This window comes from Psittacula echo (genome assembly GCF_963264785.1).
Source record: "Psittacula echo genome assembly, chromosome: 2".
Classification (NCBI taxonomy): Eukaryota; Metazoa; Chordata; class Aves; order Psittaciformes; family Psittacidae; genus Psittacula; species Psittacula echo.
The window spans coordinates 31,296,570-31,584,927 of record NC_137737.1 but is presented as its reverse complement, the minus strand read 5'-3'; the positions used below and the strand labels follow the sequence as shown (position 1 = coordinate 31,584,927).

Sequence of the window (288,358 nt, the reverse complement as noted above, 5' to 3'; positions counted from 1 at the left end):
TGCATACTGTTCCTTTGCTGTTTCCCATTGACTTTTATTTCTTGAGAAGTTTGACCTTTGTATGTGCGCTATACATGAAACTCTCTTCCATATATGCTACAATTCTAATTTCAATGAATCAACAGTCTGGTTTCTCACACATGCACAGATGTGTTCCCTCACCTGAAATAAAAGAGCCACAAGGCTCACTACATCTTTTAAAGGTAATTGAAGAGATGGTTGGGAGTGTATGTTTCTTTAATAGAACAACTAGCTTTTCTATGTTATTTTAGCATTCTGTAACATAAGAGACCACATTTTTTTAATGAGATTTTCCATTGCTATTCTGTTTTATGCTGCCCATGTAGTCTTCCTATGTTTTTTACCTATAAATCTTTTTTATAATTATCCTTACAAAACACCCTTTGGTGGTGAAAGGAGGACTAGGATGCAAAAAGATAGTTATTTTCCTAGAAGAATGAAGGTGCTCTTTTAAAACAGGAAACTGCATCTTGGGTTCCTGAGTCCCACCTAATGTCCCTGACATTTCCTTTCTCTCAGCTGTTGACTTTGATGACTTGTGGTATTACAGCAGCCAGGATGCTTCTTCATTCCAAAATGTCTGTTAATTTCTTCTTTGTAGTTTTGGGATGAGGAAGATTCTTTGTATATTGAATTAAAATGCAGACAGGAAAACTGGCCATAACTTGAATTGTGATAAGGGCTGTTCATGATGCAATGGGTTGCAAGTTACCTTACAAAAGTTTTTTCAGTCTTTCATAATTTATGTTTTGGAGGTCAAAATTCTGTGTAAGACACAAAATAGTATCCATTCCTATAGAAACGGGCATTATGATGTCACTTCATTTTTTCAGCAAAATTCAGAGGAACCTGTAGTGAATTATGAGCCCTACTCGTGGAGCTGAAGCTGTAGAATATTGTAAGCATGCTGCTGCCTGACATGCTCATGTTTCCTATTTTAGACCTGACTGATCTTCAGATAACATATGGTGGTACAAGTAATTGGAGAATTGGCAGGCCTGTCAAGAAAATATGCTAGATGGGACAAAAATACGATGCTGCAGCACATAAAGTGTCTCTGGAGTTATATTTATTGTCTTTTATCAAATGGTGAAGTAAATGTATCTGGTCTCAAAAAAAAAAAAAAAAAAAGAAACATTTTTCAATGGCAGATGCTTTTCAAAAGTAATTTTTAGAACAATGATGAAAGTTCTTGCATTTGAAAGTAATTTAGTAGAAACCTGTGGTCAAGAACAAAGGGAGAGTGTATGATGCTGCCTGCCGCAGACATTTGAATATTTTGTCATCTGTGTATGGTTTAGTAATTTCTTTATGTAACCATCCAGTAAATTGGTCACTGAAATATTTACTCATTAAATTATTCTTCTACTATAAATGTAGGTGGTGAGTTTTGTTTAAATTTCTTATCCTTTTAATTTCAACTCCTAAAAAAATCAAATGCTTGAATAAATGACTTTTTTTTGCTTATTTTTATGCCTGGTGGTCAGGCAAAAGATAGCAAAAGTCTGTACAAAATTGTATGCGTACACATAAGTACAAAGTGTACTTCTTCAATAAGTTGATTAATGTTCAGGTTTTCATTTTCTTTTACAGGAAGATGAAAATGAAGCTGGGGCAGAAAATCCATCTCAGGAGCTGAATTTGGAACAGAAAAAATCAAAAAAATAGGAAATTGCCGTCTTGTTTGAAATATTTGCAAGTCGTATAACAGTAATTATAGTTTCTCATTGTAAAATTAACAAAAAAAGTTCTCAATAAAGTCATTGAAAATTAAATTCATGCTGCACTGAGGAATTAATTAAGTAGCTCCTGGTGATATTCTTGATTGCATTAGAAGCTGAATTATCAGAACTGAGCACCATATCAATAAAATTCTAAAAGCTTTTTGAACACGGTATGGAAAGCTGATGGGTTATTCATCACTAATAGCATTTACTAAGCAAAGGGGTCAATTTTTTTCTTTTGTACTCTACAAAGCAATTTTATCCTTAAAGGATAGTTATAACTCAGATGTATTTTGGTATTTCTGAGCAAGAGCTTTGATTCTTATAAGTTAGCTAAATATGTTCCACTAAATGAGTTGTGAAATTTCTTCTGATCAGTGATTAGAATAAATGTTGCTGAGGACTTGGTGGAGGCGAGGGTTTTTCTGGTATGTACAGTATGTTTACATAAGTAGCTGGCTTTACATGCTTGTATCTTGTGATTTTTAATTGGTTTCCTGTTGCACAATATTTTTCTTTCATGTAAATCTTTTCTGTTGTCATGTGATCATTGTCTTTTAAGGAATGTCAACCTTTGGTCTTGATTAGGCCATCCTGCCCAGGTCTAATTCCTTCATCCGATATTTCCATTTTGCCAGAATGAGTAGTAAAAATCTAAAATAAAAAAAACTTTTCTTCCTATGCTCATTGTTTTGATTTCCAATTTGCCTCTGATTTTAGCCTGTGCACGTCAATAAATGGGAAGGTTACTTTGAGAAACTCAGATATAGATTTACAGCCTGATAGTTCCACAAGTTGCAGTGAAGAAACCAAAAATATACTGATTCTGTTTTAGGATTAGAGCAACACTCAGTGAAGCCTCTCGAGTGAAATTTATCTTGCTCTAAGAGAAATGAATCATCTTCAATTTAAAAAGTTCACCTCTTGTCACACTCTTTTATATTTTTACTGTTATTCTGTATATTGAGTGTTATATCAGATCGTAAATAGTATTCATCCTCAATTTTATCCTGTCTGTATAAGCTATAGTTTAAGATATTTTAAAAACAACATGCCTGTTCTTAAGCAATATCTTTTATAAATTCTTTTCTGGTTCATGAAGTTCAAATGTGTGTAGCTCATGGACAAATTTCAATCACAATTACTCTACAGGAGTTTAATAACAGTAGATCTCATTTTAACGAATGCAGCTATCATGTAAATTAGCATATAAAATAAATCTAGCGTTGGTCTGTTTGGTACAGATCAGTCACTGTAGCCATCTCAGAGAGGAGGGGGAATATGATTTTGGCTTTACTGCAGTGGAAGATACAGATTTAGGAAAGACAGAAACACAGATTTACCACACAGAACTTGTTCTCTATGCAGTGATTTGTAGGATCACAGGGTAGATAAGAACAATGTGAATGTTCTTTCATTTTTTACAGGCTAACTTAGAAAGCCATAGTCAGTTCTCAGATCTTAGTACACACCAGGATCTGAAGGAGTGGCAGGGTTGCCATTGGAAAGGGCTGAAAGACCTCTGAATTTTCAAGTACAGAACAACGAACTTACAAGAAAAGGTGAGATTATGCAGTTTTACATGGGGTTTACACAAAGACAGGATAATGGTAGGGGGAGTTACTGACTGGGATGGATTATGGCCATGTATTGGCCTACCTGGCCACCCCTATCCCCAGTGCACTTGGTGTTTGGGTTTATCCATACAAATTATCCTGTTTGAAATTAGCAGATAGGGTTTCATTTGTGTAAAATAGTTTATTTCCATTCAGTCCATGGCAGCAGGTTTGTCCTTTTGCTGTGAGTCTAAGCTCTGTGACAGCATGGGATTGTATGAGTGCATAAGATGAGAAAGGTGGTTATTCGGTGTTTGGGTTTTGTATGAAAATATATTACTTGGCTCTCAAACACCTGAGTGAGAAAAATGGTTCAGATGTTGAAAGATACGGAATCTTTCATTTGATGCGTAATGCTGGTATTAGCTTAAAAAGAGTATTTCTGTATCTTTCTTAAACTCCTAAAAATTTAATGTGAAAGTATAATTACATAAATCATACTTTTAGGTAACTAATTTTTTCAGAAATCCAATGTGTCACCAGAAGTCTACAGTCATGGTTGTGTTGTGGTTTGACCCCAGCCAGTCCTAAGTGCCACCTCGCTCACTGGAAAAACGTAAAACCTGTGGATTGAGATAAGAACAGTTTAAAAATTTAAAAGAAATAAAATATTAAAATAATAGAAATATAAACCATAATAAAATAATAATGATAATAATAATAGTAATAGGAAAAAGAGAGAAGGAGGAAACCCAAGTGATGCACAATACAAATGCTTACCACCCACTGACCAATACCCAGCCCAACCTGAGCAGCAATCGGTCCCCCCTGGATGACTCTCGCAAGTTTATATACTGGGCATGATGTGCTGTGGTATGGAATACCTCTTTGGCTAGTTTGAGTCAGGTGTCCTGTCTCTGCTCTCTCCCGGCTTCTTGTGCCCCTCTGCACTGGCAGAGCATGAGACTGAAAAGTCCTTGATCAGAGTAAGCACTACTGAGCAACAACTAAAACATCAGTGTGTTATCAGCATTGCTCTCAGACTGAAGCCAAAACACAGCATTGCACCAGCTACTAAGAAAAAAGGTAACTGTATCCCAGCTGAAACCAGGACAGGTTAATAAATAGAAACCTGTACCTTGGTTAAGTTGTTTAATTCCAAATTCAAATTCTTGTAGATTTTCACTGCAAAGTAATAATAACCAGCACCGTTATCATGATCAGCTAGGTTTGAGGTTAAGTGAGATAAATGTGACTGAATCAAAAAGCTGTCCTAACTTCATCCCTTCTAGAAAAATGGAGGAGACCTGTTTAATGACTTCTTTGTAGACATTTTTAATAAATAGAGGGGGATTTAACTGATAAAGTTCAAATAAAAACATACAAAATAAGTATTTACTTTATTCTGATTCTGCTCTAATTAAAATTTGCAACTGATTTTGATATATATTTGTATATGTGTATATATTTTTTTTTCTTGAGTTTTCAGAGTACCAGCATGAATTTAATTTTCATCTTATATTTTTTTCTCAATGTCTTGAATTTTTTAGGGTGCAATGCACTTGGTAAAGCATATGGCTGCAACAGTCCTACATGACTATGACATGATGCTTCTGAGTGTTATTCTTCATCAGAACTCAGTTGGAAATGTGATGCAGAATAATATTGTGTCTTTTATTAAAGGTATGTCCGTGCTGCAGTCAAACACAAGCCACCTTGGATACTGAAAACAGCCTAGCTCCTGTAGTGGGAAGCTCAAAGCTTATTTGAATATGCTCAAAGGCTAATTTAGAGGTAGGATGACCAAAATTTGAGGGTTCTTTAATTCAGCTGATTACAGTCATTTTAATGCATCAGCATATTCTTTGTATGTAAATATACAAAGACACCCCTATGTACATGTGCCCGTGCACCAACTGTAATGTCTCTTTATTCTCTCTCCCTCTATGCAGTTATTTAATAGCAAAAGTCACATGCTGCTCTGGAAGTCTAAATGGAGAACGATTTGTTTCCCACTCTATCCCTCTCATGCATGACAGTGGTGGTGCTCCCCAGCTGGGAATTGCAGTTTTCTGGTTTACACTAGTGACAGCTACTTTAGGGTGGCTTAGGGGATAATTATGTTTTCCATGCTTGAGGAGAAACTGTCATTTTCCTCATATTAAAGCAAATTCTCTGCTTTTTTGTGCAGTTTATGATGGATTACTGTTGTTTTTTGTTCGGTCCTCCATGTTTGCTCTTTCCTTGCTGTGGAACAGTGGGCTATTGAGAATTCTGTGGACTCCAACATTGTGTTTTCTACTGCAGACATTCACTTTACCATCAAAGAGCAAATTTGTCTATTACTATAATTTTTGTTTTTAGAAAATAATGTCTGACCTTTCCATTCCCTCATATGGGGGTCAGCAATTTTAGGTGTGGAAGTTCTTGTCGATCAGTGACAGAGTAACATTTCTGATTTTGAGAATACAGTTTATGTTGTTTCATATATATATACAATAGTTTGCTAGTAGATCAATTTCCTTAGTTTATTATCTAATTGTTGTTGTTGCGCAAGGATTCTTATTCTGTTTGCTACATGTGAAAGATAGGACTCCAAATGATTGGCATGAACTAAAAAAGCAAAGCTACTTTTGACACATGCTGTTAATCTTCCATTTGTAGCTCCACAGGCATTGAAATAGTTGGATCATAAATGTTGTGCAATCATACGGATTCTGCACAAAAGCAAGTATCTTGGTATTTTGATCCCAGCATATGTGTAGCTTCTTACTGGTTAAATGAGAATCCACAGTATTTTGTTATTTTGATAATGATACATTGAAATGTATTGCTACACTGGATATTTGGTGCTCATTTATGGTTTTTTTTTCTCCTGAACAGCTCTAGTTGAAGTGCATTATAAGCATTAAATGTGACAGACAACAGCTAATCCTAACACAAGAGATTTTCTGCTCGTTAGAAAGCATTTTTATACCTTTAAATTAAGAAAATGATTTCAATATGATTATTCTTTCTCAGGAACTTCAGTATTTTCACAGTCAGAATTTTTAAAGGAAAAAAACCGTACTGACAGAGAAGTATATCACTTCAGTGCTTCTTTGTTATTGCAGTCCCATAAGCCGTCTACCTCTTGGTTGGTTGCTCTGCATCATGCTACAGAAACTAACTCTCTCTGACATTAGGTTGGATAGGTTTTACTCTGTGAAAAGTGAAGGTTGATTAGAAACTGACTCGATTTCACATGACCTAAAAAAACCCAATTTTTACAATGAGTAAACCACTTCTATCACCTGTCTAATGCTATAGTGCGAAATCATAGCAGGTAATAAATGTTTCCCCACAGTGAATTCAATGTGGATTCCGCAGCGATGTTATCTGGAGAGGGAAGTAAAACGCTGAAGGCAACAGCATGAAAATGCACGCAGCTATGGCATAACTCTGATTTGTTTGGAAGAACTATTAATTTCCTTGTTACAAAGCCAAGTAAGAGCAACCCTTCAAAACTGTTGAACCATGAAAGCCATTTCCTTAAGGGTTTTAAATTTGGGAACAGACTCATGAAATTTATAGCTTTGATGAGCTATTCTTTGCCTGCAGTCAGAATGAGAGCCAGATCATTGGTTTCCCAGCATGACACCTATGTATTCTTGTGTGTGCTAGATATCATTAGGCTCATAATAACACAGCTATCATCACATTAATGTCTGAAAGGTTCAGTTTTGATGCTTGGTTTAAGTCTCATTTATACCAACAGCATACTAAACAGCTGAATAAAAACAAAAGCTATCCCATACCTATATTGTGCTATTGTTCTGCACTTTAACCAAAAATACAGTCATTTTATGCCTGATCAGATTTTTATTAATTTTTTTTCTTGCCAAGTCATACTGTTTTGAAAGAGCTGCAATGATGAACTAATAGCATACCATGAGCTCAGGAGCAGAAAATGGTACAGTGAGACCAATTCTTTCTGGTTCATGCAGTAAGGACGGCAGTGTACATCGTATACATATTGATTTCATTATTGTAATTTTTAGTATATTATTGAAAGTTTATATACTATGGTTGCCATCTTCTGGTAGAAGAGAAGTGTATCAGAGGAAGCTGATAGTACCTCATTGCTTATATTCTTTCAGGTAAAACAGGGGAGACTAGTGTTCTAGAAAGGCAACAGCAATTATTGTCTCCACTCTGCTACATAATTCTCCTAGTTTCTATTGGAAAAATAAGGTATATCCTTTTGCAGTATAAAGTTGCCACCAGGTTTTACAGTGAATATCTTACCATTGGTACCAAATGAAATTTGCAGAGAGGTACTAAGAGAAATCAGGTTTACTCTGCCATGTGACTGAGCAGGTAGAGCTTGGGAGAAACATCCTCATTCTCATAAAGCAGAGAAAAAGTTTGGAGAAGAGGCTTATAAGCAAATTACTTATCACTGCGATTTGAAAAGTTTTTCCCAGAGCTTTCATTTCTATATATGGGAGGTGATACCTGCAGGAGTTCTGGCTAGAGGTAGCCTCCAAGTTGGGGCTGTGACATAAATTGAGTCAAAACCAACCAATTCCAGTGATATGGAAAGAAAAAAAATACAGACAACTTCAATTATCAGTAAATTGTGAAGGTTTTAAAGACAAATTGAGACAATATTCCGCAAGAGCAGAAAACCCTTGTGGAATAAGGAACACTAAGTAGCTGTGGAGGAGATGGAATTTGTAAAAGCTAGATCGTAACATTAGTGTTACCCACAAGAAAGACTTTGGGGTGGTTTTGTTTTAATCGTTGACATGCAATTGCTTAGTATTTATTTTAAGGATCATTGTTTTAATCATCAGTATCTCTTTTTTTTTTGACTCAATACTGGAAATTTTAACATATTGCTATGAAAGATGTGTTATGAAATAACCTTTTTTTCTTAAATATTTTAATAACCAGTTAAATTTTTTATGTCTTTATATCTTCAGACATCAATCTATTTTTCAAATATTGAGTCAGCTGCAGTATTATGAGATGTTTTGTCCCTGAAAAAAAAAGCAACACTCATTCTTAGTTGCAAATGTCAAGCCAAGGGCTTAGGTAGAAAATACTTCTTTTTGTCCTCATTAGTTCCCTAAAAGTTTCCTGCCTCATTTCAAATCCAAGCATAGTGCAGATAACACATGACATTCCTAACCCCACTCTTTAAACTGTATTGGTCATGTTGTGAAATGGCCTTTAATTGCTAACGAGCTTGCTTGTCATAGAATCATAGAATGGTTTGGGTTGGAAGGGACCTTAAAAATCATCTTGTTCCCACCTCCCTGCCGTAGGCAGGGATACCTTCCACCAGACCACATTGCTCAAAGTCCCGTCCACCCTGGCACTGAATCTAAATCTTGGTGTGTATTCTAAGAATTTTCTTTTGCTGTGAAGTCACATTTTTGATTCCTATTTTTAGGATTTGTGGTGAAAACAAAACTGAGAGTATCCTTTCCTCCTTGTGGATAAAACCTTTTTAGACCAGCCAGGGTAACTGTCACCTTTCAGAAATGTCAGCACAATGGGAACCAGCAAGGTGAGGCTGCTGCCAGCGGTGGAACAGAAGGACAGAGAAAAGACTCCCATTCCCCAGAGCTGTGTTGCCATTACAGATGCCAACAGCCTGGAAACCCAGACTGAAGAGGAGGTATAGCTTGGATCATGTTTTTTTACCACATCTCTACATAGTCTTCTGTATTTTTCAGGCATTTGTTAAGAGAGAAAGGAGTAGAAGGCTGAACTGCAGAGTGCTTAAGAGACATAGTAGACCACACTGAAGCAAATTGGCAGAACTAGTCTCAGTGAGTATCTGTGGGTCCAAGCAGTTGTACTGAAAGCCTGGGGTCATCAGCTGAGAAGCTGGGAGAAGTAACAGTAGTCCTTTAGACTGAACAAATACTTTTTATCATTAATAACTATAATTGACAAATAGGTCTTTAAGCTCACATTTGCTGCTCATCTCATCATCCCATTCTCAGTTTGGTCAGATTTTGCCATCTATACCTGATCAGGAAGTCACAGCTTGTTTCCTGCAGACATCAGGCCTCTTGTTATCTTTTTACTTTTCCTCAAGGCTGGAATTCAAGTCCCAAGTAAAGGTAATGTTTCACTAAAGATGAAAAAATACGCCAAACTCTCATTCTTGACCTAGTTGTTGGTCTCTGGTATGAATCTGAATACAAATATATGACCAAACACCTTGCTTCTGCCCTGTAGCCTGGGACTGTCCTTTTTTCAAAGATTTCCTCTTGCCTGGGCATGCTGCCATTGCTGAAGTCATGCAGGCTCACTTGATTTAGGTTCCCTTACCACAAAAGATAGGAATTCCAAGTGTTTTCTGAGAGGGCACCAAGGCTGAATTAATTTCCCACCTTCTTACTGTCAATGCTTGTTAACCTTCAGAGAGCAGCAGAGTTTTGCAGTAAGGGCAAACCTCCTCTTCGTTAGGGCTTGAGAGAAAGCTGAAGGTATTACCCTTGTAACAACAAAAATAACTGGTTTTTTTGACTGATTAGCCACCAAGAATTTTTCCAGGGTAATCAATCACCCTGCATTCTTGTTTGAGCAGTTAGTCTTGGGTGGAAGTTTTTAGATTATTTTAAGCTAAATATTTATTACACACAAAGTGCCTAGTTGCTGACTTGAATGCAAATTCATGGCCTATTCCCTTTATTGCTTCATTCACAATTAGTAAGATCTTTTTATCATAATTTTTTGCCATTTTTTTTGGGGGGGTGTTCATTGAAGTTATGCCTCGTCATGGATCTGGAGCCCAAATTTTTAGGAACAGTATAAAGTAATGATAATAAATCAGTCTCCATACTGTTCTGTTTTAAAACTTACATGCACCTAGCAGGAGTTGGCCTAGCCTATGGAATGTTTTGTGGTGGAATAGTTAGAATTTCTTTGGTGGAATTATTTTAACAAAGCCTTAGCTTTAGTTTTTAATTAGCTCTAAAAGGTTTGTGCAAAAACCCTACAGGATTTCAATAAAACAGTGACAATGGTGACCTTAGAGAAACAATCAATCTAAGACACGTAATTTTTAGTTTTAGTATTTCCTTTTTAGTATTTTAACTGTTAGCACATCAAGTGACATATCAAATTCTAATACTAAGGCTCACACTTAGCCGTGTCAGTGTTTGATACATTATTTACAATTTTTATGTCTAAGAATCTTAAAATGTAGCTAAAATGTGGAAGGCAAAAAAACCCCACTACCTTCCTGCCATTTATTCTACGTTAAACATATCTGTAGAGTGTGAATGGTTTACCTTTGGAGTCATCTGGGACTGCAAAGCTAACAAAATGAGTGCATGTCAGACACAGTGTTTTAGAAGTGGAAAAATGCACTGATTTTCTAACTTTTATAGTCAAGGTAAAATAGGTTCCTCTTTCTACCAGGTAAAAATAGAAGCATAATAGTTAAAAAGCATCAGTGTTTCTACCTCTATAGCTGATAAAAAAATCTGATATGCCATTAACATGGGGCACCTTATATGTATTTCAGTATATTTGTTGCAGTCTAAACATTCAGTTCTGTAGCCAGAAGAGTGGTGTTTTTCAAATATTAAATTATATATCTTTCATAAAGCATGTGCAGTGAGAGAAGTATAGATCTCTAACACCACTGCACCACTTTACTATTGTTTAAATTTCACAGAAGCAAATCAGAAAGACCAAACATTGCAGCATACCAGTAAAAATACCACTGCACCTCATGATCACAGCCCCTAAAAAAGGAACAATCAATTTACAATGTTTACCCAAGTTGGCAGTGAAGACTTGGAGAAATGCAGCAATTAAGCTACAGTTCTGGTATCAGTGCCTTTGAGCTTGTACCATTACATTTCAAAGATTTTTTTATTTTTAGATAAAGTTATTTCTCATCAGAAGCATGTTGCCATCAGAAGTCAACTTAATACAACATTTGTGAATTATTTTTCACTTAGGAATTGTATTTCGATTGCTTTTAAGAGCACTGTTTTGTCTATGGCATAAGGAAAAAAACCCTGACCTTAGTTTGCCTCTTTTACAATGAATTCTGATTTTAAATCACAGCCCTGTCTAGTATATATCCCCTACTACCTGATATCCAGACATTTTTAAACATGATCAGCTGCTTTTCTAACTCTAGATATTAATTAAATATAGTAGTATATGTGCACACATATGTAAAAATCTGCATATTTCTTCTAGTTACATGGATTTGGGCAGTCTCCCCACTAGACTAGAGACCTCCTGAGCTGCTTTCCCATCTGAATTATTCTATGATTCTGAGATAACTATTTCACATTTCTATACTTAGCAGCTTGTATGTGCAAATAGAAAGGGTAATAAACCACTCTGTTCATAAACTCCAAATGCGGTTTTTTTCTCTCTGGGAGTGTGAGGGAAATGTCACTTTCCAGTGCATGACCCTGAGCTTCATGCTTCATCCAGCTTCTCAGCTTTGAGCAGAACCCAGACATTGCCCTGGGCTCTAGGGGTGCAGGTGAGCTCCAGGGTCTCAGACCGCCACTGCCTTCTAAAATAAGATTCATAGTGCAACTGTTCAGCCTCTAAAAGTGGACAGTAAAATTCAGTACTGCTTTTCAGAGTGTGTCAGCAATTTGGGCATGTTGATTTACTGTTTGTTACTTCAGAAATATGTGATAATGGAAATAGAACTGAAGTGTTGGTTGCTTTGGGATTTATTTTTTTTTAATTGTTATCTTTTTTCCTGTCCTTAAAGTTTCAACAACTCAACCATATACAGACTTAGGTGATGCTTGTGGAGTTAAAGCTGACAGAATTAAATATCACCAAGCTGTGGCAGTGACAAGGAGCTTCAGGAACTTTTCCCCATTCCTTTGTGCACAAGTTCTGCTCTACTGACCACCAGTTCTGTACCTTTGGAAAGTGACTGACCTCTGGAATTTATCACAAACCACACAAGCTTAAACTTGCAAGATGATACATATGTGGTATTCCTAAAAAAAAGTGGCAGTCACTTAGATACACTTTGGAAGGGATTAGTTTTTTTTAGGTTTTGACCAGTTCACTATAGAAGACTGTTAAAGGTATATTTTTCTTGTATTCTCCTTTTGTTGTTTTGCTTTCATCAAGATAATTATTTTTGCATGTTTTCATTTTGTGTCTCATCATAGATGCAACAGAGCAGCCCTGCGGAGAAGGACTTGGGGGTTTGGTCGATGAGAAAATGAACATGAGCTGGCTTCAGTGTGCGCTCGCAGCCCAGAAAGCCAACTGTATCCTGGGCTGCGTCAGGAGGAGCGTGACCAGCAGGTCGAAAGAGGTCATCCTGCCCCTCTCCTCTGCTGTCGTGAGACCTCACTTGGAGTATTGTGTGCAGTTCTGGTGTCCTCAACATAAAAAGGACATGGAACTGTTGGAGCAAGTCCAGAGGAGGGCCACGAGGATGATCAGGGGACTGGAGCACCTCCCATATGAAGATAGGCTGAGAAAGTTGGGGCTGTTCAGCCTGGAGAAGAGAAGGCTGCGTGGAGACCTCATAGCAGCCTTCCAGTATCTGAAGGGGGCCTGTGAGGATGCTGGGGAGGGACTATTTATTATCAACTGTAGTGATAGGACAAGGGGTAATGGGTTCAAACTTAAACAGGGGAAGTTTAGATTGGATATAAGGAGGAATTTCTTTACTGTTAGGCTGGTGAGGCACTGGAATGGGTTGCCCAGGGAGGTTGTGAATGCTCCATCCCTGGCGGTGTTCAAGGCCAGGTTGGACAAAACCTTGGGTGCCATGGTTTAGTGTAAGGTGTCCCTGCCCATGGCAGTGGGTTTGGAACTGGATGATCTTAAGGTCCTTTCCAACCCTAACTATTCTATGATTCTATGAAACATCTGATACATACCAATAAAAAAGGGGCAAAGTTATAGGTAGAAAATAATGGTTTAAATCAGTGTTTTAATCTGTTAGATTGCATAGTATTTCCTTTACCTTTTTCTTCAAAAAGATGGATGTAAGCTATTGCTCTGTAAGGATCTGCTTGTCTCACGCTGCTGACTGAAATGCTGTGCACATGCCCCATAGAAAATGCTGGCTGCAGAGCTGTTCTAGTAGCTGTCACTGTGCGGAGGTTCTGCAGAAGTTCCTGGTCAGTGGTTCATTACATCTGTGTTAATTAAATGCTCTGTTAGAAATATAGTCATCCCAAAGCATAATCTACAGTGTTACTGCTTAGGGTACATCCTGCATAGTCTGCTTTTTAAAAAAGATGTGTTCATCTTTTGATGATCATTCACTAGAAACTTCATTCGTGATGTATATAACATCTTAATAAAGTGGTTTAGTATTCATGAAGGAAAGCAGTGCGGTGTAAGATGGTGATTCTCCAGTGAAATAGGAACCTCAGGAGCTCTGATTCAGCAGAGGCTTCTTGACATCCTTCCCTTGGGTCAGGTCAATTGGTACTAAAAGCATTGCAAATGTCACATATGAAGGGCTGTTGAAGATAGAAGTGACTCTTATTTACAAGCCTCTGCTGGCTGGCTTTATCTTTGAAGCACTATTGATTACCTCATGAGGAGGAGGCTGTACATTCTTTCCTTTCTGCCAAAGCAAGGTAAGTTATGTGGGTACAGGTAATGGAAGCAGTGAATTTGTGGGAAAGGAGATCAGGAGTGAAATAAAGTGCAACAGACACTGAGAGGTGCTGTGATAAAAAAGAAGGGAACAATCAAAGCTGCCAAGAACTCGCTGGAGTTAGCCTATGCCAGTATGGCAAGCAGCAGAGCCATTCGTATGACAGATTATTAGACAAGCTGTCTTGTTTTACCTGACAAAATTATTCTATACACATCTTGTGGAAAAAAAAATAAAAGAAAAAAAAGCCAATTTGTTAGTATGTCACCATGACAGAAGGGTTCCAAGGAACCATGGGTTGTATGTCTTCTTGGAGGCTTTGCCCAGCAAACCACTGTTTATCATAACATGCAGGGCAACAACGCCATTAGGAAACACAGGCATTCTGCTGACCCACCTCTGTCTCATTTCCCACTTTGAGTGTGTAAATATCATGTTCATGGGTAATCTTCCATATCCTAACAAGCATAACTTAGCCTGCTGCATTGACCACGACTTCAGACCACGTGTAGGCTCCTGCTACACTGGCATATTGCAGCAGCATAATGTTAATGGTATAGGGCCACATTAAGTGTGCTAACATGGGAGGGGCTGAGGTAGGGCATCACTGAAGTCCCCTCAGACCTCTCTGCCTCTTCCCTCTTCAGATGTGTCCGTGCCTGGTAGAGCACCCTAGTTCCTCTGAACTGAAATACTGGTTTCATCATCACTCAGAAGAACACTGATATGATACTTGCGGCAACACTTTTGAGCTCTAGCTAACTTAGTATTTTTGGATAACATTGTTTAGATGAAGCTTATTGACTCTGATACAAGAGACTGCTTTCTTTCCCTAAATATTTTATATGTTTGAGGAAATATGACGTGAAAAAAATGTCTTAGTGTTCTACTTTTGTACAGATGGCAATATAGTCCTCTAGCAGTGAGAAAAACTAGCATACTTCATGACAACCTATATAGTGGGTATTCTCGTTAAAAATATTCTAGAATATGGTCAAATTACATTTATGTCATAAAATGAAGTTGTAGTATGATAGAACTCTAATCAAATTACAATTATTTCCATTTGGCATAAAAAGAAATTACCAACTCTTGCTGTTTATCAACTTAACTTTGCTAATTGAAGGAAATGGTTTGTATGTCCTCCATAGGATATGCAAGGCACATTTGTATTGCCAAATAAGCTTTTTCAAGATTGTTGTGAGGTAGAGTGTAATGGCTGTTGAATGGACTGCAGAATGATTGTCCTGTATTTAGACTAGTGCTTTTATTTCTTTTTTTGTCTAAAACCTAATTCAGCACATTGATTCAACTTGTATTTACAGCAAAGCAAGTGAATAAGAAACTTGGCAACAATTAATTTTGCATCCTAATTGTACACAGTAATCAAAGAAGTGCATGTGACTAAGGGCAGAATATATTTGCTTTCTGGCAAATTTACATATTTTTATTATGCCTGTCCGTAGGCACTGTATGGAACAATAGGATCACTGTAATGAGGAATGACATCAAGTTATTTGCCACATGTTACGAATGTCCAGTTTATTTAGAATATTAATTCACAGTGCGAGTTCAAAGTGAGAACTTTGCTTGCTCAAGATGTTGAGGAAACTGTGTGTTTTGGTTTTTTTTTTTAAAGTTTTTATCTAAAACATGACTTGAAGGTTCTATTTTGACATTAGACATTTCTTAATTGTGCCAGTCACTACATAAAAGAATTTTCATTCCCATATGAGAAAACTCAGCAGAGACTGATTTTAATAGCATCAAGTGTTATAACAAAACATTTTGATTTCCATGCTGCCACTATTTATCCCAGCAGGAAAGCTCTTATTTCTGAATTCCCCATGGAACTAGCTCTTGTACTTGCTAATTACAGTACCACTTCCCTGAAGCTTATCTTCAGCAAAGTCTAAGTTTCTGGTAGAGAGCTTGACTGTAAAGGAAAGCTCAAATAAAGGACATTTTCCACTGAAAACTGGTAAATTATAGTCCACATTCTCATAATGTCTGTTATCCTTTAAATATGTACATGTGTACACTGAATGTAATTACTGCTGGAATTGCAATAGAAATGACACATTCTAGTAATGCTTTCCTACTTACTTTCCTCTCAGATGTTTGCATAATGGCATAGCATGAAGAGCCACAGTAGAGAAGTATATAAAATCTGTAGCCAGGTCTTCAATATTAAATGATGAAAATATATGCTTATATTTAAATGAATGCCAGGGCAATCTATTTTTATATCAGTAACATATAACAAACAAGTTTCCCATGGACATAAATTTATGTGAAGATGATCAATAATTAATTTCTAAAGTCACAAGATCATGTGTTTAACATATTGTATTAAAGTATTTGCATAATGGGGATATTATATTAAATTATATCTGGACTCTGATTGTGCCTTACAGCCCAAGTTCTTTTATACTGCATACTATAAAAATCACAGAGAGTTTTACTTCTTATTGATTTTGTAAGTATATATCAGGAGATTATGTACGACGAGACCAGACATGGTTAAAAAAAATACTGTATATGCAGATGAAGGATAGCAGCATGTCCTGGTTTCACGCTGGAAACACTCTTTAAGTCCGTATATCCAGAGCCAAGACAAAACATGTCTGGTTTAATTTGTAGTTTAAATGACTACTGTGGTAAGTAAAAGAAGACTTTGGCTAAGAATGTAATTTTTTACAATGAGGATACAGATTCCTATTACAGCAGAAAGTTTTTGATTCTATGCCGAAGGGACTGGTAAGTCAGTATATAAAATGAAAGGATTTAGGGAACTTGTATTCGTAATCTACCCATCATCTAAGGGCTCTCTTTTCAAATCAGAAATACTGCATACAAACAGTGTGTAGTTACAGCTGCTGTAGAATGCTATTGACATAGCAAGCAACTATACCACACAGTCACACTGGATATTCATCTTTATGCAAACTTTAGGTATACATTTTGTCACGTTTAGTAGCTAATGCAAAGTGTTATTCCAGCAGATCTCAAATTTGTCCCCAAAATGTTGTCTACATTATTATGTTTATTTGATATATAAAGACATATGTTTAGGTTCTTTTCCTGTATCTTCTCCAAGGTTGGAAAGACCAGTTGATCTGCCCTTAATGATTGATAATAGGAGAAATCTGATGAGCTTGCATCTGTAATACTACCATAATAAATGACACTGGCATATTTGAATTATTCTGAGAATTGTACTGATATATAAAAAATTATTTCTGTCCATTTTTTAATCTTGGCAATAAATGATTACTTATTGCAAAATAAATAGAATTGTACTGCTTAATTCTGACTATCACTAGAACATTGCCATTACCTTTTTGCATGTTTCACTGATCTTTAAATGGCACACAATATTAATGAGTTTGAAGGCGATTTTCAAGGAGAGTTTCTGTATGTACCGCCTATCTTTTGTTTAATGAGTAAGCATTTTCTCCTTCGAAGGCTGTACTTAACATACCTTTTTTTTCAGCTCTTTCACTATTAATGTTATCAAAAAGATAGTTGATGTGCAATTTCAAGTAGGTTTCATTTTTGGGCTCTAGTCATCTTGTATACAAACTGCTGAATTGTGAAGTTATTTTTTGATATATGTTGAGCATGAGCATCTTTCAGTGTAGTCATATAAAATCTTTCCTCTTCTTCTGACATTACACTGACCCATGACAATCTTTTTCATCCAGCCTTTGTAAGTTTGAATGGGTTTGTCTGGTACTGTTTAAGCTATCTTTACTGTTGCAGTGTTTCAGACTGGCTTTGAAGAACTGATGCTTATATATCAAATAGAAAAATACTTAAAACAGGCTCTGCTTTCATCCTCAGTTATTTCCAGGACTCCCCAGAGTTCCTGGTTTTGGTCTTAATTTGCTTTATTCTTAGGAGCCTTCACTGGATAACATCTAATTCATGATATAAAACACTGTACCATGTGCTGATAGTTACATATAGGTATGGAATGGTTCTTTTTCTTCCTTCAGGGAGTAAGCTGTAAGACATTCACTCGCTGATATTTTGAGGCATGCTGTTAACACAATTTGTTTCACTTGGCATCTTTTTTATCCAGCTCCTGGGTATGATTGTAGGTGCAGATTAATAAAATTCCTCCATTCATATATACAACAAATTGTTCTATTATTCCACAGACTCATCCCAGGCACTATGGATGTTTAAGCATGTGGCTCATCCTACTTAAATGAATTTAATATATTGGATTTTGTTTGATTATTGACCCCCCAAAGTGGGTCCTGGCACCTGAGGACATGTCTAGGGCCCAGAGGAAATGTATTTAGGTGATGTTTGGAGCGTCTTACCATTTGTGGGCTTCAAGCTCTTGGGAGATTTAAATGCTAAGGTTAAATAGGCAGCTTGTTAACTTAATTGCATTTAAAAAAATTATATTAGTTTTTACAGGGCATTGATTTTGCACATCATCTGAATCGTCTGGGGAGTCCAATTTAAGTGATCATTTGCACAGCCTTCCTAGGCTGAAGTCTTTTGAGATAACACACCTAGAAGTAAGGAAGGCTGTATTAGTAAACAGCAGCGGCACAAAAGGGTGAGGGATTATTGTGAGACGCACTGCCAAGATCATTTCAGCAGCATGAAAACCACTGATAAAAACTGTGGAAAAAACCTGAAGTCCCCAGTTCATGGAGGCCTGCTTTTCCAGATAGGCTTGAACAGTTGCCAGTGGGTGAATCAGATGTCACTTGGGTTTGAGCTAGAGGAGACAATCTGTTCCAGCAACACTGAAGCCTGAAAAGAGGGAATGAATCAATGGGAAGAGACTCCATACACAATGTCCTTTTCATGTTACCAGGAAAACCACTTTTATGCCAAATTAGTCTGGGATCAGGCTTATGCCATTTACCTTATTGGAAAGCAATTGCTCCCCTTTATCAGTCAGTACAGTACTCATTTTCATTCCCATCTTTGCATTAAAGAAAGGGATATGGTTTCTTTGAGAATAGCATTGAATTGGGTTTCATTCTGTGAGGCCATGCAACTGTTGATAAACTATTCTATTTGCTGGCATTTAAATCACTTTTGTTTTCATAATAAGGAGAATTTAGATTTTCTTTTGAATTAGCTGAAATTTTATGGGTTGCATGTTCCATTCTACCCCTGGGGCACTTTCTGCCCCACTTAGAAAAATGCCAAATTAAATGAGAGCAAAATAAATTATACTCAATTTTGTGATCTCAAGATTTATTCCTCCCCCAGAAATGCAGACATGCACATGCACACATGCATACACTGTCACTCTGAGTGCTGGTTTTAGTCATATGAAGGGCTGAAAATGGCTTGAATTATATAAAATGGCCACTGAGGGACCCAGTAAGTTTTTATATTCAGCAGTGGAACTTAACTGTGTTCCCACCTTGGCTCTAACAGTCTATTTTTTCTGTTTTGCTTTAGATGACTTTCAAGACTCTTAACTGTATTCATTAATTTTCTACAAAACTGACCTTTAAATAATGACCACTTTCTCTCTAGCTTTTTGAAAACCTTTATGTTGGATGCAAACAGAAAAGAATGACTTCGAATAATCTATCCTGCCAGTCAGTGAAAAGCCATTCCCAAGTTTAAGTTTCTGAGGGCACAGACTGTTGCTGACTGATAAATTTGTACTTGATATCAAGCAAGTAGTGCTTGTACGGAAGCAGCCAGGATGGCACCTAGTGGTTCCTGAATAGGGAAACATGACACAGATATAATTTATTGGCTCATTGCATGCTCTCTTATACACTCCCATTGTCCATCTTTCTAAATAAATCTGTTGCTTTGGGTAGCCTGTTTACTAATCAGGAAAATTGCTATCAGGGCGAAAACGAATGGCATGTAGCAGAAAGGAAAGATTAATTTAGATTTTGAATTAATCCTTTTAGTTCTTTCTCAAAATACTTCTTTTTTTCTTACACAGTGTGATGATTTTGTGATATCTTCATTTCTTATCACTCTTTTAGTGATTGTACCTCTTTCCATGTAGTATTTCTCAAATGGGTCGATGTACCTCAAATTAGCTAGCTTTTCCATGCATATTTTGTGTCTATTCTGATTTAAGCCATAAATATTTCAAAAGCTGTAAGTTAAAAAATAAAATCAATTATGACATCTATGCAGTGTTTGTAATATATAAAGACAGGAGTTTGAAAGTTCTGGAAAATTAATCAACATAATATTTATTACAGAACTGTCTCCTTTATCAACATAATTATTATTGTTATTGACATTACTATAGGCATCCTATTACTGTAACCTTGTGCTTATTAGGTAGGAGCCTGTTTCGTATGTGAAGGCAAAGCTTCTACAAGGGTTTTGCCAAGCATTTGAAATACTGAGATGTATTCGGACTTAGCTGTGCAGGAATGTTCCTGTGTCCTCCTAATACTTTCTTTTTAATCCGTGGACTGTAATTTCTCCTTTGGACAGGGACAGAAGAGCCCTTATGTGACATTGAACCATGGCTACTTTCTGCTGCCCTGGACCTGAAGGGTGGGACTTCAGCATCAAATAGCTGAGCTCAATGACTAAACACTGCTCACTAGCCTTTAGCACAAGTGTGTAAAGTAATAGAAAGCATATGCTCCTCATGGCCTCCAGCCCTGAAGTCTCTGGAACACATGGGTGATGTACAGGAGATGGTGTCAAAACAGAGCTAGAACTGTAATTACACACTGTTTATGGTTACAGGCCTTTGGTGTCATGCTCCAAAATGACTCCAAATGCTACCACGAATAATTGAATCTCACTTAGAGCTACGTATTCCCTCTGTCAGTTTTAAGAGATTACAAGTTTGGAACCTCTGGGTTCCTCTGGGTAACTCACAATCACTTAAAACACATTAGGGGTGTATTAAAAACGCATGTTCCTGTATTTCCTCAGCTTTTTTTTGTACATTTGTTTTTTTAATTTTGTAAAAAGTAAGCTGCCAAGGACTGTATGGGAGATCAAAATTGAATGGCCATTAATTTTATGCCTCCAAATAGGCTTCATAGTTCTGATGTGTTTTCACTGTGCAGTTGCTGAAAAATGTCCATTGCCTAGGCTTAAGGGGTGATTCTGCCTCAACCAGCACAGTCGATCCTGTGTGCTCTGTCTTACCACCTCAATGCCAAATGCACTTAGCTGTGCAGGGTTCTACTACCTATAGCTCTACTTATCTGGATAACCATAGTCATGATCATAGCAATAGTAATGTGGATTTTATTTTTCTGTTGAAGGAAACCAGCCTGACTGCTGGTTCTACAAGTTTCACTTGGATTTCCTCCAGCATGCCTCTCACTGCCAGTAGCAAAACTGTGCAGCTTCAATTATGCCTTGTCCTGTTGCCTAGAGGTTACATTCAAGAGACATTTGTGAAAACGTAAAGCTAATGGGGCTCTCCCCAGAACTGTGGCCATAGAGGCTGGACACAGTTTAAGTGTCAGGTCTGCCAGGAAAGCTTCTGCATCTGACACTACTGAAAATTAACAATGTGTTTACAGTTGGAAACTATATATGACTGTAATCAAAGAATTACTGTGGATATAAAGGCTTACACAACTTTTTGTATGTTAGTTTAGAAAGTCTGCATAAGAAGAAGTATCAAGTAAGGGAATCCTGACCCACAGAAAGATAAGTGCTGACATGTTTGTGACTTGCATGTCAATGCATTCAACTGTTTGCAGAGCTGACCAAACATGATTTTCTTTTCATAAAACAGTAAGATTGGGTAATCTGTTGTACTTTCTCAATTAGTTGTAATGAGAGACATTTGACTACATTATTGGAAAACTAATGTAATTGTTGGATGCTATATTGGAAAATTCATAATGATTTGAAGCTGCTGGCAACATTTAATGAGATTTTCTGGTTTGCTTTCATTCATTCAAGTATCATTCAAGTATGTCCTTTAGCAGTCAGGTTGGTAAAAGATGACTGCCATATTCTGGCATGAAAGAGTTTCTTAAACACAAAATTCTTGTAGAGTGGGGACAGTTCATACCCCAAACCTTACCTGAACCTGACTACGATGGAGACGATTTATTGGCTTCTTTGTAATTTTTTTTTTTCCATTTTTGGATGAGGTTTCTGTCATAAATGATGAGTAAACTAGATTTTTTCCTGATATTAGATTGGTATTTAATCTGCAAATATATTATTCAAGAAAAAAAAAAAAAAAAGGTTTATTGGAGGGTTTAAATACTTATAACTTTTTTCTTGGGTAGAGAAAGAGCAAAATTAAACAAAACAAGACCCAAGAATACTTGTTGTTTGCACTCATCTTTTTAGACTTTAAAAACAGCTTGTGATTATACAATGACATAAGACAGACTTCGAGACTGCATTTAAATATAATGGTAACCCAACAAAAAATATATTTATCCTTCTGCATTAGAAAAATTACTTTTGAAGAACAAAAGTTGTCTGTACTTTTAAGTAACCTGTATCTTTTCATGTAACTTTGAAGTAATTATTTTTATGTTGCATAATATGGCCCAAATATTGTATTTTTGTCAGCATGTCTAATAGGTTGCTTAATACCCTTGTTCTGTACAGGTCATTGAGCCCATTCATGTTCAATGATATACAGTATGAATGTTCATGGGTAGTTTGATGCATCTTTAATAGAAGGTGAACAAAATGGCACAAGTTTATTTTTTGACCTTCTAGAAGTGCACTTCCAGCCAAAGGGAATTGCGCTTCTAGCCTCATCAATGAAAAGAAAAATTCTGGGGTAGAAAATGTTTAATTACGGCAGATAAACCTCTGAGAGCTGGCCAGTCGTTTCCTGTGATTACCATTATAAAGCATATTAAAGGAACATTTGTTTTAGATAAATTACTGTACAAAATGAAAGGTCATCACAAGCATTTTCCCCTCACTTCTGAGCTCTTGGATTAGTTTATGCTGCCTCAATGACCTCGTCTCTGTCCTCAGTGCAAAATGCCCTGACTAAGTAGTTCTGCTTAGGGCCCTTAGCTTGAGACTGCATGAAAGAACATGAAAGAAAGTAATAATATAATATGTGAAATCATGATGAGAATGACTTGTCACTGAGCTGATGGGTAAGAGGATTAATTGGAGCAGCATGGTGGAGTGTGATTGTGAGTTGAACAAACTGGGATAACTGTCCACCTCTCAATGGAGGTGTAGGGTGGTGAGGAAAGAGGGATAGGTGCTCCTTCAGTGTGCCTCTTCTTGGGCAGATCACTGGGCTGTGTCTTCTTGCTCTGAAAATTGCTGGCAGAGGAGTATGGCAAGTGTTCAGTGATGTGTTATTTAGATATTTGTAATATTTTTTATCAGTGTGTACACAGCATAAGGGAGCTTTAAAACTTAACAGAGGTACAATGTTGCATATTCTGAAGGACCATATGGAGTGCTCATGTGGTGGAGTCTGGTAGAATAATATGATGGGAAGAAGCACAAAATATAAATCCATACTTTAGTGTCTTTTAACATGGTGCCTCTGGGTATAAGATCCTGTGAAAGAGAAGCCTTCTTTTCACTTGATGCCCAGTGTTCCTGCCTAATGCACAGTGGATTGATGGATGGCAGATGACAGTAATGCTTATAACTTGAACATGGGGAGGCATGAAAAAGTACAGGCTGCAACAGCATACTGCAAATTAATAGCTGAAAAAGACTGTGAAATAGGTTAACAGTGCAACTTAGTATATAAATGTTGACAGGCCTGAGAATTGGATTTTCTTCTTTTAGCTGAGGCAGTCTGAATAGCGAGTTTCTTCTAGGAAAAAAAGTCTTGAAAAGAAAGATTAAAATCTTTGTCTGAAGCCAACAAACCAGAGTAAGAGTGTCCATAAAATGTAGTAGCTTTGCCTTAATCTGCAAGAAACCTTGTGTGGTGTAAGCACAGCAAACCATGCTCATCGCAGCAGTGGGACCTTTGTTCTCAGCTTGAATTTGACAGTCTGATGTTAGGTTCAAAACACTGATCTCCATTACTATTCACTGGGACTGTGACCCCAGTTTTTCTACTTTATTTAAAGCACCTATGGCAATGGCATGCTCACACCACAGTAAGCTGGGTTTAGTTTCATTAGTTTTACAGAAAAAATCCTGTCTAATGACAGTGTTATGTTTCTCTCCCAGCTTCTGCTCCGAACAGGAAATGAAAGGGAGGCTATCATTAGTTAAATTATGAAGTTACAACTGGGTGTCATTTGATAATGCTTGTAATATTGCAATGTTTGTAACAAGCGTTGTATCACTGCAGAATACAGCTAATGGGCAGTTCTGTGACATCACGGGTCGAAACATCTCCAATCAGTTTCCTTTTTATGGAAAAAGGAGGGTTATGAACAAGAACAAACAAAAAATATTAAACAGCAGTTAAGATACAGAATGAACACATTTAGAACAGGGTTTGTCTAATTAAAAACTGAGGTGTAGAGATCAAATACAGTACAAAGTTTCTTCTCACCTCATCTTTGTCACATTTGTGCTTGGATGTGTACTCTGCAGTTTCCAGCATGTTACACAGTGTATTTCCAACCTAATTGGAAAGGAGTGGCTCTTCTTGAACTAGGTATTTTGATTTTTACCTTACGCATACTTTATTAATTATGCCGCAGTACATTGCAGGCATTATAAATCTTAATGTGCACATACTAGTGTCCTCTAAATTGATCTTATGAGCATTTATGTTGGACTTCTGCTAATTCATCAATTAGTCCCGTTTCAATCTCCAGGATGGTTTTTTTGATATAGTCCCAGTTTCACTGTCGATTGTTGATTGTTTAAGATTGATTTAGAAGTCTACTTATCATTGCACTGTTGTGTTTGACAGATATTTAACTGGGGGTAAAGAGATGACAAATTAATAACACTTCTAGAGAAAGTGGCACTTTGAAAATTTTCAGAATATAGAGTGAGGTGTTCTTTATGGTTACTTTAAATAAGACCAGGATTTTGCTTCAGATGAGGTGATGCAAAAGCCTTTACTCTAAGAAGGTGTCAAAGAAGTGACTAATTGCTTTGCTACACAATTTTGGAGAGTGAAGAGATTACCAAAGTATGCTGCAAGAGAAGTACAAAATCTGTGTTGAGAGAGGGAAAGCTGCATGCATTGCTCTGCCACCAGACAGCTTGGGCAAGAGTGGGGAACTCAGAGGTGAGGCTCGACAACCCCATCAGAAGAGCTATAAATGATACACAAAAATTGTGCAGATTTAGTTTTAGGAGAGAAGGCTTTCTATCTCTTGTTTTGCAGTCAATGTAAGGTCATCTGGATCCTTGCTAACACTGTGAGCACAGCTGTGGCTCTATCTTACCTGTCCTACCTTTGCACTGGCTCTAGCAGTTATGTACGCTGGCTGTGAGCACACTAAATGAACAGCTTTCTGAGCTCCATGGCTCAAAGGCCCACTGTCATCTGATGCGTGTGGTGGGGGAACCATGGGACTGAGGTCAATTCTTTCGATTTGGCTCTACTGGACTGGTTGCTGATTTGAATTAAGAGACCTTTTCTTGGCCCTGGAGATTTTATGTGTACGTAACACATGATCATTAAATAGATGTCAGAAATGTTTTCTCTCCCTCATTCCCCTGCTTTTTTTTTTTTTTTTTTGTTGTTGTTGTTGTTGTTTTTTTTTTTTTTTTTTTTTTGGTGTTTTTGTTTTTTGTTGGTGTTTTCTTTTATGAAGCAGTTTTGGTTGGCCACATGCTGAGTCTCTCACTCATTGCAGCATTTAGCAAGAACACTTTGGCAGATAAACTTGGCTTATGAATTCATTGTCATAATGTTCCAACATCCACATCATGGCTTTTTCCCTGACAAGTGGGAGATTTAAAAAATGATAATAAAAAATAAGCACATTATAGCCCAGCAGGAATGATTTTTGCAAAGTTACATCTTAATGCAAGAACTACGTAGTAGGAGGCTTTTTAGGTCAGCATAATTGAGCTCTAGAGTTGGTTTGGGCTTTGTTTTTCTTCGTGTTTGTTTTTTTAATGCCTGTTATGGTTTGATGAACTATGCCATTTGTGCTGTTTCAGAGACATCACAAACAATTAGCACATGCAGAGGAGCACAAGGGTGTCAGACTGGAGCAACAGGAATTTGTGTATGTGTGTTTTGTTTGAGTGCAATGACTCTCCAGGAAAAGAGTCAGACATTCAAAGGAATCACTGTGTAAGACCAGTTTTATGTATTCATTTTAAAAAAACTTGCTGCTGCTATGTGGGGAAGATAAGAGCAATCATATTAAAACGACTTGCAGTGCACAGGCTGAAGAGATGTTGCAAGTTTACATGATGCCCAGGAGAAAAAGAAGCCATTATACCCACAGCCAGTCTTCTAACACGTGGCCCTCATTTTTCCTGTTAGGGAATTGAAGTTTTTCAGTGTTTAAGGAGATTTGCAGAGGATTTTACTGATTTATAACCTCTTTCCTCTTAGTCAGCAAGTCATTGGAGACTTTCCTTCAATCCCACAAAGCATGGGAACCCACCAGCAACAGCTGCAGTGCTGGCTATTCCTGCCACAGCCTGAGCACTGCTGAGCAGTATGTTTCTAGAAATCTGCTGATGAATGTCTCCCTTTTCCACAAACTAAGTGGAAGCTGATAGGAGCAACAGAAAACCTGTCTCCTCTTCAGCACCACTGGCAGGGTAAGACACCCAGGAACATGTTTGCCAGAGAGTTCATCATGCTGTCGGAAGGCCTTAGAAGAGTCTAAGCAACTTCAAAGTGCAGTATTCAGAACAGCATGTACACACAAATTCATCAGTTGTTTCTTGATGTGCTCACCATTTAAAAGACACATTTTAGATGGAGTTGCTTGCGGAGTATCTTCCTGGTTTGTTACCATCTTTTCCTCTTGAACTTTTTATGTGCAAAACGTACACTGTGGAGTCTGCATATATAGGTTTGAATTATTCTTTGTGCCTTTCAAATCAAATATCATAGTGTGGCATGTAATTTGCCAGGTTTTTTTGAAAGTATTTTTTCTGTATTTATAGAATGCCTTGCACAAGCAGCCATAACTAATGAGTTATGACCTCTACTTTAACAGTCTCTACTGGGGCTTCTTTGATGAAAATAGTAAATAGACAAATGTTTTTACAGTTTTGCAAAAAGAGGTGTGCTCAGATTTGGTTTAATTTTTTAAATACAAGACACTCTAGAAAGTTCACTTAGTTGAATGGATGTTTCTTTAACTTCTCTTTAGGAAAATCATGTTCTTCAGAGCATAGCCAAACTATGAAAAGAATCACAGAAATGTTGACAGAGTAAATCCATAGTGGCAGATATAAGGGTCTTTAGATTGTCATTATTATAGACACTGTAATTTTTGCTAATGTTTTGTTAAATCAATAATTTAAAATATTTAGAAGTGTTTTCATTCCCTCCTTATTCATTCTCTTAAACATCTGAAATGAAATAAAAAGTAGTCAAGACAGTTTTCTCTTAGCTGGTTCCAAAAAACAGGCCTGTTCAGTCTGAGATTTGAAAGGCTTTCTGCCCATCTGTTTTCTTTTCTGGTCTTTGGTGTTCTACCCACCAAGACTAAGTGATCGAAGATTTAACATCTGTACTCTTTCCAAACCTGGATTACACTATATGGGAAATAAACATATGAAATTTGGTGGAATTAAATGTTTATAAAAGGTCTGTAACAGAAGAAGCTCTAAGTGTACACAGTAAGTGCAGGGAAACCATCGCTTGTCCTCTGGGGTTTACACTGGCATACAGTGAAAGGCTCAACAGAAAAAAGGAAGGTGTTCTTGTTTAGTCAAGATTATACGTTTTTCTAACAAAGACCTGCCTAACCTAGAATATTGTTTTTTTCTGCTTTGTGGGCTAAAAACAACAACAAAAAAAGAAAATTTTAGACAGCAAGGGAAATTCCAGTTTATAAAGTAATAACTGGAAGGAGTACCACCGCTTTTTCTTTTGTAGCAACCAAGATAGCACTCTTAAATGGCATACTCTTAAAGCAGAGCTTTTATGCAAACAGGGTTTCATTTATAGCACTCCAGCTCCTACTAAAATTAGTGGCTCAGAAATAAAGCATGTAGCCTTCCTTTGAAACAAGTTCCTATCACATGAATATTTCATAAAGCTTCTAGACAGATGGAAGTAGAAAAGAAAAACTTGCCTTGGCTACACAAAATGTACCTCAGAATGAGAGTCACTGGGCTGTTTTCTAGAAATCTGACAAACAAGGTCCTGTCCATGTTTCTGGAAAAAAAATAATAAAAAAAAAAGACCAAGCATCAGGCATACTCCTCCAGTGACCAAAATTACTAATACTTAGTATTAGGAATTATTGCTAAGAACAACTTGAAAATAGGGGTTTCAACTTACAAAAAATCAACAGTCACTACAATGGGCTTCATTGTTTGATCCTGTTCCACAATAGAGAGAAGCTTTTCATGTCTTTTCCTATGGTGCCAGGGGGAAGTCACCCACTGTACAGGATAGTTAGTGGCAGAACTAAATAATCTGAATAACCACCAAAATTGTGAAAGACTTAAATCCCTTCTCTGCTAATTCAGCCAAAAAATATGCCATTTTTGTGTAGCCCAAACTTGCTTAGCCATCTTTTTGTCACCGTACAATCTTTGCTCATTCTGTGAGTATGCTTTCACAGTCTTGGGCAAAACTAGCATATTTCTTTCGAAACTTTTGTCTTAGTGATTTGACCATTTTACACTAGATGAAGAAATTCTGAATCAAAAATTTCCCATTTTCCCATGTAACACCCATGTTCAGCTTCAGGAACTACCTCTAGTGCATCATAGGGGAAAAAAACATTTGGTGGCACAAATCATGCCTAAGTAACTCATGTTCTACTTTGATGAGGTATCCATCTTGTCCTGTAGTGGGATGCTACTGAAAGCAGAGGAATAGTTGTATTAAGAAAAGAAGTAAAATATTAGAGGAAGCAGATACAAAAGAAAGTTTTTTAATAGATGAAATTGTTAAAATAATATAAATGTTGAAATAGTTCTCTCAGTGCCTTGGAAGATCTAGAAATTTTCAGTGTAAGATTAATTAAGCACATAAAACTCTGCTTTGTGCCCACCCCCATCCAACTGAGAAACATCTGGCTTTGAGCTATCAGAGATCATAACTGTGCTAATAGAGAGAAGAGTCTGAAAGCGGTGAGAATTATTTAACATTTTTCTTTATGAAGGATTAAAATTATCTTCTCTTAATGAAGTTTCAGCTTCAAAAATCTATATATATATATAAAAGAAAGTTCAAATAGATAAGAGGCAAGAAAGTTCAGTACACACACAGAAGGATATTCTTTGAAGTTCCACAGCTACCAAGGACAAATTTTGCCATTAAACCACGAGCAAAAAAAACCTTTTTACTGCTAAAGACTCGAAAGCTTCTAAATGTTGCAAACTGCTGAGGCCATCTCAGAGCAATAACAAAGATTTTGCATCATATAGGTCCAAACTAGAACATTGTGAAATTGATCTCAGGAAGTCCGCAGACTCTTGAAGGTTTCAGAACTCATTTTCTACTAACGCTTTACCTGTGGTCTTTATAGGCATTTTTTATCCGTGCTTCAGCACAGTTGCTCTGTTATGACCCACCTTAAGACAATATGAACTTATTTTTGGTGTAAATGTCCTTTATGTAAATTATAGAATAGAGAACAGAGAAGTTTTATATCCTTTTATTGCTTAATGCTTCATAATGTGGAACAAAGATTTTAAATTACATTTTGGAGATGCTGATATGAGGAAAAGGATAAGAAGACAAATAAATGTATCTTTAACACTATGTTAATTTACAAAAGGACAAAGGACATCAATGTTTGTTTCATTGACTTTTGCTGACTAACAAGTTTCCTTTAAATTTAAAGTTTTCTGTCATGCATAGTCTCAGCCTCTACTCTCCTATGTTAATACTGCATATTCTGTACAAGCAATATGTAATTTTTCTTCCACAACCTCTGTATTGTTTGGAGTTAAAATAATTCTTTAGGGAAAAAAAAAAATCATTTGTCATTATTTCAAAGTATTCTGTAATCTCCAGTCATTCCAAATGCTTATGCAGTTAGTTTCTGAACTAAGAGAAGAGCTTCCAGACAGAAATGTTACCATTTTACTGTAAGGAAATGATTCACTTGTACATCTGGTGTTGGAACTATGTTTCAAGTTATTGCATCTAGCCATGAGACAAAGCAAGTGAGTATAATATTTAGGCAAAATTTAAAATGTTTCAATGTAGAGACCCAAGGCCTGCTAATGTTTTAGAATGTGGAAATTTGAGTGATGTGGGGTGAAACAAGAAGGGCAATTACTGTTCATAACCTGGTCAGAACTTGAAAAGTTAGGATCTAAAATTTAGAATAATAATTGAATCTTTTTATAAAAAATCTCTTGCCAAAATAAGAAAAAACTTTATGTTAGAGCCTCTAGTTCTTAAGTAGGAGAGGTGATTTGAAGTGGAGAACAACCAAAGACTGAATAAAAAAAGGTGTGGGAAGCCAGACAGGAATGCTGAAAGTAGAATTGCTATGAAGAGGTTACCTTCCTCTGCTTGTTTTTGTTGTTGAATACATTGATGCATTGATGCTTGCATTCAACCTCCTCAGCAATGTTCTAACTGCTGATTTTGCTGGCAATTTTTTTCCTTTTTGCTTCATCTTTTACTGGTACCAGACTAGTTGGTGCTTTGGAGTCAGTAGGTGATAGGATTTAGCTAGATCCTACGCTGAATGTTGCACTGTGTTGAAACAATTTATTTGCTTCTTGTGACACGTAGTCTTGTACTAATGGGCATGTATTTCAAAATGGAGTGCCTTCACTAAATGAATGGAACTGGCATTTGGTCAGTCTCAGAGAGTTTGCTATCTAACCCTGACTTGATAGTGTCTTCTCAGGGTCAGCTGCGAGATTTAGAGTGGAACTAAGGAAAGAACTCATCAATGTCTTTTAATACAAAGGAGGATGAAGACAAAAGGGTGGCTGAAATAGGACTGCTATTTTAACGAAAGGGTAGTTTTGGAAGCTACTCTGTGTTCTGTTACCACTTAGTACACTGAGATAAATTAATCTTGATGTAGGCCAGTATTGGTGTACCTTTAGAAAGTAACAGAATTTATACTGTATAGATATATATAGATTTTATAGAAGGCAGCACAGAAGATGAACAGGCAAGAGTATAATAAGGACAATGAAGGATGATGGTACAGTTTGCTTTATTTTTTATATTTCTGGCCATATGTATATCACTATGGAATTAATACATTTATGCTGAAAAAACAGTTCCAATATTTCTGTTTATTGTTCATACTCTGTTGTAGATGTATTGTTAGGAAGACGATTGGAAGACCCCTTGCCCTTCTTCCCTTGAAGTATATGGTACCAAAACCCCTTTAAAAATCAAGATTTATTGTACCCATTTAAAGCTTCCCCCCGGGGGACTTTTCTATCAAACATCTCAAAGAAGTTCGATTTGTTCTGCCTAGTTTAGCCTTTTTTCTACTTTGTGGATAGAATGAAAGACATTTCTTTAAAAAAGCAATTTTCTCAAATCCTCTACAAAAATGAAAATCAGTGGGTTTAATGATTCCCTTGACAACTGGCTCCTTAGGCAACAATGCAGCAATTATAAATAATACTAATAAGTTCATCTGATGGCTTCTGATAACAAGTTAATTCAGAATTCCTCTTTTTATAACATGGGGCATTACTGGTTGAGAAAAAGGCAGAAATATTTGTATAAGTATGCGTGTGAGAGAAAGAGAAACAGAACTGATTTGCATACTGAGTTACAATATGTAACTGGCAAGAGAGGATCAAGAATTCCTTTTAAGAGGTTTACTTACAGGAACATTATGACCATCCTCTCCAAAATAAAATAAAAGCAAGACCCAGATCTAACTAAAATTGTTTATTATTCAGCAAAGAACCCATTTGAGAAACATAATTGATTTACTGTTATATAAAATGGAAGAGTGTCATAATCAAGCTTTTTAATATTTTGGATATCTTGGATACATTTTAAGATACGTCCTTTTCTGTGTCACTTGTAGTCAATCTGACTTTTCTGTGTCAACTGTATCCCAGCTTGGGATATTTTAAAAGGCCTTGATCATTCATTAAGGAAGCAGTCAAAGATTCCTGTCTGCTGTACCCAAAAATCTGACACATGATTCACTGCTAGCGCTTGGGGGAAAAAAAAAAAAAAAAAAAAAGAAAAAGGGAATAAGAAGGATTCAGAGGAGGAAAGCTTGAAATTCATAATTTATGTTCTTGAACCTGCAAAACTATCATGTTTGCTGTTAAGGAAAGAGGAGGTGCAGATGCGCATAACAGAAATTGTGCAGAATATTTTACAAAAGGCCTTGTACTATATTACAACTGTGTGTTCAAGAGCTATTATCTCATGTAGAACTAACCTGCTTTCAATCCTGAAATATAGGTTGTTGTTTTTTTTTTTTTTTCCAAATTACCGAAGTTAAAGCACACAGAAATCTCATTTCAAATAACATTTCAGTAATTACAGCTCTTACAATAAATGTGTATATGTAGAACAAATATAATTTGTACTTCACAAACAGTTCCATTATTAGATATGGATGTATATTATGTAAAAAATGCTGATAATAAAATGTTTGCCCACATATCTTCTTGAAACTGTATATATATAATAATTTCTGTATAAATGCTGCTGTTTATGTTAGTGAGAACATTTTTCTGTCATAAAAATAAATGTGATTTTATTTGATGCAAAGGTCATACACATAAGTTTCATCTCCTTCCTAGAATTTTCATGGACTCAAACAGTATCTGATTGACTAAATATATCAGTAATGGCTATTCATCTAAATGACCTTCACTGTTGTTTTCCAGGCTTGTGTTTTCTCTGCTCTTTAATATCAATCAGCAATGATTTTATACATTTTCTTAGTTAACTGCCCAAAGTTACTTAGTAATTTCTAGCTCTCTGGGATGCAACTAGATAATTATTTCTAATTAACTGTTAATTTGTTATTACAGTAAAAATTAGGTGTATTGTTCACTTTGTTTTTTAAATGGTTTATTTTGTAATTCGCAGTATCAGGAAGTACCAAATCAGGTATTTGACAGAATATCAAGAAAACTTGAAACAGTGTAAGTTAAATTTCATAAAGAACTATTGAATAATACCCCCAAAATCATATACGTTGCAGGTGACTTACAAGTGTAATCATTCATCTAAAACCTGCCTGATGCCTTAGATTTCTATTAACTTAAAACCCAGACGATGTTTTGTAAAGTTTTAAATATTCCAAACCTCCCTGGGGCAGGAGTTAATTAAAAAAAAAAAAAAAGATTTTTTTACTGTAATTTCCAGGCATTGAATTGTTAATCAGACATAGGAAAGTAAACATAAAACTTTCATAAATATAGGAATAGCAGACGTCTGTGAAGACAATATTTTCTGTGCACTGAATGAGAAGCAGTCAGGGTCTGCTAGGTTAAATGAGTAACATGCCACGGCTTTTCAATTCTGCTTCACAGTAGTACTTCTCACAGTAATATTCCACAACCACTGGAGATGTTGAAGTTCATAATAGCAACATCTCTATATGTCAACCCACTGTCTCAAACATGAATCAGAATGATGATTTCCTTCATCTTGTGCACAGATGCACATGGATAGGTTTAATGTAATTTTCTAAGAACTAGTTTAGATGAGATTACCCAGGATAGTTAAGGAGTCCTAGAAATGTAAAACCTATGTTTCTTTATGTCAAAGAACAAAACAACACAGATAAATGATTATGTGGGCTAAAATGGTACAAGAAAGCTCATATTCAGAAGGTTTTGGTACAAATTAGAACTGTTTTAGCAATGATCTTTATAGCATCTTACTTGAAAAAGCAAAACATTTAAAACCAAAAGCAGTTATTCATCCGTGTTGCTGAATTCTCCATTTTGTTGCTGTTATATGTGGTGAAAATCAGTGATGATGGCATTTGTTTCTCTACTTGGATTTCAAGTACTAGATGGGAATATTTATTTGCTGAAAGCCTATTGTCATCTTTTCATCTCTGAAAGTGATGGGGAGGGAAGAGAAGTAATTTTGTTGGTCTTGATGTCGGTGATAGGCACTGCAATTTCCCTGGGAAAATGACTAACTAGGTTCTGTGTAAGTTTTAATGGTTCTTTTAGTGCCAGACAAAGGAAGATTCGGGGGTTTCAAAAGTGTATGAGATAAGAAACTGAAAAATATTGTGTTCAGAGTTTTATTTTATTTTTTAAAACTGATTTATTACTATATATTTTTGCAAGTCATTGTTCTCAGGAAATAATTTCAAAACTCTCCATCTTCTCTTTCTCCATAGGCAAATGCTAGTTATATGTTATAAGCAGTACTTAATGGTAGGTTTGCAGAGGCTTTTGCTGTAGTGTATGACTGTGATACAGAGGGTAGGTTTCAGGAAGAATGCCTAAGTAACAAGGAATATGAAAGGTTCAGAAATGTGTTCCTTCGTTAAGGAAAGAAAAAAGGATATGTGCAGGACTTGGGGGATTTATGAGCTATGAATTGGGGAAAATGGGTCAGCTAAGCTTAGAAAAGTAAACAATAGCATGGAAAATATAGAGATTCAGGGGCTAATGTGATTTTGATAAGTATTTTGGGAAGCAGCATCTGTGTCAAGGTGCATTCCCACATGCCCATGATATCTTTGAGTTACACGTGTGGGAAAGAGACAAAGGAAATTACTGAATAATCAGAGGGAGACAGAGGTTTCAGATAGAGGCTGGTCTGGTAGGATTTTGCTGCTGAGCAAGGAAACCCGTATTTGGTAGTTTGTTAGTGCCTGTGCAAAGTATGCAAGAATTTGTACTTTCATATAAATAAATAAAATTACAGAGAAGATAACCGGCTTAATTACCAATTTCTCCTTCAAGCTAAAATAATTCCCAGTGTGATTACATCTAACGAGATTTACAAAAAAAAAAAAAAAAAAAAAAAACAACAAAAACCAAACCAAACTTACATACTGTTCCATGCAGAGTTAATTTGAGTTTAATTTAAAGGAGTAGATACAATTGTGAAATATCTGTAATGTGACAAGCTCGTCATCTACATGAGAAGGCAATTATATATTCCACCTATAACTAGTGACAGTAGTTACCTGCTAGCACAGACTGCTGTTTAAGTCCAAATTCAAAAAACAAAGAAAATGCATTTGGTAACTATTGCTATGCTACTATTAGTTCACAGTACTACTGCAGATAGACGTAGCTAATATGGGCAGAACTAAATTTCTCATGAACATATGGTGTCTGAACAGCCTATGAAAAATCCCATGACAGGGTTACTCACATACCTTTAGCAAGAGTTGCTTTATTCAGAGGGATTCATTTGCTTCTGACACAGATTACAGTCTCAAAACATGAAGAAAACCTGCTGAGCATTCCCAGAAATGCACTATGTTGTGTCTTGTGAGACAAATTGTTAAGGTAGCTATAAAGTCTTATTTGTACATAATAGCCCATATATAAAGGCTACTAACAAGAGCTGTAGTGTGTCAGTAAAACACCTGGGTGAAATTTGACCGCTTCAGTGGTGCTAAGCCTGGAACAGTGCTCTCAGTAGTACTGTTCCAGTGAGCACCCTTGGTGAGCACCCTTGAGCACCTTTACAAATTGCATCATGTGTCCTTATTTTGCAAGGACATTGCAAGGCGTGTCCTTAAAATTTTTGTGGAAAAAGTGCTTCCCAGTTTGATAATCTAAAGGCTTTGTGTTGGTTTTGTTTTTCTCTTTAAACATATTTCGCCATGATTAGTACATTTGAACACCACTGTTTTTCAGATGACTCCCTTATTGAATTGGGGACCATGTTAGTTCTCCCCATGACCTGTCAGAGATAAAAAATTTGTTTACTGTAAATTGCTCACCACTCACTCCTATGCACCATCTGCCACACTTACCCACAAAGAGCAGCATTTTTAATAACAGCTCTTTTAAGAAAAATAATACAAGATATTTTATGTAGATGGATGGGATATAATTGCAATTTTAATCTTCCTGCTTACTTTACCTTTACATATTAAGCTTTATTGTCAATAAATAAATTATTTCACATTTTAAACTTTCTGTGAAACAGTCAAAGTTTTGCATCATCAAAGAAAGTAATGAGGAGGGTACTAATTTGCCCATAAATTTGCCTCAGCTGAACCTATCTGTATATTTACACTTCATTAGCAAATTAATGCCTTTTAACCTGTAATAGTATTTTCTCATTCAGTATCTGTGAGGTCCTAGTTTAGGAATATAGATATACTACTATTTCTACTTTAGGAAATAAGATCTAGAGAGGTAAGTACTAGATGTAGTAGAGCAAATGAATGCCTGCAACTTGGGTGTGTAAGGTGTGGGTACCTGGCCCCAGAACAGAATCCAGACACAGCTGGATGCCTGGGATGTATAACGGATGGGAGCTGCCATCCTATAATTAACAAGCAAGAGATATTGCAAGCAGATGAGAGGGAGTATTTGGACTCCTGCTGAATTGAAACCCATCTTTCACTATCATGAAAGTGCCTGGGCACTAGAGAATGTTTAAATACTAGGAAATTATACATTTCAATTTAACGCAATTCCTAGTCAGAGTTAGTAGGTGTTACCTAAGGGAACTGAAGAGTCCTGAATTTCTTGCAGTTCAGAAAAGGAGAAAGACATTTATTTATTCACTTTTTTTTTCTTTTCTTTTTTTTTTTCCCCCAATATTTACTGTAGCTTAGTTGAGGTATAGCATAAGTAGGTAACTGCACTAAAGCAGCTGGGCATTCCTGCTCCTAATTTAACTCCTGTTTCTTAAAATTTCAAAACTTGGAACAGCTTCTGACTTCTTTAAATTATATATCTTCTTGCCAGAAAGTTCTACAGGTTCATAAATATCCAAGAAACATTTAATTTTTATAAACATCTTCCAATTGTCTCTGATTTTTGTTTCCCCAGATTTAATTCTAATGTTGATTTTTCAAAATTTCAGAAAACTAATGCATTTCCATAGAGTCACAGAATCATGGATACATTTAGGTTGGAAAAGGCCTTAAGACCAACACCCCCAGGTCCTTTTTGGCCAGGTAGCTTTCCAGCCACTCTTCCCCAAGTCTGTAACATTATGTGGGGTTATTGTGGGCCAAGTGCAGGACCCAGCACTTTGCCTTGTTGAGCTTCATACCACTGGCCTCATCCCATTAATTCATCCTGTCCAGATTCCTCTCTAAAGCCTCTGTACCATAAAGCAGATGAACTTGGTGTCATCTGCAGACTTACTTAGGGTGCACTTAATCCCCTCATCCAGATCATTGGTAAAATTATTAAACAGAACTGGCCCTAATATTGAGCCCTGGGGAACACCACTTGTGGTTGGCTGCCAACTGGATTTGCCATGGATACATATGCTTACACAGATAACTTTAATGCTTTCTTCCTTGCAGAATTGTTTTCATATTTCAAGTAATCAGTTTGGGTTAAATAAATTACTATTATTATTACAAGTTCTGATTCTATGTACATGGTGTTTAATTATTTTCCTTTCTTTCAAAGCAACATGATACAACAGGTGTAAAGACCCCCAAATTTGTCAGGCTTCGCATGAAAAGCAACTCGATGCCTACCATACTGCCTGTTTTCAAAAGGCTTTATAGTGTAAATGCAGGTAAACAAAATATGCTTCCCAGTTTTATTGTTATCTTGTAAGGTTTTTAACATATATTTTTCAAAGCATCTATTGCAATGCTCTCTGGGCTCATTACATACTTGGGGTTTCTATGTTCCTGTTATCATCTCATGATGACTGACGACTGGTACCTGACTGAGAAACCTATTCTTATATAGAATAGAATCATAGAATAGTTAGGGTTGGAAAGGACCTTAAGATCATCAAGTTCCAAACCCACTGCCATGGGCAGGGACACCCCACACTAAACCATGTCATCCAAGGCTTTGCCCAACCTAGCCTTGAACACTGCCAGGGATGGAGCATTCACAACCTCCCTGGGCAACCCATTCCAGTGCCTCATCACCCTCTCAGTAAAGAATTTCTTCCTTATATCCAATCTAAACTTCCCCTGTTTAAGTTTGAACCCATTACCCCTTGTCCTGTCACTACAGTCGATAATGAATAGTCCCTCCCCAGCATCCTTGTAGGCCCCCTTCAGATACTGGAAGGCTGCTATGAGGTCTCCACGCAGCCTTCTCTTCTCTAGGCTGAACAGCCCCAACTTTCTCAGCCTGTCTCCATACAGGAGGTGCTCCAGTCCCCTGATCATCCTCGTGGCCCTCCTCTGGACTTGTTCCAACAGTTCCATGTCCTTTTTATGTTGAGGACACCAGAACTGCACACAATACTCCAAGTGAGGTCTCACGAGAGCAGAGTAGAGGGGCAGGATCACCTCCTTTGACCTGCTGGTCACGCTCCTCCTGATGCAGCCCAGGATACAGTTGGCTTTCTGGGCTGCGAGCGCACACTGAAGCCAGCTCATGCTCATTTTCTCATCCACCAACACCCCCAAGTCCTTCTCTGCAGGGCTGCTCTGAATCTCTTCTTCAATATCTTGCTTAAATATCTTCTTAAATATCTTGCTTACAAAATATCCACTATGTTCAGTCTCAAAAAATTGTTTTATTGTTTATAAGAGTCCCTCAGAAGTTGTCAATTTCGAAACAGGCAATTTTATTTTGTAAAGACTGGAAAGGTATATTCTTCAATAGTGTTGCTCTTGTAAATACAAGCAGTGTTGGGAACACTGTTGAAAATTTTCAGGCACAGTCCTTTATTTCCCTTTTCAGTCTCTTATACCTAAGCTATGACAGATCTTCATTAATTTAAAGTCATCTATTTCCATTTTTAATAAAGGATAGCAATAATATCAAATTCCCAGATGATTTACATAACCAAAAGTTAATTCAGGTGTGACTACTGACTACTAAAGTCAAACTATTTCTTAACAGAAATTTAAATACCGAACAAGAAATCTGATGGTTTTGGCTCAGTATTTGCTTTCATACTTCATTATTAAGAAACCCATCTTCCATATCAGAATTCTCATCTTTTAAAGCTAGTATTATTAAAAATTAATAGAGGGTTTTTTTGTTTGTTTTGGGTTTTTTTTGTTTGTTTGTGGGTTGGTGGTTTTTTTTTTTTTTTTTTTTTTTTTGTTTTGTTTTGTTTGGTTTTTTTAATGCTATCATTGTTAATCTATGTTATTTCCTGATTCTGTTGTTGGGTTTGTTATTTGTAGATAGCATGGGTCATATGCGAAGGCTTAGCCTTTTATTTTACATTTTAGTAGGGTAGATCTATCAATAAGTGACAAACTATAAGACAGATTTTTAAGGTATTTGTTGTTGCAAAACTGTGGTCTTAGTTTGAATACACGTGAAAGACAAAAAACAACCTATTTTATAAGTCAGCAAAGTTTTACATGGAGGTGCATGTTCATATATGTTGAACAGCGTAATTCAATAGCAAAATCCAAAACAATTCAATAACAGAAGGATTCATATATACACAATCCTAATTATTTCTGTAACTCTCATACTGCATCCCTATGACAGTTTTCAAGGGAAAAAATCCTGGGATGTATTCCTTCAGAAGACTGACAGTAACATCATTTCCTTGAGTGACAGAAAGTTCTGAAGTACCAGGCTTATGCTATGGTCTCACATTAAGTGGAAATAGCAGGAAACCTGACAAGTAATTGGCAAATCAATTGGTACAGATTCTTCAGAGGAAAGAGAAAGATCATAACTTGCCCTCCCTAAACATGTCATCATGATTCACACCAGAAAAAATAGTTGAAACCATGAATCAGGACACAGACAGCATAACATTTCCAATTTGTTTTCCTACCATTAACTTAGTTTTGTGGCTATGATATGACCTACCATGATTAGTCTTCATCAATCCTTTCTACCTTTAATGCCAAAAATCAATGACATGGGTTGGCCAAATCTACAGGTCTACCTAAGAACATACTGTGTGAAGAAACAAAGATATTTTTCAGATTTGAATTCTGTTATTGCTTTGCTTTTGTTGACTGTCCCCCTGTTCTGCTAATGAGGAGCTGCCATCCTCCCTTCTCTACACCACTCATTATAGTCTCTGCTGCCCCTGTTGCTGTGGTGGCTCAGGTTTCCTAGGAGTGATGGAATTTGTCTCAGCTGTCTGATCATGGAAGGGGGAAGGGCTGGTTTATGCTTGCTGGAGTGCACTTGTTCTTAATCATCATGCCAGGTATCTAAGCTGTTTCTTTGCAATTGGGAAAGAAACACTGCAGTGTCCAAATTCCTTTGCGGATGGCTTCAAACACCCTGTCTGTATGAACCAGTGCAAGTTTGCAGGTTTCAGACTTCACGCATCCACCATCAGGCAGACTTAATTGTGAAGCAAAAATTAGGTTTTTAGGTTTACTTGTTCCTCTGTCTACTGTCCTTCTTCCTACCAGCCTGTATTCTTGTTTCTTGTCTGAGGAAAAAGGCAAAATTGATTAATTACATTTCACATCTACACTGTCCTTTCAAGACATGAATGTGCTTCGTGGCTCAGCCTTGAGCACTGACCAACTGGATATTTATAGGTGACTTCCCAGCTCCGTCACACAGCCAAGTCACACAGCCAACTCTTTCTCCCAGAGTTTGGATTTTTGCCCTTTGTAGGTCTGCTTACAACCTCATCTCATTTTAAATCTGGTATAGAACACCAGTTATAAATATGTTTTGTGACAATTTTGATTTCTTTCCTTAATACCTTCCTGTAGAAATCACATGTGATGCTTCACTAATACAGATGGCAATGTTAGCAAAAAATTGTTCTTTCACAGCAACAAAACATGAGCTATGCCCTTAGCGTCCTGGTGTCCAGTATGATAGTACCCTTTCTTTTTCATTTTCTGTTACAGGCAAACAAGGTTTTCTGTTGCATTTCAGTGTGATTTTCTATGTTTCTAGTGGTTTTAACTTCTTCTGTAGTTCTTTGTGCAATGCAGTGCACATCTTTCCACACAGTTCTCTAGAGCAGGGCTTCTGTATTTAGAAAAATTAATGTTATATAGCCTGAATATTACAAACACTGGATGAATAGTGTGTTTAAAAAACAGAAAAACAACAACTCTCTCATCAGGTATCTGGCTATGAATTTGAGTCTAATTCAAGTAATAGTTTTGTCTGCATGTTAAATGAACTTGCATTTTTGATTTTAGTGTTGTTTCAGATTTTGCAGTTGAAAATAAATAGTTTATGCATCAATTTTAAAAGTTCCGAATTTTTTCTTATGTAAAGTATATCTATAAAATTTTAAGTATATACAAAATAAATATATTACAATATAAATATTCATTATATATTTACATTTTTAATATGAATGTATATGTGTACTTCTGTATATATGTCTCTCCCCCTTCCAACCTTGATCATAATATCTGGATTGCTTTTTACCTTCTTCCTGCCACCCCACTGTATATTAGATAGATGTATACAGTGTTGACAATTTACAGTGGTATTTTCTCAAGAAAATATTTGAGAGATCACTGCTGTTCCTTTAATTACACTTTAATAACAATTTTAAAGCTGGTTTTGTATAGTCATCGCCACTGTGACTACAGCAGAGTGTTCTGTTTTGCTTATCTTCTTGTAAAATAAGAAGCTGTTTTCATGAAAATATTTGAGGTGATCAAATATGCAAATTAAAACAAATAGCCTTAAAATGTGTGGGGATAGGGAGAAATATTAACTATGTTTCTTTAATTTTACTAGGTTCACAAAAGGAAAACTAATTTTTATATAAACTAAATTATAGTATGCTAATATTTCCAAAGTAAAGCTGCATTTTATTATGTTACTCATTTATTATTCACAAAGAACCTTTGAACAAAATCTGGCCAATGTATGAGCCAAAATACTGACTTTAAAGAGGTCCATTGGCTGTAATTCTTACTGCCCTATGAAAATCAGCAGGGAATATTGCAAGCATGTTAAACTTTGTGTTTGAAAGCTAAATCTGATAAAAGTTCACTGACCAAAACATATATATTGTAAAATAAAATGAAATATTTCTTTGATATTTTACTCTCATCTGAGGTATAAAGAAATGTGTGCTACTCATTCTGTCCTGTATTTTCAGTTTTTATATCTTACTAATTTAATTTTTACTTTGGGAAAAAAAGAAGAAAAATATTAGGTCCAATCTAATTTAATTTTAATTTGGCTCAATATAATGATTGCCAAAGGATGGTTATTAGACCTGCTAAAAAACCATGAAACATAAAGAGGGGAAAATGGCCTTATGAAAAAATCTCTGAGACTGTAGGAAAGCTGTAGTCTTTTAGACTTTATGGATAATCTTCTGTCTTCCAAAGCAAGACATTCAGTCTTTAGGCCCCAATCTTCCAACCTTTAAGTAAAGATAATACGCTGCTGTATTTGGGGAATTGTGAAATAAGTGCCTACATACTCTTGTAGCATCTTGTAATTGAACAATGTTCTCTTTTGCTGTTGATAGATGATAATGACACCATCGGAGAGAGACTGATGGCTTAGGTACTTAGTTTCAATTGTATTATTTAGAAAAATTTGTTTCTACAATGTTCTTATAAAAAAGGAAGTTTTGATATCCAGACTTGTTTTGTTTCAAGACTGCAAAAACCAATCTTGCTGTAGACATGAGCTTTATTTTTACCCCTGAACCTCTCACTAAGTAACCAGTGAATACCAGGCAAAGGGGTTTGCTTCTGATGAGCCTATGTGCCTGCCCTCTCAAGAACTCAGTCCCTCAAAACTGGCACCTCTGGAAAACACAAATTGTACCAACTAAATCAGCATCAGGGAGGTGCAGCCTCACAGCTGACGTGATTGGCGGTTCAGCAGGCTTTTGTAGTCAAACTTTGCTTCAAGCCAGTTTATGCAGGAATTGAGAAAAGAGTTGTCTTCCTCATTATGCTTTTTTCTATACCTGCTTCTCACGGCAGGAGGTTTTAAATTGTCAGAGTTAAGCAGTTTAATAATTACTTTTGGAAAGTGAAAGTGCACATGGTTAGGCAATTTAATTTTCATTTTGAAAATAAGTTTTCCCTCTTGATTCTGAAAAAGAGGGTGGAAATTATGGTTGCTTAGAGCTGAAATTAGTTTGTATAACTGGTTAGGTATTTGATTGTTTGAGCATTTGTCTTTAGCAGCTGAGATATTTCTGTTGCGTTAAGCAGAAATCGGAGAGCAGAAATTGCTCTCAGGCTACTTAACACACTAAAAAGTCTAGTTGGAGAGGACAGGAGTTGTTGGACTCGAATGGTGGATGTTATGCAAAAATCAAATAGATCCACTTAAAATACCAATTTTTTGCAACTAGAAATAATTCCAGCTGCAAGTCATTTGGTGTGAAATTATTTTCCTGCCCTTAAATATAAAACCATGGTAGTAAAGATAGTCCCTGATAAAGGAAACCAGTTGGAACTTTGATGAGAGTCCCATTTCCCTGCCTTGCAGTAGTCCCCCTTGTGCCTTGCTGTAGTCCCCTGACGCCAGGATCCTAAAAGACATGTATGATTCAACAAAAGTAATCAAAATTTGACCAGCAGAGGAAAAGAGTGATTTCCCACAATTTTAAAATATTTTGATATCAGTTTCATCATATTGTTTTTCTTTTTAGAAACCACCATGATTTTGTGTTATATTGTCCCTTCCAATTCTTCCAGTGCAGGTCACACATCTTTTCTTGTTCTCATGTCCCACACCTGAAAAACTAAATAGGGAAGCTGAGAAGCACAGTTAGGCAGCCTCTCCCCATAAACTAAGCTCAGAACTCTGTTGCTTATCCAGTTTCTGACAGTTACTCTTGTTTGCCCTCAACTAGGATTAGAGGTTAGCTATATGGATCAAGAATGTGGCATGGGAGGTAAGGAAACATGTAAACTAGTCGCATATTAGATCAAACAGAATACTTTGTGCCATCAAAGGAGTGAAGTAAGAACCTAGCATATTGCTGTTGCCATTCCTCATAAAAAATAAAAACAAAAGCTAAAGTAAATGATGGCCATAAGACCATGGTCATCCTTGGGTAGTGAGTGGGAATTGATCCCAAAGGAACCTTTGGCCTTTTACAGGACTACTAAGTTTATCAGTAGAAAAGGGCAAGTTTAAAGATTTTGTTGTACAGCTACTTGAAAGATTTTTCTTTCAGAATAAGTGAAGGACAAGCACCCCCATGACTGGAAGGATGTGCCGTCTGCCAGCCCAGCATCTGCCTTCTGGCAGAATCCCCAGGACCTTAACCTTCAGAAGCCAAAATACCTGAGAGAGATATAACATTCTCCACTTAGTAAGACAGCAAGCATGTTTGAATGAAAACTAGAGTTTCGTTTTACAGTTCACATAATATAGCTATGCAGCACAATGGGAAAGGACAGAGCTCCTCAAAATAAAACAAATGATGCATGAACAATAAGTAAAATATGCCATGTCCATTCTGTCCAAACCTGGGAATATACCATGCTTTGTTACACAGTGTGGCGACATTTCTTTCATGTCCTCTGGAAAAATGGCTAAAATGTGTAAAATAGAGAAGCAGAAAAATATCCTTATCTTTCAAAAGTGTCACAAAAATAAATGACTCAGCTGAGACCCACTTGGATAAAGTTTGATGCAGTATCTCTGGGTTATATAAAGTAGAAATATTTCTATTACTTGCAAAACTATTATTTGCATCCTAGGATAAGTTGAAACTAATAAAATGTAACATGCGGCCATGAGAACTTTATGTTTGTGAATGGATGGTCCAAAGTATAATTAATTCTGGTGCTTATTTTCTTCCCAATATAGTATTAAAAGTAATATATTTTTCCATGCAGTATGATAATAATCTGTGAGTAGTGGGGATTTTTATTTTTTTTTTAAGAGAAAATAAACTTGATCACAGTTATGGTTAAATTGTGGGTACTAATATGCATTCAGCCTATTAAGTCCAATAAAAGAAAGAAGTCATTAATCGGAAAGGTATGTGCTAAACGGAAAGCAACTGTTTTACTGTCCTGGGAAGCAGACAGGAAAATTGATTGGAAAATAGATATTAGGCAGGTGGGAAGTGTATCATTATCTAAAATGCAATTTCATAAGTGTCAAGCACACACAACTATCCTACAATACTTTGGCTAGCTCATAGATTGTCCTGAAATGAGTGTCTACCTACCAGTCCAATATATCTCTCTAGTATCAAAGTTCTCTTGCACTCACGTCTTTTGCAAATGCTTGCAGCCTGTAACAAATAATAGTGTAGAGAAATAAACTACTAATGACTGCAAAACCATGATAGCCCATAATATAAAGTTCTTTGTAATGAAACAATATTTTTTTCAGTAGAAGGAAAGATTATGAAGAGCAGAGACCCTCACCAACCATAAAATCTCTAAAAGCAGTAGATTACATTTGGAAAGAAAACATTCTAGCACAAAGGGACATCTAAATGATGCTGACAGAAGATGGAATTTCTTTATCAGGTATTTAGAGAACTACATTTATAAAGAGTAATTGAAGAGAAAAAAAAAATCTGGGAACATATGATTTTGCACATGACAAACATCTGAATTGTGCATCTTTACACTGAGTTGAGGAAGAGGCAGAGAAACTACATGAAACACTGCTATATCCTTACCATCGTTGCTTTAAAAATCCTGCAATTATGCATATAAAATAAAAATTAAAAAAAATAAAAAAAAAAAAGAAAGAAAATCTCGATTTCTGAGTGAATGTGTCTGAAGTCCCCATTGGTAACTCTTTGTTGTTTTTTTTTTTTATTGCTTGTCTTTGGTAGACTCATGTGGCCTAATCACCCACAAAGCTGAGGACTAACATGAATCCTACAGATCACATTAGTGATCCTAGACCGATGCATTTTTGGCATTTGGGGAGCCTTGACTCCAAAATGTTTAGCATACAGCAAGAAAACAATATCATACATGACAGTATTTATCTGTCCATTTATAAGGCTGCTTTGGCACAGTTAAATGCCATCTTGAGACTGGAAGATGCAAATTGCAGTTTCTTGCATGATTGGTGTTTTAAAAAGATTATATGTGAAGTATTTTCTGCTGGAGTATCAATCTTGCCACAAATGTCTTTGATGGGGTTGTCTCTGAGGCTCTGAGACTTAGCCTTAGAAAGACAAAAAGCTAGTTAAACAGCTAGAGCCATGGAGATGGCTGCTTTTTTATTGATGACCCACCTCTTGCAGCACAATTCCTCTGCTGCTTTTGGGAAAAAAAAATAAAAATCATAAATCCCTGTTTTTTCCTGTATCATTGTTTCTTAATAGTTCTTTTTGTTATTCTGGAAATTAATATCAGAGAATCGGAAAGACATCTATAACAGAAGGTTTGTCTCCACAGATGCAGGGGAAGGGGGGAAGCGAGTGCAAGCATCATGCACAAATGACAACAAATACTGTGATTTCCAAATGCACTGAAGTGAAGGAAGAGCCCATGTGTCATCTACCCATTTTACAACTGATCTGATGTTAATTGACATCTATGATAGCTAAATCTTTTCTAAGTTACTTTCAATCTGGAACAAATCTCCTCCTTCACTAAGCACTGCTAGTATTTAAATATTTGCTTGATGTTTTTTCTGTTCTATTGGCCTCCCAGCGTCTTTCTAAATCTCTGTTGCATGGGGCCTGTCTTCCACAGAACATGATAGTGGTGAAAACCAGAGTTCAGCGCAGCAGTTCATGAGCCAGAAATGCTAATTGGAGCAGTCAGACATTTTTGCTCACTGTGGTCCCTTCAATAGGATCAGCTAAAGTGTCTGTGTTAGACACAAACTTCTTCACTCAATGAGGGGGATTTAATCAGACTTTTTAACCTAATGAGAGATGTCCTCCAAAACAAAACTATTTGTTTGTTTATTTTATCAATTATATTGCAAGTATTATGGAATGGGTTTTGGTTTAATTGGAGGGGTTTTTTTCAGCATTAATGTGGACAATTCTGTTCCTCTTTTTCCAGCATGACTCAGCTGGACAACTCCTGCAGTTCTGCTTTGGTGTTGGAGAGGTTATGATTGTTTCAGTACAGACCAGGAACGTTCTCACCTGAACTGCAGGATGTAAGTGTTCCATAATATTTCTGTGAATCATTAATAAAAATAGATCTCTTTCCTACAATATGTCCTTAAGAAGTTTCATGGTGAAATACGTGTCATAGTTTTTAATTTATCCTGTCTTAATAGCTATTGTTTGTTTCATGTGACCACATTCTACTTTACCAGCTTGGAGCTAGATAGTAGTCCCCCTGACATTTGGGGACTGCTTTGTACCAACTGCCTGGGTGCGTTTGTATTCATTACCTTTTTGAAATGGAATAATAATAATGGAAGAGAGAAAAGGGTGGGAAAAGAGCAGGTGCATGTAATTTCTTTCTCAAAGCCAAGTATATACTGCTCTCTTGTGGAACTTGTATGGTAATTACTAGCATTGGATAAATGTGTTCTTGCCTTTCGCACTGCTTTATTTTGTTACATTGAATATTACTAAGACAGATTTAGTGCATATAATAGTTTATTTCCAAGTCTGTGATATAAAACCCAGTCTTTCCTATTAATGTACCTTATTGTTTTTTTCTTTGTGGTCAGCATCCATTGCTGACACAGCTATGTGCTGCTTTTGGAATTAGATTTGTGCTGTTGTGCAAAAAATCATGCAATTTATTAGTATTGGAAAACTACCTTTTCTTCTCTTTATGTGACACTGAAACACATTGTGTAGTTTTCTCTGGCTCACTCTTTTAATTAACCTTAGTAAGAATATTAGTGTTTTTTAAAAAAGGAATGAAAGCTTCGGTATTTGCATGATGTTTGCGTATGGGGGCTGTGTTGCCCAAATAAAGGACTCTAAAACCTTTTCTCATGTATTATGAAACTGAGTGCTGAATGAAATTTTTAGAATAACATTACATAATATATCACTGTCCAGTCAAAGAAGGAGGTGGTCTGGTTAACAAGGACATCCTCATTAAGCCCCACAGATGCAAAGAGCTCCAAAAACAGGAAAACTTTGGTTGCCTGGTTTTCTGAGAACTTTAGGGGTGCAATTCTCTGCTTTCCTAAGAACATGTGTGTCTGAGTTTACTTGGCAGCTGCTCTGACATTAGGAACACCTCTGTACCTCGCCATCCATTTTCATTAAAAGATAGAAGTATATTTGAGGCTGTTATCCTTCCATCAGATGTGTTAAAAAATGTTATCTGTGATTGAGGGATTGAGAGGCAGAGTGATTTTATTACCTTATTTACCTGGGAAACATAAGTCAGCTCTATTTGTTCCTAAGCATGCCCTACACCTTGCATATTTTACAGCATACTTTATCCAGCAGGATCCTAAACGAATATACAGGCTACAGATTAAACTTACCCCTTCTGGCTCAACCTGAGAATTTCTATTGCAAACTTGGTACTCAGTCTGTTTCTGGAAAGGCTACTTCAGTTTGCCCGTATAACATGTACACAGCAAAATGCTTGACCAGAGAGAGAAACACTTGAATCCCAGATACAAATCCTTGCTGCCACCTTTGCTGAGAAAGCTGTTCTCCTTAGTGTGAATACTTATCCCTGTGAGTAAGATCTTGCCAAGTAAGACTTGTTCAGTAAATTGAGGTAGGAATAAGACGTTTGGTCCATTGTAACCTTTGGAGCAGTACAGCATATTTTCAAAGAGGAGTAAGGTCCCAGAGGTACCTTTAGTGCAAACTGCTTCCACAAGGAATCACTGCAATCTAATGTGATGGAAACGCAGCCTCTGTCTCCCTGCATACCAGCTTCTCTGTGTAGCCAAGCTTTGTATTCTCTTGCTTGTAGACAAGACATTCTGGGTGAAAAGAGTAAGTCTAAAGAATCAAGTCATAATCGGCATGCTTTTGTGAATCCTGTGAAATAGAGTGGGAGTTACAAAGGAAAAGCACGTAAATTTTGAGTGCACAATATTTCAGGAGAGATTCGTTGAGGGCATTTTTACGATACTCTATTATGTCTCCTCTTTAGAGAAAGGCTAAGCCAGTGCCAAAGGAATAGTTTGCTGAAGTGCTATTTGTTCACAGGATGGATAGGAGCTGACAAGCTGACCATCAGAATGGCTTCTTTGTCCTTGGAGCTCTAGGTGGTTTTATGGTGTACAGAAGTTACATGTTTTTACCAAAATGACTGTTCATTCTTTTTCAGATGGCTTTTCAGCCCTTTCCAGCATATTTTCAAGGGCTTTTAAAGGAAATAAAAAAGCAGTGTATACAGAGGCGGGTAAAGGGGTGGGGAGGCAAGGGTAAAGTAAGACTGGGTGTACATGTGATGTGGAGACGGTCTTTCTTGCCTTATGTTGAAATACAGTCAACCAGAGAATGCTCTGGTGTAGAATATCAGTATTCATGCTACATAAATAAGAATAATGGTGGAATTATGGCTATAATCAGCTTTTCTACCAGCAGGAGTGACATGGCTATATTGCATCCTCTGCGTTTTCTGAAAGCGTATATAAGGATGGAAACAGCAGGATTAAAATTATACTCAAGAGCATTACAAGTTTTTTTTTTTAATATAACATTTTATTGTCTGGAGTTTTTTTAATAAAATATTAGAAAGCTCAGCCATTTAAACAAGTAAAGATAGTGTGATAATTACTTAGTGTAGAAAGCAAATGTTGGCATTCATAATCATAGTCTGGTTTAGTTTGAGTAGAAATAGGATAGGATGGGATGGGATAGGATAGAATATGATAGGATAGGATAGAATGGGATTGATTTATTGTTATTTAAGAAAGATGAATTATTCTTATTTACTACTTTTGGTTCTGATTCTGAACAATTTGTAGAGATGCAAATTCAGGGCAGAGCAGAGAGGGCTAATGACCTCCTTCAAGTTGTTACTAATGTAGCCCTGTGTGCAGCTGCCCCCCTCACTGACAAGGTCTGCAGCTGAATCATGGTCAGCATGTTGTCCACCAGGACCTATCTCAAGGTCTGTGAGCTATCTCAGCACCTCTGTAATCTGTCTGCAATATTTGTAAGGATATATTTCCTTTTTGTGATGTATCTTCTTGTAATTAGCATTAAATACTTTGCAGTTTCTGAAATAATCAAGAAAAGTATATCACTAGTTTAACAAGAGAGGACAATTTTGTGCACAAAGGATAGGAATAGAATCATGGAATCATAGAATGTTTAGGGTTGGAATGGACCTTAAGATCATTTATTTCCAACCCCCCTGAATAGGGAGATACAACTGCATATATTCTCTATTGTCTACTTAGGGGTGGAAAAAGTGCCGACCTCCATATGTAGGAGTTAGACTGTTGGCTTTTTGGCAAGAAATAGGGACAAGAATTGCCTCATGTTGTACAATCTGGGCGACAGACCTCCAATCCTTTAACTCTCAGAACTTACTGAGTTCTGGAGAGTGTTGGGGTAAACTGGAGAATGGCACTGGCCACCCTGAATTTCTGATAAAACTACATTGGCAGTTCATCCAAAGAGGGAAAAGTATCCACATGCAGGGAACAAGTGACTGATTTTATTTTATTTGTATCATTCCTAGGAGCCAAAAGATGGCTGTGAAATTTGATGGAAAGGCACTAATTTTAAGTTTGTCCCATTGTGTGTATAGAAAATGGTTGTGGCCAAGCTGCTTTCGTGCACATCTTGTCCTCTTGGCTGGACTTCTGCAGGGAGTAAGAGGTAAAATCTCTCTGCAGAGTTTAGTTTCTATAAGAATGCTGCTGCCTTTGTAAGCAGTCTTTTTAACCAGGATACTTGCACTTTTGTCTTTGAAAGTCAGTTCTCTCAAAATGTTTAACAAACTTATTAAACTTCCATTCCTTATTCCTTTCTTCCATTTATTTACAGAAACTGCTCACTAGTGGTCTGTACCATATCTTCAGAAAATGGCTTCATATTGTTTCCTTCTACCTTATGACTTTACTTCCATCTTCTTTTCAAAACTTATTCGCAGTACTGAAGTCTTTCCTCAAAGTTATTATATGTTCACTGGACTTTAACCATATGTGCTAACCAGATTTCAGAGCACAGATCTATACACTGATGATTTACATGTCAATGTTGCTAGAGGTGCTGAATCAGCAAAAAGGAGCACAAAGGGCCAGGGCAGTGGCAGTGGTGACAGCTAAAGCCAGATAAAACTTTGCTAGAGTAGGGTTTTTCCAGATGTGCTGTAGTGGATGGTGCAATGCTGTATTAAAAGATACGTAAATGAAAACAGGAATAGAAACAGGAAATGCTGGTCTCTGATGGGACCTCACCAGTGAAGTAATGTGTGTCCTGAAACCTCCACATTGCCTTGATTTTAGTTCTGCATCTGCTACAAAGACATCATCTTGGAAGAATTTACAGGTTGTGCATCTCCAAAATCTAACCGTATGTGCATTTTCGGCGAAGATGTTGATTTCCCGTGCTCAGCTTTATACAGTGGAATTAAACGGACAGAAAACATCGGGTTTAACTTCAGCTGCCAAGGAAGATGTTGAGACATTTGGCAAGAGTGCCACCTCGTGGAAGCCGAGCCACCCCGCCGCCGGCTTCAGCGGACGGGCATGGGGGTGGGAGGAAACGCATGGCGCTGTGCCCTCGGGACGGCGGCTGCTAACGCTGTGCATGGTTTGTTGTGAGGTCCTGACGCATCGGACTAAAACCTGACAGCATTTTAAAATTCAAGAAATTTGCCTAATGTCAGATTCTGTTTGATTTTGGAAAAGGGAGCGCTCTCATTATGAAGTTGCCAGATGACTCCTCATTGCATTTCTCCTCCCTCCTTGCTCCCCTAATGACTGTTTTTCCTTTTCCCTCTGCATCTTGCCAAGGATAGTTCCCTGAAAAGCCAGACGAAGGCACTGTCCTATTACTGCAAGACCTTCAGCTTCCCACTTATTTTGTCAGAGTTGCCAAAACTCTGGTATTGCAAAACTCCGGTATTGCAAGCCTCTGGTATTGTGCTTAGGTGGGGAGGACAGGAGGGATCCCTTGCTAGGGAAATAATTAAGATATCATTTTATCAAGATACCACCTGAATCCAAAATATTCGTTACCCAGACATGGTAATGGATACAGCAAAAGGATTTTTCAGATGCAGCCAATGTGTTCTCATAACAGAAGCCTCAATATTTTTCAGGTAATGAGGCCCTCTGATAACCAAAATATGGAATATTTGCATAACCCTTGTGTTTATTTCCAATTTCGTTTTAAACTTTTTTCTCCTTCTCAAAACACATAAGCTTATACTGGCTGGCGTCTTACTAGATTTGTCTCTTCATTTTACTACCTACCACCAAGCATTTTTTCTCTCCTATTTAAGTCCAGTGCACATTTCAGCATCAGTGCTGCTAGGCATTAACCAGCTTGGCAAAGTTTATCTTAGCAGCTATTTACAGTAATTTGTGAGGGAGATTGGAGACACTTTGGTTGTTAGACTGCAAAAGTAGAGACATAATTTAATTCCAGTGTCCTCTCCAGAGAAATCCTGTGAAAGCACTGTTATAAAGTGGGAATAGCATGGACAACAGAAAGAAGCAGAGGACAAGACAGTTGTGCAGTTTCTATCCAAATGTGTGCCTTGCTCATTATTCATGTGTTCACGACAGGAGGTCTCATACCCATCTGTTACTGGGGAAGGGATTGGAAATAGATTTTGTATTTTTGCAGGAACGCTGGCATGAAGAAAGGGTAATAAAACCCCCGGTAATAGTGTTAATAACTGCATAGGGCAGGACATAATTTTCCAAACAAGGTATCAAAGTTATTGTCCTGTAGGCCCACCATCAACTTTCCCAGGTCTAACCTTTGGCAAATGGCAGTTTTAACCTGCCTAGATCTGTGAGAAAATTCATCCTCCCAGGACGCCACAGCAACCACCTCACATCTCACCGTTTGTTCCAAGGGAGGTCGCTCCTTGTTCTGCACTTTAACTTGATATGTGTGAGGCTTTTGAATGCATCTGTCTTAGCTGTTGTGGGTTTTCACTCTGAGTTGTACTGTGCTAGTACAGTGATAGTAAAAGAGATGTTACCTTGCTTGGTGGTCATTGTGTTTTCATGTCTGAGAGAGATATTTGATTTGTAAGGTAAGAGAAAGCTAACTATAATCACAGGCTGAGATCTTCACAGATGCCAAGCTTAAAAATGAATATGTCACTTCAGCAAATGGCTAATTTCTTGTCTAATTGACTAATTAGCTACTTTTGCAGGCCCCCAAAAAATGCAAGGCAGAGCACTAGACACCTGGCTACCCCCTGGGGATTCCTAGGTATTGAATCCTTTTTTTGTCATTCTGCAAGGGTGAAAACATTGCAGTTAGGTCTTCAAAAGGGAAGTACATGCCTTTGAAGATGTATTGTCATCCACATATCCAAGTTCAGGCCTTATATACTCAAACACTGTTTAATGTCTTGGGCTTAGGAGTATGTCTTGGCTCACAGGTACCCTGCTCATATAGATGGCACCCTGTTTGCAGTTGCTCATATATCTATTTATTGTTAATTAATGGTATTATTAGTATGGTTTTCAGAGCTAGTCCCTAGCAATGGATGTTGGACATACACAGACTAAAACCAGCTCACATATGTAGAAAGATTTTTGTTAAAACATTTTGCTTTTCCTCACTGGTCTTGTACCAAGACATTCTAACACACTAGTAGTTCCAGTGTTTTAAGACATATATATATACCAGCAGATCAATTTTAAACTATAAGTAATTTTTTCAGAAGCCCAAAGTTGCTTATAATTAGCACTTGAGAAATTCTGTAAAGTTTTTTGCCATTCATATTTTGATGTGCAAAGACTAATGTTTACACTAAAAGGTCTGCTAGAGATTCATTGCTTTCATTTGCACCTCTACTTGATTAATCTTTTTTCTTGGCCCATCACTTTTTTCAGCAGTTATGGTACTTTGCTTTTAATCTAATATCTTTGATGTCCCACTTTGATTCAAAGGAATGAAACTTGGATGGCAAAGTTTGAAAAGGTGCTATTCCTGTTAAATGATGAAGTAATTCCAGTTCAGTTTGTTCACTGATAGGTCTCATTTTGGCTAATTGGTCTGATGACATATAAAAGTGTCTAGAAGACATCACGAAAGTGTCAGAAAAAACATGCCACCAATTTGTTTTAATGTTCTGGTAAACTTTTCTGAAGTTTTTCCTGTCTTCTTTTTTAGAGCTGTAAACATCAGAAAGAGGCTTTATTAAATTGCTTTTACCTCAGACTACAGGGGGCTTTAAGGGAAAAATGAAAAATGTTTGAAACTGTTGAGTCTTTGTTCTTTTTCTAAGGCAAGAATGTTGAAAGACCACACAATGAGATTTTAATAACTGGGCTTATTACCTTCACAGCAGTAAAAAGACCTGTGTACCTGGGTTTACTGAACTAGTTAAAAGGATATTAAGAATTTCCATACATTCTGTACTTGAAAAAGCACATAGAAGTATAAATATGTTATTGTCAAAATGTTAATCAGTCCTATAGAACGTATCTATGAAGTCTAAAAAGATATTCACAGACTATATTTTGCAGACTTTCAGGTATCACAGTGACACCTGGAAGCCCAGCTGCATTCCTCTGAGTACCTGAGTCAATAACATCATCCTTGAGCCATTGTGGCTTGATCTGTTCTAATGATAGACCACAACTAGGGCATCTTCTTCAGGACTGAGAAACTGATGTGCATGGCATATCTTGCATTAACAGAGCTGCATTCTTACATTGCTTCTCCTTTAACCACCACCACCACCACCACCACCACCAAAAAACCTCTTGCTGCCCAGACAGTTTTGTGCATACTGCCTTGTAATGGCTGTGTTTCCATGTACGCATTGCATGGGGAAGTTCTGACTGTCACAGGTTGAGCCATCCTTGAAATTCAGTCCACAGGTGCTTCACTTATGAGGTGGCATGTCAATGTATGTCGTTCATAGATAGGGCAGCTTTTCCATAAGAGGGAGCGGGACAGAAAGGGTTCTCAGAGTATATGTTACCACATATATACGCCAAGGAGGATATATTCCACTTTTGTTTTTTAATCTTTCAAGAATTGCAGGTGTGTTGTGAAATAGCAGATCCTCTGTGACCTTGATTTTTGCATCTGTTTCTCCCTTTGTATGCTTCAATTATTACCTTCTAAATGAAACAGTTGTCAAGATACAATGTATCTCTGTAGACTGTGTTGTAATCGCAACTGATGAATCTGTAATTCTCTGGTATTGCCTGTAGAAGGAGATGGTTGCGGGTTTTGTACCTGTCTGTCCATATTCCATGAGTACCCTAATTTCTTCTTGCTTTTTCTTGTTTCTTCTTGAACAATCATTAGTATTGGACAAGAAAATATATGCAATCTTGAGATTTCTCTGTGCCAGGCTCTCTGCCTTGCCTGGCTTTCATTGCTGTTGCTGCAAAAACTCTGCTCTTTACAGTATATTCACTGGAACTGCAATTTCCAGTGCAAGCTGTAAGATCAAAGCAGATATTGTGAGCAAATTCATTTTCTGTTGCTTCATTTCTCACGTTATCTATCAACTGATCTCCTTAATCATTTAAGGTCTTTCCAACCTGGCATTGCTTTGGTAATTTCTGTTGTTTTGCCATGTAACCAAACATTATAATTTTTTTAAAAACTTCTATTTATGAAATAGAAATCTGCCATGATTAGTGACTTCAGTGCTAAAAAGATTTTCAAGGTTTCTATGGTTACCTAAGTGTTTTGTCTGTTAGTTTAGTAAGAGTCAGTCAAAACAGTGACTTGTTTTCATCCTTAATTCAGTGAAGTTTCCATCTTTTTCCTCCTTTGAGTTATTAGCTGTTACATGTTTCTTGCATAATTGTATTGCTGCTCTGGCCCTCTGCTGTTCAAACGAGCAAAGCAGTTTTTCCTTTGGTTTTTTTTTTTTTTATCCTTTTCCTACTGATACGATAGCTTATAAATTGTTCTAGTGTTGTGGCTGTAGTTTATTTCCTGTAGGCCCACACAGTTATGCTCCATACCACTGTACACCCGTACAGATCTCAGTGCTCCAGTGCTGTGTCTTTGCTCTGTTCTCACCAGACTGTAGGGAAATCTTTCTGACAATCAAAGCTGAGTGGACCTATTCTATAGCTACAGACTTTCTTTAATCTCATGGTATGATTTACTTTGCATGGGAGTCCAACACGTGAGAAACCTGAGTTTTAAAGAGGGTTTTGGGAAGCCACACAGGACATGGCTATAGGTGGTATGAAACGAAACCTGGTAATTTAATATTCATCTTGCAGTACTATAATGCTCTTCTATGGAGAGGAGAAGAAACATAAACATGACTCTGAGTGTTTGCTGTTGAAATATAATGAATTAGATATTTGCTTTGACAGAGAACCCATTCAGGTGTAGCTACATACTCCACTGAAGTCTACAGAAAATTTACTGCACCCTCTTAGATGAAGATAAGAGCCTAGAAGTGGAAAATTAACAACATGTTGCCTGAATTTGTTAGCATACTTATTAGTGCATCAGCTTTCTCATTTCAGAAGTCTCACATATGTTTGCTATAAACCCAGTGTACAGTGTGTGAAATCGCCTGCTCTAATTATAACCTAGACAATGCCAGGAAAGTGAAGCTAATTCGAATAAGCTCTATTAAGTCATCTAACATGGTAGTATATGCCATGAGGTCAAATTGCTTGGATGCAGACTGGCAACCAGGGAAATATTATGTGGCGAGATCATGACTCTTTTTTTTTTTCTTTTCTTTCAGCCAACAAATTAGAAACTCATTTGAAAAGTCAGCTTAATTTGCTGTACTGATGTGGTGATGGCAACTTGGATGGCATTCAGGTCTCAGAAAGCAGATCTTGTAAATGCGAAGCCTGAAATCTTCAGTGACGGAATGTAGTCATTTCTCAATCTTATTCAATTTTGGTAGAGTAAAAAACTGAAGGTGGTTAGTTAATATTTCTGGGCTTTGCTTTCACTATATTTTAGGTCCATTTTACCAGTAGCAAATAAGTATACTTCTATTAGACAAATAGTGTATAAAGGAATTGTATTTCTTTGGTCAATTGCAAGCCTGTCAATTGGTTATATGCTTGATACACCAAATGCAGACAAGCTGAAAGAGAGAAAGCCTTTACTGAGACACTTGTTGGCTTTTGAAATATGGAAGAGTTGGCAACACATTTATTTTATTTTCTCTTCTTTAATATTTCCCCCCCCACAGATTCCTAGCTGTAGTAAGTGGGGCTTTCTTCATGTGTATGTGATTAATTAACTAGTTTTATATCATCAGTTTCAATATTTTTCAGTCTCCAGGAGCCCAGCCTGGCCTACTTGCAGGTATGAGAAATAATGGTATTATTCATGCTTGTGCCTGCATGTATTAGAACCTAGAAAACAAAACACCTTTCTGTTGCTTCTTAATCCCATCAAGTTTTACATTAATCCTAAACCATGTTCTGCCTCAGTGTTCAAAGAAAGCACAGCCATGTATGGAAGTAAAAGTGTATGTTTTGTGATATGATAGTAATTACATAAAGTTATGTAATGACATTGTGTTTTTTTTCTCATAGAGTCCAATCATCATTCACTTCAGATAGTTGTTAACAAGTTGTTAAAATGGTAAATATCGCAGAGCTGTCACTGTAGGTTACTTGGCCTACCAGCAATGTAGCACTCCCTAATAGCAAGGGCCTGGGTGCTTCCCCTGGCTAGCAGGGTTGTTTGGCTCAGCAAATGTTCCACTGCTGTAGGCAGTTTATTTTGAATGTTTCATCAGATGGGACTTCTACTACTTTCCTGGAGGGAGTATGCTTTAGTCAGTCTTAGAAATCATGACTATTTGAGCTGAAATTTGCCCAGATACTTTTTCAGTGCCATACATCTGGACCATATATCAGACTTCTTTTGTCTACCTGCACTTCAGTTACAAGTTTTTGCTTGCCTTATTCTTAAGGTACACCGTATATCCAAATGTGCTATTATTTTCTTACGAATATCTGAATGTGCTAATTATCTTCTTATGAATGTGCTGGAATTTAATTCTCTTCTTATTTCACCTCATTTTGCCATTCATGTTCCTTCAGTTCCTCCTTCCAGAAGAACTTTTTGAGCTATCTTCAGCTCACAACTCTGTCAAACATGCTATTAGTGGGCAGATGTGTTTCAAGCACGCACTTACCTGTACAATAAGCTACCCTTGCTGCCCAAGGAAGCATCATGCTCTGAGGAAAGAGAAGACTGCCAGGCACTTCTGCATCTCGCCTTTTATGAATTTATGGCAATGGCACCTGCTGTAGACCATACCTCAGACCTATTTCTGACCAGATCACTCTCGAATCCTTGGAAGAGCAGTGGATGCTAAGATGTGGCATATGTTCAAAAGCAAAGTAGTTCCCATCATAGAAGAAAAAGCCACTTAAGTCTGCTAGATACAGTGGCTGATAGACAATAGCTGCCCTAGGGAGCCTTGAGACAAATGATACTTGGATTGATAGTGTAAATGCAAGAAAAGGCCCTCTGGGGTGTCATGAAAAGTCTGCATTTTTTGTTCTTCAAATATTACTTTCAAATTTTGCACTTTTTAATATATTTTGCTAATAAGTAAGTTGTTTTATGAGAAGAGATGTTGTATGCTACTAAGTAATTCCTTGCCTATGCTATCCCTGTCTTCACCACTTCTTTGGTGCAGGCACTGTTTGGCTATTCATTAAAACAAATGTAAGTTATTTTGAAATCATTCTATTCTTCTCTTGGAGGCTTTGTTATGTCTTTGATCATAACAGATTTTGCTGTGGCTCATTGCTTTGTGACATATTTTCCCTTGTTCTTCTTTGTCCCCCGCTGCTATCTTGCGGTGTTTTACACGTTAATCCTAGCTACTCTTTAGTTCACTCCTGGCACTTTTTTGTTCTGGTTGCTCGTATGCTCACAATTTTACTACTTTCAATAAATGTCCCATGAGCTTTTTTACCATGTCTGCTCAGTCAGTATATTTTTTTTTTTTAGCGTTAGCAAGTTCTGTGTCCTTACTGAACAGTTTTCTAGCTCACTGGTATATTAGGTGAACAAAATTAGTTCGACTAGTTACCCTCATGACACATTATCTGCCATTGCCATCAGGATAAAATCCTTGCTTATTGTAATAAATACTTCAACTATTTCTAACAAAAACTGTTGATTTTTTTCTGTCATCACATTGTTTAGCACATAGTGCAGAAGATTTTTTAAATTTAGGATTTTTGGTTCAGTTCTGAATTAAAAGATCCTACTAAATTAGCTTGACTTTCTTCATTAAAAATAGCAATTGTGCCCTTAAGGCAGTGACCACCTTTGCTTTCATCTCTACTCATTTCTCTAATGATTTGAAGCCAAAGTGTATCTTTCTTTCAAGTTTTTCTGTTTCTTTTTCGAATTTGATGTACCAGCAGAGAATTACTGTATTTATATCGATATAACTCAAAAATTCTTCAATCCTTTTTATTTTCATCCACCTGCCCTAGAATTCTCTCAGTTGCCACAGAGCTTTTATTTTCAAAATCTTGCTTAAGGGCACAGAGGAAGCACACCTTTCATGTAAATAAAACTAAAAAATTTATTGTTAGTATGACTGAAAGCAAAGCAGTCCGGCCATTGTTAGTCCAGATCTAACTGTTTAAGAAAAGACTGATAATGTAGTTAAAATTGTTATACACACACCTCCTAGTGCCTACTCCTTCTCCCTCTGTGTTTGGCTTACATCTCCACTGGTCCTCTGAGTGCTGAGCTTGGTAGTTTCACGCTGGTGTCAGTGATGCTGGTATTAAAAGGAGAAAGATTATTTTTTTGTTGTGTTTTTTTACCCAGAAAGGCTATGTAAGTATGAAGAAATGCAAAGACAAAGGATTGCTCAAGCCTTCCACCGGGAAACTGAGAGAACAATGAAAAATTCTCTTCCTTGTCCTTAGGGATTATGCTTATTAAATGGAAGGTCTGGGGCTCTTTTGAACAGCAATGAGAATGAAAATCTGGAAATTTGCATGGAGTAATCTGGAGAATTCTTTAAAATAATATTTTTCCTGTCTTTGAAAGGAATTTAATGTAATTTGCTTTTATTTAATTGACCTGTGAGTCTGCTGGAGAAAAACCTTCCCAATCCTGCTGCATATGTGTTTTCTTCATATACGCATAGTCCAATACAGTTAACATGGAGAATACCTGGGATACTTTGTATGGTAATTGACAACTACTGAAGTAGGACTTAAAAGCTTCAGCCAATGTAAACAAGTAATAATAAATGTTATTAGAACTTACTTATATTATTTTCTTATAATTCTTATACTGTTGTTATAGGTATATAAAGCATTTTAATATGTGGTGATAAGGCTTTTTGATGAGACCCATGAGGTATTCTGGAGAAACACATTGTACTGCCATTTCACTGATCTAAAATGGCAGATGGAAGTCTTCTCTTATGCAGTATCACCTCATTTCAAAGAGAATGTACTAACAGAGATGGCGTATAGCAAATTTTAATGTGAATAATGTCTTGGCTTTCTGAAAGGGCCCATTTACAATTCTGAGGCCATTAGACTTCTACCCTGGCTTCTTTAGCACTGTAATTCTACAGAGGGAGATCCAGTTTGAGACTGACAATTAACTTCTCACTTGTGCTGCACAGCTTCTGCATTTCTGTAATACTGAATAAATGACTCCTACTAATGTTTTGCTCATCAACTAGTAAGTGGAGGCCATTTAAAGCAGAAACATAGGGTTTAGCTCCAGCTGCTGTTCTAATGTTGCAGAAAGCTTTTGCTTCAGTTCATTAAGTTCAACTTTAGGCAGTCACAAAACTGCCAGCTAATTATTTTTTTTCTTTCCTCGGCTGAGTGAAACCTCATGTCACCAATTTCCACTCATAAAATGGAGCTACAGAATTCTTCATTCTTGGAGACTGAAGAAACAGAGCAGTGAGGAAGATACCAGTGTAATCCTTAAAATTACAGGTAACACTGAGCCAGTGAAACTTTTATTTCCTACCAGTCTGTCAGACTATCTTGTGAGTCAAGCTTTGTACAGGACATTGCTTCTCGCTAGTTCGTCATAGCGCCAGTATTAATCAGTGTTAGTTTCTGTTTTGGGAACTACTAACCAGATGAATGGCTAACACAGCCTGTTTGAAGAGAGTGATTTCAGCAAGAACTGGCCCTTGAAGACGTAGCCAGTGATAGAAAGAAGTGAGAGCCTGGATGGCCTGCTTGGCTGCCTGGAGATGCAGGATTATGTGGGTTCAGGCCTCTGGCTGAAAACGAACAAATCTGCAGCTGAGAAGTATTATTTTAAGTATGTTTTAGTCTCTATTATGTTGGTTCAAATCAAATTAAGTGATGAAAATATCTTTCATTTTGTGGAATATCAAAACCAAAAATTAGATCCAAATCTGAATTACACATGTATGGAGAGTCCCCTCCTGAGCTTAAGCATGGAATATCGACCTGAACACAGCTGTTATCATATGATACTACACATCTGTGATAAATTGTTTTAAATATACCTTGAGCTAATCTGCACTACTTATGATTTTAAGTTGCTGGTATAGGTTATAGATAAAGTAAGTAAAACTAGAATATTCATGTGTGTTTAGGGCAATATTCAAAATAGAAAATGCGCATATGTAACCTCCTGCCATGGAGATGCTCATGGGAAGAGGGGCTTTGTTTGACTTCTGTGGTGATTCACACTTCAGGGACTTAGCTACTCTACCAAGCTTTCACCCCAGCATTCTTAGAAAGATAATAGATACTGAGGATTTGAGCTTCTGTTAATCACTGTTTATAGTCATACTACTATCAGATTCCCAAAAAGGAACTTCTCCATTCTGCTATAACTGTACACACAGAGGAGACAGCCCTTACTATGGTTTTATAATGAAAATTAACACAAAATGTGTATAACAAGGGAAGAGAAATGTGTAAAGTAACAGGAATAAAATGCTGTGATTGAACTTGAAATGCATAGAATTTGGTATCTTCAGGGATTCCAAATACATAGCTGCTGCTTTGGTTGCATGAAGAGAATAAACAAATTATTTCAGGCTCAAAATTCACATTTTAAATATGCAAATTTTTTGCTTTTGACAGCATGTCTTCAAATACCTGTAAATTGTCAACTAGTAACTATTGTTGTCTAACCACGATCTTAAGAGTAAGAAGACACATAAAAAGAGAATTAAGGCTATGACAGCAATCAGTGCAAATAAGAAAAGTTGCCGATAAACATGAAATCTGGCATCTGCTTCAAGCACCAAGACATAATGGGGTCACAGGAAGAAAGAAGAAAGTTGTTAAGGAAATCAGGTTTAGAATATGAAAGCAAGACACAGTATGTCACCTTTCCTCTGTTTTTCTGTGACAGTCTGCATATTTTTTTCTGTGATACAAGTTGTGTAAGTAAGTTTGGGAGAGGTTTCTGTAGCTGTTTCACTAAGCAGCACATTAAAAATAATCTGTTAATATTGGACAGGCAAACTGTGAATGTGCATTCTGTTACCAAAATTCTGGTCATGGAAGATTCAGAAATAACCTTTTCAATAGCCAGATTGTACTTAGTGATGCCAAGCAGATCCTGAATGGCTGCTTAAGCTCACTACTGTTTCAGCAGGGTAATTTTCTAGACCTAATACTACAGATCTTCACATTACTAGGGGGCTAAAATATTTACAAGGCTTATCTAAGCCTCTTGATTTTCCTCTCTATCTCTCATTGTACTTGTACTGGAAAATTGTATTGTCCTGACACTTTTTTAAATTAAGATTACATTTTGCAATCTGTAAACCATTACTCTACAAGTCTCACAACCAATTGCCAAAGTCCTGTCACTAGTTTTCTTTGTTGAATGTGAACACCATATAATCTTCATTAGCATTCCATGGGTTATTCTTTTCTGCAGAGTTTAAATGAGAATTTTAATTTGCTTCTCTCAAGCAACTTTTAAAAATGTTTGTAGAATTCTGCCTGTACAGAATTAAACAACTTTAGATGATCTAAAAAGTTCCTCTGCTAAATTGCAGGTAGGAAGATGAGTCCAGTGCTTCTGTTATTTTACTGTGGATTCCAGCAGGAGGAAATTTAGGTAAGAAATCCTGAAATGCCTCTAAAATCAGAGTTGTGTGCTCTCAAAATTGGGTCTAAACATTTTAATGGTTAGCCTGGAAGGGTTACTGTGGAGGTAATAACTACTGAAGTTGGACAAAACCCCATGAACTGGTGTGTAAATATAAGCTGCAGAAATGGACTTGAAAAAATTGTGTTTTGGAGAGCACAGAGATAGAATATGAGCAGTTATGAAAAAAAGTGTGGAGTCACTTTTTTCTTCTTTCTTCGACAACAAGTTCTTGATTCTAGGAGAAATGTGAGGGAATTTGGTAAAGATTATTAAACAACTGAGATGTAAATGACAATTTTACTGACTGCATTGAGCATGTTGGTTTATATGGAGGAGGTGGATTTTGCTCCCTGTTCTTTCTTATACAGGGACAGGGACAGATTCAGCTTCACTGAAGTGAATAAATGTCTTCTAGTGAGATCCTAATCCACCCCTTGTTCTCCACAAATGGGTTGGTTTTTCTGACCTAAAAATGACAATTAAGGAAGAAAATTTTAAATACCATTGATTTATGCATTTATTGGATATTAATCAATCAGTTATGCAACTGTAAATGTAAACTTCTATGTCAACAAGGACTGTAGCAATGGACTTTGATAGTTACCATAACATCAGAAAGTATTTTTATTTCATTTTAAAGAGAAAGACTAATTTTTAACAAGAATGTGTTTTCTAAATTATTTCCAAAAAAGAGACTATTTAAAAGGTGGTCATATTTTAGGGGTCTGGCTTTTATTGTTACTGTATCCCAGCATAGTATACTACTACAACAATTAAAAAAAAAAGACATTAAATGATTTTGTGTTTATATTTATTGTCAGCAATACATCAGTTATGTAAAAATAACCCAGGTGAAAATGTAAGACTTGTTACATTTTCACATAATCTGTATTAACTGAATAAAGCTTAGTGACAATATACACAAATCTGCAGTAGTTGTACGTAAACATTTTGTGCATTAAAAAGGAAATATACATAATTTAAAAATAAAAATGCATTACACAATTTACAAATTAACATTAACAAAAAAAGGTAAACATTCCTCAGACAGCTGCCTCCTTGTTCTACAAAATAAATATTCAAGTAAATTAAGTTAGGCAAAATAAACTCTTAACTTTAGGTGAGAACAATTTACATAAAGGTAAAAAGACAGATTTCCATTTCATTCAAGGTATATTTTACAGTGATTTATACATAGAGTTTTTAAGTTGGTCTCTTCAGATTGTAATACTGTAAAACAAACTTTATTACATTTTGGCAGGAGGAAGGGAGTTTCAAAATTGATGTTTTATACCAAATATAAACAAGCTTGTGCGATTGCATCAAAGCTTCATAAAGGATCTGCTCCAGGACTCAAAGCAGACACAGTAATCTAGAAACTACAGATTTAAAAAGGAAAATACAAACCATCACATCCACAGGAAAATGTCTACTTTGCTATTTTCTGAATGGCTTATTTGATCACTGGAAACATTACTTTCACAAACTAACAATCTACAGTACTGGCTGCTTTAGGCACTGGATTTGTAGAAGCACTCCAATTTTTGAAGCAAATTGCTTTTAATTCTATAGTGATAATTCACCTGATCATACTGATTCATAACTAATTTTTTATTTCTGTTTCAATGCTAAAGGGCTTAATCACCTTTGCAACTTTTAGCTTTATATAAAATTTCAGCCCTCCTTATAGTCTAGTATTTTTTTCTTGATAACAAGGGAAACCATTCTGGCTTCAAATTTTGGTGCACTTTGTTAGTAAAAAAAAAAAAAAAAAATAAAAATGCACTCCTGAATTAAAACGCAGCAGAAGTATGATGCAGTTGTGCACCAGCAAAATTCACTGATCAGATATAAAATGTAACACATACTAAAATACTTGCGTGGATTGCAAAGGCCAAACATACTTAAAAACTCCTCCCATCTCATTCTTTCTTTGCCCATTTTATATAGTGAGAAAAAAGAGATATCATATCTTTAACTTCAAGTTATTAAATTCTTAGATTTAGGACATGAAAATCTTCAAGGCAAGAACTATGCAACAGCTCCTGCTAAGACCAGCCAGTTTAATAAATAAGGATGACTCCTTGCCAATGAAAGAAACCCTGTTCCCTCAATTCGCTCTTGGTCCAAAACTATGTGACAACACAGAATCAGACTTCTAAAAATACACAAATCATGATTAAGCTTTATGTCTCCACATGATAGTTATCATTAAATCATCAAGACTTCTTGGTTTTGTTTTTGTTTTTAACTATGGATCTTCACAAAGCAATGTAAGACTGAAGTCCCCAGTCCTGCAACATGTATGAATGAACAACTGCTGTGGCAGGGAGCCATGGCACTTCATTAGCTGCAGCCAGATCAAGGTATAAAATGAGAAATTCAACCTGCACAAAAGATCATTACTGTTGTTCCACTCTGCTTATCATTACCATTTGGAGAATACTTGTGCAGTGGGAGGAAGGTTATTTTCTGATGCAAGGTAATATAAGTAAGTTAGCTAAGTTGAAGTAGGACCATAACCATAATCTCTCTTAAACATTCACAAAATGCGCGTTGGTTCCAAGAATTATTCTACATGGAACAAAGGTAGGTATTTTTAAGGACTGATGTTACCGATTGATGTCCATAAGAGTCATGTCATCAGTTTCAGTGAATCTGGGCCAAAGTTTGCAAAAATACAGTTTTATTCAGTGTGCAAAACCTGGTGCTTCTTGAGTAAATAGTGTGAGGATTAGGCAGAAATGGTTTAGGTTATAAAAAAGACCTGAGAACCTAATACTGAATTTTATATAACAATTATTTTTGAGAGGTTGCCTGATAAAGTTTTGTATTGCTTAGTAGTGGCACAGTCTCTTGTATGTTCAGGCTACACATGGAAGCCTTTTGATGAGAATAACCCTTCTCAGGTCATGAATCACATCTGTAACAGGCAGGTAGGTACAGCGGCAAGTCAATGAGCTTCATGTTGGAAGCATGACACTAAAAAGCCATGAGCACAGAAAAGGTTAACAGTGAGTTTTCATACTGCCAGAGGTTTTAAAAAAGTCATGAGTATTAAAACGGCAGAACTATTGATCTTATTGTTTACTTGCCAATATACTCAAGAGTTTAACTGAATAATTAAAAAAGTCTATCCAATTATCCTGATTAGAAAAGACAAAAGGGCTCTGAGTATTGCACTGTCAGCAACAGTGAAAATGCTTTCAGTAGTGCAAAGGAAAAAAAGAGCAAAACCATTTTATTTTAGTTGAACAATCGCAATACCTTTTTAGACAGTAAGTATGTCACTCAGGATTACACAGCAACCACTTTTCTTTTTCTTTTCTTTTTTTTTTTCTAACAAAGTTAACAAATATAAAAAATCTAGTCATAAACAGCCTTCAAAGTACAATTAGAAACCAGCAGGACAATCTATACCAGTATAGGTAGATGGGGCAAGAAACTAGACACTTGTATTACTGCCATGATGTAGACTATGAATGGCTGCTGTGACGAGAAGTGGTGTGTACAGTACACGTCATTAGCCAATTACATCCAGTCACAGTCCAAACCAAATGCTACTCTCTTCAGGATTCAAGACCTGTCTATTTGACACTCCTTGCACAAGATACATCATCATCCTTTCTGAAAAGAGGCAGTTTCTCTGGCAATACTAGTTAAGTGCATATCATGCTGCACTAATATAGTGCAAAAATTTGCCTTACATGTAGCAAAAAAATGCAGGCAACAGTTTGAGTTAGAGAAAGTAGAAACATATTGTAACATTTACAATGGGTATTCTTTTTCCAGACAGCAACCACTAGAAAATACTGAATCTGAGAATGCCTCCTTTCTGGATGTGCATATGAGGCCTCTATACTTTTGTAGTGATAACAGGACAGAATTTTGCAAGTGAGTCATTGCCCTCTGAAATGCAGGTTAACACAAGTTATCATCAACTAGCAAACTGTTGAACTTGCTCAGTGGATTAATCCCAGTTAAAACTGAATATTGTAGTAAGCACTAAAATGCTCTTTAATAAGTATATAATCTGGTAGAGTAATACATATGGTTCAACTGTGTATATATGTTATGCTTGAATATAAAGAGTCATAGACAGCTTGGTACAAACTCTTCATGCGTACTGTTTATACTTTGTTAATGATGCAGCGACTTCCAACTGTCAATACTATGTCAGCTACAGTATTCTGGAGACAGAAGTGGTGCTTTATAGTTTGTAAGATTGAGGAAAGACCACGAATCTCCAACTGCAGTGTCTGTTTACATGAATCTGCCAGATTTCTCAGTGCTGATGGTCTAAAGTAAAGCAATAATACCTTGAATATCCACAGGCATTATGAAATCCATCCTTCTTTATCTATGTTGCAGTTACAAAAAAGAAAAAGTCAAAACACTTAATTCACTCCATAGAAAATCCCTGTGGCTTTGGATACCATCTGATTTCAATCCATTAATTCAGACTTCATTTGTCACCAAGAGAAGTTACATTTTACATATCTGCATCGCCATCATAAGCCAAGGTTAAAGGTTTCAGTCGGTTGTTCTGCCTTCTCTGGGGCTTCTTTGGCTTTTTGCTGAAACAATAAGATAATTTGTAAATAGAACAAGAAACTAATAACATACAAAGATGGATTTCAGCCTTAAATGAAAGCCAAGTGTGTTGTTTTAAGATTATGCGTTTGGTTTTTAATTCCTAAAAGCCTTAAGCCTAAAACCTTTATTTGGATCAGTAGTTATCTCTTTATCAAGCCAAAGCAACATCTACTTCAAAGCTCAGTTGTTCAGGAACAGGCTGTTATGGTGCTGACAATCCTTGGCAGGTACTCCTATGAGATCAGTCAATTTTCAGAATAACCCAGAGCATGCAGTGCAATATTTGGTCACGTATCAAAGCTGCATTCAGGTTCTTTCAAATTAGATATCCCGAATCTAAACCGCTCTTGACACATCAAGGTTTCCACAGGAAAGTTCTATCTTTTGATTAATCTCATTATACTTGCTGGAATGACTACAGTTAATTCTAGATGTTATAAGTGAACCAGTCATAAATAGCAGGGATGTGGTTGCTAGCCATAACCATTCCCTGTCTAGCCTTGAATTAGATTTTAATCTAGCAGTACTTCCAATCCATTTGATATAGCTTTAAAAAATTACTAAGACAAAGGAAAATGCATGTTTACGCATGCTTTAGTACTTGTCTTTTTTTAGAGTGCAATATAAGCATTTCTTCATCAGGCCTGTGCATCCTCAATCTTGTGCAAAAATCTTATGATCTCAGCTATTTCACTTTGGCTGCCCAAACCTAAATCTTTGTTACCAAGCCTGTTGTTACAGAGGCTTGCAGTGGCCACAGATTCCAGTTTGAAGAATCTGCAGTGGAATTGTATGCTAACGGATTTTCTTTCCCCTGAAAAAGATAAAAGATTTTTTTTCCCCTTACTTAGGCCGAAGTGAGATTCTGGGGAAGATCTGCTAAAACCCAAACAAATCCAGAATCCCCCCTAAATGCCTACTAATGCAATATAGCCAAGAGTTTGATGTGTATGACCACACTGCCCTCACCTTTCACCTGCACAGTCATTTGGATCAGAAATTACAAACAGGACCCAGAAAGCATCAGGGTCAGCATTTTCAAAAGTGACTTGTTCTTGCAAAAAATATTTGCTTGTACATGCACCAAGATTAGTCAACAAAAAACTAATTTATGTATGAAAACACATGAGAAAGTTTTCAGACTTTTCTTGGTTGTGTATCTCTATATCCTGCCAAATATGAAATCTGACTTGCCTGATTACTAAATTTCCCTCTTGCTATTTCTCTCTGCATTTTCTGATACAGGCACAATGGAATTATCAAGGGCACAGTATATTCTTAACAGAGATAAACTGAGCAAAAATAAATTATACACTAAGCTACCCCATATTTGTAAGAACTAACCTCAGGAAGGCATGTGTTTATCCATCATCTAGACCACAACCACAATCCACTAACCTGAGCTTGGACAAAATGACATGGAAAGTTAAATACTGAAGTTCATAGAAGTGCCTACAGTTTCTACAGTGGCAAATGTAAACGTTTGCATTACAGTCTGTTTGGGACTGCTTGTTTGTAAATAATTAAAGAACTCACCAGGCTAGATAGATCATAGAAACAATAAAGATGAGTAAAACAAATGCACCAGCAGCTACACCATAAACCCAGGTCTTCAGCCTCCCATCTAAAAGGAATGAATGTTAGTCAGTAGTGTTTAAGTTAGTCTTGTTGAATTATTAGTTGTGATATAGTGCAGAAATACTTTTAGAGTCCAAAATAAATGTCTTCACTAGCAAATACAGCTTAATAAGAGTAAGTACAATTAAACAACTGAGCAATAACTTCTCTGTGCACTTATGTTATGCTTTTCAGCTGAAGTCTGGATAATCCAAATGGAGCTGAGATGTGGGGCAGAGGCAGCAAATGAGACATCCCAAAACCCAGCCCCTGGGCTCACTTTTAGTGGAAATCCTTCAGTATGGTTGCAGGCCAGCTGATTAGCCCAGGACTCATTTATGCTGTTAACATCACTTTCTATTCTAGCTCCTGTAAATCAATCTGCCTGTTATTTTTATTCTTGACTGCTATTTAATTTTATGTTTTAAAATACCGGTAGTATGTTTTACCTCACCCACACTGTAACTGCACAACTCAACTTTCACTACTACATAAAGTAATAATTTTTCAATTTCTTCCCCTACCAAATACAAGCTTTGTTGTTATAAAACAAGTTCCCCTCACAGAACAAGCAAAAAAACACTAAAAAAAGACAACCCATGCACGTAAGTAGAACAACTGTCTGTTGAAATAAGAACGGTATTAATCTGCAGCCTGTGCCATCTATATTTTGGACATGATGTTGCTACAAGCTGAGGTATACATTCCAGTCTCCTGGTCGCCTTGATCCTGGATGCACCCACTTCTTCCAAGAAAAATGGCGTGACTTCCTCTGTCTGTGGGATTTTTCCCTGAACTTCCAATACGCATGTCACGACACAAGGTCAGAGCATGCTGTTTGACTCACTGCTTTTATCTGACTCACTTTGCAAATTTCTAATTGGCTTTTTGAAAGCATTCTTTCACAGGAGGTGAGCTAGCTGTGTTGCACCTCCCTGACAATGAAAATTCCACAAAAACCTGAATTATTTAATTTACAAGTGACAAAATTTTATTTCATAAAGTCATGTCAGTTTTCACTGTAAGCAAACACAGCTATATTTTTTCTGACTAAATATTTATTGCTTCCTGATACCTCTGCAGAACAAGAAGGCATTATCAATGCGGCTGATGTTTCTAAAACAGTAACAAAAAAATTAGTCAGTAGTGCTCTCTATTGCTGTGCAGTTAAGTTTAGGATTTCTTTCTCTAGCAATGCAAAGTCTTGCAGTCATGTGGACAACTTGTTCAAGACTAATAAATCTAAAAACATTTTAGCTTCATTACATTGATCAAGCTAAGGAAACATTATAACTGATAATAACTGATATAACAGAAATAACTGATCCATTAAAGATGAACTGAACAGTAGATTTGACCTGACATATCCAATGATATGATAATACAAATGAGAGGAATTCAGACCTCAGTGCTGCTAAAAAGGTTATTTTCTCCTCTCCTTGGCTTATTTCCACTGGTAAAGGAAAGGGGTTCCAAATTGCTTTGGGTTTGCTTGTTTTACAATAGTATTAACTGCTTGAAAAAAAAAAAAAAAGACTGGCATTACCTTGTGTATGGATTTATTTATTTTTGTCAAAGCAGGGAACTATTAATGAGGTCATTCCTATTATGCAACTACAGGTATCTAACTTGGGTTTTCTGAATTCCCCCTGGACAGGTTATTTCTAAGTATACAAGGGAATTGGCATCTCAAACTCTTCTGGTTTGGGTCATACATCAACATAGACAAACGCATGGGCTAGTTTTAATACCTTCTTTTCTGGAAAAGCAATACAATTTGCTGAAGACAATGAAAGAATTATTTTAAATTTAGTTTAGAAAGAGAAAGGCTAAAGTAAGTAAAAGAAATTCCAATAGATACCTGATTCTGAAATTAATAACAATCCAGCACAAATGTCATCTGAAGTGTAAAATGTTCACTTCCACATTTTCTTCTACCTTTGCTGGATAAAGTATTAGTTTTATTCAATACCATTGGTTTTATCTGAGCTAAGCTATGTTTCCTTTCTAACTTGAATTACTGGAAAATTGGTGAGTTTTCATGAAATCTCTCAACTGTTCCTTGCCCCAAGCCCCACGTCGGAGCTCACATGAGCATCCATGTTCCTCAATAGTTGAAGGAGACTGTCTGACATTTGCCTGTTGTTGGCACTGTGGCTGCTACAACTCACCCTCTGCCATTTTCAGGTAGAGTTAGCTAGAATGAGTGAAAGATAACATACTTGGTGAGATGCTATTTTTTAAAAGAGGACCAGAAAAGCTTAATTTTTTTTTTAATTTTTTTTTTTTTGGTGGGTTAAAATACTAACTAGTTGGAGTAAAGATTATTTTATTGTAGGTATCAAATATAGCATCACAGTACAAATAACAGTACAACTAGTAGGACTAACGGGATCTAACATAAGTATTTCTAACCTGAACATGATTTAATCTGCTTATTAGAAGTATTTTTGTAGTTCTCAGTTTGCAGCATTATACAGATTATGCATACAAAGAAACTATTTCAATTCTCAGATTAAAAACATTCGTAAACGCTTTAGAAAGAAATGAACACCCTAAGACACAAGTGTGTTAGAATATTTAACTCTACATGATTTAAAAGACATTCAAGAAGATAACCAATTGCTGTCTTCAACATTCTGGACAAGTACCATATCTCTTTATGTGAAAATATTTTGTTAATTAAAGTTTTATTTATCTCAATGCTTAATAGTACCAGGAAATATTTACTGAAATCTGATTCAGTGACGGACTTTATAAAGTATTTTTGATGGGATAACTGCCTTATGTTTCTTGCCACTGTTAAACATAGGTCCTTGCTCAGCTCTAAAGGACATGGTCCACCCCAAAAGCAAATATTGCCTATTCAGACTTAGAGCGTGTCTATGCTAAATATCAATAATGCGATTAGCTCTTGTCTAACATGAATTAGTTTAAATATGGATAAGGCAGAAAAGCGTTAGCATATCTATACTGATTATTTTCCCACAATTTACACTACAGCTGCAAAGTTTAAGCAACCCTTACACTTTGCAGTCTTCAGTGTTACCTTTTCCCTCCTCAAAAGCATTATTGGTTGAGACAGCATAATCTATATCCTGGCTTGCACCTTTGCAGCCAGCTCCCTTCTAAAGTCACACTTCAATATCTGCTGTGAATTTTCACACACTTATGGGATTAAAAAGAAATCTTCTGCAATACAAGATTTCATTAAATATATAGATGGAGTAGCTGAGAAGGCTAGGGGTTTGTTTATGTCTTTTCCTTTGCTTTGAGTGAGGGCAGCTGCCTGTCTTCTCAAATGAACACTTAACGGTTGTTTCTTTTCTTCCTTGGCATAACAAAAAAGTAAATGCCAGACCCTGCAGCAGTACTTAGCATTAAGAACTGCTCATTGCACTTCACCTGGCCCAAAAGGCTGCAGAAACCAGGTCCTTCCTCGTCCTGACTGGTTACTGGAGGGCTGGGTAGGGTTCACAGCTCGACTGGTTTTCACATCTCCCTTTTTGTCCTCCGTGGTGGGGATCACCACCACTGGGATGAGAGTGCACTGTTCGAGTGTGCCATCGGAGGACATAACTTCAGTGTATCCGTCTTCACAACTGCATGTTCTAGTCTGTAGGGAATAAGTGTTTTACACTGTGTAACAGAAAAACACAGTTTTCTGTGAGCTATAAAGCATAGCAACATGGAAGAGAAGACTGTTTTGATGACTGCTAACCTGGAGAGTACCTCTTTGTATATTTTGATGCAAGTTCGTACGAAATCAACAGAGATGATGCAACATTTAATTGAAAGGTAGAAGATGGTCTGAGGTTGATTTTAGCAAACTAGTAATTAGCAAAATCTCTGAAAATACTTTTTGTTGGCATAATCTTTGCAATGCAGAGAGACGTATGGGAAGCCGTCACAGGGGTGTTTTATTCTCCAATGCAGTAGCACATACCTCACTGCAGTAAGCGTGGGGTTGACTGCACGGTGGGTTACATGACCTGTCAGCATCTGGTTGGCGCATCACTAAACAGCCCCCTGCAGGACAGAAAATCATATTTTGACATGGTAATATCTCACCACTGATGAAATTACTGATGTCTTTCTTTGCTACAGTATGTTATGGATTACAACTTTATTGTTAATTTGAATTTAAGAATCTTTCTCTTATTCCAAGGTGAAGGATAATTGGTATCAGGTATTTTCTTATACGTAGAGTAAGGATATAGCACATGTATTTGCATTCATGTGCATTTTAGAGATGTGCATTTGGCAAGTGAACCTTTTGTTTTTTCCCTTTGTTCCTTTGATGGATTGCTCAAAGAACAGTTAAATATTTTGTTGCGCTTGACGGAAAAGATCTTGGTTCTCTAGGGCCCTCCTTATGACTTATATAGTAAGACTGTGGCCACAAAGAAAATAAAAGAATATTTTTTTATTTCTACCTTTGCCTGTTAAACTGAAAACAAACTACTCATCCAGTTTATGAATGGATACCTTTTTTCTGCTGCTCCTCAGTAGTCACTTTTACCCATGCTACAGCTTTGCCTTTTATGAAGCCACATTTCATGCTAATCTAAGACAGATTTTTCAGAATGAAAGAAGTATTATCAGTAAAACACATACTGAATGCTATGACACTGACGATATAGTGGGTTTCAGTCTTTTTCTTTTTTATGTAGTCCTAGTTCTCATTTCAGCTTTATGTACGGTGCAGTTATTGTTATGGACCAATACACACAGTCAGGCTTTCACTATCATTTCAGCCAGAATTACTTTGAAATATATTTAGAATAAGTCTGAATTTACCAAAGTTTCTTTCTAGCTTACAGAAGAGGGATATGCATCATGTAGTTCAAAATTTATAATTCTACAGGACCAATTAGCTTGCATCTCTCAAATTAATACCACTTTCATATACTGGTGTGATATGATGATGAAATCCTGATAGCTGAGGTTGGTCACGACCATAGCAGATGCAGTTAGATGTGGTTACATAGGTCCAAGTGTTAACAGGATGGACAATGACGAATAAAGAAAACCCTGCTGGTTGCCATAAGTTTTCCCCACCCCCAGAAAGGAAAATATTATATATCCTAGCATACAAATCACATGCCTGTGGGAATCTATGTAATAAAATATCAGTCATCCAAGGAAGCTGCAGAAGGAAGAGAGGCCTCATCACCCATGGGAAACAACACCTTCAAGTAAAAAAGATCTATTCAGCACAACAATATTATGCGAGTAAGTAAATAAATAAATAATGGCTTTAAAATACCAACAGGACTCTGAATAAAAATTTGATAATGGCTGAATCAAAATACACTATGTTAGAGCCAAATGTGCAGCAATAAGGCAGGAAAGAAACTCAGTAATCAGAGATATGGGTTGCTTCGAGATCAGAATAGGTAATCTTAATTTAAATAAATTGGCTGGCATTAAGGATGTGCTTACAATCTCTGGGATTCTTTATTACCACCTGGGCTGATGTAAAATTATCTAAATAAAAAATGTGCATATATATATATATATATATGAAGATTTTCTTGATTTTGAGACCTCAGTCATTCTTAATTCATTGTGTTTTGTGCTTTGGTTTGCACAAAAAGTAACTGCATCCCATAACTTTTCACAGAAGTATTCTGCTGCATGTTTATGTCATTGAAGTAAAGAAATAAACTTATATTAGCGCATTTATTAAAATTTTGTACTTTGCAATTTTAAGGAGACATATGATATATGCATGATATTATCAAGATTTACATCTCTCTCTGCCTCTGCATAGGCACTGAAATGCAATTTAATACATGCAACTTCTATTTGTTGTAGGGCTTGAAATCTGAAGCCCTGAATTTAGAAGTGCAAAGATGTCTATGGTAACAAACACACAAACAAAAACCAACGTAAAATATTCCAGGTCCACTACAGAAGATAATATTTGTATTTACTTTTAGTGCCACATGCTTCATAATTCTGGAAATTACATCTTCAGTATGCAAAAACATGATGATTCAAGACAACAGCACATTGATTCATACATCAGAACAAGTATTTTTAGCAGATGCTTTAAAAAAAAATTATTTCCATTTGTTAGGAAAAGACTTTATCCACCTGTTTTCTAGGCTTCTGTGTATATACAGAAAGAGTAGTTACCTGTGACGTTTAAACCATCTGACCTTTGGCACCACACGGTTCGAGAAGAGCCCTTCCATGGGCTAGCCATCCACTTGTATTCGTAGCACTGGCCATCTACACAAAGAACATTCACTTTTCAAGAAATTTGCTGACAAGATTTTAAGCTACCACTGGCAGCAGCCACGTTCATCTGAAGCCCATACTCGTTATGTTTAACTGCTTTTATAACTAAGTAGGCCCCTTCCTCCTCCACCCAGCAACTTAGAAGGGTGCGTTACATACGTGGAGGTTTCGAGATCTCCTGCACTTGCTGGATATGTACAGAATAGACCAGACAAGTCCTGGACAATAACTGTAATGGTTGTACACATGGAGTAAGACTGATGTAGTTAATGGACAAAACAGATGTTTCCAATAACCTCATAATGGTTGTGGCCCATCTGTTGCACAAAACTCATTTAAGAGTCAGGTTCCTTTATGGCAACACTGAGCTTCAGTCAGTGCTCCAGGGCTTGGTGAAGTGGCCTGGGCTGCATCTGGCTTCATGTCTCAGCTCTGCTGTACACCTCTCATGTGACCTGGGATAAATCATGATGTCCTTTTACATCTTAGCTCCCTTAAAACAATAAAATTCCTTTTTGCCTGATCTGTCTTGCCTCTAAATGAACAAGAAATGTCTGTATAGAAATTTTTTAAATATCATTGCCATATGATTAACAACAATTTAAAGGGTCGATAGGAATCTAAATTTACTTCTGTAAATTTATTAATGTTATCAAACAGATAAGGCAACTGATTTTCCTCATATAATAAAATTTCATTATTAAAAAAGCATCATCAATTCTCCAAAGACTATGTTTAGAGTGTTGATACATGATAGATAGCATTTGAAAGTTTTTCTGTTGAAATTTGATATCTGGAAAACAAAAATTTAAGCGCATTTCTATGACCATCAAATACATATTTGCCTAAATTTGATACCATGAAGAGAAAGAAAACAGAATTATTGTTGTTCTGTATTTTTTTCTTACAGGAAGTGGCCTCTACATATATTTTGATGCTTACCATTGCACGGTCTTGTTTCCAAAACCTGTTCTGGACAGAGGTGTTGATTCTCTAATTCCTGAATGATCACTGCCCGAGATCGGACTTGTATCCCTCCAAAGCCAAGATCCTCACCATTAACACAGGTTAGCTGACAAAGGCTCCATTCCGACCACTCTCTCAAGTAACAGTCCCCTGTCAAATAGCCATTTTAAGATGTGCAATCATCAGATGTGAAGAATTTTTATGCTGAATATGCTTTAGAATAAAATGTCCAACTCCAGTTTCTTAACTTTGCCCTCTTAATAATTCCTTTCATTCTTCTTTTTAGATGTGACTTATACTTAAGATAGTAATTTGACACTCTCTAAATATCTGTGCAGTAGAATATAATAAAACTAATAAAAACATTATATAAAACCTATTTGTTCTAAAGCAGAGTAGTTTCCTGCAGCATTCCTGTAAGATCACTTTCTGATGAATTTCTTAGTAACACTCCACCCAGTGGCCAAATTTTTGCAAATTTTAGGGTATTCTGCACTGTATGCCTTATGCTAAATTTATGTATCATGTTCACAATTCTTCTTTGATCTTAGAAGGAGGAAACATTGCTTAGTTTTAAAGGGATTGTTGCTTATCTTCATGCAGAGTTTCTCTAAACAGACAGTAGATGCAACTGCTAGAATATTCTTTGTAATAAAGCGAAACAGGAAGGTGATTAAAATGTCTGCTCTGGCTATTTCATGACAGGATAATAGAGATTTATAGAATGTTATCTTACATTCTATAAATTTCACACATTAGTGTGAAACTGAAAAATAAAATCATACTAATGATACTAATTAGCAGGATCAGCTACAGAGCATTTAAGGAAGATCTGAGGTACAACACAAAGAGACCATTTTGTTAAAACTGCAGTGGAAAATGGGACTAGACTCTGCACAGACTCATAAATAAACCTCTTATTTCTCATTATTTCAGTGAAAGAGCTATTAAAAATTCATGCTACCTTGCATTATATTGATGACAAATATAATCAGTTATGGGTTGACCAGATGCCTGATTAATGAGGAATTTTATTTGCCAGTGTTTGGAAAGCATGTGAAGAAATGAATAATTGAAGAACTGATGTACATATAATAGGAAAACAAGTAGTGATTTTTAGAAACATTAGTTGGAACATATCATTAGCACATCCCCACAGGGCAGTGAGATTGTTGAAGAACAGGCTCCTGCTCAGCAAAACTTTAAAAGTGAACAGTGAGTGTCTGTATTCCTTTTATAAATTTGACTAACAAGAAAACATAACTGCAAGCTTTCTATTCCTTTAATTTTCATTTAATAAGTAAAAATATGTGAAAACCATGCAATTGGAATGTTGTGCACAAAGCACTGATGGAAGCCTCTCAATTTTTTATTATTTTCTGTTTATTGAGGCAACATTACCTTCAATCCAATCTGAAATTAACTGGGGAAAAAAAAATCTGAGAAAGAGAAGAATTGCAAGAGAACAAAACCAGAGCACTGGTATGGAATGAGAGCTACATTAGAACTGAAGGAGTTAATCACTGCTTCTGAAGATATATTGCTAATGACTGCTGAGCAACAGCAATATACTTCAAATTCTACAAATAAGTATTTGAAATGAACTGGAGGGGTTTTACTGGCCATTAAACAGCTGTTATAGGCTCTTAATCCTTCTCAGTATGAGGGTCATGGACCTGGTAATTTATAACAGCTCCTTTGGATTCAGTCTACAAGTGCAATGATAGTGCACATCACATCCAGCGAGTTAAACAGCTGGAAACGCTCACATTTTCCGAGATAAAAATATTAGTTTAATTTGGAGTAGTCCCTTTAAACAAAAAAATAGACACCCTTGCTTAACTTCCTTAGATACCTGTAAAAGGCATCAAGTTCTTAGCCACTGTTAAAAGCATTAATAAAGCTGTTAGGTGATCTAAGCACTTACAACAAATGATTAGCTGTAAACTAACACTCTTTCTTATAGAGTTAAGCAGATTTTATTTCAAAATATTTTGTGAAAAAATATATTCTTATTAGGTACAATCTGTGACTGAGACATGTTTTATAAAATTTAATACCTGGTATTTTTTCTAATTGATTTATTGTCATGAAGCTAGTACTGGAAAGTGACTCTGTTGGTCATTTGATGGATGAATCCAATCAATAAAGCATGTAAAAAAGATTTAATTGCCTGTGGCTAATGCTAGGCACTGATAGCTGTAATGATACCCAACCAATCTTAAAATGCAACATTTGAATAGCTTTGTTACCTGGGCAAGGGACAGTGCAGGTTTCCTCAAGTATTATCTTCTTATTACCGTCTATAATAGGCTCTATTTCTCCACAGAATTCCTCATCTACTACTTTGCCAACATCTTCAATGGATCCATCAAAAACCACACAGGAAATGTTTCTCACTCTTGTTCCTTCTCCACACTGAGCATCCTGGGGAAAGAGGACACACACGGATGCTGACAGAAGAAAGTGCCAAAAGACTAGATCTAGTCTTGTGCTACATGTCACTCTATCTCCTGTTATTTTTTGCTTACTTACTTATTCATTCCAACAGGGAGAAAAACAACCCCACAACATTTTTCTTTACTTCTGAAACAAACACACGCAAACAAACATAAAATTCTGCTGGCTGCTACCACTGTTTCCTAAAGTATTGAGCTAATTGTGCCTTTGAATTGCAACCATGGTGGTATCTCTAGTGAAGATCTCTTCTAGGATGCCAGTGTATTTCCCCAGATATTCTTTTATAATAGAAAGATTTTAATTATTAGCAAAGGTACTAAAGTTTACATTTATACTTTCAATATCTGTAGGACATTGTTTTATGTGTTGAGAAATATGAACTCTGGCAATAAATCTTTAGGTTTTGTATAAAAGGGGGAAGCAAATTGTTTACAGTGTAATAAAGCATATCACAATTATGCCTAGATATACAAACTCCGTAACTTCAAAGTCCCATATGGCTTTTACCTCTACTTTGCATGCAGACCATTGACCGTATTGCCATCGATAACAAGGTTTTACTGGACAGGGTTTGAATTGCTCCATCTGAGAAGGACAAGGCCTCCCATCACCCTGAAATGGCTGATTTATGGTCCTTCTTCTGATCATTTTTCCTGTAAATAAGAAACAGCAATATAACTAGCAACAAAGTGGTTAGACTGATTTATTCCTCAAGATGCTTCTATTTTGGTGAAAAGTGTTGTGTTTGAATAAAGTAATTTTTTCCACATTTGAAAAATTGGACTGTAAAGCGGATCTATTGGCTCTTGTCTGTTATATGGATTTACAGTTTTCAATTCAGACACTTTAAATTCTAGCATTTGTTTGTACTGCAAGAAATGCAGCCAGATGCCTGATTAAGGATTTCAGATTGCTGTAACAGCAAACAAAAGTAGTAACTTCCTAGTTAAAAAGCCTAGGCAAAAATACTCTTTCTGAATGTGACAATATTTTTGTGGCACTTCATCAGTGATTCTGGCTTCTCATCTGGAATTTGCTGCTAGAAGAGACCAATATGCCATGTTCTTCCCCAGTTTAATTCAGAATCATGTGTACCATTATTGTTTGATTGCAGCATCAGAAGCAGCTTGCAACTCTCCCTCACTGTCTGTCTGGATAGTGTGACATGCAGATTTTGCAGGAGATGGAGGATTCTTCACTCAGGCCCAAAGAAAATTACAATACAATAGGCTTATCCAACATTAACCTTCTCTTCAACCAGGAGTAGCATGCTACCCAGAATCACTGAGATACAGGTTTTGTTTCAAATACTTGTATAAGCAGAATGAGGAAGACATTTTTATCCTTTTGACAACTCTTGCTTCTTTCATCTTGCAGTGGACATTATGCCATTATGCTTCATTATGGAGAAGTCATGTCATATAGCCAGAAAATTTTTTTGCGTGCTAGAAGTATTGGTAAAGTGCCTGCTCTAGAGATGGCACCTCACAAAGGCTTCCAAAAAAACAACACAGCTGTGCTATTTTAATCTATATATAGATAAATATATGAACCAAGTCTGAAATAAGATATATATATTTACATTTGTATACTGAGGCTTATAATAATTTAAGGCATTACATAGATTTATTTACATAACACCCAGTATTAGCTGGCCAAAACAATCTTTAATTCCACATTTCAATGTGATGCATTTGGAATTGAACATCCTAATGATCGTGACATGTATGTGTTGCTGAGAGCAAGCTACGCAAGCCACAGTGCATCAGCAGAACTATATCCATCACCCAGACAGCTGTGTTCACAACAGCTAAATAGAAAAGTGCTTGCCAAGTACAGCCTCATCATCCTCAAATTCACAGCTGCTCCAATGGAGATGTCACAGCAGAAAAAGGATTTTCCTAAAAAGTACTGGGGAAAAAACCCCAAAGATCATCAATGAGCAGAAATTTTCCTCAACTTTATTGTATTTGCATGGGTAGTCACTGAGTTTATTAGATGGTTATTACTTACTGAAAAACAGCAGTTACTTTCAAATTCCTGCCTAATAGAAAAATTACAGCTTCAAGGATTACATGTGAGGCTGCCATCATCTGTTAAAAATACCGAAACTATTCAGGGCCAAATTCTCATTGTCTTCAGTGAGTACAGCCTCACTGAAGCATATTATTTCCATGAATTAAGGCTGATTTAAATCCCCATCATTTTCACAAACTATCTACATTTTCTAGTTCTGTGAAAATAGGTATTATTGCTTTTATTAAAAGAACAAAAAGAACCTCTCAGTCTTTAAAATATGCCAAAGGTACATACTGACCTGTAAGGCCACATGTTTGAGAGCATTCAGACCAAGGGGACCAGTCAGAGAGCTGACAGTTCACAGGACATTCCACAACACAGGATGTGTTCATTTGCCATGTCTTCTCCAAACCAAGCTAAAAAAAAATACTCAGTGGTGAGCATGTAACACCCAGTCTGCATCACTGGTGCAGGCTATGCATTTGAACAAGGTGAATTTGAGACAACTAAGGCTTTAAGTAAGCATGAAGTCATTACTAAATAAAAAGTAAAGCAATTAAGACATTTAAAAATCTCACTTCAAGACAGTCCTAATGCATATCCTGACTTTTAAATACATGCTTAAATCCTATTTTCATCAATTATTTTCCAAATTAGAGTCCATAAATGGAGGGCTTCAGCTCTACAGTATTACTTTATACAATAGGTTAAGGACAAAGTATCAATAAGAAGTATCAATAATGTATTTTGAAATAGGAATATAAAAATACTGAACTATCAGCAGCTATCAACGGCTGAATTCAAGTGATGCTACGAGCCAGGTTCAAAACTGATAAAAGGAGGAGGATGAACATGCACTGTCAGTTTGTCAGAAGATGCTGCAGATGCTAAAAGTTTATAGGAGTTCAAGAGAGAATGAACAAGTGAATGATGATAAATCTGAAGGTTTAAACACACAGAATCCACATTGGGCAAATGCAGTCCAAGAGATGAAAAAAGAGGTGAGGCTGAGAGAGAAGTAGATGGGACTTGTGTATGTCTGTCCTTCTTACTCTTCCCTAGGCATCTGCTTAAGCTTCTCAAGTTTTTCCTAATGTGGTGTGTAAGTTTAATTTATATATTATGCCAGCCATTCTACTGTATGCAAAAAACACTGACAAGACATTGATTTGTTTTTTTAAAAAATATAACTTTGCATTTTTTCTGAAATCATAGAATCATAGAATAGGTAGGGTTGGAAAGGACCTTAAGATCATCAAGTTCCAGCCCCCCTGCCGTGGGCAGGGACAACTCACACTAAACCATGTCACCCAAGGCTCTGTCCTACCACTACAGCTCCTAATGAAGAGTCTATCCTCAGCATCCTTGTAGGCCCCCTTCAGATACTGGAAGGCTGCTATGAGGTCTCCACGCAGCCTTCTCTTCTCCAGGCTGAACAGCCCCAACTTTCTCAGCCTGTCTCCATACGGGAGGTGCTCCAGTCCCCTGATCATCCTCGTGGCCCTCCTCTGGACTTGCTCCAACAGTTCCATGTCCTTTTTATGTTGAGGACACCAGAACTGCACACAATACTCCAAGTGAGGTCTCACGAGAGCAGAGTAGAGGGGCAGGATCACCTCCTTCGACCTGCTGGTCACGCTCCTCTTGATGCAGCCCAGGATACGGTTGGCTTTCTGGGCTGCGAGCGCACACTGAAGCCGGCTCATGCTCATTTTCTCATTGACCAACAGCCCCAAGTCCTTCTCCGCAGGGCTGCTCTGAATCTCTTCTTTGCCCAAACTGTGGCTGTGCCTGAAATGCTTTGCAAAATCAGAATTCCCTAACATTCTTAAAGTAACAGCTGCAAATGCTGGAGGAATATGAGAGAAGGGAACACAGAAAATAGCCAGACTCGCATGTTTCCCAAAATTACTCTTTGTACTGAGCATTTCCCTTGGCAGGAGTCAGCCTAACACTAACAAATGATGAAACACCCACAGGGAAGGAAGGGTATTTATGGCCATGCTTGGAGACAGTACAGTGGTTAGATGGTCCTTTGGGCTGATCCTGTAAAGCCTATATGTTCTTATAAAATCCTGTGGTCCAGATCTTCCCCATCCAGGGAAGGGGAGAGATATTATCACTAACATACATAATAATATATGGTGCAAGATTGAACACAACTGATGGCAAAAATATTAGCATGACATCAATAATCCCTGCAGTCTGCGCAGCCTCAAAATGAGTTAAAAGGATAGGTTGATTAGAGTGTGCATGACATAAAATGTGAAAGAAAATCAATCCTGACAATATGAAGAGCTTCCCAGTATAAAAGACTGTTCTTCACTGGCCTTCATCAGTGGACCTTGATCATCATTGAGGCCTTTTGGAATCCCAGGAGGCTGTGGACATCTTTAAGTACATAAAGCCCTCACATAGTTTAAAAAAAAAAAAAAAAAGGCAAACTAGACATTTCAAAACCTATTAATTTTAATGACTGGAAAGGTTAATGACATAAAACCAGCAGTTAAGACTTTAAAAAGGAAATAAAACCACTATTTCCCACTAAATGGAAGCATAGAGTAATAATTAGGCGCAACATTAACATGTCCTCCATAAATAAACTACAACAAGTACTGGAAATGTCTAACCCTGATAGACTCACCAAATCTCAAATTTGCATTTGCAGTGCCATTTATTGAGACAAATGAGGTCTTGGACCTCTGTTCTGTTTTACACATCAAAGAATGAGTTCTTGGCTTTTCTCTGTGGTACAGTATAACAATTATGCAGCTATCGCACACAGGCAATGCATGAAACCTTTGCATAATCTGGAATTTGGGTAATTGGGTAAACTAGAGAACTGTGTTTGAAGTCCATATTTGGGTCAAATCTTCTGAGAAAATGCTTTAAAGCCAATTACAGAAACATGACTACTCTCTTTCAAGACTGGCTTTCTCAGCTGGACTTTGGTGTCTAGGGAAGGAAAAGCCCAAGAGAGATATAAAAGTGAAGGAGAGAAAGCTGAAGGCCAGCTTACCCACAGTGATCTGCCGTTTGCATGCTTTAGATACTGAAGTGCTGCTGAAATAGATTGGGGAAACAACTGTCAGGCTGCCAGTATTCTCACATATTCTTTTCTCATCTTTCTCCTTCCTTGATGAACCACTATTCATCTTGAAGAACTTAGAAAACATTTGGAAAAGTGTTCAGTAGTTGCCTTAAGCATCTGTTCTGGAAGAATCTCTGTTCTGGATGAGTTGTGGTTTCTGATTCAAGAATGGCAAGTACTGGAGGAGTTATACCAAAAGCTAGATGAGCTCCCTGTACTGGTCACACATGCAGGGACTGGTCACACACATGTACTGGTCACACACATGTACTGGTCACACACACAGGGTCACACAGCAGGCTGCCAGGCCAGCATGCTCTGCCAATCCTGTGATCCACAAAATGTATCTGTATTTGTTTATAGGAATGTTTGGCACTGCAGATTAACCTCTGCTGGCGGTTAATCATGTAATCTGACAAGCGGACTATTTGCCATTGGAACAGAATAGTTTGCCTCATAATGCAGACAAAACTGCTGGTTTCTAGGCATTTCTCATCTTAATTAAAGATAAATGCATAAAAATAAGCCCATAAATGTGAACATAACCAGGAACAGCTTGCTTTAGGTGATATGATTTTCAAATACTCAAGGAAAAAACAAGCGAAGCTCTTGTGATGCGCTAATTTCGTAGAGTTACAGACCAAGTAATCCAGTATTACTGTGTCTTGAGAGTTTGAAGGGAACTACGTTAACATAACAAGGACTTGGAAATAAGCTCTAGAAACTGATTCATCCTGGCAGTAATCAGGATGACTGGCTACCTTCTTTAGCTGATTGACTGAAACAAACACAAGATCATATGGGCGCATTAGGAAATCAGAACACAGGGGCTTAGAAGAAATGTATTTAACTATGCTGATGCTCACGCCTGGAGATGGAGATAGTCAAAACACAGCAAGAAGAGTTGGTTTTGGTTTTTTTTAATATATGGCTTTTATTATTTTCTTGAACCACATATTGGATAGGAAAGCAAATATTGCAATTGGGCACCCTAATTTCTTAGGGATCAGGATAGGTTTAGCTATTCTGATCTCTCTTCTTTGCATATAATAGTAAGAATCACAGTTCTGCAAATGTAACTACATATAAATTTAACAAAACTTTTGTTTTATTCACACACCTGGGATAAAATTTTATGACAACCCAAAGGATATTCCATTAGCTAAGTTATTACAAAATTATTCCATCTTTCTCTTTGTATCAACTTTTCTAACCACATGCACCTTATTTTGAAATTCCCTTAATCTTTCTGCACTACCCTTGTAATGCAAAAGAGAGTAAAAAACCAAACCAAACACCATGAAGGATTATCTGTGATTAAATTAGTAAGAAGTGAATAATATGTATTCACATTTTGATGATTTCTTGGATATTCTCCTCTCATGAGCTGGAAGGTCACCGAGTTGGCTTTTACATCGTCAGAGTGAAGGGTCTGGTAAAATCTCAAGAGCTTAGCTTTCTTGTTAATCAGGTTAACAGGTTTTACTCTTCACAGTTATTGGATCAGCTTTTGACCTCATTGTACCACTTCTTAATTCAACAAATGGTCTTAACAGTACGACTGGGGAGTGGATCAGAGCTTTCTACAGGACAATGTATCTCTGTATGATCTAGCAAATAAAAGCAGCAAATAAGACACTATCACAGTGGTTGATGATAAAGCCAGTACCCCACTTCAGTGACATCTGTTAGCCAGTCATTTACAGCAAGCAGCTTTTGAGATATTATTTTGTTGCCCTAATTATTTCTCTGAGTAATAAACTTAAAATTTCTTAAAAGTAGGAAAGGTCCAAAGGTTTTCTTCAATGAGATTTCAACATACAATGTAATAATTTGTTCTAAATGCTGTTCAATATCTTCGGTTAACAACACGAATAACTTCTTGGCTTTATGGTAAAAGATCTTTTTCCCCCTTAAATTAAATTAAAAAAAAGCATACTTTTTTCTATTGAAATATTCATGTGGGTGGATGTTTTAAATCATGTCTTGGTATGAATTAATCAATATTGAAGTCTCTTACAAATAACCTGAGAGCCTTTTTTTTTTTTCTTTTAATGCATTAAGACATTAACAGAATGCATTAATGCATTCATTCCCCTATTAACTTCAGAGAAGCTTGCTGGTAGGTAGCCAGATCCTGAGTTTTTTCCTGAGATATAAATGATCAAGTTATGAGACTTGATGCTAAACCCAAAACCTATGTGTGAAGGAGGAACTTGGGACAAAAGGTGCCTGTCTTTGCTAAGGGCTTGTGGATTCAGGAGTCCAGGATATCAGAGGGGATTGGAGAAGCCTAAGTAGGTCAGATAGACCATTACAAAACTATAGTCCAAAGTACATGATGAGTTCCTGACTCCCTCCACTTCTCCTGAAACCAGGACAAGCAGCTACTAGCCAGCAAGGTTCAATGAAAAGGTGTGTTGGTACCAAAGCTGCTGTGGAGCTCACTCAGCCTTAGTCCCCCACTGCAAGTAATTTTATTTCTGTTGTCAAGGTGGCAGGAGAATGGAAGCTGAAATGAGCTCAGTTTCTTTCCATCAGAAACACATGTGGGATTGCCTTTAATATAGCACTTGTGTTGTCTTCCCATTTTCCTTCACATTACTGACTCCATGTAACTAAAAACATTAGGACCAACACGCAGAGTGTCAGAAAACCAGAGCTGTCAAATCTTAAATTAATTTAAACATTTGCCAAATGGCTCCTTCAAAATTTAAGGGCTCCTGTCTAATAGTTTTCCTATTTAATACTGCATTCATGCTGCACATTTTTTCATACCAGCTTGGGTATCTTTAGTATTGCACAGCTGGATAGAAGAAGTTAGCATTCCGCCCTGCTGCAGAATGGCACATGAGAAATATTTTCCAACACATTGAATAAATGATTGATACTGGCAGCTGTCCAAGGTTCCATGCAGAAATTGTATCAAATTAGAATGATTAGTGTTCTGATTAAGATTTATTAACTTTATTCTACTTTATTAATTATTGTGTCTTTTCCTTCAGGACATAATAATTAGCATATGTTCATGGAGGCACTTAAAAGTAACCAAAGGAAATTGTATAAAAATCCCTGTTGAAGGCACAGTTCATTTCAGAGGTACTTAACAATCCATGAATAGTGTTGCAAAACATCTGGCAAAGACGGGTTACATGCCATATAGCCCAGATGGCTCAACATTAATTAGCACCATTAAAAGGGAGCTTACTCACAGGTACCCACTCACCTCTTCACAGTACTTTAGGTCAACTGATTTGCCATCACTGCGAACACAATCGAGCATTCGTGTTTTGATACCATTACCACACACAGCCTTCTCACTGAGCTGACATGTGCTCCAGTCTGGAAATAAGGAATTCATTAGCGTAGTAGACATTTTAGATAAAATTCATAATGATCCAGTCTTCTACCTAATTCTAATTCTGATTGCCTAAAATAATCCTCACAAGCAACTTTTACAAACCTAAAAGCTCATGGAGCGCAGCTACTACACATTTTTTGAAACATCTACTTTTACTACAAATAGTAGCATGATGCCTTCCTAAAAAGTTTGTAGTTGGTTTCATCTGCATGGAATTTGAGCAAATCACAAAATTACAGGAGAAATAAATTTCCTGGACATGCATGCACACTTCACCCAAGTTGCAAAGCCACAGTGATATTTTCTCTGGATCAAACAGCATGAATCACTTTTCAGTATAAACTTCACAGCTCCCTCCAGATAATAAGAGAAAGCTGAAAAATCTGTCCTGCAAGGTGAATGGAAGTAAGCCATAGTCCCAGGCTGTCACTAAAGCATAACACCATAAATACCTGTCACATTGTAGTCATAGTGGTAGCAGTTTTTGTTCAAAGTGCAGACTTCTGTCTCGGTGGCAGCAGGACAAGACTTTCCATCATTTGGCAGTCTCAGGGATTCAGCTGACCTTTCACGGACACTACTTCCATTGCATGGCTTGAAAGGGATGTTGCAAACAGCTTAGGTATTTTGGCACCCTAAAAACTTTTCATGCAACATTATAGCTGCCTTTCAAGTAATCCATTTACAAAACACAAATATAAAATAATGGGCTCAAGCTGTTGTGTAAGAGAAACTATTTCCTTGTTATTTCAGAGAGAATTTAGTCTGCACTTTCACCTTGGTACCACCCAGGGTGGAATATCCTCTAACTGGTAACACTTTGGTACTTTCCTAACTAGTTCATATTTCAGTACTAGTGCTTTAGAACCATTTCACTCATAAACTGGATGTTGTGATGCTCACTTTCCAAATGCTATAATGTAGTGCACTGGAGCCTGAATACTGAGAGGTCTGTAACATGTTTTTATGTTTGGTTTGCAGGTTTTTTGACACTTCTTTTTGAAATTGCTGGCAGGAAGGGGAGAGAAGACCCAAAGTGATCTTTTTATGCTCAAACTTGATCTACAGATTTACTCATAACAGAATAGTGCCATTTTTAGTACAGTGACTACACTGCTATGGAGAGTCTGACAGCTAGGCTCAAAGACAGACTCACAAGCCACTGCCAAAGCTATTCCACCACACAGAACGTACCCCACACTTAAGAACGACCACTGGGGACATTATAGTTTGTGTTTTGAAACACTTGCACTTAAGGGAAAACACTGGCACACTTTATTTGCAGCCATCAATGACACTAAAGATGACAGTAAATACAGATATTTATGTATGTAATCACTACTCAATTCAGCATCTTTTCACACTACTTCATGTACACATTTTTAAAGCACCTCCTAAAACTACAGGCGCTACGTTTCACTATACTGCTTACCAAAGAACATCGAGACCATGATCCCCATTCAGACATAACACAGTCCTCAGGACATGGTAGTGTACACTTTCTAGCACCAAGCGGCATCTCTTCAGGATCACAGAGATAGTCCTCTACAGTGTCAGAAGGACCATCCGCAGTGTTTAGCATGCACCTGGAAAAAAAGAACTGCACATAAACTGCATTTGCCGCGGATTATGTACAGCAACTCTGTTCCATCATATTCTGAAACATTTTAACATTTTGTCAGCACATAACCATCATGAAGTAATTGAAGTAACAGAACTAAGTATTGATCCATGAGTATCCAAAAAAAGCTGAAGAGACAAAAATAATCCTCTTTTTTACAGTCAACGGGCATATAAAAAAAACCACAGAATTTAGACAGTCTTTATCAGTGATTGGCTGACAGTTTCTGGGCAGGTGATTTACTCGACATCAGCTTACCTCTAAGCCAGAATAATGCAAATCAACTATAGTTCAGACATATTTTGTGCATGCTTCAACTAATAATTTTAAATTTAGAACTACTAAACTTTTTAAAATTTTATATTTTTAGTATTGATCCCTAATCTACATGGAAGCTTTTTAACTACTATTATATTAAATTAGAAGATAGAGGTCCAGTTAAAATGAGAAACGAATATGCTTAGTTTTATAGAGCTGAAGATGACAGTCTTCACAGTATTTCCAGTGAAGTGGCATCTACTATTTACTTATCCCTTCCACATGTCAGCTGAAGACCAACTAGTACAAGACTAGGATCATTGAAGTTAAGAGGCTTGCATTTGTTTTCCAGAATTGCAAGACAAAAGCTCGTATCAATAAGAAACCTTTCACACATAGAGAAATATGTGGAGTTTCTTTAATTTGACCACATTATTTTTTTATAACTGTCACGCATTATCAAACTAAACTATTTATTGAAACACTCTCTCTGTTCTAAAGTAAACACAAGAGATACAGCAGGAGCATATAGATTTAGTACTCTCATGGCATTATGTGATAATAAATGAAAAGTTCAATGGTTTTAGTCCCAAAGGGCTGAAACACTTTTTTTCTTTATCTTTGATGGGTAAAGTCTATTTTTTAACATAACCACTGATGAATTTTGACTTTTCATACTGGAGGGTTTTTAAAGAGTATTCTTATGGGAATCTCTTTACATGCTACTGTGTGAGACCAGTTATGTATAGTGCTTCTAACCTAGTTCAAGCAAGAATTTAGACTTCGGCCTTCTTGAAGTAAATGGTTACACTGAGAAAACAAGTGCTATTGTGAACAAAATCGTGTACATAAGTGTGCCAGTTTATAAGCACTTGTGGCAGGGAAAAGAGAGCATTTAGCAGTTCACTGTGTGAACAGCTCTCATTTCAGATCTTCAAACTAAATTCACACTATGGTTTATTATTGAGATTTATAAATTGTGTATCATTTTGCAGATAGCCATTAAATAAGACAAACCCCAACCAACCCAAACTCCATGTACTGCTTTACTTGCTCTTGTACAATATCATGTGAGATTAATTTTAATTAATTCATTTGATTTAAGCTCTAGGATGAAGAGCAAGCATAGAAGATGCCTAGATCAGGTTCAGTAAATATTTTTCTAAAGTGAAGGAGGAATAGTACTGTTTTACCTGACTTTCCTTGTTTGAACACCTTCTCCACAGTTCTCTTTTAAGTCCACATTGGTCACCTTGCAGACGCTCCAGGGCTCAGTAACCCATACGTACTGGCTGCAGTCACTATGGCAGGGAACTACCTCATATACCTGGAGACCACATTGTGAGTCAGTTTTGTTGCACACAAGTACGATAAACATGCAACAATGATCATGCAAAAAAAGGTTAATGCTCTTTTTTGGTAAGAGTAACAAATGTAAACTTGCTGACTGAGGAGCTGTAGTAATAATAAAGATAAAATGGCTGATCGAAAACTACAGAAATAACAAAATTCAGAAGTTAAGACATCTAATGACAGATGCCCTGGTTTTCTCTGCCCCCAAACCCATGCTATGCCATTTCCACACAACTAACACAAATCTTAACTAGGCTAGCTCATGAGTACATCTTTCAGAAAAATTCTGCTAAAACTCTGCCAAAACTTTATTTCTGTCTTTCACAACTATCTTCAACTGTTCCATCCCACTGCCATTAATTGTGGGGTTTTTGTGTTTCTGAAGAGATGTGAGCACAAGGTGAGCTATACCAGTACAGGTTCACTTTATTTTTCATTATGGATATGTAAAATCATTCTAATATATTCACATATCAGCACTGGTATTACGTTTAGATTTGAATAAAAAATTGAAATAATATGTCATATAGTAATTTATACAGTGCTCTGTATATCTTCTCAACCATACATTATAAGAACAGACAACAAAAACATTGGAGCATAATCCAGAAGCGTATGTTAAGGTTATCTCTCTATTTTAGAAACTCTTACCTGAGCCTGATGATCATTTTTTCATGAACCCAAAAGAAAAAATAAAGATAAAAAGAAAGAATGATTAGAGTGAAACATAAGTATTTAAACTGCATTAATTTTGCTTTTATTCAAATAATACTTTATGAATTCTGCCAAGCAAAAGGCATCCTATTTTTCCTCTTCAATCTCCCTTGCTGTCATATGGCATTTTTGCAAGTTTGCTTTGGAAGAAAATAAAAGTTTACAAATGACAACTAGTGGGAAGAGACTGTGAATTTGCCATCCTCTTTTTCAGTCCCTAACACACAACAAAACTTCTTTCTCTTTTTACCTGTAATGAGCATCAACTCTTCACACAGTAGGGAATGCAGTTTCCCTAAGACAAGAGAAAATCCTCCATGGCTTTGAAGGATACTAGAATTCTCTATTAACTGATACTGTTCTGACAGCATTAAGCACAATAGATTCATGGGAATAAAAGGAACTGACACTACTCATCCTTCAAAAGTTCCTAAGTCCTTTACTGAGTAGCTTAATTATGCATAAATTACTTAAAGCCCATTGCCTCAAAATTATCTTATACCAGCTAACTTCACATATTCTGGGTATCAAGTCAGCACAACTAAAATTTCTGGACCATCTAAGACTTTGTCTTAAACAAGTCCTTCATTTCTTCTCAGCAACACTGCTTGGATAAAAAGAGGGCTGATTGTTTGACAGTTTATCAGTTAACCTGCAACAAAATACCACCAGTCACACACACACACAAAAATAATGCCTTGCACAATGAATGTGTAGAGAGACTGATGTATCAGTATGCAGCTGATCAGCCCATGCATAAGAAAATAAACATAGTCAGCATTTTGGGCCCTCCTTTGAACTACATAAGCATTAACCCAGACACAAAGATGGGTGGTGTAAATGCATTCTAAGGAAGGTACTGGACTCCGCACAATTTGTAGCCATGTGGAAAGTGTCTGGGATTTCCAAAATGAGAATAAGGGAGCTTTAATTTAGGGAAATATCTCTATATTTCTCACTCTGGTTGGCATAGAAAGAAATACATAAACTCCTCATACACCTTTCCAGTAACATAAAAATTTGATATTTTGCCAGAAAGACAAAAGAGAACTCTGTATCACATTGCATGTGTTTAATGGTGCGCTTCTGTCCTTACCAGCATTTTTGTAACAGTGACTGCAGGTCATGGCAGTTGGGTGGTGCAAGGATCGCATACCCACCTGCTGGATAAGGGTGCAAATAATGCCTGGTGCCAATGAAGAAAGGGGTGTCCATATTTTCCCTAACAGTCTCAGATTAACCTCTTCATTTGAAGTCCTCTGAAGGCCATTGGCACGATTTTATAACAAACCTGACACTATTATTATTGTAATTATGAAGACTTTCAGCCTAGTGAGTGAGTACTAAGCGTCATTCAGCTGGAGTGTGGTTTGGGAATCACAGTGGCGTGCATGGCCCAGGAGAAAAGATGCTCAATGAGACAACATCCAGCATTCACCGTGTTCAGCCCTTCTCCAAACTACAGTCATACATGTCAGCCCTGACAGAAATAGAGCAATATGCTCTTAAAACTTGACAAATGCCTTAAGCACTTTATTTCAGTGTTTCACTAGCCTTACCATTAGAAAGTTTTTCCAAAGCTTTACCCGAATCTGCTTGCAGCAGTCTAAGCCTATGGCTTCTTATCCTATCCATGTTGGCCATGGAAAATGGATTATTTCCTCCTCCTTTGCAATAACCTTTTATGTACACACTAGCAGACTGCCAGCATCCTCCGTCTGAACTTCTCTTGCATGGGCTAGCCACCACCTTGCAGTTTTTCCTCAGATTTCAGAATTCCTAGGTTTCATTTTACAGCATAGCCCCTGTATATATCATCTTCCACATACTCACGGGCACCAAGGCTCGGTCTAACCATTTGTGCCTTGTATGTGTGCAGATAAGCATGCTACATGTATAAGTAATAAAAACCTAAATAAATTACATTCAATAATTGAAATAAATATTCTGAAAAGTCAGTAGTTTTCCAGCTGAATCAGTGGTGGATCACATTTAGATTAAATAATTAACTCAAAATTAGAATGTAGGTGTATTCCCCTGCATGCTTCTGAATTGAGAATGAATGCATTTAGAAATGAAAAATACAGTCTCTATATTCTTTGACATTCCTATCTTATCTATAGGGCTCCCTTTCCATGAAAGTACTAAATTTCAATTTTATTTTTACAATAATTACATTTTGAATTACTTATTATCATTTGGCAAATGCCATGTAACATAGCAACAAATCAAATTCCAGTGAAAGTACCGGTAGAGGGCAATAGTGTTGCATACAAGTGGCTAACAGATCTCTAGCAAAATCACCTTTGATGCAGAAAAATATAAGCTTATTATGTACTACATGCATAATAAAGAAGGAAAAAGACTTCTGTAGAGACTATAATTTGCTCCTATTGAAACACATACCTCCTAATTTAAAGCATATTTACATACTGACTCAAATCCAGCAACCCTTATTCTAGTTTGTATTTTGTTAAAGTAGATCACAAACTTAGTTTATTAGCTACAGTTTAACACTTATTATTTTCTAAATTAGAACTAATTACATTCGCTAAAGTAGAAAATCAGATCAACAAGCAATTTCACTCTCTGCTACCAAAATGTCAATAGGATAATATTAAGTACACGCATTTTTATTCAAATGTAAATTGACAGCACATTTTTATTCAATCTTTGAATATTTACAGAGAATACTGTGTGGCTGTTTAACATGCCTCTGCAGACTAAATTAAATTCAACAGTAATATGAATATAAATCAACTCTGAAGAACATAAGTCAACTGACAAGGAAGGTTTTTTGTTCTAAAACTCAACCAAATTTCAGGGGGTTGACTTGGACTAGTGCTAAACTTGGTCCCAAAGACTAACTGCTAATTAGTGATCAAAGCACTCCAAGTGTGCTCTTGGATCACATTTTCTGGCTTAGTTTCACTTGAAGAGGATCCAGACTATGCAGCCAGACTACTCCAAAAAAAATCAAGTGTGGCTAGTGGGAGAACTGGGATTTTCACTTCAGAAGTGAATTCCTGAATGGAACTGCAGTGCCACAGCAAGTGTACCTGGAAGGTCAAGCTACAGCCTGAACCCAGTAAGGGACACTGGGATGGTGCTGTGTGAGTGCCTGAGAAGTTTTCATTTACTTTGTGATCTAAAATGGTTACGGAACAACACTAAGCATGTTACCAGTTTGAGAATCTCTATTGAGACATTTTACCCATTGTGAGAGAAGATATTAAGAAACAAATGTGGTCTTCACAATCTGCATGTAAGAATGCTTTATCGTCTCCAATCTGCAGTTCAGAAAACGTGGTAAGTTCTTGCAGATGAGGAAGTAATGAAGGCAGATCCTTTGCTGACTTAGGAAATCTAAACCCGCATATACTCCTCTTTCTACCGACATCTGCCTCTTTATGTTGTATAGTTTTTCTACATCAACAAACAATACAGCTGAAAGAATTATCTGAGGTATAGAAAAAACCGTATAAATAATGTAAATATAAATCAAATTACCTGATTGACGTGATCGAGCTTTGGACAGGGTCTTCCACCATTGTAGGGTTTTTCACGGAGCCATTTAGACCGAACCTTTACCCCACTCCCACAGGATTTACTACAGCGAGACCAGTTAGACCACTCACTGAGCTTGCAGTCTGAGGGACATGGAATAATACAGGCTTCCTCAATATAACCTGTGTGAATGGAAAAGAAAGTGCAATCTTAGCATGTCATTCTGCCACTTCTCCCTGAAGCCCTAGTCTATTTCATTTAGATTGTCCAAAGTTTGACTCAACAGAACTGTGTGAATAGAGAGATTTCTTCATCATTAGGGCTAAATTAAACTTTGCAGAAAATTGACACATATAGCTGGAGACTGTGTTAGAGTAGCAGCTGATCATCCTCACTGCTATCTGATTAGGATTCACACCAGATTTCAGGATTGTAATTTTCTGACAGCTACAGTGTAATTGACACTAACCATTTCTTGGCTGCACCATTCTTGCACTGTAAAACAATTATTTTTTTTTTAAGGAAAAAATATTAAATTAAAAGATTATGCATAATTATATGAAGTGATACAATTGCTCTTCACATCAAAAATTCAACAGAATTAAAAAATATGCATCTTACCAGCCTGGAGCGAAGAAACTTAACACCTTGTGACCTTTCTAAGGCTAGAGAGTGGCTTGCTATGTTAATGACCTGCTGATTAACAACCATCTGCCCCCAGCAGCACACTGAATAATTGCACTGAATGGAAAAGCAGATGTTTGGTTCGGATAAGTCATTGGTCCTGAGAGGTTGGCAAGGGGTATGACATGGTCTGCAGGGAGTAACATGAGGCCTCAATTCACTGAATAAGAGAAAATGTCTTTCTTTCAAAAGCAACATATACCATAGCTCTACAATATGTGTCACTTATGCCAATATTTACAGCAGAAGCTATAAAACCTCAACTAGAAAGCTGGCCTTTACTGCATTTTTACTACAAGTATACCCAAACTTATATGAACTCTCCTCTCCCCTTTCCTTATGCAACATATTTACTGTTGGCAAATGTTCACTTTATAAATGAAAGAAACCTCATTGCATTAACCTCATTTAAAAGTAAATTAAAATATTTGATGAACACAGTTGCAAAATTAACACATACTTCAGTAAGATCGTTCTCAAATGACTGGCATAGTTTGCTAGGCGTGATTTCAAATGTTTCTCACATATCTTGAATATTTTTTAGTTTGAAAGCGATCATTGTCATTTTAATCAGAGCTGATGTCAACAGCCTTATGTTTTTAACCTATACTTCTAAGTAAAGCTATTCTGTCTCTTCTAAAAGCAACCAGTACAAAACTATCACAAGTTGTGTAAAGAATCAAAACAGTTAAAAGATTTCAATTCTATATATCTATTTCTAGTTGCTTCCATTAATTTGTTTTAGATATAAATAACAGAAGGTTGGGGTTTTTTTTAAACATCCAGTAACATTCAGAATATTTTATTGTCAAGTTCAGGTGATGATTTTATCCTTTACAGCTTTCCTTTGTTTGGAAGTGTTAAATAATTAAATAAATACACAGAGTACTTTCTGAATTTGAGCAGTGTGAAACTATTGTTCACGAAATGTATCTTCCTTAAAATTCCTAGAATGTTATTAACTTGAATTACAAGCATGTTTATTAAATATCTCTCTCCATTTGACTGATCAGCTCAGTGATACTGTATGAAAGGTACACTGTGTTAGACAAAATATATTTTCTGAAGATCATATCACTGTATATCAGAGGTGGTGACACGGACTGCCCTGCAGCAGTAAATGAAAAATTGATTACATTTCACCTTACGTGGTATCTCTGGGTGAGTCTTAGAAATCCAATGCACCCTATCTCAGAGCCCCATCCTACAATGAACTTTGACTGCATAAATACCAAGCTCTTTATCTTCCCCAGAAGCACCTCCTAGGTGCTATAAAAAAACATATACTCATACAATCAAGAAACTCCTGAAGGAAAATGGACAAAACAAAAAGTTAAAAGAAACAACTCCCTCCAAGCAATAAGTGTTTAGCGATATTTATTGTCTGATAGAACAAAGTAAAGGTTTTATAGCTCTATGAATTTTCTTGAGATTCTGAAATGCTGCCTTTACTTTCAATATAACTTCTAAGTATTTTTTTCCTGGAGAAACCTTTCCTACCTTTTCTTTCTTTTTTACATTTTTTTAATTTTTTTTGTTTTACTATTTTTTACCATTTCTTTCTTACAATTACACAATTATGCCACTTAGCATTTGTTAAATTTCTGCCTCTGTAATTAATTCTGGAGGAAAAAAATGCAAGTTTTTAAATGTATATGGCATGGGGGGTTGGACCTAGATGATCTTTAAGGTCCCTTCTAACCCAAACCATTCTATTCTATGATGGAATTAACAAAAAATAAATGACTTGCTGCAAATGACTTGTTCCACCCCATCTACTACCCATCTAAGGGTATTTTTCAGAAAAAACATCTCTGAAACATGTTGTCACTTCAGATGCCTTTCTGTGTGTATGTCAACATACGTTTTAGAGTGACTAAGTATGATAATCTCCAGAAGTTTATATCCATCACCCCTCAAATCGAAGAAAGATGATGTTCAGGAACTTTGAAAAGTTTATACTCTTTGGTTTTGGTTGTTTTTGTTAAATTTCAGGTGCTTGTGTTTGTAAACCTTGTCCATGTTTTTTCTCACTTCCTATCAGCTGAACTTCACAAGGCTGCAAAATGGGCAGCTGTCTACTATGAGCTATGGATTAAACATGGCTATGCATTAAAGATTACTGAACCACAATTTAACAAATGGCTTTGAACCACTAGGAGTATGAACTAAACTACTCATTGAAAAGGAAAGGTTTATTATCCCATTGCTAATTGGCTATAAAATCTGGACTCTAGAACAAAGTAATTAGCAGATGTGATGGATAATTTATAATGAAGTACTTTAATGGACTTCACACTTTGTCTAATGACAAAGCAGGTTAAGTAGGTAGATATAAGGTTTTCCCCCCACGAACTGTACCTGCAATTTGCAAGAACAGAATGACTATTGAGTTGAAGGGCGAAGATAAAGAACATCTTAGAAAGTGTTTACATGAACTCTTTTGTCCTTAGGACTGACAGAGTTATGCTTCTGCTTTCATAACATGACTATGTCATGCTATCTTTCCAAGAAAAAACTTGCAATGTCAGAATGGTTTATGTTTTTTAACACAGCTTTGTTTGGTTTTGTTTGGTTTTTTGGTTGGTTGGTTGGGTTTGTTGTTTTTTTGGTTTTGTTTGTTTGTGATTTCATTTTTTTTTCAAGGAAATATAAAGTTCTTGGATCTCATCTTCCAAGACAAAGAAATGTACAAATATTTACACTTCACTTGTAGCAGAATATTATGTATGTATTTCTTGAGACTATTCATATTCCTGCTGAGCCATGGAAAGATAGATGGAACTCCATAAGACTTTTTTTCCTTTTTCTTTTGTTTTTTTAAGGATTACCCTTCAAAGCTCCAAAAGCTGTGAACAATTGTTAATGCTTAACTATCTTATTTTCTGCATCAGCAACTGTGTCTCTGGTGAACTAGCTACAGGTTTTTGAGTTGACGAATGACTGCTTCATGACTGATGTCCTGTTGACAGGGCAGATACAGTGGCACCATAATGAAGTGGCCTACGCCAGTATTTCTGATGTAGGGCAATAGGCAGCATATTCTTAGAGAACATACAATAGGACAAATATGGCTTCTTGTATATATTAGAAATAATCTTATAGAAGATACAAGCTATGAAACAGCAAAGTATCCTAATAACAATTTGAGAACCTAAGCCTTGATTAAAAACTAGATTAGAATCTCCTATGGGAAATATATTTATTTTAGAATAAATGCTTGACAAAGTCTCAATTACATTTCAACACTCTTCTATTTTTTGTTTTAAATTTGCATTGCTTCAGGTTACAATATTGAAAAAGAAAAAAGATTTAAAAACTAATCCTAATGCAAGTGGATACACAAAGTTCTAACTGACATCTCAGACCCAACAGACTCTGTTATAACATATAAGATTTTATATCCACACATAAGCAATTAAATACAAAATTCCTCGATTCACATTGATACTCCTAGCAGCTGTTGTAAAAGTATTTGCTGATACGCCGATATTCCTCTCTAATCCCCTGCATAAGCCTTGTAGCCATGGAGGGCTTTGTAGAGTCAGCACAAATCAATGCATCTCATTTAATTAATGCTAAAGGGAGAAATAATCTCACACTAATAAGGCAGCAGACAAACTATCCTGGACTGACTGACTGTGCCTAAGGTCTTAACAGTAAACTGACATGAATTAAGAAGGGTAATACGACCTATATAAAAATGCTGCATCTGTCTGCCATGCTACTATGTTTGCCTTCACTACACGCAAACACAACCACCACTCAGGTTATGTGGGTCATGATTCATAATTAATATATGATGGAGGAAAAGTAAATACTGAGGTTTATATAGGGTAGTCCATAAGCATGACAGTGGCCTGCTTTTGTTCTTTTTTTAGTTATGAAAATTCCAAAGCACAGTTTAAAGGGACCATGATGATTCTTCCTTTCCTTTTTTTTCCACAAACACACTAAAACAGATTGTTGGTCGACACATGTCGTTATCCACAGAGCTGTAGAGAGGCTAGTGATGACAGGGATAAAGCTATGAAAAACAACTGCTGGCTTTTCTAATGGAAAAAACCTTCTCACACTTGACTATCAAACAAACTAGACACTTTCGCATTTCTCCAGTAAAATTACCTATGTTGCACTGAAACAAAACAGGCACCAGAGAAAGAGCAATTTATGTGTCTTCCATTAAGCAAAACAGGTAAACAACAGCTCAGTTGCCACTTTTCGCTGATATTACCACATCTGCTGCCAGCTGCCAGCTGTTGGGTCCTGCCCACACTCAGCAGAATGGTATGGTGGAAAAACACCAGCGGCAAAATTTTTCCAATGGCAGCTGAATGCTGCTATCTCTTTCATCAACAAATTTAGCTCAAATTGGAAACAAAATATTTTTAAAAGAAACATCAAAATATTAGGCATCTATAATACTAAAAAAAACCAACAATGCACATATAAAAAGAAAATACAAAAAACCCCGACCTTGTCCTCTTGCGGCTGAAACTTACGTCTATTTGCAGATGTTGGGACATCTTTTGATACATTACATCATTACGTTACAGAAAGCTAAGGACAGTCTTCAGAAGGACTCTGCCCTCTGCTTCTCCAGCATTCTCTCCTAGCAGTAACAACAGATTTATTTAGCCATATTTTGCCTTTCCTTTTCTGTTATGTTCACACCTGCCTTTTTGAGAAACTTGTTTGTACTTGGGACTTTAAAACTGCACCCAAAATTTTAAAGATGATTTCAGGAATCCTCTTATGGTGCTATTAATTTAGGGCCTTCCTTATGTCACACCCTTCCTTTAGCTCCTAGGTGTCTGTGAAACTGTTAGTTAACTGTTCTCTATTTTGAAAATGAGATGTGCCAAGTAATAAAAAAAAGCTCTGAAGTATTTACTCTTCTGCTCCTGTCTGCATTTCTTTTCTGAGTAAGTCAACTGAATCATGATTTTCAGCATACATTTCATAAAAAAACACCTTATGGTTTTTTTTGCCACTGCACAGCAGGTCTGTCTTCTGATTCCTTCCACTGAAAGCAGCATGACTTGCAATAGAGAACTGTTTGTGAGATCATAAATTTACTTAGCAGTATTTACATAAAACTTTTGACAGTTTCACAATGTGAGCTTCTGGTTGAGTTTTAGTATACCACACAAAATATCCCATGATATATTAATAACATTAGTGTGGGTGTAGTTTGCCACTCTTGCTAGATTTAGAGGATGTTGTCACAGGCAAAGCAGTACCATTATCCCCATTTTTCACCTCATGATTTCAAAGTGTCAGATGACAAAAGTTCAAGTAAAAGTTGGGCACTGCACAGGAAACATCTCCCCTTCAATAACAGTCTTGATTTCTATCCTAGTCCTCGGGCTCTCCTAGCCAATTTGCCAAATCATAAAAACTGTGATTACATACTATTCTGCTTGGAAAGAAATAACAGGCTTGCAGGAAATAACAGTAAAACAGATTTCTGAATAAAGCAGATAACAGAGTGGGTAAACCTGACTCTCCTTTGGATCAGTTATGACATTAGTGAAAAATTCAGTGTTGTAGCTTCTATAGGGAAATAAGTAATTCTGTTAGAATTTACCAAAATAAACCAAGCAGGCTTGAATTACGAGTCTTGTCAAGTTTAGCTTGAAAAACTAAAAGCAGATTGATGGGAAGCTACATGGCACTTTATTTGTTAGCAGGTGGGGTAACTATTGTGATACCACAGAAGTCCCTTGTTGATTTAGCATAATATAGCTTTTTATGTTTTCTCTTAGAGAAAAATAACAAGCAGCACACTGAAATCTAGAAATTATGCCAAACTGAAGAACTGTCATAGAACAAGGGCATGAAAATAACAGGAAAAACATCATAAATACCAGCAAGATATAAAATAAGATTTACCTGGCAAAACAGCAGTTTATATATGTTGAGAAAAATAAAACAAATCAGAAGAACATAATCCATGAATACAAAGTAGACATTCAGAAAAAGGCAGTAAACATATACTGAAATTACATAGAAATGTCTGTATCATTTGTTCTAGCCCCCTTTTATTTTTTACCTTGTGAAAGTATGTTAACCTGGAAAAATGCTGAAAGCAGACAGTTAATCCTTAGAAATAATCTTTACTGTATTCATGTACCACACCCATCAATAATAGATTTTTGTTCTGGAAGAGCTACTGGAAATGAAACCATCATTTTAGTGATGTATCTCTTAGCATCAGTTTAATTTCTTAGTATCAAAGTCAGGTTAGATACTTCATTCCCTGAACAGCTGAAATTCTTGTCAAACAATTTTAGGAAGTACAAGGAATATAGGATTAATTCAACATCAATTTCAAGCTTCATCTGCCCATGCACTACACCATGGACCAAGATAAAGGTACTCCCTCAAATGGAACTGATAAGAAAACACTTGCAGATGCCTTGTATTTCACTATCAAAACAGGTAACGATATGGGGGGGATCAAAGAACCAGTCACCCTAATAAACATCATTCACAACTCCAAAAACCAAAGGGTTCAGACTTCCCAGCCTACAACAGATACAGTAATGACTCACAAACAGTTCCAGTTTACAAAAAGAGCTAAGAGTATTCAAATCTTCTGTGAGAAAAATGGGATGGAAGTATAGAAATAAAACCAAAACAATGCAATGCTATATTGCATTTTTGAGAAAGTGGAGCCTGCTGGTGTCAGTAGCCTGCAAATGGTAGCCCTGGCTACTGCAGGTTTAGTAACAATATATTGTTAGTAGCTTTTCCGCTTGGTTATTATTCATTTTGGTCACTGTGAGTGTAGGTGACACTCACTAATAAAATCCATTAGGTGAGAAATTGCTACCATGAAGAGTTATAACAATGTAAACACAGATCATTGAGAACATCCTTTTCCCCCCATTTTTTTCCTCTTTTATATCTCTGATTCTTGCACTGCAAGGGCTTGAAAGCAGCTATGTCCATACTCATTCCACACAAGGAAAAAGTTCTCATCTCTTTGTCAAGGTACATCGAGGCAGCACGTTACCTACCACATACAACAGCTACAGGTCATTCTTGGACAGACAACTTCTTCCCTCGCGTGGCTTGCCTTGGCTGCTGACATAACCTGACAGTCCCCATTCCTTAAGTCAACAAAAACTGACAGGCGTAGGCCATCATTCATGCTAGTTTTCTATGCACATAATTTTTTAATAATTTTCCACATCTCAAAGGTCACTCGGGCTCTGGACTTAATGCTGAACAATTCATGTGGTTCCACAACTCTTTCTTCCGTATTCCATAACAGCTATCTGAGGAGCCTTCTAACTTCCCTGACAACAGTTGTCCTGACAACTACCCATCTCAGACAGATCTGTGCTCACACAACTGCAGGTCATTAGAGGTAGTTGCGTCTTCTGGTACTCCAAAGATGGCAAATGGTCCTCATCAGTCTAAGCAAGTGTAGTGTGCTCACTTTAGACTACACAAAAGAATAAACTAAATCTTTGCGGACCTTAACCCAGAGCAGACAGCTGAGAACAGAATTAAACATTCTCAGAGCAGAGGAAGAGATTTCCTGTCCCATGAGAGTTTAGGATTTAGACTTTGTCATTCAGATATATGTATATAAACTTAATCTTTCACTAGCAGCTAACTACAGCAAAATATGATATGGAATAAAAACAAACATAGGAGAAAATTCTTCACAAAATTATTTTACAGCTTTGCTTTGGGATTTGGTCTTCACTGCCAAAGGCTCTGACCGCACCACCCAAGTCTTGGAAGGCAGACACAGGGACTGTAAGAATGAGGACCTTGGGCCCACTGTAGGAGAGGATCTGGCTTGAGACCATCTTAAAAACCTAAACGTACACAAGTCCATGGGACCTGATGAAATCCATCAGTGAGTCCTGAAGGAGCTGGCGAATGAAGTTGCTAAACCACTGGCCATCGTATTTGAAAAATCATTGGCAGTCAGCTGAAGTTCCCGACTACTGGAAAAAGGGAAATATAACCCCCATTTTCAAGAAGGGGAAAATGGATGACCCGGGGAATTACAGACCAGTCAGTCTCACCTCTGTGCCTGGCAAACTCTTGAAGCAGATTCTCCTGGAAGACATGCTAAGGCACATGAAAAACAAGGAGGTGCTTGGTCACAGACAGCATGGCTTCACTAAGGGGAAATCCTGCCTGGCCAATTTGGTGGCCTTCTATGATGGGGCTACGGAACTGATGGACAGGGGCAGAGCAGTTGACGTCATCTATCTGGACTTGTGCAAAGCCTTTGACACTGTCCCACACAACATCCTTGTCTCTAAATTGGAGAGACATCAATTTGATGGGTGGACCACTTGGTGGATAAAGAACTGGCTGGATGGCCGCAGGCAAAGAGTTGTGGTCAATGGCTCAATGTCCGGCTGGAAATCAGTAACGAGTGGTGTCCCTCAGGGATCGGTGTTGGGACTGGTCTTGTTCAACATCTTTACTGTGAGGGTGGTGAGGCACTGGAATGGGTTGCCCAGGGAGGTTGTGAATGCTCCATCCTTGGCGGTGTTCAAGGCCAGGTTGGATGAGGCCTTGGGTGACATGGTTTAGTGTAGGGTGTCCCTGCCCATGGCAGGGGGGTTAGAACTAGATGCTCTTAAGGTCCTTTCCAACCCTAACTATTCTATGATTCTATGATTCTATTAAGCTGAATGCACACTTTTCATTGAATCACAAATATATGCTATAGCTTGGCTAGATAAATTCAGTCTCTATCATATCATTTATTATTCATAAACAGGAATTAATAGCACTAATTAAAATCCCCTTAAATCATTCAATTTATTTGATTAGCTATTTTAACTTTATCCAAGTAAATAAATGAAATTTCTGTTATCTTAATTTTTGCATTATAAAGTATAATACATATACAAATTAAACTTACATTTGACCTTTTAATGGCACTAAGATTAACATCCAGCTCTTCATACCAATTGCTCAGATACAATTTTGCACTGCAAGCATGAAAGCAAATGACCACAAAAACTCCAGTGATGTAAATTAGCATGCTTCTGGCTCACTGAAAATCAGAAAGTGTCAGTTTTGATCCTAACACTGTAGATGCATCCACTTCAGGAAGGAATACTGTTCCCCCCAGGAGCAATGTGAGTACAAGGAATATAAAGTCTTTAAACATCCTAGTTTTACACGACAGAATTACACAGAGAAAGTGTTGTACGCTGTTGAACTCAGGTCAAGGCATGCCTGTTAAGGTGCTTTAGAGCAAATGGTAGAGAAAAGGCTATTTAAGGAGATGAAAGCTATCTAAACAATCTGTGGAAATAGTTTCAGCCTTTCCAAAATAGTCCTGTGATCTCGCTGTTTATTTTTTTGAGGATTTGACCCTTCTAAATTGCTTTATTGTCAAATTTTCGGACACTATTATCAGGAAAAACAACAAGATTTTACTTTTATCTATTGAAGTGCCTAGTAAAATCATGGAAAATTACTAACTTTTACATATTGTACTGTAGTTAAGCAGTAAAAATTAAGTTTACTATTTTGCAAGTCAGCAAAAACATGCTGGGTTTGAAGGCATCTTGGGCTAAAATGCAGCCAAAGCAATAAACATTAATCTGCTAATTCTACCTGTACATATATAAAGTTATATGAAATAAAGGAGATACATATACAGCTGATATATAAACAGATGAAAAACAAGAGGTTTCTAAATACCGTGACTGTTGCATCGTGATGTTTCCACAAGTCGATTGTTTTGGTCATAGCATGCCATGGCCTGGTACCGATAGCCTTGTCCACATTCCTTAACATCTCCTTGCACCTTCATTCCCAGCAATATTTCCATCTTACCCTCTGGTAAAATACAGTCCGACCAATTTCCTACAGGCTGAGCACTATACTTGTCACACGGACAAAACTGATTCTCAATCAGAGGATACAACTGAGAATTTTTGCATTTGTCTCTTTTCTTACTTTTTCCTAGAAAGAGAAATAATTATTTTAGAAAGTTTGTAACAGTATACATCTCCTTAAAAAATTCATTTAGACACCTGTAACAAATGCTTGCAATTAAATACATATGCCTAAAACTAGTATCATTAATCTTAATTCATTTAGGTTAACAACATGAATTTCTGAAGTAACCGATACCTACATTTGCACAAAGGCAATATCTTTTATAATAAAGCCATATATTTATATCTAATTTTAAGAAAAGTGCTTGGGGCATACAGTTTGAAAAAGTTAGCAATTAAACAAATACACTCTTTTTCTCCTGTTTCAGCAGCAGCGCGCAGTCCAATAAAACAAGTCTCTGGATAAAGCTTCCTCAAAATGAAGGAAATTGCAGAAGGAAATACCATGCATCTTTACTACAGTAGTGCATTCTTTCAAAATGTTTAAATACTTTAATTTTATCATGTTACAGTACATTTGTTAAAATTAACATTCTTCTCCTCTAATAGAATAAGCTCCTTCTGTGAATTTGTTTCTGTTCAAATCTCTCTTCTTTTACATTCCCCAACTGGAGAATAGACACTCACCTTCCACTTCGCATTAAATCAGGTTTTAATTTTCTTTGGTAAAGTTTGGTTGGTTTTCCTTTCCATTCTAGACAGCTCATGTATATTAATGTACAAGTCTTTGCAAAAGCAGTTTTAAAAATCCTTGTTACTTAGACATTACTATAAATTATTATTCTATTTTCCTTTTTACTCAAAACAAGATACTGGACACAACCTTGCAGCACCCTTAGTGCTGCCTTCCTTTAGAATATAAAAAGGTACCTGAAGAAAAGTTTATCTTTCTTTTGACAAAACAACTTCATACTAAATATACACTTCTCCTCCTACTCATTCTACCAGAAATAATTATGAATTCACTCCAAGTCAGTTTTATCACATTGCTACAGAGATACACCACAGAACATAGCACCGTCTTAGCAAGTTTGAAGGGATTACTTCGAGCAGGGTCAGGGAAGTATTCTGAAGTCTTAAAAGCGTGGTAAGAGAATCTTTTCTTTCTTGTTTCATTGTTTTGGTTGTTTTTTGGTTTGTTTTTTTTTTTTGTGTGTGTTTGGTTCTTTTTTTTTTTTTCATAACAATAAAAATTGTTCGTCAGGGGTTTTTTCCCCTTGTGGAAGCAAACCTGGCATAAAGTTCACTGGAGTTATGAGACAGTCACAGTGAGCCTTCTTGAGGATCATGAATTATTCATCGTCCACAGGTTTTCTGATTTACAGGAGGATGGAGCAGAGGATACTGTTTGGATCATATCACATTCTTTCTGAGACTGCTAATGGGCACCTCCCTTAGCTAGCCTTCCTCCACAGAAATACAGACTAATTGGCAAATGGTGCTCTAACAGAGGCCAAATCTCACTTTTGAGATTTTAGTTATAATTTAGACGCAAAGCATGCTTCTTTCTCTTAATTTCATGCAGAAGAAATTTACAAAAAAACCCACCAAAACCAAAACAAAACCAAAACCAGATTAATAAGAAGTTGAAGGAAAAAAAAAATGTTTCAAAGTGTCTATCACATGGATCAAAGAAAAGTTTGTGGAAAAGGGTTGGACATAATTGGAAACAATTTTTATTCTATTAACTAAAGCATCAGTTTCAAAGTAAAAGCCAAGTGCCCCACAATACCTACATTATGTTGAAGACCCCAAGGTCTTTGGCTTTTTACACCATTAAGCCAATCAGTCGGTGTCTATGAGTTATGTGCTTTTCAACATTCTCTAAATTGTCCAATATTTGCCTGAAAATTATCAGTAAAATAAAGTTTAAGCAAAAAAGAAAAAAAAAAAAAAGAGGAAGTTTTTGAAAAAATATTTTCATATTTAAAGCTGTAACTCAGAGGAGTTGCTTGAGAGTTTAATCTCAAAGGTCTGTCTCTTTTATTTGTTAAATGGTTAGCACAAATTGATAATCTCAATGGTATAACTCTGTACAAAGGATAAACCATAAACTAGCAACCTTCCTGACATCTTTTGCTTGCCTGTCAGAAAAAGAAATGGCCTGCTTTGCTGTTTACTATGTGTGCTCCATTTAGAAGAAACCCTGGCCTCCTATATTCTCCCATCTTCTACCTAGCCACTTCCCAGTAATCAAAAGTCTAAGACATATGGCAGAAGTTTGTTCTCCAGTGTTTCTTTGTTCCACTGACAGTATATAGAGCATGGCAGTGATACTGGGACTGCCTTCTGCCATGATGACAAAGAGTGTTTGCTTCTTATAAGGGCGCCTCAGAACAATGCAGGTTTTAATTAAAGCAGTAGCAATAATTAATAAAAGATGCATTATTTTTCTAGTTACTCTTACCAACAAGAGCGCGTTTTCTTGTCCTGACTCCTCCACAGTCCCCATTACAGGAAGAAAACTTTGACCAGTTTGTAAACTGACAGTCATCTTGGCAGGGAATCTGGCACATCTGTGTTAGGGATGGTAATGGGCCAGCATATTTAAGGCACTCGCTGATGTCAGCCTGTCCTCCATCTTGTCTACGACAAGTAATTGCTGGAAGCAAAAAGGGAAGGGGTTTAATTCAGCATTTTTTTCATGAATGCCTCTATTCTGCTTAGTAAGTCTGCAATATTCTCCACAAAATCACACTGAAAGCCCAGAATAGCTATACAACAATCTAATATTTGCAATCCATTATATCTTGAATTAATACATTTGGCATTTCCGACTTTATGGAGATTCTGTTTAAATCACTATTTATCAGGAATCACCAGGAAAAAAAAAAAAAGTTCTACAGAAAATTGTAAATATTATAAAGGTTACACCATGTTATCCACACCTGTTATACCACTTTTCACATCATCATTTTTCCTACTGACACAGACTATAACTCAGACATTAAGAAAAATTGCAATACCATTTTAAGTAGTGATTAGTTTATAAAGTTTTATCAGCAGCACGTGTTTTAGAAAAAGGGATAGACATAAAATTTAGAAACATATTTGTGTTCTGGATACCACTTAACCACTCATAACAGTATTGCTACCTGATGCTCTTCAGTAATTTCTAGTCTTGAAAAAGGTTGAAGGACAAAGCATGATTGCTAGGGGTGGAGTATCAGCCAATAGGAGTACAGCTTTTTATAACAGGAGAGCCAAGTCCTGAAAAAAAGCTGCTTACTTATAGGAAAAAAAATGTTTCTTAAGAAAACTTCAGGTGGCACGAAAGGAAGCAGTTGGGACACAAGGATTTACAAAGAATAGGGAAGTTTTGTTAATACAGCCCCTAACAATGCTCTGGTTTCCCATGGATTTTTTTTTAACTGGTTGCTTATCTACGATTCTAACCAAAGCCTCAGTAAATCTAATTTTATTTCCTTTCCCAAAACAACATAAAACTTATTATGCAGTAACAAGATTGGAAACTTCTAGTTGTTTGTTTACACAATAGAATATTTATGTTTCTTGGCATCTGACAGTACACAGTAGATGCAGTACCTCATAATGACTGTGAAAGTAATTTGGGTCACCAGTTGTTGCAGTAACATTGCATCTGAACACAATATATCATTCTGTATACATATGAGGGAATATCGTGTTTTATGATACACTTGTTTCCATAATTTAAGCATAGCACTTCAACTGTACTCACAATAATTGTTCTATTGGTATATGAATTGAAAAAAAATGTAAATTTTGCTAACCAAACTATTATGGCATAATCAGGTTCAACTGCTGGAGAAAAATGGGGTTTGAATGCAAAGTTTCAGGATAAAATAGAGAACTTCCTATAAGTGCTATCTCTTGGAGGAAACAGTTGAGGAAACATTATTTTATTTAGATTGCTCTAAGGTAATTTTAAGGTTTAGTGACCAGATTTTGTCCGACAGTTCTAAACTAAGTTTCTGCCTCATGATGATTGTAGCAAGCTGAACTTGATGACTCAAATGGTCTACTTCAAGCCTGTGTGCCTACTAAAACATCCAAAGGTCCCAAGTGGACTGTTTTTGCCACATCTGCAATAAAACGCTGTGAAAAGGAGGGAAGTTTCTTTTTCCAGAGATGCTAAACAAACAGTTTCCCTGATCCTTGACTACCCTTTGGAGCAGGGCTGCCAGAACTGTTTGTAATAGGCTCAGTACTGCATTAAGTTCTGCTTATTTGGGGACTTACCCCAACATTGTCTAGTACAATTATTCTGACAAATCCTATTATTATTAGTATAGTTTACTCAAGGGAACTCTTTTTTCTTCAGATATTATTATAGTGATTCAATAAGCAAAATCAGATATCTAAAAATTGAAAATCCATAAAAAAGCTATTTTAAGAATGTGTTTACTGTACCTACTATAGAATTTCTAAAATTGCACAATTGTTTTTGAAAATAACAAGTCAAACCAGTACCTTTTAATACAAGCCTAGGCTATGATTTTGGATTCTTGTGATATATTTTCTGCTAATAACACACTGGTTTCCCTGAGGTAAACCTAGTTGACCTTGGCATGTGCATGCATCAGCAAAAGTAACTGTATTATCTTCGCAGCTTTCTCAGGGAAATATAGGCCACCATTTTTAGTAATGAAAACTATACTTAGCCAAGGGTTAAAAGATAGTCCACTGATGTCGTGGTTTAAGCCCAGGCCGTAAATCAGAACCACGCAGTCCACTTCCCCCCCCACCTTTCTTCCCTCCGCTTCTGGAGGGACGGGGAGGAGAATCAAAAGAATGCAGCTCCCACGGGTTGAGATAAGAGCAGTTTAATAACTGAGGTATAACACAAATCACTACTGCTACCACTAATAGTAATAATGATAAAGGAAATAACAAGCAAGAGAATACAACCGCTCACCAACCGGTACCTCGCCCCCACCCTGCCGTGTTCCAGCCCTTCCAGGCCACTCTCAGTTCTACATCCTGGGCATGACGTGCTGTGGTATGGAATACCTCTTTGGTTAGTTTGGGTCAGGTGTCCTGTCCCTGCTTCCTCCCGGCTTCTCCTCCTCCCTGGCAGAGCATGAGACTCACAAAGTCCTTGCTCAGGGTAAACATTCTGACCAGCAACTGAAAACATCAGCTTTATCAGTATTATTCCCAGGCCAAAAGTCAAAACACAGCACTGCACCAGTAGAAAAAATGACTGCTACTGCTAAACCAGGACAACTGATTAACCCAATACCTTCTAATATCGTTCTTCAAAAGTTTAATATCCATTTTACATATTGCATCTCCATCTAGTCCTTTAATAGGCCATAAACACTGTCCACTGAAGAACATTCTTTCTATCTAGCTAAACTGAGTTTTTATTTAAACCAATATTCATTCCCTCATCTATCTTGGTTATTAAACATTACTCTGTGGATGGTTATTCACTTTGCCATAAATTTTTTTTCAGATTTACATTAGTGCATCTAATTTACATCAAGCAGACCCAGGTGAGAAGCTCCCCTGAGGATTAACACTTTGGGTTTTTTTTCCAGATTAACTGTCAGTTGTATTGTAGCAATCAAAGCAGGAAAACTCTTCATTCTTGACACCTAAATATTTTACCTTAATAACAACAGGAATTAGAGGATAGCATGGCATACTAAATCAATTCCTGAATGTTAATTTTCACAGTGTCTGTCCATAACTATTCGTGTTGCTTCTAGTTGACAAGGCTTGGATGATTTGCTCTATATTCCATTTTCCTGTCATTCAAATTCAAGTATTAATTTGAAAGGTCTATACTTGTGACTGTTGAAGAGTGGGTATTTTTCCATTACTTCAAGCTGGGATTTTGACAACTGTATGCATTCCATTAATACATTATTTTGGCCAGCTAATTGTCTTACTTGACATAGAATCATAGAATCATAGAATAGTTAGGTTTGGAAAGGACCTTAAGATCATCTAGTTCCAATCCCCCTGCCATGGGCAGGGACACCCCACACTAAACCATGTCACCCAAGGCCTCATCCAACCTGGCCTTGAACACCACCAAGGATGGAGCATTCACAACCTCCCTGGGCAACCCACTTCAGTGCCTCACCACCCTCTCAGGAAAGAATTTCTTCCTTATATCCAATCTAAACTTCCCCTGTTTAAGTTTGAACCCGTTACCCCTTGTCTTGTCACTACAGTTCCTGATGAATAGTCCCTCCCCAGCATCCTTGTAGGCCCCCTTCAGATACTGGAAGGCTGCTATGAGGCCTCCACGCAGCCTTCTCTTCTCCAGGCTGAACAGCACCAACTTTCTCAGCCTGTCTCCATACGGGAGGTGCTCCAGTCCCCTGATCATCCTCATGACCCTCCTCTGGACTTGCTCCAACAATTCCATGTCCTTTTTATGTTGAGGACACCAGAACTGCACACAATACTACAATACATCTGAAAAGCTTTTGCTGTTACTGGAGTTACTTTTTTCATTCACAACCTAATTCAGGCAAAAACTCATCCCCTGCCTCTCTGATCAAATCTATGGTTCTTTAATTATATTCTGTAAAAATTACTGAGGTTGGTGATTAGCTCACTATACAGAGAAGTGTCTTTAACTACTATAAAGCCATGCCGTGCCAGACTAATTATTTTGCCTATACAACCATGTTATATTTATTACAGACATTAGCAGGAAATGTAAAGAGCATGGTACTTCTATTACTGTATTAAGCCCAAATAATTGTTACATGAAAACATAAAACATGAGTACAGCTAAAAAAACAATCACATTTACATGGAAACCACTTACAAAATTGTTTTGGTATTTAACAATTATTATCTCCCAGAAGAAAGGTGTGAAATAAGCTTCAGTCTAAATTTTCTAGACAGGGACTTCGATGTAATTAAAACTTTATCTGATAGCATTATTTCCACCAAGCCACAGGGGACTACAGGCTAATATACTTGTTGTTGGCATAATGAAACACTAAGACTGTATTTTTACAAGCCTTTTTGTGTGTGGGTTTATATAAAAACCTTGCCAGTGTTATTATCACTAGTATACTTCACTGAGATTTCACTGAGATGTGAGATTCAGTGACTCCTAAAGCTAAAATATAAAGTGTTTTATAAACGGGTTTCCTCTATATCCTTTGTTTTACAACATGTGTGATACCATTTTTTCAATTCTTAAGTATTACAGTATTTGTTATAATATTAAGAGATTCAGAGCAGCCCTGCAGAGAAGGACTTAGGGGTGACATCTTTGTCGGTGACATGGACAGTGGGATTGAGTGCTCCCTCAGCAAGTTTGCCAATGACACCAAGCTGTGTGGTTCGGTTGATACGCTGGAGGGAAGGGATGCCATCCAGAGGGACCTCGACACGCTTGTGAGGTGGGACAATGCCAACCTGATGAAGTTTAACCATGCCAAGTGCAAGGTCCTACACCTGGGTCGGAGCAATCCCAGGCACGGCTACAGGTTGGGCAGAGAAGAGATTCAGAGCAGCCCTGCAGAGAAGGACTTGGGGGTGTTGGTTGATGAGAAAATGAACATGAGCCGGCTTCAGTGTGCACTCGCAACCCAGAAAGCCAACCGTATCCTGGGCTGCATCAAGAGGAGCATGACCAGCAGGTTGAAGGAGATGATCCTGCCCCTCTACTCTGCTCTCGTGAGACCTCACTTGGAGTATTGTGTGCAGTTCTGGTGTCCTCAACATAAAAAGGACATGGAATTGTTGGAGCAAGTCCAGAGGAGGGCCACGAGGATGATCAGGGGACTGGAGCACCTCCCGTATGGAGACAGGCTGAGAAAGTTGGTGCTGTTCAGCCTGGAGGAGAGAAAGCTGCGTGGAGACCTCATAGCAGCCTTCCAGTATCTGAAGGGGGCCTACAGGGATGCTGGGGATGGACTATTCATCAGGGACTGTAGTGACAGGACAAGGGGTAACGGGTTCAAACTTAAACAGGGGAAGTTTAGATTGAATCTAAGGAAGAAATTCTTTCCTGAGAGGGTGGTGAGGCACTGGAATGGGTTGCCCAGGGAGGTTGTGAATGCTCCATCCCTGGCGGTGTTCAAGGCCAGGTTGGATGAGGCCTTGGGTGGCATGGTTTAGTGTGGGGTGTCCTTGCTCATGGCAGGGGGATTGGAACTAGATGATCTCAAGGTCCTTTCCAACCCTAACTATTCTATGATTCTATGATTCTCACTTCAGTACAAAAACCGAAGCTGCCTGTTGTCCTTTGCAGTGACTAAAATATGAATCTGACAATAGGGCACTCTCATCTGTTTAAACGGTAGTTTGTAGTTCCATGAAGGAACAGCGCTCCTTCAGGATTTTGTCTCCTTCCTTGTGCTTTCAATCAGGGCACGAAACCCCCACATGAGCAAATCCTCTCACCCCACAAGCAATGCCCAGAGAAGCAGTCTGCTGTCTGTACTTAGCCACAGTGACAGGAAAGGGCTTTTGACTACTGGTGCTGTCTCTGAGCCTCCCCAGCGCCCAAACTAGCCTTCAAGGCTTCCTCGTGTGCTCACGGCCATCCTGGGAAGCTTTCCCCAATCCCCTGCTCCACTTCCAAATAACTCTGTGTACACCCTGCAAATGAAAAATAGTCGGAACTCAGGATCAGCTCTTTAGTAATGGCCAATTCCCAGTGATATTAAGCACACTTATTCAGGTATTTTCTCTGACAACCAGGTTACTTATACTTCTGCTTAAATTTTACAAATAATCTTCCTCTTGCTACTACAGAGTACACTGACAGATTTCACAATTTTTATCCCATTTCCCCTACAAAACTCTGAGGAAGATTTAGGGTGGCAAGGACTGCAGGCTGTGCATCCTTTTACAGTCTCTTTTCTGTCAGTAGGGTAGCCCTAACCATGTGCATCCGCTCACATACATCATGATGTGATTAGGCAATTACAGTTTGGGCACTCGAGCTTCTCATCTGCTACATGTCCTTTTGACTAGCACTGGGGTGTAGTCCAACAAGACCTACTTAAATCTGCTACTGGCAAAACAAGTTTTTTAATAAGTTTCTGAGGCCTTCCTATATGATTCAAAAGGGATTTGAACTTTATTTTTAAGTTCCTTCAGATGTCATTGGATGTGAGGTTTACTGACACAGATTTTTAAAGATATGAGCATAACATAACATATACCATCCACAATTCCAATCTTTGTACATTAACCTCTCTTACTGAGCATACCACTGCTTTGGAGTTATGTGCTAATAAATGCCAGCCTTAAAAATACAAAGCAGCATATCTCTTAGCACACCCTATCTGCAGCAGGTTCCTCTCACAGTGAGTTTTATAGCCAATATCCCCATCAAATTCTAGTAGCCTGGTTTTATCAAGCATTTACTCTCTTCTAGATTTTGTACTTTTATTGGTATTTTGTATTCACCAGCACTTTGTGCCTGTCCCTCACAGATTTCAGGTGACTCATCAAGATATTTGGTCAATTTACTCATCTTATTGGAGAAACAGTTACAAAAATAAACACAACATAAATGCTGTTGCAGTAAAATATGACTTTTCTCTACATGTCCCACTCTTGCTGGGTAGTGTTAAAAGGAAGTTTCAAACTCCTAGCTGATGCACCTATAGTATTCTCTCTTGAGGGTTTTGAAAAAAAGACAATTAGAAGTCTAAAGTTACAGCAATTCTATAATACATTCCTGCCCTGCCTATCCACTGTTAAAAGCCATTTTACCAGTGATATTGCAAATTTTCATTTATCATAGAAATTCAACACAATTGTCATGACTGTTCTTTGATTCTATGATTCTGTGACTATCTGCCTTGCTCAAAAAGGTTCATGACTGTAACAATGAATTGTCTGCTCTAGGTATTAATGCTATGTTACTGTGCTTACGTTTAGATATAAATAACTTCATCATGTGCATGAATAACTATCAAACATTTTTCTTTTAAAAGAAACTAAAAAAAATCTTTTCTTAAAACAAAAACCAAAACCCACCAAACCCTTCTATTGTTTCCTCTACACTGACCAAAGTTCTAATTTTGTGACATTTGTTCATTTAAACTGACATGATTTGTAACAAAACCTTCATTATACAAGACACTTAGAAACAGAGCTGTCTTTAACAATGAATCATAGTTCTAAACTTTATGATTCACCCAAATATCTCTTCTGCCCAGAAAGACCAATGTGATAAAAAAGCTGAAGAATAAAAACGTAAACAGTAAAGCTGTGACATAAAACAAAGCATGCATATGCTCTCGTTACGTATAGACTCTTATAGATCTCTTAAGATCAGACACCTAACCAGTCATTTTTAATAATTTCCAACTTCCTACTTCAAATTAAATTATCTTTCTAACTAAAGTATGAAAAATAACAGATTATTTTGTTCAGAATAAACTGCTAATAAATGTATAGTCAGTTGACCCTTTTCCCTGGTGTATATTCCCATTCTTTCTTATTTAACCTGTTTGTTTTACTTATATCAACAAAAAATGAAAGGGCATTGCAGAGGCAGAGATTACTTCTGCAAGATTATTGTTTCACTTTGTCATCAAAAGTAAATTACCACAAACAGATGAATGTGTGATTTCTGCATTCATGAGCATCATAAATTCCAGAGACAACTCTATTTCAATAGGAAAAGGAATGCTTCTATGTCTACAGTTTTCACAGTTTGGTAAACATTTGTACAGAAGTCACTAACAAGCAGCTAAATGTACTGTTCAAAATATCTGTATTCCAGTATCACATTATAAATGAAGTATCAGAATGCTATACAAAGTGGATTTCATATTTCAGTGTTTAGCATTTCACGATTTTGGGGTGGTTAAAAGGACTTACATAGGAGATCAGTCTTTTTCTGCATCTACATCACAAAATCATCTTTAAATAAATAATTATAGTAAAGAATTTTTAATAATATATTATCATGCAACATTTTCCATAGCCCGTAGAAACTTTATGAGAAGGCAAGTATGCAGGAGAATTAGCAGGGAGAGGGGACAAAACCTCTTCCAAAGTCTTCATTCAGAAACTGGTGAAATCTTCCTAATACTATCCAGAGCAGAGCTCAGTCAGCAAGATGCTTGCTTTCAGGTCAGCATCCCTTCTGTGGGCACCTTGCATGAAATCAACTCTTGTGCAGAGGACCAAACAAAATAATGTGCTTCCCTGAAAATTCACACATGGCTATTTTCATAGCAGAATTAGAAATGTAAAAGGGGAAAGGGAATGCAGAAATTCAACTTCAACTTTTACTTCCAAGTCATATTTGTTGTAAATGTGCTCAAGGAACCACAAAATATTTTACTTTTCTCAATCTAAAGAAAAGCTGTACTAGTTTATTTAGCTCCTTCAGAATAACAGTTTACATTACTAGGCACAAAAGTAAAAGATATAGTCAACATATTGTCAAGTATTAAAACACTGAGACACGATACATAATATACCTGTGCTCAAAACTTACATTTTATGTTAATTTATATCATTTATGTCAATGCGAAAAATACTGGGCAAAAAAAATGCTTTGTCTTTAATGCCTGTAACTTTCATCACTGCAACAGGCTAGATAAGATTTAGATACTTAAGAGTGAGGCACAGATAATACTTGGCTATCCAACTTAAATAACTTCCTCTGTGTATTATATAATAAAACTTATACATTGGATAGACTTAATAAAAACTAGGAGCAAACAAAAATCTTCCCTTTCTAACAGCTGATCTCAGAAACATGACAGAATTCTACCAAACCCATCTATTTTCTTTAGGCTTAGCTGCTCCCCCAGTTCTTGATTAATGATTGCTCATCCTACTGCTTGACCACATTACACAAGAGAGCTACTTTCATTACATCTGCTTGTAGAAGCAAGACTACTGCTTGAAAACATCGTCCGTTGCAAGATCAAACTCTGTGTAGTACCAGAAGGAAATTTTGCCATTCTGTTTTACCAGGTTTGAAAACTGTATGGCCAGTAATTCCAGAATCCTGTATTACTTAATATGTGTATGTACTGCATGTGATAGGAGTTACAATTATGAAAAAAGACACTCTCATGACACACAAGAATATTTAAAAGCAATTTGCATGCACTACAGTTTCTTTGTTAACAGACTTTGGGGCAGCCAAGAGATTTAGGTACTACCACACAAATACAAGACAATATTTTGTATTATCTGAACTCCTACCATCAAAGATAGAAATATTATTTTCTCAGTGTGTAATCTGAATGTTATTCTCCAGAGCTGCTAGAATTAGATTGCATTACTGATAGACCTTTGAAAGAATTACCACAGTCAGAAGTCTTTTGTATTAGCAGGCAATACCTTCAGGTTTTATTCTGTGGTAGGTCCTAAACTGATCTCCTGCAACACTGAGTAAGTGGTAGGAGGTACTAGCTGAAGATTTACTCTATGACTTTTTTAAGTACATCATAACCTCCTCTAATACTTCAAGGAAGTTAATGACCTGAACATTTCCCTTCTGCAGTTAGCAGTGTCCTTGCTCAGGAATTCCACAATCTGCTGAGCCAATATTGTTTTGACGGATAGGAGTTTGCACTCAGAAAAGGCAAAAGAAAAAAACCTCCCTGGAATTCAGGGTTCACTAGTAGTTCAAAGCAATTCAGCCACTGTAACACAGTATGTAGGACTACAATTATTTTCACACAGAATTTATTTAATGCACCTAAGAAAACCCTTCTCCTGACTACATTTAACAGAGTCAGACACATGCAATTTTGTTCAAACTACAAAATTCTCTATGAAGACAGGTGACAGTAAAGCTGGAACTGAGCGCAAAAATTATTTGCTATTAGGTTGAAATGTTGGAAAAATGTATGGATCACTGGGCTTAAAGGGTCAGTGATTTTGAAGTCCAACCAGCAGCTGGTTAAGAGCATATACTTTCCAGAAACACCCCTGCAAACTTGCCTCAGGTAAGAGTAGTGAAATAAACTGAACAAACACTACCATATAATTAGTGACTAACGTAGCCATACTTAAAGATAGATTAACACTGATATATTATGAATAAAACATTTGTCAGAAACTGGTTAGGAAGCACACTGCTAGCATTCAGTATTTTCCTTTGCCAATGCGTATAAAGTCATATAAAAATAAATGTTAGGCTATAATAGCCAAAATTCTAGGCATCTCCCACACTAGTGCAGCTATAGATTTCTGAGGAATAAATGACAGAAACAAAGGGTCTAACCTCTTGCTTGTAGCCCAGGTCCACAAGTCTCATGTGCTCCTGGACTGTCTTGGCGCACGTACCATGGTACTAGCTGGCACCTGCGCCACTTGTGGGTCTTCCACCTGAAATGAGGGGAGAAGCAATCAACTGCAAACAATCCATCTAAACTTGTAGCCATCAAAACTGAGGCAGCACAAGTACTAGACAGTATTAGAAACCACCATAAGATGTTGCTTATTAATGCTAACTGCTCACAGACAGTTCACGACAAATAGTAACAATAGTGTAAACTTTTCCCTCTTTCCTGTTAACTTTTTTGCATCTTTTAGGACTAGGCCATTGAGAACACAGGGAAGGAAGGAGGAAGTAAAGTAAGAAAGAGAAAGCAAACCATATATATTTTCAAGAATTTCGAAGTACAAAGGTACGTTAACACTACCTTATAAATACAAAGTGAATACAAACCACAATATGAGGATTATACATTAATACAAAGTACTAGCACACTTATATAACATGTGGGAAAGAAATTTCAAAAAAGAGAATACCATATAAAAGAATTAAATTATATGACCTGAATACCCATTTAACAAAATAATTTCTTTGTTATGGATTTATACCTGAGCATGCTCAGAGTATGTTACCAGTCAACAAAATGACATACTAAAATTTGAAAAATGGATTTAGGGACGTGACACTTACATCTCATAAAAACAACATGGATCCATTAAATAAGGATGACTTTTAAATACTAGCACGCCCTAATAAACCTCTCCTCTTTCTCACTTTCACTTTTTTTTTCACATATCTCAGTGAAGTAAAGAAGTGTTGAAGTCTCGAAAATACAGTCCAGAGGTAAAGCTCCAGGGCTGATTTCTGATTCATGCAGTACTGGGAGTGTCTTTTGGCAATAAGTACTGTTTCATATAGGTGTCAGAGCATTTCCTTCTCTTCCTTCTTTGCTCTTTCCCAGGTCTTCCCCCCTCCCCTTCCCTTAGGCATGCCTTGCAACACAACAGCAAATGGAGCAATTCTGCCTTGCTTGAACCACAAACAAGTCTTGGAGTTAGAGACAAAGATGAGGTCAGATGAGCAAAGTCTTGGGATCTATGTTTTGTTTTCTCAAATTTCAAATGACATGATTACAAGGGTAAAGTTTTCATAACAAACAAATTCCTTTGCTAAGCTTCATCTTCCAAATACTATCCCAAAAGGAGAAATCAGAAGCAAAAAGAAACCCCAGCTAGAGCAAAGTATTGGGACAGTCAGTCTAAATGGCTATGAGGGTGCCTTAGGCAATCCCAGAGCACCTGGGGTCTCCAGTAACTGAATGGCAAACGTGGAGCATACCAAGAGATCCAACACAGTGTGAATATGGGCCCTGACCACATCAAAATAAAACACAGACAAAAAGAACATGCAAAAAACTTTAATAACAAATGCAGTATTGTGCTGCTTAAATAATTTGGTCATCAATGTAAACTGCTACTTTTAAAAAGTTCCTTCTAGTGCTGCAGAATACCCTAGGCCTTAAATATAACAAACCCAGACAAGTCTGGTTATTGTCACATCTCAAATAATCCACAGTTGTCTGAATTACTCAGAATGGGAGGAAAAAAACCGCTACATCCACAGCTGAAGCCATCAGCTGCTGTCATGTTTATAATTATCTCAATGGTTTTGCACCTCAAGTTTCATTGCAACCTGCCTCTGTGGGCCAGTATCTGAACTAAGGCATGAGCCAAGCTGAACATATGAGTCCATCTGTTGCAGCATGTGCATAGGTCAGAAAGATGCTAAAGGAAGTAGACAGAAAATGTGTTTAGTATTTGTTTGTGTCATGAAATGCAAATCACCTCATCTACCCCTCCCTAGCAACTTTTCTTTCTTCTGCTCAGCACATTATAATGCACTAGCTCAAGAAAATTTGATACTGAAGGTACTAAAGAGACAAGGAAGAGCCAGCATTTTAAAAGATAAAACTCTGACTCTGGTATCAACTAGAAAAAGTTGTCAAGCTATATTTCTCTGATGTTTGGGGTACTGATTTTAGTAGTTTCCCAATGCTCTTTTACATCCTTTCATATCTTTCACTTACATACAGTGTGATCTCCTAATGAATTTGCAGTAATAATTTGTACCAGATGATGAAAGTATCGTATTTCTTTAATCTCAATTTTGTTTCACTAAAATAAGATTAAATTCTATTTGCACCTCTGCAACAGAGAGTAATTTCATGGGAGAAATAGAACATGGGCTTCCAAAAAACATGTTTGATATTCATTATTCATCAAAAAAAATAAAAGGAATTTTTAAAATTGTGTCAAGTAAATCCAACCAACTGCATCAGAATTTTCTATATTTTGATTGTGCCAACAGCCAAATCTTGTCATATATCTAGGCCCTCCCACACTGCTCAGATGGATACTATGGAACTGCCTGAAAATTTCCTTATGCAGTTAGGCTGGAGATCCCCACCTGCTGGAACAGTTCTCAGCATTCTCTGGTGAAGATCAGGTCAACACAAACAATTTTGTCTATTAGAGGATATGATCAACTGTGGACTATCTCAGGGCTGACAGGATGGACAGATAGAGGATACAATGCATGGCAGTGTGTGGCATACGACTCAGCTCTCCTAAACAGATAATGCTGCATGTCAATGCTTTGGATAGTTTAGAAGGTAAGATTTTTTTTTTTTTAATGGTATGGAATGTCAAAGTCGTTGCTAGGAAATATTTATCCTGGAAAATAATTCTTAATTGTTGCAATGCTCCTGCAAAGAAACCGGAACAAAATGAACCGGCAATTCACTATGGGCCCAACTAAGTCTATATTCTGCTCTGAAAGCTTGATATAGTAGCTATGAATCCTATTTTTCTACCTAATACATATTAGAATCATAGGATCATAGAATAGTTTGAATTGGAAAAGAACTTCAAAGGTCATCAAGCCCAACTCCCCCTGCAATGAGCAGGGACATCTTCAACCAGATCAGGTTGCCCAGAACCACATCCAGCCTGGCCTTGGACGTCTCCAGGGATGGCACATCTACCACCAGAGAGCCACCTCCTGTTAAGAAGTAGAATTCAGCAAACTCTAGTAGTAGTACAAGTTGAAAAATCATGTCTGAGTTGTCTCTCCTGATTCACAGTACCTGTAGCTATGGCACATGGGAGAAGCTTCACATTCCTTTTCCTCAAACAAAGAGTCTGGGCACTCTCGACCACTGTTGGCAGGGAGCTGGATGATGACTCGGTGACGGGACTGCTTCTTTATTGTGACACCTCCTGCAAAGAGTAGAAGAGCTTGTTTCTCCTGATACTACATAGGGATGACAGTAATTGGAGCAAAAATAAGATTTAACGTAACAGGTGTTTGAACAGACTACTGTAATACTGATATGCTATTTTGTCCATAAGCAGAAAATAAAACATAATAGAGAAAACATTTTAATCTCAGCTAAATGCAAGGAAGCAGAACCAAACAGAAAGCAATAGTAGTAATGCTGAACAAATGAATATACAGCTGATACAAATACACAGTTCAAGCGGACAGAAATTAAACCAGCTCAGTTTGCTGCTACACTTTCAAAGTGCAAGTTTGCCCTAATCATTTGCATGTAAAACTAAAACCAGAAATTCCACTCTGGAATTAATTCGCAGTTTACAGTTTTTAGTTACTATAGTCATTCATTATTAATGATAAACAATAAATAGTTCCTGTACGAATTTTTATTTCAGTCATCTTCAGATATCAGTTCTTCAGGCAGAAAGTTAAGAGAAGAGCCACAAATCTATGTTAGTTCCAAAGAAATACCTAATTTACAAACACTGTTTGGTAAAAATCTTGGAAATTTTAAATTTTTTTTCTTTTTTTTTTTTTTTTTTTTTTCCCCAGAATGCTGTAGCACAGCCGTTTGGTTGACTGGGTTGATACCAGCTTTTGGAGGGTTATTACAGCAGCTGCAGCTTGTCTGAACACAGAAGCGTGCTGGACCATGGCCAAACAATTGTAATTACAAGCAAGCGGTAGGAGAATCCCAGTGGCGGCTCTCCACCACCTGGCTGCTTTTCAACTCAGAGGAAACCCTCCACTCACAAGTCAATCAGCTCCAAGAGATGCCAGGAGCTGGCAAAAGGGGCAAGACAGACATGTGGCTCAGCAGAGCTGCTGACCAGCTTGCTGACACAAATGGGTAAACACCATGAAATAAAAATTGTTTGTGTAGTATAAAGAGAGTTTGACTCATTGAATAGACAGAATGCTAGTACTCATTCACAAACACATTGTTTTATAGGAGCCTAAATGTTACTTTGTAGTAAATATGTGTGAAGAAATGCTCGTTCGGTTAAGAACTTTCTTAAAACCCACAGAAATGAGAACAGAAAAGGATGACATTTTTGTCAAAGATGATCTGCCCCAACAAAAATATGAATGATGATGTAATACAACATAGTATTTAATAACTGTTGTGGTTTAACCCCAGCAGCAACTATGTACCATGCAGCCGTTTGCTCCCTCACTTCCTCCCTCCTCAGTGGGATAGGGAGAAGAATCAGAAAAAGGTAGGAACAGTAGGCTGAGATAAGGACAGCTTGATAATTGAAAGAAAGTAAAATATAATGATAATAATAATAATGATAACAACAAAAATAATAATAAGGAAAAGAGAGAAAGAAAGAAATCCAAAAAGACAAGTGATGCACAATACAGTTGCTCACGATCTGTTGACCCAGCCCGACACAAGCATTGATCTGGCCTTCTGGATAACTCCCCCCAGTTCCTATACTGGGCACTGTGTGCTGTTGTATGGAATACCCCTTTGGCTAGTTTGGGTCAGGTGTTCTGTCTCCACTCTCTCCTGGCTTCTTGTGCCCCTCCTCACTGGCAGAGCATGAGATTGAAAAGTCCTTGACTTAGAGTAAGCATTACTTAGAAACAACTAAAACATCAGTGTGTTATTGACATTATTCTCAGACTAAAGCCAAAACATAGCACAGTAGTGGCTACTAGGAAGAAAATTAAGTATCCCAGCTGAACAAGGACAGTAATGAATAACTATTTCATAGATTCAGATTTAATGGTCTTAATTCGCTGCCTTTATGCTTGTGTTCTTTAAAAAGCATACAGAATTGGCCATAACATTCGAAGCGTGTGTATTTGATGTCACAGTATCTTCTGGCAGTTGTGAGAAATCACCACATCCCACAAAGGGATTAACAGCTGGTGGAACATGGGGTAATACAGTCTGTCTGCAATAGTGCATATTAGAAAATCACCTCTGGTTAAGTTTGAAACAGAAAAAGCAACAAGGCATAAAAATGCAGGCAATATTAAGCCAGTCATCACTTTAACTTCATGTACGATTTCAGTGTAATAAAAATTCAGGGGAGACCTGCACTGTTTTGAAGAGCTTTGCCAAATACATTAAAATGGTAGTGGAATGTATATTGAAATCAGACCATTAACATCAACTTAAAGTCAGCTAATTTTTATTAACTTCCCTTTAATTTTCCTTTGAGTAGAAGAAACCAGCCAAAATTATAAACACATGCATATCTATTTACACCTCTAACTATGTACCTATCTATCTCCTTGTGGATAAAGCCTCACGTTTTTCTCATGAGCAAGCAGCATGTGTATTTTCAGAGACCAAAACTGACCATTTTATAATCTGATAATTCAAATGTACAATTCTACATCTGTTCTGGCATGTGTTTACTCCATGAGTAGTTATCTCTTTATCAGGAAAAGACACAAATGGGATTTTGTAACATAAAAGTTGGTAAAATGGGGAAAAAAACCCCAGATGCATAAAGAAAATATATAAAAATAACTATTCTTTTCATCAAAATGCTGTGTCCTCCCTGCAGCTGCTGTACCAGCTATTACATGTCCTCTGTCAGAAAGAGATGTGTATAAGCCCTTTGCCAAAAGTGACTGCTAGTCTCTTTTTCTTAAAATCCGTCTACTAGCACACAATGGATAAAATTACCTTCTTGACATGAAGAAGGACACAATGTCCAGTCACTGAATGGAGTCACAATACAGTCCTTCCTACAGGGAAGCAGACAAGGCCTCACAGTTTCTGGTCTGAGGCTCTCAGGGCATCTAAAAAAACACATGAAAAAGAAGCATTATCAAATAAACAATTATTCTGCTGTGAAGTGGAGAATCATGAGAGGTACTGAATGCCTGTAGGCACACAAGGGGAGTGCTAGTTGCCCAGAATTCATCAGGATGAAGCACAGAAATAAAAACTATTAGCATTTAAATACATCTGGTGAAAGCAAGTGAAACCTGGTGTATTCTGGATTTAACTTAAAATAATAATTCCTCACTCACCATTCCAGTCTCTGCCTTTTGACTGTTACTTTCAAACTTTGAAATGATTCTGAAGAAAAGTGATCTAGTTTAGCTTAGCAAAACACATTTTTAGCTCTTCATATATTTACTAGAAGCATAAACTCTGGAAGGAGGAATGTTTAAACTGAATGCTGCTAACCCAGGAACAAATAGATATAAGCTTGCCGTGATTATGGAAGAAACCAGAAAATGGTTTGAAACTGCCAGATCAACGAGACTGTGAAAGACTCTCAGAAGGGACAGAAAACTCGCTTGTTTTAGGAAGATTCTGGATCAGCATATAAAAGGGATTACTGGACTGCCACATATGGGACTCATTAACCCAGGTCATTTTCCCCTTTCTGTGTTCCTATTTTTTCAAGGACAAACAACTCTCTATGCTGCACTACTTGTTTTCAGAATGATGTAATAACTCTTGCAGAAGTACCACAAATCATTAAAAAAAACCCTGAAAATTACTATTGCTCTAAAAGCATACAGACTGTGGACTGTCAGGGGAATATGTAAAGAGGCAAGAAAAATATTACTTCTACATTTTGAAGCTTTGGGCTCATTAGAGAAAAATCATTACTATGATTTGTGGTTGCTGGGTGTCTGGGACCAGAGGGATGAGAGACCAGTTTTATATTTGTATTGGATCAGCTGGGGAAGCTTGGATTCTCAAGGCATCTTTCTTGCCAGGCTGAAGGGAGCGCAAGCAAATCTAGCAATGAACTATCTAGAAAATGTGATCTCTATGGTCAGTGAAGAACTATGCCTGTGCAGTGGGGGGGAGAAGCAGATGTAAAGAAGAAAAGTTGAATTGCAGCTTTACAGAAACATATTCTTCAGCAATAACACTTGCTAGCTCATTATTGCCATTGGTTGTCTCTGCACTTTCCTGTCAATTTACATAAAATTCTCAGAGTATGATCCATTGCTGTGAACCAGCACCAACTTCTTGGTGTCTTCTTGTAACGACATCTACATCGTTTCCTTTCCTCCCTTAAAATACCTATGCAAAAGACCATGGAATATTATAGCTGTAGCAACACAAATCTCCATCACCTCTGCATAAGCTCTCTCTACATTTTAAGTCAAGTTTTGCCTTGTTTCTTTGTAAAATCAGATTATATATGGTCAGGTACATTAAAAAAAGATGTGTCATCAATTAAACGCATTGACTATGTTTTCAGAAATTTACCTAAGGTTAAAATTAAAAGCAGTTCTGAAAAGTACTGAACATTGGCTTACTAATAACTTTTTCCGTAAAGAACAACAAAAATTGTAAGTATACAAAAAAAGTCTGAATTATACACATTCACTATTTCACTGAGAACTTCATCTTTCAGGAGCACTGAACATTACAATTCTTCAGATCCTTGGGCAAGGCAACTAGTTAGAACTCCATTTCTATCTTTTATATTGTTTGTATTTAGTATATGTGGCTTAAAGTATTGATTTTTTTTTTTTTTTTTTGCAGTCCTTACTCAAGGTCAAGTAACCAAGAAAAGATACCTGCAACTTTTGAGGTAGATAAGGCCAATAATATTGATTGTGTCTTACCACAGGAACCCTTTTTATTAAGTGGAGCTTAAAACAAGATTTCTGTTTACACTTTCATGTTAAATCTTTGGGTCTTTAAAAAAGATTCAGTGATTTTAACGTGACAATTTGAGGGATCAACTGAGACTTTTATTTCATTTCACTGGGGGGGGGGGATCCTTTTATGACACAATAAAACAGGCCTTCTCTCAAAAATTTAGGGTTGAATCAAAGGCAGAGACATTAACAGTGGATTTTAAAAGGAAGACAGATCATTAGTGTTGTGTTTTGGTTTGGTTTTTTGTTATGTAAAATGAGTAATAAATAAAAGATATAATGGTATCATGGCTGAACAGAACAGCAACTTCATGCAGATATACAACAATTTAGATTACCAAATATGCTGGTATTAGTCCTCATACTTCCATTTAAAGTAAATTGGGAATAAGTCTAATGCTGAGTAAACAAACAAATTTCAGGCATCATGCAAATATTTAGTGTGAGAACAGCTGCCTCATGAACCTTCTAAATGACCTCTGCTACCGCCTCTTCCAGCTTTGAATTTATCCTGAATGGTGTATATTTACAGACTGAAAACTGTATGAATATATTATCAAATGCATTTTACTAGCAGCTAATCTGTATTTAACCCTGGTCATATATTAAACTGTAAAATTAAATCAATGGGCCAAAGAGATGTCTTAAAAAAACATATATATGCGAAAAAAAATCCTCACAAAGGTTGTCGAACTAATTCCCTGTCAGAGCTCCACTGTGCTTCGCCTCCTTGGTCTGCTTCTAAGAAGGTGCACTAACATGGGTTGTATCGTATTTAGATCCAAACACGTATTTTAGTGAACTGCACTCATCCATGTAGCTGCACTGGATACCACACCTTTACCCCAAGACTCTTATCTTGACTCAGCCTGATGATGACAAGGGCCAACTGGATTTAGCAGTCAGTCAGCTGTCAGCAGAATCAGCATTGTAAACACCACTGGAAAAATCAATAGCAAGAATGGTTTTATGTAGTCCTCCTGTTGCTTCAGTTTTGTATTTTTAAAAGATTAATTTTTCCCTCATGAGAACACAAAGAAGGTCTTTTGGCCTTTGCATGCAGTCGCTGGTGATACAAATATAAAGAAGCAAATTTACAAGATAACTACAGCATGAAGATACTGTTCAAAATCTTTACTTTTTTGGGCCCACTTGTCCCACGTTGACTCTCACACAGATGACCTTTCTTGTCTGCATCCCCACGGAACAGGTGGCCTCCCCGTTCCAGCTGGCAGAGGAATTGAAAGCAGAGACAGACGTATCCTCTATGCACTGTCCCCATGGGCCGGTCTGCCAATGATACACAGTGCAAGAGTGCTCGTTACAGCTGCGCGTTTCCTGCAGGGCACTACTATTTGGGCACTGTATTCCTCCTAGAACAATAAAACAGGGCAAAAGTTCATAGAGGGGAAGGAAATAAAGTGTTTTATTAAAAAAAAAAAACCAACCCAAACCCACTTTGAAATCTTACTAGTTACATATTATCACTTTGATTACATGAAAGAAATGCTGTTCTTTTTTCCTCCGTTTCAAATGCTCAATATTGACTGTGAACAAACTCCACTCAACAAACTACAAAGAATAGACTGTACATGGACAGTAAATGTAAAAGTGTACAATAAGGATGCTAAAACAATCATAACCTTCTATAGCACACTAATGTACTTGGAGTTATCTACAGCCTTTTTATTTTGGGGTTCTCTAAAAAAGACTGCAAGAAACACAAAAATGTTGAAGGCTCTAGGCAGAATAAATGGTTAAATATTATAATTACGCATGTGTAGAGACCACTGTTTGTGTGCAATTCACAGACCAATTAAAAAGAATTTTGGAGCTCCTGTCCTAGCTCCCAGTGGATATTTCTCCACGTTACATAATTACCAAAGAGGGTGGCACAGCTGGCAATTTCAGGTCCAGACTGAGATAACAAAGGCTGTTGCAAGTTCAGATTAAAATGCATTAATGTGTCAATAACTGTGAAGAAAAGCTCAGATAATGCCATCTTTGTTATGTCAAGTTTCAGATAATATGTTCAGTTTCTTATATTCAAGCATTTCAAAGCTAATCTGGCCTCCCAGTCCTCCAGGAGTAAAGAACAGGTCTTTCCTACTAGACATGATCATAGGCTACTAGATGTCTAGCTCTGTGAATGGACGGCACGTATGCTAGATCTCTGGTGTTATTAGACATACAGAATCTAGGTTTAAGACTTAATTTATGGCTTACATAGGAACAACGGAACTCTTATCTCCAAGTGATGGTGAGTCAAAGAAAATCTAAATAACAATTTAGTCTTTCCCTAAAAGACAAGAACAGTAAGAAAGATAACTGAAAGAGGAGCTTTTAATTGGTTACTGCAGACAAGCCACACAATTTTCCTCTAAAGATAAAACTGTCCACTCACACCAAGTGCATGTCAGACAGCATAATAGCCTTTTATATTCCAACACTGAACTTCAGGTGACCTCCTGCTCCAGAAGAATGCAAGAGTGAAGTGGTTTTAAGCAGTTATTGTTGAGAGAAAATAAACAAACAATTAAATGTAATAAAATTAAAAATGGATGTTTCAAGTACTCCAACACGAGTCAAGTGTCACAAGCCTGAAAATGCTTTATACTCCGAGTTGCTTGGTGAGGTGCCTAGATCTGCAGCAAACCTGAGGAAAGAGCCATTATAATGAAACCACAGGACAAAAATTCGAATTCTCAAATTATTTCCATGCAGATATTTTCAACTGCTGACTTCAGGTTAAAAATAGTGATGCAAGCAAGCAACAAGTAAACATCTTATTAACTGAGATGTCATGACAAAGACTAGCTAATCTTAAGTTTTGCAAAGGGCCATTAGAAAAACCTAAAACTGTGGGAAAGTAATTAAACAATGACTGGAATTAAATTGGGTTTTGGCTTAGAATAGGTGTAACTTGAGTCTTTTAGAATTGCTTAGAATATATGTCAACATGCAAAGCATCAAGATAAAATATCATAAGCATTTTCCAAAAAAACCAAGAGAAATAAAAAAAAGGTAAAACAAAATTATGAGAAATTCATGGTTATGTAATCAGTTTCAAAAAGTTACTCAAGCAGATCCCTTCAGGAAATTTAAATTTTTCCATCTAACACCAACAGACAGGAGTATAAGCAAGGAAATTAGAAAAGTAAGTGTATTTTGGAAAAAAAAAAAAATTGAAGATAGTAAAGTCACAAATTATTTGGCATAGCAGAGAAAATTGAGCCCCATGAGGCATCTAGACATGTTCCCCCAGTACAAGAGTTAGATAAAGGAGAATTTAGAAAAGATACAGAAGGTTACTAAATTAACTATTTCCATCTGAAGAAGAAAAAAAAGGGAAATATTTAAGCAAATTAATAAATTAAAGGTGTGTGTGTGGGAAAAAAAGTTTCCACCAGTTCCTAAGGCATTTGAAAATAAAGTGACAACTTCGATTCAGTTTTGACAGCTATGCAAGAATGTATATTCAGGGAAAAAATAGGAGTGACCTTGACTTATAAATGAAAAACAATGGGGCATGAATATCTGCAGCTCTGTGGGAATCTAATTCTGTTCAGATTTTATTAGTATTTTTAAAACTATGTAAAGAATGAAAACATATGGAAACAACAGTACTGAAATATAACCAACTATTACTAGTACCAAATCTTTGTAATAATAGAAAATACATTATTTATTTATAAATCAGGATGCCATTCTTTCCAGGAAAACAGCATTTTCTTGCGTCCCTCAAATTAAAAATTTATAGAAATAAGCAGAAGGGGTTGGAAAATTGGCAGTTAAAGATGCCCTTTACAAGATCTGTGTAGGCGTAACAAGGCTAGGGCTTTAAGAGCCTTTCACCAAACAAGTATCACAAAAAGAAAAAAAAAAAAAAAAAAAAAAGACATTTAATCTTAGGATATATGAAAATCCTTATTACATTTTATATAAAACATAGTCAGATGACTGTAAACTGCTTGGCTGTACTAAAAATAATCATTTCAAGGTGCAAAACCAGTTGGAGCTGAAGCATTTCTTTCTGGTTTTGGATACTTAAGCAAAGCAAACTTGAAAACGAATGGCTACCTCTACAAAGGGACTTGCATATGCCACACAAGGCCTCATCCAACCTGGCCTTGAACACCGCCAAGGATGGAGCATTCACAACCTCCCTGGGCAACCCATTCCAGTGCCTCACCACCCTCTCAGGAAAGAATTTCTTCCTTATATCCAATCTAAACTTCCCCTGTTTAAGTTTGAACCCATTACCCCTTGTCCTGTCACTACAGTTCCTGATGAATAGTCCCTCCCCAGCATCCTTGTAGGCCCCCTTCAGATACTGGGAGGCTGCTATGAGGCCTCCACGCAGCCTTCTCTTCTCCAGGCTGAACAGCCCCAACTTTCTCAGCCTGTCTCCATATGGGAGGTGCTCCAGTCCCCTGATCATCCTCGTGGCCCTTCTCTGGACTTGTTCCAACAGTTCCATGTCCTTTTTATGTTGAGGACACCAGATTTATTTTGATATCATTCATTTTACAGTAATTTTATGTATGCTTTTCAAAACAGCTGGAATAATCATAAAATCATGTTCTGGGTTCAGCAGCAGCAGTCACTTTTTCTCCTTCTTAGTAGCTGGTGCAGCGCTGTGGTTTTGACTTTCAGCCTGGGGATAATACTGATAAAACTGATGTTTTCAGTTGCTGGTCAGAATGCTTACTCTGACCAAGGACTTTGTGAGTCTTATGCTCTGCCAGGGAGGAGGGGAAGCTGGTAGGAAGCAGGGACAGGACACCTGACCCAAACTAGCCAAAGAGGTATTCCACACCACAGCACGTCATGCCGGGGGATGTAACTGGGAGTTACTCAGAAGGGCACGCCCTCTGCTCTGTCGGGCTTGTTTTCAGCGGGTGGTATCGTATTCTCTTCCCTTGTTATTTCTCTTTTCATTATTGTTATTGGTGGTAGCAGTAGTGGTTTGTGTTATACCTTAGTTACTGGATTGTTCTTATCTCAACCCCTGGGAGTTGCATTTTTTTTCAATTCTCCTCCCCATCCCTTCGGGAAGGGGGGGGGGAGTAGAAACTGCGTGGCTGACTTGCCGACTGGCTTAAACCTAGAATAGTTAGGGTTGGAAAGGACCCCAAAATCATCAAGTTCCAGCCCCCTCGCCATGGGCAGGGACACCTCACACTAAACCATGCCACCCAAGGCCAATCTTAAAGCTGGAGAAAACACATGCGGCTGAAGTGCCTTTTGTAATCTAGAGCGAGGTGCTACTCATTTCCATTGAAAAGTGCTTAGTATAACTCCTCTTTTGCAACTATGAAGTCAAAGTGCACTGGAATTTTAACAGGAATCAGATTTTAAAGCACATCAACTATAAGATCGCTGGAGTTGAAAAGAAACTCCTTTGGTACAGCTTATAGGTTCAGTAAATCAATCCTGCAGATATATGAGAAGTATGAGCTGTTTGTCCTTGTCAAAGAGAATACCTGATGAGATGGACAACTGATGCTCTATACTATGTAACTCTGATGTTTGTCTGTGATATATGAGGTCACATTAAATAGTCTTTCTGGCATTATACTTTGCTAATCTATGAACATACAATAGCCATAATAGACATTGCCATGCATATGCATCCCTGCCCTAAGAGGTATTTCAAACAAAATGGTCCTTCACTCATTTTATGAAGCTTCTTTTTAATCAGATGATTTTTTTTTTCTTTGCATTTGACTTGCGGGATTATTTTAATTTTTTTTTTAAATCTTTACTTTTCCAAGATTAGTATCAGTCATTTACTATTGATAAAACTTGGAATGTATCCACAACATTAGTGTTATGCTGTATGACACTGATTTTGCAGTGTCAATCAATGGTAGTGCATAATTAATACAGAATCAATCTGTATATCTACTATTTACTAAAAAATTAAGACTAATTTAGTCCTTTTTAATGTCAGGTCATGGGCTATGTAAAGTAGTCTTAGAGTGTATTACTAATTATATAAGACTTCATGTAAGCAGGAAAGGAATTTACAGAAATATTAAACAGAAAATACAACAAAAATAGAGAAACCCTACATTCAACAGAGAGATGCTGAGCTGCATATGATGTCTTTACGAGATTTATGCAGAACAGCCATATCAGGTAACATCATTATGTGCTTTGCTGTCATTTTATATTTTGAGACAGTGACTTTCCTGAGTTTCTTACTGTACCATGAAGATGTATTTGACAGTGACACAAATGAGCTACCACTATAGACAGGCTCACAGACAAGCAAATTTATAAATTACTTCACCTTGCAAACCTTCAAGCTGAGGGCAATGATCTCAGAAAAGATATAAAAATGGTTATTGTGACACCAGTTTCCACAAGAAGTCATCTCACAAACCATAGAAAAATCTTTATCTTGGGAGAAGAGACTCCTCTCTCTTTCTCCGCTGAATGTTACTAAAAAAGCCCATAAGAGATGTGCATGACCACACTGAGCTTGAGGCTCTGCAGTATATGGTTTGACCATGAGGAAGAGGGGTTGTTCAGAATGAGGAAATGCTGCTCAGAGAGAGTAAAGCTGAGGTCAGCTCACAGCTCAAGCAGAAGTCAGTGCGGTGCTGGAGGGGCAGTAATATCCCAGAGCTCATTAGAAAAAGTTGTCACTACTGTAGTTTACATATGGCTTCAATTTTCATATGAAGCTATTCTTCTCACCAAGGAATTATTATAATACTATGGAATTATTCCTATTCTAAGTCATCCAAGAAAATTGATTATACTGTGACTGTTTCCTGGTGGCCAGTTATGCTAACTTGATGTTTCTTCAAACCAATTCAGCAGCATAGATAGCTGGTAATTGAGAAGAGAAATAAGGTCTTAAAGTGTGAAATGACATAGTATGACAGTCATCTGCCAACACTAAAAGCAAAATGACAGAATATAGTTCTTTTTATTTCAAAGAGGAAAGAAAATGAACCATCACAGACAATATAGAGCCATATGAGATCCAGATAAAAGAACCTATCTCAATCTATTTACAGGCACTCAAAAATTAAGTGGGGTGTTCATATTTAAGTACCCCAATGAACAAGAATTAAGCACTTCAGACATGTTGAGAGATTGCCATATTCACTGTGTATGTAAAGCCTGCAATGCTTTGATCTTCCCAGGCTTGCAGACTGAATTCTTCATGACTAGCAGGAGGATGCATGAGATCAAGGGCTCACAGTATTAAATCTGGACTCCTTAAGTCATCTTAGTAGCCAAGTTAGTTGTATGTTCTTTAATTAATTAATATTGACAGCAACCATTAGCAACAGTTCAAGGAAAGGTTCAAAAATCCTAAAGCGAACACCTCTGGGACTGTTCATCTGAATTGAACTGATAGCTATTTTCAGAACTGAGTTTTAATGTGCAAATGAAATTTATTATTATGTTTATGAGATTTGGGAATTTTAGTTATAAATGGTGTTTACAGAGTTTTCACCAACAATAATGTATATTTTTTATAAGCTCAGAATAGAACTAAAACCTGCATTTTTCAAAATGGTTCGTGTAAAGCTTCCTTTTCATATCAGCAGAATACAGAATATATTCTGTGCCCCCAGAACATAAAATGACCTCCCAGCACCAACTACTCAATCCATGATTTATGTTTTGGGAACACAGCTGATCTCTGTCATGCAATTCTGAAGGTGAAAAGTTGTTCAGTAATTTGTCACACAGCAAATGACTAAAAGGCATAAATGACATACAAGGAGACAGATGACAATAAGTCTAATTTCAGTGAAACATAAAACATAAAAGCTAAACTAATACTTTTTGAATGTAACACAAGCAGAGGTGAATAATACCTTCTAGCCAGAGTTGTAAAAACATGCTAAGCCTTGGAAGGTTCTTTTATTTATATATATATTTTTATTCTCTGGAGTTCATACAGAGTGCAAAGGAGCATGGTGTTTAATGTATCTGACCAAAATGTGAGTGAATTGCTGGAAGCTAGGTAGGCATACGAGCTTGTATCCTTAAAAAAAGCACAGAATAACCTCATCTTGGAACAGCAGTAAAGAGGTCAGGGTTCGAGCAAAGCTGACACACTGCAACATCTAGGTAATGAGTTAGCTTTCTCAGCAGTAGTTTAGGGATAGCTTCACCAGTATCTCTGTGGCTTGAGACCTGTCAGTCTTTGTGATCACTCATTACTGGGTCTGATCATTGTACAATAGAAGTAAATAAAATACACATACCTAAAAATCCAGGCTGTGCTTAACTGCTTTGCTGTACATGTAGCCTTGCAAATCAGTCTAAGTTGTGTCAAGCATCAAAGTCATAATAAAATGAATACTTCTTAAAAAGGATTTATTTTCTGGAGTGATTTAGTTTGTCGCTTCTGTGGCATGCTTGTCAAGATGTTAGATTTCTGTCTCTAGCAAAATTACTTAAGCATATTGGAAAGCTATTATCTTGACCTTCATGGAAAAGCAAGAAGCACATGAATTAATGTTTACTTGATTATCATATGATTATCTTTAACACCATGCTCCTTTGCACTGTGTACAAACTCTAGAGAATAGAACTATATAAATAAATGAAAGAACCTTCCAAGCCTTAGCATGTTGTTACATATTGTCATCCATATGAATATGAGTCCATTTGATGCATTATTAAAAAAAAAACTGAACACAATATACATCAATTTTGCTTATTATTTTAAGAGCTTTTCTACTTTGTTACATAGATCTATCTAAGTAATTTCTAAGTAATTTGAATAACCTATTAAAATGTGCAAGTTTTGATTGCCTCTTACACTTCTAGCAAGGGTCCCCTTCAGGAAAAAGGTTGAACATGCCTGCACTACAACACTTTTTAGGTTTTTCTTTTTACAACTATCTGAATTCTGTCAAATGCACAGTATCTTTTAGCAATGAGGTTAATTGTGTTTGCAAACAGAGAAGTGTTTTGGTATAAGATGAAGCCTGGCTTTTTTTTTTTTCTCAGAACAGATATTCTGTTTCACTACTTCCATGCCTTACAGCTTCAATGCCTTACAGCTTAGAATTTTCAGCTGAATTTCATCATTTCATCTTGAAGTAATAAAATGCCTAATGATTTTAAAGAAGAGCTAAAACATCCTTTTTATATTGAAGGCACAGAAACTTACTGTCAGTAATACAAGTGAGTAAAAGTTTTCCAGTAACTCATGGTGGCTGTGTCTCCTTGCTCTCAGTGTTGCACAAGGATTTTCACAGTTGGACCCTGGCACACGTGACATGGCTGGTTTAGAACCATGTTACATATAGAATACATTTGCTTTATTACCCCCGAACATACTTAAGAATAAAACAAAATACTTAAGAATAAAACAAAACCAGTTATAAGAAGCATGGAAAATTGTCAAAGGATAGACGTGAACCTATATCTAAACTTTTTTATTCTTCTCGTTTGTATTCCAGCTACGTCTTCTCTTTGTATTTTCTCCAGATGCTGCACAAGGACCATTTGCATGAATGAAAGCCATTCATATGACTGAGGATTTACAGGGTAAAACAAAGGTCTTACTATGAATAAAAATGTTAATGGGTAACATTATTTACCAATTTGAGCTAAGAAGCTACAAAAGCCATTTGTTAGAATTTAAACCAATTAAAACTCTCATCTTTTAAGCATTCATATTTATATCCTTCCAAATTACCAACAATCCTCTAAATATCTCTCTAGAGGTCCGCATAGGATAAGGTATCTACATTGTTTAATTCTAATAGAAAATGAGAAATCCATACATTCAAAATCAAAACAGTAACATTATGCAGAATAATAAAAAAGCAACTTTAATTGAAATAAGCAAAATTAAATCTCCTCTTTAAAGCAGCTTTAGGTACTATGAGTAATTGTAGGATAAGCATTTAAATAATTTTTCTATATTTAAAAAACCAGAACTCCATCTAATAACTCATTTCTGTCGATCAAGAAATTACTTTGACATTACAAAGACAGTTGGGAATTCACAGTCAAACATGAGTCTCCAAGAGAATGCGACCTTACCTTCACCTGCATATGCCAGGATGGAGCGGGCACGCATCTGCTTCCCTTCTGTGGTTTTGCCGGAGCAGGTGTGGGAGCAGGAGGACCACGCAGACCACATGCTGAGAACACAATCCTTTGGGCATGGAGCTTCGCAGACGACTGGGACTGGGTAGATAGCATCTCTACACAGCTGTCTGTCAACCTCTTCTCCTGGGAAACAAAAGGCCAGTAGCAGTCTATCATTTGCTAAATTAACTTAAAATGAGCAATCTAGTCCAGATGGGCACACAAATAAATTAGATTCCCTTCTATATAAACAAGGTAAATAGATTTTTTTTTTTTATTATTTCAATGACTTGTCTCCTCTGCCTTGATTCTATAAGAACATGCTTAAACCTAGTTTAACTCGATATACTGCTGAAGTGAATGCCAGCCTGGGTGGTCTTTAGACTTCCATTTTGTTAATTCATATTTGATTCCACAGAAAATCCTAATGTGAATAACAGAGAAATACACTGATGGAAAACTATGTGCATGGAAATGCATATACAGTAATCACTTTTTCTTCATCCATGTTCATGGAGGAAAGCGAAAAGTATCCTAACTTCCAGCTTAGCCAGTTTTATAACCCAAAATTCATCCTTTGAATTTCAGCCATGCATCAAAATATGAAGAAAGTTGTAGCAAGCTGCGTCAGCGTCTCTTGTTTGGCCAGAAATATCTTCATTCATTAGCAAACCAGTAACACATCACTCTGTGTCACGGAAGTATAAAAAGATCTATGCACTTGAATTCTGTCACATCAGCATGACACATTTTATTATAAATATAAACTGTTTGATGAAATACTAGCTAATGTTTAAGTAGCAGAGCTGCTTTTTGCTTTCAGTAAGGAAATCCTGTGATTGAGATCTGTCTGAACAGCACCCTAACCACAATGTGGTTAGTTTTGTAAGGTGACATATGATTTCCCGATGAAATCAGTTAATATCCGTTAAATGAGGAATGAAAAAATGTTCATATATTCCGAGGTCAGTGAATCTCAGTGACAGTGACAATAGTCGCAGGATAAATATTCACTTTGGAGCAGATGATGGAAAAAACGATTAAGGTTATAAAAAATGAACAAAGATGGAAAAAATGAAAAACCATTTACAGAAAGTGCTTGCAATGAAAACAACCATGAACTGAGCAGGAGCCCAATACGTTATGCCAATTACAAGGAACTGTGAAAAAGTTGCATATAAGAGCACACTGGACTTCTGAGGCCCTGTTAATTGGGTAAGATCAAGGCATGGGAAAAGCCAATTAATTTGTAGACATGATTTTTTTGTTTGTTTATTTCCTGGAAAGTGTAACATTTTGAAACATCTGAATGCCTTTTGTGCTATATGATCTTTCTGTATAGGGCATAAAACCTGCTGTTGAATTATGATTCATCTACTGAATCTGCCACTATTGAGGCATATATGATCTCAATGGGACTAAACAGGAGTGTCTATAGCATTGCACTTGCTACAGTCCAGCCATGTCAACCCCTTTGTTTTAATAGCTAACATCTATAAAACAGCATATCACCAAGATATGCAAAGGAACATCTCTTCAATACAACACAATATTTGTTAGAAATAATCATTAAATACTGTATAATATATGAAGACATCAGCCAGTGTTAATAACTACCACCTGGATTCTGAAAAGCTAATTCAGTGAGAACTGTGAATGCTGTAAATTTAGACAAAGATCTATCAACAATGCTTTACTCAAGTCTCAAATTAGGCTTTTATTGCTTAATAGAATAATAACAAAATGAACCAAACACTAATCTAAAGAGAAACTACATTTTTGTCATTCAAGGTTTACAGAGTCTTAAAACCTCTCAATCTCTGATAAACTGTGTTCCTGAAAATAGAAGGTTCCTTAGTACTAGTGATATGTCATTAGTCCTGGAACTATTAATGACCAAATTATTTATAAAAGAGAAAAAGATGAGGGCCATACATCCAGTATTGTATCCTTTCAACCAAGTAAATGTTTTATTACCAGGTAAATCTTTTATTACTTTTCAACCAGGTAAATATTTTATTTTTTACAGAATCTTCAGACACAACAGAACTGCAAACATCAATCTTTCTTGGCTCTGCAAACCAGGCGAAGTCCTGAAAAACATGCTTTTTAAAATAGCCTAAAGTAGTCATAGTCATCTGGGTTATAAAGACCTTTGAGATCAAGACAGTCCCAACAGCCGTATTTTCCTATACTAAAAAACAAAAATTTGAGCCCTGACAAAGGCTTCTTAGATTTCCTCCCTTAGTGCTTCCCTCACTGGACTTAGTCTTTGCATCAATTGCTCCTTCTGTTGTATCACAGGTCATTACACCCTGACACCACTGCAGAAGTGATTCCTGTGTGCTTTGGCAGAATGACATATGTTTGGGTTGAAGAACAAGATGTAGTAGCAGACTTCAAAATTCTCTTTCAAAGAATAGCAAAAAAGCTGGAAAAGGAGTGAACCTTACTCTGTTCCATTTACACGTAAGACGCTATGAGGTAAACTGCCGGGACACTTCCACACTTTGCAAAAAATACTACTATTACAACAAAGTGTGTCATAATATATACATACAATATTATATTGAGCTTATTTATCTCCTGTCAACTAAGGTGGTGTTATCTTGAATCTCAAGCTAAATCTGAGGTCGCAATGGGAAATTGTGTTAAATTAGTTTCAGTCTGAGTTTATAGTAATAAAAAAAAAAAAAAAAAAAGAAGCCTTCACTCTCTCCCAAAATAAAAACTCACTTTTAACTTTTATTCTCTGCTTTTACGGGAAAAATAGACTAGAAATAGGTATCTTCCATATTAGCGCTTAGTTATTGTCAACTGTCCAACTCTTATCTGATGAATTCAACACCACAGAAATGTAGGTGGAAGGAATTTTTTATAATGGGTACTTCTTATCATCAGAGAAATATTTTATTGAGACTAAATTGTTTCTGACATTTCACTAATGATTTTATGAACAACTTGACCTTTGCTGCCTTCCTCTTTAAAGAGCATAGTATAGTCAACTACCAGGAACCACTCAACCATAGGCTGGGAACAATGCCCCATCCCTGGCAATGTTAAAGGACAGCCTGGACAGATCTTTGAGCAACTTTGTCTAGTGGAGGTGTCTCTGCCCAAGCCAGGGGCGGGGGTGTGTGTGTGTGTATGGAGGCAGTGGGTGTTTAAACTGGGTGATCATTAAGGTCGCTTCCAACCCAAACGATTTTGTCATACTATGATTTTATTTGAACTTCACAGATACACATTTATACATTGAAATATACATTAAAATCTGGAACCTAGCAACTGTCCATATTCAGAAGCAGTGCCTATGTAGTTGAATGATATTTCCCTCATGCAACAGGTACACATTTTGGGCTAAAATCTCCAAACTGCAGTAAAGGAAGTGACTGAATGTAGATTGGGCAAGAGGCAAAAGTAGTTTTCTTTTTCAAGGATTTAAATGTCAAGAACTGTTTAAACTTTTGCAGGGATTTTTACAGATTTGTACCATCAGCATTGAATGTACATATGGTATCTGAAATAATTTTGTCTAGATGATAAAGTTTCTGCTAGACCACAGAAGACCTACATTCTGTGTTTAATGTAGTTGAATCATCTCATTCTTTTGTGGTTTTGTTTATTCATCTGTAAAATGTGTCTGATATTTAAATTTCTTGTAAAATGCTTTAAGATCTTTTCAATGGGAAGCATTCCCAGTGCTGGTATCACTAGAGACACATGGTAAGGAAACCCTCTTGCTTATTGTGCATCTTCTAATATGATACATGCTTCAGTGCACAGTAAAAAATTGCTGTCATATTCTGACCTGTAGTAAATGGAAAGGCAAGTGCTCAACAGAGGGCAAATTTTTTTAAAAGCCTTAAAATGAACAGTAAAATCACTGCAAGATTCAATGAAGCATAGAGAACAACAACTACAACAAAAATCAACATAAAATAAAAATGCTGCTGGAGCCCCACACAATAACACAACTTGGTCTCAGTCCTTTACCTGGCAACAGTATCTGAAAGGCTAATCTATAATCTGATAAAAACTAAGTAAAAAATTGATGATAAAATCACAATGAATGGGATCAAATCAAAAGAGTTCTTTGAACGTTAATATTGAACATTATTTTTCAAATGCATGTGTAATCGGTAAAAAACAGGAATATCCCACAGTGGTTAAAACAAATTCTGCAGTTGTAAAGTTCATAAAAGAAGTAATGACAGCAACTGAGCCTAAATGCTCAGTTATTATTATTCAGCTGCCTTCAGTAATGCATCTAAGCATGAAGGCTGCAGGAAGAAAAATGCATTAGTTCACATGATGTTGAAATCTGTGAGCTGTGATGGTTACGTTTACAGTTTCCTTCCTTCCCTGTGTAGAAAAAAAAATCAACAGGAAAGTATTGCACTGCCTCCTGTATGGGTTGTAAATTAAATGGTATACAAGACTGTTCTTTATCTTGAATTCCCATGCAGTTTCCCATATACATTCCTTCCACATGAGGACCTACACGTCCTTATTCTGACTCCATTGCCAGTCTTTACACTTTCTTAAAATGTCTTACAATTCTGAAGTGGATAAGTGTCAGTTTTAATTATAACACCGAGAAGATAATAAGCTAGAAAATACTAGTCTAAAGCCTAATTTCCTCGAAGTTTCCAGAACGTCATGACTAGATTGTAATAGTATAGAAAAAGCACTAATGAGTTCAGTTGTCATTATTCTAAAGAAATTACAGAAAACCCCAACTTCAAGAAATCCACTGAAATAAGAGAAAACTTACAAATTTATCCAAATTTGAAGTTCTATGCTAGACTGTCATCTGTAATAATCCTGTCTACACATTGGTTGATTAGCCTAATGCAAAATGGGAAATTCTTCATATTACAGGAAAGCTATAAATTACAAAAACAACCATCATATATTTTTCTGGTGCTAGGATACCTTGTATGTGCTAATAAGCATATAATAATCCATCACCAGGATAAACTAACGTTTTCATTTCTTATACTGTTATTGCATTTCTTTCAAATCACTAAGCAATTACCAGGCCCCAAAGCTTACCACAAAAGGAAAAATCCTTCCTGTCTATCATGGGCAATCACAGTAAATTAACTTTTCCTTCCAAACATGGTGCTGCAGCAGTACTGTGGATTTTTATTTTATCAGTGATCAGAAAAGATAGAAAACTACCGTATGCTATGAACTATGCATAGGGAAAAGTGGAGGCTCATGATACTTTCATTCAATTTCTGCCCTTTGCGTAATCAGGCATTTGTAATCTGTTTTCTCAAACCTCTTTATCTTATTTCAACTTTATCAGACCTGCTGATTGGAAATTCAGTTTCATACCACAGCTTTTTTTTTTTTTTTTTTTTTTGGGGGGGGTTGGGGGGAAGAAATTCTATTTTTTTGCTGTTTAGTTGTGGCTTTTTTTTAATACAAGAGGAATTCTCTGAGGAAAGCTGTCTTTCTCATAGCACATGTCTCTAATTAAAATGCAAACACAACTGCGAAAGGCTGACCCAGATTTTTCTGTAGGGCGAATTTAGAAGTTAATCTCTGAAAACCTAATAAAATAAGCCACAGAAAGGGGAAACAATAATATTTATAGTCAATTCACCATTTACCATGATCATTTATCAAAGGTCTTAACAATCTTAAGAGTATTTGGAAGAAAAAAAGCAACACATGTAACAGCACCTGATTGACAGACCAATATTTCCTCTTAAATCAGTTCAATACTTGTATCTAACTCATACTTTGATAGACATTAAGAAATTTAATCCCAGAGGCCTTCATAACATCTTGATGGTGCGTATTCGTATCTGCTCCAAAGATAAAAGTGACCAGAATGACAAAAATCTCTCTGCATGAGCTAGGCTGATGAAATCTCAATGTTTTGTTTAATTTTTAATCTCTTTAGGTATTGAACAACATCAAAGTACACTAAACTACAATTTATATTCTCAATATATTTTACTTCATTGGCTCCAAAGTTCTTCAACAAACACCATGTGAAAAGATGGTGCATTTTCCCCTTATATTCTTATCAAAAGAAGTGACTGCACTCATTTCTATTGCTTAGGTGCCTAGCTGGTATCTCCAAGTGTTAAATCGGCTGCTAATTCCCTAATCACATGTCTTTCTTGCAATTGCTTCTGCTAAGTAGCATTTGCATTTAATTAAGTACATCTTAATTAGTTGATAGTTAATATTTGTGAAGTCATTCTTTTCTAAGAAGCCTAAGTAGAAATGGCACTGATTTCAATGAAGACAAATACACCATTTTCTCACATCTGTTCATTATGTAAAAATGAAAGCTGATCTAATAGTTTAATTATATGAAAACATTGTAGGATTGTAAACTGATTTGGTGATTTGCATGTGAACATTTATGGTGTTTCAATGTAATTGAATGTTTCAATGTAACATCATGCAGTTTATTCCTTACTAAAAGAAAAATTAGAAATATTATACTTTTGCCACTTATTCAAAAAACCATCATGAATCTCATAAACATGGATGGATTTTAATTATTTTAATGAGAAACTCATCTAGCATAAGCACATACACCTTCATCTTATTTGCAGATTTGCCACGACTGCATGCACAAACCAATTACGTATAAAAAAGGCTACTTACTACTCACTCTTTCACTATTCAAAATAATGGAAGATACAAATACCTTTTAAAATACAATCCTCAATTTAAAAATGTGGGTTTGTCTTTTTCTTAAAAAAAAAAAAAAAAAAAAAACCAAAAAAAAAGCAAACATTTGCAATGAAAAATTACTAATAATGGCAAGAAATAATATTATACAAAAGGAAAATAGTTGGAGCTTAGAAACCCTCCATATCAAGTGTTTCTCAAATCAAAAACATGTCAACACATTTTAGAAAAAAGTCATGATTTTTCTAAGATTTTCTATTCCTTAAAAAGATGAAACACCATATTTCACAAGCAATAACTTCTTGTGAAAGGCATTCTGCTACGGAGATAAGACAGTTCTGATTTCAAAGCTTCTTCTCTGCCCTTACGCTCATCCAAAGTTTCAGTCTCACAAACTTCAAGAAAAGCCAGCCACTGCCAAGAGCTCCAGTTCAGTACTCCTTAACGCATCAGGTGAAGGTAAGGCTTTGTGCCATATACAAAACAGTTACAGGAATAATCAAACCTGTTATGAAGTAACACTCCTTACTATGAAAGAATGACAGGAATAAAGGGACAACTTTGTACCAAAAATTAAGAACATATTATAAACATATACTTCTTGTAAAAATTGCTTCAGATGGCAAACATCTGTGGACATTCTTTGGATGTTCACTGTTTAAGAATAATGAACTCAGACCTTCAGATATGACATTAACGCGTCTAGTAATCCCATTTTCATGTTTGGTAATAGAAGAATTTATGTACCTCCATTTATATTAGAGTCATTTATCAGGATTACAGTCATGTACAGTCTAAATTTGATGAAGGAAAATAAAAACAGGGAAACAAATAGTATTTCTTTATCCAAATATTTTTTCAATGTAAAATGCAGTGTCATCTCAACAGACTAAAAAAAAAAAAAAAAAAAAAAAAAAAGTATGAAAAAACAGTATTATAAGACTATGTTAACTCAGAAACATACAGAAACTTAAAGTTTTTCTCTTGGAAAAAAACCCACTAAATTTACTTATTTTCCATTAAAGTGCAAACTTCTTATTTATGCTTGAATTCTTTTACTTGCTAAGAATGAGAATATTGGAAGAAATTGTTCTGCTTTCATTTTCATCTTAACAAGAACATTTTGTGGTATCCACTTTCACACTTTATTCCTTTATCCCCTCTCTTATTTTTCACTATTCTTTGCTAGATTTACTCAGGCTGAAAAAACTTAGTTATATACATTTCACCCAGAAAATACAGAATTCTCCCTGTATTTATTTACATAATTTCGTAAGTGGTAGTGGCAATGCCAGCCACAGCATCAGTTCCCCCAAGCATAGCGCAGCCACTTGTCTACCTGCAAAGCTCTCAGTTAAAAAAAAAATATATATATATACATACACACATACATACATACACACAGAGGCACACTGAGAGTGTCTTACAGCACTAGCTATGGCTTATAAAGTAACAGCCTTTTTATCTCTGACAAAACTCTGTAAGTTACTGAGTGCATATTTTGTATTATGTGTCAAAGACTAATGGAAAACTCTTCTTGCAGATGATACCTTCTTTGAATTTTTACTACTTGTGATACCACTGAATATCCACCAGCATGAAAGAGGCTTATTTGAACTATTAGTGATAACGTATTACTGAAAAGACAGATCTTAATAGGAATACTGAAGAATTAATCCAAATTAATTAAAATGGGGCTTTGAAGGACATTAGTTAAACTGTATTAACATTTTGTATAGCTATCCTTATTCAGAATGAAAGAAAAAATTCTTAAATAGAATTAAGGCCACTGTAATTCTGAATAAGAGGATTCACATGCACATTTAGTATAGTTTAACTAAAATTATTTTTGAAGTTAACTTGGATCAACTTTCCTAAGTGGCTCCGTGCAGAGAACCCAAAGTAAACAAAAACTGAAACATGATACGCCTTTAGCCAAAAAGCTTTATGCCATAGTAGACTTGTACCACAGCAATGGTATTCCAATGTTTCTAATAAAGAGCCCAGCAGAGTACCTACACATTGCTTAACAACAGGAATAAGATTTTCCTACTGCTTGACAGGTAGTTGAAACATTTTCATGGTTCATTTGCTAATGTAGTCTTACTGAGAATGATAAGGAACAGAGAATACAAGTGTATTGATCATAACCAAGCGCTATTGCCTTCTAGTGTCAAATAAGTCAATCAAACATCTTGATATGAAAGAAAAAGTAAGTTTGATGACAGACTATGGTCCCATTGAGAATAAAATCAGTATTAGTCATGGGACCAAGTGGGATCAATATGTCAGACCAATAGGCCATTTTAAACAGAATGGGGAAAGGAGGGGAAAAGTGCTGATGGAGCTATAAGAAAATACAAAATGCAAATCTGGGGGATGAGATCACTTGAAAATTCACCATATATTTCTAAGAACACTCAGCAAAAGCAGCAACTCACCTTAAAAAGATATAGTTGATCCCAAGATCAACTGGACATTCTCATAAACATGTCCCAATCAAGCCACATTTCACATAGTGACAAAAAGCTGTAAAAGTATGACTTCAAAGGAAAAGAACAAAACCCACAAACAAAATCCCAGCTTTCTGCATTTGTTTGAAAATGTTACAGAAACTCTATTGCATTTAACAATGAAAATTCCTTTGACAGACTTTAGAAATACTGGTAGTGTTATTTTGAACATTGGTAATGGTAGGATTTGAATACCTAGATCTGAAATAAAACACATTTCTATTTTAGCATTGCAATATATCTTTTTTCTTATTTAGAAAAAAACTCAAACATTTAATTATTTTTCGTTACTGAGTAGTCTCATTAAGTTTTTTAATTGATCAGATAAGGACAGGGTCTTGTAGCATCTAAAAAGGTTTCACAGGCACTCTACTGGAACTACTATTTTAGGCATTTCCCTCTCCTCTCCAAAAAGCTCAAAATCAATTGGAGAAGTAGTCCTGGAAGGGCAATGGAATGTCAATGATTTCAAACCACTTTGATTATAAATTATAGTTCTGATGTGCTGATCTGAACTAGATTAACATTCAGGGATATGAGTTTGGAATAGAAGCATAAAAAGGAAATAATACTCAAGACTACAAAAACAGTAGCATGAAAATGATCTGACAGCTCCACTAATGTCAGTAGAATGACAGGACTCACCATAGTCAATCTTTTCAATAATTCCCTACACTGAGATAGTTATTTGCATATTTTAAGACAACTACCTTAAATGGCCTTGCTTTCAAGAAACACTAAATATCAACCCTCATGAACTTCAGGCTTCTAATTTTCTGCATAAATATGAAGTTTGGAGGATAACTTTATAAATTTAAGCTTGTAAGTTCACAAAGTTGCATCATAAATTTATTCATAAATACTCCAGCACTGCAGTTCCATCACAAAATATTTTCCAATGAAAGAGCATAACCCACAGCTGAAGAGAATGATTAATGGCATGCAGCTGACAGAATATTAGATGAATTTTTCAGTTTGCCAATTATCTAATACTACAGAACTATACAATGAATTTACAGCAAATTTACAACTATGCATTCATAAATGATATGTGATGCCTCTTGCCACACAAATATACCTGTAACTCAAAAAGGGTTTTAAGAGAATCAAAGTATTTTATATAGTAAAAGATTGCAAACATCTTCTTTGCATTATTCATCCAGGTGCAGCTAGTAAAGAGTTGTCACTCTATATGTAATCTGACATTTCAGTTCAATCACAGTTAAAACACAGGACCCAAGAGGTATATAAGAGATCACTGCCACTGTCATGTTTACACATTTCTGAGAAATGGTTTCATAATTAATTTCATGGATGTTTCAGTCTATGTCCTACTACTGGCAGATAAAATGCAGTCTTTGGAGAACATCTTTTTATCTATCTTACAATGAATATCTCCTCATCATTACAAGTGGAAGGCATAGCATATCTTTATGGAGCTCAGATTGTGAATTAATCCTCTTTTTGGAAAAGTTTTCATAACTGACTCCTCTCTGGAAGATTAAAACTAACCCATACTTTTGACTTTTCCTTTTCCCTGGCCTCTCAGTATATGGATTCAGAAAGAGAGATCTCAGGAAAGCAACCAGAGGTAAATACCACTGCATCTTTTAAACCTATGCTAAATTAAGGAAATACAATAACATCACACAACAAATCCAAAATTAGCAGGAACACATCTCCAAGTATAGGGACATTAGAACTTTTCTACTTTGTTAACAAGTTATACAAACTAAGGCTCTAAAGTCACAGAAATCTGAACGATTTCACTGCAGATTTGCATGTACTCAGAGAAATCAGCTGTACCCTGGAAATAAGACTATCCTTCACTAGAAGGCATCACTGGCTTTCTAGAAGATTTAAGATGTTTCTAGCTAGCATTATTCTTCTTATTCCACTCTTAAAGACAGAAAAAAACAAGAGATTCAGAACAAGAGATTTGATGTAGTTTCTATTTAATATCTTTTATTTCTTTATCTTTTTTAACCTTATCTTGGGCTGCATCAAAAGCAGCATGACCAACAGGTCGAAGGAGGTGATCTTCCCTCTCTATTCTGCTCTTCTGAGACCCCACCTGGAGTAGTGCATGCAGTTCTGGTGTCCTCAACATAAGAAGGACATGAAGCTGTTGGAACAAGTCCAGAGGAGGGCCATGAGGATGATCAGGGGACTGGAGCACTGCCCATACAAAGACAGGCTGAGCAAATTTTGGCTGTTCAGAAGTTGGAGAAGAGAAGGCTGCGTGGACCTCATAGCAGCCTTCCAATACCTGAAGGGGGCCTACAAGGATGCTGGGAGGGACTCTTCTTTAGGGATTGTAATTAGGACAAGGGGTAATGGGTTTAAACTTAAATAGGAGAAGGTCTGGTTAGATATAAGTTCTTTACTGTGACAGTGGTGAGGCACTGGAATGGGTTGCCCAAGGAAGTGGGCAGTGTTCAAAGCCAGGTTGGACAGAGCCTTGGGCAACATGGTTTAGTGTGAAGTGTCCCTGCCCATGGCAAGGGGGTTGGAACTAAATGATTTTCAGGTCCTTTCCAACCCTAACTATTCTATGATTCTATGATCTGAAGAACACTAATGCAGCACTTTGCTATTTATCAAATAATATCAATACCAATAAAGGATGTCTCAAATCAGTAAAATTAAAACCAAACATTTGAAAATTCCTAGGGCAAGATTTACTTTGCTAATCCATAAATTACCCCAAAAATTATGTCAAGAAACCAAACAGCAGCAAATGCCAGCATTAAAGTTGACTTTGCATAATGCATTTTTTTTAAATTGCATAATCACATGCTTATTATTTTTCTACTGAGTCCCTTCCTCCTTCAGTTCACAGATTGGAAACTCCTTAATGAGCAGCTATTTGGTATTTTTAATTTTATTCGCTTTGGTTAGGCATGAGCTTATGTTTTATTTACCACATATTAATTAAAAGTGTTACTAAAACAGAATTGGTAATCTTTCTGAGATCTTTCTGTCATGGCTATCAGACGCCAACTAACAAATTTATTTTCAGAATACTCAAGATGTGACAGGTCAGTATTATTTATATTTTGCTGATGCTGAACAAAAGCAGAGCACCATTAAATCCTGAGACAACTAAGGCTAGTTGTCTCAAAGACAAAGCATTCATTACTGCAAAATTCCCACTTTATCCCCAGAGGAGTTATATCCGTTTCACAAATGAGTAGCAGCTTCTGTGGGGAAAATGTCATGTAGGCACAAATAAATAATTAAACACTTCCATTCAGATAAGGCCCCGACAAACAACCTTAATTTCGTAATGTTTGAGGGCTTGGTTTTGCAACCTAAAATACTTAATTTTGACATCATATTTCTTTCCAAATTTCTAGTTTAAGACACAAGCCAAATGAAAAATAGTACTTCTGAAATGGGTATTACACTGTCTATGGACACTTACTGCTCTGCCAGTGATCTCAGGGACAAAAGCAGGAGCAGACTGTAACAAGCTGCTTTCCCAGCTCTAGAGGTGACGAATTTCCTTCTCTCTTTCCCTTCCATGGCTTCTTATTCAGCCTTATTTTCTCCAGACATTAATCCCAGTCTGTCACATCACTGTCCCTTTCACACAGCCCTGCCAAGTTCTCTCCGACTGCTTGTCAAATCCTCCTTTGGGCTGATCATCACTAGACTGAATCCCTCCCTAGTTTCATTCCTAATCCTGGACACGTAGAGGCATTTCATAACTTCAAACTCCTTACTTGATCTCAGTAAACTGTCCTAGAGGAAAGCAGGGTCAAATCCGACTGTTCCCCAGCTCTTAACCTCATTGCTTGGTCAGTACCAGTTTTCCCTCTTGCCTTCCATCCCTCTTTTCACAAATCTATTCCTTTCCCTCTGCAATGGGTTTGTGACTCTACATAGATGAAACCTTGCCAAAAGCTACCAATGCTCCAAAATCTCAAACAGATCACTGGAAATACCGGAGAGACTGGGATCCTCAGATGCTTGCTCTGATTTGGAGAAATCATTGTGGCTAAGTATGTTTTACTCTTAAGACTGAATTTTCTTAAGTATTCAGCAGAGATGCTGCTTGCACAGTGCACAGGAGTTACAAGAATTGCAAAATGACACAGATGATCTTTCTCTGCATTAGTACTATTGATGAAGCTTTGGGATTCATCAGGATTGGGTTCCTGCTTTGCAGTCTGCTATGTAACCCAAAATTTATGCATCAAAATCCCCCTCTACTAATTCACTATTACAAGCAGTTCATAGAATCATAGAATCATAGAATAGTTAGGGTTGGAAAGGATCTTGAGATCATCTAGTTCCAATCCCCCTGCCATGGGCAAGGACACCCCACACTAAACCATGTCACCCAAGGCCTCATCCAACCTGGCCTTGAACACCGCCAAGGATGAAGCATTCACAACCTCCCTGGGCAACCCATTCCAGTGCCTCACCACCCTCTCAGGAAAGAATTTCTTCCTCACATTCAATCTAAACTTCCCCTGTTTAAGTTTGAACCCGTTACCCCTTGTCCTGTCACTACAGTCCCTGATGAAGAGTCCCTCCCCAGCATCCTTGTAGGCCCCCTTCAGATACTGGAAGGCTGCTATGAGGTCTCCACGCAGCCTTCTCTTCTCCAGGCTGAACAGCACCAACTTTCTCAGCCCATCTTCATACGGGAGGTGCTCCAGTCCCCTGATCATCCTCGTGGCCCTCCTCTGGACTTGTTCCAACAGTTCCATGTCCTTTTTATGTTGAGGACACCAGAACTGCACACAATACTCCAAGTGAGGTCTCAGGAGAGCAGAGTAGAGGGGCAGGATCACCTCCTTCGACCTGCTGGTCACACTCCTTTTGATGCAGCCCAGGATACGGTTGGCTTTCTGGGTTGCGAGTGCACACTGAAGCCGGCTCATGTTCATTTTCTCATCGACCAACACCCCCAAGTCCTTCTCTGCAGGGCTGCTCTGAATCTCTTCTCTGCCCAACCTGGAGCCGTGCCTGGGATTGCTCCTAACCAGGTGTAGGACCTTGCACTTGGCATGGTTAAACTTCATCAGGTTGGCACTGTCCCACCTCACAAGCGTGTCGAGGTCCCTCTGGATGGCATCCCTTCCCTTCAGCGTATCAACCGAACCACACAGCTTGGTGTCATCGGCAAACTTGCTGAGGGCGCACTCAATCCCACTGTCCATGTCACCAACAAAGATGTTGAACAAGACCAGTCCCAACACCGATCCCTGAGGGACACCACTCGTTACCGGTCTCCAGCTGGACATCGAGCCATTGACCACAACTCTTTGCATGTGGCCATCCAGCCAGTTCTTTATCCACCGAGTGGTCCACCCATCCAATTGATGTCTCTCCAATTTAGAGACAAGGATGTTGTGTGGGACAGTGTCAAAGGCTTTGCACAAGTCCAGGTAGATGACCAACTGCTCTGCCCTGTCCATCAGTTCCGTAGCCCCATCATAGAAGGCCACCAAATTGGTCAGGCAGGATTTCCCCTTAGTGAAGCCATGCTGGCTGTCACCAACCACCTCCTTGTTTTTCATGTGCCTTAGCATGTCTTCCAGGAGAATCTGCTCCAAGAGTTTGCCAGGCACAGAGGTCAGACTGACTGGTCTGTAATTCCCCGGGTCATCCAGTTTCCCCTTCTTGAAAATGGGGGTTATATTTGCCTTTTTCCAGTCATCAGGAATTTCACCTGACTGCCATGACTTTTCAAATATGATGGCCAGTGGTTTAGCAACTTCATTTGCCAGCTCCTTCAGGACCCGCGGATGGATTCCGTCAGCTCCCATGGACTTGTGTACGTTTAAGTTTTTAAGATGGTCTCTAACCAGATCCTCTCCTACAGTGGGCCTAGGGTCTTAATTCTCACAGTCCCTGCGTTCGCCTTCCAAGACTTGGGTGGTGCGGTCACAGACTTTGCCAGTAAAGACTGAGGCAAAGAAGTTATTAAGAACCTGCAACATTCTACTTTCTCATTTGGTTATACCATCAAAAACAAAAGCGTGCATCATATGAAACATGTAATTGCACTCTCTGCGGTGTATTTCCAAAATATTTGTGCTTTCCACTATGGCAACTTCTATTCCTACATGTCCAGTAAATTTTAAATACATCAGTACTGCTTCACTGCAAGGATATCATAGTGCATTTTAGAAATAACATGTCAAAGGCCAGTAAACCCATCTGACTAGACAGTCAAATTATAATCTATGATACAAGAAAAAGATTTTAGTAATTATGTTGGCCTACCCATTTTTTAACTTAATTATATTTGTAATGAACATTAATGTCTCTGCAGGCATTGCCCATATCAAGTGCAACTCTGTCTTGCAAAAATATATGACAAATTTGAAACAATGGTCTATTGTACTAAGTATTGTTTATTGGGCTATGCAGATTAAACTCTGGTTTTGTTTTACTTATCTGTTTAATTTAAATCATCACATCACAGTCTAGGCCAACTATTAAAGACATTGACAAAGCAAGTGATACATTTAAGTCTTCCCATAAGCAAGTTATGCAAACACTAAATACATCTATTCTTATAGAGAACTTAATAGGGATATGTCAATTTTCCTATTTGTCAAGATGAGAGACATAAAGGAATTTGTATGACATATTAAATATGACCTTTTATTGACAAGATTATCAGACTTCCTGAGAACTGAGATGGTATAATTTAAGCAGTAGTTGTGCAGTAATTTTTCCATATATCCCTTTCTACCAAATAAATCAAATCTATTAAAAAGAAATGCCTTAAAAATTCAATGCTCTGAAACTTAATGGTCTGAGATGATCAGATTTAAGGAGCTTTAAACTGACTGTTTTACCCTCTAGCAAATTCTACGTATAATAAATATCCAATTAAAAAAAAATCGATAGTTTTAAGGTAGCCAGAAAAATTAAAGAAAGGACCAGGTTATAAATTTCATATCCCATGTGTTTACAGTGAAGAACAAAGTATGAGTTTTACATTTGATTTAAATGCCTCAGATGGTCAGCCAAAAAGCTGTCAGGCAGAAAAGAACAGTTAAAGTCAATTCTGTAATGACATTAGCTAGGAAATTATTACTGGGAAATGATGACTAATGCCCATGTAACGAAGTTCCTGTAAGCATAAGGCAGTATGTGCTGAAAGAAACTGTCACTAGCTACAGTACTTTTCTACTAATTGACTGCTGAGCATTGGCCAGATTTTGATCTGGGTTCTGTTACAGGATTAACTCCATAATTCAATGTAATTTGAATTTGAATCTGCCTCTTCATTCTTTTTAAAGAGCTAACTCATAAAGTGCCACAAAGTAGGCATTTTCTGTTTAAGTAATCGTTAAAAAAGTCCAACCAGTCTGATGGTTTCTTCATTCAATGCATATAGCCATACGATTCAAAGGGCAGAAGAAGCAGACTCTTTATACCGGGGCACACCTACAAAGCTTCCATTTATTCTCTTAATGTTTTCCATTATGAAAATTAATGAAGACCAGCAGCTACTCATTTAGCAAATATTTTGTTTAAACTATAAATATACAGAAAGAGTCAACTTTTAAACCAGCCAAAATATTTTAAGTGAAAATGTTTGCACTAGCCAATCTTCAGTTTTCACTGAAGTTTACTCTATATATTTAATTAGATGCCTATCGTAAGAAGAAATAAAGACAAAGAAGACATAAAGTTAAAATTAAGAAACAAAATATAGATGTTGATTGGGGAACCATAGAAGAAAATTTAAACTACATAAACAAATTTTATGAGCTTTTCTGCAAAGTAAAATTCAATAAAAGGAATACAAGAAATATTTCAGAAATATTTCTAAGTCTAGAGAAAAATAGTAAAGCAATTAAATCATACAGAGCTGTCATATAGCCGACACATGGTATCGTCAGTCACACTAGCTAAGAATAAACACAGATGAAGGAGATGTACACAGTTCAATTTTGGACAGAACAATGTTTAAGCCACTCCATACAAAGTAGCTAAACTAATTCATTTGAAATGTTTACATCTGAGTCTTAACAAAGCAGAATATTTTACCTTCTACATATTTTTATGAACTACTAAACCCATTGTTTTTTCCCCAGTATTGCAAATAGGGTACAGCCCACCCTTTTACATTAGGATATACTCATGGATTTGCACCCCAGTCTCAGGAAGACCAGACCTGTGTCACTCACATTACGTCCAGATGCCAGGAAAGAACTCATGACACTCAGCTACATCAAAACACATCTCTGCCTATACAACTCAGGCACAAATCTGCTACTTCAGAGTGGCAGGAATTTGCATATAAACGATGAGCCTTGCTGTTGCTGTGCCTGCCTCTTCTAAGGCTAGTCATCTCTCACAGCAGTAAGGCAGGAGATGGCAGTCAGTCCATTCCTTCTCCCTGGGGAGTTGACTGCAAACCAACAATTAGTGAATTTGAAGAAGGTTTGGAAGAAATTTGCCCCTCAGAAGTGAGATCTATTTAATCCAGAGTAACACATGCAGCGGTACAGAGTCCCAGACATTATAAAGGCTGTAAACAAATTTATTCTTTAAAATGAGCAAGTAATTTCAGCCTACTATCTGATGATCAGAAGCACACTGACACCAAAGCCACCGCTAGCACTTGTGCTCCAGAGTTCGGCACAAAGATTAAAATCTGAAAACCCATAACGAATGAACCAGTATTTTGTAGGCATTTTCAGCAGTAGTCAATTTTACAGATTTTTATGTCAGAAATTATTTTTCCCAATTTACAGAGGAGTAGCACTAATGTGTCTGCTAAAGTGGGCAGCTTTCCTACTATAGGAAATAATCTTTAAATACTGAAATTGCATTCTTCATAGATTGCCACAGCTACAGAGAAATAGAGCAAATTCATCTGTTGTAAAATCACTCTGCATTAACTGCATTAAACCACTTAATAATAGATAACATGTACATACCTTTGTTTGTGCATGCATGCAAGTATGCCTTGTATTACACATATATATAAAAATAGATAAATTACAATTCAGTAAAAAAAACAGTCATTGTATCATTACCAAAAGATCATGGGTAGCATGGAACATAAGCTACAGATCTCTAATTTTTAATATAATATATATGATGGAGGTATTCTGATCAGGTTCTGTTCAGTCTTGCAGTTTCCACAACCAAAAGGAGGTTTTTTTACCTAAAGGAGCTCTTTGGAAGACTGATGAAGAATATTTATTCTGAAAAGGTTCTTTCCACAGTAAGAGGCTGAAGTTCCATTTATGTAATAAAATACATCAAAGTTCATTATAGCCTCTGCAACGACAACCTGGGGTACTGACTGTCATATTTGTTCAGCCAGGATGAAAATTCCGATTACTGCAATGTACTGTGGAAAAAGAATGACAATTATAGGCCTCCAGCAACAACATGGGAGGATAATCTATTGTTTGCTATTGTCTCAAAGGCTGTAATGACTCTTATCTTTACAGCAAATTGAAGAGAGAAGCTCATTCCAATTATATAAAGCAATCTCACAAACACTGCTACTTGATTCTAATTGTGAAGTAAACCAGCCAGGTCAAGGCATGTTATCCTAACTAATTATGCTTTAAACATATAGAATCATGCAACAACCCAGAGAAAGAGAAAATACTCATCAGTGTTGGGTATATCTTACTAACATAAGCATTACATTTACAGTACAATGCTTACTCTGAAAATTACACTGCCAGCCTTTTCATTTTATAAAGCAGAAGCCAAGGGAAAAATGCACTTTTGTTTTAATACACTGAAGTCCCTTTGATTCAACCTCACCTACCCAGGGGCTGATTGCAGAATGGAATCTGGATGCCCGCAACAAACGTTTGGATCCTGTCCAGTGTAGGAGGCCTGAGTACTAGACAGGAGCTATCTGGGAAAAGGTAGTGGTGTGAGAGTTTAGAGGAGCATTTAAGAGTTGCCTACAGGATTTTCAGTGTGTGGTGCTGTGGCAGGAGATGCTTGAGCAGGGTTAGCTTGGACAGAAAGATAACCAAGGTTGGTGGGTCCTTATTTCATACTTTGTTTCTGCTGTACCATGCTAATCTCACTGAAGAGAGATCTAGGTAAAAACGACTTGGTATTACTGGTGAAGATCACAGAAAACTGTTTACTAAGAGAAGGGATTTCAACAAAGAGATGAGGGCATTCTACGACATTATTCTCCATTGCTTTTGTGCTCTATCAAAAGATATTGAACATGTATCTTTGTGGGTGACTGGATCTTTGCAAACCAAACCATAATTGCAGGTTGTTTTCTCCTTTCTTTGAAGCTGTGCCCACAACTCTTTAAACACTGACTGGCACATGGCCAAAGCCTGACTTATCGTTCCTTCTGTGACAGATTACCAATACAGGCAATGTATAATGCCATTTAATTACAGTGATACATAACGCCATATAAGGAAGACAAAAAGACAAAAATTAATACTGGGAGTAAAAAGTTAATTACAAGTCTTCCAAGTAAAATTTGGCCAAAACCAAAGCCCCTCAGAAGTGCAGTGCAGAGAGCAGACCCAGTTTGAAACAGAGCAGAAGCAAATACCATAAAAGATATCTCAAAGTTTAGTATCTCAGTCGCATGTCCTAAATATATCATGGTTACAAGAAATTATAGCCAATATAGATGTCTATATTACAATTTAGTTAGACTTGTGAGCAAATACCACTCCTCAAAACCAAAGGTAAGCCAAACTAGCCAAAATCTAATAAAGAAAAAAAAAGTTTTATAGATTTATGTTTTTTAATAAAGAAAAAGAAAATTTCAGAATTATTTAGGAAACTCTCATTTATGAGGAAAGGGCCATTTTCCATCTGAAAATGTATACAAATAAAATGCCAAATAGTTTCACAATTGTTGCCAAGAAATTATTACACCGTGAGAAGCAATTTTTTGAGATAGGGACACCAAATGTAGTAGATGTAATATTGTAATTCTAGGCTGATATGTTTCTGAACTTTAAAGATGGCTGCCAGTTCTCTTAGGTTCATGCAGAAAAATACAGCTTACACTCTGAAGTTTTCAACTTAAGCCCCAAAACTCAATTATGACCCAAATTCTTGAGCATGAAAGGTCAAGATTTATATATCTCTGTAATAAATTCTTATTACCTCTGACCAATTTTATGACAAAATATATTCTGCAGCTGTTAAACACTCATCAGAGGTGTTCTTTTGCTTAATCATCTATAGAGTCAGAAATCTCTTATCACAACTACACTGTAGTCAGTACAATTATTTTAATTTATATGCTGCTTTAGACTATAATACCACTAATGAATTAAGAGTATTCTTGCAACAGTAATTCATGAATCTTCCATAGATTATTTTGTAAGCAGCTTTCAAAATTGGCTTTTATAATTATGTCATGCAAAATCTGCTTTCTTTCACAGAAGATAACTGAATAATGGTGGTATTTTTCACTTTTTGAAGAAGCAAGTCAGCTTGGCTGTCAAACCAACTCTTGCAACACACATCAAACCCTGCTTTTAAATGAACATTAGTATTTTTCTTCCAGCTGTACTTACTGCAATGCGTTCGACTTTACTCACACTTTATTTGGCTCTGGAATCAAGAGGATCAGCTTTGTTAGTGGGATTACATCAGGGAATTCAGTCAAGTCATCGCAGGCATGAGTCTGACCTACTGAAAAACAATAGCTGTTTTTTATTTACTTTTCTCAAAGTCTCTTCAGGAGCCTTTGAAAACTCATGGTGTGTAGATGAAGAAGCTTGATCCTAGAGAAACTAGAGGGCCTATCCTTCCTAACCAGTACCAAAGGACATTTCTCTATATTCCAGACAGCTTGATCTCAAGGACTGAGAACAATAAAAACTGCTATCCTTTTGAACCACGTTTTAGCATCTTCACTCTAGCTGGTGTGGACTATGGGAAAAAGCATCTTACCATCACTGTTGACGCAGATGACAACAGGAACCTGCGTACCAGGGCCACATGGCTTCTCATTGTCAGGAATGCACTCCTCCAGCCCCACAATTCTCCAGTCATAGCAGGAGGGTTCTTCACATGGAATGGCTTCCAGTAGGTGAGGGCAGTTTCCTGTTCCTCCAGTAGGCTCATTGGTGATGCGCCGTTTCCTTAGCTTAAAGCCTGCAATGTCCACAAAAATACAAAGGACGGAATAATTCAATTCTAAATCCAAAGTGAAGAGATTTTTATCTATCTACACCTGAGTATATTCTGTTCTGAGTAGAATCTGAAACAGATTCTGTTTCTCTTCTGTGCAAAAATATCACAGTCAGCACAACACTGCATTTTAAGTAACTGGGCAGAAAAACTCACTAAAGTAAGAGTCAGAGAAGTAAAACTTAACAAGGGAACCAAAATTTTTGAGCTCATTCAGTAAACTTTGCCTTAAATCCCTGTTTATCCTAAGTCTCATGTACTCCAGGATGCAGACAAGTCTGCTGTCCTGTGCATTACTCTTGAGGATCCACCACATCTAACAAACCTTGACTAGACTGCTGGGTTGCCATTTCTCAAGTATGTTGTTTGTTTCCGTCTCAGGTATCTTCCAATGTGGATTGATTATCAAGTGAAATAAACACTCCCCCCAACAAAAAACCAACCAACCAAACAAAAAAATACTAAATTGCCAGGAAAGGCAAGGAAAGACATCCTGCTAAAACTGGGACTGCCTGTACAACTTTTACATCATTCTCTCAGAAGAACGGTCAATGAAATTAGAAAATAAAATACAAAAATCCCAAATAAGAGGAAAACACTGCCAGCGGGGACAAGATGTTGGAGAAGAGCTCATGTGTTCAGGAATGAAGACTCGCATGAAGTACATCCTAATATGTTTCCACTAGGCAGGTGTAAAAATCAGTCTCATAAACCTAAACACTGCCCCTGAAAATGTTGTAAAACTTTTAGTGATGCAACAGCAACAGACATAACAGACTACTTGACAGCTGTACTCAGAGAAGACTTAGTCCGATAGGCTTACACATTGAACTGCTTTTTCCTACTTGAATTGTTCAAGGTTGGGTCCTACTACTGTGAAACAGCATTGCAAAACTTGTGTTTATTGCTGCCCAGACTGGTGGAGGTAGCAGTATACAAGGAACAAGAAGCTGAAGTGATAATTACAGTTGCTCCTGAAAGTGGACTTATGTGGCTGCCCTTTCTTATGAGTATTTTTAATCAAGGAACCAAGTCTGTATGCTCAGCTTTTGTCAGATAATCACATCACAGCAATGACTAGGCCATTTTTTCTCATTTACAGCCAGAAACATACAGACTTCCTACATTAAGTCCTTGTCACTGTATTCTTGATTTAATATTTTGATGTCAGGTTTCTACAATCTGTTCTGCATAAAAAACTGTAAACTGTAAAACACGTGAAAATTGAAACCAGCATATGTCATCAGTAAAACAGTGTCACTTATCGACAGCAAATGGTCCCAACTTTTTGCCAGATCGTGCTTTACAGTCTACTGATGAATTCTTAAGCTTTAACTGAACATTAACTCTTTGAGTGACTTGGACAGTGTACCTTAAAGGCTGCTTCTCTCCTCCTTTTCAAACAGTGCCAGAACTGTGATTTTAACACATATAGAAACTGTATCCTGTTCAGCTTGAGAGGAAGGTCTAAAACTGGAATTGACCTGTAATAACCCAAATTGACCTTGAGAACCTAGTAACAAGCCTACATTTTTGCCAGGTTTGGTGGAGCAGTAATGCTAAATACAGTTCTAACTGAATGACCTTTTTTTGATGCTCGAAGGCACTGGATATACCCTTCTTGGCACAAAATTTAGTATGCTTGCATGGCCAGAGCTGCCTAGTGGCACTTTCTTAGGAACATGAAATAATCACCATTAAAAGGCTTCACTGAATTTTTACATACCCTTTTTGGCCTGAAGGTCATCACAGCTTTCATAGGTGCATGGTCCCCAAGCTGACCATGCCGAGGTCTCACACTCTGTAGGACAGGGGATATGGCACAACTGAGAAGTGCTGGGAAGAGGTCCCGTACACAGCCTACGGTCTACTGGCCTCGAGGCTGTCAAAACAAAGTCAACACATTTCTCACATGTCACAATCCTCAGCATTAAGTGGACAAAACCATCCTTCATTCAGAAAGGCTGATACATCATCATTTTAATCTGATGAAGTGATGGAAAAATGCCTGTCTTGAAAACAAAGAAATAGAAGTCAGTTTACCCTCTGCATGAACAGGGCCAAATCTGATTACATGGAGTCGGGAAGACTAGGTATTGCAGCACCCTCTCAGACCTAGTCCTTTCATTTATGGAAAGATTATGTTCCTACAACAGTCATTCATATTGTGCTTTCTGTAAATCGATGTCCTGCTGTCTTATTATGTCTTCACTTAAGAAACTGAACAAAAAAGCTATATAAATCCCTTTGCTCCTATATGATACTATAACTTCAAAAGGCTGGTTAACTAACATTTAGAAGATTATATTTAAGCTATAAGATGAAACAAGGTTAAAATTATGACAAAATTTTAGTGGGTTTTTTATTCTAAAGACCTTGAAGTGCATGCTCAGCAGTAAGATTTGTGCAATAACAGCATTAGTTCAAGAAAGTTTTAGATACATATATGTTTTGCATATAATAAATATATATACATAATACATTTAAAATAATTAAAACAGAACAAATGCAAGCATTATTAATCTAAAAAAACACATGTGAAGGCAGATTATTCTGTTATTTCAGGATCAATAAGCCCTTGAACAGGCCAAAATAACTCTTGTTCCATACTTCACTCTTTTGAATTCCCAGGTTATGCAGAAAATAGGACAACTCTATAAGGTGCCAGAGTAAAGCACGAAACTCTAACCCAAAATGTACCATTTCATTATAAGCAAGATTTTAATTCTTTTTCATAATATAGGACTTGACAAATTATTATACTAAGCAGAGAATAATTGCTAGAAGGCAAACTTAAGTCTGCCATATTAATTCACCTTGGTGGATCGAAGAAACTTGTTTCTTTAACTTAAAACACTCTTATTCTATTCCCTCAGTATTTTTTTCACAGGAAATAAACTCATTAATTTATAGCCACCACTACAAATAATCTCTTTTGATGGAAAGATCTCTCTGATGAACATATTCTAAAATAAGTTCAGAATATGGCAAAATATCCAGCTGAAAGATGAGATTAGTAACCACAGATAAAACATTAAACATTAGGCTGTAAAAGTATGGTCACATTTGTAGATGTCTGTCTTTACATTCAGACTTTTTAAGTAGATGATCCATCCAGTTACAGAAGAATTAGTAAATTCTCACTTTTTAAGGGGGAAAGGAAATGAAAAAACTCATCACCCTAGTCTGGGTTCCCATGCTCCCTCCTTTGGCATGGTTTTACACTATGTTGCTCCACATAATGAAAGCATGAAGATGGCAGAAAGTCATTCAATGTTACTGCCTCCAGATCACCAATCTCTTAACACAAAATAATACAAGAACAAACATGCCAACATTTGCATAATGCTATGCTAGAATTAAATTTTATGACAGAACATTAAATTTTACAATATGTTTGACATGAGCACCTAATATGCATGATAATCATCATCATATGCATATCCTGTGTAGAACATGGATATAAACAAACACAATTTGCCTGTAATTGAATTTGTATTGAATAGTTTCTAATAAAAAACAAACAAAACAAACAAACAAAAAAGCACCCAGCAAGTAATTGCTAAACTTACTTTTTTAACCTTGATTTAATCAGGGAATTGCTAAAGTGAGACAGTTGAAATTAAGGGCCAATTACACCCCTGAGACACAGCCTTGCTTCAGGGAACAGAGGAAGTGTTCTGAGGAATGCTGTGCTTCATTTCCAGCCTGCATTAGGATAAAGCATTTACCATCACACTAGTTCATGGGATGTTCTTCAGAAAAATAACAAAGACCTTTCATCAAGAAGCTTTAAGGAGCAGATTTTCATATCACGGACAGGACATTCCATATCTCAACTAGATTTTTTGAAGAGTCTGCAATAGGAGGTACTACTGTAGTGCTGTTGGAATCCATTTGGCTTCAGTCTAAACTTGTGATGATTCTGAAATTTTGAGGTATGAGGAATTGTGATTGTGCGTGGCTTTAAAGAGGGTGACTTAAGTAACAGGAACACTCAGGTTTTTGGAGGTATCTGCCCGGTAAGAATTCCAGGTCTTGTTAGCAAAAATTGTTAAATAAACTTATCATGAAACTACTGAAAACATCTGCCTTTTCCATCACTCATTAGAGTGTAGGAGAAAAAAATAACTACTTTAGGGACAGGTAAATGGCATCAATAAATCTCTCAATATGTCAAAATGTTTCTGAAATGCTGTTCTTAGAACATAAGGGATGTACAACTGTCTGCTACCATATCTGTTATATACTGATTTTAAAACAAAAGAATTCAACAGTAGGACAGACGAGTTGTATTCCACATCATTAAAAGATATTTACATCATTGAACACTCAGGGTGTATTTCACCCAGGATTACTCAGAATTCTTTCTTTGAGATGACAGTAAAATAAGAAAACTTGCCTGGGTATCTTATGAACATCTTGCTCCCATAAATTTAAATAGATTTCTTTCATCATCAAAAAAGTATAAATGACTTCAGCTTTTACTGCTTATTGTTTAGCAAAGACGCTTTGAGAGAAGATGATGCTGGATGCAGAAATTTACAGTTTAAAACCTTGTCTTATCTCTGTGCTTTCATACTCTCTTGTGGCAGCAGTAAAGATTGTTTTTTATTCCTTGGCAGTGATACTGAATGCTGATTAGAGTGTATGTAGTATTACAAGGTCTGTGTAGAATTTGACCAACTCAGAGGCCAAAAGTTGAAAGAAAAGTGAATGCATTTTGATAATCTCTCTTTCTCCTTCAGTCTAACTAAAAAATTAGTCGGTTTTGAATGAATTTCAGCTTTGAGGTAGTGACTTAAAAACTAAAATGAAATTTAATCACCCTGTCCACAAATCATCTACTATATTTAGAAATTTTATCTGAATATATTTTATACGCGAATGACTGCATTTGAAAAAGAACCAAAAATACCCACCCACAGCTCAGATACATTTGCTACATTTATTGAGGTTTTAACCCATTCTTCTCCAGGAACCCTCAACAGACTAGTGCCCAGTAACGACCAGACTAGCAAAGAAACTGAATTTGTACATGGCTGCACCAGCATAAGCCGACACAACTTCATAGTCCTGGTCATTTGCCACACAGGTTTCATAGCAAAGAGAAGGAAATTTCTTAAACTGAAATGCTCTCACGCAAAAAAAGCAAGAAAAACCCAAGCCCAAAACACATCATGACCAACAATGAAGGAATACATGTTCTTCCCTTATTTTCTATAATGATGAATGCTGTCACCCAAAACCAGCACATAATTCAGGACCTGATCCTATAAGCAACTGCACAACTCCATGCATGCAAGCAGTTCCTCTGTGTTTAACAGGGCATTGAGTGTGTGTTTGCAGATGTAGAATAAAATTTCATCAATAAAGGAACTTTCATCCTGTCATCGTTCTGCATCAAGGGCTTTAAAGGTATTTGGAAAAAGATGATACAACCTACCTCATAGACTTACTTTCTTCTAAAGCACTTACTTTCTTCTAATTTCGTGACTAAACCAGTTAAATAGGTGTATAAAGATGAAACAATTTAAGTCAGGGGCAAGTAAATGGCAAAATGACAGTGGCCTCCAGGAATCTGGATTGTTAGCTGCCTGATTACTACACCTAACACTCCCTCTTCTTCCTCAAGTCTAAACTTATGAATTCTGACAGGAGATAATATGGACCCAGATGGTTCAGCTAAGTATTAAAAGTTAAAATTCTTACTTGAGCCCTAACTCAGTGTTTTAAATCTGCAAAAGGGACTGGAAGTAGTGGCTGTGATGAATGTAATGAAGCAATTCCCAGTGTTCAGAGTCGAGAGGAAAATCAGTCACTTGCTAAAATGGTTCAGTAGCAAGAGCAGGGAACTGGCCAGGCTGTCTCATGAGTTTCATTAGTTTGAGTTTGGACCTGTCACTTTCAAACTGATCTGAAATTTCCTGAGAATGTACAAATCCATCAAACTATCTCACAGTTACATAACCACATTAATTATGCACATACAGCCAACATAGTTCCTCTGAAAGGGATGTTGCCTCCTTTGCATGCTTCTGATTGAAAGGCCAGGTCAGAGGCCTTAATTTACCTACCTGTTATTTCAAAAGTGATCGATAGCAGAGGTGCAGCACTAGCCTTCGACTTGCTCTGTGACTGACTTTCTGAAATAACAGGGAAACGCCACTGTGAGTATGAGAGAATGGAGGTCTTCAAAGCAGCCTTACCGAGACGGCATTCACTACAACCAACAGCAAACTACACTGAAATTAAGGCGTTTCCCCACAGCTAAAACTGCTAGGCGTCTCCCCTGGCTTTTTCCCATCCTCAAATTACTCATAGTTTCCAAATGATATTGGTTTTAGAGGCACTGATTTGCTCTTTCCTAGGAGGCCCTTGAGAGCAGCTCTTACCCGTACCAAATCCAGGATGGGAGAGGAAAGAGGGAGGATGTGGAGAGAAGCAGCTTTTCTGAAGATCTGTCCCCTAATATGGAAACACCCCAGAGCTCCTTTTTAAACTACGACCCACTTCACCCCTACTTTGAGCTTCTGAAATTGTTCTTATGTTTATGCATTCAAAGACTAGTTACATTTTAATCAGCTTTCCAGGGCCTGCAGAGATTACCTCCTGATGGGTTCCATGTATTCCTGTCACAGTCTGATAAGAGCAGATTTCACACCCGCCTAAGCTGGCGAGACTTCACAGCCTACCAAAATCCTAATCATCATTCTGAACAGTAAGCTGCCACTGATTTTATTGTTACATCTCCTTAGCTGTAAGGCTTTACTCCTTTACTTCTTCATTGGGGCATCTAAACTTTGTTTGGCAGAGGAGATTTACTAAAAACCCTTGGGCAGCTGATTTGCATTATACGAAGAGGCTTGAAAGCTACTTCTCTAATAAATACAGATGTGGGGTCCATGAGCACACAAGTCACACCCTACTGATCCAAAGTCACACTAAAATGGATGTTGGCATTAATATTTCCCACAAACTCTACCTCTATGACAAGTTTGAGAGTATCCTTAACCTACAGGAGAAACCTCAGTAGCCTGCAGTCTGGTCAGCTCTGCTCTAAATGTTGTATCACATGACTTGCATAATGATAACACTTTTCCTGAAGTATGTGGCTGTATTTGGGCTGTATGTTGATAATAATGTGTGCTTGTATGAAACAGCTACTGAAGATAAAATTTAATAATGCAATCTAAATGCATTTACTAATTTCTAAACCTCCAGTGCTGCATTAATATGCAGAAGTAAACATTACATAAAATACTCAAGTGTTATTCTTCAGTACACATACTACCCAATGAATTAGAGATTTCATCTTCTAAGCCATCCTCTCTTTGCATAAGTTGCTGTACCAGCTGTAAGAGTGACAGGGAATAATCTCTCTTTCAGTTAAGGAAAAAAACCCATGAAATTATACTGGCTTGAAGTCCTGAAAGAAACTTATAAACTTGACTGAATCAAAAAAAAGAAGAAGAAAAATAAATAAATAAATAGTAGTAATAATAATAATAATAATAATAATAAATAATCCCCAAGAGTTAAATCTGGTCATATTTTTGCATATTTCTATATCGAGCTTACATGACAGAATTGACATATTCCATCTGCACATCAAACCACACAAGTTCATCACCCAGCTTAAGGACACACAGGAAATTTATAGTAGAGGAAGAAACAGAATCTAGGGTTTCCAGCCCACCTTCTCATGCTCTTTCTTATTGAGATATATCCTTCACATAAGACAATATTTTTCAATAGATATTATGAAATAGTAATTTTTTAGCTAAGAATCAATATTTGCAGCATAGAGAATAAAATCTTTGCTACTGCAATTAAGTATTTTCATCTGAACAAGAAAAGAACAGAAACCTGCAAGGTAAAAAGGCACTGATTATAGAAGACAGTGACTGTCAAGGAGCTCTGGAATGCTGAAGTGCTCTGATTTCACACTAATGCAAAAGCAAGTGAATCAAATTTACCTTCTTTTTCCTTGAGGGTATTTAAATAGGAGAGGAGATTTTCATTAGCTTGCACGCAGTACACTTCCCGCGTTTGAATGCCACCTCCACACAGTGCCGTCTGATTTCCTCGTCTCTTGTCCTGCTGGCTAAGGAGAGGATCGACACGGCATTCTGTCCACTCTGTGGTGCGCCAGCCATACCTGGATCAAAATCAGTTAATATCGTCTTTAGAAATCATGAAGCCATTTTATACAGCATTAAGTTATAAAAGCTGAAACACCTTAACAGCTTTATTAATTTCCTAAAAAACCTGAGCCCCAAAATTTCCTGTACACAGGGATGCATTAAGTCTAATATTTTATGTGGGTTGAAACTTTTCCTCTGTTATTTCACTTTTGAAATCATTACTTTTTAGAAAGATCTTTTCTGTTCAACTCCTGAAACATACTGCACACATAAATATCTTATTGGAGGGAAGAAAAACTTGATATACAGAGACATATAATTCATGTTCAGACAAGATAACTTTCAATATTGTGACTCGCAGCATTTGTTTAGAGGTAGACAGATTACATGAACCAAAGCCAAAATATCAAAGAAGTGTGCATGCTGAGAAACACAAGAGCCAGAAAACGAAAGGGAGAAAAAAAACCACAAACACCTTCCCCAAACAACTCCAAAGCTTCTTGTTCATCTTTGATAAAGGTAACAAAGAAGTTTCTCCTGAAAATCAAGGTAAAATTATAATTGTATTTTTTTATTAGTGCTTCAGAAAAACCTTTCCTTTTTCACTATTAAGGGAAAGATGGCTCTACAATACTGAGGCATCCCTGCTGTGTACTGATGAATGAGAAGCTGTGAGCTTTCTAATCAGTGAACACACAGGAAAGATCTGTGACCTCTAGTTAAAACCCAATCAGGATTACAAACTGCAAGAAATGCCACAGAATTCTCTACCCAACAAGTCCTTTAAGGCTAAATCATGCAAACTGCTTCCTAATGTGGCTGGAGATGGGGAAAGATGACATTTCAACTCTTAAATGAAAAATATGTACCACAGCCTAAGATGCTTAACATCAAATTCCCCAGACTCCCTTATCAGTCTGATAAAGAAAAAGCACAGTTGGGACTTAAATTTTAATCTCAATTAGTTGATAAGGATTACAGCAATCGCTTGAACCAAAAAGTGCTTGCTGTCATTTCTCCTAAACTTTAAACAGAGTTAATTTATTTACTGTTACTGTTAGTCTCTCCCACTTGCCATTTGGGGCACAGTCCTGCCTTTGTTAAGCTAAATACAAGTTTCACTAAAAAAGTCTGTTTGCTAAATAGATGTTTATCACCTCTTTCCTATGTTCAGCATTTTGTCTGCAAATATACAAGTGCTCCAGAAAGCAATGATCCTGGTAGAAATGTTATGTAGGGAAAAGATTACTAACAAATTAATACAATTAATTTATTATGATCTTGACTGAGCCTGCATATCCACAAATGTTCATTTTCAAAAGTTAACATTAATGAAAAAATACGCATTTGTTATTTCTCCTGTGTTTAGAGAAGGAAGTGATTTCATTATAATAGCAGCTATTTGTAGACTTCAGGCTTTTAAGAAGAGCACTGAATAAGCAAAGGATAAAATAAAATCAAACATTATTTCTTTAATAATTATTTGGTTGATATTCCATCATAAGCCCTGTGCACTTAATTGAAATTCTTCGGTTTAATATAGGGAGAACTGAAAAAAGCCAACTTACGTAATGCATGGTGTCACACCATCTCCTTGTGAAACACACTCCTCTGTTTCTTCTAGCTGTGGGCATTCACTTTCACTGCCAATAGGCAGTTGTTTAATGGTCCGTGATCTTGTGCGATTCCCTTTAGGGGTTGTCATGTCAAAGCAGGTTTTGGAGCAGGGTGTCCATTCTGACCACTCTGACACATGGCATTCCTTTGTGATCACACAGGACTGGAACGTAATGGGCAACTTGTCTTGTTTGCAGAAGCTGCAATAAAAGAGCATTACAATTTTCAGCACACATATTCACAGTCAGTCAGGAACTCCTATAGAAAAGTGATAGTGATGTCCATTGCAACATGCAAAGTCAGTAAATATTTGTGAAGTTGTTAAATTCCAGTCGACATATATTTAATCTCCAAAAGTCAGGCAAAAGGGCTTTTGGTTAAAGTGACTCAAAACTGCTATGTAAGATTTGTTAGAATTTGTGATCAAAATTAAAACAAGTCTTCATACATATCTAGAAGTCCAAAGAGGAAATAAATCAATTTTTCACAACTCACCTTTTATTTTTTGGTATACTCAATTTTTCTTGAAACAAAAGGAAAGTGAAGGATCAATAACACATATGGCTATACAATGGTTTTGAACAGAACCAAGTGCTCTACATCTGCAATGCAATGTCAAATATATTGAATACTTGGTCACTGATAATTTGCTTTGTTAACAGCTTTATATTGTCACAGTGATGCCTCATAGTCTAAAAGAGGAACATCTCCTCATTCAAATAGAGCCTTCCCTGCTACATTGAATCCATAGCCTTAAATTTCTGCTTTTCATGAAGGCCGCCATTTAATTTCCATTCTCCATCCAATCGCTTCATTCACATACTATATAGGCTGTCAACAAGATTTTCTCCCTCTAAGTGCCTCTGCATTTTTAAATGGCATATTGCAACCAGAAACCAACATTTCTATTTTAAAGCTTGTGTCACAATAGGATAATGAGCAATACAGAATCTAAACTACAATTAAAGTGATCATAACTTTAACTTTTTAATTATAATTACAACATAAATATATCTATTGTGTCTGTTTTGGAATAAAATTCTCACTTCTGAAGTAAACAGGAGGGAAAAGATTTACTGGCACTGCAGCTGGCACAATGAAACATTCTGTTCCATATCAGTCCTATAAAAAACACAACAAAGGCTCATTTTTTTTTTCCTTGCAATAGAATATAAAATAATACAGAACAATGAATATTTACAACAATTTTGTTGCTATACAAAATTTTGCCCTACTCATATATGCAGCAACATGTTGAACTGCTATTAATATTTTTTAATACTAGAAGTAGTGATACTTGATGAAGCTAATAGGAGATTCAAGAACATATTTCTATACACAAGAGGCAGTGTAATTATATAACTTGCTAACAGAAGATCCTGGTTGTGGAGACAGACAATGTCAGCAGATTCACAAAGAGGTTAGATGAATTTGTGGGCAATAGATCTGTATATTGATACTAAAATGACTAGGCAGTCATATACTAGCCACCATCCCTAATACATTGACTTCGGATACTAGAGAAATACAAAGAGAGTGGACTGCAAAAGGCAGCCAGGCCTCATATGCTTGGTCTTTAAATAGAATCTCCCTTTATCACTGCTGGAGACAATAGACTGGAGACACTGCTGGGCTTGACAGAACACAGGAGATTACTCAGTGGGGGATTTCTTGCATCCTTATTATGTGAAAGATAAAGGGGTACAGGAGAAACCCTAACACATGATAGACAACATTTATTCTGCTTAAAGACAGAACCTATGCCCTGTTTGGGGTGAAAACACTCAAAGCTTTTTAGAACACTGTTCTTTAATAAAGGAGTCTTTTCACCTTCATGTAGCCCCATCTGGCAGAGGACTACAGTACTGTCATATTCAATATAGCACTTTCTGTACCTTTGACAGAACATATAGACTCATTTACCCCACAAAGACACACATTTTAATGACTGGAAAAAAGATCTATTCCTTATGGATTCTAACATGGGCAGTATTTGCAAATCATTCTGGAGAACAGATGACATATCGTCACCTCCAAAGTTCCTTTCCAAAGTGACTCCTTAGAGAGCAGAAAATACCAACCTCTTCACTCATATTGTGACTAAAGCCAAGTTTAATTACAGGCACATATTGCCAGGGAACACAGACAAAATTGCCATCACAAAGTAGCTTCAGTGTGGAGTGAAGAGATCAATTGATGATGTGTAACACTCCATGGGCTTTGTATGTGCTTGAGAACTAATTTGGGAGACATGCTACATGAGAATGACTAATATTCATTCTCAGAAGTTGTTTTACTAAATAAATAAAAAAATCTTTCTTCAATGAAGCTACTTTCAACCTGCCTCTGTCCCCTAATTGCCATGAACCCTAAAGGTGTCCCTGGCTGTCACTGGCTGTGATTCCCACACAGGTCCATGCAGAAATTGTTCCCTTCCGTGGTAAGGGAAACCTCCACCACAACACAAAGGGGTGCAAGTTCTTTAGGGTGAGTGATACATAAGAGAAAGGAGACCTTGAGCTGCAATTGAGCTCAAATCTAATGAACTTACCACTAAAAAAAAAAAAAAAAAAAAAGAATATTCGGAGCTAGTTAAATTGCAAAAGAATTTTTTATCACAAATTTTCTGAAAACTGGAAAAAACTGGGAAAAAAAAAATCAATCCCACATCCTGAAGAAAAGAAAAAAAAAAAAGTTTTTCTAAACCCATAATTGAAAAAACCTCTTTAATAGAAAGTTTTCAATCAACTCCATTAAAAATTAAGGCCATCCCTGCAAACTAATGATATTTCTTTATTTTTAAAGATATAGTTACTTATAGACCTTATAATAGTCTTCCAGTACCCAAAGGCAGCTGTGGATGACTTTCTGGCAAAGAATGGCCATGTACCCAGATCAGCAAGTGCCTACATGGAGTTCGACGTGAACCAAGGAACAACAAAAGGTGAAGGAGGATGGGAGCAAGGCACTGGGAGTGAGAATCCCAGCAAGATAAGAAGGAGCTGGAATTTACTGAGTTGCTAAATTGAGGACTGTTGGAAAACTTTGAAGGTCAGGTTCTCACACCTGTGCTTAACCAATTATATGTTAGTTGTTAAGGGCCTCACAGATATGTATCCAATCACAATGGGCCAAGTTAGTGCAAACAACATTAAGAAATAGTATATAAAGAGTTAGTTTTCTATAATAAATGGCTTTGTCTGATCACATTGATCTCCGACGGAGTCCATTTCGCAACAGGCAGCCTACTTTATCTAACCAAGAGAAAAAGATGTTTCTCACACCTTTCAGTGCAGATTACTATATATAAAGAGATATTCATAATTAAACATACTAATACTGAATCATATAAAAAATTCAGTAATGCCGGAAGATGCATAGGACACTTTAAAAGTTCAGCATATGTACTATATTAGCTGAGAAGGTCTGTCACATTTCTGATCCTAGAAACTCCATAGATTGATTCCCAATTGAAACCTGGGAATGTCTGTTACACAAAATAGTGTGTTTTGTGTGTTACAGATTTGATCTGAAAAAATAGTTTAATCAAAGCTTAATTTAATGCAAATCACTCTCTACTTTTTGATGGACTTATGCACCTGACTTAGTTACCCAAAGTTGGATGAAATGTTCCTTCTCACAACAGAAAAGGCAAATGGGCAGGTAACAAATCAGAAGATAAAAATAGATAGTTAATAGTCATTTCATGATACCACACAAGCCACTGGTAGTTCTGCATCAAAATTCTCCATGTTCTGTGTACCTTCAGTAACATTTATGTGCAAATATAAAAATTTATATGAATCTATATGCAAAGTTAGCCATTCAGAAAGTGCAGGGAGTATACAAATAAGTCCTCACTATCAGTCTATGCAGTTCTAGACAGATAATTCTTGGAAAGCTCAAAGAAATTTATATTACTTGTGTTAAAATGCTGTTATAAGTCAACAGAGCAGACTGGATACAAGAGGTAGCAAAGGGATAACACATGAAGTATGCAGGAACTTGCTCTCAACTATTAAATACACTCAAAAAACAGTGTTCTGTGTCTGTCTTTTGGCAGGGAAGAGGGCATTATACAATATGAAGTAAGGCTGTAGTTTGAGAATACCATTTCAGACAATAGACAGATAGTAGTGGGGAACTCAAGCTTAAGGTATAAGCACATCTAAGCACATAGATGATATAGTGGAAAGAGAAGGCAATTCCAAGCAAAATAAAACATCACAGGAGATGAATGATCCCTGTTGCTACTAAGCCAACATCAAACCTATTCCTCAACCTCAAAAACTTAGATTAGATAAACGAAATAAAGAAAAAGGCAGTGATGGTTCAAAGAACAAAATAAAGAGCATAATTGCTGCTCAGTCTCTTGTGGACATGTGTGGGCAGGAATTTGTGTCTACACATGTTCCATAGCCTCATGTTTGCTCTTACAGCAATAAATAAAAAATAAGTATTACTTTGGATAGAAAAGTTTCCCCTGAGGATTTCAAAGTAATTTATGGGATAATTAAGGCTATAGTCACATAGAGAGTGAAGCTTGAGGTATATGCCTGGAGCAGATAGCATCATAGTACCTGTGTACAAATGAGCAAGCTGTGCAGCTGAAAGCAGTCTCTTCTTTGGAAGATGAGCTTTTAATGTGTGATAGAATTAGACCAGTCAAGAGGTAAAACAACTTTTTCTGAAGTATCCTGAATTTCTATTTGAGAGTGAATCCTGGTTTTAATTTAAAAAAAAAAACAACAACCAAACAAAAACAAACAAACAAAAAAAAAAACAAACAACAAAACAAACACACAAAAAAAACCCAAAAAAAAACCCCAACAAAAAAACCACACAAAAAAAACCCCCAAACTGGATAACCTGATTTTATATGCCAATCTCTGTTTGAAATTAATCTTTTAAATTCCATAGAAAAGTCATGGAAAAGACCATTGAAATTTCTTCCGCAATAAGCTCAACCACGAAAAAAGTTCTGGGTTTTTTTAAATTATTATTTTTCCAGCACATAAAGGCATGCATACTGCATGCATAAACCAAATGCATGGTAATGACTGATCATAAGACTTATCTTTAAATTTATGATGAATGAATAGGAAAAATATACAGGTTTTAAGAAAGAGAACAGGACCCATTTCAATCTATGTGCTATATATAACTTACTCATACAACTAAGATTTTGTACTTTTCTTGGTGTTTCTTCCATAACATATTGGACTGATGACCAGAAAGAAGAGTTAATGAGAAAACATGAACAACAACATAAGAATGGGTGAATGGTTCTAATAATCCATTCGTTCTCATACCTGCCTTGGCAGTAGCAAATGACGGGCAAAAGTTAAAAGACGGCATGCATTTGGTCACACTTTCCCAACATATCCTTCAGTTTTCCAGCAAGCTGTGGCTTAAAGATTTCCTGAAAATAAGTTGTGTATTTGCAGTGAAGAGCCCTTTATAGAGTTTTTTTCCATGAATTAGTATAAACGCTTTCTGAACACAAATAAGATTTCTGCATTTATATCACCTTGGAAACAATGGGTTACACACCTTTTTTGCTCACCACTAACTGTAGATAGCTGGTTTTGTTTTTACATTGTTCTGTTAATTTCATTTTCTGGCTTCAGGCCTTGAATAACCATGCTCTTGATCACTTTCTCTGTAGCATTTGTGAGCTTAGAGACTTCTAAGAGCTTTCTCCTCAATTGTTTCTTTGCTATGTTCAAAAGTTTACTTTGACTTAGTCTCATTGTATTTGATCACAGTTATACCCTGCAATTACAGATCCTTTCTATTGCATGTGCAACTCTGAGATGTAAAACTGGCCTGGATTTGAGGGCTGCTCGACGTTCTGTGGACACTCCCAAAGAATCTGCTCATTACCATCTGTACAATTTAGAAGTTAACGGAAATATGAGTCTATGTATCCAATGCATTAAGGAGACACAATTCTGAAAATTAATTTGGTGCTTTTCCTGATACAGCTGCTCTTCATGGTCAAATGTAACACAGCTCCAATGTGAGGTTTGCAATTTAAATCTAGATTTGTACAGTGAAGAACGCCTTTTCCAAATAATTCAATAAATTCACCCAGTTCTAATATTTAAAAAGAACTACTATTTACTGGCTTTGCCTATAATGTAAAGTAATAAAGCCCAATTGACAAGGTTAATGCAAGACAAACAGTCTCTTTAATAATTTTTGCCTGCAGTCTTTTGCCATACTTTCTCCATTTCTTCACCATTATCAACATTCAGCTTTGTTAGGTTTTTTCTACCAACATTTTCACAGCTATTGTTCCTTATTTTAATTCATACTCCTTATTTTAATTCACATTCATTCTCCAGGAATTCTGATATATTTACCTTTTTCTCTAGCTGATTTCCCATTTGATTACATACAAAGATTTCCATTGTTCTGCAACGAATAACATGGCTATGGTTCAGGTGGGAGACTGATGCCAACATAAACTTTTGGCACTCATGGGAAACAAAAGCCATGGGTCAGACCTGGACTGAAAAGGACTTAGGTGGAATTTACCTGCAAAATGAAAACTGTGATCTTTTAAGCCTGTATCAGTATTTGATGTGGCAGTGCATTGTCCACAGGCTCTTCATTCTTGTGACTCTAAAGTTCCTTGTAGCTGCACCCACATGTCTGCCCAGGCTGCTCCAGTCCTGGCACAGCCAATCTGGTGTGAAAAGCAGACACTCCCGTATCTTACCATTCTCATGAGAGATCAGTGTGAGAGCAGGCATTAACAAGACACACTCAATAGACATCAACATTGTCAGACATTACACAGAAAGCTAGGAAGAAATGGCATTCATCCTGTCCTTGCCGCTCTCATACTATATAGAGGGATTAGATACTACATGCTCTTCATGATCAGTAAGGGCTGTGGGATCAGAACCCACTCTCTGCTGAGGAGTTAAATCCCAGTACCCTTTGGGAAGAAAATTTATCATTCTTTCTGAAGAAGACTATTCCATTTTCAGAAGAAAAAACAAGCTCTGCTTGTATTCCAAAGCAAACCCCAAGAACATAATATGTTTTGAACACCCAAGATTGAATGAATGAGTTAAAAACTTGAGAGGAGTGAAGAAGATATAACCAAAACCTAAAGTAACTGCCTAGAAAGAAACCCATAATGAGTGTGATATGAGGAGATTCAGCAATTCAGCAGGAAGAGGGAGCTGCTTCTGAAGGTTTCAGATCAAAGCACAATCAACATGCTAAAGAAATCCAGAATCCTCCAATGGGTTTTTAAAGTAGCTTTATCCAAATAATAAGAAAAGCAAAGACTATCTGGCAGATAAAAGAAATCACAGTGGGCTCCCTCAGAGCAGAATAATTTAACCATTTCCTGGCCTTGAATGCCCAGCACACCATCAGGCATCTCCCACAACCAGCTGTATCATCAGGAACCATGAGAGTCTCTCGGAATTCTTGCTGATCTCATGAGACATTACATCATTGAATACCATTAGCAAAATGGTTTTCAATCTTTCTCACCAGCCACAAGATGAAAACTATTGACATACAAGTCCATTTGACCAAACAAACTTGTCTGCAGGAAGACTTGGAACAGTGACAAATTGCTCAGAGAACACAAAACTAGATGTTAGTTTAGCACTTGAAAACCAAAATTACATGCACAAACACCATACATAGAAGCAAGCTTGTAAAGGCTACATTTTTGACTGAAGGGCAAACTAAAGCTAGAGGAAACTTTTGGAAAAGAATCAGAAAGCAAATTTGTGATTCAAATAAGTAACAATTAAAAACCCCACAAAAACAATCCACTAAGCTGGACAAATAGGATGTCGTTGCAAGACATCCTACGGCCATGAATGCACATTGATCCAGCTCCCAAAGAATCCTTAGAACAATAAAGAAATTAAAGAAGGATTTGAATTTAAGCTCATTTTACTTTTCTCAGTAGAGAGAAATTCAGTAGATTGCTTAAAGTTTGCTTAAATCTCAATAGATTGCTAAAAGAAATGAGAGACTCTAAGGAACACTTTCCGAACACTGCACCTGCTTCTTGCAACTGTAACCTCACAGTGAAGGGGTAAGACATGTACCACACTGCTCATTAGCATCACATCCTAGAAAGGCTCAGGCTTACACGGCTGGGAAATCAGACTGCTTGTGGACAGCTCCACAGCCTAGATTCTAAAACCCTCTAACAGAACTACCTCGCAGAAGTAACCTGGTCAGGTCAAAAGGTAAAATCGTGTGCCATTTTCTATGGCAACCTCGAATGATCACTCTACTGGGAATGAGGCCTGAGTAAACCCAGTAATATTCATGCTGAATATAAATCCTTCATGTTCTTTGGGACTAAATCCAGATCTTAATATTGCATGTGTAGGGTCTCCTTGCTTTGTATTTGACTATCATGGAACGCTAAAAGATGGTCTGTATGAGTAAAGGTCATTTTGGAGTTAACATATGGAGGCAAGAATCAAGTACAATGTCTCAGTGTACTGCAATATGGTATTTATCTTCTACAGTGTACTCAGACTTCATACAGCCTGCTGGATGCATTAACCTCTAAAGCGAAACAATCAAATTAACTTTATGTCATTCCCAGTTTAAAGATACAGCTGGATTTTGAAGAAGACTACTCCATTTTCAGGAAAAAAAAAAAAAAAGAAAGAAAAAATAGTTTATTACAAATAAAAGTAAATTTAAGAAATAATTCTGCTTAAGGAACAAGTACTATATAGCAGAAATAGTAGAAAGATGTTTTAAATCCAGAGTTTAGATAATTCCCATGAGTTACTCTGAAGATATAAAATGTAATTTGTAAGGTCTAGTCATCTTTGAGAGTTTCAGTTTATGGTTAGTACACGCTTATTTCTTTAAAGAAGTTAGTGAAAATACACTGTCTGTATTTTTTCCTAATGGCAAATGTAATGAGTATCTATCCCTCATGACACAGTGCTAATTCATTTTCCCTGCAGCTGCACTGTTTAGTATTGGTCATATTGTACATTGTTCTGAGAAACTGTTAGTACCTCACGGTATAATGGGCTGTTATAATCACAGAAACAATGAGGTCACTTTTATTCATTTACAATTCAAGTACTGTCCACCTAAGTGCTTTTCGCAAGACAACTTTCCCATGATCCTTTCACAACTTTAATTCTGCCAACAAAGAGTCACGGCCAAAACAACTTTGGAAAAAACCCACAAAACCACTCAGGCTATCTACATTATGGGAAAAGAGAAAACAGAGATAACAACTACTGTATCAAGAAAAAATATATTGGCTAATACAGGCAAAGCAACAAAAAGTTCTACTACACCCAAACAAGGGGTAACAGTGGCTCCTGTGGGGCTGTTGCAGATACTGTGAGTGTCTAAGAAGACAAGAAAGCAGAAGTGTTTAGGGAGAGGTACTATCTTTCACAGTTCAATGATAGTGACATGTATGCACATCCCATGCTATAGATAATTTTAAAACTGGTAGAGCAGGTTATTCATCAACAGTCTACACAGATGACTTTTTAAAGCTTGGGGGTGGGGGGGTGGGGGGGTGGAGGGGGATCTCCCTTTGTCAGTGGGAATTTTAGTTACATAGCATTAATTGGCATTTACTTTGACCCTAACAGTTAGATGCATGGAGTTACCAGCAAGTAAAAAATAAACACAATGCTGAACTTCTTGAATAAAAATATACAATACTGAAGTTAAAATAACAATTAAAAATATTACTGAAAATTATACTACTATTATTAGTTGTGTTTCAGATATTATTTTAGATTTGTTCCCAGTATAGATGCTTAGCTTTGACAGTATCACTAGTTTCTTATCAGTCTCCAACATTTGGATAAAAGTGGTCATTACGTGGTAGGCTGGACATCTTATTGTCAGTGGGAGCACTGAAAGTCAGGCACTGAAGTGCCCAACTATTCATTTTGGGGATCTGCAAGCGGAGCTGAACTCTGTGGCTTCCCATGCTGTGCAATCCCCCTCTCCCTGGGTAACAGTATCTCCCAGGAGGATACTCAGCTGACACGCTGTACCATAACTTTAAAAAGCTCATCAAGAAAACAGGGGCATACTCTAGGTTCTACCTTTACCAGTCACATAATAGAAAAAACCAAAATAATTCTAAACATGTAATACATTCTAGTTTTTCCTTATAGGACTATTTACAGACTATATGATACTGATATTAAGATATCAGTGATTTAGAAAAATATTGTTTGATTTGTATTTATTTAGGCATATTGAAACCAATTAAATAAAAATTCTCTGACAACAAGGCAGAAAAGACGTATAAATGTACAGTGCAGGAGAATTTTCATTAAAGATCTCAATGCCTAATTCCATTTACCACTGTGCCTCTTACCCCTTACTAAATTAAGGCTAGAAATTCAAGATAGCATTCATTCACAGAATTCATTTTTTCATTCATAGGATTTATGACCACATGAGGTTATCGGAACATGTAGTTCAACCCTCATTACATTACAAGCTATTATATTTTGCTAAGGAAGACCAGTAACATGTATTTGAATAAAATATATATCCTGGAAAGGCATCCAATCTTGATGCATTCCACAGAAATATATGAATGTCATACATCTAAATGACAGAATAACTGTTCACTATATGAAAAGACTTAAAATATGGTATGAAGAAAAATGGTTCATTGCTGCTGTTTCAATTATTCAGCACAGTGTGTATGTTTCCACCTTAAATCTAGATTTTGGCACTGTATGTCAAACATACAGCAATACTGACAAGCCACTGTCAAAAGAGCAGCCTCAGTAAGATGATGGAGCAGGTGCTTAGAATAGAAAGGAACACTCAGTGAATAATATGCATACCCACAGAAACTACTCTCTCCACCAAAATCACATTAAAAATCTATGGTATGCTTTTGACTTTCAAATTCATGGAAATTCTAAAAGCACAGTGGAAAATGGTAGGAAAGCAATGTGTTTGCATTCTGTTTCTCTAATAATATTTTACATTTTTATTATCCCAATGCATCTGACAATTACTCTGGTGTTGTTTACTTATCAGGAAGTTTTTCTTCTGAGATTACTTTCTTATTCCCTGTTCTCCATTTGTTAAAAGCCTGTGCATTAAGTGATTTCAAGTTAATTTATCAAGATCACTCTATGTATCTCATTATCCAAATATGTTACGTTTATAGAAGTTCTGTTAATTAACCACTTACGGCTTCTAAAACATAACAGTGTGGTGAGCTTAGAGGCTTCCTCTCCAAAAACAACTTCAGAGGTGCCTTTCCAGTAACATAAAACACCAGTAAACAAGCATGCTTCCATTTGGTCCTCAATGAACAAGCTAAAGGTTGCTCATGCTCTTTCATCTCTACAACCTGTCCTCTCAGCATTGCTATTCCTTCACTTTCTCTTGCAGCCTGTCTTCTTAAAGCTACTCCACTGCCACCTTCATACGCATCACCCTTTCTGCCTGTTGCCTCATGGAGCTGCTCAGAGAAGTACAGAGAGGCTTTTTCTAAGTAAGGGACATATTACAGGGTGCAACAAACTGAGCTGCTGCATTATGTTTGAATCTTTCTTCTGTTTGCTGTCTGACAGCATATACCTCAGGAAGACTAGTCTGCTTCTTCAAATCAATGGCACAAAGAAAGAAACAGGTTTATGCTGTATGTTTTTTAATCTTCCTCCTTCACGCAGTCTATAACTTAAAAAGAATGAGAGTCCATAAAGAGGATGGAAGCATTTCTTGTGTGATGTGGAAGGTAAGCACTTGGATTAGGAAGTTTCAGGACCTGGAAAGACAAAATTAAAATGCCATCCTAGAGAAACAGATTCTCTCTCTTTTTCTGCACGTGCATCTTGAATATCACTTGCTCATTAGCCTAAATGCTGTGTTGGCCATTCTCCAATTCCTCAGTCTCTGGGTATTCAGCTTAAGACTTGTGGCCAGTGGTGAATACATTGGCTATGCTTTAAGCAGATACAGGTCTATGTGAAGTTAGCTGGAATTTCCCAGGAAAGAAATGTATCTAAAATTGTATTTTTTTTACTTGAATTCTTATTTCAAGTCATCAGTAATGGTCAGCTTCACAAACACGTCTCTGCCACAGAGGTACCGCCAAGGGAATATGAACCAGTTCTGTGGACTGCAGCCAAAGTGATTTTTAGCAGTTGCAGACTGTTTCCACACCTGTGGACCAACTGCTACAGGGGATCTCGATGCACTTTGCTAGTGAATTTCCAAATCTTTGCTGATGTGCAGAAACATCCAGGCCAAGAAGACACTAGTTCTGTTCCATGTTCTTACAGTTCATAAATGTCTGTGTTCATAACCTGTTCCAGTCCTTCCAAATATCAAATTCTTTACCCATTTCAGTGGTGTTTTATCAAAGCATCTCAATGGAATGGTTGTATGAATTAAACACTGCTAAAACAAAATATTTTTTTCTTAGACTTGTACAAAACCAGCCAAAACATTTTTGTTAAACTTTCCCCCAAAGTCCACTCAGAAAGACAATTGTGAAGAAATGTTTGAGACCCAATGGTAACAATTTGGCAGAGTAGAAGAAAGCAAAACCAGAGAATATATAACAATAGAAAATTACGAGCTTAACATGAGGCATTATCATCACAACTTGTAATAGCACAGATTTGTAACTCAAAATGAACTTTAACATACATTTTATGTTTCTCTACATTGTCTAATGTAGAGTTTGCTGTCTACTACCTCTCTGTGGGACCCTGGGCAAACTCCACTTCCACCAAAAAAAGAGGAAACATTCCAAAGAATCAGTATTGTCCTTTACACTAGCAGCAACACTGTCCAGATTTTGTTAGCTATCCAGAGCATTCATTTTCTAAGTCACCTTTAATAATCGGATTGTCCAACATTAATAGTCTTCTCCAACATTTCTATTTAAAATATTATCAGTGCATCAGAATTTCAGACTGGGGGAAATGTAAAAAAAAAAACAAACCAAAAACACAGGCCATGTAACACATACATTATTGCAGAATGAGCAATACAAAAGCCAATATTTCATCCTTCACGGGAGACTATGTATTGTTCACTTGGCAATAAAGCGTATAAATTACACTTTGATTTTCCTGTTTCACTTCTCTTTACCATGCCTCGTGTGCTGAGTGTCGAGAGAATTCGCCTCTTTGAAGTTTTGCTGACAGCGTTACAGAACCATTTCCTCTGGAGCACCCTTCTGAAACTTGTATTTTTGAAACACTTTTTATACTATATCAATTTTGCTACCTTTGCAAAAAAATATGACTAGCCTGAGGGGTTTTCTTCTTCTTTCAGTCATGCTGCCAGGGGGCTGATTGTTTCTGATTGCTAAAGTCAAAACTCCCTTAAAATGGACTATTCAACCTGAAGAGCATTTCATATGAGCACAGCAGGTTTTCTAGTCACCTTACTTGTCTGTACTATTTAGTAATACAGTTACTGTGTGATGGAGATTACAAAATCATTTGAGCTGGCTGCGCTGACAACCTGAGCAGAAAAATAATTCTATTGCTGAGATTCTGGAATGTAAATCGTAGAATAAAGCATTTGACCACTTAGTGAAGAGTGCAGTATAAACAAAACAAATCTATATATAGGTATCAGACATAGATAGGTCTCTAAAAGCTGAGGCTTCAAGTGACAGAATTTCACACAAGTCATTTAATCAAACTTTCTGGGTTTCACTATACAACTGGAGAAAAAGATTCTATGTTAAACTTGATGGGAAGACTATTAGAAATCCTTTGTGCATTTAAAACATGAAATTATATCCTTTAGACATCAAAATGTCCACTGCACCATTTGTATCATTTTCTCCCCCGTGAAGAATCACTCCTGTATTATCTATTGTTTCACTGCCTCAGGCAACAGGGTTTCATCCATTTCCATGCTACAGCCTGAAACATGAATATATGGTATAACACAGAGGTATCTGAAATTAAGACAGCATTACTGATCTGAGTAAATTCAAGAGGGAGTGTAAAAATGATGGCTAAAGTATGCCATTAACTTCCAATTATACTGTTATTTTCTTTTATCATTCATCACAGCCTCAGCACACGAATGTTTCCCTCCCCCACACACTTTTTTTTTTTTTTTAACTTTTTTTTATATATGGTAGTTCTGAATTATTTCTCTAATCTTACAAAAACTTGAGGACTTTCAAACATAGTGGCTGACTGGTATCTGCTAGCAAATTATATATTATAGTAAATTATTCCCTGTATTTAAAGGATAATGATGTTCCAGACAAGGCACAGTGTGCTTCATGAGGCTGGAAAAGGAAGGGATCAAGGCAACCTCTTCCTGAACCAGCACTGAGACAGTGCTTCAGCCAACATCTGGAACTGTGTGTGCAAGCTGATTTTAAGACGGGTTGTACAGTGTCCTAGGTTCAGCAGTAGCAGTCATTTTTCTCCTTCTCAGTAGATGGTGCAGTACTGTGTTTTTGACTTTAGCCTGAGAACAACGCTGATAGCACGCTGATGGTTTTAGTTGTTGCAAAGTAAAGATTACTGTAAGGCAAGGACCTTCTCAGCCTCTTATGCTCTGACAGTGGGGAGGGGAACAGGAAGCCGGGAGGAAGCAGAGACAGGACACCTGACCCAAACTAGCCAAAGGGGTATTCCTTACTATAGCATGTCATGCTCAGTATATAAACTGGGGGGAGTTATCCAGAAGAGCAGATTACTGCTTGGGTAGGGCTGGATGTCGATCGGCAAAGGTGAGCAATTGTATTGTCCATCACTTGCGTTTATTGTTGGGGTTTTTGTTTGTCGGTTGGTTTTGGTGGTGTTGGGTTTTTTTTCCTTTTTTAGTTTAACATTCTCTCCCTTATCATCATTATTATTAGTGGTAGTAGTAATAGTTTTGTATTATACTCTAGTTACTGGACTGTTCTTATCTCAACCTGTGGGGTTTACATTCTTTCAAATCTCCTCACCATCCCGACAGGAGCCAGGAGGGAAGAAAGGGGAGAATGAGCTGCTGTGTGGTTCTGAGTTACCAGCTTAAACCACAACATACAGACATTCACTCAAGTAAGGGCTGAAATTGGAAAACACTGCAGAAAACCAGAGCTAGGAGAGACTGCAAAAAACCCATACAGTCACCCCCTATTTCCTAGCTGTGAGTTACTTGAGATGGTAAATTGTGACACATGCACTTCCAGCCTATTCTTATAAGGCTTCAAAAATGGAGGTGCCACACATTCCCCAGGCAATCTTTTCCAGCTTTTCACTATTCACTAGTACTGAGAAGTCTAACTGCATTCAGCGCTGCTGTGAGTACCCCATTAATCCTTTTCCTATACATCCATAATATATAGAGAATAGCTTGTTCCATTCTCCCTTGTGACAGGTTTTTACACACTCGTAGGCACTTTACCTCTTCACTCCTATGTCTCTCATTCCAACTAAACCCAAATCCTTCTGCTCTTCTCTTATATAAGGAACCTTTCATCACTTTCCTGTTTTACTGCTGGGTCCTCTCTTGAAAGGAAATACACCTGAAAAATGTTTACGACACTTGAAAAACTATACTATATGGTTTCTGATAGGAAAGGTTGAAGCAATTACAAGTTCTGTGATAGAATATTTAACTGGCACAACAAATACTCCAAAGTCAAATATTCTGAATCAAGTTCATAAACATTAACCTAGCAGCAATGGGTGTCAGCCTCATTCAGCAAGATATCTTAATAATTTCAAAGTTGAAGTAAAATTGATCAATCATGCATTGAACTAGAAGGAAATAGAAACACATCAAAGACAGGAAAAGGTACACTAGACTGAAAGAAGTATTTGAGTTGGACAAAAACATTCTGGCGGATAGGAAGGGAAAAACATGACCTAGCAAGATAATGCCAGGTAAAACAAAGAAGTGGAAGATAACACGGTTGCAGAAATGTACCCAGCCTATAGAAAAAGTTATGAAAAGATCTGTAACTGCCACACCTCTTGAAAAGTAAAACAATAAATAAGTAAATAAGAAATCGGGGGGGGAGGGGGGGGGAAGCAACCAACCAAACGAACAAAAAACCATAAATAATAAGACAGCATGAAGGTGCAGAGAAGAAAGAAAAAGAGGAAGTACATGTTAGAAACAAAAAGGTTTTACATCTTCCTTTCAGGAATTTTGTTACAGGAATCAAAAAGAAGGACAAACAATATTTCATGCTCTTCAAAAGAATAGATACTGCCTCCTCATGCAGCATGTTCCTCTGTTTTCTGTTTTATTGTGAGATTGACCCAGCTCAGTTTCCTGTTAGTCTTTGTGCCCAGAGCCTTAAAAGCAGTAACATCACCTCTTCCAAACATGCATGGTGTGTTAAAGGGCAAAAACCTCCCCATAGAAATAGTGCAGGAATTTGACAAATAGCTTTTAGGGGAAATCTGTTCAGACAAACAGAGGCTAGGGAGTTAAGAGTAGTTTTAACCCTGCACATTTTTGTGATGCTTAGTATTGTCACCAGCACAGTTTGCATGTTTCATATCATAGAAACATCTTGAACTTGATAAGAGATGATCATATTGGAAATAACATGTGCTCAATATTAAGATTCAGGATTTTGTATAATAATACCAGTGTGCACTTATGCTTGCTTGACTTTAACAGAGAGAAATAAAGAGGTGCAAATTAATAAGTAGTGGTTACCTCAGAGCAGCAGTTTTCCCATTTCTGTGAGTACACGTGACTTGCCTGGTTTGGTACCCAATTTGTATGTCCCAATATTTGTTCTCCTGTCTATTTTGTCTGTTTCTATTCCTCTTCTTCTTAATTAACTCGCGAGCCTCAGGATCCCGAACTGCCTTTTCTCTGTCCTTTTCCTTATCCTTGTTCTTCCCTCTTTTCCTCGTTTGCCTTATTTGTCTTGAATGGGGCACTGAGCATGCGCTCCAAGGTCCCACGTTTAGGCTATACAAACTTTCTTCAGCAGTGCATGGGCTAGACTGACAGATCTGAAATTCGGTGAGGTTAGGACAGGCAGACCCACCAAACTGTGGTGGAGCCACAACGTGCCGAGTTCGATGCTGAAGCCCATTTCCACAGGTCTTTGAGCACTCCGACCAGGGGGCAAATTCAGCCACAATGCAGTCCTGCCGGCACGGAATGAGGCATCCCTGCTCCTGGCGGGGCTTTGGCTCAAAGTACTCACAGATGACATCCTCAGCTGGCACCCCATTGGACTTCTGGATACAGGTGATATCTCTCGTCTGGATCCCTTCCTCCCCTCTGACACATTCCAGGGGCTTCTCATGGCTGCGGGAAAGAACGGGCCGGCACTGGTTCCAGCTGCCGATCTGCCAGTCGTACAGCTCCTTGTGCCAGTCGCAGACCCGAAAACAGCTCTGCTGGTTGTCCGGCCGCTCTGGCTGTTTGCAGTTTGTGGGCAGCGTGGTCCAGCCCTCCACATGAGCGCACCACACTGCTCGTGTCTGGATGCCACCCGGACCACATTCATCTCCCATACATCTCCCCCACGGACCTGGAAAACAAGAGAAGATGTTACTGTTGCACACTTAATTGTTTTTCTGCCATGTTGCAAAACCAAGTTCATAGAACTAGTTTTGCATCTCCTCTAAGAATTTAATTCTTGGAGAAACTCAAGCTTGGAAAATGTAAAACAAGTATGGGATTACTCTTAATCTCCTATTTTTGTGATTATAGATACATTTCATTTTTTATCCTAAACAGATTGAATATTTAATTTCAAGAACATATACAGGAATTGTTCACATTAGAGAACTGAGAACTGAGCAATGACAGTCATCACGTAGCTTTGACTAGCAAGATAGGAGCCAAAGTCCTCCCCTTCAGATCATCAATCTAATCTTCTCTCTCATCTGCATGAATAACCTTTCCTGGACTGTTTTGATTTTTGCTTCACATTTTGTACTGCGCTACTCTGTACACCCTCTGATGCTAATTAATATGATATTCTCTTCTTTCTGTATGGTATTAAATAATGAGAACAACATAATACATTTTGAAGAATAGAGGTAATTTCAGGTAGGCCACTGCTACTCTTTCCTTTATTATAACTAAAATAAAAATTAAAAGCCCTCTAAGGAGTGTTTGCTCTATACAATCTGCGAAATCATTATATGGAATAAGATCTTGAAGACAGAGACATACCAGCTGGTAAATCTCCACAGAACAGAAGTTACTGAATCATAGAATACCAGGTTGGAAGGGGACTTCAAGAATCACCTGATCCAACCACTCATGGCAAAAGCACAGTCTACACAAGATGCTCCAACACCCTGTCCAGCTGAAACTTTAAAGTGTCCGTTGTTGGGGAATCCACCATGGGGAGATTAGTCCAATGGCTGATTGTTCTCATTGTGAAAAATTTTCCTCTTGTGCCCAGTCAGAATCTCCCCAGAAGTAACTTGTACCCATTGTTGGTTTTTTTAAATCTCTAAGGTCTATCATAAATAGTCAACATTTATAATTAATTATAACAAAATCAATGTTGTTATAATTAGTATCAACAAAACCAATAAAAACCTATTTCCTTGAAATCCAGTATGTTTACTTTTTCCATTATTAAAAACTTGTTATATTCACCTGGTTCAACTCACAAAATCCAGAGATCAAAGGTCAAAATCCTTGTTTTTATCTCATTTTTTAAGACCTCCCCTTATACACACCTCATGCACATTGACTTACTATGAAAAAGCGAAAGAACAAATCATACAGAAAAAAAACACGTAACCATTTCCCAGCAGAACAGATGTCTGTCTGCAGACAGCTGGTCACACAGAAGACATTTTGGCTGACTGAGGAGTGCTCATGATCCATGATGAAAATGGGGCCAGGCCATGAAATCCTCATTTATCTTACTGACCCCCGTAACAAGATTATTTGTGTGAGTAGTTGTGGGAGATGCTTGGCTGAGCCTTTGTTATCTCTAAAGCAGGTTAACAGAATAATTCTGGTACTGCACAAGAGTTAAACGAACTATGGCAGGTACAAATTATTCACAACAGTTTCTTACTGAATGACTGGATAATGACTGAATATGGAGCCACATCTGATTACTGATTCCCACAAGCTTCAAAACCCTCACTGACTTAACGCAACTTTCAGCTGTTCATCCAACATTACCTTCAGTAGCAGTTTGGGAATGGGCTGATGATACACTATACACTTAGCCTCTGCTCCTCATTGCCTCTTTTTTAAGTGGACACTGAGGCTGAACAGTTTGCTTGTAGTTCTAAAATCCTAAGCATTAATACTTCATGGCAATGCCAGCTGGCAGAGACCAATTCAGACCGTGGAAACTCCTCTGTATTTTTTGCAGATGCTTTTTGCAGTGCTCCTTTAGAATAAAGTTCCAAGCTAGCTTCCAAAGAATGAATTTCGAAATGCATGTGAATATCTCAGCAATCTCAACAGCTTACTTTAACTCAGTTGTCTTTTTTCAAGGGAAGAAGAGCAATTTACATTGTTACTTAGTTTAGCTGTTAAAAAATTAACATAAGATTTTAAAAATATGCATTTCTAGCAATATTAACAAAAAATTGCTTTGACCGAAATTATTCTACGAAATACCAACTTTTTTTTTTTTTTTAACAATTTCTGGTAACCACATTAACCGATATTCCTATCAGTTTTCAGTTGCACACTGCTTTGAAACCTTCAGTTAAGTTATACACTTTTTCTTGTAGGGTCATAAGTCACAGCTGTTAAGCTCAAGCACTTGCTGAAGAATGTTGCTACCATATGTTCTTTATATGTACCCATCCCGGGTTCAGCAGTAGCAGTCATTTTTCTCTTTCTTAGTAGCTGGTGCAGTGCTGTAGTTTTGACTTTCAGCCTGGGAACAGTGCTGATAACACCGATGTTTTTAGTTGTTGCTCAGTAATGTTTACCCTGACCAAGGACTTTGTGAGTCTCATGCTCTGCCAGGGAGGAGGGGAAGCCAAGAGGAATGACCTGACCCAAACTAACCAAAGAGGTATTCCATACCACAGCACATCATGCCCAGGGTGTAGAACTGGGGGCAGTTACCTGGAAGGGCTAGATCACTGCTTGGTTGGGCTGGGTATCGGCCAGCGGGTGGTGAGCAGTTATATTCTCTTCCTTTGTTATTTCCCTTATCATTATTACTATTGGTGGCAGCAGCAGTGGTTTGTGTTATACCTTAGTTATTAAACTGTTCTTATCTCAACCCGTGGGGGTTACATTCTTTCGATTCTCCTCCCCATCACTCCAGGAGCCGGGGAAGGAAGGGGGGGGGGAATGAGAGAGAGGCTGCGTGGCTGAGCTTAAACCACGACAGTACATCGCAAAGAGAGAGATAGGTTCCTCTGCAATTCCCTTCACAGGTACCCATCTCTCTCTACCATTAACAATAAGAGAGCAGAATAATTCACTTCTAACTTCAGTGGCCCCAAACACATTGCAAGCACCAAGGCCACACACGGTTGTCGTTCAAAAATAATCACAGAAAAGCAGGAAGAGAAATTCCTCTGAACTGAGTAAAGGAGCTTTGTGACTTTTTCTAAATAACAAGAAATACATTCCAAACTAGTCCTAATACACTGTCATTTTTTTTCTCATAGCCAGAAACTGAAAAGAAAGCACCCTGCACATGCTTACAGTATTTCTTTGTCTGCTGGTCAAGGCATCGCTGAAGATACATGATGGAAAAACAGAGAAGGCAGAGGCTTTGAATGATCCTCAAGTATGAGAAAATCACATAAAGATCACCTGCAACATGCTTTTTGTTTTTTATCATTATTATGGGCAGTACATTTACCACAACATTTGTAAATGTGAAATTTTGGGATAAAATTAACCTCACAGAATCTGGTGTAGCAGATGTATGCAATTTGGCAATAAAAAATATTAGCAATGTAGAGTCTCACCCACCACCATCACTGAAAGGCTGCAGGAGGTGGCTGCTCTTTCACAAACGCTCAGCTGATCTTAAGCACTAGTAACAACAGAACACCTTTAAGACAGCTTCCAGCCTAATCAAGGCCTCAATATGATGTTTTAATTTGCTCTTTATGAATATTCTTTAGGTTCTCTCTTTCCCATTGAAGCAGTCCTCATGCAGACACTGCTCTCCCTGCTGTGCACTGATCCAGGGACGTCTGGGCAACATGCACTCCATTTGCACTGGGGAATAGAAGCTGCTGCTGTGAATGCCAAATAGTTTTTCTTAGCATTTGGTTTTAAGTACATTTAGATGAATGAATCACAGCTTACCTGTAGTGAGCTGTACTTGTCTCATGAAAATACCATAGTTTATCTGCTCTCTGTTTAATTAGCATATCACATATGGCAGTTACAGAAATAAATAGGAAGCTTGCTTCTTCTTTGGTGTTGGGAGTTATCACTGAAGTCTTAGTGAGTTTAAAATGTCATTTGTAATTCTTTGTCTTTTAAAGAGATTACTGTAAAATACAATATTAAGATTCCCTCTAAACTTCTAGAGGATTAACATTTATATTTTTAGGGAGCAGGAAAGTAAGTGAATTAACCATTACTGCAAGTTTATTCTGAAATTTTAGGGAGTAAACACAATGAAGCCCAAAAATTAAGATTAATCCTCCCACTAAAGCACCCAGAGCTTTGTAGCTGAGAACAAGGTAAGCTATCATAGTATTTAGTATCTTAGATATTGTTTCAGGTATTAAAATTATCACTATTTGAAGAAGAAAAACCTGGTTTTGAACTTTGATCCAGGGCAAATAAGGCTATAAAAAAATCCATTCAGCTTTCCTCCACATGCATAGTAAAAAAATAGACAAAACAAGTCCCCGGCTATTCCACAGAAAAACACATCTTGAAGCATCAAGCAAGATGTTACTCCCATTTTTAGCACATGAAGATTTCACCACTGATTTAATCTGAATTCTGCTATACTTTCAATGAGAAGTGGTTTTGACCCATTTATATTATTGGTTTGGTGCCTGTAAGTAGCATTACCAGTTTAATGACAGAGACTGACTGCACAAGACAATGAGCAGCTTAGTTTTCAGTATTTTGAGAGGATTGCATTTAAAGAGACTACTGAGAGACTAATTAGCAGAAATCTACTATTTCTACGTTCAGAAACAAGCTAACCGTACCCACTACTGGAAACCTCACATTACATTTTATTAAGAGAATTTTGTGATGAGGGCCAAGAAGGTTGACTGGGTGACACAGGGCTGGGAGTCAGAAGGACAGTGATATTACAAGATATAGTTCAAGCCTAAGCAGTAAATCTCAAGAGAGGTCAGAAAGACACAGATCAAAGTCTTTGAAGGACTCGGGAGATGACAGTGAATTGAATCTACAGTTTCTGATAGCGGAGCCGGTCAAGGAGCAGGATGAACAGCAGGCCACTGAGAATGTAACGGAGCTGCCTCCAAAATCACTTGCAGATCCTCTCAGTTAAATTAAAATACAACAATCATGTCTATAACTTGGTACAGGGTATCAATATTATCTATATTTGCTTTACACAACTATGGTAGTAATGGAGAAACCACCACTGCCATTACAAAGTATTTTTATGACAAGCAGTAGATAATTGGGGAAGTCTAAGTAGGAAACAGTTTCACTGACACAGACACATTGCCTGTTACACTGGAATGAAGCAATACAGCAAAGTGATATAATTCTAGGTAAATTATTGATAGCTTTTTTTTTTTTTTTTTTTTTTAATATAGAACCTGAGATGTGCCAACACACAAGCTGGCTGCATTTGGAGAGACAGATTCTGTAATTTATACTATTGGGAGTGTCAAGACAGTAGAAAATTATTCACAAACAAACCCTTTATTTTTGCATCCTTCCCACCAGTGGCGGGGCTCCCTGGGTGCTGTATGACTTGCCACTTGCTCTATTTGCCTGCAAACTCTCCCCTCCAGGAGTGCTATGGATCACCTTGACTGTCATTTCTATTTAACGCTTTTGTCTTTCTCAGCTTCTCTTTCAGAGGTTGAAAAGAACATGCAAGACAGCGTCTGCATCAAAGAAAATGGATTCAGGATATGGAAGAGAGATAAAAAACTAAAGGATTCTCCAGATAATAAAACATAACACCTGTGAGTCAGAGGAAGACAATGGAGAATCAAATATGCCTACAAATGATTTGACTCCTAGGTCAGATTTTCTATTTCCTGATAGTATAAGGGAGAGTGTAAGCCGTTCTACAGTTCAAATGATTTCAGAATCTCAAGAATTCTGAAATTTCTCAAATTAACAAGGAAATATAAAAACTAACATTAAAAAACACAGCTTCCCCAACTTTTCAAGTCACATTTTCAAATAATAGGATAAAGATAAACTTGAAACTATACGAATAGCAGCCACTTAGATATCTTTCTAGGTGTTCACATAATTATTAAGGCACTTTATATAACTGGGCCCTCTTATTTTTCCCCATTAATATCCATTGGGAAAATACATTCACACATTTTCCTGATACTATTAATGGCATGGTAATTAACATTTTTTCTTAAAATAATTAATATAAAACACATGAAATGAACCTAAAATATCCATACCAGTTTAAATTCTGACATCACAAAAAACATAGCACTTATTCAGTGTTTCCCTAACTAAGCATTTTCATACTAGAATCTCACAAATTACTAGAACCAAATTTTACTTATTTTCCTCCAGCAAGTACTCCTTTTTTATATCAGAAAACTGCTGTGTCTAAAACAATGTATTTTATAAGAAAAAAATTTGGATTTAATATGCTTTCCAGTGTTGATGCAGTGGGCTTCTGTGCTACAATTCATTGTAGTTTTAACACTATATTTCACCTGGTAGAGGGGGGTTTTCATCTTCTTTGTGGTTTTTCCATCAATACTGTGACAATTACAAGAGATACTGATTTTCTTTTTTTTTCATCTGTAATAAATGTGTAGAGGGTAAAAAGTATCTATTTCAATAGCACAAAAAAAAACCCTCATAAAAACCCAAATTGGTCTCAAACATTTTCTCTTTTATTTAATATGATGCCAGTTCTTCATCAGCCAGGTCTGAAAACCTAATTCAACAGTTAAAAAGAAAAGCGAAGAAACCTCAGACATATTTTGCTCTGGCTGTGAGGATTCAAATTTTTAAGTAAACTGCATCAGGGCTTATACCTTTTATACCACATTTCTTCCAAAAGTAATTTGACTACAGCAGTGTAACACCCTGAAAATCACAGCCTACACTGAGAGTCTCCAGCTCACAGTAATGGTGCAAAATGATTATCTGAAGTATATGCTAGCAAACATGCAAACATGAAAGGTTGACAGCTCACAGTGCAGAACTATCTGGCTTTGTGTTGTTGTCGTAACCAGTAATGAAATCAGGTTTATTTTATTATTTTCATAAACTTTAGGCTTATTATAAACTTAATTCTCAAAACATTATTCAAACAGTTATTCCTCCAAACATTTACTTATTTTTTTTGGCATAAGTTCCTCTAACTATTCATTTTCCCTTTATCTAGTGTAGCAGCAGCAGCTCAGATGAATATAGGATGAACACACGAAAGGAATACTTGATTGAAGCAGCATGCTTTAAAGAGAAATACAGCTTGCATGTTCTACAAAGCAATTACATTGCTTTGACCTTTTAGTCATGTTGTAATAAATACTTCTGATATTGTAAGATACTGAATACAGTTTCTTCTAGCCCACAGTCTGTTTACATAGAAAGCTAGTTCATGAACATTTCATAGTTTCATTAGTGGTGGTGTTAAGCGATACTAATATATTCCTCGCACTCCTCTGCTTACGTTCTCTCTCTAGTCACACTGCTGGCTGAAAAGCCAGATAACACTCTTCTGACAAATGATGATTCCCATATATAGCAAACACTCTTGCAGGCTTTGTAAGTTGGATGAAAAGCTTTGTTAACCTTTGCTTGTATCTTTCCCACTTGTATGTTTTGTTTATTCATAAATATTAACAGCTGAAAGCTGCTCTGAATCTCCAGAGACAGTTTTACCAAGTCAGACTGAAGAACTACCTATCCCAGTACCCACCTCCTACAGCAACAACGAACACAAGCTTGATGATGGTACAGAAACAGGGTGAGCATAACCGATGCCTTCCCTGGTACCATCCCAGCTTCCCACCGCTTCCCACCATTTCCAGCTCACAAACCACAGCAGACACATTGGTAAAACCCTTCTAATACAATTAATAATTATACATGCACAGCAGATAAAGAATGTCCATGTGTTCTTCAACTGCTTTCTACAGAAGATCAGTTTTAGAAATCATATTAGAAACTCCTAAATTGCTGTTCTTTTTTTTTTCTGTGCAAAGTCACCAGAGATGTCATGATAGAAAACACAAGGCATGGAGCCTATTTTTTCTTAAGCATTGGGCAAGGAAAAACAAAATAAAAAAACACTCTCATGAACAGCAATATCAATTATGAGCAAATCTGTGAAATCAACAGTTACTTCCAATTATTACACAGACTGTAATCATGAGTAAATATTAACATTTTGCAATGAAAGCTCTCTAATGATATGAGCAACAATAACACCACAAATTATTCTTATCTGTGTCCCTGTAAATTTTAACAGCTCTGTCTGCATCAGCATCTGATTTTAAGGGATAGATTATTGAGAAACCATTTCAAGATCCACTGCCTATTAAGGAGGAGGATTTGATTTGTATAGGTTAAGATGAGGTTTTTCCATTGGTTTTGGACCAAGATTTGCTGCTTTCTCCCTGTTGGTATTTTACATTCAATTTACTCACAAATCTCAAAGCAAATTTTTTACTGCAATATTGCTAAGAGAATATGTCACTTAACCTGAAAATCTCATTGCTAGTATTATTCTTAATGACTACACAAACATAGATTTTTGCACTAATTCAACTAACTGAGGCTTGTCCTTCACTTTTCACCAGAGTAAACCCAACCAGATTCATTGAAAAAGCACCACTAGCCCTTGTCATGACACCTGGACATCAGCATGTGTTGCAGCATCAATTTCTTGGTACTATTAGAAGAGTTTATTTCTGTGCAAAGTCTCCTGCAATTGCATGGTAATCAGCCATATAGAACAGGTTACAGGGACTTTGAATCAGACCATTCTCACCTCTATCATGAATAATTTTGCAATTCAGCTTCTTAACCATGATTTTCTTCTGTACACAGGCTGATATATTAAGAGAGAAGACAAAACACCTCTGTTTCAATTAGCATGAAGAACAAATGAATGCTTTTATTTTCTGCCTCTGTCTCATTTTCTGTCCTTTTATTTCTTTCCCTTGTTCATCATAACCTCCTGCTGTGGTGCTGATGGCCAGAAGTGCTAGCTGTGAGGCTGCTGCAACCACAGGGTACATCCGTCAACACAGGCCATCACACTTGTGCCAGCCCAGCAGTTTGTAATCCCAGGCTCTGCTTACATTAACCAAGGGGAAACAAGTCAAAAACCTTATTCACAGAGACATGAAAAATTTACTGCTACAGCTTTTCAGAGACTGGCTACAGCTTCTCGACTAGACTACTAGAACCAGACATCAGAAATTAAATGTACTATCTTCGCACACCGATTTTTTTAAAGGATCAGACGTTCTGTAAGATATTTTGTCAAGGTACCACGTAGTTGGCTATAAAAGAACACTACAATTTAGTTGTATGAAGTCAGAAATAGATTTAGGTTGTACTCTGAGCCCCATTGCTAACCTGCAGGATGATCTACGTACACCATTTCTGTCTCCTTGCAATTCAGCTTCTCCTGTGTAAGGCAAGGGCAACAATATGAATTTTTAAAGCCCATTTAGAGGTATTGATGAAAAACGGTTTGCAAGAAGTAAATAGGAGTAGGAATACACGTTCTGTCATTTTCTCTCTGGAAGCACACAGTTTATTCAGTATCTTTCCCTTGAGTTTTGCCCTAAATCCCAGTTGCATTGAAAGGTGTGTTTTAATAAAAAAGCAAGAAGCCCAGACAATAAGCTGCTGCTTTTTTCTTACTCTTGACAGAAATCTTATTCATAGAGCACAGCATGCATACTTCTCATCTGTGCCTTCCCTCTGCCTCTTTGCCCACAAGAGAGATAATAAAGATATTCAAGGATCAAATAGGAAGGTTTCTCATATATCTGGATTCTCTATAGTTGTTTTGTTCTCCACTAATGGAATAACATTAAGAGTCCTGAACCTAATGAATATCCCTTAGTTAACGTTCTGGACCTGTCATACTTTTGGTTTTGTTCAAATTCATTGGAGCAAAGAAAATTTCATAAAATTGCACCTTGTAAGTACAGAACATTATATAAAGGGTCAATTCTATACTTTTTTTTTATTCACCTTTAAATATTTCATTATTTAAATTGCCTATGTGTTGGACTGAAATAATAATTCAATCATAAATCTTTTGAAGTGCACTGATACTTTATGTCTTGCTGAGATACATTCTCTAAGCATATCCTCTGTTCATTTATTATTCATTATCATCCACAGTTTGCCAAATTCCTGTGGAACCCATTTTCAATTTTCAAATGGCAACTTTCCCCTAGACTTGTGGTGCTTTCATTACATAGACATAGTACTTAAAACTACAGGAAGGAAAGCCAACTAAGCCATGTGGACATGCTGAAAATGCAAGTGCTGCTGTGTATCAGACAATGATAGATCTATATCAGTTTTGAAGAAGTCTTGTCAGGACTACATGAAACCTGTCACTGCAATGTATGCAAAATAAATAATGTCTTTATCTGAGCTCTCTGTAATAAATAATTTTCATTTCAGACACAACTAAGATAAATAATTCAAAAAAGTGATTACTACTTATTTCCATCTGGCAAATGTGTTGCACAATTGTATTAAAATAAGTGGTTTTGTCTATTTTTATGAGACTGGCAATATATCTAACAAACTGTTCCATATAAATAATTTTTCCAGTTTTTGTATTAGAAGTAATAACTTTATTGAAATATTAATGTAGGCAGTCATTTCAGTATCTCAGACCATATCGTAACTTTGGCTTTTAAACAGAACTCCCCCTCAATCAAAGCAGGGACTTCTGTTTAAAAATACATGAACATGATCTGGCATTATCACTAATCTATCACAAGAACCCAAGATATCCTATTAAAAATGCAACTAATCACTACTGCAAAAATTTTAAAGTACACCAGTATTTTAAGGAAGGCATCACAAGATTACTCTTAGATCAGCAATCTCCAGAAGATTTCTTAAATTCCTTTCACCCATCAAAGAAAAAGGAACAGGAGCTCGGCAACTGACCTCTGCATTAGTCTTCCATTCTAGCACAGAAACCACTTACTTTTCCATTGCTAGTAATAGCTTCGATTTCTAAAGTTACTTCACAGAGGTCATTTCATAATAAGTAAAACCAGAATCTTTTAGTAGATGCCCTGCTTTCTTGGGGATGGCTGAACATCTGCCTGCCAACAGGAAATGGTGAATGAATTCCTTGTTTTGTTTTGCTTGTGTGAATGGCTTTTGCTTTACCCATCAAACTATCTTTATCTAAGCCCATGAGTTTTCCCACTTTTATCCTTCCGATTCTCACCCCCATTCAGCTGGGGGTTAGTGAGCAAGCAGCTGCATAGGGCTTAGTTGCCAGCTGCAGTTAAACCACATCAGGAAGTACTTTTTTACTGTGAGAGTGACTGAGCACTGGCACACGTTGCCCAGAGATGACATGGAGTCTCACTCCTTGGAGATATTCAAAAGCCATCTGAACACAGTCCTGAGCAACTAGCTCAGGGGAGGTGTGTATGATGCACGTGAAGCATAAAAGCTCTAGGTGGCTCTGCCTGAGCAAGCAGGGTAGACAAGGTGATATCCTGCGGTCCCTTACAACCTCATCCATTCTGTGATTCCCTGAAATACACACATATCAATATCAAATACAAAAGTCATAAAGGAAGTATTTGGTTATGTATTTTCCAGACTCTGTTTCCCAAACTTCACTATGCCAAAGTTTAAATCACTATATAAAGACTAAAAGACATTATGTATTCATGAGTAGATATATCCAGAAAGAAAAGAGTAAGAAAATGCTATTTGTTAAGGTTTGGGGTTAATCAATTATAGAATTTAGTAGAATGTCTTTACCATTTTAGAAACAGCTATTTAATTCCATGCCAGAGATTCTGCATCAGAAAACTGACAGGAAGAGCAATTCATTATTAAAAACATCTACGGAATTTAACTAACAGATAATGCCCATAAACTTCAAATATGTAACATGTATTTGCACTTCATTAAACATTAACTACACCAGAAATGAATTCCTAAATATTCTTTATTATTAACTCCAGATGAGTATAAAAAGAAATATGACAGATATAAAATGGCAGAGAAGTTTCAAAATTATGCACTGAGAAGACTTTATAATGCACTCTTTATGAATTACCACAAGCATTAAACCTCCTTGCTCAAGCTCCATTGAATGATGTGTACTTCTATACAGATATTCATTCTTAAAATTCTTCCTCCCACTACCTCAAAATATCAGATAAACATGAAGCTCATTTTCTGCATGGTGAAAGAACAGCCCACGTGCAAATTTTATTTAAAGGAGAAAATAAGTAGAGAGATCTATATATCTAAACAGGGACATGGTAATTTAGCTAGTCACACTAGCAGAAATTTTAGGACACTGTCTGAGTACTTATTTAGAAGCCACCACAGCTGGAATTAGGAAAAAAAAAGTATTTGAAAAAAGTGCCTGCAGAGCCCAGTTCATCAAAACTGCTGAAATAATGCTGTGATTTAAGGGCAATCAAATGTCTGTTTTACTTAGCTAGTAAACAGTTTACTTAAACTTTACAGTCTTCAACTTTGCTAATGAGTGATTAGACCTGAATTTCTGGGTAAACTTTACAGCAGAACCTCAAGAAAGAGAGACAAATCCAAGAGCATTTTTGTGATATAATAACTCATTTAAAAGACAGTCCAGAAAGCAACTGCACCTGAGTGAAGATCTGTTGCTGCAAAGCCCAAGCAGGCTCATCAAGGTAAATAAAAGATCTTATCCTTTTAAAAGCCTGAGCTAGCATTATACCATTTTAGCACAGCTCCTTCAGCTACATCACTTAGGAAATTAGAAATGTCATTCTCTATTTTAATTCACCTTCAGGTAAAAGGTTAACTTATTGGAAAGGATATTTTAACAGGCCAGATCTTTCAAAACCAGTAACGAATTGGGTTGGAGATATCTTTCAGAAGGGATGACTTCAATTAAAACAGCCCTCACTAGAGATAATGAGTAGAGAAGGAAGGTTAGTGCTGGACAAAGAAACACTCGACCTCTTGCCAAATAGGGGATGCAAAGATCTTTATCAGCCTGAATTATGCTGAAAAATCTTCAAAAGGCTCTGAAAAACAGAAAGGTCATTTTGTTTCAAGGAGACTCTTTAACAAGGGGTAGAAGTGAGAGAAAAGTTTTTTCTAATAAATTTTAAAACTCATCAACATGAAAACGTTTGCTGGGCTAAGAAAGGACAGAAGAGAGAAAGCGAGAGGAAGAAGGAGAGAGGGAGGGAAAGTGAAAGGAAGGGAGAGAGAGAGAGAGAGAGAGAGAGAAAGAAAACTTATGGGAATCTGAATGTCTCAAAGGACATTTGCAGTAATCTTATGGCCACTGTTTATTTTTCTGGTAGATGTGTAATTATGCATCCAGGCTACATTAGCAGCCATAAAAGCTCTCTCACCCCTTTCAGATACACTACCGAAGAACAAATTTGGTGCAAGCAGGAACACACATACATTTGGCCTAAGCCTCCATCCTAATGTAAAATTTGATTCAATGCCAATTTTACTGGAGAATGGGAGAAGCTCTTGCTCCTCTTAAAATATAAAGTTCATGCCTGGATAACAATAATTTATCTCTTACAGAAGTATAACAAACTAATTATAAATCAAATGCAGGAGCCTGAATTTCTTTTCTATACTTTGACCTCACTACTGAATCCTCGATACCATTGCCTTTCTTTCTCTCCCTCCACTTCCCTCCCCCTTGCCCCTTTATTATAATACTATTTAGGATGTTTCTTTTAGTTGGAGTGAAAAATGGTCAGAGTCATCTAAAGAATGGGCATACTTTAAGAAGAGCACAGTTATTTGTTCAACAGCAGGTTAATGTAAGCAAAGGAAAGCTCAACCCAGTATGGCACTGCTTAAAGAAACAAAAGTCAGCTGGGTAGCAATGAGAATACAATATACTCCCAACCACATGCATCTCATTATATGCAAATCACTGCACTCTGCTTAATTAGTAAGCTCTGCGTTTTTCCTTCCAGTTCTGATTTTTAAAGGCAATAAAGCCACTCCAGAGTAGAAGGTTATAGCAGTAAGAAACCTGACTTCATGCCAGTTGATGAGAATTTTCCTGTAACAGCATATGACCATGTAAATCTTATCAGACAAAGGAACTCAAAACAGAAATAAGACTTCTTTCTTTTCTTTCAACCGCTCAAACAAATCACCTAGGAGATAGCATTCTCTCCCTTCAGACTGAAAGTAGATACTATTCTGGAAGATACACTCTATTACTCATATTCATTTTACTGATCTAAGTATGAGCCACATCTGACCTTATTTTGTTAGACATTGTGCAGTTTCAGAGAAATAGTGTCCAGGTGCTATGCCATGGAGCTCACAAGCTAGATCAGGCTCAGGGGAGGTATGTATGAGGCACATGAAGCATAAAAAATGTGTTTACTTCAAGTATGTTAGTTGGATTAATTTTTTTGATTGCTTGCTTTGCTGGGCTTTCCTGGGAAGGTTTATGTGAAATAAGAAGAAAAACGGAAACCTGAAAAGAAGAGTGAGTGCAGCTGAGGTACAGTGACTGTGAAGAAATGCTTCAGTCAATCAGAAAGGGACAAGAGTTCAAAATAGTGGATTTCACATACAAAAACCCCTACTTTAGCTGTGTCTCCAACTGCCACTGCAGGTGGGAGGCTCCAGCTGTCTCAAAACCTTAAATTATCTTGCCTCAGTTGAGCAAGAATCTGAAATTATTTTCAAAACAGACAGTAATGGCTCAATCCACACAACATCATGTGCTCTGCAACAAAATATTGAGCTAAAGATGTTCACAGAAGTAACTGTTTTCTTACAGCTGACACACTGCTTCCAGAGTCCCTATCTTGACCAGTATGTCAGCAGTGTAGGCAGACAGCTGACACCCTGCCTCCCGCCTGACATGGGCAGCATAAGCAGGATGCTGCCCATATTATTGACGTAAGGCAGGATTTTCTCCAATCACATTGCCACTGCTGGAGCCAAGGGGCAGCTACGCCCCTGACTCCTACCCGCATGCAAAAGGTATTTGCACAATTGGCTGTTGATGCCAGATGACCCGAACACTAAGCATTCCTGGCAGTTCTCCATTGCTTATCACCCTGTATTTGCTGTTGGGGATTAGGCCATATTGCTGCTCATCTTTCCTACTGCCACAATAAAACTTCGGTTTTTAATGTGTTGTCAGACCCCATTACTGTTGTCGTGGTTTAAGCACCTGACCATATGCTGAAATTAGACACCAGCTGAAAAAACAGAGTTAAGTTTAAGCTAGTTGTTAATTCAAAGTAAAAGTCAAAATACCATTAATGGACCAGGAAACATCGTTTCCAGCATGATTTCATTTGGAGCGCTCCATTACTATTACCCAATAAATCTGTTGTGATATATCTTAACAGAGTAAAATATGACACCAAAAAAAAAAAAAAAGATTGAAAGATGCTTTTGGGAATGTTTTTTTTCTTGCCTTCTAAGAGATGATAAAATACATGTGCTGTCTACAAATCACTATTCATTTAAAGCTGCAGAAAGCACTGTTCTAATGAAGTAACTGAATATATTTGTACCCATTAATACTTTTGAATTAAATGTGTTTAAAGCAATAGCTTCTACTGAAAGTATGTTTCAGTTTTTAAATAAAGATACAAAATGCACATATTGCAGTGAGATATTTAAAATAAACCCAGTTATTTTAGTGCTTTTTTCAATATTTCAAAGACTAACAGTTAAAATACAACAACAGAAGCTCTGACAGTGATTCTACTACTCCCTTGGTAGCCTTTAAGATCTTGGTTTCAGTCACTAAACCAGATGATAACAGACCTTCCTCTATTACCAGGAATCATATCAGAAGCTTTCATAATTTCTTGGTAAGAAATGGAACACTTATCTGAGCAAATTCAATACTACTTGCATGTTTCACTTCAAACACTCATTACAGCCAACAGGCTGTTCACTATCAGTAACTAAATAGGTCAAACGTATTACACAACTTACAGAGCATAAATAAGAGAAAGTCTGAATGGAAATGCAAGAGATTTTCTATAACATTTTCTATAAAAGAATCCAATATTTTCTTTAGATGATACAAATTATCAGACATCCTTTGTAATAGAGTGGTGTATTCTAATTATTTTTCGGCTTCTTTTTGTTTCTCTGAAACCTTGCAAGCATAACGGCTTGAAAACAATAAAATAGAGAAAGCAATTTCTCTAACAGAGAATGGCCATTATTTCAGTTGTCCTGGTTTTACTTGGCAAGAAACACCTGAGTACCATAAAAGGACTGATCCATTATAATCTCATAAACCCTAGAAATAAGGATTTTTCTTTTTTTTCATTCCTCAATCAAAGAGAATTCCATTAATATGTTTCAGAAGAAGATGAGACCACTGCTGCAAACCACTGGTTGCAACCACCAAAGCCTCAGAGGAGCATGCATACGTTGCTGCTAGCAAGTCCTCTTCACTCCTATTCCTCTCTGCTAGAAGGATGTATAAAGGAATCAGGAAATCAGGATAAGGCCTCTCATCCCTGCCCCACTAGGGTTTCTGTTACCAATAACAATTTCACAGTCCAGTTTGCTTCTGTCTGTATTTTTTGAAAGGTCTGAGGTGCTGGGTGATTAATACTCAGACAGAGAACATTTTCTTGACTTGAAATTATATTCTTACACAGGGCTAGGCACTAGCTAACAAAATGGATTTTATTTCCCAGCAGTTTACAGAAGAGGTAGACAAAATGGATAGGTCAATCCTGTTCTCATAGGTCAACTCCAAGCCAATAAGTGCACCTCTACCTTAAATACCCCAACTGCATTCACACTGGCTATAACAGCATCTCCTGAGACTGCCCAAGATGAAAAAAGAGAATCCAACAAGCCTTTGCATCCTCTGTACGCATTCCTACACCACCTAACCTTACCAAAAGACCAGCTTCAGTGTACACATTAATTTTCCTACCAAGACGTATAATGACAGGATAATATTCTTAAAATGCATGGTGAGAATGGATCTGGAGGTTTTGCTGAGGGTTTGCAGACAGGGGTGATGGCATTCAACAAACTCATCTTTAGAGGCATACCTTATGCTAGAGCCAGCAAACACAAGACAGTGGGAGCTACTCTCCAGTGACTGAAAGTCTCATACCCATACAAGCTCCAGGCCCTTGAGTTACAACAGGCTATCAAGGGCACTGAGCTGCAACTCAAAAACACACAGCCTCCCTTAAACCACTAGCCAGATAACATGCTTCAAAACATACCATCTCAGAGAAGACTTAGGCCATGCTGTTATCATGCGTATGGAACCATTACAGGGGTTTTCTTTTCCTTCATCCTTTAACATCCCTGATAAACCCCTTTTCAACAATCAACCTTTCAACAATGCTCATGGACTGAATGAAAAATCCCTTCAGCCCCCAGTAAAAAGCAAAGCAGCAGTTGGGCTGGATATACTCTTCCTAGTCTTTGCCTTCACTCTTCAGATCCTTTAGGGTCAACCTTCACGTCACAGGTTAAAATTTTGGCTTAAAACAGGCAGATCTCCAACCTCCATTGTCTAGAAAGGTTAGCACTTGGAAAGCTCATCACCCAAATGTGCCATATCACATTAGTGCTGACAAAAGCTTTTGGAGCTGTGGTGGGTTGACTCTGGTTGGATGTCACGTGCCTATCACTACCCTCCTTCGCTGGACAGAGAGAAATAACAACAAAAAGCTCATAGGTGGAGATAAGGACAGGGAGAGATTATTCACCAATTACTGTCACAGGCAAACCAGACTCAACTTGGGGAAATTAGTTTAATTTATTTATCTATCAAATCAGAGTAGGATCACAAGAAATAAAATTAAATCTTAAAACACCTTCCTCCACCCCCTCTCGCTTCTTCCTAAGCTCAACTTCACCCCCAGTTTCTCCACCTACCCCCCCGCCCCAGCAGCACAGAGGGATGAGGAATGGGGATTGCAGACAGTTCATCACATATTGTCTCTGCCGCTCCTTCCTCCTCAGGGAAGGACTCCTCACACTCTTCTGCTCCAGTGTGGGGTCCCTCCCACACGAAACAGTCTTCCATGAACTGCTCCAATGTGCATCCCTTTCTTTCAGGAACAGACTGCTCCAGCATGGGTCTCTCACAGGGTAACAAGCCCTGCCAGCAAACCTGCTTCAGCATGGGCTCCCCACAGGGTCACAGCCTCCTTTGGGCATCCCACTAGTCCAGTGTGGGGTCCTCCCTGGGCTCCACTATGGGATTCCATGGGCTGCAGGAGAATCTCTGCTCCAGCATCTGTAGTATCTACTCCCTTCCTTCTTCACTGACCTTGGTATCTGTAGAGCTGTTTTATTCACATAGTCTCACTGCTTTTTCTGACTGCAATTGCTTCTGCATAGTAACTTTTCACCCTTCTTAAATATATTATCCCACAGGCGCTACCATCACTGCTGATGGACTTGGCCTTGGCCACCAGTGGGTCTGTCCTGGAGCTGGCTGGCTCCATCAGACACAGGAAGTTTCTAGCAACTTCTCAGAGAAGCCACACTGTAGCCTCCCCGCTACCTTGCCATGCAAACCCAATACAGAAACACTTGCACAAAATTTCCCAGATTAAGTCCAAGCTTGTGATCCAGGCAAGCTGAGCCCCCAAAAGCAGCAGGAGGGGGCTGGATAGTTACAAACCATGGCTAAGCAGCACTTCTTGGTAGAGGCTTCCCTGGGGGACAAGAAATTATCTACATGCTTAAACTGTTGCTGTGAGGGTGACAGTTCCTGAGGTCTATTCTTTATGAAAAGCTGGATTCCTAGCTGGGTTATCACCATATATGCTATAACTTTTGGCCAGCCCTTAAGTGGTCAGGCAGTTGGCCTAGATGGTTACAGATACAGATACAGATACAGATACATCTCTGGATACAGAGATGGCAGAGTTATTGAATGCCTTCTTTGTCTCAGTCTACTCTGCCGGAGGCAGTCCTGAAGAGCCCTGTACTCCTGACACCTCAGATGAAGTCAGGTCACTGGAGCAGTTTGCCTTAGTCGATGAGGAATGAGTTAGAGACCAGTTGAGCAATCTGGACATCCATAAATCCATGGGTCCAGATGGGATGCACCCGCGGGTGCTGAGGGAACTGGCAGAAGTCATTGCTAGACCACTCTCCATCATCTTTACCAAGTCTTGGGAAACGGGAGAGGTGCCTGAGGACTGGAGGAAAGCAAATGTCACTCCAGTCTTCAAAAAGGGCAAGAAGGAGGACCCAGGTAACTATAGACCGGTCAGCCTCACCTCCATCCCTGGGAAAGTGATGGAACACCTTATCCTTGATGCCATCCTAAGGCATATCAAGGATAAGAGGGTTATGAGGGGCAGTCAACATGGCTTTACCAAGGGGAAGTCATGCTTGACCAACCTCATAGCCTTTTATGAGGAAATAACACGGTGGATGGATGATGGCAGAGTGGTGGATGTGGTCTACCTTGACTTCAGCAAAGCATTTGACACAGTCTCCCACAGCATCCTCATAGCTAAACTGAGGAAGCGTGGTCTGGATGATCAGGTAGTGAGGTGGACTGCAAACTGGCTGAAGGACAGAAGCCAGAGAGTTGTAGTCTATGGGGCGGAGTCCAGTTGGAGGCCTGTATCTAGTGGAGTGCCTCAAGGGTCAGTATTGGGACCAGTATTATTTAATATATTCATCAATGATTTAGATGAGGGAATTGAGTGTACTGTCAGCAAGTTTGCTGATGACACTAAGCTGGGAGGAGTGGCTGACACGCCAGAAGGCTGTGCTGCCATTCAGCGGGACCTGGACAGGCTGGAGAGTTGGGCAGGGAGAAACTTGATGAAATATAACAAGGGAAAGTGTGGAGTCCTGCATCTGGGCAGGAACAACCCCAGGTTCCAATATAGGTTGGGGAACGACCTGTTAGAGAGTAGTGTAGGGGAGAGGGACCTGGGGGTCCTAGTGGATGGCAGGATGACCATGAGCCAACACTGTGCCCTTGTGGCCAAGAAGGACAATAGCATCCTGGGGTGTATTAGAAGGGGGGTGGTCAGTAGGTCGAGGGAGGTCCTCCTCCCCCTCTACTCTGCCCTGGTGAGACCGCACCTGGAATATTGTGTCCAGTTCTGGGCCCCTCAGTTCAAGAAGGACAGGGACCTGCTGGAGAGAGTCCAGCGCAGGGCAACTAAGATGATTAAGGGAGTGGAGCATCGCCCTTATGAGGAAAGGCTGAGGGAGCTGGGTCTCTATAGTTTGGAGAAGAGGAGACTGCGGGGGGACCTTATTAGTGTATATAAATATATAAAGGGGGAGTGTCATGAGGATGGAACCAGGCTCTTCTCAGTGGCAAACAATGATAGGACAAGGGGTAATGGGTACAAACTGGAACACAAGAGGTTCCACTTAAACTTGAGAAGAAACTTCTTCTCAGTGAGGGTGACAGAACACTGGAACAGGCTGCCCAGGGAGGTTGTGGAGTCTCCTTCTCTGGAGACATTCAAAACCCGCCTGGACACATTCCTGTGTAACCTCATCTAGGTGTTCCTGCTCTGGCAGGGGGATTGGACTAGATGATCTTTTGAGGTCCCTTCCAATCTCTAACATACTGTGATACTGTGATATTGTGGTTGTAGGCCCTTGTAACGGAACAATTTTATTCTATTCTGTTTGACCAGACTCTTAACTGTGGCTTGTCTCCTTAGCTGCAAAAATACCTACTTCTATGAAATCTGCCAAGATCTTGACCTCAACAACTTTATCATTCTCTAAGCATCTGCTTTTTCAAAACAGGTAATACTACCTAAAGCAAGGTACTTTAAAAACAGGTTTTTATTTTACAGGTCTCATAATTGAGACCTTTTCCTGCATACATCCAAGGTGCTGGATAGCTACGTTGGGGGTCATACTTAGCATTTACACATATACATACAAATAAGATGATAGGGATCCGTGATGTTAAATTCAGCCAAGCCTTATCTTTCATGAACTTGTTAATAAACAGTGACTATTTCCCATCTTTTTCTGAAAAATTGAGTGGCTTCAAACAAAAGTAGAATTAAATTGCAATTAAATCCAAAACAAAACAGGAGGTTCTTCACATAATATGTAAAAACAGCTTGGGAACTTCCTGCTGTAGGTGATGATGCTCAAAAAGCAGCAGGTCATGGTTACAGAGAAAAAATTAACAATAGTTATTACACAGAAAGGGATTGCCACTGGCTTAGAAAGACAGTTTGCTGAAGGCAAGGATAACATTTAGAGGTGGTATCACTACATGACTGTCCTCATTTCACACTCTTCCCCAGGCATCCAGAAACAGATAGGGTCACAGAAAGGGTATTGTTAGATCAACCTTGATATGACTGCTCTTTTTTTTAATCAGCATGTATAAAAACCCATGCTGATGAAATTCTTCCTTCTATCCCCAAATTATCATGTATGCTTTCATTAGATCCAGCAAAATCCATGCTGCTCGGCATGTACCAAAAGCCACCACACTTAACATGGCGAGTTCTGTAAAAAGATGGATTCTTAGAGAACTGTGATGGAGAAAAACATGAAAGGAAACATCTTATCAAGAAGGTGTTGCTTTAGACGGAAAGGGGTTGCTTACCGAGAGTCCAAAGAAAGCCTAAAAAAGGAAAACTTCAAAGGGGTTATCTGTACAAAGCTAAAACTGCACATGAACCAGAGCTACTGTAGGTTTCCTTCTCCTTCAGTTCTGAATATTTCAATAAATAATAAGCAAGGTAAATACTTGTAAGAGGTAAGTTTCCTTCATTATTATGCAGAATTAAACATCTTTCTATGATGTAGAAATAGGTGACATTTCCAGGTTCCTTTTTTTTTTCTTTTTTTTTTTTAATTTACATTTACATGTGTGTGTGCACCTATTAAAAAAAATCAGGAATTACATGATGGGGTGGTGGAACATAGGTATGCTACCAAGTTTTTCTATCATAAAAATTGGTTTAATTTTAGTATTACATAGACAAAACACAAAGTGGATTTAGATTACAGAATCATAGAATGGTTTGGGTTGGAAGGGACCTTAAAGATCATCTAGGTCCAACCTCCTTGCTTGTGGAAGGGAAACCTTTCACAACATCAGGTTGCTCAAAGCCCTGTCCACCCTGGCCTTGAACACTTCCAGGGATGCGGCATCCACAAATTCTCTGGATTAATATCCTTTATTAATTGAAGGGGGAGGAAAGAAGGATAAAACAACAAAAATGGCGTAGGAGGAAGGCATACTCCCTCGGATCTAAATACTGGAGTAGTTTTCTATTCTTAAACATTCTAATCGGTAAATATGAAAGTAAAACACATGCATCTCTACTTCGAATCAGTATCTTAAGGCTCCATAATATGACAGGCATTTTCCTTAATTGTTCCTCACTCAGTAAATATAAAGCAGATTTGGAGAAGGCTGAGGTTCTTAATGACTTCTTTACCTCGGTCTCCACTGGCAAATGCTCTGACTGCACCACCCAAGTCTTGGAAGGCGAACACAGGGACTGTGAGAATTAAGACCCTAGGCCCACTGTAGGAGAGGATCTGGCTTGAGACCATCTTAAAAACCTAAACGTACACAAGTCCATGGGACCTGATGGAATCCATCCACGGGTCCTGAAGGAGCTGGCAAATGAAGTTGCTAAGCCACTGGCCATCATATTTGAAAAATCATGGCAGTCAAGTGAAGTTCCCGACTACTGGAAAAAGGGAAATATAACCCCCATTTTCAAGAAGGGGAAAATGGATGACCCGGGGAATGACAGACCAGTCAGTCTCACCTCCATGCCTGGCAAACTCTTGGAGCAGATTCTCCTGGAAGACATGCTAAGGCACATGAAAAACAAGGAGGTGGTTGGTCACAGCCAGCATGGCTTCACTAAGGGGAAATCCTGCCTGAACCAATTTGGTGGCCTTCTATGATGGGGCTACGGAACTGATGGACAGGGCAGAGCAGTTGATGTCATCTACCTGGACTTGTGCAAAGCCTTTGACACTGTCCCACACAACATCCTTGTCTCTAAATTGGAGAGACATCAATTTGATGGGTGGACCACTCGGTGGATAAAGAACTGGCTGGATGGCCACACGCAAAGAGCTGTGGTCAATGGCTCGATGTCTGGCTGGAGACCGGTAACGAGTGGTGTCCCTCAGGGATTGGTGTCGGGACCGGTCTTGTTCAACATCTTTGTCGGTGACATGGACAGTGGGATTGAGTGCGCCCTCAGCAAGTTTGCCAATGACACCAAGCTGTGTGGTTCAGTTGATACGCCGGAGGGAAGGGATGCCATCCAGAGGGACCTCGACACGCTTGTGAGGTGGGACAATGCCAACCTTATGAAGTTTAACCATGCCAAGTGCAAGGTCCTACACCTGGGTTGAAGAAATCTGAGGCACAGCTACAGGTTGGGCAGAGAAGAGATTCAGAGCAGCCCTGCAGAGAAGGACTTGGGAGTGTTGGTCGATGAGAAAATGAACATGAGCCGGCTTCAGTGTGCGCTCGCAGCCCAGAAAGCCAACCGTATCCTGGGCTGCATCAAGAGGAGCGTGACCAGCAGGTCGAAGGAGGTGATCCTGCCCCTCTACTCTGCTCTCGTGAGACCTCACTTGGAGTATTGTGTGCAGTTCTGGTGTCCTCAACATAAAAAGGACATGGAACTGTTGGAACAAGTCCAGAGGAGGGCCACGAGGATGATCAGGGGACTGGAGCACCTCCCGTATGGAGACAGGCTGAGAAAGTTGGGACTGTTCAGGCTGGAGAAGAGAAGGCTGCGTGGAGACCTCATAGCAGCCTTCCAGTATCTGAAGGGGGCCTACAAGGATGCTGGGAATGGGCTCTTCATCAGTGACTGTAGTGACAGGACAAGGGGTAACGGGTCCAAACTGAAACAGGGGAAGTTTAGATTGGATATAAGGAAGAAATTCTTTACTGAGAGAGTGGTGAGGCACTGGAATGGGTTGCCCAGGGAGACTGTGAATGCTCCATCCCTGGCGGTGTTCAAGGCCAGGTTGGACAGAGCCTTGAATGGCATGGTTTAGTGTGGGGTGTCCTTGCCCATGACAGGGGGGTTGGAACTATATGATCTTAAGATCCTTTCCAGCCCTGACTATTCTATGATTCTATGATTCTATGAAATGTGCTAATTGGCTGCACCCTTTGGGAGCTCAGTGTACTCCAACTTTTATTTCAATGCTGCAATGTACGTTAGCATGAGGTTATCATATTAGTCAGCTCCTGATGTGAAATACCATGTGTGAAACTATAGTGTGTGTGCAAAATGACTGAGATTCACTTTGACTGCAGTGTCAGCACAAAGTTCCTGTCACATGCTACTGAGAGAATGTGATGCATTAATGTGTCTTCAGTCACCTTACTTTAAAAAAGTATGATTAAAACTTTTCAGTGTGTATAGTACTGTCATTTTATGAATGCCTGTTGCTGCTGCTTTTGTGTTAAAAGGCTATTACCTACTAATAGAAAATAACTCAGGTTATCATCTGTTATATTAGAGTATTCTTTATTAGCTTAAGGAAGGCAAAAAACTTTGCAACAGATCATAATTTTTATACATGCTTATCCCTGCATATTTAAGTACAGTGAATAACATGGAAATAGGTGTGCATTTGAAAGGTATTCATGTGCTAACAGAGGCTGCACTAGCTGTCATTGTGAAAGATGCAAAGAAAGCTGGTTGAAGAAAATCAGGAGGGACACAACTGTGATGTCCATCTACTAGCTACTGCAGAATGGCTAGTGAAAGATAATAAAGCTGGAGATTATTCACTGTAACAGTTTAATCAGAAATAACTAGATTACAAACACACATCCCAAAACCCCTGAAAGAACTAAAGCCCACAGTCTCTACCCCCTCAGCATACAAGCTGCCAGCCAGCTCCATGTGTGAAGCCAGGAAATAAGTTAAGCAGCATCAATTCTACACACACTGAACCACCCAGCTGATGCATTAGAAAGAGATCCAGCCACAGAAGTTTTTAGATTTTATTTCTCACACTACCTTTTCATTCTGTAAGGAGGGATTTCTAAAGCTTCAGATACTTTATGGTATTTAGACAGGGGAAGCAATATAAACAAATACATATTTATCAGCCACAGTCTCAGAAACAAGAGGAGAATGAGACAGCTGAACAAATCCTCAGGTCAGTGGATATCTGGCACTACTGTCCCTTAGATCTTGGTTCAGCCAGTAACAATTCAGAGCAGCTACCTCCTTAACTATAATGGCATTCATGATACTGTTTTTAAAATGATCCTTCTGAATTCCAGGTAGTTCACTGCTCTCTATGAGAAAGCAAGTTTCTGTTTAATTTTTGCAGAAAAAAACCCTGCATTCAAAATCCCACTTGAGAGTGCATATGTGCTTACATTTCTGCAAAATGCCTTAATGGCTTAACAGAATGTGCAGCTTTTATTGTGCTACTTACATTTTACAACTTACTTTTTTTTTTTTCCAAAAATTGTTTAAGAATCAGTACTGTATTACTCCCATGCCTTTAAGGTATTTTACCTACTCTCATTTTGTATTATAAGCATTTCACCTAATACCTCTTTCTAATTTTTTTTTTATCCTTCTACAAATTCAAAAAAGTTATTTTCAGGATTATAGCTATTTTGGAGATTATTTTGAGGGATTATATTGATGCATGTTCCTCTTCTCAGAATAATGATTATTTGCCAGACTTGCCTGCAAGCCTGTAACAGCATTTGATCTTTTATGATCTCATCAAATTTATACTGATTTTTGCATATAGTTTCTATTTAAAAGCATGAATAAAGACATTTGTAAATCCTAGATCAGCCTTTTTTTCTATGCCATTTTATTTTTGTATGCAAGAAGGCTATTTCACTCATTGAATGTTTCTTTTTTCCTGAGTGAATGAACTCGGAAACATAAAATTTTAAAATGGTGAGAAGAAAACAGTTATTAAATTGATCTCTAAATAAATTAGCAGATTATTACATCTGGACAAGGGTTTTTTCTTTGGCATAAACCAGCTCCTTTGTCTTTAAGTGTGGGGTCTTTTTTTTTCAGGTATTATTTTGACATGTCAAAGAATTACAGTATTGTTCCTCTGTGCTTCACTTAAGTATACGTGGGAAATTATTAACAGTTATGATATATTTGGTTTCTGAGATAGAAAGCTCGAACAAACCCCAGTAAAATTTCTACTATGAATAAATATTTGCTGCATTAAGAAGAATCACTTCATGGATTTGTTTTGACAGTAAAACAGGAACTAATTGGATTGTAATTGCCAACAGTCAGAAACTGTTGGAGCAACAGAACAGATTTCTGAATTTATTAGCATATAACTTAATTACTGGCTTCTATGAACCATAAAGAAATGTTGATATTTAATCTACAGATTAAAAGAATTTAGAAGTTAAGTCTAAGTGAATGTGCTGATTTTCTTATCTGACATTTCATGCCTATTATACAACTTTGAAGCTAAAATATAACTTCAAGATTTTTAAAACTCATCAGCTGAAGCAAAATCTATCATGGGATACATAAAGAAATACCATAATAGAAAAAAGTCATGGTATTTCTTATGACGAAAATACTGTGGATCAAAACTAATTTTTTTCTAACAGAAACCTATTTCTTTACATTAATGAAAGATTTGGGGGCTTACTGGTGTATTACTTATACTGGTATGGGTTTTAGAGGGACACAAGGTGGGGAAAAGAACCTGTACAAGTGGCTTTGAAGGCAAGGAAGATGAGTTACTGCTCTTCACACCTGTGGTACGAGCAGCAGCAGAGGGAGTGTGGTTGACAGTTGCATCATACAGGTTAGATTTTAGGGGGAAAAAAAAAATCTTATGAAGAAGGTAATGAAGTACGGGAATACATCACCTCACAATACCACAGGGTTCCCTACTCTGGAATTCCTTAAAAAATAAATGAAGGCAAACACGCTTCATGATGCCCATGGACTGGTAAGACTACCAATTCATTCCCAGCTTCATGATTCTGTGTTTATGCAATATAAAATTTCTGTGTAAAATATAATTCCTGTCACCATGCGATTCAATGAGTTTAAATACAACTCAGCAAGTGGACAACACTAGAAAAGTGGGCAACACTGGAAAAGTGGGCAACACTGGAAAAGTGGGCAACTGAGGCTGATACAAAGATCAGGAACAAGAAAGGGATCAGAAACCTGTAGTTGCAACAGCAGGCCATGACTTGGCTTGCCAGGGAACAGACGAACTTATATTCCTCTCAGAAATCAGCAAGGAAATCCAAAAGGCAATGGGAGAGAGCCAGAGTGAGAAGGGTCAGAAGTGAGAGCTGTCGTTCAGCATTGCTGTGGTGGATGACAGCTGAGGTTGTTGAGCAGATGAGATTACAGAGCAACAGAGAAGAGGGAATGTGCCAGAGAACTGCCTTGTGACAAATCCACTGCACTGAATCAGTGTCTTCAATACTCTTCTAATTCCTAATGTCATCTTCCTTTCAGAAAGGGCTGCCTTGCTCAATAGGCTGGGCAGGGATTTTTTGATGGGCAGAGCCTCTCTACTGGGTCAGATTTTCTTCAAGAAGCAGTGTTGTAAATGAGCCGCCACAGCCTTTGCACAACGGGAAGCAGCGAGGCACGCAACAGAGCATAGAAAGTGGTGTTATATTGACAAGTAGTTTCTGTTTGGTGCTCTGGTTTAGCCTATTTGGAAGACGTAAGCAGAGGCGAACACAGTTATTTGTAAAAAGAGCTGCTGATGGAGCAATCAGCATGGCAGTGATGAAAGATGTAGTGGAGGAAACAATTCCTGTTTCAAAGCCCAGTTAGAAGGTGAGAGCCTCTCTCACCTGCCAATCCCCTCAAAATCAAAAAAAGTATATAAATTGATGTATTTATACAACATTTAAATGACAATTTCTTGCTTTTAGTTAAGGGAGGGTCAGATTTGCTTGAATCCCAAAATATTTTTTTTCATTCTCTGACAAGATAAGGGTGTAGGAAGAACTGAAAACAAGCTTATTTGTGCCATCATTTTAAGTATTTCTTTTGCTTCTTCCTCTCTTTTTTTTTTTTTTTTTTTTTTGGCCATCAGTACAGTTATTTCTACAATGGGCACATTCCACACACGAAGATGCAACAGCCTCACAGCTCAAATGCTGTTAGGGATCAGCAGGCTGCACATGCAGCATGAAGTGCACTAGAAAAAAACAATTGAACAAGGTTGACCCAAAGGACAGAACATGTCTCTCCTGTATAACTTGCAATTATAATCCTACCTCCTACAGGTCCGTACATCCAAGCCAGAAAGATAGTACAAGTAGAATTTTTATCTATTTATTTACAGAGCAGTTTGGATAGCACTGCAATACAGATAAAATTTTCTGTCTTTCTGCATTTCTACCTTTCATCTTTTCTGGCAATATACTTCTAAAATAGGAATGTAGGAGTGGAAACAAATACAAACACCTGCTGCTTAAGATAAATATCTCATGTATTCTCTTCATAAATGTTCCATTTATCTAAAACATTTTTTAAATTTCTGATATTTTTCCTAAAATAATTAGGCCCTTTACCTTAACTGCTCCTACTGGTAGGAAACCTGGAAACCTGTTTCCAGGTCTCCCTTTCTATTTTTCTATATTTCTATACTTGGCAACAAAAATTTGTTGCCAAATTTTTTATACGTATATAAATATATATATATCTATGCATATATCCATCTTCAACCGATCTTCTCATGAACTATTAGCTGGGTGGTTTTGCACAAACTCTTTGATTTTTTTTTTTTTTTTTTAACATGTTGGAGCCTAAGGTGAAAAGCATTCCTTTTCAGGTTTCACCTTTGACTAAATAAAGCAACTTCATATAAGTCCTTCCTGCAAGGCAGGCTGAACATCCCCTTGATAGTCACAAGTACATGTTTTATGCATCAGCCTTACAAATTGAATGATTCCTCTTGGTTTCCTTTATGCAGAAAGGGCCTGATATAAGGACATTGCCACATGATATAGCAGCATTTTAGCCACCATTTTTATGTCACATTTTCAGTGGCTACATAGGATGCACAAGCCGTATTCCTAACATGTTCCTCCAGTTGTGATCCTAAATTTGTCAGTAATGAGACAGAATTCCACGCACCTAACATACTCAGAAAGTGTCCAATGTATATGAATTTTTTACCACATTTTAAGTTTTTCCTTCCTGTCAATGGACAAAGTATCAAGTGTTATTCTTCTGCAGTTGCCACAGTTAATTCTATTTACTCTTTTTTCTTCCCCCCCCAAACTTCAGAATATTGACAGTGAAATCAATCTTACATCAATTTTGACATCCAATTAGATTTTAAAATGCTGTAGCTTCGCTACGTAAGTTTCAGAAGGTATCGGTTTTGTAATGGTAAAAAATTAGAATCACCAGTCATCTATGTATTTTATGATCTTACAGTGACCTACAATTTAATTCAAAACCAGAACCAGTACGTAATACCCAGAAGGCTAAATAAAGGAACAGCCATCTGCAAAATGCTCCTTTACACATAACAATCTCTTTTGACATTTCTGTACTCATTAAACATTGTTGCTTGCATCTACTGCTGGCTTTTTGAGATCCCAATTTAACAAATTTGACAAAAATATCCTGCAACTTGTGTGACAATGAAAATGTGTATCTGCAATGGTTTACAAGCACTACTAAAAATGATGAGAAAACATGCTTGTTACAGTTAAAAATGCTGAATTTGGGGGGAAGGAAAGGTAAATAAGACAGTTACATATTGGATAATAGTGTGTGTGCATCTTTCACATGAACAGTAGTGCTGGGATCACTCTCAAGCTATGTATTTGTCAATCTTATGTTCAGAAAGTATATATGGATTTTCTCTTACCAAAAAAAATATCTAAACTCAACATGAGCACTCATGCTTTTTTATGTTAAAAGATGCTTCAGTGCTCTAGGACAGTACTGAATCTGCACAAGAAGCTGTGTTGAATGTATGTAATTTAGAGAGACTTCTATTAGCAAAAAAGACACTCTGGAAGATGACAGTTAAATATTTTGATTTGACATCCCGACTCTATCACAAAGGCTACACTCACTGCATTTGCAACACAAGTCCAATCAAATCTGTACCAAGCTAAAAAGTAATCACCTTCTGTGAAGGCCATTAGCAGATTAAGCCTGGGATAAAGAAAAAAAAAGTTACATGCATCTATCAAAGGGCAGAAAACCAATGGCCTGTACATAAGCCATCTTTTCAATTGTGTTTAGGTAAGTGATTAGTCTTAACACTATCATCTTACTATTTGACTTCATCATGGCCATACTGTGACCCAAATACAGGAGATATATCAACAATCAGATCAAGTCCAATTCCAGCTGCAGGCTTTTTAAGTCTACTGATAAACCAAGGATGACTGATGGTAGTTGTCTTGGCTTTGCTTACAAATTACTTTATTCAAATTAAGCACATCCATGAGAAACTAACCCATACTCCAGAAATCACTTTGCTGTATCAACTTGAACAATCAAAAGGAAAATGGATCACGAGTGAACATGCACAGCAAGGATGCAAACGCACATTGTTAGCACAACTTCAAAGGCTGCAGTGTTATGAGATGATGTATTTAAGGACTGGGTTAGGATCAAATAACTGCTTTATCTTTCTAATGACTTGAGACCAAATTGTGCTATTTTGGATTGAGCAAAACTTGCTGGGGAAGGCTATCATGAGGTTGCCCTGAAGATTTCCACATCATCTTGCCTGACAGAAGCAATGAGGATCTTCCAAAGAAGTTGGCAGTGGTTCAGTCCCTAAACGTCTTGATCCTGTGAACCCTTTGAAAACTTGAGGCCATCTGCCACAGAGACTTTGTTTCCTCTACCTGCAGTATATACACCCATTCCTAAACATGTCCTTTGATTTACATGATGCTACTTACAGCTTCCTCCTGCCACTGCTATGAAAATCAGGAAGATGCAACTCCTGATTAATCAACCTGAAACCATGCAGTAAGAGATCCGCCCTCTTTCCTTTTGTATTTTTATAGTTGTTTTATATGCCTTTCATCCTCCAAGTGTGTATTGTAAACTTTCATTTATTTTACTCTTCACAAGCCCCTAATTCTTCTCCAGTGAAATTGCTGATCTGCTCTTTTTTTGATATCTGACACAAAATTAGCTTTGACTTTGCCTTCATTTTTTGCACAGACAGCATGCCTACTCCATAGACACCTTTGTGCACTCTTCTAGGGCTGATATTAGAGATTTCCACCTCCCCCAGTCCTTTATAATATGTATCCTCTACCATTTTCACTGCTAGAGCCTTAGAACCTTGCTCATGCCATACCCATTGACTTTGGCTGTCACAGGACAACAGGAGTCACTACATAGAATGATATTAATTTCCATATTTTTTCCAAACAATCAATTAGACTTTTTCAGAGTTTAACTGATATAGATCATAGTTTTGGAGTCTATTTCATGGGTTTGGTCACCATTTTGTATATTGCTAATGGTATGAATCCTTAAATGCTTATCAGCTATTCATATCTACAGCTTCCATTAAGGATCTGGCTGTGTCCTAGTCTCTAAACATAAATGTCATACTTATAGGACTGATGGAAGTCTACCCTATAAGCTGTGTATTTTCTTTGCACTGTGATTACACCGTGTCACCTAAGTCAGACTCTGTTTTGGCTATTCATTTAACACATGATAAAAATGGACATTATGCCATGAGAGAAAAAGAACTGTACAGACCAGTTTATCAAGGAGCTTTAACGAGGGTGTTGAGCCCTTCACCCTGCCAGTTACTTCAGACACAGTCACATTTCTGCCTGGGGTATTCTTGTCTTATGATTCAGATCTCCAGTTTAGGTAACAGTTAAAGCGTACACAAACACCTACATCCAGCTATAATTAATACTTAACACAGGAGATACAGAAATCCACAGAAATATGTCGATCCCTAACACTTCTCTTCATCTATGATCACTATTGCTCTAAAGCACTGTCCACGCTGAGCTCGCTCAGGATCCCCGGACTCTCTTTGGAGCCACCCATGTCAAAAGGGGAAGCATTATGCCACTGGTGTATGAAAACACTTGTCTGATCCTTCTCAAAGCATACAGAACTCCTCCCAGAGTTTGATCCTCTCACAACTCCTAATAGGAATTTTAGAATTTTGTTACCTCCATCCCATTTTCGAGATTATTCCCTTACATTTTACCACAGAGAAGTCAGGATAAATAGGCTTTTGAACTGAGTTCTGTGTCAGAAATGATACTTGAATGGATAAACTAATAGTATCTGACAGATACAGAACATCACTTTTATTGATTCATGCCAAGCTTTATAACACACTAAACAATTTCAGCCCAAAAGTAAAAAGTTAAATATAAGAAATATTTTGTAATATATGTAACAGAAAGAGTAATCAGTCAGTAAATCCAATGCCAGATAAGCTAACCCCAAGTCCTTAGAAAAACAATTTGGTTGTAAGACATAAATAATATCAGAAATTTATTTAAAAACAAACAAACAAAAAACAACAAACAAAAACAACCAAAACCAAAAGAACCCAAAAATCAAACAACAAAAAATGAACAAACAAAAAGCCAAACACCATACACACAGTTCGGGTTGACTGTTTGGATGACATGATAATCCAAAAATCATGTCAAATTACACAGTGGGCTGATACAGCTGAGCACTAGCCGTTACATCATTCAACTGCCACACATAAAGTCTAAAGCTGGTTTGTGGGACTGTCAATAACAAGGAATTGGCTGTAGCAAGGAAGACTGGGAACCACCTTTTTCACTGGAACCATTAACTTCTGTAGAATGAAGTTCCAGGTGTAACATGACAATGGGATGTGTAATTTTAAGTGAACATGTAAGATCTTTCCACACTCGTGTACATGTGCGCTGTAAAGGATCTCAGATGCATAGGCTCTACACTTCCCATCTGTATCACAGCCTTTGGTCCATGAACTATTTATTTCTTCAGTTCTACTTCAGCTTCCTAGGCAGACTATGCTCTCTGTAGAGCACACAATTCTGTTGCAAAACAAGAATCACACCAAACACGACTTTCAGAAGAGAACAAGTCATTTATTAAAAGTCCCAAAAGGCTTACGTGATTTTAAATTTTTTAAACACAGCTAGATCTCCTTTTCAAACTCTTGTATCTATACACCTCACAGTGTCTGAATAGCTTGCAGAACTAAGCATATCCTTCAGCTATGAGATAATTATTTTGATTCACTTAAAATACATATGCCAGTACCACAGGCCCAAACACCCCAAGGATCCTTCTGCAGCTTTCAGCACATCAGCACTTTTACTTCAGCACAACTCACTGTCTTTGATCTCTCTTTGAAAAGGTTTGGCTTACGCTGAGGCTGTTTCTCAAAAAATAAATTGGCATTTGGAAAACAAAACCTTAAACAATACAAATTCAACACTGGTGTTTCTCTTTTAATATCTTCTCTTGTTGTTTTAAAATACATGATTTTCTAAAAGTCTGCAGGGAAGTGAACCTGATTCCTGAATTTCACATCATTTACCGGCATTTAAAGTGCATCTGTCACCAGGTAAGACTATGCTAAACAAGGATACTACATAGAGTAAGTCTTTGGCTGTGGAGGAAAGCACACTAAAAAGAGATCACAAAATCATGAGCACAATCATCCTAAAGGCTCTAAGGTCCCATAATCACCCAGCAACTCAATACTTCTACCTATTCTTGGTGTACCTTCATCCTTGAGGGTATGAAACTGGATGAGAGACCTGGCTGGAGACCGGTAACGAGTGGTGTCCCTCAGGGATCGGTGTTGGGACCGGTCTTGTCCAACATCTTTGTTGGTGACACGGACAGTGGGATTGAGTGCGCCCTCAGCAAGTTTGCCGATGACACCAAGCTGTGTGGTTCAGTTGATACGCCGGAGGGAAGGGATGCCATCCAGAGGGACCTCGACACACTTGTGAGGTGGGACAATGCCAATCTGATGAAGTTTAACCATGCCAAGTGCAAGGTCCTACACCTGGGTTGGAGCAATCCCAGGCACGGCTCCAGGTTGGGCAGAGAAGAGATTCAGAGCAGTCCTGCAGAGAAGGACTTGGGGGTGTTGGTCGATGAGAAAATGAACATGAGCCGGCTTCAGTGTGCGCTCGCAGCCCAGAAAGCCAACCGTATCCTGGGCTGCATCAAAAGGAGTGTGACCAGCAGGTCGAAGGAGGTGATCCTGCCCCTCTACTCTGCTCTCGTGAGACCTCACTTGGAGTATTGTGTGCAGTTCTGGTGTCCTCAACATAACAAGGACATGGAACTGTTGGAACAAGTCCAGAGGAGGGCCACGAGGATGATCAGGGGACTGGAGCACCTCCCGTATGGAGACAGGCTGAGAAAGTTGTGTCTGTTCAGCCTGGAGAAGAGAAGGCTGCGTGGAGACCTCATAGCAGCCTTCCAGTATCTGAAGGGGGCCTACAGGGATGCTGGGGATGGACTATTCATTCAGGAACTGTAGTGACAGGACAAGGGGTAACGGGTCCAAACTGAAACAGGGGAAGTTTAGATTGGATCTAAGGAAGAAATTCTTTACTGAGAGAGTGGTGAGGCACTGGAATGGGTTGCCCAGGGAGGTTGTGAATGCTCCATCCTTGGCGGTGTTCAAGGCCAGGTTGGATGAGGCTTTGGGTGACATGGTTTAGTGTGGGGTGTCCCTGCCCATGGCAGGGGGGTTGGAACTAGATGATCTCAAGGCCCTTTCCAACCCTAACTATTCTATGATTCTATGATTCTAAACACCCATCTTTCAGCAATCTGCTGCACAGAAATGCTCATTTACTTTCTGTAGAGACAAAATTATTGTTTACTCTTGCTCAGAGTTCTTATTCCTAATATTAGTAAGATCCTTAAACTGAAAATTCATGGAAAACATGAGGATGCACACACAAAGACATCAGTGTTTCATTGCTACTTGAATACTCTATCAATGCTCTTACTCTGTGTCCTGGGTTCAGCAGTAGCAGTCATTTTTCTCCTTCTCCTTGAATTTCAGCCTGGGAACAGCGCTGATAACACTGATGTTTTTAGTTGTTGCTCAGTAATGTTTACCCTGACCAAGGACTTTGTGAGTCTCATGCTCTGCCAGGGAGGAGGGGAAGTCAGGAGGAAGCAGGGACAGGACACCTGACCCAAACTAGCCAAAGAGGTATTCCATACCACCGCACGTCATGCCCAGGGTGTAGAACTGGGGGCAGTTACCTGGAAGGGCTAGATCACTGCTCGGGTCAGGCTGAGTATCTGTGGGTGGGTGGTGAGCAGTTGTATTCTCTTCCCTTGTTATTTCCCTTATCATTATTACTATTGGTGGCAGCAGCAGTGGTTTGTGTTATACCTTAGTTACTGGACTGTTCTTATCTCAACCCATGGGAGTTGCATTCTTTTGATTCTCCTCCCCATCCATCAGGGAGCGGGGGGAGAAAGAGGGAGGGAGTGAGTGAGCGGCTGCATGGTTTCTGGGTTGCCGGCTGGGCTTAAACCACGATATTCTGAATGAAGAACTTCAGGCTTGACATTGATAGTTACCAGATACATAAGCATGGCTTATAATTTGGGATCTCATTCTACACGTCCATGTAGTTCTTAAGTAAAAGGTTAAATGGTGGTGTTGTTCTCCCATGCAATTTGATAAAATATGGAGTTAAGAATTCTACATAGACTAAAATAAACCCCTTGACAGTAAACAAAGTTCTTGCCTGAACATCACAACAGTGCTTCCTAGTTCCTCAATGGACATTAGCTGTATCTATAAGGTTTTCTAATGTAAATGATCACTTCTGGATTGGTGAGATAAAACAAAAATGTAGTCAAGTGCAATGCCAGCCAGAGCCATTACAGTTAATTGGAGAAACATGTTCATTTATATCTTTACTTATAGCCCATACATATACTTAGCAGATCTAGATTGCCTGATCGAAAAATATTTCCATCTACAAAGTCATTGAATCATAGAATAGCTGGGATGGAAAGGACCTTAAGATCATCTAGTTCCAACCCCCCTGCCATGGGCAGGGACAACCCACACTAAACCATGTCATCCAAGGCTTCGTCCAACCTGGCCTTGAACACTGCCAAGGAAGAAGCATTCACAACCTCCCTGGGCAACCCATTCCAGTGCCTCACCACCCTCTCAGGAAAGAATTTCTTCCTTAGATCCAATCTAAACTTCCCCTGTTTCAGTTTGGACCCGTTACCCCTTGTCGTATCATTACAGTCCCTGATGAATAGTCCATCCCAGCATCCTTGTAGCCCCCTTTCAGATACTGGAAGGCTGCTATGAGGTCTCCACGCAGCCTTCTCTTCTACAGGCTGAACAGCCCCAACTTGCTCAGCCTGTCTCCATACGGGAGGTGCTCCAGTCCCCTGATCATCCTCGTGGCCCTCCTCTGGACTTGTTCCAACAGTTCCATGTCCTTTTTATGTTGAGGACACCAGAACTGCACACAATACTCCAAGTGAGGTCTCACGAGAGCAGAGTAGAGGGGCAGGATCACCTCCTTCGACCTGCTGGTCACACTCCTTTTGATGCAGCCCAGGACACGGTTGGCTTTCTGGGCTGCGAGCGCACACTGAAGCCGGCTCATGTTCATTTTCTCATCGACCAACACCCCCAAGTCCTTCTCTGCAGGGCTGCTCTGAATCTCTTCTCTGCCCAACCTGGAGCCGTGCCTGGGATTGCTCCAACCCAGGTGTAGGACCTTGCACTTGTCATGGTTAAACTTCATCAGGTAGGCATTGTCCCACCTCACAAGCGTGTCGAGGTCCCTCTGGATGGCATCCCTTCCCTCCGGCGTATCAACTGAACCACACAGCTTGGTGTCATCGGCAAACTTGCTGAGGGCGCACTCAATCCCACTGTCCATGTCACCAACAAAGATGTTGAACAAGACCGGTCCCAACACCGATCCCTGAGGGACACCACTCGTTACCAGTCTCCAGCCAGACATCGAGCCATTGACCACAACTCTTTGCGTGTGGCCATCCAGCCAGTTCTTTATCCACCGAGTGGTCCACCCATCAAATTGATGTCTCTCCAATTTAGAGACAAGGATGTCGTCTGGGACAGTGTTGAACGCTTTGCACAAATCCAGGTAGATGACGCCAACTGCTCTGCCCCTGTCCATCAGTTCCGTAGCCCCATCATAGAAGGCCACCAAATTGGTTCAGGCAGGATTTCCCCTTAGTGAAGCCATGCTGGCTGTGACCAACCACCTCCTTGTTTTTCATGTGCCTTAGCATTTCTTCCAGGAGAATCTGCTCCAAGAGTTTGCCAGGCATGGAGGTGAGACTGACTGGTCTGTCATTCCCCGGGTCATCCATTTTCCCCTTCTTGAAAATGGAGGTTACATTTCCCTTTCTCCAGTCATCGGGAACTTCACCTGACTGCCATGATTTTTCAAATATGATGGCCAGTGGCTTAGCAACTTCATTTGCCAGCTCCTTCAGGACCTGCGGATGGATTCCTTCAGGTCCCATGGACTTGTGTACGTTTAGGTTTTTAAGATGGTCTAGAACCAGATCCTCTCCTACAGTGGGCCCAAGGTCTTAATTCTCACAGTCCCTGCATCTGCCTTCCAAGACTTGGGTGGTGCGGTCAGAGCCTTTGCCAGTGGAGACCGAGGCAAAGAAGTCATTAAGAACCTCAACCTTCTCCAAACCCCAGGTAGCCAGTTCTACCGATATCTTCCTGAGGGTGCCTACGTTTTCCCTAGTCTGTCTTTTATTCTCTACAATACCTATAGAATCCCTTCCTGTTATCCTTAACATCCCTAGCCAAGTTTAATTCTAACTGGGCCTTAGCTTGGAAACTTTTTATACCTATATATACACATAACTCTGACACCACAGATGTATATATGAGATACTTCTATAACCACTTTTTAATTATTACTTTGTTTAATTACTACTTTGTTATCATAGCTTCAGCTATGAAATAGATTCTTTATAACTCAACTGTGATGCAACTTGGATTTGTTCTAAGTTAAAGTTGCATGACAGAGGTTAAAATGATAAAGCCTAACGGCTGAATTATTAGAAACAACAAAAACCAGTAGTTATTAATGGAAAAATAGACAATATAAACACATCATGGATCACAAGTATTACATAATTGTTTCCCTCCTATACCCCACCTGTTAGTAAAACTTACAAATCTCTGATAAAGAGTAGCTCTCAAAGATGAAGTTCTTCCTCCTCACACACTCCTACAAAAACTAGATGATCCAAAATTAATTATGGGTGCTACTTGGTACTGAGCCAAGGGCCAATTTATAGTACAATATATCATAATTTTTCAGTGTCAGAAGAGTCAGCATGGTTATTTGATTAGCTGAATCCATTTCAATCTGAAAATGCCTCTGGCTTCAATATTCTGACAAGACTGTCGTCTCACTGAACTCTAAACAATACATGCATTGACCCCTGAAAGAAAAGGCAGTTTAAGTTGCTTGTGTGATTTAAGGGAGAACAGAACCAGGCATGTAACATAAATATACACAATTAAAACTACCAGAGTATCTTGGCATGCATGTAAACAAATATCAGAGCTGTCAGACTGTAGATATCAAAAACTTAGGTCTCTAAGCAGGAATATATTTATGTTATATTATGCTGTAACACATTTATTTCACAGCAAGAAATCTGTTTCAATGAATTTCACATATGCAGCTCTTTTGAAATTCAGTTTTAGAACCATCCCCTAAGCACACCAGAAAGGAGGTGTATAGGCTTCAGATCTCACTGATCTGGAAAGGACACAAAGTACAGCAGAGGACACAAAGGCAGCTACCTTCAGAAGTCAATTGTCCAGCACCATACCCTTGCCTTCCAAACTGATTTGCTTACCTCCTCTGGGATTGTGAAAGAAGGCCAACTTACCTCAAGTGACACTTGTATCTAAACAGCAACCACATAACTCAGCTTCTCCACCAGTAGGATCAAATAAAGTTTCTTTTCACAAGGTTAAATAGCAAGTGTTGATTAGCTTGACATCAAGTAGCAGCAGATTTGGCATGTGTTAACCCATACCCAGGAGCCTGCTCTAAAACACCTCACATACAGCTTTAACTCACTACTGGAGTTCAGCTTCCAAATACCATGATCTTCAGCCAGCCTAACGAGGGGGAAAGGCTGAATTTTCTTCCTCTTAGTCTTAAAGAAAATACAGTGGTGAGACACTCTCTCAGAAATACATGGCATATCAGAAAACTTTCAGGTTATACACTAGAAGACCTTGTAAGCATTTGTCTGCCCACAGCCTTGAACAACTTCTGGAGTCCTGCCAGGTATAGCTAAAGAAAGCCAACACTAGCCCATGTTCAGTAACACCATAATTACTGTTATATCTCTTTTTAAACTTCACTGCTGACAAGGTAAGTCCAAATAATTGCTATCATTTATGTTGACATCATTAGATAACATCATGCTGCAGCTATGTAGGACTGCACTGCATACACATAGGTATGGACACAGGAAGATTCTGTGGAAAAAAAGAAAAATTAAATTTAAAAAAGAACATGCTTGAGTTTGCTCTTTCTTTTTAACTTGAAAGACTTCAAGTTTCTACCGGATCAAGAACTACTAGGAAGAGAATCCATCTATTGTTTTCTTCAGGAAGCTGAAAATAGCAATAGTCAAATCGACATATTTTTCCTGAAACATTAGTAGAAGCATTAGTGGATTTTATACCAGTGGCCTCACATTCCAAGTCAAATGCAGCCCTTTTTCAAAAATTAAAAAAAAGAAAATGTATAGAAGTCTGGACTTTGTTACAAGATGTATTTATATTGCATTGTGATTTTTAATCAAAACTACAGCCTCTTTCACTCTTCCCCTATTTAAAAAAACAGCCATACTTTGTCTTTCATACACATTACATTGCAAAATACTTCTTTGTTTTGGTGTTGGGAGATTGGAAGGTGAAATGGAGGTCACCCAGTTCCCAGAGGTCAGCCAACACTAATAATACTGGCCTCAGGAGAACACTGGCAGTGTCCCATTTCTCTCAAGGTCAAGCAACTGCTGCAATCATTCAATGAGGGACTAATAAGACAATTCACAAGTCCTGTCTTCTTCAGGGATAAAAAAAATGGCAGTCACAGTGTTCCAATGGTTTAAATTCTTGTAAACAAATTTCTATTAGCAGAAAGAGCCTTTTAAAAGGATGGAGAAGTTTGGCGACTACAGTAACATAACCACTGGGGATGGGTTGAGTAGTGGGGTGCTTTTTTGCCTTTCAGTGAAGATCAGCTAATAATTAATAAATACAGATAACATATAATGAAATCTGTGCACCTGTGCACATGTACTTACAAGAGTAAAAAATAAACCTAAAGAAATATGTTAATACATTTATTAAAACTATGTGCATGTTCCTGCCCTACCCCAAATCTTGGTTACCTGCATCAATGCTGGGCACATGCCTAGAGCCTGGCCCTGCGCAACACACAGCCTCCTCACCCACATCTCCCTTTCAAATCCATTTGAACCAGCTTCTTCATCTTTAGTGCTTTTCCAAGCCCTATCTTCCAAAGTCCCAGCACATTCAGATTTAAACTGCGAACTCCCTTACTCCTTCCAACCCATTTTCCCCTTCAGCCTGCCCCAAATCTCATCCCGTATTAGCCTAGCTACACACACAATATCCATATAGAGAGTTCATTTACCAAACAGCCATGGACAGGCAAGTGGGGTGCATCCATGAAGGAAATGAGTAAATAGTAGTCTGAAATTTGGATGTCAGTAAATCCAGCATACACCTCTAGTCAACTGAGGGTAATATAATCCACTTCAGTAAAAATGAGATCTGTCAAAACCCAACTCTCTCCACAACTGCAGTCTTCACCAGTTCCTAAAAACCACAAAAACTCCTGAGGTATTATGATCATCAGTGGACCTACATGTTTCTGCAGCTAAATGTAGAAAAGCTCAAACAAAACAAAGCCATCTTCTTGCCTGTGTGAAGAAGTTACTATTTTGTTAATGATATTTTTTTTATAGTACAGTACCAAACATGATGTTGGACAACTATTAAAATGAACCCCTAGAGATGAGAATATTGCCAAACTACTTTGATTATGACAGAGATTTAGATTAGGAAAAAATTACTATTTTAGGAAAAAATTCTTCACTATGGTGAGACACTGGCACAGGTTGCCCAGAAAAGTTGTGGCTGTCCCATAGTGTTCAAGGCCAGGTTGGCCAGGGCTCTGAGCACTCTGATCTAGAGTACCATGCTCATGGCAGGGGGTTGGAACTAGATCATCTTTAAAGTCCCTTCCAACCCAAAGCATTCTATGATTCTCTGATTATATTTTAGTAAATATACATATATATCAGTTTGGAATATATCCTGCTGTAACACAAAAAATCATAACCTGTACAGCCAGAATCAGCCAATGGTAATCTAAACCAATACTACAGGAATCCAGAGTAGGCACAGACTTGTACGTTGTATGAACTGTAATATAACCTTGAAGTCCTACTACATACATCCTTTATGACACTGGCAACACAAATTACCAGGACTTACAAGCAACTGTATGTGGAAACAAGATGCTGGTATTATAGTATGATCATTTTCAAGTTTGGAGCAAAATTGTTTAATATGCTTACTCTCTTGCAAAGTATTTGGTTTTTTATTTCACCAGTTTACTCGGGAGTGTCTATGGAGACACTTCTAGGCATCTCAGGTGTTCTGCTCTGAAGAAATGTAATGCATGGTGAAATGACTTACTCCTCTCAAGATATAATTACTCGCTCTGTGAAAATGTAACCTTGCAAAGAAGAGCTTGTCTTCATCTTTTCCTTTTATTTTTTCTGTACTACAACAGATATCAATTTGCATTATTTCCCTTTCATGCTTTTTTAGTGCAATGCAGCCATTTAAAGAGCAACAAAGAAAGTTCATGTTGTTATTAATATCAAAATATGTCCGAGATACAAAGGTAAAGTAGTTTTGCTCTTGAATTTCAGGTATCTCATTTGCAGCTTTCTGTAAGACTGGGCATATGAAAAGTTCATGTGGTTTTGAAGATAAAATAGTTAAGAGAAGGAAGAAAACAAAAGATGAAGTTAGGGGGTTTTTAAAGGAAATTCTAAAATAATTAGTGCTAAATGTAGATAGAATTATATATAAAAAAAAATTAGGGAGGTAAGAATTTTCTATTCTATATTAATGACTTTTCGAAAGGAAATGTTACTATTAGCACTCTTCTACATTACGTTCACACAACCAGAAAGCACAAAGCCACTCTAAGACACACATCACAAGAGGACAACACATTATCTACAGCTGGAGTTCCTATCAGATGCTTACTAAACATGTTAAAAAAAAAATGGCTTTTCAATGGTGCACATCTACATTATGATATCTAATTCTGGCCCTCCCATGACATCTCTCTGAGGCGAGTTAATGGGCCAGATACTTTACTACTTAAAATTGGCACTGACTTTCATGAAGTTAAGGGGATATATACCATAAGCAACTGACACATATTTGCTGTATTTAAAACTCAAATTTTTGTCTATTTTCAGTTGGATCAGGAGAAAAAAAAAAAAAAAAGTTAGTGGTAGGTTGATATTTTCAGTTTTGAAACTGGGGGTGGTAAAGTGTTACATATGAGGAACAAATAGTTACTCATGACTTGGAGAGGCAAGAAGGGGAGTAGAAGCACAACCCAAAAAAGGCAGAACTTCTAGTAACTATACCGAAACACATAAAGCCTTATACTTTAGAAATATCTATCATCTAAAGTATTAACTAAAATGTTAAAAGACATGTTTTCTACGTACAAAAGACAGTTGAAAAAAACCTCACATTGGCATACTTATCAAAACTGGCCAATGTAACTATAATGTAACAACAAAATAAAATATTGTGGTGCTCTTAAATCATAAGACTAGCTAAGAACTTGCTTATTATCTCACTGTCACTAGTATTTAACCATATTTTAAAATGCTAAGACACCAAGCAAAATGAAAGATCACCAAAATAAATAGGGGAACAGTTATCACTACTAGAAACAGTTACTGTGGGAAAAGCTTAGCACTTCATTTCATAATTTTCAATATTCCAAAGTCCATGGTTACCTATAAAGCTTAAGAAATATTTCCTGTAAATGTCTGATTAAAAACCATTCATTCTCATCTTCACTGATAGTTTATTAATAAATTATAGAACATATCCTTCTACATATTGCTGGAACCTCTCAATAGGTAGGTGAACTGGACAAAATGACAGTTTGCATCACAAACCTACACATTACAGTGAATAATTTTCACCAGATGGTTGGAAGCAACTTTTTTAATGCTGGAACTATTAATATTTTATTGCTGACTTTGGATTAAGATTAACCATCCAGTTTTGAAAATCTATTTCTGTTTCTCTGTACCTGGAATTGAAATACTACTTATATTCACGATGAATGCTTCACAGTTGCTTCTCAATCTAAACGATCTCTGCTTATCAAAACCATGTATAATTGTGACTCAAATATCAAGCTGCAACTGTAAACACACAAATCCAAAATTAAAGGTTCATTACTCACATAATAGAAGACATGTTGAAGCATTTCATAATGACAGAGAATTTCCCTTTTGACTACTTTTGATCTTCAATCTATTTTGGCCTGAGGTCAGCTGGCAAACAGATACCATAGATTGATTTCTGCGTATGTGTGTTAATGATTCCCCTTTCTATCCTTTTGCTCTAAATAGTCTTAAATTGGCATTGACTATGATGATATTCAGAAAATGGACTTCATAGAATTGTCCCAGTGCTAGTTATAAATAAAATTTCAGGCTCAAGAGAAAATAATTCGTGATACCACAAGGGATTACTGATATTATTTAAATATGCATAGTTTAACTGGGTTCATCACCTTTCATTCACAGCATTCCCTTTTGTAAGCACTGATACACTTAATATTTTAGCAAAGCCAGATTTTTCTATAAACGCTGGATTCAATTTGCCTTTCAAAACGAATCACAATTCCCTTTGAATGACATCAGCCTATGCAATCTGAGCTCTGAAAAGGCTGGGCTCTTTCTTTATCATGATGTAACCACATCAGGCAGTGTCACATGGTCAGTACATTTATTCACGCAGCACAAGAGATGCTTAAACAATCACGTAACTTCTGAAAGCATTTTTTCCACTTGCAATATTAACTCAAAGATCACCAATATGAAAATGACACTTCAGTAGCAAATAGCATGACAAAAAGTTTAACGGAGTGCACCAACAGAGCTGGCTGGAATAAAGTTTACCCTTTCCAACAGTCATAAAGAGTTTACTCATTAATATCAAGGGAAGCATGTGGTTCATGCCCAGATACCACAAAACTACATGGACCAAATTATAACCCCTGTGTGAAGACTTCCCTCAAGCAAGTACTGCTTCCACCTCAAGCACATGTGCTTGGCTGTTGCTGGCTAGAGTGGTGGGCCTCTTATCATCATTGCTTTTGCAGCATTTGTATTTTTTAAAAAAAAGGAATGTCCAAGTGTTTGACAGAATAAGCAGAAAAGCACACGTGTTCCGTTTACACCAGCAGGAGATTCCTCCATGTTGCAGCAACCCGGACTACCGGTTGGACATTTATGAGATACATGCAGGCATGCTATCAACTGAGCAGACCCAGAGACCCACAGGCCAGGCCAACCCCACCACAGTCACTGGCAAGGCCATGAAGCAAGTCTTCTGGGAAATAACTCACAAATACGTAAAGGACAATAAGGCAGCATCATGAATGTTCAAAATAGATTGACCAACAGAAGTTCAATCCCACACGAGGACAAAGCAGTGCAATATAACTTGACTTCAAGAAGGCTTTTGATGCTGAATCCCACAGCATTCTCATTAATAAGAGAAGGACTGGACAAACTGCTAGATTGTTTGAAAACTGGCTGGACTGCTGGCTCCAAGACTCAGTAGCCTGAGTTGTAGTTGGTGTTCAGTATCAAGCACAGTACCCCAGGAACTGATGCATGCAGCACTGTATTTGCAAATGACACTAAATAAGGAAGGCTGCTTAACACACTGAATCACAGTTTCAACCCACAGCACCTTCAGAAACTTGGCAACCATTCGGTGAGTTGCCCACTTTTTCTTGTTATTCACCTGACTGTCCTCAGGTGAATGACAACACTGTATCTGCAGGGTTATTTTTACTAAAAACCATTTAATATAAATTAAACACCGTTTGCATTCATGCATAGACAATAACTGTGGTAGTCTTTACTTCATTATGCTGTACTACAGAAATTACAAGATCAGATTCTCTACCTAAAATCAACAGCCCGGAACCACTTTGTAATTTCTATTAACAGTTTTCAGACAATAAAACCTGTTTCCCAGAGCTGCCCCTGATTTACATATGTTTTCAGGTCAGCTACAAGTACAAATATTTCTAGAGAATGAGCTGTTTTATTAGAAAGACTGGTTCTTTTCCCATCTTATGTACACTGGTCTGTAACAAATGAATTCCAAAGAGGCACCTTAAAAAAATTTGTAGTAGGAATAACACTCCCTTGTCGATAGTAAGCCATGTATAAGTTCCACATAGGAAAGGAGGAAAATGATCATAAGTCTACAAACTCTAATGACACACTTTTGTAATCATAGATGAATAGTCATATGGCAAATACAAGAGACTGACTTGGGTCTACTGAAGAAGGAAGCAATGCGTCCTCCAGTAAGCATTATTTCCATTTTATACATACATAGTATATGCAAATTTTTGCAAGAAGTGGCAAGGAATATCTCAGAAAATGGACAACTCTATAGCGGTCACAGAATTCCCCATTCCAGTCCCATACACACTACCTGTACACTGTCAGGGTAGCACTGAGCTTCCCAAACAAGTAACATCAAATTAGCAACAGCAATCCCCTTTATCAAGTGCCAGATCTGATGTGGCCCCATAGACCAAATTCCACCTAGGAGTAGGAGACAGATCAATTTCACTTGTAAAGAGCATCATTCAGTTTGGTTTCACCCAAAGGAAACTAATCTGTGCATACTGGTTTACAGTGTGAAGGCAAGCATGGTAAATGGAGAACAGTGCATAATTCAGTGCAAAAAACCCACTCCTATTCCAAATTAAAACACTAATGCCAATATACCTCAGACATCCTCCAGTATTGTGCCTGGCTTACAGATGTAGCTCTTAAGAAATAGAGGTCTCTCAAAGTAGCAAATTCAAAATTAAAAGGTTAGAAAAGCTTTACCAGAAGACAAAGACTGAATATACTTATGAATAACTCAGAAAAGTTTAACAATTTTTTAAAAAAAGTCTTATTTAGGAATCTGTCTGCTGCCTATTTCCCAGCTTTCCTTTGGATTTCTCATTGAAGATGTGGGCCTCTTCTGGGAGAGTCAGGGGGAAGAAACCAAACCACTAAATTTCAATTTGGCAACTGAAGGCTCCCTTCTGAAGGCAAATTTCCTAGCTAGCAGAAAATGCATATTTTGGATTTAAAAAAAAAAAAAAAAAAAAAAAAACAACAAACAAACAAAACCACCAAAAATACCCGAAAAAAAACACAACAAAAGAACCAACAAAAAGAAACCACCACCACTTCTACTCCAAGCGTCATTTGCACTTGAAGTGACTGCAAAGAGAGCTGAAGGTTATTATTAATAAGGATCCCTGCTGTTGTTTCAGTCAGTGATTTATCACATTCGCATCTAGGTAGGAGTTCAGGCTGCAGAAAGGAAACAATTCATTCAAGGTGGTATTTCTCCTTCCACAATCAGCTGTCAAAAAAAAAAAAAAATCAGTATTATTTAATTACCATAATGGCAGCATTAGCCTCTTCATTTATGTTCACAGTAAATCATGCTGCTCAAAATACACTCTTCAGAGAATGCAACTTTCTAACAATACTGAGCATTTTTCATCAGTCAAGTGTCCAACTCATTCTAGTAAATATATTCCATGTCTTTTATAATTTGTGGAATTAGATAACTTACATTACTGTTAGAAATTATCATGGACTGTGACTTAAAATACTATAATAGCTGTATTTATTTACTCTTTCTGTTCTGATAATTACTATGAAATCTGGCCAATATATTTATAGCACTGATGGATACAATAGTCGGTAGTCAAGCACAATGCTAACTGTATAAAGTAATTGAAAGATGAAATTTTGGAGGTTTAAAATGAGGAAGCTCCCCATAGTCATCTGAATATCATTAGTTCCATTATTTTCTACCCCATAAACTTTATTTTCATGTTTTGGATTTCTCGGCTTTCCACATAAGGTGGATTAGAAAGTGAAAGACAAGGCACTGAAAAGGTTCATCTTCCAGCATGCAAGTAGAATAGCTTCTCTCTTCTGCTTATGCCACTCTCCTCCCCTTGTCAGCAGCATTATCCAGATCATGTACTGGTCTCCCTTCCCACTCAATTTATTTTTCAATCAGTTGTGCCTTGTTGGAGTCAAATGTCTGCAGTATCAAAAGACCATATTGTGAGGGTGTTGAGACACTGGTACAGGTTACCCAGAGAAGCTGTGGCTGCCCCATCCCTGGCAGTGTTCAAGGCCAGGTTGGACAGGGCTTTGAACAACCTGGTCTAGTGGGAGGTGCCCCTGTCTGTGGCAGGGGAGTGGAACTGGGTCATCTTTAAGGTCCTTTCCAACCCTAACAGTCTATGATTCTATTGATCATATGATCAATAGAAAATTGATATAGAATATCAATAGATATATATGAATAGATATATATGAATAGAAAATGATCATATTGATCTATGATCATCTTTTGCTTTTACACATCATTACGCACAAACTCTTAGTTCAGGCAAAAAGGTATACTGATAGCTTCCTAAAATTGTTATCTTCACTCATTTTCATCATTTACCAGACAAGTAGGAGGATCAGAGTCAACTGGAAGATAAAACAAGAGTTTGGCTTTGCCCTCCACATATTTTCTGGATTTTTGTTTTGAGAGGCAGTTTGAGGAAATATAAATTCAAAACATGCTAGAGGGGGGTGTGAGGGAGCAAGGTTTATCATCAAGGTTGCCACTAAATCCAACTTTTGACACTGTGACTTGGCCTGGCTTTGGTTCCATTTTAAGCAATTGGGAATGATATGCTCGGTATTGTTTTCTTACTACCATCATCTTGGATTGGTTTTACTCCACACTTTATTTATTCTTTCGGAAAGCAGACAGAGATAAAATTTTAGCTCAGGCTGCCAATACCACAACTTTTGTTAAAGTGCTGTGAATTTTCACCCAGAGGGAGAAAAAAAGATCAGCACTATAAACAGTCTAATTGCAACGTTAGACAAGCCTACAAGGAAGCTGATGAAATGTGTCTACAAAAGGGAATAAAATTAAGACATTACTTATGTTTGCTTGGAAAAGATATTTCTAGAGGTAGGACTGAGTATTATTTGGGTCTACATTCAAAAATCTCAAACCTCATTAATTATTTTGTTCTAAAATGTCTCAGAATTATTTCTTTGACTTTCTGGACAGAGTTATTTCATCAGCTGCCTTTAGAAATATAAATTAAATTACCTTGTGGAAGTAAAGCTCATCCTAGATCGGACTTTCTTTACCAGAGTGATTGGACAGAATCAAAATAGTAATAACAACAAGGGAAAAAAGGAAAAAAAAAAAAAAAAACACCCTACTGTAAAGACTGATTAAAAAAAAAAAAAGGGGGGAGTATCTGTAGTTTTAAGAAAAGAGATAAATATGGCAAAAAAAACTTCACAGAGGAAAAGTTTCTTTCATAGAAAGTAAAAAACAGTTCACAGGGAATAAAACATATAATGAATTAAATTTGCATTCTGGAAACTTAGTTTAGACATTAGTAGATGAAAACATTACAAAGCAAAAGATTCATTTTAATAGCAAAACTGTTAATATATTATTAGATTGCCCACAAATACCATGAAACCTCTACTAACGTAGGCTTAAGAAATTAATCTCGCCAAGGCTGAACTAAAAGATCCTTCTAGTTCCATATTCTGCAGTGGTATGACTTTGCTTCCTAGAACTGCACGTTCAGATATTAAGAAAGAATACACTGCAAATGTCAGAACCGCCATCATAATATAGTTTAATGAGTTAGAAATTAAAATACTGAGCTTTGTGAAACAAAAGTCATACCAGCTGAGCTTTTCCTGTAGTCTAAGAGAGCTCATATTACTAAGTACTGTAGATAGGTTTGACAGTAACAGACAATCCTGTCTATTCAACAAAAGAGTGTGGGCTGACACAAGCCAAAATTCTGACTACCAGGATAAATGAGGTGGTGTCACAGTACAGAATATTGAAGGAACAAAGTCGAAGAGACAAGTGACACCTACATACATCTCTTTAAAAAGAAAAATTTGATTGAATGCTCAGCTAAATATAACGGATCTTTCAAACCACAAAGCTTGCAATTAAATGTGTCCAATCCAAAACAAACAAATGAGAAAGATGCATGACCATAGAGAAGAAACACTAACAGCTGATAAATTGCAAGCAACGGCTAATGCACCCTTCGGGAAGCCAAAATCATTAGGTGCTGCTGTGTGTGTACATATGTGAAATACATAACGCGTAACATATTATGCATATTTCATTTATATTTCTAGAAAGTATCATAAAAGTGTGTTTCATACACAGGACAAGTCACAGTGTCAAGAACTGGATTTAGTGGCAACCCTGATGATAAACCTGGAGAATTCATCCCTTTTTTCTGTACCTGTCAGAGCAAAGCAACTCTAGCAGCCTGAGGGGTCAACAGAATACATATTAAATTTTTCATTAGACTTTTTATTTTTTAACCCTCCTCATTCTGTTTCTGCTCTTTTTTTGTACCTCCAAATTCCTATTTTCTTTCATATCCAATGATTATCTTTTAGCAATCAAATGTTTTATTTTGTCCCACTTCTGACCCTCTCCATACCCACAGAGAGGGTATTACATGCAGAACTAGGTGTCTTCTAGTTCTGGATATATTAAATATTACTGGTTTCACATTACATTCAAACTTTTGGATATCTGGTTCAGGTCATCATGTGGTGAAGCAAAAGAGGTTTCTAACTAAAAAAATTCAAAGCTGAAAGCATAGCATTACATAATGCATTTGGTATTGAGAAGTATTTTAGAGGTTGCTCAGACTTTGAAGTCAAATGTCTTCTCAACTTTCTTTCTCAGCTCTACAAGTTTGATTAGCATGAACAGGTTTTGACAGCATTTTTTTTACATTCTGTACATCGCTGTGTATTTTTAGAAATGCAGAATGCCAAAATCTCCTGTTTACAGTTACTGAATATCACCAAATCTACGTTAAAATCAGAAAGGAAGATATATCTTGTACAAACACACTGAGTGTCTAACAAAGCAGATCGTTTTCCACTATAGTCATTTGTGCCTCTACCACCAGTTGCACCCTAAGTTTAGATTTTGGGAAGGTAGACTAGAGGGAAATGTCATGCCATTGCTGTCAGTCTTCTGGCAGTTACTTGCAATGTCTCAATAAATCCTATGATTTCTGTAAGCAGGTACTAGAGCTGTGGGCAACAACTATAGCACAAGAAGTTTTTCTCTCTCAGAAGCAGCAATTTACACATCACACCAAAGAATGAAACATTCCCTGAGAGGGCTCTCCCACTCTGTTCAAAGATTGCTGACTGCCCACTATAGCAATTTAAAAACTTGGCTAATGCCTTGTACCAGCAGCTTCTTATCATAGCCTGCAAATGTGGTAGTGTTACACAGACTATTATACAATGGCTCAGGGAGGAAAGAAGGACAGGAGGAGAGGGAGGGAAGGAGAGTGATGCTCTGGACAATGTAGGCAGCAGAGGCACCACAGCCAAAGGCAGGATTTCTTTTTCATGATTTCTTAGCCAGAACAGCACAGATGAGCCAAAGACCATGGTACTATGCTCACTGAACAGCCAGCACCACTTCAAAGTATAGGCAGACGGCATGGGAAGAGGGCACGGACAGCAAGAGTCCTCTCTCTCAAAGCACTGGTTTACAGCATCGCAGCTTGGGCATCAGGAAAGGACCCAAAACACTGGTTACAATTTTAACCCAGGGCACTGAAAATAAATATGAAAGAGTAGTAGAAATATGAAAAAGTATTAGATGTAAACAGTGAATTTATGATAAGTAATTTATTCCAGTTGAATTGATAGACAGTGTAGAAAAACTGATATAAAACTGGTAAACAATATAGAAGGATGGCCAGTACATATAAGAGCCATTTATCTTGTTCCCCTCAGTGACAACAGTATTTTGCTGGTTTTCACCCTGGATATTCACATTTACACATTTATAGGCACATTTTGGTCTCTGAAGCTTTTACTCTTCTTTCAGATTTAAACTGCGCATTTGGTTTAAATCTGACTTAGTGCAACTAAGTCCAAAATTAGTGAAAAGGATGACAACAGAGTCAGTTTTCTACAGACAGATGCTACAAGAAGCATGAGCTTTGGAGAAGGAAAGACAAACATCAAGGAAATCAGAATCAGGGAAACACAGGGCATGGAAAATCCATGACTGTTCCATTCCGGAGCTTCTCCCTCTTAGCACATTCTCGTGAAAATTGAAATGATAGTCAAATCCAAATACTGATTTGAGATCTGACATGCAAACACATAGTCTACTATGAAGTTGTGCTTTTATTTTTTGCTAAGAATTCACTTAATATATATTCCAAACTCCCTGACCTTAAGTATTTAATTCCAAGATGAAAAAAAGATAAAAATTAAACTTACTAAATACTGTTACTTGAGGAGCAGCATTAGGGCTAGACAAGTTTAAAATAACATTATGGCAACATTTGCAAAGAGATATTTAGGGATATGAACATGTGTGTATTATTGCTATGCTATGCACTCATTAATTTTACAGCATATGCTATTTTTCACAGTACCACTCATTATCAGAGTTATTCCTTACCAAACTCCTGGCCAAGCTTGCCCGTAAAAAAAATGGAAGAATTACAGAGGATCTGAGATTTGGGGTTTTACAAGGGCTGCATGCAAATTGGTGTGTTAGGAGTTTTATGGCTGTATCTCATATCACTAATAATCAGACATTTTTCATTTACTATGTTATTTCAGTCATACAATGAGCAATAAGATGAATGTGAGAATGACAACTAAGAAGGTACACTTACTAAAAGTAATTCCACAAGCCCTTTGACACAGGGCACAAAACTCTGCCCTTTAAGAGACCTTGGCTTGATTATTACAGCTAACAGGGGGTAAAAAAAACCACCACAGAACAAAGGAGTGATACACATTTGCCATTCAACACTAAGCTGCTCGCTGACAGAATAATGAAGCTTTACAGAGTGGAAAAAAGCACCAGCACCACAAGACCTTGAGGGTAAAAACTGCAGAGTACACCCTGAGCTGTGATAAAGGGGACAAAGAAAAGCTAGAAGTAACAAAAGCAAGGTCAAGAAGCAGGGCAGCTTAAGCCTTATCAAAGCGCGGGTCATACCAGCTCTAAAAGAGTGTGACCTTATAAACAAGATCTTAGGACTAAAAGATGAAGTCTTCTAAATTATATTCTAGACCAGTTAATGAAGACATATATACAGCAATTGAGAAAATACAGTATGAAATTAAAACATTCTAATTTCGAAGTCATTAATGTTATCCTAAATGTCATTAATAATCCTCCAAGACTGCAGCAACTTACTGATAAATGGGGAAGAAAAGAATTCCTAGAGCGCTAGGATTATATGATGGAACTAAAAAAATATTTAAATCTCTTAAATTTTGTATGTGGGTAAAACAGTAATGCACAAACATCTGAAGATATCTTATTTTCTCTTTTTTTTATTTTGTTTTTTTGGTGTTTTGCTTTGGAGCAAAAGCTGAGAATAAAGCACTGTCATTGGAACATCTGGCTTTAACTTATAAAAGCAAATCAAAGAGCAGCAAAACAATCATTACCTTCCCATTATTTTTAATTTCACTTTTTAAGCCTTATAAAAAATACTGCTTATGAATGCAAACTGGAAACCCAAAATACATCAGCAAACACTGGCCAAAGAAAAGTTCTTTCCAAAGAACTTTTATTTATGAGAAAGAAAAAATGCACAGAATATTGAACAGGTAACAGCATAGTTTTCTGCTTAAATACTGACATATGCTGTTTCATTATCTATGATGTTTAAAACATTACAAAACAACCTCAAATGTTTGTGGATCTACAGTTAATTTAGACAGACCTTATAATTTCTCAAAAGATCTACTGTATCCTTCTACAAACTATTAATATGCTAAAAGTAGTCTGAAGTTGCCACATTGCTGTGATATTAGTAGATCAAAAAGAAACCTTTATTGACACTCACCTGGAAAATGGTACCAATTGTCTCACTCGTCTATTTTTTAAGGGAAATATAAAAAGCAACTAATAGAAATCTGAATTATATGCAATTCTATACAGAGTACCAGAGGGATAAAAATAAGTATACAGAAATATTATTCTTCTAAAGTGAGCAATAATAAATGCAATAAAAATTCTCTGTTTTCACAATAAAACAGTGATGTTGCACTGAATACAAGCAGTAGGGTGTCTCACCTACGAACAGCAAGAGGAAAAATTTGGAAGTCACATCACCTTTAAAATTTCTGGTCTAGTGTAATAAACAGAAGATAGGCAGACAGGTTCATTAGAAGCATATTTTAATAAATATGTAGTATTATTTTTAACATTGGAAAATACTAGTTCATCTTTTAATAAAAAAAAACCCAAACCAATACATTTTCAACAGGAAATTATTCGCTTGAATTACCTACTTGTACCTAGCACATGCTTTTGCTTTCCAGAAAATTCCTATCAACATTTCCTACCACACAAGTTGGCTCACAATTTCTTTCCCTGTAGGAAAGGGAAATGTATCTTTTTGCTTCAGGTTATCACAGTAGATGCCCTACAGTTCTCCTGTGAGTACACATGTAATGCTGAAAAAGAAAACAACCTTGATGGAAATGATATATTACAGAATCACAGAATGACTGAGGTTGGAAGGGACCACCAGAGGTCAGGTAGTCCAACCTCCCTGCTCAAGCAGGGTCACCCAGGGCACATCGCTTAGGATTATGTCAGACGGCTCTTGAATATGTCCAGGGATGGAGACTCTGCAACCTCTCTGGGCAACACATTCCAGTGCTCACTATTTTTTTTTTTTCACTTTACCTCACAGTAAAGAAGTTCTTCATGTTCAGGTGGAACTTCCTGTTTTAGTTTCTGCCAGCTACCTTTTATTCTACTGCCTGGCACCACCAAGAAGAGCCTGGCCCCAATCTCTTGACACCATCTCTTCAGACACTTACACACACTGATCAGATCCCTCACAAGCCGCCTCTTCTCTAGGCTGAAGAGGCCCAGCTCCCCCAGCCTTTCCTAATATGAGAGAGATGCTCCAGACCTTTAATCATTCTTGTAGCCAATATTATGTATGACAGGGGTTCTTCTTTGGAGCCAAGATATTTTCACACAGCTCTAAGGAGCTGTCCCTTATAAAGCAGGAAAGTTTCTGATCCATTTTCTAAGATAGCTGTCCCCAGACTAATTTTTCTTCTGTCCTTTCAGGTGAGCTGCATAAACAGACATTTAAAAGACAAATCAGTATGACAGTTTCTCAGTCTTGTTAACTTTCTTTGCAAAATACACTTCATCATTCAAGATGCCCTGTACAGATTCAGAACACAGAAGTGTAATGTAATAATTAAGCATGAATGCAGCTCCCAAGTTAACTAATCTATTTCTAGCATTTTAACTGTTAACTACTATCTCCTGTGATAGGATCCTTATTAGGCCAGTATTTTGAAAGAAAAAAACACATCTCTATTCACACATCTCCTGTGGTGACAATTCATTATGCAAGCTGCTGTCTCATGCTTGAACATTATTATTGACAATGGACAATATTGCATAGTGTCAGCAATAACTTAAAAAAAACCCCAAAACCTACTACTAATGTTCAGCGTCTAGTTTCATCAGTGATAGAGAAGGAATCCTACATCACCAGCTTTGTGATGCTTACTCTGGCCCTGTGCCTTCCAGTCCCAAGCAATCACAGTATTTATGACCAGATTGGTCTCTGACCCAAATACAGCACTGATTGTCGAAGCTTTCATTTGGCAGGAGTAATTCTGACCTACTGTGCTAATAATTTTACTGATGGGAACTAATTAACAACCAATCTACACACTCTTTTTAACCTAGCTGTTAACAAGCTCATAATGAAAACTACAATCAAGTCACACTGTGCACTGGGTAAACAAACATACGTATACACATATGTGAGTAAACACACTGGAATGATTACTACAGTCCTATGCAATGAGCAAAGGTAAAAGTAAAACATGCTAACACACAAACTAAAGTGTCATGTGTTTCTGTCTCATCATTGACCAAAATAAGGACAAGAAATTGAGGTGGTTATATTTCTACTTGCAGGGTCAATAAAGGTCAATTTAGTACAATCCAAAAAAGACTTAAATCTCACGACTATGTAAGTATAGCCCTTCTCTGCAACACTGCATCAATGTTATGAGAAACTGTCACAGTGTGCTCCTCCTACCCCACAACCTGACCTTTATTTCCGGTAACTCTGCTTAAATGATAACCACCAATACACAATAAAACAATAGCCAAGACCAAATCTAAGCAGTGCAACCCCCTAACCATAGTATTGGTCAAGGTCTCACTCAAGCCAAGAAGAAACTATCTTCCGTAGTCGGTAGGAAAATATGACTATGAGTCAATTATCTTACTGCATAAATAGTGGATAGCCCAGGCCCTGTTGAGCTGTTCTGCACAGCAGCAGACTGTACACCAGCATCTCCCCTTGAGTATGGACACCTCTCTCAAGGTTACTCCTCAAGGCTGAGAGATTCCTTGCCACAACAGATTCTTGGTAAGTTATAAATAGCATGCTAAACTTTGAAATCTTTGCTAAGAGATATAAGGGATTAATCGGGCATATGTATATTCCTGTAGACATAAACTGTTGACCAACTCTGTGACTAAGTCTTTTTCTAGCAGCACGTAGACTCCTCTCTGAGGAATTTAGAATTCAAGAGGGTTCTTTCCAATCCTCATGACTCAATGGGAGGGCTTCCCTGACAGTTTTGTCTGATGCTGTCTTATACTCAGTAAATAAACAAGCTTACCTCGCCATTGAATCTTGTTAAACAACTGTCAAATTTACTGCCAACTTTGTTAAATTGCTGGTTTATATCAATAAACATACTGCTACTTCCCTCTTAAGAGTGAAATGCATGACTCCACCCACACACTGAACTTCACCTAATTAAGTAATAAAAAAACCCAATTGATAAATGCTCATTAGATTACCTAAATGATTTGAAGCAATTCAACATCCCTAGTTATTGTTCACACAGACTAACTTCTAAAGGAACTAGCAAGTTAACCTGGGTGTCTAGATTGAACAATTGTGAATACACTCATGTTAGGACAGCCTGATTATCTCATAAAACTCTGAAACAACACATCCATTTAAATTGTAGTGTCATTGTGCTAACCTACCAAAAATCATAACAGCCATGGTTAGCACGTAGAGCTAAAGCTCATTCTATGTGATATTCTAAGTAAACAGTAAACTCCTGCGTACTCTGTACGCACACATCACAAATAATCCACCAATGTGATCAGGTCAACAGTGAAAGCAGGACAGAACAAAAATCACTGTGTTCATTTCCTGCTAAAATCAAAATTATCAAACAGAAAATAATCTTAATTTAATCCATTAACATATGTTGAAGAAAAACACGCACATCAATTGCTCTTCATTTCTCTCCGATTGTTTTGTGCTTCAGCATAGACGCGGTAGTTACGGTCATTTGAATGCAACGAGTTCTGCAACAGCAGAAACCCTTAGAAAAATACCCTGTATAAATTAATTTAAGTATCCCATTTTAACTGATCAATATCTACGAATTTTCCCTAAAGATAAGCATTTGAGTCTGCTTCTTGGAAATACTAAATACATGCATATTAAAGGTCCCATACAACTTTATGATAAAACTAAATAACTATACAACTGTAAAAATCGAAGGAAAACATAAAACTTTTCTTTTGTTCTGTCTATCACTTACAGACTTACAGTCTGGGTGACACTCTTAAAACAGTCTTCTATATCACTGGCTTGCCTTCACCACACTAAGCAATTCTGGAGTTGGACACTTGGTTACATCATGTACATTTACTTCTGAAAAACAGCACTAAATTTAAACAATATTAAATTAGGCTCTTTGACCTTTTCTGATTACTAGTGCCCATTCAACCTTTTCAAGATGAATGGTGGATATCTTTGCCCAAGACAGTTTATTCAGCAATCACAGTACTTCCTATAAGTTAGCTAAATTAGATGGTCACTTAACAGGGAGAAAGGCCAACATCAATTGCAGCAAAGGTCACACAGTTCAGTTATCATGTACTGTATTAAACTGTCATCAGATCTAAACTGTAATTTCATCAATAACCCATCCAACTAGGATTGCTATGGATGTGAGAAAACATTCACCCATCCTACAGTGGATGCAGAGCAGTTGAGGAACTTGCATGTCCCTGTAAGGCAGTTACAGCAAAGGCCACTGCATAAACACCTGAAGGGAAGAAGGGTTCTCATCCAGCAGTTTGCGAGAACAGAAGGAAACTAATAAGCTGATGATGTAGAATATAGTCTTTTCCACAGTACTATAAACACCGTCCAATATGCTAGAACTTGAGAGTACACACACTCTCCTTTAACCCTGGACTTGAACTTTTGCATCAGATGATTTTGGGTGCTCTTGTGGTCACTCTGGGAACACTCTCCTCTTCCCAGCACTGCAAAATCACTGGTCAGTTCTGCTGACTCTGCTTTCACAATAAGCAACAGAAGAAATATTTACTGGAAATTTTAAATAAATAAATATTATCCAATCCCTGATACATAAAACTATTTCATGGTTATTTGAATCCAGTTACTTTCAAACTCATACATGTTAAGAAAAACCTTTTAACTTTTGTCATAACCAAGCGTTTATATGATTGAAAAAACATTAATTCATTATTTTAATGAAATAAAACCAGTTCAGTAACTCTAAAAATCCCCATAATGAGAAGAGTTCAAGCATGAAATGTTTATTCAATGTAGTCATGTATATTACATTGAAATGAGATACATAAAAACTGAGTTCATAGAGAGATATTTATATGTTTTTAAAGAAATATCATTAATTACTTCTACATGTGCAACTTCACAAAATGAAAGTCTCTGCTTTACAAATAAGCCACACTATGCTGTGCTTTTATCTTGCATATAGAGTTTTAAACTGCTAACTGAAACTGTGCTTGCTTTTAAGCAATATCCATACTTAGATCCCTTTCATATTTTCAGACAAATCATCATCTAATTTTCAGACAATTCATGCTGAAAATGTACGTGAAAGTGAATGCCCGAGCACTTACAGATGAAATTTATACTGTCTACTCAGGAATCTGAAAAGTAACAGCTGGTGTTACATCCAATCAGGAAAGACAAGCAACACCATATGGCGTATTTTTCTAATGCAGTTCAAAACACTGAATATCCAAAACACCATACTTAGGGAGAAGAAAAAAGGAGTTAAAATCCAACCATTACTAATAATTAGTCCACTTCATCACCAATAATTAGTCTACTTTGCTCTAAAGTAGTTAGCTTTATTGCTAGCATGACCTCTCACCTCTGATATTAAGGTCTAACTATATCATTTGATAGTCACATTTAAGCAAAACAAGATTATTTACCATTAATAAATCCTTGCTTAGGAAAGACTGCCCAAAATAACAGAAATAAAGGCTCATGTCAATGCTGCATTTTACATTTAAGATTATTTTTAGAATCACTTAATTACTTTTTCTTTTTCATTATATAAAACAGTATTATTTCTAAATGCCAGGAGTGGGTCAAGAGTATCATTAAAGTTATGCTTTTAAGCAGGGATAGCCAGTCATCATTGTCCTCTGGGAAACAAACAGCAGCAGAAACTTTGAAGAAAGATAGATTACTTCAGGATATACAAAAGTTGACAATGTAAGTGACTTCTTTTTTCCCCTGCTAATTTACACTCAAAATCTATGCTGATGAAATTAAGGCTCATACTCAAAAGTATCACTGTATTAAAAAAGAAACACTCAGAAAAATACAGGTTTGATCAGTAAAATGTTAAGTTTTTCTCTGTTTCCTAGAAATTTTGTTTCTAACAAAGGACAGAATGTGAACTTCTAAAAAACTGTCAGGAAGAAAGGTTACTCTGAGTTTAAAAGAAGCAGATAGCTGTGGTTGACAGATATATATATTTATAGAGATCATGATTTTATCTCTATATTCTGAAATGCAGTTATAACACCCTGTCACAAAATCCACTGAATTAATGGCAGAGTACTCTGACATAAAGAGAACATATTGTATGAAAACAACATGCCAATAAAGCTGTATTAATAGTACTGTGGGTTTCACTTATAAACAACCATTTTATTGACAGCTGTAACATGCTTCTCAAAAAAAATTGAAAGCTAAACAAATCTCTCTTGCACTTAAGAACTTAACATGTAGAAATAATTTATTTTTTAAAATAATTTTGTGACAGTCAACTTTCAAGAATGCATTTTTAAACAGTCTTTAAATGTTCATAAAAAATAGTTATCTACAAGCAGTAAAAATGCTACACAATAGGTAACTAAGTTGAAATTGGTTACCTACATTTCTGTTTCCTTATTTGTTTTCAGGTGCTAACCTTTTCTTACATTAGAGGTTAACTAGAAATTAGTTGAGCTTCCCTTTAAAATTGTAAAGGACTTTTGCAACAAGTGGAACAAAACTGGTTTATTTCAAAAATGAGCAGCTTAAATTACATTAAAACTGAAGCACAACAATCCAAAATGACAGTGGTGCTAGCTGTATTTCACAGCAACATTTACTGCTCCAAGGAGTGCTCTATATAGCAACTTCGCTGACCAGGGTGAAACCATCTGTCCCACTATTAGTCCGTAGCTAAGAATGAACCCTTCAGTTTGAGTTCAGCGATTAAAGATCGAGTTTAAGGCCATCTGCTAAGTTACAATAATCTGTCAGGATGTCAGAAATCCTGACAGTGAGAAACAGAAAGAAAAAATCTTTCAATAATGAAAGCTACAGTAAGTAATCCTATAGCATCAGTATAACAATATAGGTATTTCTAAGAGGCTACTTATCCTTAATGACCACAAAGTGTTTAAAAATATTCTAAAATACAGAAGCACCCGGTCATGCTGGTGAAATGTGTTCTTACAAGCACATCAGTAGCAACAAAATAGACTCCAATAATTTGCAAACTAAGAAACTCTTGATTGCACTGGCCCAAGAAGAAATAACTGCATTTCGAAATGCCTTACCCAATTTCTTGTTTGTAAAAAACGCATAAAAATGTCTTCTTAGCTACTGTCAGTAGATGGCTGGCACTGAAATTGCAGGCAGTCTTAGAGACAAAAGAATGGCATACATTCATTTTATATTTTGATGAACCCTCTATCCCTGCAGCAGAAAGATTGTTTAGCTTCCCACATTGTACTGAAAAGCTACATTAGAATACTATATTGGAAAAGTAAAAACATCTTAAAACTCCACAAAAATAAAGACTAAGCAAAGTTATCAAAAAAAAAGATCACTTGATTACTAATTCATCAAAAAGCATTGCACATGCATGACCTTTAAAATTACAATGGGCACTGCTTTTATACTGTTAGGATCAATTTCTGTATCTTTACCACCACTGATGATTGATACACTTCTATCAAGGCAGATAAAAGCAAAAGCTTGGAACCATACTGAATTGCCCCTCTCACAAGTAGCTACCATGAAGCAAACGTCAGTTTGAAAACTTTTCCATTCAGCACATCTAAAACAATATATTCTGAGTTTGAAAATTCTTGAGACCAGTTATTTTTGAACACACTTGATGTTCTCTGCTTTGAAAATAGAATAGCAATGAAAAGCTTGTTTAAACACAAAATCATTGCCAACAGCCAAGCCAAGGGTACTTATCTACATCAAAATGACAGGAGTTATACTTGAAAAGTTTAACTCTCAGAGATTCCTTTGCTATCACAAAGAGAAAATTTCTTTTTGCCTGTATTGCACTGAAATTTAAATCCTTTTTCCTACATAACCAAAGGACCTTAGAAGGGGCAAGAACCACACAAGTAAGCAGCATTTTCACTACTTCAATTCGATAGAAATTAATGGTCTTGGTGAATGCAAAAAGGAGACAGGAATGGAGTGTACACATAAACCCGACTCCTAAACAAGATCCTGAACCATCAAATACAAATGTATAGTAATTATAGGAACTAACAAAAAGCCACATTAAAATTTCCCTGTTGCTCAAAGAATGCATCCTTCGTTACAACTGAAAAATTAAAGGATTCCAAAATGACTTATGTTAATCCAAAACTCACATGTCAGTATTACCAGGTCTGCTTGTTAAAACTACACCGGCGTTATGCCCAGAATCAATTCTAACAGGCACCCTATTTCTGAAGGATACAGACACAGCCTTTTCTAAAAATTCTTCCGAAACAAGAGGAAATGAAGCACCACCCAGCTCAACTTCATCTTCTGCTTCCTATTCCTTTTAATTCAAGGGATTAGGTGTTATTGCTTAACTAAAGCATAAAGGCTAATCTACATAATATCTAAGAATCTTCTGAAAAGGAAATAAGATCAAAACACATTAAAGATTAAATTTTAGCATAAAATATAATTTTAAATAACAATAAACTCATCCAGGAATGTCTCAGGGAGAGTATTTCACCCCTTTTATCCAATAAACATGAAGTTACATTTCTATACTTTTAATCTCAAGCCTTCATTTTCTAGTTAAAATAAAAAATACTAGTTAAATATCATCTCTGTAAACACCTAAAAATTATGTTGAGGGAAAATACTGCTGGTTTTTCTACCTCATTATTCTTATGTTCCATAACTGATGTTAAGCACTTGTTGAAGTGGAACCTTTAGTCATGACATTGAAGTCATAGGAGCTGAATGCATATAAAGCTGAATCCAGAAATTTTATATTCACAATGGAGAAAATCCCATAGAAATACACTGTTACTGCAATCTGCATAGTGAGAGAATACATTTGCACTAAATGTCCTGATAGAAAGATTCAGATTTGCCTCTCTCTTGACCATGGGAAAATGGGAAAACACATAATTATTAAATGAAATGGAATTAGGAAAAAGACAAAAATTCCTGTTAAGAGATTGTGTAGATATGTGTCATATTTCGCTTATGAAGTTTGCAATAAAAGTTTCTCACCTTCTTCTGAAGTGAGGAAAAAGGTGTGATCTCTTGATATCACATATCTGATGATATCATGAGCACTATATGTGAAAGAGTGGCTTGTAACCTGTGAAGCAGAGCACAGCAAACCACTGATGGCTTTATCAATTTCCTAATCTAGCATTCCATGTCATCTTTGAGGCTTCAGGCTCTAAAGAAACAGCACTAAATGACTTCTGAAACACCAAATGTCTCTATGGAGTGCAGCTGAATATTAAAATCAGGTTTTGTATTACCATCATGGTGTGACTGATATTCAGGGTTTGTAATTTACAGATTAGAATATCATTAACAAAAGAAAAAACTTTGCCTTCTCATCTTAATTCATCTTTGATAAAAATTTTTAGGTGTTGACAGTATAAGATATATAACACTGTCTCCATGTCTGTTTTTTCTCTTTGGAAGTACATTAATACAACATCACAAAAAAGGTGAACCACTGCTTCTTGCTGCACTATTTCTTACTGCCTATGGCAGTAAGAGCACATGTTTCTTCACCGGAATACCAAGCAGTTATTCAACAGACAGCTAATACAGACCCAGGTCATGGGGACAAACGTCTCATACAACATCCATTAGCCCACAGAGACAGAAAAGGGCTAGGATATGAAGAGTTGTATGAGAAATTTGAATGGGGACCTAAGCTATCTCTACCAAATAAAGCAAAATGAAAGAAAGAAGGACCCATAGATAGATTTGAAAACTCATTAAAACCTCTGTATATACAAAAAAACTTGCTGTGTTTTAAAGAACTTGCCTGAATATTTAATTTCTCATCTATCTGTAATGCATTTAGAATTTAAAACATTTAAGAAAACTGTGCATCATATCAAACTGATACTATCTCTGTGGCAACATAGTTATCAGAATATAAGGCCCTCTACTGAAACAATGTGTTTTTGTGGTTTATCGGTTTGGTGTATGTTGTTTAGTTTGTTTGGGTTTTTTTTCTTAAAATAGGTTATCCATGAAAAATCCCAACTTCCATGTGCTTCCTACCTTTATTATATGAGTAATTAACAGTTAACTCGGTAACTGGAAAGTATATGTATTTGGGCAATGATCATATCTCAGAAGGAAGTAATTCTCAACCTGAAGTTAGAGGATTAAAGTCACATTAAACCAACTAGAGTAAATGTTATGCAAATGGCAGCTACTGTGCTGCTTGGCGCAACACTAATAGGTTGATTTATCAAGAAACATTAGAGTTCACTAACTGCAGTTCAGCTAAGTGATAGCTGAGGGGCACAACAACTGACAAGTACTCTTCTTGAGTAATCTAGTCATGAGGGGAAAAAAGATTACAGAAAAAACACAAACTAGCTATAAAATAGTGTGACACACAGACAGTAGTGTAGTCTTTCAATTACACTAATAGAAATCCTGCTGCTTAAAATATTTACAATAAATGTAAAGCAGAGCTTAGGAAAGACACGGCAGATTGGGAAAAAAGAAGAGAGAAGGGGTAATTATTCAGCCTCATTAATTTTTTCATCAGAAGCAGCAAACTATCATAGTTCGAGCATTTCCTTTTTCATTAGAATGCTTTTTAATATTGACATCCAACCAATTATGTTCAAACTAATTCCCAGAATACTGTGAGAATGTAGCTACTTTCAGAAGTTTTTCCAGATTAATGAACTGCATTATTTTTTCATCAGAAGCTGCAGTGTGCTCTGAGACATAAAAAGTGGGGAACAAAAAACCACCCTGAACAGAATGTATTCTCCAAAAAGCCCTTGGCTTTCTTAATGAGTTTCTATCTTTAGGGAGCCTTCTTCATCTTTACTTTAAAAATTCAAAACAAAAAGCAACACTACTATTTCAAACAAACTCCTTCTTTATAAGCAACTGCAGCAAATTAGATGAACACCAGCAAAGGTTATTAGTTCAGAAGATGCATATACAACCTTTGTACTAGAAACAAACTGCTTTAGAAGCAAATTATCTATCACTTTTCTTACAATGGCTTGCACTCAAACTAGCATCTACATACAAACAGTAACAATACATAATTTACGGAGACACAGGTTCAGTGTTTCATCTGTTTCTCATCTATTAACAACATGAAAGAGTTCTTATCAATATGAACACTTCTATTTCTTAGATGAGAGTGCTGACATCACGTAAGCAACAGATTTTGCCATTTTGAAAGGCTCTTTTTTGTTTGCATGGTGCTAATTTTTAGTTCACTGAACTGTTACTTCATTTCTGATCAGCAATACCCCTTTACGTGTGCGGCTTCAGAAAAACATACTTTGGAAAACCTACTTCTGCACCCAAAAGGTAAAATCTTTACTACTCAATTTTAGCTTTGGTTTTGGAACCTGAACCTTAAAGACAATTACTTCTGTGATACAACAGAAACTAAAGAGTACACTGTTCAGGAGAAACTATGAAGAGTGTAATCTTGCAAATTCAGGGGTTTTTAAGGGAAGGTATTTACTATACAATGTCCCCAGGGCAATAAAAGCAACTTGTTATAGATTTAGGGTAAGACAAAAATGGTGCTATCACAAAAATAAGATGTCTTACATACTTATAACAAAATCATAAATGTAGAGTTACTTTCATCACATGCAATTGGTAATACATCTGATAAAATAGCTTAAATCTGTGCTATGACAAAAGAGTCAAGACTCTATTACAATCAGAACATATACTCATTTTGATTTATGCCACAAAGCTCCTAAAGTATATTAAACACAGAGGGGGGGGAAATGAAATATTTATCACTAGCAAATTTGTGAATCACCTATACAAACCTGTCATAGTATGCACTTTGCAGAGTTTCAGAGAACTCACTTTTATTGCAGCACAGACTATAGACTTCTCCTGCAGCTTCCGACAATGACATGGAAGTATAGTCTAGAAAATAACTTGAATTTTCTAGCTTTATGGTTCAGGTGCACGAACTATTCCTAAGCTGTTGACATTCATATATCCATTTGAAACAGAGAGAGCTACAAGTCATTCATAGAATCATAGAATCATAGAATAGTTAGGGTTGGAAAGGGCCTTGAGATCATCTAGTTCCAACCCCCCTGCCATGGGCAGGGACACCCCACACTAAACCATGCCACCCAAGGCCTCATCCAACCTGGCCTTGAACACCGCCAGGGATGGAGCATTCACAGTCTCCCTGGGCAACCCATTCCAGTGCCTCACCACCCTCACAGGAAAGAATTTCTTCCTTAGATCCAATCTAAACTTCCCCTGTTTAAGTTTGAACCCGTTACCCCTTGTCCTGTCACTACAGTCACTGATGAATAGTCCCTCCCCAGCATCCTTGTAGGCCCCCTTCAGATACTGGAAGGCTGCTATGAGGTCTCCACGCAGCCTTCTCTTCTCCAGGCTGAACAGCCCCAACTTGCTCAGCCTGTCTCCATACGGGAGGTGCTCCAGTCCCCTGATCATCCTCGTGGCCCTCCTCTGGACTTGTTCCAACAGTTCCATGTCCTTTTTATGTTGAGGACACCAGAACTGCACACAATACTCCAAGTGAGGTCTCACGAGAGCAGAGTAGAGGGGCAGGATCACCTCCTTCGACCTGCTGGTCACGCTCCTCTTGATGCAGCCCAGGATACGGTTGGCTTTCTGGGCTGCGAGTGCACACTGAAGCCGGCTCATGTTCATTTTCTCTTCGACCAACACCCCCAAGTCCTTCTCTGCAGGGCTGCTTCATCCATGTCAAGTTAAAGACCACAAGTCTTCCTTGTGTGCTTGATTGCTTTATCACTGTCCTTCCTCTTCTTCTCATTATCTTCTGCATGGCACTAAGCATAAATTGCAGGAATGAATTGGTCTTTCCAATGCTGCTGTCTAGAAAACAACACTGAGTGTGAATTTAATTTAGAGTTAAAAAAAGAAAAAGTTATTTCAATGACAGCCTTCGGTATGCCTCTTAAAAATAGCAAACTAAGCAGCAGCAGTGAAACTGGAATTTCTTAAAAAAAGTTAGCGGCATATAAAAAAGATACACTTCTGTTATTAGTTGTGCCCAGAAATTGAAGCTGTACTACTATTTTAGTCTGATACTGAAGACCTAGGTAATCTTCTGTTACATGTATTTTACAAGGTAATGCCATTAGATCCATACAGCTTTGTTCAGTAATGTTTTCAGACCATCAGATATATATCACACATGCAAGGATACACAAACAGGTGTATGTATGGTTGGAAATGTCATACAAAACCAGCCTCCAGACAGTTTCATTAGAAAACTCATGTTAGTTAAAAATCAATTTTAAACACTTGTATTCAACAGAAAATAGCTGCTGTTTGCTTGCCCCATGCTCTTCATATTTGTACTCTCCACTCATGTTAACTTCTTCCTGTTTCTAAAATGCCCTAATCTCTTCTATGACATTCAGTTTTACTTCCATATGGTACTACAAGTGTGTCAAAGTATTAGTTTCTTGGGAATTGTATGTTGCTTGTAGAGCTGACACTGAATTCAAGATCCAGCCTCTTTAATAGTTTATAATGGCATGTAAAAGAAAAAAGGCTTTATGTTGCCTATTGCAAGATGTAACTACATCAGCCATGTTACTCTAATGGCTTTTACCATCTTCTTCCACCTCTTTCCCCAATTCAGGCATTATTTTGACAAAACATCACAAGAAAATCAAGTAAAGCAGAATAAAATGGGACAAAATTCATCACAGTGTACACTTGATTCAACCCACCAGCAGAAAACTGCAAAACAAGCAAAACTTTACACAACACAAGTGATTTTTTAGGATAATCAAACGCATTCATATCAAAATTCAAAACAAGAATTTTGCTACATGCGAATAGAAGGGATGACTGCCAAATCTGTAAATATGGAAATGCTAAGTAACATTTAAAACCATCTTACTACTGAAAACAGTTTCTCTCAACAATGCATTTTGAAACTATTACACAGAATATCCTGCTTCCAAGTTTTTTCATAATACTGTTTTCCTATGAAAATAATTTTCTCATGTATTATCAACTAGAACAGCATCTTGATACCAGCTATTTCAACTATTTTTGGCATTTGGAATTATTTGAATGCTGTTTTAGAACATAAATTATTTATCTTCGTATCTTTGTAAACAGCATCTTTAATACTTCTTAATTATGTCATTTTGTATAAAGCTGCAGTACAGAAGAACAGCAGCAAGTGAAGAGAATTCAATTGTGCTAGGCACTGTACAACCAAAAGTCATTATAAAACAATCTCTCTCTGTTCTAGTCTCTATTTCTCTAATGGCTTAGTGGTAAAATAGCTATTCCCCAGCACACATAAGGGGAGCTATTTTACTGTTCGCTAATATAAGCATTTCATTTTGCATAATACAGAAGGTGGAAAGTAATAACGTATCTCATTAAGAAATTTCTCATTGGATTAGCAGATATCATCAATCTTTAAAATGTTTAAGTATCTCTCATTACATCAGAAACAATTTCCAATTAATATCCTCAAACTCACTTTAGGCAATATAAACAGTCTACACAAAACTGTTACTTATTATCTCTCTCCCTGTCTCAAAATACCTATGCAAAATTCTTTGTGGTATCTAGACATTGGAAAGCTTGCTGTGTTCCCAGCAACACCGATCACCAGGGATCACACAAGAAACCTCCACTTGGGCCAGTTTAGTAAGTGCTGTATCTAATGCCACTCCTTCCCTGAATCCATGCAAATACACCAGATTTTCCTTGTCTTTCCCCACACATAAAAACACCAAAATAACCTGGGAATGCTCACAAAATAAAGTGAATTTAAAAAAACCCCAAAACAGCTACTGTGGGCTACTGACAACTTCCAGAAATGTCAGCTGTGCTAAAATGCACAGTGCTAATTAATGCTGAGAACATGCTGATTGCTACAATAAATGTCTGTTGGATTTTGTGTGAAATCCCAGACACTGATATGTTTAGCACTATACAGCATTCATATGTAAAAAGTATTAAATCAAGGAGATCTAGGGAAGATTAATTTGTACTAGTGGTAGCAAAACTGCTTACACTGACTTCTGTTTGAGATTTACTATCCAATACAGTATTTATTTTAATTGAGATCATTTATGAAAACTTTTACCAAACAATGTGAATTTTTTACGGTTTCTAGATATGTTTATCTTCCAATTCTTCCATTATTTTAGTAACTCTATATATTTTTTCTGCCCCAGTAGAGAGAAATAGACATAAAAACAAGTAAGGAATCCATAAATAGAAGTCAATACTCCTGCTGTCTCCAACTGTCGGCTCTGCCAGCCCATTGCCTACTCTGAGGCTCCGCACGAAACAACTGGATGTTCAACTTCTATCAGTCTGAATTTAAACGTATCTTTACCCATCTAAGGAACAAACCACATGGGGTTTTTTTCAGCTTCTCTAGTCTAAGAAAGAGAAATGAAGATTTTGTCTGGACATACATCCAGAAAAGGGTCTGCCAGCTCCAATGCATGAAGAAAACTTGTTTGTGGACAGAAAACAAATCACAGAGGAACACAAGAAAAAACAAACAAACAAAAAAACCCAAAACAAACAAAAAAAACCCCAACACATATTTCATGAAGAAAGTTGTGAATACAGGAAAGAACCTTCAATAAACAGAATAGATATATGTGTTGCCCTAAACCTCAGAAATTACATTCTCAGCCACAACACATAGTTTAATGTGCAACATATCATGGCAAATTTTACCTCAAAATATAGATTATTAATTGTCTTTGAGAATACTAGTCTATATATTATATGAATGGGGCTTCCTGTTAAATATGGAGTTACATAACTAAAATACAAACTTCTGAGATCTGAACAACTGAGTGGATGAATGTTGTGGTTTAAGCCCAGCCAGTATGTCATGGTTTAAGCCCAGGCCGTAAATCAGAACCACACAGTCTACTTCCCCCCCCCTCCACCTTTCTTCCCTCTGCTTCTGGAGGGACGAGGAGGAGAATCGAAAGAATGCAGCCCCCACGGGTTGAGATAAGAACAGTTTAATAACTAAGGTATAACACAAATCACTGCTGCTACCACCAATAATAATAACGATAAAGGAAATAACAAGGAAGAGAACACAATCGCTCACCGACCGGTACCTCGCCCCCACCCCACAGAGTTCCAGCCCTTCCAGGAACTCTCAGTTCTACATCCTGGGCATGACGTGCTGTGGTATGGAATACCTCTTTGGCTAGTTTGGGTCAGGTGTCCTGTCCCTGCTTCCTCCCGGCTTCTCCTCCTCCCTGGCAGAGCATGAGACTCACAAAGTCCTTGGTCAGGGTAAACATTCTGACCAGCCACTGAAAACATCGGTTTTATCAGTATTATCCCCAGGCCGGGGAAAGTCAAAACACAGCGCTGCACCAGTAGAAAAAATGACTGCTACTGCTAAACCAGGACACAGTAACTCAGAACCACGTAGCCACTCTCTCACTCCCCCATTCCTCACCCCCACTCCCGGAGGGATAGGGAGGAGAATCAAAAGAATGTAACTCCCACGGGTTGAGGTAAGAGCAGTCCAGTAGCTAAGGTATAACACAAACCACTGCTGCTGCCACCAATAATAATAATGATAAGGGAAATAACAAGGGAAGAGAATACAACTGCCCACCACCTGCCAACAGATACCCAGCCCAACCCAAGCAGTGATCTAGCCCTTCCAGGTAACTGCCCCCAGTTTATATAGTGGGCATGATGTGCTGTGGTATGGAATACCTCTTTGGTTAGTTTGGGTCAGGTGTCCTGTCTCTGCTTCCTCCCGGCTTCCCCTCCTCCCTGGCAGAGCATGAGACTCAGAAAGTCCTTGGTCAAAGTAAACATTACTGAACAACAACTAAAAACATCAGTGTTATCAGTGTTGTTCCCAGGCCGAACGTCAAAATCACAGCACTGCACCAACTACTAAGAAAGAGAAAAATGACTGCTACTGCTGAACCCAGGACAATGAACATAATAAAAGCAGACATCAACACCAAGTAGAGTTGGGAACTGTAAAGTTAAACCTGTCTATAAGAGACTAATAAATTGAATTAATCCAACACTGGGGCAGCCAGCCTACAGAATAAAACAACCCATAGCTTTTGAGATATTCTCTTATCCCAGCATCCTGTAAGGTCAGGGATTCAGTTGATCCAGTTAGCATATGCACTGCAGGGCACTTGCTAAAAACAATCCAGACATCCTCAGCCATCCATACATGATGATCAACTACCATTTTCCACTTTTCTGACAGCTTCAAAATGCTATCCTACAAGTGTAGTCAACTATTAGCCCAGAGAATGTTACTTGTTTATCTTAACTAGAGGCTTATAATATTAGCCACAATTTTTTCTATTTTTTTATTTCAGCTACAGCAAACTAACCACATTAAGAAAAAGAATTTCAGCAGCATAAATTTTTTCTTCAAACATTTAAATATTTACTCTGATTTTGTTAGATAAGGACAGATTACTAAAAAACATTTATAAATAATTTCCTTAAAGCAACTATTTTCTGATCTCTGCCAAATGTTTTATTGCCAGGCTGCACTAAAAACATTTTGCATTGATCCAAGACTTAATATTTGCCTCACATAATTTCTGTTGAATAAAAAAACCTGAAAGGATGTTTGATAAATGAGGGCAAAGAGCAAGAGTGATGAACATGCCTAATGAAAATTAATATTTCCTTATTCAAGTCACAGATTGACAAGCCCCATTTGACTACATAAACGTCAGATTTAACTGAAACACAGACAGTAAACAGTGTGGTTGCTTAGATGCACATTACAGAATGCAATAGAAGTGATAAATTCTAACTCTAATTGTTATGAATGTATGCAAGGCATATGTAACCAACACTTGGCCACGTTCAGCTCTGGAGGATCATTTATATTTTAAATCAATGAGGTAACAGTAAAGTATCTTTAGCACATTTTGCTTCAATAATTTTTATTCTTTGAAAAGCTAATGAAATGTAGCTTTTAGTAATATTTAGTAATATCTTATTCTGTAGCTGAAGACCTGAGAATCAAAAAGATGAATCCTGAAAAACACCTTTTACATTTGACAGTTTAAAGATCTTGACCTCTCTGTCTCCCTCCTCAAAGATGTGTAGGTACCAGCTCATCACGCCGTAACTATTGCTCTATTTTCGCTTGAAGAGGTCTTCATTGCTCTCTTGTATCATCACAAGTGAATTCCCTTCCTGAGAGTCGGGCCTCAAGTTCAAACATCTTTTCTCATTTAGCATTTTCCCTAGGTCTTCACATCTAATCTGCCTCTTCAGATCATTTCTTCATAATCTCTTTAAAATTGGGAGTTTTCAATTTACTGACGCAGGCTTATGTCTCCAGTCTCAAGTTGTGATTACTGAAAAAAATTCTTTACTCTGGTTTTGGAAAACAAAAACAAACAAAACAAAACAAAAAACAACCCACAAAAAAAACCTGAAACAAATGGGGAATTTTCTGCTGTATGATGAAACAGCTTCAACAAACAAGCTGACGCAACCCCTGAAAGATAAGTGCTTTAAGCAGAGAGTTGGTTAGGTAATTTCTCTCCCTCTTCCCTTGTGATCATTCCTGTCAGTGTGTATTTAGACACATTTTGAAATGCCTTCAGGACTGATGGTCCTAGGAAGGACTTCTGCCTTCCTAAGGCATTAAAATGTGATAGGAACACTCAGTCCTGTGAAAATAAGGACAGTCCTGGAGACATACATAGGAAAAATAAGGACATTTTATTCAGTGATTTTATGCTTGTTAGCTACCAAAGGTGTTAGAAGAGGAATTTCAGATGAAGTGTGGGAAAACCTCTTCTCTCCAATTCCACTTGTGGCACCAAACTCTTTTAAAAATAGATTTGGGCCTTGGAATGTGTAAAAATTCTAAAATCCTACAAGAATGCGATGGTACAGAGGCTGTGTTTGTTCTACTCCACAGGTAAGATGGAAACCAAGAGGCTAAAAAAATCAGGGGAGGTTGAGACCCAAGTTCATATCAAGCACTGAAGAAGCATGATTTCGTTACAAGATCCCACACTAACACCTTGAAACAGCAGAAACATTTGTTCAGAGGCTCTTCAGGCAAAGCAGGAGGCCCTTGTGCAATCCTCTTCCCAAGACAATGAAAAAGGAAAAATCATGCAGAGATACTGCTGCCTGAAAAAGTTCAGAAAGAGGTTAAGGAGAGCTCTTAGGCTGCAGAGCTTGCAAAAGCCCTCTTGTCCATTTGGCACATTGGTTTCACTTTTGGCCCCCACTACTCTAGGAGGACCTGTGATCTGCATGTCTCCTACACCCATATTGTCACTTTTCCTCTGACTCTTCACTGCCTCAAACGTTGAACAAGTTATTATCTAAGGACAAGTTCTCACCTATTGAGACACAACATATGTATAAAAATACAGATAGTTATTCTCTTCAGGAAACAAAGACCTTTTTGCCTTAATTTTAAAAAGGCACTGTTACCTACAGAAAGTCTATTGTAAGTTCTACCTTTTTTATAAAAACAAGGGGAAAACATCCAACTGTGCTACCTTGGTATCACACAATTGCAGATAGCTCAAATAATTCAGCAGAGCTATACTGATCTATATTATCGGAGATCTGATCAACAGTCTTTAAAAGAGATACTGATGGTAGAGGCATTGCCTCCCAGATTTTTCCTTAGGGCTTTTGTTGTTCTAGAGATATCAATACAATGCTGCATCTTCCGCTTTGAGAGTGTAATGTGCATTACTTCAAACTGTCAGAAGAAGTAATTTTACAGTCTGATCAAACCTTGCTGATCACTGAATCATAGAAAGGTTACAGTTGAGAAGGACCTTAGGATCACCTAGCTCCAATCCCTCCACCATGTGCAGGGACGCCACACACTACACCATGTCACCCAGGGCTCTGTTCAACCTGGCCTTGAACAGTGCCAGGGATGGAGCATTTACCACTTCTTTGGGCAACCTGTTCCAGTGCCTCAACACAGTACGAACTTCTTTATATCTAACCTGATTTTGTGCAGCTTTTCAGTAATTGTATTAGTAACAGTAGGCAGACATTACACCCAATGCTGACAGCACATCACAGACCACTGTGTTGGTTGATTTAACAAAAAACAAATGAAGCACAGGGTAGAAAGAAATAAAGGAGAATCCTGATGTGACAATAAATGCTTACACTTAAGTCAGTTGTGTATAGAAATGGTGTCTATATGGCCTGCATCATGAAATGACTGACCAAGAAAAATATGCATCTTCTTATTTTGGAAGATTGATAACTGTATGGCAGTCTCTATTTAGGAATCAGCATTCCTCACGTTGCTCACTGTAAAACTTACAGATACATGAAAAAGCCTACAGTGGGCAGTATAAACAAGATTATCAAGTGTTCTTGAATATGAAAATTTCACTTTAAAAATAAAAGAAACTGGACAATTACATTTTAAAAAGTTAACACAAGCAGTTTTTACTCAATTGTGGCACATAGATTTTTACATTTTTTGCTCATATATAGAAATAATTCAGTAAGATTTCATAACACTTAAGGTAGCATATGAATGAAATACAAAACATTTCATGAACTCACTGTTCAGTGTGGCAGCATAGAACCTGAACCACACAATTATTCATTGCAAATAGAATCAGTGGACTCAGAGAAGGGCAATTACTGATGAACAAAATGGGCAATTCAAATATTCTTTCATGTTCAAAAGTCCAGTGCTCAGCAGTGTGTGCCCACCTCACACCAGTGGAATCACCACCCCTTAATACCACAGTTGCTGCTCTATGAGTTGCTAAAAACTGCTGGGTTTCTACCTCAGACACCATGATTCAACTCTGGGAATCTAGCCGTTTCATCATTCTTCTGTGAAAAGCCTGGTACTTTGCACAGATGGAGACTTTGCTTTAGTTTATGTTAAAGAAACCAGATGGCTTTCTCAGTGCCTACACAAAACAAACCAGCTGTGTATTTGTGTCTGAAGAAAATTCACACACCAAGTCTACATGGAACGGAATGAGAATGTTTGGCGAGAAACCTAGTAACCAGTAACTATGATCAACTCTTCACTTAAATGCCATTCCAAACACTGAAAGACCATTAAACATCACATAATAGCAGCATAAATACGCAAGAGCAAATTCTCACAAGAGATCAAAACAAAGTTACAAAAGCCAAAACTTCAAAGCAGTTTCAGTTGGCGAGGTAGAAATGACTTAGTGATGGTGTCCATATCACAGGATGGTGAGGATTAGAAGAGACCTCTGGAGATCATTTACCTGCCTCCCTGTTGAAAGCAGATTGTTCAAAACATTGTCCATGCTGAATCAAAGATAATTAAACCCCCAAATGGTTAATCTGAGTATTACAAACACCTCAAAATTCTACAGCAGTAGACAAGAGGATGGTGATAGACATATAGAGGGAAAGTCCTCACCTCCAGGAGGTTTCCATAGGTTGGAATTTGTATTAGAAGAATTCTTCCAGAACAACAAAAAACCTGAATGCCATAAAACAAAATGCCAACATTCCACTCGCCCCAAAAAAGAAAAAGAAAAAATAAAACCTATAAATAAACTGTACCAGATACCACAATTCCTATTTTATAGGACAAAGAATGCCTCAGCTGAAACCTCATAACCCCTGCAGGTTATTGTCAAGGGCATTCTTAAGAAAATACAACGCCGTAAACCAATATAGAAGACATGGTGTAGCATACACAAGACATATTACCTCAAAAGTCTTTAGAAATAAAAAAAGACACTTGCAAGTCATTAACAGCACTTACAAAAGCTGACACCCAACTAAATTCAATACAAAAATAGTATGTTTCTCAAAAAATGGACATAACCAGTCCCAAAAGGCATATAATCAAGCTGATTTCCTAGACATAGTTTTAGCCATACATTCCCCTGACCTGTTTCCTTCACAGAAGAAAAAGCAAAATATCATTTGAGTTGGATGAGTTCATTTCAGTTTTATTACTCCCTCTGATAATTTAGCTGAACTTTATACACCCCATACAAGATATCCTTTCAGATCACTGACCACTGATTTCCCTAATTCACTTCCTAGAGCCTCCCACAAAGAGGAGAGGAAAACCAGCAAAACTCAGTAAACAGCTAAGAAAAAGTGTGAAGATTCAATCAGAAGCCAAACACGGATGCATTACCTTATTCACTGCATTTTGCCATTCATTGTTTGAAAAGAGCCATACTGACTTGTTTTTCAGCATGTTGCCATCAAATCATGGGTGTTATATTAAAAACTGTACCGTGAACATACTTATCCTAGGCAAAACAGAGGGGAGAGGTCACAGAAGAAAAGCTGAAATGAAGAACTAGCTCTTCATCAGGCAACATAATTAGATACCTGTTCTAAATAAAAGTTTCTTAAGAGTGGTCTTTGCCAGGAAGGGAGAGAAGGGGGAGAAAACAAAAGACAACCCAGTTTCCCTCTTACTGGCTTAACTGACATGACTTCAGAGCACATGTACTCTGTGCAAAGAAAAGAGAGCTAAGTACGCAGCAAATTGACAGCACATGTTTGTAAGTATTAGTTAGCTAGAATTGTTATTATTCCCAACCTATGTTACTATTTAAACATTTTTTAATAAAATCTGTTAAATTGTTAAATGAAGACGTAATAAAAAGCTGGAGAGTTTACTGATGCCTAGCAACTTAAGGTAAATGCAAAATGTTTAATGAAAATGCTACATTATCACTGTGCTTTTCCATAAACCTGTTTACGTATTTTATTTCTTTTTAAGTGTGTGATGAACATTTACAAACCCGTAGTGAAATTGAAAAATATGTTTTGAATTTTTCAGTGCTTCAAAACTAAAAATCAGTCACTGTCATAGTGCAACCCATCTTTCAATCAGAAGTGAAAGTTGCAAAGGATTTTCCCTTCTTCAGATTTCTCTTTTCCAGTGTTACTGGGAAGCTTGTCTTCTTGTTTAAACGAATTTACTTTTAATCTCCTTCCTGAGCTGCTGGATAGATGGAGCCTCTTAAAAAATTCAGGATATCACTGTAATTGTAAATTGATCTGCTTCTGTGGCAGAAGGCTGGGGCCCTCCATCCAGGAAAGAGACTGTCCTAAAGTTGTTTTTCAGACAAATGATTAATTTGCACTCTCTCTTACTACCATATTATCCTTTAATGGAAAAGCAGTTTTTAAATAAAACTACTACTTTTTTGATTGTTTTATTCCTGGCACTGTACAGGGAAGTAAGCCAGCTGCTGAAGCCAATGTGAAATATGCAATAGCTTTAAATTTTTAAATTTCCTAAAGGAAACTTAGACTTTCCTTACAAAGGGACTAAAACCATATTAGACAACTAAAATACACATACTCACCACCGCTAAAGTGCTGAATTAATGTAAAATATTAATAGACACAAGAAAATTCCCCACTGATTTTTAATGCAAAGTTAAGGTTGTTCCACTGTTGTAAGGTTGTTCCACTATGTAATCTTTAAAACAGACATGTAACTCATTAGTATCAAAGTAGAAGAAATTATCTATCTAGTGTGATGCTGAGTCCACACAGCTTATTTGCCTTTGGCTCTTTAGTTATGAGATCTGGCATCACTTGGATTATTTCACCTAATCCATCATTAGCTTTCACGTGTCCTATATACTGTGCAGCAAACCTAAATTTAACAATCCCATCTCCCCATCCATTACCACACTGAATATATTACATGTCAGCATGGAACACAAAGATTAGATATGCTGAATTACATCTTTCTTCGTGAAATGTCAATATTTTTAGAGAACTGTTAATGTTGCTGACTATGTAACAAACATTTCTTCCCATTGTGGACAGGCACTAATGCCCTGACCTTTGCTATTTAACACACGGCTACTAAAAAATACATGAAAAAACTCAGAAGACACAGAAAATACATAAGAAATCCCAGTAACAGAGCCACAGAGTCACAAATGTGGGGGGTTTAATTGTCATATTTGCTTGGCTGGTGGACACATGGAAGATGACCTAATTTTTTTTCGTATAACCCTGCAAGTAAACATTAGTAATTCAGATTTAACTTTCTTCTCATACACAAAGCACACAAAAAGGTTATTACTTACAACAAAACCATAAATGCCCTACTGTTGTGTTACCGCAGCACCCTTACTTACCGGTCTTCCACAAATACACCGATGAAGTTTGAAATTCACTTTGTGCATGAGCGTCCCAGATTCCCAGCAGCAGCACAAGAACTCCCACGCACCGGGCTGCCACGGTGGAAACCCCTGGACCACGGCAGAGAGCAGCGCTCCCCTTGCTCAACCCCATGCCTCCAGCAGCCTGCTGCCACCTCCAAAACCCTCAGCACGACCACGAAACCTTCTTCAAACAGTATTCCCCTCTTCAGAATTTCTTCACAGGGAGAAGGGGACTCGAAACATCTCTCCTGCTATTGTGCATGGCAGTTGAAATGGAAAAACTGTTTAACGCCAGGGAACAATAGAGTCCTTGCTCGCTCTCGCTGTTGCAGCGGCGGCGGCTACTGCTCCTAGTATGGTTGCTGCTTCACGCTCTTCCATTCAGCAGTTAGTAGCAGTTTTCCATCAGCTAAAAGCGAGACAGCTGTCCGCAGGGGGCTCCAGCTGACTGAGCAGGTTATCTTTCTCTGGGAGGCAGCAGCAGTCATTTACACCAGCTGGGGAGAGTGAGAGACACAGAGAAACAGGGATGAAGAGAAACACAAATAGCCCAGTGCTGTAATCGCAACACACAGAGTGACTGGAAAAGGCTGGCTTCCCAGACATGTCTCTCCCTGGAATATCCCAAATGATACATACTGAGAAGAAAAGAAGAAATCAACATCAGACACGCTTCAGAAACACAAGTTGTACAACCGGAACAGATATAAGCAGAACAATATATATTAATTAAGAGAGTATCAGGCATTGGTTGAGATAACAATATGTATGCTGCATTAACCATTTTGTAAACAATAAAAATAAGTGCTAGGACATGCATTAAATAGGCAATTAAGACCTTAAGAAAGCAGATGGAAAAAAATGCAGCAGAAAAAAAAAATAATAAAAAATATCTGCTAACTTGCCTTGCATATTTATCAAATCTGTTTCAGGTAATAACATATAGACATCTGCTGTGAGGACAGACGAATATATGTATATGGTAACGTGTATGTATGTGTAAGCACATCACCTCTGTGGTAGATGAAGTGTGCATGTAATATATAATGCAAGATAACATCTCTTCCTATCCAGCAAGTATGTACACATGTATACATGCATAAATGTCAACTGTGTAATTTAAAATAATTTCAAGATCAAGTTATCAATCATTTTACATATGAAAGTATTCAGGATACATGAGGCTGTCATGATGATACAGAAACGTGGAGACAAAGCTTTTTAAATAGGGATCTTTCTTTATCTCTCCCTCCCACTACCCAGTGAACAGAGGCAATAACAACCCTAAAAATCCAGTTTTGGACACCTATAAACTGGGAAACAAATGAGGAATTTTCAAGAAAACTGCTGTCATATGCAAAAAGTTTCATTAAAAATGCAAACAGCTACAAAAATACACAGTAAGAACACAGGACCCAGAGCTTGAAAATGACAGAGCTATTGTTGTTTAAAGAGGAAACCTTCAGTCAGCCTCTCCTGGGACTCCTGTCATTTTGCACAACCTTCCCAGACTCAGCCTTTTCACATACATTAGATTAAAATCAGCCGTGATCAAATAATTCTCAAGTCCTTGCCTGTTTAAATATTCTGACATCAGAGCAAATTAGCAATGTTGAAGGTTGCAAATTCGTCTTTGTTTACTTTCCACTCTGTTAGGCTTCTAAGAGGGAATTAAAGGCTCAGGGAGCTCTAGCACCATGAGGCTGTGATTAAGAGAGATAAGCAAGTGTGGATTACTGTTCCTCAGCTGTTGAAAAACAGGCAACAATCAAGAGATTATAGGTTGATAAGGGATACATAGAAAGCCATGATCTTAACAAATTTATGGCATCCTGATGCAGAAGTTGTACCCTCAGCTAAAGCACTTCTGGAAATACATTTTATTCACATCTGCGACATCATGCTGTATTCTCTTTAGGAATCATAAAAACCCCTTCAGCCTTTGCTTCGTTAGACTGGACAGAATACTGTTCTAAACCCAAATGCCCTCTGAATTTATAGAATTATAGCAATTTCACTGATTATTTCAGGGTGAAGTTAGTCATATGCAAATTATTTTTCATGCTACATACAAGGACTTTAGAATATTTGACCTACTAAAATAACAGCAGCTTTATCAAAAATAAGACTAAGAATTTAAAGGCTTAAAAAAAGTTTTAAGATCATCAGGAAATCTGTGGCAATGGCTTTATTGACTTGCAGAATTAAAATAAAACATATATAACTTATACATTCCTTTGAAAAATTCAGAGTAAAAATGTTGGTTTTCTAGCTAGAGCTGTATACCAGGGGAAAAATCAAGTTTACAGAGTGACTGGGGGAAACGCACCGTTTTTAGGGTTATTAAATAGGATGGATTCTACCTAGAACTTTTATGAATATAGAAAGAAAGCCTCTGAAAATATTTTGTACGTGACTCAGATCATCTGGAAACATCATCAGGGAACAGATCATCCATGTAGTTGGCTCAATGAATCAAAGTGGGTTTTGACAGCAGAACAAAGCAGTAATACAAGAGAGGGTGAGCACACATACACAAACAAACACTCAAATATTTTCTTATATTTATGCAACCATAGTACCACATACTTTTAAAACTTCACTAAAATAGATGTTATAAAAATAAAATTTTCACACTACTTTTTATGGTTATACCATTTTTCTGTTAAAAATTAATAATCTAACGTGTGGGGGGGGTTTAAAAAAAAAAAAGTATGGTGTGTTTGAAACTACTCAGAAATGTATCACAGAGACAGAATGAAGAGAGTATTTATTGTGCAAATATATTTGTGTGTCTGGGAAAGAAATAAGGATTCCTGAAGAGCTGGTTTTGACAAACACTTGATCACTCCTACACTACATACACTCATCTTCTATTAATCAGGGAAGGGAAAAGCAAGGGAAACCACAGGCCAAAGAGCATGATAATGCCTGCAGAGACATCCACACTAGGAATTAGACTTCGGACACAAGAGGCAACTTATCTTGATTGCAAGCTTCAGCTGCCATCAGCATGCCTTACCCAGAGAGCTGTTGTTAGCCTTTACCGCCCCAGCACATCCAATACAAGCTTACCCTCTTCTCATTTGCTACAATGAACGCAGGACCTCCCTCCCAATTACCAACTGCAACCACTAATTCCAGCCCATGATGGCAACCCACCTTCTAATACATATCTAATGATCATAATTTATCAGTTGTTTACAGCTTAGGCATTCCAAAGAAATGGTTAAGTACTTCAGAGAGGAAACCTCTAGACAAAGCCTAGAAATAAACTGCAATCAATATTAGTATCCGTATCACTAACATTGTCAGCATTGTACCTTAAAGCACCAACATATGTGTCTAGTAGAACCTTTACTCAGATACAATTATTTATCTGAGGCACAACAGCTTTGTGAGTCTGTAAATTCCTCACACAAGTGACTGACAAGTTAGCACCTTTTCCTTTTCTTAGAAAAAAACCCTCAAAGACCTTTATGAAAATGAGGTAGAACTAGCCATGAAATATTGGAATTACTCCGTTCATGTTTCCTAGCATTAAAGAATTAGAGGATAACAAACAAAACCCATGCAATACTTTTTATTTAGTGGAAAGAGAAATTAGAACAAGATATAAACCTTTTAGCCACTGCTGCCTGACAGACTCATTCAGCTAGTATTCATTTGCTAACAGGCTGTCCCATGCTAGCACCCTTCTCTTGTTATGAAATTACATGAATAAAAGCTTCACGATCAAATTATTTTCTATCCTGAATATGTTGTATTTCTATGTATAGTAAAGTCAGAGAGCATGCAGAAAGTACAACATATACATGGCACATTTGTTTCTCGAGTCAACAACAGTCAACTAAGAAGTGGGTCTAGCATCATTTTCATCCACCTTCAATTTCACAGACTCTGATTAAGCCAAAAATCTTCAGAGAAGTTTTAGTCCACTCTTTTATATCCATAGATGTTTTACAAACCCTACATCTGTACCCTACTAAACCATTTGTACAAGAATACCACAAAAATCACCCAAATTCTAAAGAATGAAAAACGTTTTCTTTCTTGTGTAGAAAAGTCAAAATCCTCCTCATCTGAACTTTGCTCATTTTGATTTATTTTCAAGACTTCTTCCCTTTACTTAGATATGAAAAAACACGTGCTGCCAAAGTTCAGTAAGTCAACTATTTCCCTGAAAAGAGTTCTAGAGTTACAATGAGTTTATTATAGCTGATATCCAATAACATATTGATCTTTCAGTCACCACTTTACGATGCCCTTGGCTATATCCTCTGTATGGGATGCAGTGGTATGATTGCATTCCTAACTTTTAGAGAAGATAGGAAAGTGTGGTGTGCTTATCAGACATATGTTTGTTTTGCAAGATCCATGATCTAAAAATAGTCCACATAACAGCTCAAAAAAATTCTTTTGTTCTCTTTATTCCCAGACATTAATTCATGGGCCAAAACTTCTAGCTCTGCATTTTATAAGCACCTGATTTTCCTGCAGATATTTTACAAGATATATGTGTATATTATAACGAATCTCTTGAGATGGGACTTGCAAGAATTGTATTTGATTTTGAGAACTTCAGGCTCAACTAAGCTGTACAGGGCTTTTTTAGTCTTTTTTGCAAAGCACTGAGCACTCTTCACCACACGCAGTAATGGTCTACTATTTTCCTTCCTAAACAGTGCTAAGGAGACTAGTCAGGGAAGCCACAAAAAATATCCTAAACATGCACTAATAAATAAAAAATTAGTATGTTGCAATATACTTCATCTCTCAAAATCTGGCAGCTCCTTAAGTCAAAAATTAAATCTGCTGTGCAAAACTTGCAGATGAAGTTATTCTTTAGGGATCCTAACATATGGCCTCTAGGTGTCACACTCGACCACGGCATATTCTTCTATAGCAGGTGAGAGAGCTTGATTTGCTTCTTTCGAGTGATACTATATCGCATCCTTTTTTCAAACTTGTAACTAAAAAATAATAACAAAACCCCCAGCAAATTTCTGCTTCTTTCATACAAATAGCACAAGTATTTTTGGTTTTGCCAGAGTAACTGGTTTTGCAAACATTAGAAGTACCATGACGCCTGTTTATTAAATCTGTGTCATTCTTTTGGATCTCAGATTTGGAAGACAAATCAGGAACTTTAAGACTTATGAATGTGAGTTGTGCAAAAGTAAGAAAACATTACATGTGTAAAATGACTAGAATATGTTAATAATATATACTTAAACTCTTCACTGTTTCTCAATTACTTCGAAAATCTTTGCAACAAGAAAAAGTTATTTTTGGAAAATTAATAAACATTCTGCTTGCATGAATGCATAAGCAGCAAACAGCTAGCCATCTAGTTCTGACTTTACAAATGTTTTGTTTTTATTAAGTTAGTAATTCTTGAACAGATTTCTCTTTTTTCAGTTTTGTTGTTATTGTTTGATTGTATTAGATGTGTGGCTTTTAATCTAGTTTAATATAGAAATTTTCCTAGCCATTCTTTCATTGGTAGGAGGTGGAGTTTTTCTCAGTTTCTCAGTCTGTTTTAACACCTCACTGTTGAAATTTTCGTAGATCCTTTTGGTTGGTAACAATCAACATCCCTGACATGGAACATCCACATTCTATGTGAGAAAGGCACATTAATATATGATCAGGATGTATATCATAAACTGCTTGCTGGAATATAAGGCTAGAGGAATCTAAGTAAGAAATCAATGAATTTATCAAGCAGGCCACCTAGTTTTGGATCAAGCTACCTGGTAAAAGAGTGTACTTACCATCTCTGTCTTCAAAAAAAAAAAATACTAGTTTTGACTTGATGATATATTTTAACCAAGGAAAGGCCACTTGACTAAGAAGATCGATAGCCTTGTGAAATGTAGTGACCCAAGAACTGCAGAAGGTCAGATTAAATGAGCTAATTCTACCTTCTAGCCTTAAGCTCTGTGCATGAACATTGTCCTCTACACTGGCTTCAAAGTTGACTGCATAAAGCAGAACCTTTCCAAAGATCAGAATTGGCTGCAAAGGTGTTCGTGATAGTTTCCTGTTAGGAAGTGTCACCTCCATTGAGAATTCCAGCTTTCAATCTTTACTCAGCAATTCAGAGATCTGTTTAATAGCCTCTGGTGGAATTGCTGTATAGCAGAAAAATACAGTATGCTATTTACTTCTTACTCTTTCAACACATTTGACGTGGATCTACGGCTTGTAAACCTATGTGATTAAAACTGCACAAAGAACAGAGTTTTTTAAATCTTTTGTTACCTCATTTTCAGAAAGCCCAATGCAGATTTCACTAGTGGAGAAACCAACCCAGGTAACCATAATTGCCAGAACCCATTTTCTATCCCCAAGCCCATTATACTAGATTTTCCAACAGAAAACCAAAAGGCAGAATTTCAATGGGCTTTCCAAGTCGGCTCTGTTCCTCCAATGTGCGCATATACTTCTGAAATTTGTGTTTTCTAAAATGAATGGGAACATTTATCCCCTATGCCTAACATGAACTTATACTGTAAATAAATAAGTTCACATGCTTACTGGAGAAAAACAAGTTAAAAAGGATAGTTGTAAATACAAATAAGTAGAATAATTCACAGGACCTAAGAAGCAGGCAGGGAGATTTCAAAGACACATTGAAGAGGTAAGTATTGAAATTCCTGGCAAGGGGAACAGAAAGTGAAAGGAATAAACAAAGAAAATCAGTGCCCATTATTGCCTTTGAAAATCCTCTCCAGGGAGAGTTTAGTAATCTGCACATACCAAGTCACCTTAAACAAAAGCCACCTTCAGTCAATTTTAAACCTTCTCCTTATTAAAACCTTATTGATTGATCATTCTTCATCTAAATGTCTGACAAGCCAATTTCCATATTCAAAGAGGGAAATGTTGGTCTTCTTTTTCAAGTCATAAATCACTCAAACATTCTGCTACCAATTCTCAAATTGGTTAAGTAATACAAATTAATAAGAAAATTAAACAAGGCTGCTGTCTTTAGTAAGTGGTTTCATTAAGGGTTTATTAACTTAGTCAATACGTTTAATGGTTTCCAGAAATGGATAGGCTCAGTAGTGGTGACAAACACAATATAGTTGGAAATATCTTGTAATGATTTGTTAATTTCTTAAGAGTCCTAATTTAGCCAGCCAAAAGTACAACTGTGTGTTTTGCACTGATTTCAACAGAACAGTAAACAAGAGGAGCATAACTTCAGGGAACTGATTAATGGATCTGGCACCATCCTGACATGGGGTAAGAGGAAATAAGATTCAAACACCATTAAACGAATGATTAAGGTTCAACTGTTATTTGCCAACTAACAAAACCCTAAGATACATACATTATATCATTAATAATAATATTTTGCAGAATCCTAGGTTATAATTAAAGTTACACACAGAATATAATACCTGAAAATAAATCCTTCACCCTCTCATTTTATATGAAAGATTCACAAATGTGTTCCAGGAACCAAACTTTCATTATATATCAGATGTTTTAAAAGGGGGGTAGAAAGGGAACATGTTCCTACTGATCAGTCTTCCTATTGAAAACTATAGGTCACTCTTATTGAAGTCAACTCTGTAGCAAACTACAATGTAAAAACTAAATCTAAATAACGATGGCAACAAAATGAATGGATTCTAAGCCTATATTAACGAAAACATAACATATTTCAAACCACATGGACAACTAGTTCCACAAAACCAAGTTGTGTTAACAAGACCTCTTCTTCTTCTAAGTGCTGACTTTTCTTCTCCCTCTGCTGTGGCAGCACCATCCGCTCCTATACTCTACTAAACCAATATTTCTGTGGCAAGAAGAAAGCAAGTAGCCAAATCTCTGCACTGAGATAGATGACATCACTACCACATATAATTGGATTTTCTGCATATTTATCACAACTTACTTAACACATTCAGAGAGATGCTGAAAAATCTTTTAAATTATCAACATTAGCATTAAAATTAGAGCTTCACTAGGGGGATCAAACCAAGCTTAAGGTGATGTGACACTTTCAGGACAGGAAAAAGTTTCATTAAATTGGCACCATTGTTCTTCCCTATGGTGACAAAAGACATTATTGCCAGTTTTCTCCAATGAGTATTATACTTGTGTATCTGAAAACGAGATAAAAAGCTTTCCAATTAAGTGTTAGTGGCAGCTCTGGTACTTCCACAAGTTTTTCCCTTGAGTTTCAAAACTAACCTTGGTCTAAATAACTGACAGTCGCAGCTATATACTTTCCTCAGAATATGTAACAACTTTCGATACACTGGTCACTGAAGGAAGAAATGGTACAGAGGAGATTAAGTTTTCTCAGCAGTTGCGCTACTACTGAAACAGTATAGAAACTTGCAAAGCAGTTGTCTCTAGATCAGCATTGAGTTCCATTATTACCATCCAGCTGGATGCATGGAGCATGATTTCTCTGGGACAAGGAAATTAAATCTGTACAGATGAAGCAGAGTAGGGAGCACTATAAAAATGAAGCATGACTTTAAAACCACAGCAGCAATGCTTGAACGACACTAACAAAACAACAACCTGAGTTCAGGTAATGAGATGAATTTGTTGCGGCAATGCAAAATAAGGTACGTTAAGCGTAAAGCAGAGGTCAAACTTTACATAAGAAGCTGTTTCCTAGATGTATCAATAGGATAAAATAAGATAAAAAATAATTTATGATTCTTTCATTTCAATGCTTTTTCATGTACATACTGAATCTATCACTTTTACAAACAAAATATCAACATAATTTATGTCAGCCTAAATTCTCTTAACACCCACATGTAAACATAGATATAACACACCTCACTTTAGCTGCCTGGCTGATGTATCACTGCCTAAGTAGAAGCTTGTCCTTCTGACATATCCCACACAGTGAAAGGAAAATGGGAATTTTTGTAATATGTGGCTGAAATAATCTCACCAGTAGGCCAACCTCCACCCATTGTCTGCAAACACTTCTACATACATTCCAACATTGATGTCTCCATCACACATACTGACTCTAGGAGGCATTTTCAGTGTTCACAAAAGCTATTTTTAATAATTTTTACATTAATTACAAAACCAAGTAACTCAGAATTTTACATGAAGATGAAGACAATAAAAAAGTATATATTCTGTTTCCCTCCAAAACTAGTAGAAAACAATTATAAGCAACTTGCTTTGGGGACCTTGGAGGATAATTGCATACTAATTCCCAGATCATTTCAGTTCTTCCTTCTTCTTACAGATACACAGTCATAACCACAACATACATAGAAGTTTGCCCATATCTTATTGTAGCACATGCACTTATCTAAAGGAGGAGTTTAAATATTATATGGTCTTTGAATACCTCCTACATACTGAAAGTTGCTGAATAGCAGGGTACATTGTACCTCACTTAGGCTCAAATAGAGTACAATTCAATAAAATAACCTCCTGTAAAGTTACAGGGTTACCATAGCAAAGTATTACACTGATATGATTCATTATGTCAAACACTTTGAACAAGCATATGCCTACACCAATTCCTCCCTCACTGTCAACAACTGGTTGACTCACAGCCAACAAATACTTTCTTGATTGATGACCTTGTGAATCAGATTTTTTTTTTTAATGTAAAACTCAACTATACTGAGTTGACTACAATGATCTCTAATACAAATCTTTCTTGATGTGAGCATATGCAGTTTGACAGGGCTTCTTCTAAGCTCCCAAGATTTAATTTTTATTTCTGAAGGGACCAGTGAAGTGCACTGAGGGTTCCCAGCCTCTGTTAGAGTCAAGACTTCTGACTTCATGTCCTGTTTTCTAGGTGCATACATAGTTTAGACAAAAGGAAGAACAACATATCTTGGATCTTTGGAGGAAAGGAGGAAAATGAATCTCCCTATCACTTTTACATGTATGCAAAAAAAAGAAAAAAAAAAAAAAGCTATAGTCTTTGGCCAGGACAGAACTTATTTTCACCAAGCATCAGGAAAGTTTAAAGGAAATCATCTGTTACAGAAATTTTTTTTTTTAGTGTTTTCTTTGTAATCAATTTTACAAAAGAAGAATAATTAAAATAGGAATAGGGAATGGCGTTTTCATTGTCATTTCATCTTCAGAACGTAATTCCGAAACCCAGTCTCATTCTTTTATCTATTTGAAAAAAAAAAAAAAGTGCAAGAATTCTCATTCTCTTCTGTGTTTCATCTTCTCTTTCACACTCCCATTCTTACATTAACCTACAATTTCACATAGTGATCGTCAAATGATATAATGAAACAAGCCCAAATGAGTTTCTTTGGCTTTATATACTGGAATACAGAAGATTGTATTCCTTCGATTTCAGAATGGACCATTAGCCAATGTATTCTTAAACCATTAAAATAAAGAACTTGAACTCAAACAATAAATAAACCTAATGCATACCTTTAAGCAGAAAGTAATTAAAAAAGACAGTAAACATTTGCTTTATTGTCTTCCCCCTAAATTATGATTTTTGCAACAGCCCGTCAAATGGCTTTCATTTTAACTGCATTGCAAAAATGAGATCATATTCATTGTATGCTCTTCATTAACTCAACTGATGGTGTTTTAATTCTGACAACATACAAAGTCTGATGTTTGTTTCGCAATTTGACATAACTAGTGTGTGTTGAGAATAATTAGCTTCACTACGGCAGAACAAATGATTTCTTTGCCAAGCACACACAACACTTTTTAACAAAGATTACTGGTAAACTTTCAAGGTATTTCTTGTCTTACAGAAAAGCAACTATTTCATTTTTAATTGACTTTTCTGTGCCCTGATTTCCCTGATGAACGCAGGATCCATGTTCTATCTGATGGTAAATACTTTCAACAGATCTAAAACGAGAAAGGACACTTAGCACAAATATTATGCCTGCTACACTGAAACACTTTGGCGTACAACATAGTACCCATGATATGACCTATGGAAATGTGCACTTATGTTAAAATATTATGAACATTGGTACACGCCATGGATCAACAAGTGACAGGAGAAGAACACCTGAATCATCTATAAAGGTGCACCCTAATACTACTGTAGGCTGACTTGATCTGCAGTCTGCGGCTGTCTGGCTAACCCATACACACACGCTCATAGAGATGAGGACAACATTGATTACACAGAGGCCACTCAGTGTAAGTGCTGCATTCTCCCCCCACCCCAGCTCAGATGTGCCAAAACACTGCAGTCCTAATTAGGGCACATGTTGGTTAACTTCCAAGATACGTATGTGTACATTTCCATGTGTGAGAAGCTTTCCCTCACACACCCCATCCTTCCTTGCTTGGTCCACTAATAATTGACAACAACCTCACCACATTGCCTAGGGTTCAACTCCCCCTCTCCCCATCACAACATAGAATCTTCTCCTAAATGCTAGCATTTTATGTTCTCCATAATAAAAATAACATTTAGAACTTACTGTATTCCCTAAAACCTAAAGCAAGAGAATTAGTCCTACAGTCAAAAAACAATGACTGGATTATATCTCAAATTCCTTACCCCTCAATGATATCTAAGACGTTTTTACAGAAGTACTATTATTAATATCTTGCTGAGGTAACAGAAAAGAGTAGGCTCCACAAGTTAGACATAGTCATTGAACTCCAGGTCAACCACACCTCCTTGAATATTACTGAGATGAAAGAAGACAGTTATCGGAACTTCAAAAAAACATGCTGATATTACATGCAGAAATGCTAATTAGAATTTTGGTTTATGACTGATATATGAGTATCATCATTATGGGATAAAGCAATAATCCTAGCTTACTCTCATAAAATTTCAGATTGCTTTGGCAAGAACAAGAGAAGCAAACTACATCAACACGTAAATCAGAACTATATGTAGAACTTAACAGAGCCTTCAGTTCTTCTAGATAAAGGAACAGAAGCACCAGCCAGAGTTAAGGTCAATACTGATAGGTACTAATGTTGAGTTTTAACCATCCCTGCATAAAACTACCAAACCAAATTTCACTTTTCTATCACACTAACATTCTACAGATACCAGATGGGAAGTTAAACACACACACAAACATACACACACACAATATCCGTACAGAAAACCACAACAGCCACACACACATATGAAACAAAAAAAATACCAACAGCAAAAAACTCAAACCCAACCCAAAACAAACCAAAAAGCACGAAACCCCAAACCCACCCAGTTGTTGCCTTGCAACATTGTCTTGCAACAACAACAATGATTTCCAGAAAACCAGCTCAAATACTCTGAGCAGGCAGCAGGTGCGGTACCATCTCAAAACCCTGAGACGAATTCTAACGCTCAGGACCTTGGACAAGGACACGTGAAGCTCCGTTGAGGATATATGTTTTTCTGCTTCTACTTGTTCATGAAACAGAACACATAGACTTTCTTTATAGTATGCTCCTTACCCTTACATGAAAATTTTGCACTGATGAAACACATGCATAGCTAGTGAAAAACATAGATGAACTGGCATAAGCTTGAGGTCATCCAAACTTCGGGATTTTTTTTTAGAGTCACATACAGAGACCATTGCAGCCTCAGACCATGTTAAACTTCTTTTTTTTCTACATAATTGAAATTGTAACTATGGAGAGACACTATAAAAATACTCCCCTTAGAACTTTTTAGCTCTATTTTACAAGAGTTAAAACACTATATTTGGATTGTAGCTCTGCTGTCCCCAGAAGTATTCCTTTTGCTGCTCCTCCTTGTTAAAAGTAGTTATTCTACCAAATGAACATAAGATAAATTGAGCAGATGGGTGAAATGAACTAAAATCATACTTGAGAAATATCTATTAAGAATATAATGGTTGTAAGGGGGGAATAATCTATACACTTCCGCCTACATGAATGTAATAAAATATTTTTGGTTATAAGAAAGAAGCTTATGGAAAGTGATAAGAGAAATCTGAATCAGTACAGTATCAGTGACAGTAAGTTTATTTGCTGGGTCTTCTTCCTTTGGATGGCAAAATTTTTCACATTTATCATGGAGAAATTATACATTTCTAAGATGTTCAAGGCCAGGTTGGACACTCTTGGGTGGCACGGTCTAGTGTGAGGTGTCTCTGGAACTAGATGTTCTTAAGGTCCTTTCCAACCCTAACTATTCTCTGATTCTATGTTTCATTAAAAAAAAAGGAAAAAATAAGTAAAAAATAAAAAAGCTAGTACTATTTTAGCACTACAAGACAATTGGCATTTTATTGAATCAGTTGAACTTGCTATTCTACAAGTCAGTGTAAACAGAATTAAATTTAAACCTCCAATTACCATGTAGATTATACTCAGATGAGGCATAGGAGAATTTTTGCTGATGTTCACTGCAAGAAATCAATATAAAACTGAAAGAAAAAATATTTATTTTAGAGATGCTCTTAAAAATAGGCTTAAAAATGACTATTCGTATCTACCTGCAGGCCATTTCAGAGAGATTGCAGCTGAGGGGATGAGACAGCAGGGAAACCCATTCAAGCTGATCCAATTTAGATATGCAAATTTTATCTAGTGTGTTTGAAAAGGACATTATGGCACAGCATAATTTGCACCTTGAGTTCCAAAGAATAATATTTCTAATCTAACGAAAACATGCCTCCATTGTTCACTTTCCCACTCTCCAAGTTTGGTCCAATCCACTGCTCTCCTACCCATTTAAAACTGTGTTGTTTCCATATTTGAAACAACTAACTCTAAAAAACAAAACAAAACAAAACAAAAAAAAAAAAAAAACACAACACCCCCCCCAAAAAAAAACACTCCTCCCTCAAAAAAAAAAAAAAAAGAAAAATAATAAAAATGCATTTATTTTTTCATTTATTTTTTCAGTTACCTAAAAAAGGCAACGTTACAAGTGGCTGGCTTTATACAATAAAATAAAGCCCATAACAGCAATGGGGCTAATATAATCTCCACTCTAGGGATTAAATGCTAAATGAAACAACTTAAGATCAAGATCATCTCTTTGACAGAATGCACTGTTAGCTTATTTTTATCTGTCTTCATTATTTCAAAGTGATATTTGCTCAATGATAAACTTTTGTAAAACTATACTTTTTCTTATTTTTCACCCAAGTGACAGTAAAAATACTGAGGTTTTTTTAGTCCACACAACTTCTACTTGCAACTATGATTTATTATTATTTTTTGATTCCGTAATACTAATGATGGAGAACAGGACAACATGTCTTAAAATTCATAAACATATGTTGTCTTGAAAAGAACAAGTGTAACAGAACTAGCATTGGTGGTGATTACTGTCTAGCTCAATAGACAGTAACAATATAAGGCTCAACACTTCAAAGCAAATTTTCTTCTCAAAGCTGCAGAAGACACATTTTTTTGTCTTGCTTCTAAACTTGCACAAAATTTATGTTACTAAAACAATAAGCAACTGCAGGTTTGACCAAATATGGCTCAGAGTTAGAAACCAATCATTGCATTGCTGCTTTTGTTAAAAAAGCTGAGCACTACATTAAAATTCCTTAACATGTAGAATATTATCAGATGTTGAATGAGAAATTACATATTTGATATTGCAAGGACAGTTACAGTCAGAAAACAAATCTATTTTTGAAGAAATATATCAAAGATTAATATACACATAAATTTACAGTGGAGCAAGCTAAAATATGTGAAGTATAGTACCAAAATTATAACTTTTACCTAACAAACACTTATCAATACTCTCATAATTACACAATTTAATAGCTTAATAATTAATAATTATTTTAATATATTAATTTTAATTTTAAAACCATAAACTTACTTTAATCACTCAATTTATAAAAATTAAAGTGCAAAATAAAATTTTGAAGGCATTGAAAAAAAATTTGAACTTCATAAAATTCACATTCCAGACGTGCCTTTAATTTAAAAGAAGCAGGACCCAGTTTCATTTTGAGCTAAATTAAGCACATTTTGAGGTAAGTGCCACCTCTTTGTTGAACTCTTCCCACTTCAAACAGTCTCTTGTAGGGTTAGTTGTAATACTCAGCCTCTGAATCTTCACTCATGAAGATAACGAAATAATGAGGTCTATTCTGATAAATCCTCAGGATCTCACTCATTCCACAGGCACAAGACTTAGCTGTTTACTGCCTTCATCCACCCTGGCCATAGCAGTGATAAAATGAGCAACACTAGACGTTACTGAAGATTACATATACAAGTCCTTTAACTATTAACCCAATTATACCTATCGTACATTTAAAAAGCTTAAAAAAGAAAAAGGCTTCCAAAGGAAATTTCTTCCAGACCTTCAATACAAGTAGTTGGTCAGACTGACAGCTCTCTCAAAACATAACTCTCAGAGTACAGGTGCAAAATAGGAGATATGGGTAGCACAGAAAACTGGAAGCTCAAATTTCCTTAAGTATGTCTGCTACCTTTACACTGCCTTTTATTTAACTTGCAATTTGTAATGCCTAAATTTCATATATTTATTTTAATGACACCATTAACTACTGGTCACGTAAACAAAATGTAAGTAGAAGAGGGACCAGCAAATAAATGGTTAACATGCGAAAATGAGTCTAATTGAGGTCTCCTCCTATACTCTCCATCCAAAACAATTACTGGAATAGCCTCAGTGCTGATGTCAGTGGGAGCTGGCACAGACTCTGAATCAGGAAATCAGCACAGGAAAAGTACAAGGCCTACGTTTGTGCTATCCAAAATAGAAGAGCAAAAAAGTAAGTCTGCAACTGTAAGTATTAACCAGTCCATTAAACAGTGCAAAAGAATGACACCCAGTCCCGTTCTGAGGGTTCTGGGCTACCTTAGCTTGTAGTATGATGAATGGGCTGAAGGGGCTCAGCACTCAGCACAACAGCAGGGTGTTGCACAGGACCCCCATCTAGGGGCAGTGGGATGATGCTGGAAATGGGATCATGCATCCACAATCCTGCAACTCGCTGTCAGATGACAACTGAACATGCAGTGCTGGAGAGGCTGGACCTTATCTTTATCTCTAGAGGAGATACTGCTTTACCACAATGTTTTATATTAATGATAGCTTCATAAAATATGCTGTTGTTTGTGCTTGATTCCAAATTGCTTCCCAAGCCATAGTGAAGTCTAATAAACATGTGAATAAAACTGAGGAAATTAAAATATTTCAAAATTCGTAAAATCAGACAGAAGGAGGAGAGGAGCTAAATTGTAAGAGCACTGCATTCATGCAGGATTAAAGAATACACTTGACATCCCTTTAAGTCAAGAGCACTTAGCCACATTGTTGAAAGGAGAACAATCCTAATCTTGCTAGCATTCCTCAACTGCTGTCTTGCTCATCTCTGCCCATTAGATTACTATCCACTGGGACTTCTATGGCTGTGCTACAAGATTGTGAACATAGAAGATCCTTTAGCTAAATTAAATAATTTCAAAAATAAAAGCAGACATGGTGGTTTGGTTTGGGTTTTTTTATGCATGTTAAACTTTATAAAAGAAGGGAAAAGTTTCAAGACACTGCGGTCAACATTAGGGTTCAAAAATCATCAAAATAACACAATACATTCATGAAACCTATGAGTTATATTAGCAAAACACATCTCTTATTGTATGTCACAATTTGCATTTCTTCTATTTAGATACCTTCTTGATATAATTTATACAGTAAAATAATTCTGTATGGCAATTATGCTCATCAACATCCTGTTATAATTAACACTTTCCTTTTCTGCTTTAAATATAACCCCCATTTCCTGTTAAATATGCTTTCCAAGAAGATTAGCACATTAACTTCCTCTATGTATTTGTCATTGGGTGAGGAGAGGGTAAGACCTGAGTCTTCAAAACCAAACCCTTGGCAGGAAATAAACTCCTCAACTGAATTAATAGAGAGGTTAGTTAAATTTCATTACATCAACTTATGTAAGTAACAAAATACAAAACCACAATATTAGTTTGTTGGAAAAAATAAGGAAGGGAAGTGAGTGTATGAGCAAACAGATTTTCACTAATTCCAACTGTATTCTATGTTCCAATATGCTCCATACATAAAAAGGAAATTCAATACAAAGTACTTCAATCATCCTTCTTGTCATTTAAATATGATCATTTTAAGAGTAAATCCTAAAATCTTTCCTTGAACTCCAGGGAGAGAGAGAGAGAGACTTCTGCCAGGTTGAAAGACAAGCATTTTAATTAGATAAGTCAAAACTCTTGTTACAGTTACTACTTCTACATTTTTCCTGGTTCCTAATTCAGAATAGCTGCTCACCAATTCAGAACATCTCATCACCATTGCCTTACAAATCTACCAGATTATTCAGGCATGATAGCACTTGCAGTCCAGTAAATATTTGCAATACATTATAGCCTCTATTTTGGTGATTAACAATCCATAAAGAGATTTTAAGCAAAGCTGTCAGTTTAGTCTAGCAGGGATTTGCATTCAGTATGCCACACTGAGTCAGACAGTTCTAGTAGAGAGGCAGTGATGTAGCCACAGCATCTGAACTGAGGCAGTGCATTTTAAAAAACCCGGGGGAGTTACAGCCCCATTTACTCCATCTGTGATACATGATGGGGGAGAGAGAACCAAGGTTTACTATGTATTTATCTACAAAACATGTTGTCAAACAGCTATTTGCGATACACAAAAGTAAGTATAATGTACAGAATGTATATAAAACATCTGGAATACAATTATTTTCAGCACAAACAAACAATATTTTTGTATTCTGACATGAAGTGGTTTTACAAGTAGCATTCAGTCCTTCCATGTAACTTCCGAGACCAGTAGTTTTCATTAGAGATGACTACATTTCTTCAACAATAGAATCACAAAGGTATGCCCCTTTATAAATAAGCAGAGCAGTTCTGGCCACACTGAGATAAGACCTGTGAGATCATTCAGACCAATATGCAGGCTGGGTTACTCTAGGACTGCTCTAGCTTCTACCTTCTGCTTCCCATTTGCTATTACACTAACACAGGGTTGCATATACAGAGTAGTTGCACCTGGCTTTATAAAGCAGGACTTCACAACACTTACATGTATAGCTTTACAGTACTCTCCAGCTACGGACAACATTTTATCTTACCTATGCCACCTGGCACCAATCTGACTCATATGAACCTAATTTTCAAAATCCTAGAAAAACATAGTGCACAAAAAACTGCATATAATTAAGTTTATAGGTATTCACATATCACACCCAAGTGGTCATTTCTGCACGTAATGAGCCAACCTGAAGTCCTAGAGTAATAAACAACAGAACTTAATATGCACATTACTTATTTGAACATAAAGCAGAGCAAAACACTTCTTACATTTAACGTAATGTTACTAGAGAAATGCCCAAAACATTCTTCACTTTTTACAATAAGCTTGAACCTGAAGCTGTTCTCCCAACATTACCAAAGATTATGAACTTGAAATATTTTCAAACAAAATTTGGCTGATGCATCAGTTTGTCTGCAGCAGAAAGACAGAATCATAGAATAGTTAGGGTTGGAAAGGACCTTGAGATCATCTAGCGTATTTAAAAGTCATGGTAAACATCAGAATTTGAACTACTTGCTCCAAATTGATGTGACATAGTGTGTTGAGGTAGATTGCTTAGATATTGGCTTTGGTACCCAGCAAACTCACCTAACTATGGACACATGCAATCCACAACAGAAAAGCCGTGTTGTACTAAACTGAACTGACCTACCATCATATCTCAATGTTTGACAAGGCTCTAGAACACAGGTTTACAAAGAATAATAGATCTTCTAGAAAGAAAAAGGCAATAAGGAAAAACTGACCAAAGCAATGGTTGAAACAACCTTATTTTCGTGGAATATCTCCTAAGTACCTCACAGTATGGCTTATTTTTAGTTATTTTGACTAAAGATGTTGATATTTTTAGTTGACTACTTCTACTTGTGATAACAGAATTTTAACATTTACTGAGTTATTACAATGTACTTTGAGGATCAAAAAAAGTTCAGTTAGTAGCAAGATTAGTCTGAATACACAACATATATTTTCTTGGAAGATTTACTTTTGGACCAGCTTTTAAACCTGTAGTTCATTGATGATCAGCAGCTATAAGTTACAGCTGATATATATAAGCTATAAAGCAGTTGTTTGCAAAATCAACTGCTAGCTTGTCCAAACTGCTGTGGAAGTTCAGGTTTTAAATATTTTTTTGTAGCAGAAAAAATAGAGGTTGCCCAAAGCTTGATTTTTTATGCTTATTGTATTTTATTTTAGAACAAAGCACTGACCTGCTTGTTCAAATGCTCTTCATTTCAATCTGCAAGGAAGATTCTTCTTCCCTATCATTTAGTTCACATTCTCCTTCAGTGACCTCTTGTTGAATGGAGATGTACATTTTTACAGTGCTCATAAATTTCTCTCACAGGTATTTCCAACAACAGAAACTTTCCTTTAAGATCTCTTTCACAAGGCTTCATTCACCAGCTGGTCTCTCAGTACAGAGTAAATGACAACTCTAAGCTTGAAAAGTACTTTCATATATTTTCAATTAATATTTTGAAGACTGGAAAGCCTCCAATTGCTGCATTGTGCAGACTATTAGTGTTTATAGTTGTGGGACAAGCTTCCACAGACTAGTGCACCAACAGTAAACTTAGCTTTAAGGTTGTACAGGAATAAATAAATTCTCAAAATAAGACTTAAGCTTTTATTTCTTTTTTATTATTTTTCTACATCTTTCTATAGAACCTAAGTGGTTGTTAAAAGATGGGACTTCCGAGAAAAGACAAATGAATACGGAAGAGCAACCAGTGAGTGTTGCTCTTCAGTATCCAAGATTTTGCACTACATTAGAGTTCAGGTTCCCTGAGGATCCCCATGTAATTTCCAGACACCTTGTTTGTAAACCCAAGATTATTTATTATTCTAGCAAAACATCTCAAGAACACTGACAACACAAAGAGAAATAATATTAGTCATCTTTCAGTAATTTGAAACTAAAGGTAACAATTAAAGATATGCATATGCAAGTAGCATCTGCTCTTTTCAGAGAAATAATAAAGCATTGGGAATAAATCCAGATGCGCTGTTGTGAAATGTCCCAGTCAAGGTCGCTAGAGGTATTTTAGGAAACTGTTATACAAAATATGAGCCTTCTAAGCTACAAGTGACTGCAAAAACATGGTTCTATTGACTGCTTACAACACTTACTAACTCCTTAAAATTATATGTAGTAATATTGTAGCTTTAAGTTATAACTTACCTCTATAACCTATAAACAGTTCTATTAATACATGAGAGCACATGTAAATTAGAATGGAATCATATAAATCCACCATTCTACCAAGACTTTTTTTTTTTTTTTTAATTTACAGTGTCAGAAAAATATGAGACTGCTCAAGTGTGGCATTACGTTAGTACAAGATATTCTTGGAGACTTCTCACACTTATCTCTTGTTGTTATTTCAGTATCTGTAATTCCGTTATCAAGACTGCTAGGGAGGCATGAAAGTTAATGGAACATGTGTCCTAATCCTGAAGGACAGACTGACACTTCAAACTACTGATAAAAAGTGAAAAAGAACATGTTATCAGAAAAATTATAAGAGCTACTGTGAGGAAAAACAAAATCAAAATAAAAAGAAATCGATAAAGATATTTCCTGCTAGAGATGGAACATGCACTTCTAGGGATGGAACATGTATTTGTAGCTCTGGCTTCTATTAATCAGTCACAGAAAAAACAGAGATGAGCACCAAGTTGTGCAATAACTGTACAGACTACAACTAAAAAAGATATTGAGATGGATTTATCATCCAAAACCCCCAAATCCCACAGAACTACACAGCACTTTAATTATTTATAGTCCAAGTAAACTATAAACTGAAAATGACAGAGATTTCATTTCATTATGAGCACACATGGACATGCTTCTCATCAAAATTCAGTTAATATATTGTGCACATGATCTTGTTTCATGCGCAAAAATAAAAAGGATAAAGCTAAGATGTGAACTATTATAAGAGGAAGCCACTAGGTATTATCAAATGAAGCAAAAATAACTCAAGGTTAAAACTGAAAAAAAGTTTATATGCATATAGTAGAATTCAAGACAAAAAAAAATATTGAGACAGCCGATGCTTTAATTTTTTTCCCAGTTACTGTTTTGAATACAGATGTAAGCTAATCCAGTAGCTCGATAGTTCTATATAGTAGTCCTATAAATGATAATTTCCAAAACAGAATTTCCATGGACTTTCCAAGGAGCAGGAGGCACACATACCATGACACAGCACTGAATTAGTTTCCTTTACCCTCTGACATAACACTAAAAGCATATCAAAAAGCTTAAATCAATTATTATGACTCACACAACAGCAAAGTAGTTCAGGGTATTAAAATGAGACATAAAGAAAATCCAAATGATTCAGCTCATGCCTGATTACTTGGGGCATTCTTTTATTCAGTGAAAGAGTAGAAAACAACAGAAATTGCTATCCATGAATTTTAAAGTTCTCTGTTTCACTGCATAGCATGGACATTTTACAGTTACCAGTGGTAATAAGATATTAAAAAGGGCTTTCCATGGATGGAATCATATTAGAATCATAGAATAGTTAGGGTTGGAAAGGACCTTAAGATCATCTAGTTCCAACCCCCCTGCCATGGGCAAGGACACCCCGCACTAAACCATGTCACCCAAGGCGCTGTCTAACCTGGCCTTGAACACTGCCAGGGACAAAGCATTCACAACTTCCCTGGGCAACCCACTTCAGTGCCTCATCACCCTCTCAGGAAAGAATTTCTTCCTTATACCCAATCTAAACTTCCCCTGTTTAAGTTTGAACCCGTTACCCCTTGTCCTGTCACTACAGTCCCTGATGAATCATCCATCCCCAGCACCCTTATAGGACCCCTTCAGATACTGGAAGGCTGCTATGAGGTCTCCACGCAGCCTTCTCTTCTCCAGCCTGAACAGCCCCAATTTTATCAGCCTATTTTCATATGGGAGCTGCTCCAGTCCCCTGATCATCCTCATGGCCCTCCTCTGGACTTGTTCCAACAGTTCCATGTCCTTTCCATGTTGAGGACACCAGAACTGCACACAATACTCCAAGTGAGGTCTCACGAGAGCAGAGTAGAGAGGCAGGATCACCTCCTTTGACCATGATCCTCTTGATGCAGCCCAGGATACGGTTGGCTTTCTGGGCTGCGAGCGCACACTGCTGGCTCACGTGAAGTTTCTCATTGACCGACACCCCCAAGTCCTTCTCTGCAGGGCTGCTCTGAATCTCTTCTCTGCCCAACCTGGAGCTGTGCCTAGGATTGCTTCAACCCAGGTGTAGGACCTTGCACTTGGCATGGTTAAACTTCATAAGGTTGGCATCAGCCCACCTCACAAGTGTGTCGAGGTCCCTCTGGATGGCATCCCTTCCCTCCAGCGTATCAACCGAACCACACAGCTTGGTGTCATTGGCAAACTTGCTGAGGGCGCACTCAATCCCACTGTCCGTGTCACGGACAAAGATGTTGAACAAGACCGGTCCCAACACCAATCCCTGAGGGACACCACTTGTTACCGGTCTCCAGCCGGACATTGAGCCATTGACCACAACTCTTTGTGTGCGGCCATCCAGCCAGTTCTTTATCCACCAAGTGGTCCACCCATCAAATTGATGTCTCTCCAATTTAGAGACAAGGATGTCATGTGGGACAGCGTCGAATGCTTTGCACAAGTCCAGGTAGATGATGTCAACTGCTCTACCCCGTCCATCAGTTCTGTAGCCCCATCACAGAAGGCCACCAAATTGGTCAGGCAGGATTTTCCCTTAGTGAAGCCATGCTGGCTGTGACCAACCACCTCCTTGTTTTTCATGTGCCTTAGCATGTCTTCCAGGAGAATCTGCTCCAAGAGTTTGCCAGGCACGGAGGTGAGACTGACTGGTCTGTAATTCCCTGGGTCTTCCATATTCCTCTTTTTGAAAATGGGGGTTGTATTTCCCTTTTTCCAGTCGTCGGGAACTTCACCTGACTGCCATGGTTTTTCAAATATGATGGCCAGTGGCTTAGCAACTTCATTCGCCAGCTCCTTCAGGACCCGCGGATGGATTTCATCAGGTTTCATCTTGCATTTAGACAAACATTTACATCCCTAAGCTGTCCATCAGTGTTATGTCTTGTACTTTTAATGAATAAATATTCTCTCAACCTCTTCAGTCCTACATTTTGAGTGTTATCAATAATTACTTACACCACAAAATTACTAAGGATGCAGACTCTTCAATACTCCACTATGACTATAAAGAAGAAAAAAATTCCTTTTATTGCTCCAAAACTAAATAAGAAAAGCATTGTAAGAAATTCCTCCATTCATTTTTACAATTTCTCTTAAACTTGGTTTGTTGACTACAAGTTTTAAAAGGTACCATCTACTTCCTAGTTGATATAAAAACACAATGCTTCTGGCAGCATCTTATTGCTTATTTTCACTAAGTTACCAAAACTCTGTTGTTTTAGTATATTACACATACATGGCATTAACACTTCAAGTCATAAAAAAGATCTCAATATTTTCATTAAAAAATATAAATCCACCAAACGTCAATACCCAATTGATATTAAAAGCAAAGAAGGAAACTAGCGTGCATTGAGAAGTTAACTAGCTTATCAGGCAACTTTAACAACTAAAGTGAAAAGAATAATGTCTCATTTACTCTGGGTATGCTAGCAATCACTTAAAAATATTCATACTTCCTGTAAAATTCTTTCCCTGAAGTACATAAATAAAGCCTCAACATCTGTGCAGAAAGGTACACGAACAAACATGAAAAGTAAATTAAGTAAATACTTAGAATTCTTAAGGGAAGAAAGTTGAGGAAAATGGGACAGAACTACTCATCAGAACTTTCCTCCCCTTGTTCCGTAATACCAGTTAAAAGCTTAGAGCAATTTATTAGAGTTAGGGTCACTTCCCAAGCCTGTACTCATTGTATCCAGGATAGGCAACAGCTGGAGGAGTCTGTTCAGCTTTTGTCTGACAGAAATCTTTCATGCACGTATCTGTTCAATCACATCTGCACAGAATGTTCTGAAACAAAGGAAAAGTTACACAACCCAGTCTGACCTGCAATCTGAGAGTTCAAAGATAAACAGCACTTTTCAGCATAAATCAGTCAACCATACAATGCATTTGATTATTTTTCTCCATTAATCAAGTGCTTGAACTTTCATATTGGTATGCTGGGAAGAAGGGATATAATTTGCTCACAACTATTTCAGAAAGTACATTCATTTTGATGGAAACGTGCAATATTGCACTGCCTGTGGGAGTGCTCCAATACATATCTTGCATAGGATTCATCAGTGTCCATTGTTGTTATCTACATTTCAGCTATACTTCATTATAGTCAATGAAGATCTAGTCAATAAGATAAAATTTATCTTGCCTGAAAGTATGCACTAAAATCAGTCAGATAAATCCTGTCCCAAAATACTAAAAATGCTCCTTGAATATAGAGGACATGCCGTGTTACCTACACAACCACAGACATCTAAATTAGATTAAGCCCATGTTCTAGTTCTTTAACACTTCCATTCACAAGCCAGTCTACTCCCTGTTCTTATGCTTTTGCAAGTTTCATTTCAGTCATTTTTTTTTTTTTTTTCAACTGGGAAATATTTATAAAACTTGGACCATAAACACAGGTCATCCTGAACCTTTTCTCTGCTTCCAGCAAGACACACAGATGTAGAGATCTAGGTAGGCAAAGAAAAGAATATCCTCTACAACCTGCTAAAACTTTTCATTAGCTAAATGCTAATGAAAAAGCTTGTTTTGTTTCTAGCCCTCTGCAGTGGCAGTGTAGCTGTCTTCAGCTACGGGCTGAAACAAAATAGGGGCAGATTCCTCTATTCCCAACTCCAGAATGCAGTGATGCAGCAACCCTGAAGCCTGAAGAACAGGCTGCCGCAACCAAGCAAACAGTCTGAAGGCAGATTGGAATGCAGATTTGAGAGCTGGCGGCTGGGCTACGTACATCTCTATCAGCATCCAGCAAGGCATCAAAAACTAGTCTACAACTTCCATAGAACACCATCCCCCCAATAAAAAACCAAACCCCAACAACTATTTCAAAAAGACAACAATAATAATACTGAAATGATCATTAGGGTAAATAACAGAAAAAAAAAATCAAACACCCCAAAGTGAAGAGATGCCAGCATTAAGGAATTTCAATCTTAGAATCATAGAACAGTTAGGGTTGGAAAGGACCTTAAGATCATCTAGTTCCAACCCCCCTGCCATGGGCAGGGACACCTCACACTAAACCATGTCACCCAAGGCTCTGTCCAAACCGGCCTTGAACACCGACAAGGATGGAGCACTCACAACCTCCCTGGGCAACCCATTCCAGTGCCTCACCACCCTCTCAGGAAAGAATTTCTTCCTTATATCCAATCTAAACTTCCCCTGTTTAAGTTTGGACCCGTTACCCCTTGTCCTGTCACTACAGTCCCTGATGAAGAGTCCCTCCCCAGCATCCTTGTAGGCCCCCTTCAGATACTGGAAGGCTGCTATGAGGTCTCCACGCAGCCTTCTCTTCTCTAGGCTGAACAGCCCCAACTTTCTCAGCCTATCTCCATACGGGAGGTGCTCCAGTCCCCTGATCATCCTCGTGGCCCTCCTCTGGACTTGTTCCAACAGTTCCATGTCCTTGTTATGTTGAGGACACCAGAACTGCACACAATACTCCAAGTGAGGTCTCACGAGAGCAGAGTAGAGGGGCAGGATCACCTCCTTCGACCTGCTGGTCACACTCCTCTTGATGCAGCCCAGGATACGGTTGGCTTTCTGGGCTGCG

At 37.3% G+C, this 288,358-nt stretch overlaps 1 protein-coding gene across 1 annotated transcript; it reads right to left on the bottom strand.

The window, feature by feature from the left end:
• Window positions 1-67,561: 67,561 nt before the first annotated feature.
• On the bottom strand, window positions 67,562-262,685 carry THSD7A (thrombospondin type 1 domain containing 7A; the record flags this gene model as incomplete). Its single annotated transcript, XM_080611330.1, has 28 exons — window positions 262,523-262,685; window positions 184,397-185,228; window positions 167,683-167,931; window positions 165,947-166,128; window positions 164,045-164,113; window positions 159,694-159,849; window positions 157,728-157,931; window positions 136,603-136,794; window positions 127,706-127,940; window positions 124,616-124,731; window positions 121,775-121,907; window positions 118,636-118,739; window positions 107,869-108,063; window positions 105,262-105,525; window positions 94,885-95,063; window positions 90,501-90,634; window positions 88,861-89,014; window positions 87,881-88,022; window positions 87,294-87,409; window positions 81,275-81,392; window positions 79,465-79,610; window positions 78,750-78,924; window positions 76,474-76,647; window positions 75,427-75,522; window positions 73,229-73,311; window positions 72,688-72,898; window positions 69,202-69,289; window positions 67,562-67,646 (listed from the first exon to the last, which is right to left on the bottom strand). Exons 1-28 carry the CDS (start codon window positions 262,677-262,679, stop codon window positions 67,562-67,564), a joined length of 4,989 nt encoding a protein of 1,662 aa, XP_080467456.1. The 5' UTR covers window positions 262,680-262,685.
• Window positions 262,686-288,358: the final 25,673 nt, after the last annotated feature.